Below are 288,358 nucleotides of genomic sequence, written 5' to 3' on the forward strand. Positions count from 1 at the left end.
TGCTCTGTTTTATGCAGGAAACGGAAACCTGTATAACGGAGTGCCGGGCGCAGATGTGAACGAGCCCTAAACAAGGCCTAATGTAGTAGAAAAAAATGGACCTGCTTTTAGTGAATAATGTTGTACTTTATTTATAAATATCATTTCATTCTGTTCTCTCGTTATAGGACCATCTTGTGAAGTGAAATTAAAAGGACGACTACAACATTTCTAACTGGATACTAAGGCAATTACATCGAATGTGAATATTAAATGTTAAGTGGATTTTTAGGGTTTGTTTTTTTAGCAGTCTAAACATGGAATCTAACCCTAAAAGAGCAAAATCTGATATTACTTACATTCGTGTATGTGACTCCTTTGGTCATACTGCAGAGCAGCTAATTTACCCTATCGTAAAAGCAGAAGAGTCAGTCCGAGTAATGTTTGAGCTTCAGAAAGAATCGTTGATGAACCTTCTCGGTAAGGCAGGAGTTGCGTTGTGTTCACCAACAAAAAATAATTTTTTGGATGGCAACATTTTTATTGAGTGTGAACCTTTCTCGAAGTGGAACAATGAAACTCTAAGAAGGTTCAGGGATGATGTGAAGAAGGAGTTACGGAACTTTAACATCCAAAATGTTTTAATTGATCACATAATGGATCAGTCAACACTTTCACAGCCGATAATTTCAGGTAAGTCTAAGATATTATACACAGGACTGATTTAATGCATAGGGGGACCCTGTGCAAATGTTTTGAAAGTGGGCCCCTGAAAGAGGATGTTACAATGTTACATTAAAAAACAAAAAAAAGAATACTCACCAAACCTCATTCCCATGAACCTGCAGTCTCTGGCTGTAATGTCTGTGTGTGAAGGCTGAATAACTCCATGCTCCACTATTGTATTCACCTCTATCTGTGTCCTAAGAAACACAGATAGGGTGCATTTACACGGCGTTACGCCGGGCTTGTAAAAATACTCATTAGGAGCCGCACACGCGAGCGCTATGGAAGGCTCCCGAACACTTCCCATTCACTTCAATGGGAGTGCCCGTAACGCCGGCTTTACGAGCGCTCCCATTCACTTCAATGGGAGTGCACATGAAGCCGGAACAGCAAGACAGCACCCGAAATGTGGGACTGTCACGCTCAATACGGAGTGGCTGAATAGGCCCCCCGCAACCGTAGGGTGTGGCTGCACCGTTGGCCTTATGGTTAAAGCAGCCCTGATTGTACATGTTTATGCACAAATTTAGCAAATCTTGCCAAGGTATAACAACAAACAAGAAATTTCAGAAAGCTGCAGCACAATTATGCAGTATTTTCTGTTCTATTGGTATAGAAAGTAAAGGGAACCTGCCACAAAGCTTGGGACCACTAAATCAACAACATGTTATTATACAACTTTAGCTTAAGGTCCCAAACTTAGCAATATCAAAATCATCTGTTTCATCAAACTTTATACATGTATTAATAAATGCACTTATATCTAGAGATGACTTCAGGAATAACCTCAGCTTTGGATATATACAAAGAATGGAGAAAAAGCTAAAAAGCATAATACTGTACATCTCATTTCACTGCGCATGCACCACAAATAAGGCGCATGTGCAGTGAAGGAAGGTGTACCGCCATTGGTTTTATTTGCACACTGTACATGTACCTGAAGCCAGGGGCGGATCCAGGGCCGGGGCAAGGTGGGCAAACGTCCGGGGCCCCGCACCCCGGACCTAACAAAATGGTCCCGGTCGGCAGGAGGTATGTCCCGATTTCAACGGACGCCGATGAGCGGAATACATAGCCGTTTAAAGCAGGAGCTGTCACAGCTCAGCTGCTGCTTTAACGCTGCGCTCTGGCATTTGTAGCTGCGATGTGATGACGTTGCATCGCGACTACAACTATGTGTATGAGGGAGAGAGCAGAGAGAGCAGTGGGGGAGTGTTGGAAGGTGAGTGTAAGTGGGGGGTTTTGTGTTAAACATTAAGGGCAGATGAAGGGGGGTGGCAGTGGCATGACACGGGGGCAGATGAAGGGGGGAGAACGGCATGACACTGGGGCAGATGAAGGGGGGAGAACGGCATGACACTGGGGCAGAGACGGGGGGACATGAAACTGGGGACAGAGATGGAGGGGGGACATGAAACTAGGAGCAGATGAAGGCTGTATATGAAACTGGGGGAGAGATGGAGGGGGAGAATATAATTTACGGGTGACTGTAGGAGGATTATACTGTGTGGGAGCACATGAAAAATGAATGATAATGGGTGGAGTCAATATAAAAGTGGGCGGAGCCAAATTTGCCACAGCGCGCTGCGTGCGCCACACATATTCCTAGTTTCATAATTTCCCTGCGACATATATATATATATATATATATATATATATATATATATATATATAGTACACACATACACAATCTCAACAGAACAGGAAGTGCCAGTCTATTATGAAGTTCAGTGGCCAGGATGAAAATGTGTAATGTCTTTAATATGCTTAGCGTGCAAACTGGAAGGAGAACTGAAGGAGACTATTGCATACCACAGTAGTAGGAGAGATAACCCTGACAGGATAAGCAGTACTGGCTATAGGTCCATAATACACTCTTATTTGCTTGTGATAGCTTGTAAATGAGGAATCGTGCAGAATGTATGACTCAGTGATCACAAGGAAGTTGGTGATGTAAATCCTTTTCTTTGTTTTTTCTCTTTGCTGTTACCAGGTGTGATAAGTGAAACTGTTTAGACTTGTTAATACCTGGTCATTCTTGTCAGTAATCAATAGGAGTGGTCTCTTTATGGGCTCGTTCACATCTGCGCCCGGTCTCCGTTCTGCAGGTTTCCGTTTACTACACAAAGCAGAGCAGGAGACGGAAACCTGCAGGACTCTTTCATACCCATTCATTTGAATGAGTTTGAAAGATGTCCGGCCATGAGCGCCGGTGAGCGTTTTATGCTCTCCGCTGTGAAACTGATTTTTTTAAACCGGAAACAGAGTCATGCAGTACTCTGTGTCCGGTTTTTTAAAAAAAATGGTTTCGCAGCGGAGAGCATAAAACACTCACCGGCGCTCACGGCCGGACCCAGTCTGACAGGTTTCCGTCTTCTGCATGCAGAAGATTGAAACCTGAAAACAGAGTCCGGGCGCTAGTGTGAACCCAGCGTCAGTAGGGCCCCGCCAAAGTCAATTGCTCAGGGCCCCGCAAAACCTGGATCCGCCACTGCCTGAAGCTAAATATATATATATATTTTTTTATATCACCAGGTTTGGGTCCCTGATTCCCAGTTGAATAAAGACATGCTGATCGCATCAAATAAAATTATTAAATCCCTCTAAATATAACTTTTACAGTCCTATGAAAAAGTTTGGGCACCCCTATTAATCTTAATCATTTTTTGTTCTAAATATTTTGGTGTTTGCAACAGCCATTTCAGTTTGATATATCTAATAACTGATGGACACAGTAATATTTCAGGATTGAAATGAGGTTTATTGTACTAACAGAAAATGTGCAATATGCATTAAACCAAAATTTGACCGGTGCAAAAGTATGGGTACCCTTATCATTTTATTGATTTGAATTCCCCTAACTACTTTTTACTGACTTACTGAAGCACAAAATTGGTTTTGTAACCTCAGTGAGCTTTGAACTTCATAACCAGATGTATCCAATCATAAGAAAAGGTATTTAAGGTGGCCAATTGCAAATTGATCTCCTATTTGAATCTCCTCTGAAGAGTGGCATCATGGGCTACTCAAAACAACTCTCAAATGATCTGAAAACAAAGATTGTTCAACATAGTTGTTCAGGGGAAGGATACAAAAAGTTGTCTCAGAGATTTAACCTGTCAGTTTCCACTGTGAGGAACATAGTAAGGAAATGGAAGACCACAGGGACAGTTCTTGTTAAGCCCAGAAGTGGCAGGCCAAGAAAAATATCAGAAAGACAGAGAAGAAGAATGGTGAGAACAGTCAAGGACAATCCACAGACCACCTCCAAAGAGCTGCAGCATCATCTTGCTGCAGATGGTGTCACTGTGCATCGGTCAACTATACAGCGCACTTTGCACAAATAGAAGCTGTATGGGAGAGTGATGAGAAAGAAGCCGTTTCTGCACGTACGCCACAAATAGAGTTGCCTGAGGTATGAAAAAGCACATTTGGACAAGGCAGCTTCATTTTGGAAACAAAAATTGAGTTGTTTGGTTATAAAAAAAAGGCGTTATGCATGGCGTCCAAAAAGAAACAGCATTCCAAGAAAAACACATGCTACCCACTGTAAAATTTGGTGGAGGTTCCATCATGCTTTGGGGCTGTGTGGCCAATGCCGGCATCGGGAATCTTGTTAAAGTTGAGAGTCGCATGGATTCCACTCAGTATCAGCAGATTCTTGAGAATAATGTTCAAGAATCAGTGACGAAGTTGAAGTTACGCCGGGGATGGATATTTCAGCAAGACAATGATCCAAAACACCGCTCCAAATCCTCAGGCATTCATGCAGAGGAACAATTACAATGTTCTGGAATGGCCATCCCAGTCCCCAGACCTGAATATCATTGAACATCTGTGGGATGATTTGAAGCGGGCTGTCCATGCTCGGCGACCATCTAACTTAACTGAACTTGAATTGTTTGTCCAAAATACCTTTATCCAGGATCCAGGAACTGATTAAAAGCTACAGGAAGCGACTAGAGGCTGTTATCTTTGCAAAAGGAGGATGTACTAAATATTAATGTCACTTTTCTGTTGAGGTGCCCATACTTTTGCACCGGTCAAATTTTGGTTTAATGCATATTGCACATTTTCTGTTAGTACAATAAACCTCATTTCAATCCAGAAATATTACTGTGTCCATCAGTTATTAGATATATCAAACTGAAATGGCTGTTGCAAACACCAAAATATTTAGAACTAAAAATGATTAAGATTAATAGGGGTGCCCAAACTTTTTCATAGGACTGTATGTTGTCACCTGCTCTCATCTTCCCCTACCCTCCCTAAGGTGGCCATCAACTTTAATGTTCTAGTTACCTGAATGATTGTAGTGTCTGAAATTTGCATTTAATATTCTGCATTTGACGTCAATATGGGAATATGTGCGTATCTTTACTTGTCCAATAAGAAAGCTTTTTTTTTTCCTTTTTAAGAATTCAACGCCATAATCCATAAACTAGAATCAAAATATCAATACCATATCAGAAAATACCATCAGACAACCAGACAAGACACAGTTCCGACAGATTTGCAGATTATTGGAACACTACTAAAAGAGTTAAGACAAAGCAGAGTTTCAGTTGCTGTTTTATCACACAATGGTATGTATTCTATTTTAGGATATATAATACAATCATAATGTTTCTAAGATCTACAATTCTCCATAATTGTAAAGCATATAGCTATATAACTGAATAATATGTTCCACAAGAACCATATGCTAGTGTATACTGCTTAGTAGTTTTCTCCAAACTTGGTATTGATGATCTATCATAAGGTCTTACTGTATATGGACATCTTTCATTTAAAAGTTTAAAAGTATAACAAAAAAAATAGCAAATTGCAATAGTTTCTGAAACTGTATACTATGTAGTTTCCTTTATGGAGAAAAAAAGTAAATTGAGCATTAGATCAAATACCTCATGGTACTTCTTTGGCAAAAAAACAACCTCCCAACATCATCAACTGGGGTAAACATGTCCCAATCCTCCAAGGAAAATGTCTTATACTGATATGTAGAGATGAGCGAACAGTAAAATGTTCGAGGTTCGATATTCGTTTCGAGTAGCCCCTCAATATTCGACTACTCGAATCGAATATCGAACCCTATTATAGTCTATGGGGGGAAAATGCTCATTTCAGGGGTAGGCAACATTCGATCAAATTACACTTACCAAGTCCACGAGTGAAGGTCGGGCTGGATCCTCCGAGAAGTCTTCTCCGTGCAGCGTCCCCGCGGCGTCTTCCGGCTCTGAATTCACTCTGCCAGGCATCGGGCCTGGGCAGAGCCGACTGCGCATGCCCGCACTACAAGCAGACATGCACAGTCAGTTCTGCCCAGGCCCGATGCCTGGCAGAGTGAATGAAGAGCCGGAAGACGCCGCGGGGAAGCTGCACGGAGAAGACTTCTAAAGGTAGGAGAAGAACCAGCGTTGAATGGCCGACTGTATAGCATTCAGCCAATCAATGCTGGTTCTGCATCGAACTTTTACATTCGAATAGCGAGTGGTACTCGATCGAGTACGAGTATTTCGAATACCGTAGTATTCGATCGAATACCTACTCGATCGAGTACTACTCGCTCATCTCTATTGATATGTTGATAGGGGTTGTCCGGACGAAAAATCATACTCACTGGAGCACTGGAGACAGATGAGTAAGATTTTTATATTTTTTTTACCTACCCTAGCCTATTTAATTTTTTTTTTTTGCCAAAACAACCTCTTTAGGTCCATTGTCATGTTGGAAAGGTTCACTGTAGGCTAAGCTTGAAATGTAAAGGGACCTGTTTCCCAGATTCTTACTACTTCACCTCCTCTCTTCTAGCCTGCCGTCAGACAGTCCTTCAATATATTTATTATTTCACAGCAGTGTTTAACAGATATTGTCAACACTGTCCCATACAGGGCTCACAATATAAATTCCCTATCAGTATGTCTTTGGGGTGTGGAAGGAAACCGGAGTACCCAGAGGTTTCCTCTTTCAAATTATGCTGGCCTCCAGGTGATGCACCCCAGTGGACCACTGAGCCGGGTGATTGGGCCTCAGTGGTCATGTGGTGTGCGCTGACATCATGATGCTTTAAGGCAAATGGACCCCTGAGGTGCATGACATCACCCAGGAGAATGCTGAAGGATTGCCAGATGCCACGAGGGAGTCGAGTAATGTAGAGGGAAAGTGAGTATAAGGGGGAGTTCACACGGAGATGATGTGGCACGTAGACGCCGCGGGACCCTTTGCGGGCCGTACACGCTCCCATTGATTTCAATGGGAGCGGGGATCGTATGCGCCGCGCTAGTTTGCGGCCGTGAATAAATGGGCCTCCAACCACAATATTCTGCAATCTAAAGAAACTCCAGAGTATAATATTAACACTTCCATTTTGAGATAAACAAGTTCAAAAAACAGATGGGCAAACTCAATGAATGTTTGGCAAAAATAATGTCATGAGGTTTCCCATTTCAATTCAGAACCAATTATTAATTTCGATAGTTTGAATGGTTACATGAAAATTATACACTGATATCTTCATATATGTAAAATAGATAGAATACTTTACATGGAGTGTCATTACAGTAACATAGATAGATAGATAGATAGATAGATAGATAGATAGATAGATAGATAGGAGATAGATAGATAGATAGATAGATAGATAGATAGATAGATGATAGAGAGATAGATAGATGATAGATAGATAGATAGATAGATAGATAGATAGATAGGAGATAGATAGATAGATAGATAGATAGATAGATAGATAGATGATAGATAGATAGATAGATAGATAGATAGATAGATAGATAGGAGATAGATAGATAGATAGATAGATAGATAGATAGATAAATAGATAGATATTTTCACAATACATGATATATTAAAGCATTTCCTTTTTATTTCCTTGTATATTAATATATTATTGTTTCCAAAATAACAGCTATAGGAAAAAGTTTCCTGCTAAACCTGCTCCTTCTACTGACTTCTGAAAGTTACCAGCCAAGCAAGAAAATAAAACTGCCAAAGGTAATTTTTATTATTTTTTTTGCCATGAAAGTAAGTAAATTCTTGCACAGCCTGGAATATTGAGGCTGATTTAACAACTGCAGTATATACAAATATATTAAAGGTCAATATAGATATCTCTGCCAGGATCTCTTCATAGCCATGACTGTAACTGTAACAAAGGGACATTTTCTATGTCGATAGGCTCTGTACAGGCACAGGCACTGTTAGATGAAGTTGTCATGAATGTCATAAATTTTCAAAAATAGTTCAAAAGCACTCCGGATGCCATTCTTAAGTGTAACAATATTACAGCTTATACTTACTTGATTTCTTCAGATGGATTGTTGATCCAGAGATTTATATTAAATGGCAGATTTGATACTGGAAAGGAATGTGTTACCTAAAAAGAGGAGAACTGAATCAAACTTATGTTTCATGGGGTTTTTGTCTTCATCTGAATCAATAACTATATAAATTAGTATGTTAACATATCACATATCACATATTACCACTACCTAGAGAAAGTGTACATATAAAGAATCTTTGTGAGAACAGATGTGCCCTTCCTTACTTCCGTCTTGGCTGGACATGGCCGGATGTGTGTGTCATGGGATTATCAGCTTTTCAAAACAACATGGTTTTATATTGTGCCACAAATATATGTACCTACTAACCTCTGCCCGCAACTTCGTCTGCATGTTGTTGGCGTCGATGATCTGCAGGTTTGCCTGCCATTTGGGCAGCTCTAAAGCTGTCCTGCTGCTGAACTTGTTCCTTACACTGTGCCTGTGATTGTTCCGGCATCTCAGCAGCTCACTGGGACACCATATAATGAGCGTGTTGTTGGTGTTAATGATCTACCTGCTCCAGTGTTTCGGCAGCTAGTCTGCCTCTGAACTCGTTCCTGGCGCTGTGCCCGTGATTGTTACGGCATCTCAGCAGCTCACTGGGGCGCCATATAATGAGCGTGTTGTTGGCATTGATGATCCGCCTGCTCCGGCGTTTCAGCAGCTGTGAAGCTGGCTGCCACTGAACTCATTCTTGGTGCTGTGCCCATGATTGTTCCCCCATCTCAGCAGCTCACTGGGACGCCATATAATGAGCGTGTTGTTGGCGTTGATGTTCCGCCTGCTCCGGCATTTCAGCAGCTGTGATGCTGGCTGCCACTGAACTCATTCCTGGCACTGTGCCCATGATTGTTTCTGCATCTCAGCAGCTCGCTGGAAAGCCATATAATGAGTGTGTTGTTGGCGTCGATGATCCCCTTCAGCTCCGCTTGAGGAGAACTCTGGCTGCCTTCATAACTATCGTTGTTTTACAATGTTGTGATAATTTACATTTTCTTTTTCTGGGCATGTTTAAAATTGGCAAACTGCCAATTTGGATTAAAGGTGTTTTCCCATCCAGTGTGTCAGCACTGCCTGTAGCAGATCAGATGATATACAAATGCAAGCACACAATGGACTGAGGGTTAGCTGAGTGTTTACACAAGGGATAACAGACCTGGCTTTATCAGAAAACTGAGAAAAGCTGCTGCAAGAGCTCCTAGTATAGTATGTGAACATAAATTCATAACAGTCATGAAGTCATGTTATTTACTGAGATAAAAAGTAGCCTATGTGTTAATCAAGGTTACAAACTATCTATCTGCCAAATTTCATTCAAATCCGTTCAGCCGTTTTTGCATGATTGACTAACAAACATCCAAACTTTCACATTTATAATATTGCAGGATGTCTGTTTACCCAGAGGTTATGTTCTGTCAAGGGTTTTGCTTGCATGTCACAATATTTTATTGAATTATTTTCATGAGAAAGCTAAGTTAATGATAAATACATCTTAACTATATACTGTATAAGATGGATAAACAACAGCCAGTCTCCACATGACAACTCTCCGGCTATAGTACTGTTGAAATTGTTGTCTAAGTGGCTACCTGGTTTTCACTAGAGATGAGTAGTGAAATATTCGTTTCGGGTAGAGCCTCAATATTCGACTACTCGATCAAATATCGAATCCCATTATAGTCTATGGAAAAAAATGCTTGTTTCAGGGGGAAACCACTATTCGACTAAAAGAGAGTCACCAAGTCCACGAGTAGCAGGAGGAGAGTGTTTAGGAGGAGCAAAGTGCAATTGAGGAGTGTTGAGGAGGAGCCCTGTGCAGTTAAAGCACACGGACCCCATAGACAATAACGGCGTCCGTGTGTTTGCAGCGCACTGTCCGCACGAATGATTCGTGCGGGCAGTGCACGGCAAGCACACGGACCCCATTATAGTCTATGGGGTCCGTGTGCTTTAACTGCACAGCACTTGCAGTTGTCCTGACATTCCGTTCGGGGGTCCTCCTGCGGACTCCTTCCGGACGGGAGGCAAGCGTTAATGTGAATCGGCCCTAAAAGCAAAGTGGAAGGAGTAGGACACAGCGCGGGGAGAATGATAGATCCGCAGGATACTATTGCAGCATCCCGCAGCGGACCACAATATAGACTGCTCTATTGTTAAATATGAAGTCTACATTGTGGTCCGATCTTAGGCTCCGCCTCGTCAAAGATGAGCCTCCTGCAGAACCAGTGTTGATTGGCTGAATGCTATATACTGTATAGGATAGGATTTAGCCATTCAACGCTGGTTCTGCAGGAGGGATGCTGCAATATTATTCTGCGGGTCTATCATTCTCCCCACGCCGTGTCCAACTTCCACTTTGCTTTTAAGGCTGGTTCACATTAGCGCTTTCCTCCCGTCCGGAAGGAGTCCTGCAATGAAGACTGCTGTGGTCCGATTTTAGACTCTGCCTCGTCACAGATGAGCCTCCGGCAGAACCAGTGTTGATTGGACGAATACTACACACTGTATAGCATTCGGCCAATCAACGCTGGTCAATGCATTCCTATGAAAAAAAGTCAGCTCCCGCATAACGCAAGCTGACAGGGATACTGACTAGCAAAGACGAGCCTTCTACAGAACCAGCATTGATTGGCCGAATGCTATAGCATTCGGCCAATCAACGCTGGTTCTGAATCAAATCTTTACTACGAGTAGTATTCGATCGAGTATGAGTATTTCGAATACCGTAGTATTCGATCGAATACCTACTCGATCGAATACTACTTGCTCATCTCTAATTTTCACCCTATAATCCTATCCAGTGATCTTGACATAGCTGCAGAGACCCAGCAGGTCACTACTCCTAGGTGTTGCCCTAGAGTAGGCAACAGCTGACCCAGGCAGGTTAAGAGACACCAATGCATAGCACCAAGGTATCAGACAAAGTAGTCAGGTAAGGGCTAAGGACAGAGAACAGACAGTAGGTAAGGAAAGGCAGCATGGGTTCAGGAGTCAGGAACTAGTTGGGGTGAGATACTGGTAATCAACAGGGCAGGAACAAGTCACAAGCCAGAATCAATAAAAATCAATAGAAATAGAATCAATAGAAAAATATTGGTTATAAAAATAAAATTGGTACACTTCATCTAGAATTAAACTAGATGCAGAAGAGTTAACTACGATTGCAAAGCATAACAATGTAATTACTTCACAGGATATTGCAGGAAAGCCAACTGTTGAAATTGTGAAAGAAGAACATTTTGAAGATTTGCCAGAGGCAGTAAGTACGGTACTGAGCCAAAAAACTGTGTTGAAGACTGTATTAACCATCAAAAAACCTTCAAAATCTGTAAATATATTCTTAAAGAGGTATTCCCAAGAACATAATCTTATCTATATCTGTAGATAATTAAAAGATAAAAGATAAAGATAAAAGATAAATCTGCCCTGCTATCTCTCTGGGAGCTCCGGCTGAAGTTACAGCCGGCTCCTAGTGAAAGCAGCTACATGATCTCCGTGCAGCTGCTGTGTTCTGACTTGGACGTACAGGTACGTCCTGGCAAAACTAGACAACCACTATCCGGACGTATATAGTCTATGGGCGGTCCGGAAGTGGTTAACTTTTAATTATCTACAAATTTAAAAATGGTTGTTTTTGGGAATTCCCCTTTAACCCCTTCCCGACATGCGCCGTAATAGTACGGCGCGTGTCGGGTCTTTAACTATGGCGACCGCCCGGGAGCCGGGCGGCCGTCATAGCCGCGCGGGTGTCTACTGCTTTAAGCAGTAGACAACCGGCTCTAATGCCTCCGATCGGTCCCCGGACCGATCGGAGGCATTAACCCCTCCGGCGCTGCTGTCAAAGGCGCCGGAGGCGCCATCTTCCCGGCAGCGCATGGGCGCCGCCATTTTGGCAGGGATCGCCGGCTCCTGGAGCATGCTCCAGGGCTGACGTCCCATTGCCATGACAGCCGGGAGCCTTGTACAGGCTCCCAGGCTTGTCTGCAAATTCTCTCTTTTGCAGGCTGGTGTATACAGCCTGCAAAAGAGATGATGATTTTTTGCAATGCATTGCAATGCATTAGCATTGTAATGCATTGCATTAGTGATCAGACCCCCTGGGGTTCAACACCCCTAGGGGGTCTAATAAATGCAAAAAAAAAAATAAAAAAAAAAGTAAAAAAAAATATAAAAAAATATAAAAAGTATTAAAAGTTCAAATCACCCCCCTTTCCCTAGAACAAATATAAAAGTAGTTAAAAACTGTCAAACACATACATGTTAGGTATCCCCGCGTCCGAAATCTCCCGCTCTACAAATCTATAAAAATATTTTTCCTGTTCGGTAAACGCCGTAGCAGGAAAAATAGTCAAAAGTGCCAAACCGCCGTTTTTTCACTGTTTTAATTCTGATAAAAATTTGAATAAAAAGTGATCAAAGCAATAACATTTCCCGAAAATGGTAGAACTAAAAAGTACACCCGGCCCCGCAAAAAAAGACGCCCTATGCATCCCCGTACACCTATGTATAAAAAAGTTACGGCCGTCGGAATATGGCGACTTTTAGTAAAAAAAAATTTTAACACCGTTTTGGAATTTTTTTTAGGGGTCAAAATGTAAATAAAACCGTATAAATTTGGTATCCCTGGAACCGTACCGAAACACAGAATACAGGGGACATGTCATTTTGGCTGCACAGTGAACGCCGTAAAACCAAAGCCCGTAAGAAAGTCGCAGAAATGCATTTTTTCTTCAAATCCACCATGGATTCCACAGCTGGTTCAGCCACAGAGTCCAAGACTGAAGACTTTCTCCAGCTTTGGCATTCCAGCAGAGGTGGGATTGGGAGGGTGGAGTGTAACGTTGGAATAGCCTTTAAAAAGGCTATTCTACTCCTACCTTTACCTCTTTCATTCTCCCCGCTGTTTCTTCAAAATTTGGTTTCTTCTGCTACGCTAATAAGAATCACAGAACCCCAGCACTCCAAGAACCCCCTGCGTCATACATGTCCACCGCCCATTTTTCTGCTTGTGCTCTGCTCCCTCCTCCTCTTCTTTGTAACTTGTGCCTTGCACAGGCCTCTGACACTGTGCTGTGCCTATCTAAAATATTAGGCATGTGCAATCGGCTCTCCCAGACCGGTTTTGGGCAGAGCTAACTGCACATGCCTGAGCGGCCATTTTGTGGTGGTCTGCTACAGCGGACCACCATTTTGTAGTAGTCTGAAGAAGTGAGCATACGAGTGCAGTATTCTCATGCAGCAGACCACCACAAAATGGCAGCTCGGGCATGCACCCAAAGTGTCAGAGCTGATTGCGCATGCTCGAAATTTTACATGGGTATAGCGCGGCATCAGAAACTTGTCCACGGCACAAGTTCCGGAGAAGAGGAGGAGGGGAGAGAGCACAAGCATGGAAGGTATGATGCAGGGATGCTCAGAGCACTTGGAGAACACCTCCAGTGCTCCGTGGTCTTCATTAGCATACCAGAAAAAAACAACTTTTGAAGAAACGGCGGGGAGAATCAAAGAAGTAAAGGTAGGAGTAGAATAGCTTTTTTAAAGGCTACTCCAATGTGTTTTCCAAATGATAGACCCCTTTAAGGACGGATGTCTGACTGAATTTTCTACTGTGTGACCGCAAACTTCCCGCAGAACCACACAGCACTTCAGAAGTTCCTAAGTCATATGATGTAGTTCGGAAAAAAATCTATCATGAAGTTGTAGGACTGATATCCATACTTGCCAATTTTCCCAGAAGGTTTTGGATGCTCCCAAAAAAGTGATAACCCCCTGGACTCCCAGAAGGGCAGGCAGATATCCTGGGCCACCCTATTATATTTGACTTGGGCACTTTATGTACCAGTCACACTCAAAAAAGGAGAGATTGGTAGCAATTTAGTATCCAAGGGGGGTATGGTAATGTCCCAAATGGAGCGTGACCACATCCATAGGGGGTTTGACTTTGACCAAAAAGTTTCACCTGGAAGTCACCAGCAAAATGTTGATAAGTATGCTGTTAACTGACTAGAAGATTTCCTAAGACTTTCTGGAAGAAACCTGACAGGAAATCTACATCCCTTTGTTACTTATTTATAGTCGTTTGCAAGATATTTTATTTCTACTTGACTTCTGTGGTAAAACCTCACTAAATCTGCTGCTTTACCCGACATTGTGGACGTCTGAGATAAAGTCCTGTCAGGGCTGCTCCGCCCAATCAATACTTACACCTTCAAATGTATGTTGCCAATACCAACCAATCACAGCACAGCTTTAGTTATCAATAGGACACAGTAAGAAATGAAAGCTGTGCTGTGATTGGTTGGTATGGTAAGTGTGGTTATGGCCTGTCACCAGCAGCAGTAATTCTATTTAGTGATTACTATAAAACTTGGCCCCAGTGGTGTAACTAGGACCGGCGGGGTCCCATGGCGAACTTTTGACATGGGCTCACCTTGACCGATGCCCGCTGAAGAAGCCCGACCGACCTCATCTCCCCCTACATTCCTACGTGCTCTATTATGCCCCATAGTGGCCCCTGCACACAGTATTATGTCCCTTAGTGGCCCCTGCACACAGTATTATGTCCCTTAGTGGCTCCTGCACACAGTATTATGTCCCTTAGTGGCCCCTGTACACAGTATTATCCCCCATAGTGGCCCCTGCACACAGTATTATGTCCCTTAGTGGCTCCTGCACACAGTATTATGTCCCATAGTGGCCCCTGCACACAGTATTATGTCCCTTAGTGGCCCCTGCACACAGTATTATGTCCCTTAGTGGCCCCTGTACACAGTATTATCCCCCATAGTGGCCCCTGCACACAGTATTATGCCCCATAGTGGCTCCTGCACACAGTATTATGTCCCTTAGTGGCCCCTGTACACAGTATTATCCCCCATAGTGGCCCCTGCACACAGTATTATGCCCCATAGTGGCCCCTGCACACAGTATTATTCCCCATAGTGGCCCCTGCACACAGTATTATGAAGTAGTATTATACTTCTATGAAAGAAGTATAATAATTAGAGATGAGCGAACAGTGTTCTATCGAACTCATGTTCGATCGGATATTAGGCTGTTCGGCATGTTCGAATCGAATCGAACACCGCGTGGTAAAGTGCGCCATTACTCGATTCCCCTCCCACCTTCCCTGGCGCCTTTTTTGCTCCAATAACAGCGCAGGGTAGGTGGGACAGGAACTACGACACCGGTGACGTTGAAAAAAGTAGGCAAAACCCATTGGCTGCCGAAAACATGTGACCTCTAATTTAAAAGAACAGCGCCGCCCAGCTTCGCGTCATTCTGAGCTTGCAATTCACCGAGGACGGAGGTTTCCGTCCAGCTAGCTAGGGCTTAGATTCTGGGTAGGCAGGGACAGGCTAGGATAGGAAGGAGAAGACAACCAACAGCTCTTGTAAGAGCTAAATTCCAGGGAGAAGCTTGTCAGTGTAACGTGGCACTGACGGGCTCAATCGCCGCAACCCAGCTTTCCCAGGATCCTGAATGGAATACACTGTCAGTGTATTCCCGTATACCCGATATATACCCCGATACCCGTTCCAACGGTGTGCCCCCCCACCTTCACCCCAGAAATACCCTGCAAGTCCCCTAGCAATAGAATTGGGGCTATATACACCCACAATTTTTACTACTGGTATACAGTGCCATTGTCTGACTGGGAATTCAAAGAATATATTGGGAATACAAATACCCTCATTTCTTGCTACTGCCATATAGTGCCAGTTTCTGACTGGTAATTCAAAGAATATATTGGGGTTACGTGCACCCACAATTTTTACTACTGGTATACAGTGCCATTGTCTGACTGGGAATTCAAAGAGTATATTGGGAATACAAATACCCTCATTTCTTGCTACTGCCATATAGTGCCAGTTTCTGACTGGTAATTCAAAGAATATATTGGGGTTACGTGCACCCACAATTTTTACTACTGGTATACAGTGCCATTGTCTGACTGGGAATTCAAAGAATATATTGGGAATACAAATACCCTCATTTCTTGCTACTGCCATATAGTGCCAGTTTCTGACTGGGAATTCAAAGAATATATTGGGGTTACGTGCACCCACAATTTTTACTACTGGTATACAGTGCCATTGTCTGACTGGGAATTCAAAGAATATATTGGGGTTATAAATACCCTCATTTCTTGCTACTGCCATATAGTGCCAGTTTCTGACTGGTAATTCAAAGAATATATTGGGGTTACGTGCACCCACAATTTTTACTACTGGTATACAGTGCCATTGTCTGACTGGGAATTCAAAGAGTATATTGGGAATACAAATACCCTCATTTCTTGCTACTGCCATATAGTGCCAGTTTCTGACTGGGAATTCAAAGAATATATTGGGGTTACGTGCACCCACAATTTTTACTACTGGTATACAGTGCCATTGTCTGACTGGGAATTCAAAGAATATATTGGGGTTATAAATACCCTCATTTCTTGCTACTGCCATATAGTGCCAGTTTCTGACTGGTAATTCAAAGAATATATTGGGGTTACGTGCACCCACAATTTTTACTACTGGTATACAGTGCCATTGTCTGACTGGGAATTCAAAGAGTATATTGGGAATACAAATACCCTCATTTCTTGCTACTGCCATATAGTGCCAGTTTCTGACTGGTAATTCAAAGAATATATTGGGGTTACGTGCACCCACAATTTTTACTACTGGTATACAGTGCCATTGTCTGACTGGGAATTCAAAGAATATATTGGGGTTATAAATACCCTCATTTCTTGCTACTGCCATATAGTGCCAGTTTCTGACTGGTAATTCAAAGAATATATTGGGGTTACGTGCACCCACAATTTTTACTACTGGTATACAGTGCCATTGTCTGACTGGGAATTCAAAGAGTATATTGGGAATACAAATACCCTCATTTCTTGCTACTGCCATATAGTGCCAGTGTCTGACTGGGAATTCAAAGAATATATTGGGGTTACGTGCACCCACAATTTTTACTACTGGTATACAGTGCCATTGTCTGACTGGGAATTCAAAGAATATATTGGGGTTATAAATACCCTCATTTCTTGCTACTGCCATATAGTGCCAGTTTCTGACTGGTAATTCAAAGAATATATTGGGGTTACGTGCACCCACAATTTTTACTACTGGTATACAGTGCCATTGTCTGACTGGGAATTCAAAGAGTATATTGGGAATACAAATACCCTCATTTCTTGCTACTGCCATATAGTGCCAGTTTCTGACTGGGAATTCAAAGAATATATTGGGGTTACGTGCACCCACAATTTTTACTACTGGTATACAGTGCCATTGTCTGACTGGGAATTCAAAGAATATATTGGGGTTATAAATACCCTCATTTCTTGCTACTGCCATATAGTGCCAGTTTCTGACTGGTAATTCAAAGAATATATTGGGGTTACGTGCACCCACAATTTTTACTACTGGTATACAGTGCCATTGTCTGACTGGGAATTCAAAGAGTATATTGGGAATACAAATACCCTCATTTCTTGCTACTGCCATATAGTGCCAGTTTCTGACTGGTAATTCAAAGAATATATTGGGGTTACGTGCACCCACAATTTTTACTACTGGTATACAGTGCCATTGTCTGACTGGGAATTCAAAGAATATATTGGGGTTATAAATACCCTCATTTCTTGCTACTGCCATATAGTGCCAGTTTCTGACTGGTAATTCAAAGAATATATTGGGGTTACGTGCACCCACAATTTTTACTACTGGTATACAGTGCCATTGTCTGACTGGGAATTCAAAGAGTATATTGGGAATACAAATACCCTCATTTCTTGCTACTGCCATATAGTGCCAGTGTCTGACTGGGAATTCAAAGAATATATTGGGGTTACGTGCACCCACAATTTTTACTACTGGTATACAGTGCCATTGTCTGACTGGGAATTCAAAGAATATATTGGGGTTATAAATACCCTCATTTCTTGCTACTGCCATATAGTGCCAGTTTCTGACTGGTAATTCAAAGAATATATTGGGGTTACGTGCACCCACAATTTTTACTACTGGTATACAGTGCCATTGTCTGACTGGGAATTCAAAGAATATATTGGGAATACAAATACCCTCATTTCTTGCTACTGCCATATAGTGCCAGTTTCTGACTGGGAATTCAAAGAATATATTGGGGTTACGTGCACCCACAATTTTTACTACTGGTATACAGTGCCATTGTCTGACTGGGAATTCAAAGAATATATTGGGGTTATAAATACCCTCATTTCTTGCTACTGCCATATAGTGCCAGTTTCTGACTGGTAATTCAAAGAATATATTGGGGTTACGTGCACCCACAATTTTTACTACTGGTATACAGTGCCATTGTCTGACTGGGAATTCAAAGAGTATATTGGGAATACAAATACCCTCATTTCTTGCTACTGCCATATAGTGCCAGTGTCTGACTGGGAATTCAAAGAATATATTGGGGTTACGTGCACCCACAATTTTTACTACTGGTATACAGTGCCATTGTCTGACTGGGAATTCAAAGAGTATATTGGGAATACAAATACCCTCATTTCTTGCTACTGCCATATAGTGCCAGTGTCTGACTGGGAATTCAAAGAATATATTGGGGTTACGTGCACCCACAATTTTTACTACTGGTATACAGTGCCAATTTCTAACTAGGAATTCAAAATGCGCAAGGCTCCCGGAAAGGGACGTGGACGAGGCCGTGGGCGAGGTCGGGGGAATGGTTCTGGGGAGCAAGGTAGCAGTGAAGCCACAGGGCGTCCCGTGCCTACTCCTGTGGGGCAGCAAGCATTGCGCCACTCCACAGTGCCAGGGTTGCTTGCCACATTAACTAAACTGCAGGGTACAAACCTTAGTAGGCCCGAGAACCAGGAACAGGTCTTGCAATGGCTGTCAGAGAACGCTTACAGCACATTGTCCAGCAGCCAGTCAGACTCTGCCTCCTCTCCTCCTATTACCCAACAGTCTTGTCTTCCTTCCTCCCAAAATTCCGAAGCTTTACAGAACAATAACCCAAACTGTCCCTGCTCCCCAGAGCTGTTCTCCGCTCCTTTCATTGTCCCTCAACCTGCCTCTCCACGTCACGATTCCACGAACCTAACAGAGGAGCATCTGTGTCCAGATGCTCAAACACTAGAGTCTCCTCCATCTCCGTTCGATTTGGTGGTGGATGACCAGCAACCCACCCTCATCGACGATGATGTGACGCAGTTGCCGTCAGGGCATCCAGTTGACTGGCGCATTGTGCGGGAGGAGGAGATGAGACAGGAGTTGGAAGAGGAAGTGGTGGATGATGAGGACACTGACCCGACCTGGACAGGGGGGATGTCAAGCGGGGAAAGTAGTGTGGATGTTGAGGCAGGTGCAGCACCAAAAAGGGTAGCTAGAGGCAGAGGCAGAGGTCAGCAGCTTAGGCGAAGCCAGGCCACACCCGGAATCTCCCAAGATGTTCCAGTTCGTACCCAGCCCCGAAAAACTCCCACCTCGAGGGCACGTTTCTCGAAGGTGTGGAGTTTTTTCAAGGAATGCGCCGAGGACAGATATAGTGTTGTCTGCACAATTTGCCTCTCGAAATTGATTAGGGGCTCTGAGAAGAGCAACCTGTCCACCACTTCAATGCGCCGTCATTTGGAATCCAAGCACTGGAATCAGTGGCAGGCAGCAACGGCAGGACAAAGGCCGCCTGCCGTTCACGCCACTGCCACTGCCTCTGCCTCTGCCTCTGCCACTGCCACTGCTGACTGTGCTGGCGATGCACTCCAGAGGACGAGCCAGGACACCACTTCATCTGCCTCCGCCACTTTGTTGACTTCTACCTCATCCTCCCCTGGTCCTGTCTTATCTCCTTCTCCTGCACCATCAAAGGCACCATCAGGCGTTTCTTTACAACAACCCACCATCTCTCAGACATTGGAGCGGCGGCAGAAATACACTGCTAACCACCCACACGCGCAAGCCTTGAACGCCAACATCGCTAAACTGCTGGCCCAGGAGATGTTGGCGTTCCGGCTTGTTGAAACTCCCGCCTTCCTGGACCTGATGGCAACTGCGGCACCTCGCTATGCCGTCCCTAGCCGTCACTACTTCTCCCGGTGTGCCGTCCCCGCCTTGCACCAGCACGTGTCACTCAACATCAGGCGGGCCCTTAGTTCCGCGCTTTGCACAAAGGTCCACTTGACCACCGACGCGTGGACAAGTGCATGCGGACAGGGACGCTACATTTCACTGACGGCACACTGGGTAAATGTAGTTGAGGCTGGGACTGCTTCCCAAACTGGCCCGGTGTACCTCGTCTCCCCGCCTAACATTCCTGGCAGGGACACGAGAAGAACACCCCCCTCCTCCTCCTCCTCTACCGCCTCCTCCTCCGCCTCCTCCTCCGCCACCGCCTCCTCCTCCGCTGTTAGATTGACCCCAGCTACGAGTTGGAAACGTTGCAGCACTGGCGTTGGTAGACGTCAGCAGGCTGTGCTGAAGCTGATCAGCTTGGGGGACAGACAGCACACTGCCTCCGAGGTGAGGGATGCCCTCCTCGATGAGACGGCAATATGGTTTGAGCCGCTGCACCTGGGCCCAGGCATGGTCGTTTGTGATAACGGCCGGAACCTGGTAGCAGCTCTGGAGCTTGCCGGACTCCAACATGTTCCATGCCTGGCCCACGTCTTCAACCTAGTGGTGCAACGTTTCCTAAAGAGCTACCCCAATGTTCCAGAGCTACTGGTGAAAGTGCGGCGCATGTGCGCCCACTTTCGCAAGTCGACAGTAGCCGCTGCTAGCTTAAAATCTCTCCAGCAACGCCTGCATGTGCCACAACACCGGCTTTTGTGCGACGTCCCCACACGCTGGAACTCAACGTTTCAGATGTTGAATAGAGTGGTTGAGCAGCAGAGACCTTTGATGGAATACCAGCTACAAAACCCTAGGGTGCCACAAAGTCAGCTGCCTCAGTTTCACATCCATGAGTGGCCATGGATGAGAGACCTTTGTGACATCCTACGGGTCTTTGAGGAGTCCACAAGGAGGGTGAGCTCTGAGGATGCGATGGTGAGCCTTACAATCCCGCTCTTGTGTGTTCTGAGAGAATCCCTGATTGACATCAGGGATAACTCAGATCACACAGAGGAGTTAGGGATAGCATCCGATCCGTCACAGCTGGAGAGTAGGTCCACACATCTGTCCGCTTCACTGCGTTTAATGGAGGAGGAGGAGGAGGAGGAGGAGGAGGAAGAAGAGTTGTCCGATGATGTGATGGTGATACAGGAGGCTTCCGGGCAACTTCGAATCGTCCCATTGTTGCAGCGCGGATGGGTAGACATGGAGGATGAGGAGGAAATGGAGATTGAACTTTCCGGTGGGGCCAGAGGAGTCATGCCAACTAACACTGTGGCAGACATGGCTGAGTTCATGTTGGGGTGCTTTACAACCGACAAGCGTATTGTCAAAATCATGGAGGACAACCAGTACTGGATCTTTGCTATCCTTGACCCCCGGTATAAAAACAACATCTCGTCTTTTATTCCGGTAGAGGGGAGGGCCAATCGCATCAATGCTTGCCACAGGCAATTGGTGCAGAATATGATGGAGATGTTTCCAGCATGTGACAGTGGCGGCAGGGAGGGCAGTTCCTCCAGTAGGCAACCAAGTTCTCACCGGTCCACACAAACGAGGGGCACACTGTCTAAGGTCTGGGACACCTTGATGGCACCCCCTCGCCAAAGTGCCGCCACGGAGGGTCCTAGTGTCACCAGGCGTGAGAAGTATAGGCGCATGTTGCGGGAATACCTTTCCGACCACAGCCCTGTCCTCTCCGACCCCTCTGCGCCCTACACGTATTGGGTGTCGAAGTTGGACCTGTGGCTTGAACTTGCCCTATATGCCTTGGAGGTGCTGTCCTGTCCTGCCGCCAGCGTCCTATCTGAGAGGGTGTTCAGTGCAGCCGGTGGCATCATCACTGACAAGCGCACCCGTCTGTCAGCTGAGAGTGCCGACCGGCTCACTTTGATAAAAATGAACCACCACTGGATAGAGCCTTCATTTTTGTGCCCACCTGTGTAAAGCACCCCAACATGAAACTCCATGTCTGTACTCAACCTCTCCAATTCCTCCGCATCCTCATACTCATCCACCATAAGCGTTGCACAATTCTGCTAATACTAGGCTCCCTCCAACATGATTTCCCCCAACTCTGCTGGTTAGAGGCTCCCTCCACCCTGATTTCCACCAACTCTGCTGGTTAGAGGCTCCCTCCACCCTGCTTTCCCACAACTCTGCTGGTTAGAGGCTCCTTCCACCATGAATTTGCCCAAACTGGGCTGTTTAGAGGCTCCCTCCACCATGAATTGGTCCAAACTGGGCTGGTTAGAGGCTCCCTCCACCATTAATTGGTCCAAACTGGGCTGGTTAGAGGCTCCCTCCACCATGAATTTGCCCAAACTGGGCTGTTTAGAGGCTCCCTCCACCATGAATTTGCCCAAACTGGGCTGTTTAGAGGCTCCCTCCACCATGAATTGGTCCAAACTGGGTTTTTTAGAGGCTCCCTCCACCATGAATTGGTCCAAACTGGGGTGGTTAGAGGCTCCCTCCACCATTAATTGGTCCAAACTGGGCTGGTTAGAGGCTCCCTCCACCATGAATTGGTCCAAACTGGGCTGGTTAGAGGCTCCCTCCACCATGAATTGGTCCAAACTGGGGTGGTTAGAGGCTCCCTCCACCATTAATTGGTCCAAACTGGGCTGGTTAGAGGCTCCCTCCACCATTAATTGGTCCAAACTGGGCTGGTTAGAGGCTCCCTCCACCATGAATTTGCCCAAACTGGGCTGTTTAGAGGCTCCCTCCACCATTAATTGGTCCAAACTGGGCTGGTTAGAGGCTCCCTCCACAATTAATTGGTCCAAACTGGGCTAATTAGAGGCTCCCTCCACCATGAATTGGTCCAAACTGGGTTTTTTAGAGGCTCCCTCCACCATGAATTTGCCCAAACTGGGCTGTTTAGAGGCTCCCTCCACCATGAATTGGTCCAAACTGGGCTGGTTAGAGGCTCCCTCCACCATTAATTGGTCCAAACTGGGCTGGTTAGAGGCTCCCTCCACCATGAATTTGCCCAAACTGGGCTGGTTAGAGGCTCCCTCCACCATGAATTGGTCCAAACTGGGTTTTTTAGAGGCTCCCTCCACCATGAATTTGCCCAAACTGGGCTGGTTAGAGGCTCCCTCCACCATGAATTGGTCCAAACTGGGGTTTTTAGAGGCTCCCTCCACCATGAATTTGCCCAAACTGGGGTGTTTAGAGGCTCCCTCCACCATGAATTTGCCCAAACTCTGCTGGTTAGAGGCTCAATCCACCCTGATTTTCAAAACAAATGTTGGTGCCAACCTCAACTTACTACAAGGGCCAAATTCACTGCTGGTGACAAGCTCTCCTCACTGCAAGTGCCAAATACACATGTTTCAAGGTGTTTTCCTACTGTCAGAGAGGTGGTATTGAGTGTGTAAAGTGTGTAGTTGTTAGGCTGTGATGTTGGGGTAATAGAGGGTCTTTGGTGTGTTAGATGCCCCCAGACATGCTTCCCCTGCTGTCCCAGTGTCATTCCAGAGGTGTTGGCATCATTTCCTGGGGTGTCATAGTGGACTTGGTGACCCTCCAGACACGGATTTGGGTTTCCCCCTTAACGAGTATCTGTTCCCCATAGACTATAATGGGGTTCGAAACCCGTTCGAACACACGAACATTGAGCGGCTGTTCGAATCGAATTTCGAACCTCGAACATTTTAGTGTTCGCTCATCTCTAATAATAATGATGTCTGTGGGGCCCGTGGCATCACTTACCGATCCCGGCCACTGCCAGGATCGGTAAGTAAATAGGGCCCATTACCGGCTGGTAAAGGGGGAAAAAACGCAGCGGTAGCAGCTGTCGCTGGGCCCCTAATGTCCCGGGCCCTATGGCAGCAGCTACCACTGCTACCCTGGTAGTTACGCCCCTGCACTTGGTGTTCATGTTCTTGTAGAGATCAGGATTAGTATATCATTACCCTATATATGGGCACTGCACAATTAGGGTATGTTCACATGGCAGAATCCTTTTCCACTGTGTGAATTCTTCACACAGCTATCCGCGACAGGCCTGCTGATGCAATGCAAGATAGGGCATATCACTTCTTTTTCCCGCTAGCTGAAAAAAATCGGTAGTGGGGAAATAAAGCGAGTGCCTCTCATTGAAATGAATGGGAGCCTTTTATACAGGCGGATTTTGAAGTGGATTCCATGTCAAAATCTGCCTGCTAAAAACTGTGTGAACAGACCCTTAAATTTCTACCCTGTGAAGGCGAATGAAGGTGTAACTAATAGTGGCCGTGTGACTTTCCTACCTTCATATCCAAGCAGTGGAGCAGACCGGACCGGCAGGAGCTCAGGGTAGATGGATTCAAACGTAGACACGATGATATGATGAACCAACGTGGGTTTATTTGACCCAAGAACAGCGACAAGCGATAACACGATACTGTAATAGCCTTGGTAGTAGTGGTATTGAATGCAGTCCTGTTGGTGTCTTTCCTGAGGCAAACTGCTGGTCAAAAACTGATGCCTTCACAAGCCTAAGTATAAGCAAGTCCTGTCACACAGCTATGAAAAACTATAATGGCTGCAGGGAGTGACATGGACCAGGGCTTGCCTAAAACCACACCCAGAGAGAAAAAACTTTATTAACAAGAACAAGGGCATGCAGCATGCAAATTCTGGCCAGCAGATAGCAGCAACAACAATGCATGACATGACATGAGAAGGAATTAGTAATACAAGACATTTAACTAATAAATATAAGGAGAACAGCACAATCCTCTATATGACCACTGCACAGTATCACTTCTCTTATTCTGTATATGGCCACTACACAGTATTACTTCTCTTATCCTGTATATGGCCACTGCACAGTATCACTTCTCTTATCCTGTATATGGCCACTGCACAGTATCACTTCTCTTATCCTGTATATGGCCACTACACAGTATTACTTCTCTTATCCTGTATATGACCACTACACAGTATTACTTCTCTTATCCTGTATATGGCCACTGCACAGTATCACTTCTCTTATCCTGTATATGGCCACTGCACAGCATCACTTCTCTTATCCTGTATATGGCCACTGCACAGTATCACTTCTCTTATCCTGTATATGGCCACTACACAGTATCACTTCTCTTATCCTGTATATGGCCACTGCACAGCATCACTTCTCTTATCCTGTATATGGCCACTGCACAGCATCACTTCTCTTATCCTGTATATGGCCACTGCACAGTATCACTTCTCTTATCCTGTATATGGCCACTGTATAGTATCACTTTTCTTATCCTGTATATGGCCACTACACAGTATTACTTCTCTTATCCTGTATATGACCACTGCATAGTATTACTTCTCTTATCCTGTATATGGCCACTGCACAGTATCACTTCTCTTATCCTGTATATGACCACTGCACAGTATCACTTCTCTTATCCTGTATATGGCCACTGCACAGTATCACTTCTCTTATCCTGTATATGGCCACTGCACAGCATCACTTCTCTTATCCTGTATATGACCACTGCACAGTATTACTTCTCTTATCCTGTATATGGCCACTGCACAGCATCACTTCTCTTATCCTGTATATGGCCACTGCACAGTATCACTTCTCTTATCCTGTATATGGCCACTGCATAGTATCACTTCTCTTATCCTGTATATGGCCACTGCACAGTATCACTTCTCTTATCCTGTATTTTTGCACTGCACTGTATCACTTCTCTTATAATTATATACAGGATAAGAGAAGTAATATTGTACAGTGTAGTAATACTTGCAGTGATATTTGCAGTTCTGTATATATTTGGACACTGTTAAGTAGCACTCTTACTATCCTGTGTCTCATCATTTCACTTTATGCGTTAGACATCAGTAAGGCTAGTTGCACTCCTGAGCTCCCGCAACCCACAAGGGAGTCTACCTGCACCAAAACTGTTGTAGGGTGGGTTAATGGTATAATGAATATACCTTCATTGTATCAAAGTGTAACTTTCCTGCTGAGAAATACAGCTTTATTTTCATATGCAAATGAGCTGTTTGCAGCACTCATGGCGGGGCTATGCCTCAAATTCCTCTTTATTTTTTGCCCCCCATTCCCCGGCTCATGGTGGTGGATGCACAGCAGGCCCTTGCAAATTTCCACCAGTGATTAGGCCCAAATAAATGAGTGTAACCATTGGGGAGTCTCGAGCTGCGGCTTCCGAATCCATGGCAAGAACCAGCAGCACTCTTTTTTTTTTTTAGCGACCTGAGCTAATTGTTTTCAATGGGAGTCAAAATGAGGGAATAACGTGCTGCTAATTTGGGGGGTGAAATCCAGATGGTGAACATGTCCAAGTGGGCCTCCAACTTAGGTATACCGATTATTATCACTATATGTTGACCGTATAAAGGTATACATCAGATCTACACAGGCCTCTGCAGACGATTTAGGCGAATATAGTGCAGTTACATTTAGCAACTTACAGGTGACATCTCTTCACCTTTCCAGGCACCCGACCCACATTGTCCTCACCTGCCCACCCATCCTACTGTTACCGCCAATTATAAAATATACAATATAACCCCCCATAATGAATAATACCCCCAAGTGCATCTTTAAATTAATTACTTCACTGTGTACCCCCTGTAAATAGCGCCCCTTATTATTAATGCGCCCCTTATTATTAATGTGCCCCTAAAGGTAAACAAAAGGTAAAAAAATTATTGGGGTTCCAATACCTGAGACCCCATGATCAGCTGCTTGAATAAACCATGGGACCTGAATAAGCACCATGACTGCATCCGTTTATATAGTATCATACACCTCATAGTGGCCATGTCATGTAACTACAGCCTCGTCCTAAACACGTACATTGGTGCCATAGCCCCTTCATACAGCTGGTCAGCAGGGGGGCATTGATATCTTATTGATGATCTGTTCTCAGGATAGATCATCAATAAAAATGAGCTTGAAAACTCCTTAAGCCTAAGGCCCCACGTGGTGTCCTGCAGCAAAAAAAGCGCTGCGGGAAAAACCGCAGCCGATACGCATCATGTTTCTTCCTGCAGCCCTTTGCATAGAAAGTTTGTAGAGCTTTCCTCTGCGTACTTTCTGCTTCAAATATATCTAAACCGCCAGCGTTTCTGGAGGTATGCTGCCATTTCCAAAACCACGACTGTTTTGGAAATCACATCATGAACATTATTTTACTGCAAAGTGGGGATGGAACCCCACGTGGTGAAAACACCATGTGAAAAAGAAGCCTGCATTTTACAGTTCCTACAAAGTGAATGGGTTTCTAGCAAATACGTGCAGTGGACATGCCACAATTTCCAAAACTGTTGCTGTCAATTATACCTGCAAAAACACTGGTATAATGGAAGCAGAAAGTTTGCAAAGGAAACCTCTGTGAACCTTCTATGTTACACCAGCAGGTAATGGCTCATTAACAAAAAAAAAAAAAAAAAAAACGCAGTCAGCACCCGGCAGTCAACACTAAGGCTCCATGCACACTACCATAATGTTTTTTTACTGTAGGCAAATGCTGGTCTGTAATCTGCAAAACATGTCCACATGTCATTTGCAATTACCGATCCACAAAAAGACTTGTATGATCCTCTACACTTCGAATAGGACTTGCTTCATAATTTGCAGACCTTGAATAAAGCACGGACATACAGCTGCAAAAAGTGCAGTCATGTGTAGGACCCAAAATAAATGTACTTTTATCCACAACTGCAAATAAAAATTATGGTCATGTTCTTGAGGCCTAACAGTATACATATGGCTACCTTTTAAAAAAAACATCTCAATACTAAGTGTGTGATCCAGACCTTTTGATGTTTTCCTCTTCCCTTTATTTTATCATGAACAGTTTGCCCTCATGACTTTAGTGGTGATAGTGAAGCTACTCTTTAGATATCATGTGTACTGTTATCTGTATAGCACAGTATGTTGTATTCCTCTGATCTCATTTTATATATAAAATATATTTGTAGCTATTTATTTCTGTTTCCTGTTTTATCTTTATTGCAGATAAAAGATTTTCTTGAGGACGTCACAGATGATCAGCAAGATTTCAAAAACATCCTAGAACCGATCTGTCATGAACTAAATTTCTCCACTGAAATGGTAAATTGTCTTTGCAAACGTTTTATGTTTTTGCTTTTTTAACATTAACTCTGTTTCTGAATCTTTTTCCAAATTTATTGATATAGAATTAGAAATTTTCATAATTGTTAGCGGTGTTGTTGTACACCAAAGCACGTTAAAACAATAATGTAACATATATTGAAAACTATAATTTGGAAAAGTTAAACTGTACCTCAAATTAAAGAAATGTTTCATAAATCAATAGTACAGGTGAACGTAATAAACTTTGTAATATATCTTGTTAAAGAATAATGTTTCCTTCTCCATCTATTAGGCTTCTCTTCAATCAGTATCCTGCCTCACACAGAAAACTCTATGGCGAGGGGAGGGAGGAGGAATAGGTTGCTTCTGGCTAGTAAATGATTTAGTGATCCAATCTATACAGATTATCCAGATGGTCCAGATTATCTTTCTTATATCTAGAAAGATAATCTGTACCACTGTATAGAATGGATCTCTACTATACTACTACTATACTCTACTATACTACTATACTCTACTATACTATACTACTATACTCTACTATACTATACTATACTATACTACTATACTATACTACTATACTCTACTATACTATTATACTCTACTATACTCTACTCTACTATACTATACTACTATACTCTACTATACTACTATACTCTACTATACTATACTATACTACTATACTCTACTATACTCTACTATACTATACTACTATACTCTACTATACTCTACTATACTATACTACTATACTCTACTATACTATACTCTACTATACTATACTACTATACTCTACTATACTATACTACTATACTCTACTATACTATTATACTCTACTATACTGTACTCTACTATACTATACTACTATACTCTACTATACTATACTACTATACTCTACTATACTATTATACTCTACTATACTCTACTCTACTATACTATACTACTATACTCTACTATACTATACTACTATATTCTACTATAATATACTATACTACTATACTCTACTATACTATACTACTATACTCTACTATACTATTATACTCTACTATACTCTACTCTACTATACTACTATACTCTACTATACTATACTACTATACTCTACTATACTATACTATACTATACTATACTACTATACTCTACTATACTATACTATACTACTATACTCTACTATACTCTACTATACTATACTACTATACTCTACTATACTCTACTATACTATACTACTATACTCTACTATACTCTACTATACTATACTACTATACTCTACTATACTCTACTATACTACTATACTCTACTATACTATACTCTACTATATTATACTACTATACTCTACTATACTATACTACTATACTCTACTATACTATTATACTCTACTATACTGTACTCTACTATACTATACTACTATACTCTACTATACTATACTATACTACTATACTCTACTATACTATACTACTATACTCTACTATACTATTATACTCTACTATACTCTACTCTACTATACTATACTATACTACTATACTCTACTATACTATACTACTATACTCTACTATACTATACTATACTACTATACTCTACTATACTATACTATACTACTATACTCTACTATACTATACTACTATACTCTACTATACTATTATACTCTACTATACTCTACTATACTATACTATACTATACTACTATACTCTACTATACTATACTATACTATACTACTATACTCTACTATACTATACTACTATACTCTACTATACTCTACTATACTACTATACTCTACTATACTATACTCTACTATACTATACTACTATACTCTACTATAGTATACTACTATACTCTACTATACTATTATACTCTACTCTACTCTACTATACTACTATACTCTACTATACTCTACTATACTATACTACTATACTCTACTATACTATACTACTATACTCTACTATACTATTATACTCTACTTAGAGATGAGCGAACAGTGTTCTATCGAACACATGTTCGATCGGATATCAGGGTGTTCGCCATGTTCGAATCGAATCGAACACCACGTGGTAAAGTGCGCCAAAATTCGATTCCCCTCCCACCTTCCCTGGCGCCTTTTTTGCACCAATAACAGCGCAGGGGAGGTGGGACAGGAACTACGACACCGGGGGCATTGAAAAAAATTGGAAAAAGTCATTGGCTGCCGAAATCAGGTGACCTCCTTTTTAGACGAATAGTGGATTTCAAATCCGGGTCATATGAGAATGTGAACTTTGTGACTATGAGACAGGGATAGCTGTACAGGCAGGGATAGCTAGGGATAACCTTTATTTAGGGGGGAATGTTATTAAAAATAACTTTTTGGGGCTCTATCGGGTGTGTAATTGTGATTTTTGTGAGATAAACTTTTTCCCATAGGGATGCATTGGCCAGCGCTGATTGGCCGAATTCCGTACTCTGGCCAATCAGTGCTGGCCAATGCATTCTATTAGCTTGATGAAGCAGAGTGTGCACAAGGGTTCAAGCGCACCCTCGGCTCTGATGTAGCAGAGCCGAGGCTGCACAAGGGTTCAAGCGCACCCTCGGCTCTGATGTAGGAGAGCCGAGGGTGCACTTGAACCCTTGTGCACCCTCAGCTCTGCTACATCAGAGCCGAGGGTGCGCTTGAACCCTTGTGCACACTCTGCTTCATCAAGCTAATAGAATGCATTGGCCAGCGCTGATTGGCCAATGTATTCTATTAGCCTGATGAAGTAGAGCTGAATGTGTGTGCTAAGCACACACATTCAGCTCTACTTCATCGGGCTAATAGAATGCATTGGCCAGCGCTGATTGGCCAGAGTACGGAACTCGACCAATCAGCGCTGGCTCTGCTGGAGGAGGCGGAGTCTAAGATCGCTCCACACCAGTCTCCATTCAGGTCCGACCTTAGACTCCGCCTCCTCCGGCAGAGCCAGCGCTGATTGGCCGAAGGCTGGCCAATGCATTCCTATGCGAATGCAGACTTAGCAGTGCTGAGTCAGTTTTGCTCAACTACACATCTGATGCACACTCGGCACTGCTACATCAGATGTAGCAATCTGATGTAGCAGAGCCGAGGGTGCACTAGAACCCCTGTGCAAACTCAGTTCACGCTAATAGAATGCATTGGCCAGCGCTGATTGGCCAATGCATTCTATTAGCCCGATGAAGTAGAGCTGAATGTGTGTGTTAAGCACACACATTCAGCACTGCTTCATCACGCCAATACAATGCATTAGCCAGTGCTGATTGGCCAGAGTACGGAATTCGGCCAATCAGCGCTGGCTCTGCTGGAGGAGGCGGAGTCTAAGGTCGGACCTGAATGGAGACTGGTGTGGAGCGATCTTAGACTCCGCCTCCTCCAGCAGAGCCAGCGCTGATTGGTCGAGTTCCGTACTCTGGCCAATCAGCGCTGGCCAATGCATTCTATTAGCCCGATGAAGTAGAGCTGAATGTGTGTGCTTAGCACACACATTCAGCTCTACTTCATCAGGCTAATAGAATACATTGGCCAATCAGCGCTGGCCAATGCATTCTATTAGCTTGATGAAGCAGAGTGTGCACAAGGGTTCAAGCGCACCCTCGGCTCTGATGTAGCAGAGCTGAGGGTGCACAAGGGTTCAAGTGCACCCTCGGCTCTCCTACATCAGAGCCGAGGGTGCGCTTGAACCCTTGTGCAGCCTCAGCTCTGCTACATCAGAGCCGAGGGTGCGCTTGAACCCTTGTGCACACTCTGCTTCATCAAGCTAATAGAATGCATTGGCCAGCGCTGATTGGCCAGAGTACGGAATTCGGCCAATCAGCGCTGGCTCTGCTGGAGGAGGCGGAGTCTAAGATCGCTCCACACCAGTCTCCATTCAGGTCCGATCTTAGACTCCGCCTCCTCCAGCAGAGCCAGCGCTGATTGGCCGAATTCCGTACTCTGGCCAATCAGCACTGGCTAATGCATTGTATTGGCGTGATGAAGCAGTGCTGAATGTGTGTGCTTAGCACACACATTCAGCTCTACTTCATCGGGCTAATAGAATGCATTGGCCAATCAGCGCTGGCCAATGCATTCTATTAGCGTGAACTGAGTTTGCACAGAGGTTCTAGTGCACCCTCGGCTCTGCTACATCAGATTGCTACATCTGATGTAGCAGTGCCGAGTGTGCATCAGATGTGTAGTTGAGCAAAACTGACTCAGCACTGCTAAGTCTGCATTCGCATAGGAATGCATTGGCCAGCCTTCGGCCAATCAGCGCTGGCTCTGCCGGAGGAGGCGGAGTCTAAGGTCGGACCTGAATGGAGACTGGTGTGGAGCTATCTTAGACTCCGCCTCCTCCAGCAGAGCCAGCGCTGATTGGTCGAGTTCCGTACTCTGGCCAATCAGCACTGGCCAATGCATTTCTATGGGGAAAAGTTAGCTTGCGAAAATCGCAAACTGACAGGGATTTCCATGAAATAAAGTGACTTTTATGCCCCCAGACATGCTTCCCCTGCTGTCCCAGTGTCATTCCAGGGTGTTGGTATCATTTCCTGGGGTGTCATAGTGGACTTGGTGACCCTCCAGACACGAATTTGGGTTTCCCCCTTAACGAGTTTATGTTCCCCATAGACTATAATGGGGTTCGAAACCCATTCGAACACTCGAACAGTGAGCGGCTGTTCGAATCGAATTTCGAACCTCGAACATTTTAGTGTTCGCTCATCTCTAACTCTACTATACTCTACTCTACTATACTACTATACTCTACTATACTATACTATACTATACTACTATACTCTACTATACTATACTATACTACTATACTCTACTATACTATACTACAATACTATACTATACTATTATACTCTACTATACTCTACTCTACTATACTATACTACTATACTCTACTATTTTATACTACTATACTCTACTATATTATTATACTCTACTATACTCTACTCTACTATACTATACTACTATACTCTACTATACTATACTACTATACTATACTATTATACTCTACTATACTCTACTCTACTATACTATACTACTATACTCTACTATACTATACTACTATACTCTACTATACTATACTATGTTACAGTTGTCATGGTTATCAGGTATCTTACCCCAGGACCGACCAGGTAGATTGCACAATCAGACATTACAGACAGATACACATGAGTTATACTTCTGTGTGTCCGGACAGAGCTCTGCAAAGTTCCGCACACAGACCGTTTATTTTATAGCATTCAGATACAATAAACCAATTCATCATAATAATGGCATAATCCTGGCTCATGATATACTTATGGATATGATTTCATACGATTTCTAAGAAAAAGGGATGCAGAATGAGGGTATTTCCGGAACTGACCTCTTCCACAATTGTCTTTAACCACATGCTATACTCCCTCTTCCTGGATCCATTACCACACATCCTTTAACTCTGTATAAAACTGATAAATGTCTAAGAATAAAATATGTGTATTAGGTTATGGAACAACAACTTGTTTTGCTCATCTACTAAGAGTACAAAAGTTCATATAAACGTAACATATAATCCAAAATGGAGTCACTACTGCTAGGCTAAGCCAAGCTAACTATAAGATTACTCTATCATCTCCCCTCTTTTTATCATTTTTATACAGAGCCCATGAACGAACCCTAACTCCCTTTTCCTTTTGGATAGCGAAACAGAACCATCCTACCTACTCAAAGTGTGTGAATACTAATTCCACAGATTGAGGGATGCAAGCATCCATCCAGATGGCCCCACCACCTCTATCCTTCTACCTTAGATCAAATTTGATCTGTGTGTGTGTCTCTGGACTTCATGTAGAAAAAGGACAAAAAGATTCAAACTAGAGGGAGTATATACATTCTATTCTCCTTTTCTGCTACCTTAACTGTAATAATAAGTATGCTATAAGATGAACAAAATATATATCAATATGGCAGAAAAGTTTCTTCTTAGCAGGCTGTGGCTGTTTCGGACTTTGTCCCATAACAGATGCAGTTGGACAGGCCTTCTAGAGTCTCTTATCCGCAACGAATACATGTGCATTTTCGGGCTGTCAATATCATCATAGAATGGACGTTGGAGCCTTGTACAAAAGTTGGTCCAATCTTAACATTATCTGAAAAACAATTAGACTTTAGTGCTATTTCAAATCATCAAGACAAGGTTAAGCACAATCTACAGTATAAATATCAGAAGACATGTCTTAAGGATGAAGTGAACAATTCCAAAAATCTATTCTCCTGGTCCCCTGAACCAATTAACTGTATATAACCAGAATAGCCATCCTGGCCAGGGGCATCTTTTTCTGAATGACTGTCTCTGAACTTTTCCTTCAATCTCCTTGTTTCTAGTAAACTATGGGCAACCCTAAGCATACCTTGGGCATCAATGTAACGACAACAAGCTGGGGCCACAATCTAACATAAGTCTTCTTGAGCTGTAGTCAAGTAATCTAATATCATAACATTCTGACTAATGTCTAGAACTAACAGCTTTATATACCAGATACTAGTATTAATAGTTTACTTTATCTGCCTGCCATCATAAGCATCATATGTTCTGACTTAAAACATGAACAAAATATTGAATAAGAAATCAGATAATCTCTGAGACTCATGATTGAGGAATCGGCTGCAATGTGAGGCTTGAATCCAGGCCGGCTTTCCTCCAGTTTAACTGAGGTGGATATGGTCAGCTGGACCTGGAATGGACCATCAAACCGCGGATCCACCAAGGATCTCCTGATGTGTCGCCTCACAGTAACCCAATCTCCAGGCTGCAGAGAATGAGTCTCCTCCAATGAGTCAGAATCTGGAATAGAGCTGAGACCATGGTTAGGAATCTATGGGAGATTCTTATGCATATCCCTACATATTCTGCCATATCAGAATGTCTGATTTTGAAGCTATCGTGGAAAATTAAAATCAATCTTTGGGTTTTTAGTTTTAAGTTCCTTCCACTGACTTAGAATCTGGAGGGAAGGGAAACTGAAAATATACATTGATCATATGCTATTAATGATTCATCACATAGTCAGAACATCAGACTACATCTGGGACAATTATGAACAATACAATCCAAATCTAGGGCTAAGGCTAATTTCTCCTGTCATGAATGTAGGTTATATATAGCTACAGAGAATACAAATGCATGTGGCAACCAATAAATACTTTCCAATACTCTGGGAACAGCATGGGGGTAAGATACACTTGTTATATCCCCATAGTATACATTTTCTTTATTACCCATATGGTAAGTTCCATTATCACTTTGATGGTCTCGGGGATCTTACTTACACTACATCAGTCCCGTTTGTGGTGGTTTTCTTCACCAGATATGCCCCAAGCCATCCTGAAGGGAAACAACTACACACAAGCACATACCCATACCATATCACCTTTAGTAACTGTATATACTCAACCTGCAATCCCTGGAACAGGTACAAGGGCTTCAGGCCTGACTCTTTGGCCTAACACATGCCATGCAGCTTACATATACATCTGACCGTAGTGATGCTAGATCCTGCAGCTGCCCATCCTCCGCTCACCAGGTCACACATGGCTACGACTAAACAGTACACATAATGCTGCTTATACCATCAATGGGGACGATGCTGTCAGCAAAGATACTCTCTTACCACCGAACACCAGGACTTGTACATCCTCTTTCCAACTCTCCTTTCCTCCTGGACCGTTCTCGGTGCATCAGTGTCGTAAAACCTGAAAAGAGAGCTTAAAACGTTTTGGGTCTAGCATGATGACCTCTTATCAGTAAAACATGTCCCCTAGGCTTGTGCAGCTGGGCTAATGGCAATGTCTGCCCACGTGCTACCTCTACTTTGTTTCCTATCAGCCTTGGTGTGTGCCATGACTTCCAACTATACCCACCTGTGTGGGGGCAGCAGCAGAGTCTCCATCACTACCTGAACAGCCTAGAAATCCTTTTAGGCTTAACATTAAGCATACTGAAAGTTCTCGCTCTCCAGATCGGACCATAGTCCCACTATATCAAACACCTACCCTCAGACATTGTACCATGTTCAAGCGATGGCTTCAAGTTCAGCTAAGACCCTTGGAGTCTCATAATAGGTCTCCGGTCTCCTTACGCTTGGTTTACCTCATATACGGTGACTGTGGCATATCTGATGCAGGATCCACCATCTTTCCCAAATCCAAGACCATCTATAATAGAGCTCAATCAAAAAGTTATCAATAGATTCAATAGATTCATTTAGATTAAATTTTCTTAAGTTGTCTTAGTCTTCCTCACTCCCCCCTTGAAGCTGTTGATAACCAAACGCAGTTATGAACTTTATTACACTTCAATGTACGTGGACTGGACCTGAGAAAAATAACCTTTAATTACAATTCAATATTCATTAACAATGGCTTCTGGTCTTCTGCTTTTTTTAAAAAAAAATTACTTCATGTTCTGTGAGAGAGATATACAGATTCTCAAAGCTAGACAATCCAAGAAGAGCCAGTATTATCTTATCATGCTGCAGCTCACATAGCTGCCTATCCCACTCATAGCTGCGGCTGGGTATCCCCCCCCCCCCCCCTGCATCTCATAGCTGTGTCTTGTGTAGGACTACAGACCTCAGCAATCTCTCTTAAAGAAACAGAAACACATTTATACAATCTCATAATGTCAATGCAGCAAGGTTAGGTAAATATTCACAATATACATATATCAGCAAAGTAAGCAGAAACATCAACTGAAAGGTCAGATCAATCTCCTGATCACACAACAAAATCACACACAAAACATTACACAGCAGATATGGGAGTGACTTCTAATTCACTTCATATAGAACAAAATAATTTTCTTCTCTTTTTCTTTTTTTTTTTTTTAAAAAAAACCAAAACATCATTACAAAAATAATCTGTGCTACGTTTTTTTTTTTTTTTTCCCTATCGACATGCACACACATATTCAATTCAGACACCTTACTGAGTTTCTAAGTTTCAATAACGGTTTTCCTACAATGGGGAACAATCCTATTATGTGCATATTATCACATCACTTTATGTTTCAACATTCTGAGTTTCATCTTTTTGACATTCTAAACTTAGGCAAAATACTTAAACCTCCTGTTCATGATTGGGTATTTCTAAGGCTGTTGCTAACACAAATTGCCTCCTTTAAGCTAAGAAATCCTTCTAAGGACCGGAAAAAACTTGGAAACTTTACATACCTCCTGATGTAGAGACTGCAGAAGTGATGAAGTTCCCTTTAAATAAAGCTCCTTACTTGTAGTGCATAGAAACAAATCATCTACATATTGGAGCAAACAAGTATATTCACTCTTAGGATGCCAGGACTGTAATATCAAATAAATATCAAATAAATATGCTAACTAATCGAACAATCAAGCTTGATACTTATGCACTGCGTCCTCTATCCCTTGGACAGCATCAGTTAACCCAGTGATTAACACTAACTGGTTGTTCAAATCCTGTATTACTATCTGTAACCTCATAAACAACAATTCCTTCCTTCCATTCTAGAACTGGTTCTATTCAAGCAGTCACATCAGTTAGAACTTTCTTAATTCTGTCTATAAATGGAGCACCTTTTCCCCAGTACACAAAAATGATAAATCAAGAAATATCACAATCACGAGTCACATATACCCTTCCTAAAAGTTTCTGGAAACCTGATGGATAGAGATGAGCGAACACTAAAATGTTCGAGGTTCGAAATTCGATTCGAACAGCCGCTCACTGTTCGAGTGTTCGAATGGGTTTCGAACCCCATTATAGTCTATGGGGAACATAAACTCGTTAAGGGGGAAACCCAAATTCGTGTCTGGAGGGTCACCAAGTCCACTATGACACCCCAGGAAATGATACCAACACCCTGGAATGACACTGGGACAGCAGGGGAAGCATGTCTGGGGGCATAAAAGTCACTTTATTTCATGGAAATCCCTGTCAGTTTGCGATTTTCGCAAGCTAACTTTTCCCCATAGAAATGCATTGGCCAGTGCTGATTGGCCAGAGTACGGAACTCGACCAATCAGCGCTGGCTCTGCTGGAGGAGGCGGAGTCTAAGATCGCTCCACACCAGTCTCCATTCAGGTCCGACCTTAGACTCCGCCTCCTCCGGCAGAGCCAGCGCTGATTGGCCGAAGGCTGGCCAATGCATTCCTATGCGAATGCAGACTTAGCAGTGCTGAGTCAGTTTTGCTCAACTACACATCTGATGCACACTCGGCACTGCTACATCAGATGTAGCAATCTGATGTAGCAGAGCCGAGGGTGCACTAGAACCCCTGTGCAAACTCAGTTCACGCTAATAGAATGCATTGGCCAGCGCTGATTGGCCAATGCATTCTATTAGCCCGATGAAGTAGAGCTGAATGTGTGTGCTAAGCACACTCATTCAGCACTGCTTCATCACGCCAATACAATGCATTAGCCAGTGCTGATTGGCCAGAGTACGGAATTCGGCCAATCAGCGCTGGCCAATGCATTCTATTAGCCCGATGAAGTAGAGCTGAATGTGTGTGCTAAGCACACACATTCAGCACTGCTTCATCACGCCAATACAATGCATTAGCCAGTGCTGATTGGCCAGAGTACGGAATTCGGCCAATCAGCGCTGGCTCTGCTGGAGGAGGCGGAGTCTAAGGTCGGACCTGAATGGAGACTGGTGTGGAGCGATCTTAGACTCCGCCTCCTCCAGCAGAGCCAGCGCTGATTGGCCGAATTCCGTACTCTGGCCAATCAGCACTGGCTAATGCATTGTATTGGCGTGATGAAGCAGTGCTGAATGTGTGTGCTTAGCACACACATTCAGCTCTACTTCATCGGGCTAATAGAATGCATTGGCCAGCGCTGATTGGCCGAATTCCGTACTCTGGCCAATCAGTGCTGGCCAATGCATTCTATTAGCTTGATGAAGCAGAGTGTGCACAAGGGTTCAAGCGCACCCTCGGGGCTTAGAGTGTGGGCGGGCACTGGTCGGGGAGACATCTCCCCGCCCAGTACCCGCCCACACTCTCCTAAGCCCCGCCTTCTCTATAATACTAGTCGGGGGAGAGGGGGCCAGGCACTCTGAAGACTGGACAGAGGACCGAACCAGACCAAAGAAGAACAGGGAGCTGCAGGTAAGCGGACACCGGTGGGGGGGAGGGGGTTAATCACTACACAGCGTGGGGTCCAACAATCTTTGGACTACATGCTGTGTAGTGAATATGATCGTCTTTAAAATCCCAGCATCGCCCACTTAGTAGTGTCCGAACTGCATACTCAGCTCAACTATTCCGGATGTAGGAGAGCAGGACTGCTAACATCGGCCAGCTCTGTACATCTCTGGTGTAGCAACTCCGCACTACTTACATCTTGTGTGTAGCAGAGCTCAGCACACACTCAGCTCTACTACATCTCTACAACAGAGTGTAGAGATGTAGCAGAGCTGAGTGTATGCTGAGCTATGTTACACCAGAGATGTGTGTGACAGGAGGAGTAGCTGGAGGGATGGTTGAGAGTAGCAGAACTCTTTCAGGAGTAGCCGAGATAACCACACAGCTAGCTCTGCTATATCTCGCCATAGGAATGCATTGACCAGCGTTGATTGGCCACTGTACGGCATTCGGCCAATCAACGCTGGTCAATGCATTCCTATGGGAAAAAGTCAGCTCGCGCATATTGCAAGCTGACAGGGGATCCCGGCAAGATAGAGCCCCAAAGAGCTGGGTGAGTGACATTTCCCCCTAAATAAAGGTAATCCCTAGCTAACCCTGCCTGTAGATCTGTCCCTGTCTCACAGTCATTTAGTTCACAGTCCCAAATTAAGTGAATGGTAAATCCACCATTCGTCTAAATTGGAGGTCACCTGATTTCGGCAGCCAATGGGTTTTTTCAATTTTTTTTAACTGCCTACGTTGTCGAAGTTCCTGTCCCACCTCCCCTGCGCAGTTATTGGTGCAAAAAACGCGCCAGGAAAGGTGGGAGGGGATACAAATTTTTACTGCCTTTGCCTCGTGGTGTGCGATTCCACCTCGAACGGCTTGATATTCGATCGAATATGTATTCGATCGAACGGCGTTCGCTCATCTCTATTTATTACCCATCTGAAGCTATACATTCAAACATATACTGTGTAATGTATACAGAATAATAATATATATATAATAATAATATAATAATATATATATATATATATAGCTGTACTAGCATCTGCTCTGCTTGCGACTCCGTCTGTGGGTTGGCGTTGGTGCTGAGCCACTTCTATTTAGTCAAGTCATGTTGGTTACAATCCGCCGTGCGCCCTCACCTCCCTTGGCCCTCGCCGGGCCGCGCGGCCTATCTACCGCCTGCTCCTGCTTTCTCCCCTGTCCCCCGCGCATCCGCCCCCTCCCGTCCCCCGCGCATCCGCCTCCTCCCGTCCCTGCGCCTATGGCCCTGCTTCTGTTGGCGCCCCTGGCCCCCCTTCTGTGTCGCGTGCCTCTGGCCCCCAACTTCTCATCCAGGGGCACCCCCTTCACAGGCGCCATTTCCCTCAGTGGCTCCCCACCCCAATCTCGCGGCCCCCCTGGGCTCCCTGCCCACGTCCCAACACCCAACCTCCCCTCCCGCGGGCCCCTGGCCCCCCCTTTCCGGCCCCCCCCAGCCCCTCTTCCCCCCGCCCCATTCACCCTGTGTGGCACTCCCCGCCCCCCCTCCACCAAGTCCCCTTGCGTTCGCTTCCACAACCTGCGCCCCTTGCTCCACCTCCCCCGTGGCCCACCCAACCCCCTCTCTCCCGTGACCCACGGGAGAGAGGGGGTTGAAGACATACAGGATTTCAGAGGGATCATTATATTTACGAGTATAATAATAGTAGTTTCAGTTTGAACGTCTTTGGTCCGAACAGAACCACCAGGCAAATCTTATAAAATACATCTCATGGGGTTTGCTAAACATATTTTCATGCTGTGGACTCATGACCTTACTCACTGATCCCCACTCCTACTTCTGCCCGCCTCTGCTTCCCCTTGTTCCCTTCGGGGGCCCTGTGTGTCTCATATCATGTTGCTGTAAGCACATGATATGAGGCTCACAGGGCCCCATGGAGGGAACAAGAGAAAGTAGAGGTGGCTGTGAAGAGGAACGGGGATCGGAAAGTAAATAGGGCCAGTTACCTGCTGGGTTACTCCAGCAGGTGATGGCCTATTACAAAAACAAACACAAAGAAAACAAAACACAGAGGCCCATGGAGAACCCTTCCGTCGCGGCATCCTGATTAGGCCCGAATGAATAGGAGCGTCAGTGCTGTAAATGCAGACTATTATAGCACATGCATGTAGATTGCAAGGACACAGCTGCAAAAAATGCGATTGTGTGCCTGGGCCCATAAAAATGCATGTGTCCTTACTGTGACAAGACATTGAACCCAATTTCCCACTAGCTACTATAACGCTGATGGGGGGTGGGGAGCACTTGCATATTCTCTCTCATAAACTGTAAATCTGGGTTGTCCGCTGATATTCGCTCGCACAGCTTATACGTTCCCTTTCTGACGCAGCCAGTTGTGTTCTAATGATTAGGCAATTTTTGGGTTTTTTGTCTTCACATTGTATAAGCTAAATTTTCATTTGTTTTCTGGCGATGTCGCCATATCTGTTTGCGATATGAGGTGTACTTTTCAATGCCACCATTTTGGGGTGCCTGTAACTTATTTTCTAAATTTTAAATTTCTGACATTGCGTTTTAGCATTTAATTTTTTTCCCCGTGCTGCATACAACATAAGTAACATGTGACCTTTATTCTGCGGGTCGGTACAATTTTGCATCGCCATCTTCTGAAAGGCATAACATTTTTATTTTTCTGTTCAAAGAGCTGTTGAAGGGCATTTTAGTCTTCATCTGACAATTATGACCTGATTACTTGTTATTGAACATTTTGTGAAGCAAAGGTGGTGAATAATCATTATTTTGTTTGTTTTTTCTACGTTTATGTTGTTTAGCGTGCAGGTTAAATAATGTTTTATTTTTATTGTTCGGGTTTTTACGGACATGGTGATACCAAATATGTATTTAAAGGGATTCTACCACTAAACTAACATTCTTTTCTAATGACCTCGTCTCCTACCGCCGCGCCGTTCCGTAGAAATACTGGTTTTAATGTAAATGAGTTTTCCGCAGCAATGAGGGCAGGCCCCAGCGCTCAAACGCCGGTGAACGCGTCCCCATTTGCTGTCTGAGAGCTCTTTCCAGCGCCGCCTCCATCTTCAGCAGCAACTCCGCCTCTTCTGTCTCCGACGCGGTTCAACTACCGACGCCTGCGCAGTAGGATCCTGTATTGTACTACAAGAGCTCTTGCTCTTGTATTTCAATACAGGAGCATACAGCGGCCTCCCAAAAATGGCCACCGGCCGCTCCTGTATTGAATATACAAGAGCAGCCACCCAAAAATGGCCGCCGGCCGGCAGCCATTTTTGGGAGGCCGCTCTTGTAGTTCAATACAGGAGCGTACTGCACAGGCGTCGGAAGTTGGACCACATCGGAAGACAGAAGAGGAGGGGTTGCTGCTGAAAATGGAGGCAGCACTGGAAAGAGCTCTTGGGCAGCAGTGGGGACGTGCTCATCGGCGTTTGAGCGCTGGGGCCCGCCCTCCTTGCTGCGGAGAACTCATTTGCATACCGGTTAAAACCGGTATTTCTACGGAACGGCGCAGCGGAGACCACATCTAAAGGTAGGAGACAAATAGCCTTTCTTAAGGCTATTTCGACGTGGTAATTAGAAAAAATGTTAGTTTAGTGGTAGAGTCCCTTTAAAAAAAAAAAAATTCTTTATTTTTCATAATAAAACATTTTATATGGGAAAATTGGATTTTTGGAGCTTTATTTATTTATTTTTTTTAACATGTTGTTTTTTTATTTTCTGTCCCCATGGGGGATTGAACCAGTGATCTTCTGATCACTGCTTCAATACATATACGCTGCAATACACATGTATTGCAGTGTATAGGAGGCTGTCAGCCCGTGCAGACACATGGGCTGGCAGCCTCCATTGCTGGCAGGGAGCACATGGAGGGCAGACCCGGGGTCACTGCACAGACCCCAGGCTGTCCATTAGGGACACTGGCACCCCCCGAAACCGTCGCGGGGGGTGCCGATCGGGACCCCAGCACACACAGAAACTTCCTGAGATGCCACGGTCATGTTTGACCGTGGCATCTCAGGGGTTAACACCCACGATCGGCCCCAGTTCCGACCGCGGGTGTTGAGCACAGTGTCAGCCGTGTCAGTCTGTCATACGGCTGACACCTGCAAATGTATAGGAGGCTGTCAGCCTGTGCACGGGCTGACGGCCTCCATTCCTGGCAGGATCAACCGGGTAAGTGGAGGGGACAGCATGGGGCAGACCCAGGGTCAGTGATTAGACCCCGGGCTGCCTATTAGGAATACCGGCACCCCCCGAAACCGTCACGGGGGGTGCCGATCCCGAGCCCAGAATATAAGAATACTTTGTGCGCGCCTGCGCTCCTCTCCTGATTTGTGTTAACCCCTGAGATGCCTCTGCTCTCCTGATTCATGTTGACCCCTGAGATGCCGGCATCTCAGGGGTTAACACAAATCAGGAGAGCAGCGCAGGCGCGCACAAAGTCACGTGACATGGTCAGACAATGTCACATGTCCCTCCATGTCACGCGCACGGTGGTCAAGGGAGGCATGTCAGGGAGCCGGCAGAGCCATGTTAGTGGGGGGCGTGGCTTTAAAAATAAAGGGACAGAAGAAAAAATTAAAATGAATGTCTATTAGTAAATTTATTATTTATCTTTGGGCTACACATTGCAGAGTTTTAGTTATAAAGTGGCCAACCCCTTTAATGTCTTGGTGGCAAGTTTACCCATAAAATATTCTTTTGGCCAGATGCCAAGAGACCACACCTAAATTCAGGCACCCACATACGCTCATATAGTCTCATTCAAGGAGTCTTAATGTCCATGAAACAAACAACATACGATCATACAATAAATAGAACAAGAAGTCAAGAAGATACCTTATCTTATACAATGGCAACAACTGTTTTTTTCCCTAATTGGCAGCAGCACAAACGAACATGCACTACTCAACTCAAGTCTGTAAGTAGAATCTTTCCAACAAAAATCAAAACAGCAATAGCCAAATCAAACAGTTAACTCCTTCCTGCTGTCAAGACACGTTAATCAATCTACATAACATAACTTCTAAACCACTTCTGATCACATACAGTACATGCAACCACATCCCACAATAACATACAATGGTACCAAAACATGTTACAGACAAACAGAAGACATAAAAGAATAAAAGAGATAGATAGAAAAGAAGATATACATCTGAGTATACAATCCACCTGGGGTGAATGCCTTGTAGTCCCTCCAATGAACTGATAGGAGCATTACTCTCTACCAAAGGAAAGCACAGTGGGGCATTGCCCTCACTTACCTAGGATATATGCGTTCCTCTGACAGAGAAGCAACCCCCCCACACCTAGTCCACCAAAGGGTTAATTGGCATTATGCCCGCATTCTCCACCAAGCTGTTAGAGTTGTCATGGTTATCAGGTATTTTACCCCAGGACCGACCAGGTAGATTGCACAATCAGACATTACAGACAGATACACATGAGTTATACTTCTGTGTGTCCGGACAGAGCTCTGCAAAGTTCCGCCCACAGACCGTTTATTTTATAGCATTCAGATACAATAAACCAATTCATCATAATAATGGCATAATCCTGGCTCATGATATACTTATGGATATGATTTCATACGATTTCTAAGAAAAAGGGATGCAGAATGAGGGTATTTCCGGAACTGACCTCTTCCACAATTGTCTTTAACCACATGCTATACTCCCTCTTCCTGGATCCATTACCACACATCCTTTAACTCTGTATAAAACTGATAAATGTCTAAGAATAAAATATGTGTATTAGGTTATGGAACAACAACTTGTTTTGCTCATCTACTAAGAGTACAAAAGTTCATATAAAGGTAACATATAATCCAAAATGGAGTCACTACTGCTAGGCTATGCCAAGCTAACTATAAGATTACTCTATCAACTACTATACTCTACTATACTATACTACTATACTCTACTATACTCTACTCTACTATACTATACTACTATACTCTACTATACTATACTACTATACTCTACTATACTATACTACTATACTCTACTATACTCTACTATACTATACTACTATACTCTATTATACTCTACTATACTATACTACTATACTCTACTATACTATACTATACTATACTACTATACTCTACTATACTCTACTATACTATACTACTATACTCTACTATACTCTACTATACTCTACTATACTATACTACTATACTCTACTATACTATACTATACTATACTATACTATACTACTATACTATAATAGTATAGTATAGTAGTATAGTATAGTAGAGTAGTATACTATACTATACTACTATACTCTACTATACTATACTATACTATACTACTATACTCTACTATACTATAGTAGAGGAAAAAGAGTAACAAAGCGTAGCAGCTGCAAAATGTAATCTTGAGCCTTTCCATCACTTTTCAATGGCTTTTGAAGACACTATATCAGACCGCAGCAAGTTATCCTTTTCAAAAATTAAAGGTTAACTTTGCTATCTCTATATACAGTATTGGTGTCCTTTCCAAAAAAAAGTAATAGGATATGCACTCCCGTATAACCATTAATAAACCCGTCAAGGGAGGGTACCTGGGGTACTGGAATCACCACATATCAAATTAGGAAATCGACTCTGGCACTCTAAAAATTGAAAGAATAAAAAATAATTTTATTATAACATCTTAAAAAATGTAAATAACCATGCAACAGTGTATAAAAAATTGATTAGACATCACATGAGGGTTAACATCAGAACATTTTGGTCCAAAATAAGACATTCATCAGCAGATGTGCAGATCTTGACATTTTGCTGATGAAGGTCTTCTCTTAGACTGAAATGTTCAAGTATTAACCCACATGTGATACCTAATCAGTTTTGATACACTGCCGAATGATTATTTACATTTTTTAAGATGTAATAAAATTCTTTTTTTTTCCTTTCACTTTTTGGAGTGCTGGAGTTGATTTCCTAAGTTGGTATGTGTCCTTTCCAGCAGCCTTCTTCCCCTATTACTTCTCCATAAAAAATTTAAATAGTAGTAAGGTTGGATGAAGACATCAGTACATCAAGTCCAACCTATAACCCTACAGTCCCCTACAGTGTTGATCCAGGGGAAGGAAAAAAAAAAAAAACATGAGGCTCATGCCAATTGCCCCATTTCAGGGAAACAATTCCTTCCCGACTCCAATCTGGCAGTCAGTATAAAAACCCTGGATCAACGTGTCCTTAAAATCTAGAACCCATAACCTGTAATATTGTTCCCTTCAAGAAAGGCATCCAGGCCCTCTTTGAACTTTTTTAATGAATCCGCCATCACCACTTCCTGGGACAGAGACTTCCAGAGCCTCGCTGTTCTTAGAAAGTTCTTTGTATTGTCCCTTCATGTATTTGTACACTGTTATTAGATCTCCCCGTAGACGTCTTTTCTCTAAACTGAATAACCCCAAGTTTGTTAATCTATCGTTGTACTCCAGTCCACCCATTCCCCTAATAATTTTGGTTGCCCGTCTTTGCACTTTTTCAAGTTCACTCATGTCTTTCTTGTATATCGGGGCCCAAAATTGCGCACGATATTCTAAGTGTGGCCGTACCAGTGATTTGTATAGAGGCATAACTATGTCCTTGTCATGAGAATCTAGACCTCTTTTGATGCATCCCATAATCTTATTTGCCTTGGCAGCAGCTGCCTGACACTGGTCACTAAAGGTAAGCTTGCTGTCCACCAAATCCCTAAGTCTTTTTCATTGACAGTCTTACCCAGTAATTTACTATTAAGTACATAGTCAGACATTTTATTACATCGACCAAAGTGCATTACCTTACATTTGTCAACATTAAACTTCATTTGCCAAGTCTCCGCCCCCCATGCTTCCAGTTTCCTTAGATCCCCTTGTAATATTCTACTATCCTCCTAATTATTAATTACCCTACAAAGTTTAGTATCATCTGCAAATATGGACACCCTGCTTTGTAACCCCTCTACCAGGTCATTGGTAAAGATATTAAACAAGAGAGGACCTAATACTGATCCCTGACCCCTGTGGCCCCCCCACTGGTGACTGTGACCCAATCTGAATATTTACCATTAACAAGTACCCTCTGTTTCCTATCAGCGAGCCAGTTAGTTGCTAACCCAAATGCATATGTTTTCCCCAGTCCCAACATTCTCATTTTGCATACCAATCGTTTATGTGGAACAGTATCAAAAGCCTTTGAAAAGTCCAGGTACACCACGTCTACTGCATTATCCATGTCCAGATACACCACGTCTACGGCATCACCCATGTCCAGATACACCAGGTCCACTGCATTACCCATGCCTAGATGTACCAGGTCCACTACATTACCCATGTCCATATACACCACGTCTACTGCATCACCCATGTCCAGATACACCATGTCTACTGCATTACCCATGTCCAGATACACCACGTCCACTGCATTACCCATGTGCAGCCTTGAACTGACCTCCTCGTAGAAGCTGATCAGATTAGTCTGACAGGGACGATTCCTCATAAACCCATGCTGATTGGGTGTTATAAGATTATTTACATTGAGATACTCCAGGATAGCATCTCTTAGAAAGCCCTCAAATATCTTATCCACCACAGAAGTCAAACTTACTGGCCTATAGTTTCTAGGTTCACTTTTACACCCTGTGACAATTGGGGGTAATTTAGAATCAAAGGTAAACGGTGTTCCTGGATTTACAGAGGTGTTGGTGGCACTAGGTGCCAAATAAACAGCAGATCAGGTGGTACAATCCAAAATAAGTGGCTTTATTCAGCTTTAAACAGGAACGAAAACAACAAACAGCCTAGCCCACACACAGGGCAATACCTCACTCCTTGAACCCTTACTAAGCTTCTGAGCTCAAGATACTTTTCTGAGGTTTCAGCTCACCAGTCCGGCTCACACTGAGCTTAACCAAGTCCTTTATGGAATCCAGTCCTTTTGGCACAGACCGCCTGTTTGTCTCTAACTGGTCTAAGATCCACCTGCTCCTGCAGCTCTCAAGCAACACTCCCTCTCTGGAGTTGGGCTCCTTCTGGAATTGAGCCCATTTCTCAGGTATGGGTGTGGTCAGAGTCCTTTTTAACCCTGTTTTGGGTCGCTCTATAGCGCTCTCTAGGTTCACACCCTCACAACCCCTTTTTGAAAATTGGCACCACATTTGCTATGCCCCAATCCTATGGAACAGACCCAGTCATTTCTGTATCCTTAAATATTAAATACAAGGGTCTATCTATCACCATGCTTAATTCCTCTCAGAACTCGGGGGTGTATTCCATCTGAACCGGGCGATTTCTCTGTTAGTGTTTTGCAGGCAGCGCCGTACTTCTTCCTGGGTTAAGCAGGTGACATTTAATTGAGAGTTAACATTCCCCCTAATCATGTTGTTGGCCAATGGATTTTCTTGTGTAAACACTGTAGAGAAGAAGGCATTTAATACTTGTGCTTTTTCCTCATCCTCCTCCACCATTACACCCAGATTATTTTTGAGAGTGCCGACATTGTCAGTTTTTATTCTCTTATTTATGTAACTGAAGAATAATTTTGGATTACTTTTACTGTCCTTGGCAATTTTTCTCTCAGCCTCCATCTTCGCCTCTTTTATTTGTCTTTTGCACAATTTATTTTTCTCCTTATAGTTTTTAATGCTGTGTCGCTACTCTCTTGTTTTAGTACTTTAAATGCTTCCTTTTTACCCCTCATTGCATTCTGTACTGTTTTAGTTAGCCATATTGGTTTTCTATGATTTCTGGCCCGCTTATTCCCATAGGGTATGTGTTTTCTAGTGCTCCTATTTAGAATGTTTTTGAAGATGTCCCATTTAGTTTGTGTTCCGGTCGCTTTGAGGACATTGTCCCAGTTTATGCTGCTAAGCTCCTCTCTCAGGCCTTGTTCACATCTGGGTTGGTATTCCGTTTGAGGGAGTCCACATGGGGACCCCCCCCCACAAACAGAATACCGAACGCATTTGCAAGCAGTGTGCAGTGAAAGCACACAGATCCCCATAGACTATAATGGGGTCCATGTGCTTGCCGCCAGATCTCCGCAGGTAACATGTGGACAGGAAAGTAGTTCACAATCTACTTTCCTGTCCGCATGATTCGTGCGGGCAGCATGCAGCAAGCACACAGACCCCATTATAGTCTAGGGGGTCCTTGTGCTTTCACTGCACACCGCTTGCAAATGCGTTCGGTAGTCCGTTCGGGGGGTCCCCATGCAGACTCCCCAAATGAATTACCAAACGCAGATGTGAACCAAGCATCAGCTGGTTAAAATTGGCCCTCCTTAAGTTTACTGTTTTTGTACCCCCCCCCCCCCCCTACTGAAAATCTTTTTAATGTGTACAAGAAAACTTAGGGTTCACACCTGTGCCTGGTCTCCGCTTTAGCCAATCAGACATGCAGGGCTTTTCAGCCAAGAGAGGAAGACGACGCAGACGGGCAGTCACTTTGCAAACCCCATTCAGATGTTTCCGTCCCCTGTCCAGTTTCTCCCGGATCGGCTAAAGTGGAGAACGGGCGCAGGTGTATACCCGCCCTTATTATGTTATGGTCACTATTACCCAGATGTCCACCAACTTACACTTTTTTATGTGGATTGTGAACCCTATATAGGGATCACAATGTACTTTTTTTTTCTCCTTTCAGTATGTCTTTGTAGAATGGGAGGAAATCCACACAAGCATGGGGAGAACATGCAAACTCCTTGCAGATGTGGTTCCTGGTGGGATTCAAACCCACTACTAAGCCATCTTGTTGCCCCCCAACCTCCACTTTTGACAGTATATCAGGTTCATTTGTTACAATTAGGTCTAGTCGTGCCTCGCCTCTTGTTGGATCCTGCACTAGTTGTGATAGGTAATTGTCTTTTATTACTGACAAGAACCTGTTCCCTTTGTTGGATCTGCAGGTTTCTGCCTCCCAGTTGATATTTGGGTGGTTGAAATCCCCCATAATAATGACTTTATTCTGCTTTGCGGCCTATTCGTTTTATTAGTATATTTTCAGCTTCTTCCATTATATTTGGAGATTTATAACAAACCCCTATCAGTATTTTATTATTTTTTGTTCCTCCCGTAATCTCCACCCATAAGGACTCCACATATTCATTTTCCTCCCAGATGTCCTCACGCAGGACTGACTTAAGGCAGGAATTTACGTATAAGCAAACCCCTCCCCCTTTCTTATTTGTACGCTCCTTTCTAAACACACTGTACCCTTGTATATTTATAGCCCAGTCACAGCTAGGGTCCAGCCATGTCTCACTTACCCCCACTATGTTGTAATTTTCTTCCAACATCATCACTTCTAGTTCCCCTATCTTGTTAGTGAGGCTTCGGGCATTCGTATGCATACATTTCATAGATTTATCTTCCCTACTCCTCCACTGCCTACTGACTGCTCTAACCCCATCCCCCGCTCCAGCCCCAGTTACAGTATCTAGCCTTCTTTCCATTTGTACACTATCTTGCCCTCTACATCTGTTACCCTCCCCCCAGTACCTAGTTTAAACACTCCTCCAACCGTCCAGCCATCTTCTCCCCCAGCACAGCTGCACCCTCCCCATTGAGATGCAGCCCATCCCTAGCATAGAACTTGTAGCCTACAGCAAAGTCGCCACAGTTCTCCAGAAACCCAAACCCATCCTTCCTATGCCACCTCTTGAGCCACTTGTTTGCCTCCCTAATCTCCTGCTGCCTTTCCTGTGTGGCTCATGGAACAGGCAGGATTTCTGAGAATACTACCTCAGCCTCATAAATGGAGAAGAAAGTACTTTTCTTTAATAAAGATGATTACACATATACTATTCATTTATTTAAACAAAAGTTGCATTACAATTGCAGATACTATTTGAATCCATGCAGATGTGCTTATAGAATTAAGTGTGCAAATTTGAGACAAAAGGATACCCAGAAGATTTGTTTATTAAATCACTAGTATATGGAACTTTATAATTAGAGATGAGCGAACACTAAAATGTTCGAGGTTCGAAATTCGATTCGAACAGTCGCTCAATGTTCGTGTGTTCGAACGGGTTTCGAACCCCATTATAGTCTATGGGGAACAGATACTCGTTAAGGGGGAAACCCAAATCCGTGTCTGGAGGGTCACCAAGTCCACTATGACACCCCAGGAAATGATGCCAACACCTCTGGAATGACACTGGGACAGCAGGGGAAGCATGTCTGGGGGCATCTAACACACCAAAGACCCTCTATTACCCCAACATCACAGCCTAACAACTACACACTTTACACACTCAATACCACCTCTCTGACAGTAGGAAAACACCTTGAAACATGTGTATTTGGCACTTGCAGTGAGGAGAGCTTGTCACCAGCAGTGAATTTGGCCCTTGTAGTAAGTTGAGGTTGGCACCAACATTTGTTTTGAAAATCAGGGTGGATTGAGCCTCTAACCAGCAGAGTTTGGGCAAATTCATGGTGGAGGGAGCCTCTAAACACCCCAGTTTGGGCAAATTCATGGTGGAGGGAGCCTCTAAAACCCCCAGTTTGGACCAATTCATGGTGGAGGGAGCCTCTAACCAGCCCAGTTTGGGCAAATTCATGGTGGAGGGAGCCTCTAACCAGCCCAGTTTGGACCAATTAATGGTGGAGGGAGCCTCTAACCAGCCCAGTTTGGACCAATTAATGGTGGAGGGAGCCTCTAACCAGCCCAGTTTGGACCAATTAATGGTGGAGGGAGCCTCTAACCACCCCAGTTTGGACCAATTCATGGTGGAGGGAGCCTCTAAACAGCCAAGTTTGGACCAATTCATGGTGGAGGGAGCCTCTAAAAACCCCAGTTTGGACCAATTCATGGTGGAGGGAGCCTCTAAAAAACCCAGTTTGGGCAAATTCATGGTGGAGGGAGCCTCTAACCAGCCCAGTTTGGACCAATTAATGGTGGAGGGAGCCTCCAACCAGCCCAGTTTGGACCAATTAATGGTGGAGGGAGCCTCTAACCAGCCCAGTTTGGACCAATTAATGGTGGAGGGAGCCTCTAACCACCCCAGTTTGGACCAATTCATGGTGGAGGGAGCCTCTAAACAGCCAAGTTTGGACCAATTCATGGTGGAGGGAGCCTCTAAAAACCCCAGTTTGGACCAATTCATGGTGGAGGGAGCCTCTAACCAGCCCAGTTTGGGCAAATTCATGGTGGAGGGAGCCTCTAACCAGCCCAGTTTGGACCAATTAATGGTGGAGGGAGCCGCTAAACAGCCCAGTTTGGGCAAATTCATGGTGGAGGGAGCCTCTAAACAGCCCAGTTTGGACCAATTCATGGTGGAGGGAGCCTCTAAAAAACCCAGTTTGGACCAATTCATGGTGGAGGGAGCCTCTAAACAGCCCAGTTTGGGCAAATTCATGGTGGAGGGAGCCTCTAAACAGCCCAGTTTGGGCAAATTCATGGTGGAGGGAGCCTCTAACCAGCCCAGTTTGGACCAATTAATGGTGGAGGGAGCCTCTAAACAGCCAAGTTTTGGGAAATTCATGGTGGAGGGAGCCTCTAACCAGCCCAGTTTGGACCAATTCATGGTGGAGGGAGCCTCTAAACAGCCCAGTTTGGGCAAATTCATGGTGGAGGGAGCCTCTAAAAAACCCAGTTTGGACCAATTCATGGTGGAGGGAGCCTCTAACCAGCCCAGTTTGGACCAATTAATGGTGGAGGGAGCCTCTAAACAGCCAAGTTTGGACCAATTCATGGTGGAGGGAGCCTCTAAATACCCCAGTTTGGACCAATTCATGGTGGAGGGAGCCTCTAAAAAACCCAGTTTGGACCAATTCATGGTGGAGGGAGCCTCTAACCAGCCCAGTTTGGACCAATTAATGGTGGAGGGAGCCTCTAAAAACCCCAGTTTGGACCAATTCATGGTGGAGGGAGCCTCTAAAAACCCCAGTTTGGACCAATTCATGGTGGAGGGAGCCTCTAACCAGCCCAGTTTGGACCAATTAATGGTGGAGGGAGCCTCTAACCAGCCCAGTTTGGACCAATTAATGGTGGAGGGAGCCTCTAAACAGCCAAGTTTTGGGAAATTCATGGTGGAGGGAGCCTCTAACCAGCCCAGTTTGGACCAATTCATGGTGGAGGGAGCCTCTAAACAGCCCAGTTTGGGCACATTCATGGTGGAGGGAGCCTCTAAAAAACCCAGTTTGGACCAATTCATGGTGGAGGGAGCCTCTAACCAGCCCAGTTTGGACCAATTAATGGTGGAGGGAGCCTCTAAACAGCCAAGTTTGGACCAATTCATGGTGGAGGGAGCCTCTAAAAACCCCAGTTTGGACCAATTCATGGTGGAGGGAGCCTCTAACCAGCCCAGTTTGGACCAATTAATGGTGGAGGGAGCCTCTAACCAGCCCAGTTTGGACCAATTAATGGTGGAGGGAGCCTCTAAACAGCCAAGTTTTGGGAAATTCATGGTGGAGGGAGCCTCTAACCAGCCCAGTTTGGACCAATTCATGGTGGAGGGAGCCTCTAAACAGCCCAGTTTGGGCAAATTCATGGTGGAGGGAGCCTCTAAAAAACCCAGTTTGGACCAATTCATGGTGGAGGGAGCCTCTAAAAACCCCAGTTTGGACCAATTCATGGTGGAGGGAGCCTCTAACCAGCCCAGTTTGGACCAATTAATGGTGGAGGGAGCCTCTAACCAGCCCAGTTTGGACCAATTAATGGTGGAGGGAGCCTCTAAACAGCCAAGTTTTGGGAAATTCATGGTGGAGGGAGCCTCTAACCAGCCCAGTTTGGACCAATTCATGGTGGAGGGAGCCTCTAAACAGCCCAGTTTGGGCAAATTCATGGTGGAGGGAGCCTCTAAAAAACCCAGTTTGGACCAATTCATGGTGGAGGGAGCCTCTAACCAGCCCAGTTTGGACCAATTAATGGTGGAGGGAGCCTCTAAACAGCCAAGTTTGGACCAATTCATGGTGGAGGGAGCCTCTAAAAACCCCAGTTTGGACCAATTCATGGTGGAGGGAGCCTCTAACCAGCCCAGTTTGGGCAAATTCATGGTGGAGGGAGCCTCTAAACAGCCCAGTTTGGGCAAATTCATGGTGGAGGGAGCCTCTAACCAGCCCAGTTTGGACCAATTAATGGTGGAGGGAGCCGCTAAACAGCCCAGTTTGGACCAATTCATGGTGGAGGGAGCCTCTAAAAACCCCAGTTTGGACCAATTCATGGTGGAGGGAGCCTCTAAAAAACCCAGTTTGGACCAATTCATGGTGGAGGGAGCCTCTAACCAGCCCAGTTTGGACCAATTAATGGTGGAGGGAGCCTCTAAACAGCCAAGTTTGGACCAATTCATGGTGGAGGGAGCCTCTAAAAACCCCAGTTTGGACCAATTCATGGTGGAGGGAGCCTCTAACCAGCCCAGTTTGGACCAATTAATGGTGGAGGGAGCCTCTAACCAGCCCAGTTTGGACCAATTAATGGTGGAGGGAGCCTCTAACCACCCCAGTTTGGACCAATTCATGGTGGAGGGAGCCTCTAAACAGCCAAGTTTGGACCAATTCATGGTGGAGGGAGCCTCTAAAAACCCCAGTTTGGACCAATTCATGGTGGAGGGAGCCTCTAAACAGCCCAGTTTGGGCAAATTCATGGTGGAGGGAGCCTCTAACCAGCAGAGTTGTGGGAAAGCAGGGTGGAGGGAGCCTCTAACCAGCAGAGTTGGTGGAAATCAGGGTGGAGGGAGCCTCTAACCAGCAGAGTTGGGGGAAATCATGTTGGAGGGAGCCTAGTATTAGCAGAATTGTGCAACGCTTATGGTGGATGAGTATGAGGATGCGGAGGAATTGGAGAGGTTGAGTACAGACATGGAGTTTCATGTTGGGGTGCTTTACACAGGTGGGCACAAAAATGAAGGCTCTATCCAGTGGTGGTTCATTTTTATCAAAGTGAGCCGGTCGGCACTCTCAGCTGACAGACGGGTGCGCTTGTCAGTGATGATGCCACCGGCTGCACTGAACACCCTCTCAGATAGGACGCTGGCGGCAGGACAGGACAGCACCTCCAAGGCATATAGGGCAAGTTCAAGCCACAGGTCCAACTTCGACACCCAATACGTGTAGGGCGCAGAGGGGTCGGAGAGGACAGGGCTGTGGTCGGAAAGGTATTCCCGCAACATGCGCCTATACTTCTCACGCCTGGTGACACTAGGACCCTCCGTGGCGGCACTTTGGCGAGGGGGTGCCATCAAGGTGTCCCAGACCTTAGACAGTGTGCCCCTCGTTTGTGTGGACCGGTGAGAACTTGGTTGCCTACTGGAGGAACTGCCCTCCCTGCCGCCAACGTCACATGCTGGAAACATCTCCATCATATTCTGCACCAATTGCCTGTGGCAAGCATTGATGCGATTGGCCCTCCCCTCTACCGGAATAAAAGACGAGATGTTGTTTTTATACCGGGGGTCAAGGATAGCAAAGATCCAGTACTGGTTGTCCTCCATGATTTTGACAATACGCTTGTCGGTTGTAAAGCACCCCAACATGAACTCAGCCATGTCTGCCACAGTGTTAGTTGGCATGACTCCTCTGGCCCCACCGGAAAGTTCAATCTCCATTTCCTCCTCATCCTCCATGTCTACCCATCCGCGCTGCAACAATGGGACGATTCGAAGTTGCCCGGAAGCCTCCTGTATCACCATCACATCATCGGACAACTCTTCTTCCTCCTCCTCCTCCTCCTCCTCCTCCATTAAACGCAGTGAAGCGGACAGATGTGTGGACCTACTCTCCAGCTGTGACGGATCGGATGCTATCCCTAACTCCTCTGTGTGATCTGAGTTATCCCTGATGTCAATCAGGGATTCTCTCAGAACACACAAGAGCGGGATTGTAAGGCTCACCATCGCATCCTCAGAGCTCACCCTCCTTGTGGACTCCTCAAAGACCCGTAGGATGTCACAAAGGTCTCTCATCCATGGCCACTCATGGATGTGAAACTGAGGCAGCTGACTTTGTGGCACCCTAGGGTTTTGTAGCTGGTATTCCATCAAAGGTCTCTGCTGCTCAACCACTCTATTCAACATCTGAAACGTTGAGTTCCAGCGTGTGGGGACGTCGCACAAAAGCCGGTGTTGTGGCACATGCAGGCGTTGCTGGAGAGATTTTAAGCTAGCAGCGGCTACTGTCGACTTGCGAAAGTGGGCGCACATGCGCCGCACTTTCACCAGTAGCTCTGGAACATTGGGGTAGCTCTTTAGGAAACGTTGCACCACTAGGTTGAAGACGTGGGCCAGGCATGGAACATGTTGGAGTCCGGCAAGCTCCAGAGCTGCTACCAGGTTCCGGCCGTTATCACAAACGACCATGCCTGGGCCCAGGTGCAGCGGCTCAAACCATATTGCCGTCTCATCGAGGAGGGCATCCCTCACCTCGGAGGCAGTGTGCTGTCTGTCCCCCAAGCTGATCAGCTTCAGCACAGCCTGCTGACGTCTACCAACGCCAGTGCTGCAACGTTTCCAACTCGTAGCTGGGGTCAATCTAACAGCGGAGGAGGAGGCGGTGGCGGAGGAGGAGGCGGTGGCGGAGGAGGAGGCGGTAGAGGAGGAGGAGGAGGGGGGTGTTCTTCTCGTGTCCCTGCCAGGAATGTTAGGCGGGGAGACGAGGTACACCGGGCCAGTTTGGGAAGCAGTCCCAGCCTCAACTACATTCACCCAGTGTGCCGTCAGTGAAATGTAGCGTCCCTGTCCGCATGCACTTGTCCACGCGTCGGTGGTCAAGTGGACCTTTGTGCAAAGCGCGGAACTAAGGGCCCGCCTGATGTTGAGTGACACGTGCTGGTGCAAGGCGGGGACGGCACACCGGGAGAAGTAGTGACGGCTAGGGACGGCATAGCGAGGTGCCGCAGTTGCCATCAGGTCCAGGAAGGCGGGAGTTTCAACAAGCCGGAACGCCAACATCTCCTGGGCCAGCAGTTTAGCGATGTTGGCGTTCAAGGCTTGCGCGTGTGGGTGGTTAGCAGTGTATTTCTGCCGCCGCTCCAATGTCTGAGAGATGGTGGGTTGTTGTAAAGAAACGCCTGATGGTGCCTTTGATGGTGCAGGAGAAGGAGATAAGACAGGACTAGGGGAGGATGAGGTAGAAGTCAACAAAGTGGCGGAGGCAGATGAAGTGGTGTCCTGGCTCGTCCTCTGGAGTGCATCGCCAGCACAGTCAGCAGTGGCAGTGGCAGAGGCAGAGGCAGTGGCAGAGGCAGTGGCAGTGGCGTGAACGGCAGGCGGCCTTTGTCCTGCCGTTGCTGCCTGCCACTGATTCCAGTGCTTGGATTCCAAATGACGGCGCATTGAAGTGGTGGACAGGTTGCTCTTCTCAGAGCCCCTAATCAATTTCGAGAGGCAAATTGTGCAGACAACACTATATCTGTCCTCGGCGCATTCCTTGAAAAAACTCCACACCTTCGAGAAACGTGCCCTCGAGGTGGGAGTTTTTCGGGGCTGGGTACGAACTGGAACATCTTGGGAGATTCCGGGTGTGGCCTGGCTTCGCCTAAGCTGCTGACCTCTGCCTCTGCCTCTAGCTACCCTTTTTGGTGCTGCACCTGCCTCAACATCCACACTACTTTCCCCGCTTGACATCCCCCCTGTCCAGGTCGGGTCAGTGTCCTCATCATCCACCACTTCCTCTTCCAACTCCTGTCTCATCTCCTCCTCCCGCACAATGCGCCGGTCAACTGGATGCCCTGACGGCAACTGCGTCACATCATCGTCGATGAGGGTGGGTTGCTGGTCATCCACCACCAAATCGAACGGAGATGGAGGAGACTCTAGTGTTTGAGCATCTGGACACAGATGCTCCTCTGTTAGGTTCGTGGAATCGTGACGTGGAGAGGCAGGTTGAGGGACAATGAAAGGAGCGGAGAACAGCTCTGGGGAGCAGGGACAGTTTGGGTTATTGTTCTGTAAAGCTTCGGAATTTTGGGAGGAAGGAAGACAAGACTGTTGGGTAATAGGAGGAGAGGAGGCAGAGTCTGACTGGCTGCTGGACAATGTGCTGTAAGCGTTCTCTGACAGCCATTGCAAGACCTGTTCCTGGTTCTCGGGCCTACTAAGGTTTGTACCCTGCAGTTTAGTTAATGTGGCAAGCAACCCTGGCACTGTGGAGTGGCGCAATGCTTGCTGCCCCACAGGAGTAGGCACGGGACGCCCTGTGGCTTCACTGCTACCTTGCTCCCCAGAACCATTCCCCCGACCTCGCCCACGGCCTCGTCCACGTCCCTTTCCGGGAGCCTTGCGCATTTTGAATTCCTAGTTAGAAATTGGCACTGTATACCAGTAGTAAAAATTGTGGGTGCACGTAACCCCAATATATTCTTTGAATTCCCAGTCAGACACTGGCACTATATGGCAGTAGCAAGAAATGAGGGTATTTGTATTCCCAATATATTCTTTGAATTCCCAGTCAGACAATGGCACTGTATACCAGTAGTAAAAATTGTGGGTGCACGTAACCCCAATATATTCTTTGAATTACCAGTCAGAAACTGGCACTATATGGCAGTAGCAAGAAATGAGGGTATTTGTATTCCCAATATATTCTTTGAATTCCCAGTCAGACACTGGCACTATATGGCAGTAGCAAGAAATGAGGGTATTTGTATTCCCAATATATTCTTTGAATTCCCAGTCAGACAATGGCACTGTATACCAGTAGTAAAAATTGTGGGTGCACGTAACCCCAATATATTCTTTGAATTACCAGTCAGAAACTGGCACTATATGGCAGTAGCAAGAAATGAGGGTATTTATAACCCCAATATATTCTTTGAATTCCCAGTCAGACAATGGCACTGTATACCAGTAGTAAAAATTGTGGGTGCACGTAACCCCAATATATTCTTTGAATTCCCAGTCAGACACTGGCACTATATGGCAGTAGCAAGAAATGAGGGTATTTGTATTCCCAATATATTCTTTGAATTCCCAGTCAGACAATGGCACTGTATACCAGTAGTAAAAATTGTGGGTGCACGTAACCCCAATATATTCTTTGAATTCCCAGTCAGACACTGGCACTATATGGCAGTAGCAAGAAATGAGGGTATTTGTATTCCCAATATATTCTTTGAATTCCCAGTCAGACAATGGCACTGTATACCAGTAGTAAAAATTGTGGGTGCACGTAACCCCAATATATTCTTTGAATTCCCAGTCAGACACTGGCACTATATGGCAGTAGCAAGAAATGAGGGTATTTGTATTCCCAATATATTCTTTGAATTCCCAGTCAGACAATGGCACTGTATACCAGTAGTAAAAATTGTGGGTGCACGTAACCCCAATATATTCTTTGAATTACCAGTCAGAAACTGGCACTATATGGCAGTAGCAAGAAATGAGGGTATTTATAACCCCAATATATTCTTTGAATTCCCAGTCAGACAATGGCACTGTATACCAGTAGTAAAAATTGTGGGTGCACGTAACCCCAATATATTCTTTGAATTCCCAGTCAGACACTGGCACTATATGGCAGTAGCAAGAAATGAGGGTATTTGTATTCCCAATATATTCTTTGAATTCCCAGTCAGACAATGGCACTGTATACCAGTAGTAAAAATTGTGGGTGCACGTAACCCCAATATATTCTTTGAATTCCCAGTCAGACACTGGCACTATATGGCAGTAGCAAGAAATGAGGGTATTTGTATTCCCAATATATTCTTTGAATTCCCAGTCAGACAATGGCACTGTATACCAGTAGTAAAAATTGTGGGTGTATATAGCCCCAATTCTATTGCTAGGGGACTTGCAGGGTATTTCTGGGGTGAAGGTGGGGGGGCACACCGTTGGAACGGGTATCGGGGTATATATCGGGTATACGGGAATACACTGACAGTGTATTCCATTCAGGATCCTGGGAAAGCTGGGTTGCGGCGATTGAGCCCGTCAGTGCCACGTTACACTGACAAGCTTCTCCCTGGAATTTAGCTCTTACAAGAGCTGTTGGTTGTCTTCTCCTTCCTATCCTAGCCTGTCCCTGCCTACCCAGAATCTAAGCCCTAGCTAGCTGGACGGAAACCTCCGTCCTCGGTGAATTGCAAGCTCAGAATGACGCGAACCTGGGCGGCGCTGTTCTTTTAAATTAGAGGTCACATGTTTTCGGCAGCCAATGGGTTTTGCCTACTTTTCTCAACGTCACCGGTGTCGTAGTTCCTGTCCCACCTACCCTGCGCTGTTATTGGAGCAAAAAAGGCGCCAGGGAAGGTGGGAGGGGAATCGAGTAATGGCGCACTTTACCACGCGGTGTTCGATTCGATTCGAACATGCCGAACAGCCTAATATCCGATCGAACATGAGTTCGATAGAACACTGTTCGCTCATCTCTATTTATAATAAATCTTTTAGAAAAAATATACAATTTTGAAAAATGTGAAAGTTTCAACCTATAAAAGCAGTCCTTTATTAATTTACAGTTAAGCTCTCTGTGTGTTTGGATGTTTGGATGTTTGTTCCTCAATCACGCCTAAAGGGGCGAATGAATTTACCTGAAATTTAACACATACATACCTTGGGTCCTGGATTGAATGACAGGCTACTTCGTATCCCCGTACTTCTCCGGGATTCATGTCCGCTGACGGTGATTGTCACTTCAGCGTTTGCTGAAGGACCTGAGATTACGTCATCCCAGGCCCTTCAGCCGCTCACCCCGTTCTCTGTGTGGGCGGAGCTATTGGGTGCACAGCAAACAAACCAACATGGCGTCGCTGTGCGCTCCGCAGCGGCCGGAACAGGCGTCTGTACTGTGTACCAGGGAGACGTGCAGGGCTCGCTACTGTGTACCATGGAGACTTGCATGAGACCTATTCTGCCGCAGCTAGGGAAAGGCTCGCCTGCGCCGATGTCTGGAAAGCCTGCTGTCCCGCACCTCCTGTGGCCTACAGAGTTTGCAGGTCAGGGATCTAGGAGGAAGGGTCCCTGTAGAGTGGGACAGGGTATGGGGGGTTGGAGAGGGGACCGGGGTCGCGGGGGGGCAAGGTTATGCAGGGGGTGCAAAGGGGACCGAGACCGGGATCGCAGGTGGGGGGTAGGGGGCCGGAGTCGCAGAGGAGGAAAGAGGGCCGAGGTTGTCGAGGAGGGGTGATGGAAAGGAGGCCCGGGGTTGCGGGAGGTGGTGGAAAGGGGCGAGGGGGGTTGGAAAAGGGACACAATGGGGGGGCCACAGCCTGTGCTGAAGGTGGGTCGTGCACAGCAGAAACCTGCCGCGGACGAAGTCATGGGTACTGCTGGTAAAGTGTATATATTTAATATTGAACAGTTTCTAAAAGTGCCTAATGTAAGAGGAAAGACACAGGGGCCGGACGAAAGAGATTGCATCAGATTGGAGACTTCTTATATTACACATTTAATACAGATGAAGAAAGAAAATGAGTATTTACAGAAATAAGGATAAGGAAGTAAAAAGACAGAAAGATACAGGTTACACACACAATTTCCTTAGATAAGTCCCCCAAAACATTAGTGTTTCCAATCAGTCAGTAGAACAAATTTAATGAATTTTAACTGACTTCTATGGGTGTAGATGTCATGTTATGTATTACATTGCAGCCAAACTTTTACCATGTAGGCCTAGCTTAAACGAAATGCACGAAAGTTTGATGTTATAAGTATGCTGTTTTATTAGTGAAATGTTTTACATTTTATTGTTTACATCTACTAACTAACAAATACAATTTCTTTTATATGTTTAGGATCAGAAAAATGATAAAAAATCTTACAGAGAACTAAGCAGATTTTTCACCGATCATAGCCGTGTATCCATTCAGCCTTATTTGCTTCCAGAGTAAGATGGTTTGGCATTTTATTCTAATTTTTGATTCAGATTTATATATCTAAAATATTATTTTAGTGTTTTGTGATCATTCAAAGGTTGATTTTTTTCCCAATAAATCAGAAACCTAAGCAAGACAAATAATATGTAAAATTACATGTAATAAAATAGGACGAAGGATTCCAAACCGAGGGCTGAATACCTAGACAAATGATAAAGGAGATTCTCTAGTATCTAGAAAACATGCGTAATGGACAAATAACCAACATCTGCACCTCAAGGCAAAAAATTGATGATATCCAGAACTGAACAACATAAATCAAAAAACATTGGAATCATCATCAGTAAAAAAAAACGTAATTTATTGAAGGTAATAAAAATAAAGACTTTAATAAGACAGAGTACACAGACATGAATAAATATACACGGGGACCAATGCTACCTGTCAAAGAACACATGTGGTAGGTAAGAATGTAGTATCGAAAAGATCAATAGCAATAGTGAGATCCAGTAGTAAAGGCTAGTAATGAACGTGACCATTAGCAGAGATAACAACATGCATATGTAGTAGTTAGAGATGAGCGAACAGTAAAATGTTCGAGATTCGATATTCGTTTCGAGTAGCCCCTCAATATTCGACTACTCGAATCGAATATCGAACCCTATTATAGTCTATGGGGGGAAAATGCTCGTTTCAGGGGTAGGCAACGTTCGATCAAATTATACTTACCAAGTCCACGAGTGAGGGTCGGGCTGGATCCTCCGAGAAGTCTTCTCCTTGCAGCGTCCCTGCGGCGTCTTCCGGCTCTTCATTCACTCTGCCAGGCATCGGGCCTGGGCAGAGCCGACTGTGCATGCCCGCACTACAAGCACTACAAGCAGACATGCGCAGTCGGCTCTGCCCAGGCCCGATGCCTGGCAGAGTGAATGAAGAGCCGGAAGACGCCGCGGGGAAGCTGCACGGAGAAGACTTCTAAAGGAAGGAGAAGAACCAGCGTTGATTGGCCAACTGTATAGCATTCGGCCAATCAATGCTGGTTCTGCATCGAACTTTTCCATTTGAATAGCGAGTGGTAGTCGATCGAGTACGAGTATTTCGAATACCGTAGTATTCGATCGAATACCTACTCGCTCATCTCTAGTAGTAGTATATAATGAAGTCATAGTCCACTGACGAAGCCTTTATGGTGAAACACGCGTCGGGGCGCATTCTCCTGTGGTATGTACTATTAATCATGGTTTAATATACCTTGGTTCATCCTTCATTCCAGTATGTATCCTGGGGCGTTTTTTACATATATCTTCATACAGAGTCTCTTTGCATTTACTCTTGTACACAAGCTGTCGCTATGACATTTGTACGTAGATGGGACCATTAGGTACATTAGGGTGCATTCACACTACGTGTGCCGGCATATACGGCAAGCTCTGCTCATGCCGAGCCTTACACGCGGGCACTTTCCATTCACTTCAATGGGACTGCTCGCAGTGAAAGAAGCAGCCTATTCATTTCTATGGGGAGCGCTCGTATGCCGGCTCCCATAGAAATGAATGGAGCTGCTTTATACGCCGCTTATTCTGAACGTGTTTTACGTTCAGAATAAGCTTCAGGAAACGTAGTGTGAATGAGCCCTTAAAATGAGGTCTCAGAAGAGTATGGAAATGTGATGGACAACTCGATCATATAGGAATACTGAACTTTTACTCACTAAGTAGAATAGAGACACATACCGTACACAAAAATATTTTATTCTCGAGTCTAGACTTCTTAGCATCAAGCCATCCAATAACTCATAATCTATTTAGATGAATTAAGTTCATAATTAAAAATAAGATATGTTTGTAATTATTTAGTATTAATTCTAATCACAAATATCCACAATGTGTAATCGTCATTGGACTTTGATTGTATTATACAGAACTATGCTAAAACTATAGGCAAGTGTGGAAAAATTCTGAAAAATAGGAGTATTAACAGTTTATTTTTCTCAATTAAGAAAGTGAAGTTAAGCACTTCCGCACTGTACGGTACTTCCTTGCGGTTTTTAGCAGCTGCAGGAAATCATGCGGCTGCTGAAATGGGGAGCCGGCTGTAACTACAGCCGGACCTCCCATAGAGAAGGCAGGGAAAGTTTATGTTATACAGCAGCTACTGGAAAATTTCAAAAATTAAAATGGTCGGAGATTTTGGGTGCAGTAGTTGCTGGGGAAGGAGAGGGGGTGTTTTGGTTGTCTGTCTGCCCCTTCACTGAGCTTGAGGACTGGGTTTTTTTCCCCCACTGAATATAGGGGATCTGCAGTGGTCCTGTACCGTCGGGAAGGGGTTAATAGGAGCCCTGCAGATCCCCTATATTCAGCCAGGCTGAATTCCAAGTGGGGGAAAAAAAAACAGTCCTCAAGCTCAGGGAAGGGGCAGATATCCTATATTCAGTAGACACAGGGATACCTAATGTGTTTGTGTTTCTCAGTCATTTTCTACTTTTATATGTATTCTAGGGAAAGGAGTGATTTAGAACTTTTATTTACACTATTATTTTCACTATTTTATGGGAGATTCTATACATTACTTTTGCGACTGGTCATAGACCCCCCTCCCCCCAAAAAAAATTTTTTTTTTTTTTTTTTGCTTGACTCGACTATAAGCCCCCCTCGGCTTATACTCGAGTCAAGCAAAAAAGAAAAAAAAAAAAAAAAAAAACAACTGTGCTGAAAAATTTGGCTTATACTCGAGTATATACAAATGCCTAAATTTTGTCCAGTATTGTACATTATTTATTGTTTATTTCCAGAAAAGATGATACTGAGGACTACCACTGCACTACAAGTTGTGTGATACATTTAAGGCATGGAGTCTCCTTCCAAGCTAAAGTGGAACACTTTAGTGAAGAGGAATTACAGAATCAGCTGTTTGAGTTGGTGTTTTTAGGAAAAGGTACAGTATTGTCAAGATTTTAAATATAATAGAAAGATTATTGCATACTGTAGTCTCCCTGATTTTTTTTTTTTATTTAGCCCAAAATAAAGGTAGAGGATCTTTTTGATGTTTTACTCTGAAATGAGTGAAAAAGACTAATTCAGTCTTGGTTCAGTCTCTTCTTGATAGATAGCATTGTAATAGAAAGAGAAAATCTAAAGAAATTCCCTGTTCATTATTGTGGTTATTTTTGGCTCATAGATGTTGTAAATTTCCTGTATCATATTAAGGATATGACTTCCTTGTAAAACTGAGAAAACTAATTTGGAAAGAACTGGTTTCAACCAGAAATGTCATTACATTTTAAAATAGTCATCAACACGTGTAACAAAAAGTAGAGGATGAGGATCACATGATCTGTGTGACCTAGTTTTACATTGTGATTTACTTTTTTTTTTTTTTTTTTACAAACGTGTCACTATTAGGGTATGTTCACACTGAGGTTTTTTGCACAAATTTTTGCAAAAATGGCTCCCATTGACTTCAATAGGAGCCGCTCACTTTTTTTTCTGCTAGCTAGTAGTGGAAAAAAGAAGCAACATGACTAGAGATGAGCGAACACTAAAATGTTCGAGGTTCGAAATTCGAATCGAACAGCCGCTCAATGTTCGTGTGTTCGAACGGGTTTCGAACCCCATTATAGTCTATGGGGAACATATACTCGTTAAGGGGGAAACCCAAATCCGTGTCTGGAGGGTCACCAAGTCCACTATGACACCCCAGGAAATGATGCCAACACCTCTGGAATGACACTGGGACAGCAGGGGAAGCATGTCTGGGGGCATCTAACACACCAAAGACCCTCTATTACCCCAACATCACAGCCTAACAACTACACACTTTACACATTCAAAAAAACCTCTATCAAAGTGGGAAAATACCTGGAAACCTTCTTTACTCCCCAAATGGATGGACACAAACCCCAATTTAAGCTCAACAAACAGTAACAACCACCCCTTTAAATCACGTTCCCCATGACAACCACGGATGGAATAGACAATGGGAAATCCAAAAGCCCTCACCCTTAACTGTCATTTTGAGTGTGTGTGTGTGATGTGGTAAGACCTTCCAAAATTCACTTTTCTAGCCCTTAACATGAGCCCTTCCAAACAAAGTTACAGGACCTTAAGCTGAGCTACCAGCAGAGATTGAGGCCCTTGGCATGAGTAGAGCCTTGCACCAGCAGTGTTTTTGGCACTTAGGGTGAGTTGAGCCTTGTACCAGCGTGTGTCCCTTAACATCAGGCGGGCCCTAAGTTCTGCGCTTTGCACAAAAGTTCCACATTAACTAGGCTGAATGGTACAAAGATTAGTAGGCCCGAGAACCAGGAACAGGTCTTGCAATGGCTGTCGGATAACGCTTAAAGCACATTGTCCACCAGCCAGTCAGCCTCTACCTCCTCTTACCCAACAGTCTTGTCCCCCTTCCACCCAAAATTCCCAATCTTCCCAGAACAATAACCCCAACTGTCCCTGCTCCCCAGAGCTGTTCTCCCTTCCTTTGACTGTACCGCAACCTGCCCCTCCATTTTGCGATTCCACGGACCTAACAGACGAGTATCTGTGTCCAGATGCTCAAACACTAGAGTCTCCTCCATCTCCGGTCGATTTGGTGGCGGATGACCAGCAACCCACCCTCATCGACGACGATGAGATGCAGTTGCTGTCAGGGCAGCCAGTTGACATGTGCATTGTGCAGGAGGAGGAGGCAAGACAGGAGTTGGAAGAGGAGGTGGTGGACGACGAGGACACCGACCCCACCTGGACAAGGCGGATGTCAAGCTGGGAAAGTAGTGTGGATGTTGAGGCAGGTGCAGCACCAAAAAGGGTAGCTAGAGGCAGAGGTCAACAGCTTTGCCGAAGCCAGGCCATACCCGGAATGTCCGAAGATGTTCACTTTTGTACCCAGCCCAGAAAAACTCCCCCATCAAGGGCACGTTTCTCGAAGGTGTAGAGCTTTTTCAAGGAATGCGCCGAGGACAAATATAGTGTCATCTACACAATTTGCCTCTCGAAATCGAGTAGGGGCCCTGAGAAGAGCAACCTGTCCACCACTTCAATGCACCGTCATTTGGAATCCAAGCACTGGAATCAGTGGCAGGCAGCAATGGCAGGACAAACGTCGCCCGCCGTTCATGCCACTGCCTCTGCTCACAGTGCTGGTGATGCACTCCAGAGGACGAGCCAGGACATCACTTCATCTGCCTCCGCCACTTTGTTGACTTCTCCCTCATCCTCTCCTGTTTCTGTCTTATCTCCTTCTCCTGCACCATCAAAGGCACCATCAGGCGCTTCTTTACAACAACCCACCATCTCTCAGACATTGGAGCGCCGGCAGAAATACACCGCTAACCACCCACCCACGCAAGCCTAGAACGCCAACATCGCTAAACTGCTGGCCCAGGAGATGTTGGCGTTCCGGCTTGTTGAAACTCCCGCCTTCCCGGACCTGATGGCAACTGTGGCACCTCACTATGCCGTCCCTAGCCGTCACAACTTCTCCCGGTGTGGCGTCCCCGCCTTGCACCAGCACGTGTCACTCAACATCAGGTGGGCTCTTAGTTCCGCGCTTTGCTGCAAGGTCCACTTGACCACCGACACTTGGACAAGTGCCTGTGGTCAGGGATGCTGCTTATCTTTAAGGACAGGCAGGGTGAATGTGGTGGAGTCTGGTCCCAGGGTGCAAACTGAGGTACCCTATCTCCTCTCCCAGGCCAAAATTCATGGCAGGAGTAGACTGAAACCCTACAACGCTGCAACCTCCACCCCAGCTACTAGCGGCAAACGCTAAAACACTGGTGTGGGGAGACGTCAGCAGGCGGTGCTGAAGCTCATCAGCTTGGGGGACAGACAGCACAGTGCCTCCGAGGTCAGGGATGCCATCCTGGCTGAGATGGCATTTTTTTTTCCCTGCTACACCTGGGGCCTGGCATTTTTACGCTTGTGATAATGGCTGGAACCTGGTAGCGGCTCTGGAGCTTGCCAGCCTCCAACACGTTCCATGTTTGGCCCACGTCTAACCTAGTGGTGCAACGTTTTTTTGAAAACATACCCAAATGTACCGAAGCTACTGTTGAAAATGCGGCGCTTCTGCGCCCACTTTTGCAAGTGTACAGGAGTCGCTGCTAGCCTAAAAACACTCTAGCAAGGCCTACATCTGTCCAAACACAAGCTGTTGTCCGTCATTCACACACGCTGAAACCTTACAATACCATATCTTGAGCAGGGTGTGTGAGCTGCACAGACCTTTGATGGAGTTCCATCTACAAAACCCAAGGGTTCCTCAAAGTCAGCTCCCAAAGTTTCTGCACCATGAGTTTCCAGGGGTGGCAGAGTTATGGCTAGGGGCAGAGGCATGGATAGGGATGATGTCTAGGGGCAAAAGCAGTGTGGATGTGGAGGCAAGCTAAGCAGCAAAAACTGGGGGTACAAGCTAAGGCATGGACTGGGGTGATGTCTAGGGGCAAAAGCAGTGTGGATGTGGAGGCAAGCTAAGCAGCAAAAACTGGGGGTACAAGCTAAGGCATGGACTGGGGTGATGTCTAGGGGCAAAAGCAGTGTGGATGTGGAGGCAAGCTAAGCAGGGAAAAAGGTGGCTAGAGGCAAAGGGATGTCCAGAGGCAGAAGACAGCTGCACGACAGAAGCTAGACCTGAGCCAGCAAGGCCCAAGATGCCCTCTTTTCTAGCTTCCTTAGAAAAATTCCCCCATCGAGGCCACGTTCCTCGCTGGGGGAGATAATTTCTAAATGTATAGGTCGAGGACAAACTGAGTGTGGTTTACACACTTTGCAATGCGACTCCCCATCTCCCAGGCCTTTCATTCCATGCTAAAGTACAACACAACCCACCCACATGCCCAAAGGCTTCAACGGCCTCATCTCAAAAATTCTGGCCCAGGAGATGTTGGGGTCCCGGCTTGTGGACACTCTGCCCTTTTTGGGCCTGCTGGCTACTGCGCCACCTCACTGTGCCGTCCACACCAGCACTTTTCCCCAAACATGAGGCGGTCCCTAAGTTCAGCGCTTTGCCCAAAAGTGCCACGTGACCAGCTATGAATGGACAAGTGCATGCGGACAGGGACGCTAACTTTTAATCTTGGCACAGTGGTTGAATGTACTTGAGGCATGGACCGGGTCGCAAAATGTGGTAGACTGACTTGTCTCCCCACACAACATTCCTGGGAGGAGGGCTGAAACACCACCCTCCTCCTCCGCTGTTAGATTGACCCCAGCTACGAGCTGGAAACGCTGCAACACTGGTGTGGGGAGACGTCAGCAGGCCGGGCTGAAGCTCATCAGCTTGGGGGATGGACAGCACACTGCCTCTGAGGTCAGGGATGCCATCCTGGATAAGATGGCAATTTGTTTATCCCCGCTGCCCCTGGGGCCAGGCTTTTTTGTCTTGTTGGAGGGCTCTGGAGCTTGCCAGCCTCCAACACGTTCCATGCCTGGCCCACGTGTTCAATCTAGTGGTGCAACGATTTTTAAAAACATACCCCAAATTAGCAGAGATAAGGGTGAAAGTGGGGCACTTGGACACCCACTTTCCCAAGTCTACAGTACCTGGAGCTAGCCGCAATACACTCCAGCAAGGCCTACATCTGCCTGAAGCACCTACTGTTGTGCGAGGTCACCACACGCTCAAACCCTAGATACCGTATGTTGAGCAGGGTGTGTGAGCAGCAGAGACCTTTGATGGAGTACCAGCTACAAAACCCAAGGGTTCCTCAGAGTCAGCTCCCTCACTTTCTGCACCATGAGTTTCCATGGGTGGCAGAGTTATGGCTAGAGGCACAGGCATGGATAGGGGTAATGTGTAGGGGCAAAAGCAGTGTGGATGTGGAGGCAAGCTAAGCATAAAAAACTGGGGGTAAAAGCAGAGGCATAAACTGGGGTGATGTTTAGGGGCTAAAGCAGTGTAGATGTGGAGGGAAGCTAATTCAACAAAAAAACAGGGTAGAAGCAGATGCATAAACTGGGGTGATGTTTAGGGGCGAAAGCAGTGTAGATGTGGAGGGAAGCTAAGCAGCAAAAACAGTGGGTAGAAGCAAAGGCATGCAAAACTCTACCCTGTTGGAAGACTTATTCCTAGGTCTGGAACACGTTAATGGCCCCCCTGGACAAATTACTGCCACTCAGGGGCCTAGTGTCACCAGGAGGGACAAGTATAGGCGCATGTTGTGGGAATACTTGGCCGACACCAGCTCTGTCCTCTCCGATCCCTCTGTGCTCTACAGCCTACACTTATTTTCTCATCTTTTTTTCTGCACTGCACATCTCTTGCCTACTTCCTTTGGGATCTTAGAAGTGGTGGTCCACTTCCACAGATGGTAACTTCAGTGCTGGAGTTGTCAATAGACAGTGTAACGGGAGTAGCTGAGGGATCGCTGTCTTAACCACTTTTTGGCACAAAATTAACTTCCAAAGCCAAATATGGTGCAAGTATATGATGCAAGGACACCTACACACCTATCTCTGACACATTGGGGAGTTCACCCTCATGCGCCCTTTTGGCCTGCACCATCATGCGCCTCTTCCCAGCCACTCCACATCTCCCAAGCTTTTCATTGCAGGCAGAAGTACAACACAACCCACCCCCATGCCCAAGCCTTTAACAGCCTCATCGATAAACTGCTGGCCCTGGAGATGTTGGTGTTTGTTTATGCTTCTGGATACCCAGGCCTTCCGTCAGCAGATGGCAGCTGGGGCACGTCCCTATGCTGGGCCTAGCCATTACTACTTCTCTTGGTGTGCTGTCCCTGCCTTGCGCCTGCATGTGTCCCATAACATCAGTCGGGCCCAGAGCTCTGCGCTTTTCTGCAAGGTCCACTTGACCACCGACACATGGACAAGCGCCTGTGGTCAGGGATGCTGCAGTGCTTATCTTTAATGACAGGCAGGGTGAATGTGGTGGAGTCTGGTCCCCGGGTGCAAACTGGGGTGGCCTATCTCCTCTCCCAGGCCAAAATTCATGGCAGGAGTAGACTGAAACCCTACGATGCTGCAACCTCCACCCCAGCTACTAGCGGCAAACGCTGTAAAACTGGTGTGGGGAGATGTCAGCAGGCCGTGCTGAAACTGATCAGCTTGGGGGACAGACAGCACAGTGCCTCCGAGGACAGGGATGCCATCCTGGCTGAGATGGCATTTTTTTTTCCCTGCTACACCTGGGGCCTGGCATTTTTGCACCTGTGATAATGGCTGGAACCTGGTAGCAGATCTGGAGCTTGCCAGACTCAAACACGATCCACTCATGGCCCACGTTTTTCAACTTGTTGGTGCCATGTTTCTTTGAAACCTACACCATTGTGCATGATATACAGGTCAAAGTGGGGCCATTTTCGTAAGTGAGAACTAGCCTCTGCTAGGCAGAAAACATTCAGAGCACACTCCTCTCATCTTCGCACCGTTGGCTGGCGGAGGAAGACGAGGGGGTTGGAGTGGCATCTGATGTCCCTGTCCCACACGAGGCTAGAGGGTGCACTTCAGTGCATCCCATTGCTTCACCACAAATGGTGTGAAGGGGAGTGGAAAATGGAGGAAATGGAGAGTGACCCTTACAGTTGGGGCCAGCAAAGGCATGCCAAGTAACACACTGGCACACATGGCTGACTTCATCTTGGGTTGCTTTTCAACACATATTTCACATCATGAAGAACAAATAATACTGGATTTTTACAAGCCTCGAATCCCGGTCTAGGTCTAATCTCTGTTCCTTTCTTATATTAGGGGAGAGGGAAAAAAAAATTACTTCAGTGATACGTTTAGCGTACATAGACTGACTATTAATGTGTATCCCACTTAGTGTTGTTAGGGTTACACACCGTCACAACCTGGCTAAAGCTTCTATAGCTGTTAATAAAGTCAACATAACTTTACGGTATCCAAAAAGACAGCTGGTACCGACAGAGAGCAAGACAAATGTCAACCAAAGCTGTGAGCTCTGAACACCCACAGTGACTTTGGCGTCATCATCATTATAAGGGAGCGGGTGGTAATAAATAACTTGGCAGTGCCTAAAACCCAAAAAGCTTATACAACATATTTACATTAAGATACACAAATGACACTTTTTAGTAGCATGTCATGAGACAAGCTGATAAGATCTTCCTTTGTGCAGTGCTATTTGAAAGTTAAACGCTGCCTTTATTTTAATTCTGGAGAAGGTGCAGACATTAGATTTAGAACATGTTGTCTTCATTGTCCAAATCCTCTATATAGGTAATGTGTTTTTCGGGCCGAGCTGACTGGGAACGAGCTGGTGCAGCACTGACAACCTGGGTGAATATGGCAAGAGCCTGAGATGTAGGGTGAATGAATCCCCAAATTATTTGGGGAATTTCCACTCAGAAACTGGCACTATATACCAGTAGCAAAAATTGTGGGTGCACGTAACCCCAATATATTCTTTGAATTCCCAGTCAGACAATGGCACTATATGGCAGTAGGAAGAAATGAGGGTATTTGTAACCACAATATATTCTTTCAATTCCCAGTCAGACAATAACACTATATGGCAGTAGCAAGAAATGAGGGAATTTGTAAACCCAATATATTCTTTGAATTCCCAGACAGACAATGGCACTATATGGCAATAGCAAGAAATGAGGGTATTTGTAACCCCAATATATTCTTTGAATTCCCAGTCAGACAATGGCACTATATGGCAGTAGCAAAAATAGTGGGTGTATATAGCCCCAATTCTATTGCTAGGGGACTTGCAGGGTATTTCTGAGGTGAAGATGGGGGGGGGGCACACTGTTGGAACGGGGATTTGGGGTGTATATATGGGGTATACGGGAATACACTGTCAGTGTATTGCATTCAGGATCCTGGGAAAGCTGGGTTGCGGCGATTGAGCCCGTCAGTGCCACGTTACACTGACAAGCTTCTCCCTGGAATTGAAGTTATATGTAAGCCCAATATATTCTTTGAATTCCCAGTCAGACAATGGCACTATATGGCAGTAGCAAAAATAGTGGGTGTATATAGCCCCAATTCTATTGCTAGGGGACTTGCAGGGTATTTCTGAGGTGAAGGTGGGGGGGCACACCGTTGGAACGGGGATTTGGGGTGTATATATGGGGTATACGGGAATACACTGTCAGTGTATTCCATTCAGGATCCTGGGAAAGCTGGGTTGCGGCGATTGAGCCCGTCAGTGCCACGTTACACTGACAAGCTTCTCCCTGGAATTTAGCTCTTATAGAGCTGTTGGTTGTCTTCTCCTTCCTATCCTAGCCTGTCCCTGCCTACCCAGAATCTAAGCCCTAGCTAACTGGACGGAAACCTCCGTCCCCGGTGAATTGCAAGCTCAGAATGACGCGAACCTGGGCGTCGCTGTTCTTTTAAATTAGAGGTCACATGTTTTCGGCAGCCAATGGGTTTTGCCTACTTTTTTCAACGTCACCGGTGTCGTAGTTCCTGTCCCACCTACCCTGCGCTGTTATTGGAGCAAAAAAGGCGCCAGGGAAGGTGGGAGGGGAATCGAGTAATGGCGCACTTTACCACGCGGTGTTCGATTCGATTTGAACATGCCGAACAGCCTAATATCCGATCGAACATGAGTTCGATAGAACACTGTTCGCTCATCTCTAAACATGACCTATCTTGCCGCGGATTGTGCGGCTTGAGACATGCTCCTGTTTGGGCCCTTTCATTCACGACGGAATGTCGATGCACAGTATCGGCATCTCGCCATGGCTAGCCGCACCAAAAAAACACACGGTGGAAAACTTTTCTGCCATGTGAACAAGCCCTAATATAATCAGTTCAATAAAATTATTTGTAGAAAATAGGGCAGGAAACAGGTTAACCCCTTAAGGACACAGCCTAAAACTATTTTAAAGGGGTTGTCCAGGCAAAAATGGACAACCCTTTTAATGTATAAATCATCTGGGGGAATAAAAAATAAAGCATATTCACCTGTCGTTGTTCCGGTATCCTCCTGCAGGTCCCAGATATTCTGCTTTGGTGGCGTTTCACGGGTCTCTTCTAGAATTGTGCTGTTTGACCTCAGCATTCACGTGATCACTGAAGCCAATCAGTGGCCTCAGGAAGAGGCCCCATGATGTCACAAGTAATGACATTGCAGGCCCTTTGCTGTGGCCAATCAGCTGCTTCAGCAGAACTCCAGAAGATGCCGCTGGAGCAGAATAATTGGGATGCATGGGAGGACACTGGAGCAATGGGGACAAGTGAGTATGCATTTTTTTTTTCACTGCCCCAACTGATTTAAATGTTAAAAGGGTTGTCCACTTTTGCCTGGATGACCTCTTTAAGGCCTCAGTTTTTAAATAATGAAAAGTGGTGATACCTTTGAGACACTTTAATTTTTAATGGGATCCTATCACTCAGACACAATTTTTTCTAGGTACCACATCGGAATAGCCTTAAAGGGGTTGTCCCATCTCAAAGATCCTATCTATACTGCTAGTTTATGTGGATTTAAGACTTTTCCTAAATACATTGCTTTATCAAAACTGTTTGTTTGGCCGCTATCTTAATTTATTCACTTCATTGTTAACACTGTATCTCCATAACCACCTGAGCTTATCTCCTCAGTTGACAAGTGACGTAGCTGCCTGCTCTCAGGGGGGGAGTGAGGGAGGGGTTGAGTGCTAGGAACAGCTCTGAGCTGTTTATGTCTCTGCCACAGACAAGTGACATAGCTCCCTGCTCTCAGATAGGGGAGGGGGGAGGTGCTCCGGGATTTCTAAGCTCTTTACCTTCGGTTCTTCCACTTATCAGTCGTTTAATTGAATTTAGCTTATAAGGGCTTATAATGTATGTAACAGCGGGCCCCAGCACTGTTTGAGCACTGGAGCCCGCCTCCAGTGCTGTGAGAGAGCTAATTTGCATACCGAGAAGAACCGGGATTGTAGGCGAACGGCGGCGCGGAGAAGATGAAAGGTAGGAGACGAATAGCCTTTCTTAAGGCTATTCTGACGTGGTACCTAGAAAAAATTATGTGATAGGATCCCTTTAACAAAGTTGTTCTGAGAAAAATTTTTCATGACTTATTGTGCTTCATGTTAGTGGCAAATTTTGGGCAATAGGTTTGGTGTATAATTATAAAAAATATGAAATTTGTTGAAAATTTGGGAAAAAAATGCAGTTTTCAAACATTGAAATTACATGCCCTTCATATATATATAGTCATAATGCCCTAATTACTTAAATATAATTTATCATATCTACTTTATTTTGGTATCAATCTTTGATCATCCTTTAATTTACTTCAGCTATTATAAGGCTTAGGGGTATTCACACGGAGTAACGCTGGGCGTGTATCACAGCCGTACACGCCGGTGCTACGGCAGGCTGCCGAACACTTCCCATTCACTTCAATGGGAGCGCTCGTAACAGTGGAGTTACGAGCGCTCCCATTGAAATGAATGGGAAGTGTTTGGCAGCCTGCCGTAGCACCGGCGTGTACGACTGTGATACACGCCCGGCGTTACTCCGTGTGAATGCTCCCTTACAAAGCAAACAGCAATTTTCCATATTTTTAAGAACACTTACAAAACCTATTTTTCAAGGAACCAATTAAGTTCTGTTGGGGCTTTGAAATGCCTCTGTAATAGAAACCCCCATAAATCACCCCATTTTCAAAACTACACTCCTGAAATAATTCAAGACAGCATTTAGGCTAGGTTCACACTTGCTCTGGGCTCTCTGTCAATCGGATCCACAGTTTTTATACTGAAACCAAAGGAGCATTTGTCTGCTAACTATCAGCAGATTCTTCAGAAGACTCCGACGCAGATGTGAACATAGCCATAGTAAGGTTTTTTTTAACACATTCAGTGTTTCACAGGAATTAAATCAAAATGGAGGTGAAATTTACACATTTCAATTTCTGTCACCAATACATTCATTAAGCCCTAGAATTTACACTTTTACAATGGGTTAAAGGAGAAAATGCATCACATAAACTGTTATACAATTTCTCCTGAACATGAAATCATCCCACCACGAGTGAATGTAAACTGATGTATGGGCACACAGCAAGAAGCAGAAGGGAAGGAGCACTACAGGTATTTTGGAGGGCAGATTTTACTAGAATTATTTTCAGGTGCCATGTTGCACTTGCAGAGCCTCAGGTTGCAGGTACCAGAAAAGTACAACTCCTCCCCCTCTTCTAGAATGGCAACACTTTGGCCTTTGGCAAAGGACAGATTTTGCTGGAATAGTTTTCAGGCACCATGTCCTATTTGCAGGGCCCTCAAGGTGCCAAAACAGTAGAAACCCCCAAAGTGTCGCCCAGTTTGGAAACTAAACACTTCAAGGAATTTATCAATGGGTGTAGTTAGTACTTTGACTTTACAAGTGTTTCACAGTATTAGGCTGGGAAAATTGAAAACAAAACTTTTTCCTATAATGTCCTTATTTTATGCATTTCCACAAGGGGTTAAAGGAGAAAATGCATTTAAAATTTGTTGAGCAATTTCTCCCAACTATGGCACAGTAGGGTATATAACGGACGGAGCGCTATTGAGCTTTTGGAGGGTAGATTTTTGCTGGAATCTCTTACAAGCATCATGTCGCATTTTTAGAACCATGAAAAAAGTACTCGGCCATGAAAAAAGTACTTTGCATGGTTCAGTTATGTAAACATGCCGTAAGGCTGATGACACGCATCATGTTCATGGCACCTCTGGTGGCCAATGGAAAAATAATGTTGTGGATATAGTTGAATCTTTAGTTGGCCACTGTGGGTAGGAGGGGCTTTGAATGTGCTCTTCTCTCTAATAGTGTTAAACACAGTTTTCACCTTTATTGACAGATTTTCCCGTCATAGTTCCAGCCACACCATCCCGGTACTGCCAGTTTTCCATGTCAGGAAGTGCCAGATAAGAAAGTATTATTTTTAATGCAGCCCCAGCCATGTTCTTTAAACTCTCTGACTTACAGTCAAATCCTGAACAGAGAGGGACAATAATGAGAACAAAGTGTTGCAATACTATGGATGACAGTTGACAGGATGGAGGAGCAGGGCCACAGGGCCCAGTGGAATTGGGGTTCATCTGTAATCTCAAAAATTTGTCAACCATTGGAACCAGATTTAGGAAAAGAAAATATAATATGAAATAGTTTCCATTTGTCTTTCTTTATAATTTATACCTTGGGTATAGGTAGTGAGTAGAGATGAGCGAGTAGTGTTCGATCGAGTAGGTGTTCGATCAAATACTACGGTATTTGAAATACTCGTACTCGATCGAACACTACTAGCTGCTCGAAGTTTAAGGTTCGATGCAGAACCAGCGTTGATTGGCAGAATACTATACATTCTGCCAATCAATGCTGGTTCTTCTCTAACCTTTAGAAGTCTTCTCCGTGCAGCGTCCCCGCGGCGTCTTCCGGCTGGAATTCACTCTGCCTAGGCATATGTCATGACCTGATCGCGTGCGTGTGTTGGTGTATGTTTCTGTCGGGGATTCGATCCGGGCTTCTGTGATCTGCTGGTGGGTTCCCTACCATTGAGCCATCAGTGTGTACATGGTGTTCTGGTCTTCTGAACACACTTGGGGTTATAACTGTAACCTCAGGTGTTATGTATTGCCATTATCCTATGGAAGGAGGCTGGGGCCTTTATTAGGCAGAGGGCTGTCTCCACCAGTTGCCGGTTTTCATGGTCCCAACTTAGAATTCTTGGGAGGAGGAGGAGGAGGAGGAGGAGGAGGAGGAGGAGGAGGAGGAGGAGGAGGAGGAGGAGGAGGAGGAGGAGGAGGAGGAGGAGGAGGAGGAGGAGGAGGAGGAGGAGGAGGAGGAGGAGGAGGAGGAGGAGGAGGAGGAGGAGGAGGAGGAGGAGGAGGAGGAGGAGGAGGAGGAGGAGGAGGAGGAGGAGGAGGAGGAGGAGGAGGAGGAGGAGGAGGAGGAGGAGGAGGAGGAGGAGGAGGAGGAGGAGGAGGAGGAGGAGGAGGAGGAGGAGGAGGAGGAGGAGGAGGAGGAGGAGGAGGAGGAGGAGGAGGAGGAGGAGGAGGAGGAGGAGGAGGAGGAGGAGGAGGAGGAGGAGGAGGAGGAGGAGGAGGAGGAGGAGGAGGAGGAGGAGGAGGAGGAGGAGGAGGAGGAGGAGGAGGAGGAGGAGGAGGAGGAGGAGGAGGAGGAGGAGGAGGAGGAGGAGGAGGAGGAGGAGGAGGAGGAGGAGGAGGAGGAGGAGGAGGAGGAGGAGGAGGAGGAGGAGGAGGAGGAGGAGGAGGAGGAGGAGGAGGAGGAGGAGGAGGAGGAGGAGGAGGAGGAGGAGGAGGAGGAGGAGGAGGAGGAGGAGGAGGAGGAGGAGGAGGAGGAGGAGGAGGAGGAGGAGGAGGAGGAGGAGGAGGAGGAGGAGTGTTCTGCTTGTGCTTACAGACTAGAAAGGAGTTTGAGTGTTGTTTGTGTGTGAGTTGGTTTTTCCCTCCACACTTCTACTCTGCCCTGTCCTTCACGTCTGTTTGTTTGGCACTGTCTGGTTGTTTGAGGTGGGTTCCAGTTTATTTTACCCCAGTCTCGTGTTTACCCTTTCCTCACCTCTCCACTGTCCCTCTCCTCATTCCTCTTGTTTTGTACTTTGTTGTGCTGCGTGTCAGTTGTCCAGCACCTCCCGTCCTGTTTGTTTGTCTGCAGCTGCACCTTTATTTCTGCAGGGGTCACCACCCTAGAATCCCCAGTTCCTAGCTTCTTGCAGCTCTTGCCCTGTCTGTCTGTCAGGTCTTCGTGCTAGAGAGCCAGGAGTCGTCGGGGCCAAGGTTAGCTTGGAGACAGCTGACCACCACCCGTAGGCAGGGCCTAGCTAGCCACCGTAGTGCCAGGGATAGTCTCCTTAGCGGTGCAATCTGCAGCCTGGAATCTGTGTCTGGACTCTGACACGAACGTGACAGCAGAGCCGACTGCGAATGCGTGGGCATGCCCTCGCATGCGCAGTTGGCTCTGCTCAGGCGTTGGGCCGGGCAGAGCCGACCGCGCATGCGCAGTCGGTTCTGTCTAGGCCCCGATGCCTAGGCAGAGTGAATTCCAGCCGGAAGACGCCACGGGGGTGCTGCGCCGGGAGAAGACTTCAAGGGGAATCCAGCCCAACCGTCACTCGTGGACTTGGTAAGTATAATTGTATTGAATTTTGCGTACCCCTGAAACGAGCATTTCCCCCCCATAGACTATAATGGGGTTCGAAATCCATTCGAACAGCCAAACAGTGTGCGGCTGTTCGAATCGGATTTCGAACCTCGGACATTTTAGTGTTCGCTCATCTCTAGTAGTGAGTGTTTTGCCAGAACTATGGTAATAGAACTAATCCTTAAAAGTCATTATGTTTTATGGGATGTTAATAAAACTTTTTACCAATTCAGAAGCATCCAAAGACAAAGGGAAGACCCACCGGAAATCACTAAAGAAAAGATTTGCAGTTTTGACCAAAAATAAACTACAAAAGGTATTTTCTCTTGATTAAAATTTAACCGAAAAAAATCTATATTTCAAGGTGTTTTCCAGAGTTCTTGTAATCTTTGGACAGTTCATTAGTATCACATTATTGGGATTCTAACACTTAGCAATCCCACAATCAGCTGTTATAAGATACCACAGTACTTGGATGTGCACTGCAGCCACTTCATTCCCAGCACAGTGCCATACAACGTATAGCGGTTTATGTTAGATTAATCTCTGTGGACCCAATGACAGAGAGCCTGTCCGCTAGAAAAGTGGTTACCCGTGGGCCCCCGCGGAGCCCGTACACTACAAAGATTCCAACACAGATGTGAACCTAGCCTCCTCTTGATATATGAGCTACTGACCTACCAATTGGCCATGTAGATGAATGTGACGTAATAGCCGCAATATCAGATTCATGCAAATGCTTCAAACAGCTGATCGGTAGGATTGTTAGGATGATCCCATGGATAAGGCAACAATATTCTAGTCCTGGAAAACTCCTTTTTATCACACACAATATATTGATAATCTATTGAATCTTAAAGTGTACTATCGGTAGCCGGGCTCATGCCTTAAACTAAGTTCCTATTTGCATATCAAGAAAGTGGGTACTGGGGAGGGAGGATATTAGTTGCCATGTCTCTACGTCTAGATATTATTTGAGCCTCTTGATGCATCTAAAGTATATAAATATAAGTTGGGGAGTTGATTCAATAATGTACACAATTTATTATCTACACTTAACTGATCTTCATTTTTGTTAAAGGGATTGTATTAAATCATTTACCTGGTCCTGGGGATACTTTTGATGGACCAGGGGTTGTGCCATCACTGACGAGCAAGTGGATAACAATGTATAGAACTTGTGACTTTCAGGCTCCATATCTCACCATCCACTACAGCTTCCAATGTGAGACTACCGTCATTTCATAGACAGTCCTCTTGGTAATCTCATACATAAACTTAACTTCCTACTATTTAGCAAATGATTAGTTATGCAGATTCTTGTCATGTAACCACATTGTTACTGTTTTGCTCCTAAAAAATCTAAATTGTAATTTTTATTGTTTTGTTAGTATTTTGTAACTCCACTTTTGGAACTCAACACTGCCTGAATCCTTCTGGGCATGCTCTCGATCAGATTCAAGCATGTCTCCACTGAAATCCGATCCTAGGTCTCTTCTACATGTTCCCAATGTTGGGGCATACTGGTCGACTCACTTGGGTACGAATACAGCTTTTTCTTCAACTCTAACCACAAGTGATTGGGTTAAGGTCTGAGGGCTGTGGCGGGAAATCCATCACCTCTACTCCATTATCTTTGAACCATTTCTTTGCTAATCTCAATGTATGCTTCAGGTTGTTGTACTGCTGGACCACTATGTCGTCCTTTTCATACCCACAGTACTTGAGCAACTTGTCTTGTGAGATACATATAGCTCGAGATCACCATTGATCCCGGTCGAGAATCCCAGTCTTTTGGCTGTGAAAGAACGCCATATCATTAGGCTTTCTCCACCAAACTTGACAATTTTTTCAATTTTTCTATCTGTTAGCCTCCATTTACCTTCTTTCTTTCAGACCCCTTTGACTTTCGTCTTATCGTTCCAAATCTTCTATTGTCCACTTTGCATATTTTTTTTGCAAACTTAAATCGACACTTCTTATGATGATATTGAAGTTGAGGCTTCTTCACCTTTTTTTGGGCCACCATTCCAGACTATTGTAATGCACATCATACGGTGTTTACATGGATGTCTGTGATCTCACTATTACAAAGCATAAGAGACGTGTTTGTTACACCACAACTGATGGACCTTGTGATGAGACTTGTTGACTCTGATATTTTGCCTGGACGTCTACCTCTTGGCTTTTGAACGGATGGACAGACTTCATTTCGTATTCTTCCGACTGTCATGGCACTCACATGATGCAGTTTGTCTATTTTCTTGGCCGAGAGACCGCTATCAATGAGCTGGATTATGCCGTTTCTGTTTTCTTGGTAAATCGTCTTCACGGATAATCTTCGAAAAAAGAAGTAAAACCGTAATAATGAAGTTATATGACAAGAATCTGCATAATTATTCATATGCTAAATAGTTGTGAGAGAAATTTATGTAGGAGATAGCCAAGATGATTGTCTATAAAATGATGGTAGTCTCACATTGGAAGCTGTACTGGATGGTGAGATATGGAGCCTGAAAATCACAAGTTCAAAACATTGTTACCCTTTCGCTCATCAGTGTATGATCTGAGGCAGCTAGGGGGCAGGCTTTACTAAAGTCATCCAGCCCCCTAGCACTCGTAATGAATTACCTGTGAGATCAGGAAGGAAGGAGAAGGCAGAGTGACTGGGGGAGGGGGGTGATTTGATACTTCCCAGACAACCCTTCAAGGATATGAAAACAGCCGTTCCGAACAGCACGCTCCCATAGAAATGAATGGAAGTGGCCGGCACCTGGGGGTTAAGCGGCCGGCCGCTAGCAAAGTCTGCGTGCTTCCATTCATTTTTATGGGAGTGTGCTGTTCGGATCGGCTGATCCGAACAGTGTTCGCTCATCTCTAATCCTTATGTAAATCACGTTGCTGATTTATACTTACCTGTAATATATGCTTACCCTGGATGTACTGAGTCCATCCCTGTTTGATGGTGTTGTGACACTAGTCACCTTTTGTTATCTATGTTTATTGATGTATCTTTAATAAAATTTTGTATGTTGTTATATATATTGTGTAATTTTTAGAGATGAGCGAACACTAAAATGTTCGAGGTTCGAAATTCGATTCGAACAGCCGCTCACTGTTCGAGTGTTCGAATGGGTTTCGAACCCCATTATAGTCTATGGGGAACATAAACTCGTTAAGGGGGAAACCCAAATTCGTGTCTGGAGGGTCACCAAGTCCACTATGACACCCCAGGAAATGATACCAACACCCTGGAATGACACTGGGACAGCAGGGGAAGCATGTCTGGGGGCATAAAAGTCACTTTATTTCATGGAAATCCCTGTCAGTTTGCGATTTTCGCAAGCTAACTTTTCCCCATAGAAATGCATTGGCCAGTGCTGATTGGCCAGAGTACGGAACTCGACCAATCAGCGCTGGCTCTGCTGGAGGAGGCGGAGTCTAAGATCGCTCCACACCAGTCTCCATTCAGGTCCGACCTTAGACTCCGCCTCCTCCGGCAGAGCCAGCGCTGATTGGCCGAAGGCTGGCCAATGCATTCCTATGCGAATGCAGAGACTTAGCAGTGCTGAGTCAGTTTTGCTCAACTACACATCTGATGCACACTCGGCACTGCTACATCAGATGTAGCAATCTGATGTAGCAGAGCCGAGGGTGCACTAGAACCCCTGTGCAAACTCAGTTCACGCTAATAGAATGCATTGGCCAGCGCTGATTGGCCAATGCATTCTATTAGCCCGATGAAGTAGAGCTGAATGTGTGTGCTAAGCACACACATTCAGCACTGCTTCATCACGCCAATACAATGCATTAGCCAGTGCTGATTGGCCAGAGTACGGAATTCGGCCAATCAGCGCTGGCTCTGCTGGAGGAGGCGGAGTCTAAGGTCGGACCTGAATGGAGACTGGTGTGGAGCGATCTTAGACTCCGCCTCCTCCAGCAGAGCCAGCGCTGATTGGCCGAATTCCGTACTCTGGCCAATCAGCGCTGGCCAATGCATTCTATTAGCCCGATGAAGTAGAGCTGAATGTGTGTGCTTAGCACACACATTCAGCTCTACTTCATCGGGCTAATAGAATGCATTGGCCAATCAGCGCTGGCCAATGCATTCTATTAGCTTGATGAAGCAGAGTGTGCACAAGGGTTCAAGCGCACCCTCGGCTCTGATGTAGCAGAGCCGAGGGTGCACAAGGGTTCAAGCGCACCCTCGGCTCTCCTACATCAGAGCCGAGGGTGCGCTTGAACCCTTGTGCAGCCTCGGCTCTGCTACATCAGAGCCGAGGGTGCGCTTGAACCCTTGTGCACACTCTGCTTCATCAAGCTAATAGAATGCATTGGCCAGCACTGATTGGCCAGAGTACAGAATTCGGCCAATCAGCGCTGGCCAATGCATCCCTATGGGAAAAAGTTTATCTCACAAAAATCACAATTACACACCCGATAGAGCCCCAAAAAGTTATTTTTAATAACATTCCCCCCTAAATAAAGGTTATCCCTAGCTATCCCTGCCTGTACAGCTATCCCTGTCTCATAGTCACAAAGTTCACATTCTCATATGACCCGGATTTGAAATACACTATTCGTCTAAAATGGAGGTCACCTGATTTCGGCAGCCAATGACTTTTTCCAATTTTTTTCAATGCCCCCAGTGTCGTAGTTCCTGTCCCACCTCCCCTGCGCTGTTATTGGTGCAAAAAAGGCGCCAGGGAAGGTGGGAGGGGAATCGAATTTTGGCGCACTTTACCACGCGGTATTCGATTCGAACATGGCGAACACCCTGATATCCGATCGAACATGTGTTCGATAGAACACTGTTCGCTCATCTCTAGTAATTTTTCCTTAGTTCACTTTCCCTGTTTTCTTGTTCTATCATGAACTTAAGCATACAAGATTTTGACCATTTCTAAGGGAGCTGCATGTTGGTATGATTCTATATAGGCTTCCCTGATGCCTGATTTATATATTTATATGTTTATATACACAGCAGAAACTACATGAAATGCTTGAAGTAATAACCTCACCTAAGGACATCATATTATGTGACGAAGTAAAAAAAATTTCAGGAAAGACTGAGCTTTATATTGGAAATGGGGTTAATCTGACAAATGATCGACTAGCGCTTCAGGTAAATAATTTTACAGAGTGAATAAAAAAATTTTTTTTTAACTAATTTGCATTTACTGGACTATCCATTATAAAAGAAAATAATACTACTAACAATAGTAGGACTCTCAAAAATAAAACACTGACTTGACTGACAACAATTATTCATATTGCCCTGCTGAACAATAGGATTTTTAAGGTTTGCCTTCAAATTTAATCAAATTTCCACAAATCAAAAATTAGAAACTTTGTAATAATTTGTATTGTAGTAAAGTGATTTAGGCCCCACGTGGCGTAAACAACTGCATTTTCAGTCACAGCAAAATGATCATTCTAATGATTCTAATGATTAGTTTCATAAGATAAGTTGACTTAGTTCATTTGGTTAGTTATTTCTGGATACTGCTGAGAACATAGATCTAGCCTGTTACACATAGTTACTACTAGATCTGTGGGTGAGTTACAGTTCTGCTAAAATAATCAGATGGATTCAATATGTCTGATCATTTTTAAGGACAATCACTCGTACTAGCATGCCATGCTGAACTCTGCAAAGTTCATACCATTTTTATTGTCAACCTTACAACCTGGTAGTACATTCTCGCTATTTGGTGACAGACAGTACAATAAACCATGAGATTTTCATAAGGAGAAGGTACCGAATAAATGGGCCTAATCAGGAAGGAGTCTCCCGTGCCGCGGAATCCTTGGGAAGAAAGGGTGTCCCGCTTCTTTTTCCCACTAGTGGAAAAAAAAACGCTAGCAGGAAAAAAAGTGAGCAGCTCTTATTCAAATGAATGGGAGCCTTTTTTGCAGGCGGATTTTGAGGCTGATTCTGCGTCAAAATCCGCCTGCAAAAAACTCTGTGTAAACATATCCTAAGGAAACTAAGTTAGTCCCTCAAGGAATAAGCATCTTTTGATGATGAATCTTGAATGTGCTACCTGATCAACCTATGTAACACAGAGTAGACTGGACCTCAGAACTAACAAGATGGTGATTTTATCACAAAACTGATGAGTTGCATGAAACTACTGACAGACTCTCTTTCATTCACAAATGAGTTTTTCTACTTTGCTTTTCCAAAATAAGAACTAGTAGCTTGCCAGTGAGTGAGTCTGCAGGGGAAGCTGCTGTGCTGTATCATTCCCCCGCCCATCCACTCTTCTCGCTTGCGTTAATATTTGATTAGCTAATATGCCTGGAAGTAGACTAAATAAGATAACAATATGAAGATCAGTTCATTTTGAACTAGTAGTTTATGAACTACCTACAGTGTTGGCCAAAAGTATTGGCACCCCTGCAATTCTGTCAGATAATACTCATTTTCTTCCAGAAAATGATAGCAAGCACAAATTCTTTGGTATTATTATCTTCATTTAATTTGTCTTCAATGGAAAACCACAAAAAGAATTGTCAAAAAGCCAAATTGGATATAATTCCACAACAAACATAAAAAAGGGGGTGGACAAAAGTATTGGCACTGTTTAAAAAATAATGTGATGCTTCTCTAATTTGTGTAATTAACAGCACCTGTTACTTACCTGAGGCACCAAACAGGTGGTGGCAATAACTAAATCACACTTGCAGCCAGTTGAAATAGATTAAAGTTGACTCAACCTCTGTCCTGTGTCCTTGTGTGACCACATTGAGAATGGAGAAAAGAAAGAAGGCCAAAGAACTGTCTGAGGACTTGAGAAGCAAAATTGTGAGGAAGCATGAGCAATCTCAAGGCCACAAGTCCATCTCCAAAGACCTGAATGTTCCTGTGTCTACCGTGCGCAGTGTCATCAAGAAGTTTAAAGCCCATGGCACTGTGGCTAACCTCCCTTGATGTGGACGGAAAAGAAAAATTTAGAGATTTCAACTCAAGATTGTGCGGATGGTGGATAAAGAACCTCGACTAACATCCAAACAAGTTCAAGCTGCTCTGCAGTCAGGTGCCAATATTTTTGTCCGGCCCATGTTTGGAGTTTTGTGTAAAATGATCAATGATTTGACTTTTTTTTTTTTTTTCATTCTCTTTTGTGTTTTTTCATTGCAAGCAAAATAAATGAAGATAATAATACCAAAGAGTTTGTGCTTGCAATCATTTTCTGGAAAAATTGCAGGGGGGGCCAATACTTTTGGCCAACACTGTATAACTATTATGCAATGATTAATCACTCTGCACTCACTGAGAATATCCATACACTGAAGGCAGTGAAGAGATGGATTATCAGGCTCACTGAGAGATCAGGTTACAGCTTCTCTCCATAGAATCTATAGAGTGGGAAGGAGGAGGAGGAAAAGAGTGCAAGAAAAAAAGATACTGATATCTCCTATACACAGCCGACAGGGAGTAGTGGAGCCTTCTAGAGATGAGCAAGTAGTATTCGATCGAGTAGGTATTCGATCGAATACTACGGTATTCGAAATACTCGTACTCGATCGAATACCACTCGCTGTTCGAATGGAAAAGTTTGATGCAGAACCAGCATTGATTGGCTGAATGCTATACAGTCGGCCAATCAACGCTGTTTCTTCTCCTGCCTTTAGAAGTCTTCTCCGTGCAGCTTCCCCGCGGCGTCTTCCGGCTCTTCATTCACTCTGCCAGGCATTGGGCCTGGGCAGAGCCGACTGCGCATGTTCGCTTGTAGTGCGTGCATGCGCAGTCAGCTTTGTCCAGGACCGATGCCTGGCAGAGTGAATTCAGAGCCGGAAGACGCCGCGGGGACGCTGCACGGAGAAGACTTCTCGGAGGATCCAGCCCGACCCTCACTCGTGAACTTGGTAAGTATAATTTGATCGAACGTTGCCTACCCCTGAAACGAGCATTTTCCCCCCATAGACTATAATAGGGTTCGATATTCGATTCGAGTAGTCGACTATTGAGGGGCTACTCGAAACGAATATCGAACCTCGAACATTTTACTGTTTGCTCATCTCTAGAGCCTTCTATACATAAAAGCAGCAGCTACCCTGTTCTATATGTTTCTCTCTCATCTCCTCTCAACTCTGCAGCTGCTTCTCCCCACTCTTAACCCGTTATCACAGACTTCTGTGGCCAGCAGCTACTTGATTCCTATAGTTTATCGAATTTTATCAGTGAGTTTGCAAAAGAGTGACCAGTGCGGGAGACAGAAGTGAGAATCAGAAGAGGCTGAAACATTGAGAAAGAAGAATTTTCCATAACAGTATAGATATATATATATATTTGTGACCAAAAACTGTCTGATCTTACTGTAACAGTATATTGAAAGACACATAGTCCCATGATCAAATTTCTTATACTACACAGGCTCTGCTGAAGGAGTATACATTGTTGGAAGGAAAAGATGAAGATTCAGTTATGAGACTGAAGGTTGCTGCCTTAAAGAGAATTGTAGTTTATGTGCCAAGCAATCTGCTGTATGGCGGGAAAGAAATTCTGGAAATGCCAGGAACAAATGAAAGTGACCCATTGGCGATGAATTTTATACAGAATGAACTTGACACAGTGAGTTCTGATCATATATTTTTATTTGGAATTAAAGGAGTATCCCATCTTACCCAAACATGGTTGAGATGGGAATATTCAGCTCATTCTTTTGACCATTATAAAGGTCAGGAATTATAGACTGTAGCTGTTCTATGTGTCTAACTCCCATGAAAGTAAATCAGTTATGGGAGTTATAAAAAATTGCATTCGAACCTCTTTGTTGCAAATTCCGCTTAAAATTGTCAGAGAGAAAAGTTCTGCAAGTTCTGCAAAGTAAACTTTTCTCTCCGTCATTTTTGACAGCGACAGGGGTGGAAACCCACAGACCCCATTATAGTCTATGAGGTCCGCAGGCTTCTGCATGTAATCACTTTTACATTATCTAAGATATTCTAACATATTCTCTCTTTAGGCTGATGCAGTCATGGTCTTGTCAGAGTATGCCTTTAAGATAGCTTGCAAAGAAGTCAAAGATGTTTTAAGAGACAGCTGCTTCATTAAAAAATGGATCAAGAATCCTCAAGAATACAAGCTGATGTTGGTCTCCTTTCCAGAAAAGGTTATTATTGTTTTTTTTATGTATGTATTTTAATAGAATAAAACATAAATGCATCACCATTTAATTGTTATATATTAAACACACATAATATTAGACTTTATAAATGGAATAATATACTGTACAAAATACAAAAATTACATATACTGTACTGGTTTAAGGTTACAGTCTTTATTATTTTATTTTTTTTTTTCTTTTCAAATCTCAGTTTATTATTTTACATTTACAAGAACATCTGAAATACAATCTCAATAAAGTATAGAGTGAAAATCCACAGTCTGAACCTGTAGTCAAAAGGTAATACTTTAACCTGAATACAGTCACAAAGGTGAAACATTCCTGAATAAAACTAAATAAGCAAATAAGTGTGTCTTCAATGAATTGTCCATATTATGGAGTCCACATGCTGCAACCTAATACAAAAGGATGAAAAACATATTTGAAACTACAAATCTGGGTCAGGGCTCGTTCACATCTGCGGCCCGGCACTCCGTACTTAGGTTTCCGTTTCCTGCCTAAAACACAGGCAGGATACGGAAACCTGCAGGAGTCTCTCTCACCCATTCATTTGAATGGGTGAGAGAGATGTCCGGCCGTGAGCGGCGGTGAGCGTTTTGCGCTCTCCGCCGCGAAACCGGGTTTTATAATCCGGACACAGAGTCGGACATGCAGTACTCTGTGTCCGGATAAAAAAATCCGGTTTCGCGGCGGAGAGCCTAAACCGCTCACGGCCGGACCCGGTCTATGGTTTCCGTCTTCTGGCATGCAGAAGACGGAAACCATAGAACGGAGACCCCAAACGCAGGTGTGAACCCAGCGTAAGAGAAAATATATGGGGGAGGGGGGGACGGAAAAAAAGAGAGGGTAAAATGACGAAAGGTGGTCAAAGTACTTCTACTTATACCTCAAGCAGAGTTGCTCAAAAGCTCGGAGCTACTACCGATCGAAATATGTCATTATTAGAACATTCAGTCATCAGAAAGAGATGTCTTCCTATATTTTAGCCATGGAGACCATACTTTCAAAAATTTGTGGTGTGAGAAATTAGCCCAGCTAGACAATTCTTCCAATCGCGCTACTAAGTCCATAGTTGACAGAAATTGTGACACTGAAGGTACCAAGGTCTGTAGCCAGTACAAAGGAATAAGGGACTTGGCGATTTCTATCAGATGAGTCTCTATGCTAAATTTGGATGGGGTAAAAGAATTTGACGGTGCAGAGAGGCATATTAATGCTGGTGATAATTGTAACGTCTTATTCATTACCTCTGAGATCACTTTGGATACCTGAGACCAGTAGCTTTCAATCTTAGGGCAAGAATACCAGATATGTGACAATGTGCCAGCATCAATCCCACATCTTCAACAAAGGTTTGAGTTAGCTAGTCCATGTTCGAAAAGCCAATATGGCATTCTATATCATCTACTGAGCAATTTGTAATGCATCTCCTGCAACCTTGTACATGCTGTAAAACCATGTGAATGTTTTAATATAAGTGCTTTTTCCTCCTCTGAGAAGCTAATATTAAGCTCTTCTTCCCACGACTGTAAATATTTTGGATGCTTAGGAACTGCCATCTCTTCCACATACTGTTTACAGATCTTAAGAGAGCATAGTAAGCGTTTATTCGCAAATAGGGCCTTTTCAATAGGGAGAGATTCTCTAAACAAGTTAGAACAATCAGCAATATTTTCAAGTGTTCCACTAAAATGGGCATAATGTGGTTACAGTCTTTATTATTGTCCAGAGCTGTATTCCAATCTCTGCTGGCTTCCGAGCTGACATCCCCAAACATGCCCTGCTGGCTCAATATCTATACTGAGCATATTCTAGGGATTTGCATTCTGGGAAGTGTATACATTACACAAGTGACAAGGCACTGTATAGTAATCTGATGTAAATAAAACTACAGTAATAGGGATAATTCACACGTTGCAAGAGGGGTTAGATTTTGATGCTGAATCCACCTCAAAATCCGCCCCCTCACAATAGAGGTCTATGTAGACCGCTAGTGTTCTTCTTTGCGCTAAAAAAGAAGCGAGATGCCCTTTATTCAGGCAGATTCCGTACGCAGATTTGTTGAACACTAAAATGTTCGAGGTTCGAAATCCGATTCGAACAGCCGCTCACTGTTCGACTGTTTGAACGGGTTTCAAAACCCATTATAGTCTATGGGGGGAAATGCTCGTTTCAGGGGTAGGCAACATTCAATCAAATTCTACTTACCAAGTCCATGAGTGAGGGTCGGGCTGGATTCTTCTCCCTGCGCAGCGTCCCCGCGTCCTCTTTCGGCCTTGAATTTACTCTGCTAGGCATTATTATTATTATTATTATTTATTTATTTATATAGCACCATTAATTCCATGGAGCTTTACATTTGGGGCATCGGGCCTAGGCAGAGGCAACTGCGCATGCGCGAGCATGCGCAGTCAGCTCTGCCCAGGCCCGATGCCTAAGCAGAGTGAATTCAGAGCCGGAAGAGGACGCGGGAACACTGCGCAGGGAGAAGACTTCTAAAGGTAGGAGAAGAACCAGCGTTGATTGGCAATGTATAGCATTCTGCCAATCAACGCTGGTTCTGCATCGAACCTTAAACTCCGAACAGCTAGTAGTGTTCGATCGAGTACGAGTATTTCGAATACCGTAGTATTCGATCGAATACCTACTCGATTGAATACTACTCGCTCATCTCTAGTAGTAACAAATTCACTTTAAAAGGACATTTTAGCCATTCCTTAAAACTTTTAGAACTTAAAGGGATCCTATCTTTCAAACACATTTTTTTCTAACTAGCACGTCGGAATAGCCTTAAGAAGTAGAGATGAGCAAATTTTAAGTTATTCCACATATTCGATTCTAATCAAATACCACGCGGTAAATGCAGTAAAAATATGTATCCCCTCCCACCTTCCTTGGCGCTTTTTTTGCACCCATAACTGTGCAGGGGAGGTGGGACAGGAAAGAGAAAAACGTAGGCATCAAAAAAAAATTAGGAAAAAGTAATTGGCTGGCGAAATCAGGTGACCTCGGATCTATAAGGATAGTGGCCGCCATGTTCATGTCTTTTGCAGCTGGGATAGGGAGAGACATCGTGCTGAGGGTCAGAGAGAAATTTTAGCTTCTGCTACGCAGGAAAGAGTCTGAAAACAGCAACACTGCTTGATGAGTCTATAAACACCATCAGCTTATAGGATCATCCTGCAGAAAGTTCTCAAAACCACTTTTTAGGGCTAAAATTCTGTAGCGCTGGTATACAGTATATACATGGGCTGAAGCAACATAATGGGGCTGAGACTGTAAACACTGCTGGGGCAAGTCACAAGTGAAAAGAGGGGCGAAAGAATGACTACTGGGGCTGGCAGGGCTGAATTAGCACAGAGGGGCAGAAGAAAAAATCTCTGCTTGAGGCCTAATGCAAAACAATGGGGCTGAGACTGTAAACGCTGCTTTGGCAAGTCACAAGTGGAAAAAGGGGTTAAAGAATGGGCATAAACTTGAAATGCAGGTGCACAAATCTAAGTAGAACTGAAAACATAGACACGCAGGTTCTATCATGAAGTTACAAGTAGAAGAGTGGCTCAGCAAGTGACAGTTGGGGTTCATTGTGTGCACTCTATGCCACCAAAAAGGCTAACTGGGGGGCCTACTTGCACCCCCTCGCCAAACTCACCCAAACCTCAGCTGGGGGAAGCCTCCACTCACCCCAAGGGCCACAGGTCCAACTTCTACACCCAATACGTGTAAGGCGCGGAGGGATCGGAGAGGACAGGGCTGTGGGTGGCCAGGTACTCCCGCAACATGCGCCTATACTTTTCCCTCCTGGTGACACTAGGACGCTCAGTGGCAGTAGTTTGGTCGGGTAGGGGGGGCATTAATGTGTCCCACACCTTGGAGAGTTGTTCCCCTGGTGGATGTGGACTAGATGGCAGTTGTTAGCCTCTTGGAGGAAATCTCCTCTCTGCTCCCAGCCGGGGTTGACGGAAACATTTCTATCATATTCTGCACCAGGTGCTTGTGGCAATCATTTATGGGATTGTTCCTCTCCCCTACCAGAATGAAAGATGAGATGTTTTTTTTATACCGGGGGTCGAGGATTACAAAAATCCAGTATTGATTGCTCTCCATGATGTGAACAATGCCATTGTCTGTGGAAAAGCAGCCCAACATGAAGTCAGCCATGTGTGCCAGAGTGTTACTTGGCATGACTTTGCTGCCCCCAACTGTGAGGGTCACTCTCCACTTCCTCCACTTTCAACTCCCCTTCACACCATCTGCGCTGAAGCAATGGGATGCACTGAACTTCCCCGCTAACCTTGTGTGGGACAGTGACATCAAATGCCACTTCATTCTCCTCCTCTTCCTCCGTCATCCAATGGTGAGGAGATGACAGGAGTGTGCTCCAAATGTTTTCTGGATAGACGTGTTAGAAAAAAAATGTGTTTGAAAGATAGGATCCCTTTAATAAAAAAAAAAAGTTTGTGTATATAGCATTTGTTACTCTGTTATAGTACATGTTTGGATTTGTTTTGTTTATTTCCAGTTTATAAATGTTTTTGTTTTATTCATTCATTCATTTAGAATCAACCCTACCAGTTTGGAAAAAATGACATCAACAAATTGAAAAAGATTACAGAAGGGGAGAAAAAACAAAGGACTGGAGATTTTCAGGAACTAGAGCGGCAACTATCATTGGTAAGGATGAATCAGAAAAAACAGTAATAGGGTCCATTCACACGGCCGGAAGTGGCGCTGTTTATGGTGCCGAATTTTCCACGCTGAAAAAAAAAACGTCCCATTGACTTCAACGGGTGCCGCTAGCTTTTTATTTCTACGCGCGGAATTTACCACTAGCGGTAAATTCCGCACGTAGACAAAAAAAAGCTAGCGGCACCCATTGAAGTCAAAGGGACTTTTTTTTCAGCGCCATAAACAGCGCCACTTTCGGCCATGTGAACGGACCCATATGCGTAGGAGCCTATTCAGTAGTACTGCTTAGTGATTATTTACTTATATAGCGCCAACATAATGATGTTGTCAATTGCTGTCCCGTATAGGGCTCACAATCTACATTACCTATCAGTAAATCTTTTGAGTGTGGGAGACAACCTATGCAATCACAGGGAGAACATACAAACTTCTTGCAGAAAGTGTCTTTGGTCAGATTTGAACCTAGAACTAGAGATGAGCGAACAGTAAAATGTTCGAGGTTCGATATTCGTTTTGAGTAGCCCCTCAATATTCGACTACTCGAATCGAATATCGAACCCTATTATAGTCTATGGGGGGAAAATGCTCGTTTCAGGGGTAGGCAACGTTCGATCAAAATATACTTACCAAGTCCACGAGTGAGGGTCGGGCTGGATCCTCCGAGAAGTCTTCTCCTTGCAGCGTCCCCGCGGCGTCTTCCGGCTCTTCATTCACTCTGCCAGGCATCGGGCCTGGGCAGAGCCGACTGCGCATGCCTGCACTACAAGCGGACACGCGCAGTCGGCTCTGCCCAGGCCCGATGCCTAGCAGAGTGAATTCAGAGCCGGAAGACGCCGCGGGGAAGCTGCACGGAGAAGACTTCTAAAGGTAGGAGAAGAACCAGCATTGATTGGCCGACTGTATAGCATTCGGCCAATCAATGTTGGTTCTGCATCGAACTTTTACATTCGAACTGCGAGTGGTACTTGATCGAGTACGAGTATTTCGAATACCGTAGTATTCGATCGAATACCTACTCGATCGAATACTACTTGCTCATCTCTACCTAGAACTCAAGGCTGCAGTGCTAACCACTGAGCCACTATGCTGCAATTGCCAGTTGTCTCTGTATGCATATACACAGGAGGGGTTTTCCCATCTCAGAGTTTCAAATTTTCAGAACCTTCCAAAAATGGTATAAATAACAACAGACACTGCAAAGAAAGACACCCTGTATACGGAATACATATTGTACAACTCAGATTTAAAACTTTATTAATGTTTCTTATATTTTATCCAAATATGTTTTCTTCTTCAAGGTTCTGTCAGAGGAGATGAAAGAAAATATATTTTCTACAACTGTTTTACCTGTGCTACACTGTTCAATCCACGCTATGGAGGTAGGCACGGGCATAACTTGATGGGGTGCAGTCGCATCGGGGCCCAGGATCATTAGGGGGCCTATAAGCACTGTCATCCGTATGGAGATTGCATCTTCCTTCTGGCCCATAAAGCAAGGAGACTCACAGATTACCCTAACCACACTAAGGTGGATCAAACTCCTTAGCTCCCGTAACCATCACTATCAAGAATTCACAGTAGGGATGAGGTAGGGGGCCCCAGACCAAAGATTGCACTGGGCCCACAAGTCTTTAGTTACACCACTGGAGGTATATAAGTACAAATGTTATTATGCATAGCGACTCATCACATTCACAGTGGTACCTGAAAAAAATGGTTTTGCAAATGTTTCCAACTCTTCTTTTGAGGTCTTCAGAAATTTCCTATGTTGGTGCAATGATACAGTTCCACAAATATGTGTTGTGAAGATCAGACTCTGTTAAATCTCTGTTCTTTATATAAAAGTCACACCTGATTGTCATCCCGTAAGATTGAAAATACTTGAACAACCACTTCGGAGTAGGATATGATGTTTTTTTTAAATTCTACCTGAAAAATCCGCTAGATGAAAAAATCTTCCACCATCTCCCATTGAAACAAATGGGTGAGAGAGTCGGGCATTTTTGGAGGAAAAATTTAAGGCAGAATCTGCATAAAATTTGCCTGCAAAAACACTGTGTGAATTTATCCTTACTAATATATCTCAATTTATGAGAATGGGTTCTTGTCTGTAAGAGCTTACAATCTATGAGAGAAGGTGGATAGAGATAGTAAGCGAAGGTAGAAGTTGTGCAGATGGTGGTGTTTTGCCTGCAGAATTAGGGCCCGTGCACACGGAGTTAACGCGAACGCATTTTATAGAATACACGTGTAAAAATAACACTCCCATTGACTTCAATGAAATTTTTTACACGTGTAAAAAAACGCGTCGAAATACACGCCAAAAACGCGAAGCGTATTTTGATGCGTTTTTTATGTCATTGAAGTCAATGGGAATGTTTTTTTTACACATGTATTCTATACTCGTGTATTATGCTAAAATGCTCTCGTGTTAACTCCGTGTGCACGGGCCCTTATTGAGGGTTCTGGCTTTCCTGAGGATTTTTAAAGGGATTCTATCATTAGAATCCCTTTTTTAACTAACGCTGGGTTCACACCAGCGCCTGAACTCCGTTCTCAGGTTTCCGTCTTCTGCATGCAGAAGACGGAAACCTGTCATGCCGAGTCCGGCCGTGTGCGCCGGTGAGCGGTTTACGCGCTCCGCGGTGAAACTTTTTTTTTTTCTTTTTAAACCGGACACAGAGTACTGCAAGTCCGACTCTGTGTCCAGTTTAAAAAAAACGGTTTCGCCGTGGAGCACATAAAACGCTCACCGGCGCACACAGCCGGAGACTTTTCAAGCCCTTTCAAATGAATGGGCTTGAAACATGCCGGCAGGTTTCCGTCTCCTGCCTCTATTTTGTGCAGAAAACGGAAACCTGCAGAACGGAGTCCCGGGCGGAGATGTAAACGAGCCCTAAGTACACGTAGGAATAGCCTTAAGAAAGGCTATTATTCTCTTACCTTTATTATTCTGATCCACGCTGCTGTTCCTGAGAAACATCTTCTTTCTTCCATATGTAAATGAGTTTTCAGACAGCACTGTTGGCATTCCCCTGTGCTGTTCGAAAACTTTCCAGTGACGCCCCCATCTTCTTCTCCAGACCGCCTCTTCTCCCACGTCACCTTCCTGTCTTCATCCAAAAGCACCAACTGTGCATGTCCATTGGCCATTTACCTGTGACCTCCCCCATTCAGTCACAGGAAAATGGCCAACCATGCCAACTGCACCAGTTGGCCATTCTCCTATGGCCTCTCCCATTTGGAAAATGGCCAACTGTGTCAGCTGTGCATATCCATCAGCCATTTTCCTGTGGCCTCTCCCTCTCAACTAGTATAACAGTTTTCTGACATGAGTTATAGTAAATTTGCCAGCCCTAGCCTGCCTATATTTCTGCTTGTTCCACCCACTTTTTAGAATAGTGACAAGTGGGAAAGAAAATGGGAAAAGTCACATTTTTTTTTTAGCAAAAATAGATGCACATGCAACAAAAATAGTGACCTTTCAAGCCTTGTACGCCAGACAACTGGTATCCAAGGTATGATAAATTGGCACTATTTACTTCAAGGTTAAAAACATGGATTCTGAACTATTTGAAGAGGACCTTTCATGTCCTGAGGCACATGCGGTTTTATATACCGCTAGAAAACCGACAGTGCACTTAATTCAGCGCACTGTCGGCTTTCCCATTATGTACCCCGGGGCTGGAGCTATCGGTGTTATTACCAATCTTTGCCCACTTGTCAGAAGGGCTTATCTGATAGTCTAGCTGGGCTGTGAGGAATACCCTCCTGACAATACTCATCCATAGCCCTGTATTGTTAGAGGGGGCGTTCCACCCAGTGATGACACTAAGCTGTGAGGAACGCCCCCCAGTACTAATCTAAGGACGAGTACAGTTGGGGAGGATAATCGGAAAAAAGTCCAGAAACCATTTGACTCAAAAATAAAATGTAACTTTTAATAAAAGAGAATTAAAAACATGGAGGAACACCTCCCATGTAAAGCAGGAGATCCAGCTTATGCGTTTCGGGGGAAGTCTTCCCCTTAGTCATAGTAGCAGTTTCGGGGCACATAAGGGGAAAGCCAACAGTGCGCTGGCGGTATATAAAACTGCATGTGCCTGAGGACATGAAAGGTCCCCTTTAAAGGAACTACTGTATATTTTCTAAATGAAGTCTACCACCACCCCAAAGCAAATTCAACTGTCACCAACCTGTTACACATCAGCACATTACAGTGATAAACAACATACCTTTGCTGTGTGTTACTTCTAAAGAGTTGGAGAAAAACAACTTTGCATTCTTTTTGCAAATAAGGTAGTCTGTGAACTGGGGACAGAACTCCAGGTTCCAGAATGCTACTTTGCAACTCAGACCCCTACATTATTTTGCTTGTCCCACCCCACTGTTGTGGCATCACCCATCCTACTTGAGCAGAAAAAGCAGTGCTCTAGTGAGCTGAAAGCGGAAGCAGCTGCCACAGGGCCCGGGACATTAGGGGCCCGGTGACAGCCGCTACCGCTGCTATCATTATACTTGGGGGTCTTTTTGGACCTCCGAGTATAATGATTGGTGGACCGTGAGAGGTAAGAAACATAAAAAACATGTTACGTACCTCTCCACGATCCGGGCAGGCCTCCTTCCTGACGTCCTTTCTGACGTCTCCGACGTCACATGAACCCGGCCTGCGTCCCGGGTCATGTGACGTCCGACGTCATAGCAGAAGGACAGCAGCAGAGAAGACAGCGTAGGAGCCGGGGGACAGGTAAGTAACAGTTTTTTTATGTTTTTATTCCCCTGGTTCTCTGATTATTATACTCTGGGGTCTGAAAAGACCCCAGAGTATAATAATTGTTTATGGGTGTCCTCTATGGGGTATAATACTGTGTGCAGGGGCCACTATGGGGGATAATACTGTGTGCAGGGGCCACTGTTGGGGTTAATACTGTGTGCAGGGGCCACTATGGGACATAATACTGTGTGCAGGGGCCACTATGGGGGATAATACTGTGTGCAGGGGACACTATGGGGGATAATACTGTGTGCAGGGGCCACTATTGGGGTTAATACTGTGTGCAGGGGCCACTATTGGGGAATAATACTGTGTGCAGGGGTCACTATGGGACATAATACTGTGTGCAGGGGCCACTATGGGGGATAATACTGTGTGCAGGGGCCACTATGGGGGATAATACTGTTTGCAGGAGCCACTATGGGGGATAATACTGTGTGCAGGGGCCACTGTTGGGGTTAATACTGTGTGCAGGGGCCACTATGGGACATAATACTGTGTGCAGGGGCCACTATGGGGGATAATACTGTGTGCAGGGGCCACTGTTGGGGTTAATACTGTGTGCAGGGGCCACTATGGGACATAATACTGTGTGCAGGGGCCACTATGGGGGATAATACTGTGTGCAGGGGCCACTATTGGGGTTAATACTGTGTGCAGGGGCCACTATTGGGGCATAATACTGTGTGCAGGGGTCACTATGGGACATAATACTGTGTGCAGGGGCCACTATGGGGGATAATACTGTGTGCAGGGGCCACTATGGGGTATAATACTGTTTGCAGGGGCCACTATGGGGTATAATACTGTGTGCAGGGGCCACTATGGGGGATAATACTGTGTGCAGGGGCCACTATGGGGGATAATACTGTGTGCAGGGGTCACTATGGGGCATAATACTGTGTGCAGGGGCCACTATGGGGTATAATACTGTGTGCAGGAGCCACTATGGGGGATAATACTGTGTGCAGGGGCCACTATGGGGTATAATACTGTGTGCAGGGGCCACTATGGAGCATAATACTGTGTGCAGGGGCCACTATGGGGGATAATACTGTGTGCAGGGGCCACTATGGAGCATAATACTGTGTGCAGGGGCCACTATGGGGCATAATACTGTGTGCAGGGGCCACTATGGGGAATAATACTGTGTGCAGGGGCCACTATGGGGCATAATACTGTGTGCAGGGGCCACTATGGGGAATAATACTGTGTGCAGGGGCCACTATGGGGCATAATACTGTGTGCAGGGGCCATTATGGGGGATAATAGTGTGTGCAGGGGCCACTATGGGACATAATACTGTGTGCAGGGGCCACTATGGGGGATAATAGTGTGTGCAGGGGCCACTATGGGGCATAATACTGTGTGCAGGGGCCACTATGGGGGATAATACTGTGTGCAGAGGTCACTATGGGGCATAATACTGTGTGCAGGGGCCACTATGGGGCATAATACTGTGTGCAGGGGCCACTATGGGGCATAATAGAACGTGCAGGAATGCGTAGGAGGGGGTCGGTCAAGGTCTTTGGTGTCGGTCGCGGGGGGGGGGCATGTCAAAAGTTCGCCACGGGGCCCCGCCGTTCCTAGTTACGCCACTGGATTGAAGCTTTGGATGATGGGACAGAACCAAGATTTCATAATAACCTGATAACTTGTAGCTGTATATTACCTCATCTGTATATGGTTTCCGTATTGAAGTTTGAAATGGTGATCTAAACTCATGGTTATCCTATTTCAGGGAGATCCCAATGATATTATTAAAGAAAATAGAGGCTTTTTGGAGCATACTGGAATATATGCTTTATTTAGAGAACTTGACCAACTTACCCTAAAAAGGAAATCAGTCATCATTGAAGAGGTGAGGATGGTGATTTTGTGTTTTTACTGTTTTCAGTGATTAAAGAAAATTTTAATGTACAAATTTAGATTTTTTTTATTCGGGATTCTTTTTATATTTAAAACATTTTTTTTAATAACAATAAGTCCCACATAGAAACTTTGAGATGCAAATGTGTATTTGATCGCTTGCATAATGAATTACTTGCAATGCAGTGTGTTATACCTGCTTATCACTAATCTATGGACAAGCATCCTAGTACTCTCTGCCTCTGCCAGATCCTTAGGCTTCCATACATAGTATTGCAGGACGGCATTGTACCACACAATTGTACTATTGATGGGACAGTGTAGTGACAGAGGAAGCCCCATCCCTCTGCCTAACTACTTAGGGTAAGTTCACACAGGGTTTTTTGGACCGGAACCTAAGGTGGAGGCCGCCTCAGGTTCTGGACCAAAAAACGGGTAGCCACGACTGAATGCTGGTGCACTGCATCGGCATCCAGTCGCGCACTCCGCTCTGGATTAGGCCCAATGAATGGGCCTAGTCGGGAGGAGGGAGTGTCTTCAGGCTGAATCGCGAGGCAAAACTGCCTGAAAAATTTGAATCTGGCTTCTTTTTCCGGGAACCGGAACAAAACGGCTCCCGGAAAAGACCTGACCGGCTCCCATTGATTTCAATGGGAGCCGTCTTTTTGGTCAGGATTTTGAGGTGGATATGGCCTCGAAATCCCTACCAAAAATCTTCAGGTGAACTTACCCTTAGATGCCAACATTAAAGGGGCTCTATCAGCAAAATCATGCTGATAGAGCCCCACATATGTGTGAATAGCCTTTAAAAAGGCTATTCAGGTACCGTAAATGTTATATTAAACTACCCCCCCCCCCCCCGTTTTAAAATAATACCCTAAAAAAGAATGTTATCTACTTACGCATCGTGCACCCTGGGCAGGCATTCAGGGTGTGTCTTCATCTTCATCCCCACCTCTTCTTCCTCCGACGTCCTCCGTTCCTGTCCTCCTCTGGCGCTCGCGAGCGGACACTGATATAAAAAAATGGCCTGGGTGCGTGCACAGAAGCATGCGGCTTCTACTACGGCTACTGCGCATGCGCCCAGGCCATTTTTTTATATCAGTGTCAGTTCGCGAGCGCCGGAGAAGGATGGGACCCGAGGACATCGGAGGAAGAAGAGGCGTGGATGAAGATGAAGACACACCCTGAATGCCCGCCCACAGTGCACGATGCGTAAGTAGATAACATTCTTTTTTAGGGTATTATTTTAAAACTGGGGGGTAGTTTAATATAACTTTACCGGTGCCTGAATAGCCTTTTTAAAGGCTATTCACGCATATGTGGGGCTCTATCTGCATGATTTTGCTGATAGAGCCCCTTTAAGTAAGGAGTAAGGCTCAGCTAGGCTCAGCACTACTGCCACTCGTGTAATCGTGGTTCTCGTAATTGCTGAAAGTCCCAGCAGTTGGAATCCCAATGATCAAACATCTATTCCCTGTCCTGTAGATAGAAGGCACATATCATCTTTAATATTTATTTAGCCTTTGCAATTAATGTACTCCTACAAAATATCTATTATCATTTGTATTAATATTTTAATAATATTATGTGTCAAATAGATTAAAAATAAATTAGCAGAATATGAAAACAGAAAAATGGATGAAGCAAGTGAAACTCAGATAGATGAAAGCCAAATGGATGAAGAAATTCAAGACAAAAGGCATATTGGTTCTGCTTCCAAAGGAATTAAGTGAGTATAATAAGTATAAAAGAAGAGCAGTCTCTCTCTGTGCTAATAACTGTCAGGAGCTGTCTACTGTGTGCTGCTGGTTATGTCAGACAACACCAAAGTCAGCTATTTAAAGGGATTCTACCACTAAAATGCTGTTTTTCTGCTTTAGACATTGAAATAGCCTTTAGAAAGGCTATTCATCTCTTACCTTTAGATATGGTCTCCGCCGTGCCGTTCCTTAGAAATACCGTTTTTTACCGGTATGCAAATGAGTTCTACAAAGCATTGAGGGCGGGCCCCAGCGCTCAAACGGCGATGGGGGCGTCCCCACTGCTGCCCGAGACCTGCATCCTCCCCTTCTCTGTCGTCTTCCCTCTTTGTTAGCTTTGACACCTGCGCAGTCGGCTCTGCCAGCAAGACACTAGTGGAGCCGACTGCGCATGCCGGCCGGTGGCCATATTTTCGAGGCCGCAAGGCACAGGTGTCAGAGCTGACGAAGAAGGAAGACGATAGAGAAGGGGAGGATGCAGGAGAAGAAGAAGGCGTCGCTGGAGGGAGGGTCACGGGCAGCAGTGGGGACGCCCCCATCACCGTTTGAGCACTGGGGCCCGCCCCCATCGCTGCGGAGAACTCATTAGCATACCGGTAAAAAACGGTATTTCTAAAGATCAGCGCAGCGGAGATCACATCTAAAGGTAAGAGACAAATAGCCTTTCTAAAGGCTATTCCGACGTCTAAAGCAGAAAAAAATGTGTTTTAGTGGTAGAATCCCTTTAAACAATTGCACAGTCTCTACAACAGCGAAAGGGTTGAAAAAAATTAAATGAAAACTATTTAGAAAATTCATTAAGGCTAAGGCCCCATGGGACATCCCAAAAAGCGCTTGCAGGGAAAACCGCGGCGGCAACGCACCATGGTTCTTCCCACAGCACTTTAATCAGAAAGTTTGCGGAGTTTTCCTCTACGGACTTTTGGTTACAATGATATCTATGGGGAAACCGCCAGTGTTTCAGTAGATATAATTGACATGCTGCGGTTTCCAAAACCGCGCCGGTTTTGAAAATTGCGGCATGTCCGCACCATGGTTTTTACTGCAAAGTGGGCATAGGATTCACTAGAATCCCATCCACTTTGCACTTACTGTAAAACGCCACGATTTTTCCCACGTCGTTTCTGCTGCGGGCAAATTGCAGCATTTCCGTCCCGTGGGGCCCTGGCCTTAAGGGGTTTTCTATATTTATTTATTAATTGATTATCTATCCTTAACATAGGTTAATAATTGATGATCAGTGGGATTTTCTTACCCAGGACCACAACTAATCTGTTGCATGAAGAAGCAGCAGCACTTAGATCTTTAGCCTTTAAAATGCTACATTGTAACTCCTTATACTTCAGTGACTTTCATATTGCTTACATTGATTTCAGCTTTAAAAATGAATCAGAATTCTTAAAGAAAAATGAAGACATTTTCAAAGAACTTAAAAATCAACAAGAAAGTTTGATAGAGAAAACACTAAATGAACAGGTTTGTTATCATTTATGTCATTTGATGATATGATTATTCGGTCACATCCTTGGATTCAAGATTCAGATTCTGTTCCTAAATTCTCATGCCATCCACTGAGATTTCACATCCAGTGACACTAGAGTACCACATTCACATGCTTCAGAAAGAAAAATCAATGTGGATTTATGTTCACACCATGGAAATATAATTTATGAGAAGAATTAGTAATTTCATTCTTCTGAAAGATTCCACACTTTGAATGACAAAGGGGCTAAACTTCATGCAGACCTGGTGGCAATTCTGCTGCATATCCACAGCAGAAAACGGAATTTTAGGTTTGAGTTTCTGCCATAGGCAACTTATTAGACACATTTAACTAGGCACTGAGAATGAAACTGGAAACTGCTTGCTAACTACAGGCATACACAAATACATCTATCCACAAATACTAGCCGTTTAAAGTAAACACATATTTTTGCACACACTCTGCATAGATACATGTGCACTCATCACAAATGCATATATACTTGCTAAATGTAGACATGCATACATAAATAAATATTTACTGCAATCAAACATACTATACATTTGTACACTGGATGTATTCATCACCAAACACACTGCCCAACCATTCCTGACAGGCATGCACAATAAGATACTATACAGATGCAAATATATACTGTACAAGTAATTATACTCATTACATATAGTCACACATGCATTTATATATCGTTCTTCCCAATGACAGTCTGCATCTACCTTGCTGGGGCAGTCTTCCATTTTAACAGTGTACTACACAGTCCAGCACATTAATGTGACCACCTATTAAAATCCAGAATAACCCCCTTTGGCAGAGCGGACCGCTGCGAGACGTGCAGGAAGAGAGGGGATGTTGTGATGATGATCACTGGGATGTTGAGCCATGCCGACTCCAGTGCCGTGGCCAGCTGCGCTAGGTTACGCGGTTGAGCATCCATGGCATGAACAACCCGATAGAGGTGGTCCCACAGATTTTCGATTGGGTTCAAGTCCGGGGAATTTGCTGGCCAAGGGAGTACGGTAAACTCATCCTGGTGCTCCTCGAACCAGGCACGTACACTGCGAGCTTTATGACACGTGGCATTGTCCTGCTGGTAGATGCCATCATCCTGAGGAAAAACAATTCGCATGTAGGGGTGAACCTGGTCCGCAAGGATAGATGCATACTTGTGTTGATCCATCGTGCCTTCCACAATGATGAGTGCACCCAGATGGCTGATGACACGTGCCTTCTGCAAATGCTTTTAACGCTGACGTCAAAAGTAGGCGGTGGTCACATTAATATGACTGGGCTGTGTATATCCAATAAATCCACAAATCTCTATAATTTGGGGTTAAGAGTTAAAATATTCCCATCTCATAAGGTGATGGAATATCATTAGGATATGCCATCACTTAATGATTGTTGGAGTTCCAAATTCCTGAGAATGAAGGGGATGTAGAACATGGCACCCACCTGGTTGGGTGGTAGTGTGCAATGGTCATTTTATGAAACAGCAACTCTACAGCTCAGCGTGATCTCAGGGGTGTCTCTTCACAACTGATGTCAGGAAGTATATCATATTTAGGCTGCCTTCCTACGCTATGCGGGATAGGGTAAGGGTCATGGATCTAGTGATATTTCTAGTGCAAGATAGCAGGTCATTAAAGGAAGTCTTTCATCAAGGTGAAGCATAGTAATCCAGCAACACATGAAAATGTGTGCCTCTGTTCCAGAAATATACATTTATTTCAGAACATGCAATTGAGCAGTCTGGAGCAGCGAGGTGATTCTGTTACTCCAAATAGCTACACCCTACACATCTCTAATACACCCTCCTTACCCCCTCTCTAGTTTGAGTGACAGGGCCAGGGAGCTATCTGAAATCAGTTGACCCTGCCACTCAAAAAAGGGAGGCGGGAAGGAGAACACGCTAGAGCATTGTGGGCGTAGCAGTTTGGAGCTCTTGGTGCTCCAGACTGCTCATTTGCATATTTTGAAATAATTGAATATCTCAGCAACAGAGGCGCGCAATTCACGGAGAAAACAATGTTACAGTCACATACCTCCCAACTTTTGAAGAACTGAAAGAGGGACAAAATGTGTGGCGCGCTACATGCACCACGGCAAATTAAGCCCCACCCACTTTTGTGTTGACTCCGCCCATTCTCATTAATTTTTCATGTGCCCGCACACAGTATAATCCTCCTACAGTCACCCGTAAATTATATGTCCCCCCTCTATCTCTCCCCCAGTTTCACATACACACTTCATCTGCCCCCAGTTTCATGTCCCCCCTCCATCTCTGCTCCCAGTTTCATGCCCCCCCAACTCTGCCCCAAGATTCATGTCCCCTCCATCTCCTCGCTCCCCCGCCTCTCTCTCGCACACAGTTGTAGACGTGATGTGACGTCATCACATCGTGTCCACACAGCCACTAGCTGGTGTGCAGCGGCAAAGCAAGGAGCTGAGCTGTGACAGCTCCTTGCTTTAGCCGCGTATGTGTCCTCTGGACGCAGATCTGAGTTGAAATCGGGACATAGCTCCCTCCAATCGGGACCGCGGGACACGTCACTGAAATCGTGAATGTCCCGCGGAAATCGGGACGGTTGGGAGGTATGCAGTCAGGTGAATCTGATTGATCTGTGCTGCTGCTTCACCCTAGTGACAGACTCTCTAGCACTGCCATAGCCACTAATTCTCTTTTTTTTAGCCTTGTGTAAGTATGTGCATGCTCCCTAAACATTGTTTTTAGGCCCCTTATATAAAGACTATAAAATTTTACATTACTAATTAACCATTATCTTTGATTTCAGTTGAAGAATACAATGGAAAAGGCTGCTAAATCTGCCAAAACAAATTTAGCTGACATCAGAAGTACAGTTACAGAAAAACGATTTTTCAACCCACAGTATAGTGGCAGGCATTCGGATTTCAAGGTAGTTATTTCGGTCTAAAAGTGCCGTATTTATTGGCATTATATTTCCTTTATATTTATGTGTTCTTTAAAACTATGCAGGCTTTATAGTATACCTCAAGTTTTGTCATTGGTGGCCATCTGTGAGTTGCTGGAAAGGAGCTGGGCCCCTGGGGCTGGAGTATCTACGCCTTATTCTGGAGATGTTATGATTAGAGATGAGCAAGTAGCGTTTTAGGTGTTCGATCGAATACTACGGTATTCGAAATACTCGTACTCGATCGAACACTACTAGCTGTTCGAAGTTGGTTCTTCTCTTACCTTTAGAAGTCTTCTCCGTGCAGCGTCCCCGCGGCATCTTCTGGCTGAAATTCAGTCTGCCTAGGCATCCGGCCTAGGCAGAGCCGACTGCGCATGTGCGGGCATGCCTACGCATGCGCAGTCAGCTCTGCTCAGGCATCGGGCCGGACAGAGCCAACCGCGCATGCGCAGTCGGCTCTGCCTAGGCCCCGATGCCTAGGCAGAGTGAATTCCAGCCGGAAGACGCCACGGGGGCGCTGCGCCGGGAGAAGACTTCAAGGGGAATCCAGGCCGACCCTCACTTGTGGACTTGGTAAGTATAATGTTATCGAATTTTGCCTACCCCTGAAACGAGCATTTCCCCCCATAGACTATAATGGATTTCGAAATCCGTTCGAACAGCCGAACAGTGTGCGGCTGTTCAAATTGGATTTTGAACCTCGGACTTTTTAGTGTTCGCTCATCTCTAGTTATGATAAGCTATAGGCTGCAATATATTTATATGATCTGTCTGTACCTCTTCTGAATAAAAGTGATAGGATAAACTATTCACATCACCTTGTAGTCTATAGTAAAACAAGAGATCTAAATTAACCTACAGGAATGTGTAGTCAGGGCTGTATCACATAAGAAGACTTAAACTTCTCACTTTAAAGGGGTGCTCCGGCCATACATCAAAATTTCATAGGATAGGCCATCAGTATGTAATCTATGGAGTATCAACACTTGGACCCCTCACACTGTTCTAGCAGCTTCCAGTACTGGATCCTGCTAGTAGATGGACGAAATGTGCAGTGCCACTCATAGTCAAGCAATAGGAGCAGTGCTGCAGTTCCATGTAACTACCGCTATAATATGGAAGGGTCTCCTGCGTGGTTTCTATCACTTGAATAGGGGTGGTGCTGTATGAACCACTAATCCACTAATCCAGGTGGCCAGAAAACCCTTTTTATCCTAGAATATCCCAGAATATCCTATTCTGATATGGTCTGGCTCAGTGGTCAGGACAGGTCAGGACAGAGAGATAGGGGGAAGGGTTCCTTCACTGCAATGGAGGGTAAGGTTACTCACGTGCAGTCATTTACTCGGACCCACTACCTACTGCTTTCCTCTAGGGTATTCCTTCATAGCATGATAAACATCCATCTAGCCAACACAACATATAAATGTGTGTGTCTGTGTTAGACTGTGTTCACATATATCCACTATTCTCTTTGTCAGATGGTCTGTTATATTTCATATTTACAGTACAGGAATGCATAAACAGTCATAAACAAAGGTAGGCCATGCTTTGCAGTCTATGTCTGGTTGCAAACGATTGTGCTGCAACCAGCCTGCCGTGATTTAAAAGCATGAGATGCACACGGTGGATACAGGGATGTCCCCTGTATGCCGCTTATTCACAGGCCATGCTTCCGTGACTCCTTTCATTAAATGAATAGGAGCCACAGAAGCATGCGCTGCAAAAGAGAACAGAAATAGGACCAGTCCTATCTGATGTTCCCCGGACTGTTGGCCCGCACACAGGACCATTAAAATCACAGTCGCGTGTACAGGCCCATAGAAAATAATAAATTAGTGTGAAATAAAGGGATAGCACACTGACCACTGCCATGGTCATCTGCAAGAGTCATAACACCTAGTAATCAGATCACTTGTTGAGCATATACTGCAGATCCCAAACCAAAAATGAAGGTTAATATGCTCAAATTCATAGATATATAAGTTTTGGTAATATTTAATGGTCGCTCATTGTCTTGCAGCGCTGTCCTGGCCAAGAACAACATCTGCAAGGAGTTTGTATGTTCTCCTGTATTTGTGTTGGTTTACTCCCACACTCCAAAGACATACTGATAGGGAATTAAGCTTGCAAACAGCACTTAGGACAGTGAGTAGTGACAATATCTGTAAAGCACTAGGGGCCACACGGTGGCTCAGTGGTTAGCACTGCAGCTTTGCAGCGCTGGAGCTCTGGTGTTCAAATCCCACCAAGGGCAAAAGACCATCTGCAAAGAGTTTGTACAGTCCTATGAAAAAGTTTGGGCACCCCTATTAATCTTAATCATTTTTTGTTCTAAATATTTTGGTGTTTGCAACAGCCATTTCAGTTTGATATATCTAATAACTGATGGACACAGTAATATTTCAGGATTGAAATGAGGTTTATTGTACTAACAGAAAATGTGCAATATGCATTAAACCAAAATTTGACCGGTGCAAAAGTATGGGCACCCTTATCATTTTATTGATTTGAATTCCCCTAACTACTTTTTACTGACTTACTGAAGCACAAAATTGGTTTTGTAACCTCAGTGAGCTTTGACCTTCATAGCCAGATGTATCCAATCATAAGAAAAGGTATTTAAGGTGGCCAATTGCAAGTTGATCTCCTATTTGAATCTCCTCTGAAGAGTGGCATCATGGGCTACTCAAAACAACTCTCAAATGATCTGAAAACAAAGATTGTTCAACATAGTTGTTCAGGGGAAGGATACAAAACGTTGTCTCAGAGATTTAACCTGTCAGTTTCCACTGTGAGGAACATAGTAAGGAAATGGAAGACCACAGGGACAGTTCTTGTTAAGCCCAGAAGTGGCAGGCCAAGAAAAATATCAGAAAGGCAGAGAAGAAGAATGGTGAGAACAGTCAAGGACAATCCACAGACCACCTCCAAAGAGCTGCAGCATCATCTTGCTGCAGATGGTGTCACTGTGCATCGGTCAACTATACAGCGCACTTTGCACAAATAGAAGCTGTATGGGAGAGTGATGAGAAAGAAGCCGTTTCTGCACGTACGCCACAAATAGAGTTGCCTGAGGTATGAAAAAGCACATTTGGACAATGCAGCTTCATTTTGGAAACAAAAATTGAGTTGTTTGGTTATAAAAAAAGGCGTTATGCATGGCATCCAAAAAGAAACAGCATTCCAAGAAAAACACATGCTACCCACTGTAAAATTTGGTGGAGGTTCCATCATGCTTTGGGGCTGTGTGGCCAATGCCGGCATCAGGAATCTTGTTAAAGTTGAGAGTCGCATGGATTCCACTCAGTATCAGCAGATTCTTGAGAATAATGTTCAAGAATCAGTGACGAAGTTGAAGTTACGCTGGGGATGGATATTTCAGCAAGACAATGATCCAAAACACCGCTCCAAATCCTCAGGCATTCATGCAGAGGAACAATTACAATGTTCTGGAATGGCCATCCCAGTCCCCAGACCTGAATATCATTGAACATCTGTGGGATGATTTGAAGCGGGCTGTCCATGCTCGGCGACCATCTAACTTAACTGAACTTGAATTGTTTGTCCAAAATACCTTTATCCAGGATCCAGGAACTGATTAAAAGCTACAGGAAGCGACTAGAGGCTGTTATCTTTGCAAAAGGAGGATGTACTAAATATTAATGTCACTTTTCTGTTGAGGTGCCCATACTTTTGCACTGGTCAAATTTTGGTTTAATGCATATTGCACATTTTCTGTTAGTACAATAAACCTCATTTCAATCCTAAAATATTACTGTGTCCATCAGTTATTAGATATATCAAACTGAAATGGCTGCTGCAAACACCAAAATATTTAGAACTAAAAATGATTAAGATTAATAGGGGGCACAAACTTTTTCATAGGACTGTATGTTCTCCCCGTGTTTGCATGGATTTCCATCCTATATTAGAAAAAGACATACTGATAGGGAAAAATGTACATTGTGAGCTCTATGTGGGGCTCACAATCTACAGTAAAAAAAATATATATCTGTAAGGCACTGTGGAATAAATAAAGTAACAAAAAAAAATAATGAAATTAAATATAAATAAAAACAAATTAACAGCATAATATAAATTATATGAAAAAAGAAGAAACCATCCAGTGGCAAAAGCTGACACGACCTTCGTTACAAACAGCATCTCCTGATGCAAGGACCAAGTTAAGTACAGACAGAGTACAGTATAGCAGACAAACATGACTTGAAGGCCTAGTCCAGGATTTGGTGCAAACTCAGGGGAGGTGGGGTCTTGTGTAAAACAAACAAATATATTTACCTGTAAGGAAATTGCTAGTAGAACAATTCCCCAGTGCTACTGCTGAAACCAGGGAGGAAAGGAAAGAGAAAGTGAGTCCTAAACTCGACCCAGCCCTTGCCCTTACCTACTTGCCAAACTGTCCTAATAACAGGGAAAACTGTGTGACAGTCGCTTCTCGGAATAAGTGTAAACACAAAACGCTGACAGGACAACACAAAACAGAAGAAGAGTCAGCAAACCCATTGTCAAAGCCAGAGAGACAAAGCAGTACCAAATCGTAATTCAAAAGAGTAGTCACAAGGAAAGCCAAAGTTCAGTGGTTAGTAAATAATGTATACGTGCCAGAATGTGAGCGCGTTAACTCCGTGTGAACTGGCCCTTACAGAGGTTTCTGGCCCCAAATCGATTTTTCATACTCATGATCTAAGTAACTGCAGCGTCCAGTGCTGGAAGGTGTACAGCGCAGATGTGAATCTAGTCTTAGTAGTACTCTTCATTTTTGTGGAGTCTTTATAATGTATCTCTGAAGTACATACACACAAAGTATACAGACCATAGCAATTTGTAATACTATAACAAGTTGTCATAAAGTAAGCTTGAGTTTGCATTAGTATTTTGTAGCTAGTATAAATATGGGGTTCGTATCACTAACACTATATTCATTATTATTAGATCAATCTGTACAATCGTCTGTTTGGTCATTTAGATGAAGAGATATCTGCAATTTTGCATGACCTTATAGAACATTTGCGATCCTGTATGGACAAGTACAAGGTATGGTATACGTGAAGCATGTCTGCAAAAAGCTCCACCACTTGTCAATTGCAAAATAATCTTCCTTTCTAAAAAGGTTTGTCATATCCCATCATATTATACAGAGCGTGTAGTGTTATTGTGGCCATTGAAGTAAACTCAGATGTACCAGCGCATTTCAGGACCACAAGGCTAATGTTATCTTAACAAATGCTACATCTGTACATATGCCCTTTATATACAGATCCTAAACTTGTATAGGTCTAGGAATGGGGAAGGCAAGATAAATTATTCTGATTCTTATTCTGATTATTGGGATATTATTAGAGTAGTATTCGATCGAGTAGGTATTCGATCGAATACTACGGTATTCGAAATACTCGTACTCGATCGAGTACCACTCGCTATTCGAATGGAAAAGTTTGATGCAGAACCAGCATTGATTGGTTGAATGCTATACAGTCGGCCAATCAACGCTGGTTCTTCTCCTACCTTTAGAAGTCTTCTCCGTGCAGCGTCCCCGCGGCGTCTTCCGGCTCTGAATTCACTCTGCCAGGCATCGGGCCTGGACAGAGCCGACTGCGCATGCCTGCTTGTAGTGCAGTCATGCGCAGTCGGCTCTGCCTGGCAGAGTGAATTCAGAGCCGGAAGACGCCGCGGGGACGCTGCATGGAGAAGACTTCTCGGAGGATCCAGCCCAACCCTCACTCTTGAACTTGGTAAGTATAATTTGATCGAACGTTGCCTACCCCTGAAACGAGCATTTTCCCCCCATAGACTATAATAGGGTTCGATATTCGATTCGAGTAGTCGAATATTGAGGGGCTACTCAAAACGAATATCGAATCTCAAACATTTTACTGTTCGCTCATCTCTAGATATTATAGATCAGTCTGATTCACTTGAATAGGGATGAGCTATAATACCAGCCAACGTTGGTGCTTTTCTGGAAAAATGATAGATCCTTAGTTTTAATCCATGATTACATTGGACTGTGCCCTACCATCTATGTCACGTGAAACGCGGTTCTCACCGCAACTATTCTCTCTCTCTGGGCTCTTTTGTAATATCCTCCTCCTGATGAGCTTTATCAACTTAGCGAAACGCGTTGAGGTGTTTGAGCACAGAAGTGTAGTCTGCCGTGTCTTAGCCACTGTATCCCAGCAGGAACACATTTACATAGGAGAATTGTTACTGCCCTACCCCATGTGAAGTTAACCCCTGGTAATTCTTTTCAATTCCAGAGGTTTTAGTTGTATCTTCCAAAAAGAGCACCACGCCCGTCTATAGCTCCTCCCATCGCGATTGTAATAAATGAAGCAGAACTGCAATATCACACACAACTTGTAAACAGGTGTGGTACGGTCTTTGGAAGAATCCAATAAAGTTTTTCAATCCTGGACAACCCCTTTAAGGCCGGACCTCACATTGCGAAAACACAGCGTTTTGGTTGCAGTAGAAACTGCGGATTTTCTGTGAAAAATGCTATGGAAAAAAAGCGATGGGCTTCCAACGTGTCTTTTCCGCGAGAATCGCTGCACGTGGCCTCAGCCTAAGTTATTTTTGCAGTTTAAATATTGTTTTTTCAAAATATATCAATTTATTTTTACAGCAAAATGCAATCACGTTATTTACAGAAGAGTTAAAAGGTAATAATAAGCTGAAGACGGCAACAGTTGGAAATTCTTTGCAGTCTGCACTAAGCTGGTAAGGTTCACATTTTTATTTTTCCAAAAATGTGTGCCCCATATTTAAGGCGAGGGCCCCACATTCTCTCTTGCTCACTGTCATTGTCTGCCCTCTCCATCTGAATGACTGGATTTACTCAACAGCAGGGGCGTAACTACCGTAGAGGCAGCGGAGGCGGCTGCCACCAGGCCCGGGCCATTAGGGGGCCCGTGACAGCCGCTACCGCTGCGTGTTTTTTTGTTTGTTTGTTTGTTTTTTTTTCCTGGCTGGGCCGAGATCGGCAAGTGACACCGCGGGCCCCACAAATACTATCATTATACTCGGGGATCTTTGCAGACCCACGAGTATAATGATCGGAGGCCTGGAAGAGGTAAGGGAACGTAACAAACACTGTTACTTACCTCTCCACGATCCTGCCAGGCCTCCTTCCTGACGTTTCTGACGTCACATGAACCTGGCCTGCGTCCGGGTCATGTGACGTCTGACGTCATTTCAGAATTACAGCAGCAGAGAAGACTGCGTAGGAGCCGGGGGACAGGTAAGAAACAGTAGTTTTTTATGTTTTTATTCCCCCGGGTGTCCGATTATTATACTCTGGGGTCTGAAAAGACCCCAGAGTATAATAATTGTTTATGGGTGTCCACTAAGGGGTATAATACTGTGTGCAGGGGCCAGTAAGGGACATAATACTGTGTGCAGGGGCCACTATTGGGGATAATACTGTGTGCAGGGGCCACTATGGGGGATGATACTGTGTGCAGGGGCCACTATGGGGATAATACTGTGTGCAGGGGCCAGTAAGGGACATAATACTGTGTGCAGGGGCCACTATTGGGGATAATACTGTGTGCAGGGGCCACTATTGGGGATAATACTGTGTGCAGGGGCCACTATTGGGGATAATACTGTGTGCAGGGGCCACTATGGGGGATAATACTGTGTGCAGGGGCCACTATGGGGAATAATACTGTGTGCAGGGGCCACTATTGGGGATAATACTGTGTGCAGGGGCCACTATTGGGGATAATACTGTGTGCAGGGGCCACTATGGGGGATAATACTGTGTGCAGGGGCCACTATGGGGTATAATACTGTGTGCAGGGGCCACTATTGGGGATAATACTGCGTGCAGGGGCCACTATGGGGGATAATACTGAGTGCAGGGGCCACTATAGGACATACTAGAGTGTGGAGGAAGGGGCCGGTCGAGGTCTACGAAGTCGGTGTCAGTTGGGGAGGGGGGCCCGCCATTCCTAGTTACGCCACTGCTCAACAGATACCTTATTTATCCGTGTATAGTATAACCTTTGGGCTTCCTTGTCTTCCATAATACAAAGGAAAGATGGTTCATCAAAGGCTACACTTTTCTTGGTGCAGAAGTAATCTTAGACAACCTTTGCGATATGCTAACTATGCTACCCTACTTTTTTTTGTGAGGAACTAAGGCAGTGACCCCTCCACTTGTGTGGAGTAGCGATCACTCCTGATATCTTATTAACAGGTAGAACAAGTAAAAGAGACATCAGAAGTCTAATATGGGGGGGGCAAGTATTGTTACAATAGTACATTATGGAGATACCTTACTGTTAGAGATGAGCGAACACTAAAATGTTCGAGGTTCGAAATTCGATTCGAACAGCCGCTCACTGTTCGAGTGTTCGAATGGGTTTCGAACCCCATTATAGTCTATGGGGAACATAAACTCGTTAAGGGGGAAACCCAAATTCGTGTCTGGAGGGTCACCAAGTCCACTATGACACCACAGGAAATGATACCAACACCCTGGAATGACACTGGGACAGCAGGGGAAGCATGTCTGGGGGCATAAAAGTCACTTTATTTCATGGAAATCCCTGTCAGTTTGCGATTTTCGCAAGCTAACTTTTCCCCATAGAAATGCATTGGCCAGTGCTGATTGGCCAGAGTACGGAACTCGACCAATCAGCGCTGGCTCTGCTGGAGGAGGCGGAGTCTAAGATAGCTCCACACCAGTCTCCATTCAGGTCCGACCTTAGACTCCGCCTCCTCCGGCAGAGCCAGCGCTGATTGGCCGAAGGCTGGCCAATGCATTCCTATGCGAATGCAGAGACTTAGCAGTGCTGAGTCAGTTTTGCTCAACTACACATCTGATGCACACTCGGCACTGCTACATCAGATGTAGCAATCTGATGTAGCAGAGCCGAGGGTGCACTAGAACCCCTGTGCAAACTCAGTTCACGCTAATAGAATGCATTGGCCAGCGCTGATTGGCCAATGCATTCTATTAGCCCGATGAAGTAGAGCTGAATGTGTGTGCTAAGCACACACATTCAGCACTGCTTCATCAAGCCAATACAATGCATTAGCCAGTGCTGATTGGCCAGAGTACGGAATTCGGCCAATCAGCGCTGGCCAATGCATTCTATTAGCCCGATGAAGTAGAGCTGAATGTGTGTGCTAAGCACACACATTCAGCACTGCTTCATCAAGCCAATACAATGCATTAGCCAGTGCTGATTGGCCAGAGTACGGAATTCGGCCAATCAGCGCTGGCTCTGCTGGAGGAGGCGGAGTCTAAGATCGCTCCACACCAGTCTCCATTCAGGTCCGACCTTAGACTCCGCCTCCTCCGGCAGAGCCAGCGCTGATTGGCCGAAGGCTGGCCAATGCATTCCTATGCGAATGCAGACTTAGCAGTGCTGAGTCAGTTTTGCTCAACTACACATCTGATGCACACTCGGCACTGCTACATCAGATGTAGCAATCTGATGTAGCAGAGCCGAGGGTGCACTAGAACCCCTGTGCAAACTCAGTTCACGCTAATAGAATGCATTGGCCAGCGCTGATTGGCCAATGCATTCTATTAGCCCGATGAAGTAGAGCTGAATGTGTGTGCTAAGCACACACATTCAGCACTGCTTCATCAAGCCAATACAATGCATTAGCCAGTGCTGATTGGCCAGAGTACGGAATTCGGCCAATCAGCGCTGGCCAATGCATTCTATTAGCCCGATGAAGTAGAGCTGAATGTGTGTGCTAAGCACACACATTCAGCACTGCTTCATCAAGCCAATACAATGCATTAGCCAGTGCTGATTGGCCAGAGTACGGAATTCGGCCAATCAGCGCTGGCTCTGCTGGAGGAGGCGGAGTCTAAGGTCGGACCTGAATGGAGACTGGTGTGGAGCGATCTTAGACTCCGCCTCCTCCAGCAGAGCCAGCGCTGATTGGCCGAATTCCGTACTCTGGCCAATCAGCACTGGCTAATGCATTGTATTGGCGTGATGAAGCAGTGCTGAATGTGTGTGCTTAGCACACACATTCAGCTCTACTTCATCGGGCTAATAGAATGCATTGGCCAGCGCTGATTGGCCGAATTCCGTACTCTGGCCAATCAGTGCTGGCCAATGCATTCTATTAGCTTGATGAAGCAGAGTGTGCACAAGGGTTCAAGCGCACCCTCGGCTCTGATGTAGCAGAGCCGAGGCTGCACAAGGGTTCAAGCGCACCCTCGGCTCTGATGTAGGAGAGCCGAGGGTGCACTTGAACCCTTGTGCAGCCTCGGCTCTGCTACATCAGAGCCGAGGGTGCGCTTGAACCCTTGTGCACACTCTGCTTCATCAAGCTAATAGAATGCATTGGCCAGCGCTGATTGGCCAATGTATTCTATTAGCCTGATGAAGTAGAGCTGAATGTGTGTGCTAAGCACACACATTCAGCTCTACTTCATCGGGCTAATAGAATGCATTGGCCAGCGCTGATTGGCCAGAGTACGGAACTCGACCAATCAGCGCTGGCTCTGCTGGAGGAGGCGGAGTCTAAGATCGCTCCACACCAGTCTCCATTCAGGTCCGACCTTAGACTCCGCCTCCTCCAGCAGAGCCAGCGCTGATTGGCCGAATTCCGTACTCTGGCCAATCAGCACTGGCTAATGCATTGTATTGGCGTGATGAAGCAGTGCTGAATGTGTGTGCTTAGCACACACATTCAGCTCTACTTCATCGGGCTAATAGAATGCATTGGCCAATCAGCGCTGGCCAATGCATTCTATTAGCGTGAACTGAGTTTGCACAGGGGTTCTAGTGCACCCTCGGCTCTGCTACATCAGATTGCTACATCTGATGTAGCAGTGCCGAGTGTGCATCAGATGTGTAGTTGAGCAAAACTGACTCAGCACTGCTAAGTCTCTGCATTCGCATAGGAATGCATTGGCCAGCCTTCGGCCAATCAGCGCTGGCTCTGCCGGAGGAGGCGGAGTCTAAGGTCGGACCTGAATGGAGACTGGTGTGGAGCGATCTTAGACTCCGCCTCCTCCAGCAGAGCCAGCGCTGATTGGTCGAGTTCCGTACTCTGGCCAATCAGCGCTGGCCAATGCATTCTATTAGCCCGATGAAGTAGAGCTGAATGTGTGTGCTTAGCACACACATTCAGCTCTACTTCATCAGGCTAATAGAATACATTGGCCAATCAGCGCTGGCCAATGCATTCTATTAGCTTGATGAAGCAGAGTGTGCACAAGGGTTCAAGCGCACCCTCGGCTCTGATGTAGCAGAGCTGAGGGTGCACAAGGGTTCAAGTGCACCCTCGGCTCTCCTACATCAGAGCCGAGGGTGCGCTTGAACCCTTGTGCAGCCTCGGCTCTGCTACATCAGAGCCGAGGGTGCGCTTGAACCCTTGTGCACACTCTGCTTCATCAAGCTAATAGAATGCATTGGCCAGCACTGATTGGCCAGAGTACGGAATTCGGCCAATCAGCGCTGGCCAATGCATCCCTATGGGAAAAAGTTTATCTCACAAAAATCACAATTACACACCCGATAGAGCCCCAAAAAGTTATTTTTAATAACATTCCCCCCTAAATAAAGGTTATCCCTAGCTATCCCTGCCTGTACAGCTATCCCTGTCTCATAGTCACAAAGTTCACATTCTCATATGACCCGGATTTGAAATCCACTATTCGTCTAAAATGGAGGTCACCTGATTTCGGCAGCCAATGACTTTTTCCAATTTTTTTCAATGCCCCCAGTGTCGTAGTTCCTGTCCCACCTCCCCTGCGCTGTTATTGGTGCAAAAAAGGCGCCAGGGAAGGTGGGAGGGGAATCGAATTTTGGCGCACTTTACCACGTGGTGTTCGATTCGATTCGAACATGGCGAACACCCTGATATCCGATCGAACATGTGTTCGATAGAACACTGTTCGCTCATCTCTACTTACTGTCTATCCTGGACAGTCACAGCATAGTGACCCAGTGCACCAATGTACTCTCCCGTGCCCCCTCACATGAAAAGTTTGTAATTTACTTTTTCCATTGTCATAGGTACATGGGGAGAACAAGGTCATCCCTCAATGAAGACTCTTTATTGAAGGCTTTTAAAGACCTGTTGACAGAGAGTATGAAGGAGAACATATTACAGCCAGCATATACCAAGACTACGGAGAATACCAAACCCACCAAAGAAGAGGTGAATATAGCTGACCATCTTGAGGCTAGGGTCTAAATTTTTATGTCGATGTCTCTGGGTCAGATATCTTGTAAAATGTACTTTGGATGTTTTGAAACTAAAAGAAGTGTCATTTTTTTTCACCTTCCAAACCCCATAAGTTTCCATTCACGGAGCCATATGAGGTCTCAATGTTTGTGGGACAGATTATACTTCATAATGGTACATTTATTATTCTGTACAATGGCCTGGGAATCTGAAAAAAAAATTCAGAATGGGGTAAAATTGGAGAAAAAATGCATCTGTGCGACTTTCTTACAGGCTTCGTTTTTACGACGTTCACTGTGCAGCCAAAATGACATGTCACCTGTATTCTATGGGTCGGTATGATTCAAGTGACACCAAATTTATGTAGTTTTATTTATGGTTTATCCCATTAAAAAATCCAAAACTTTGTAAAAAATACAAAATATACAAAATAAAAATTTCTTGAAGTTGCCCATAAATTTTATTTATAGTTCCACGTGCAGGGATACATAGGGCATCTTTTTTTGAAGGACCAGATGTTCTTTATACGTCTATTAGCTTCTGCCCGCGACTTCGTCTGCGTGTTGTTGGCGTGGATGATCTGCCTGTTCCGGTGTTTTGGCAGCTTTCAAGCTGACCTGCCTCTGAACTTGTTCCTCACGCCGTGCCTGTGATTGTTCCGGCATTTCAGCAGCTCACTGGGACGCCATATAATGAGCATGTTGTTGGGAACTTTAGGCGGCTTAGCTTGCTCAATTCTCCTCAGCTCCATTTGAGGAGAATTCTGTTGACTTCTGGCTACCTTCATAGCTTTTCTTTTTTGAGAATTTAGCGACAAATTAGATTTTTTCGTTTTCCCGACATGTTTAAAATTGGGAAATTGCCAATTTAGGGTCCGTTAACACTACCGTTGGTGGCCGTCAGCAGTGTCCATAGCTATTGTCTGTTACAAGATTTTAGAAATGGACACTAGCTGAACCATCACAAATCCGTTAAAATTTACATTCATTTCAATGGTAATTTAACTTGTGTTTGTTAGCGTCCGTTTACACCCAATCCGTCAGAAGTCCATTTTTTTCCAGCGAACAAAAAAATCCTACATGCAGGACTTTTCTGTCTGTTAAAAAAAAAAAAATGGACAGCAAGTGTCGGTTATTTTTTTAACATTGAAGTCTATGGGCAAGAGACTTAAAACGGACAGTAACTGATCGCCATCGCCAGTTAAAAAAAAAGACACATTAAAGGGGTATTCCCACGTCGCATACTCACCAGTCTTCAGTGCTGTAAATTCTTCTATCTTCCGGCTTTGTTGCATGATTGGTGGGCGGGGTTACATATGCAAAGCCAGCGGCGAGAAGTCGTCGCTTCTATGCCACTGGCCCTGCGTGCGCGCTCCTGATGCAGCTAGGCATCGGACGTACAACCTTCACAATGCAATACAGACCCGGCATCCGCTGTAATAGAGAGGCGGATGCCGGGGAGTGTAGACGCTGGCATAGGTGCCTGCAACATCGCATCCGCCTCTCTATTACAGCGGATGCCGGGTCTGTATTGGCAGCCCCTTCCCCCCCCAAAGTGTAAACAACCCCTCCCCCCTCCAGGCTCGCTCCCGTGCACTTAGCCCCTCCTCCCTCCCCCCTGAGAGCAGCAGATACATCACTTGACTTCTGACCAGATAAATCAAGGGCTGTGTAAACAGAGAAATTAATAAAGTAATATAGTGGACAAACAAAGCAGTTTTGCTGAAGCAGTGTATTTAGGAAAAGTCTTACATCCACATTAACAAGCAGTATAGATAGGATCCTTGTGACGGGACAACCCCTTTAACATCAGTTAGTGCCCATTAATGTCTGTTATGAAAGGTCTCCTATATTTCTTTTTTTAACAGACACCTTCATAACGGAATTCAACAGAACCCAACCTTAATTAAAGGGGTTTTCCCATCTCAATGACTCAGCACTCTGCCTGGAGCGTCGGCTTCTCACTTCCTGTATTTCTCTCCCCCCTCTTTCCTCTGGCTAAATGGGACACAGAACACTTATGCAGATCAGATAATATGCAGATGCTTGTACAGAGACCTGGCATAAGAGACCTGGCTTTATTAGCTGTAAGGGTTAAAATAAACTTGCTCTTTTATTAAGAGACAAAGTCAGTTGGACAGCAAAACCACAAGTCTCAGATTGCACGCTAGCCGTTAGACTCATTCTGCTGATCTATAGATAGCTGCATGCCGGTGGTTAGACGTAGTCTGTTATCATTCTAAAAAACTGTAGATACGAGGAGTTGTGGTGTACATGACCGTTGATGCTCAGTGCTGTGGTATATGTAATATTTTGTGCTTATCAAGGATGTTCTGCTAACTGTCGCATAAGTTGGCAGATGTTAAGTTGAAGATATACACTCACCGGCCACTTTATTAGGTACACCATGCTAGTAACGGGTTGGACCCCCTTTTGCCTTCAGAACTGCCTCAATTCTTCGTGGCATAGATTCAACAAGGTGCTGGAAGCATTCCTCAGAGATTTTGGTCCATATTTTTTTTTTTTTTTTTTTTTTTAAATGCAGATTGTGAGCCCTACGTAGAGCTCACAATGTACATTTTTCCCTATCAGTATGTCTTTTTTTTTTTTGGAATATGGGATGGAAATCCATGCAAACACGGGGAGAACATACAAACTCGTTGCAGATGGTTTTCTGTCCTTGGCAGGATTTGAACACCAGGACTCCAGTGCTGCAAGGCTGCACTGCTAACCACTGAGCCACCGTGTGGCCCCCAGATTTTGGTCCATATTGACATGATGGCATCACACAGTTGCCGCAGATTTGTCGGCTGCACATCCATGATGCGAATCTCCCGTTCCACCACATCCCAAAGATGCTCCTCTATTGGATTGAGATCTGGTGACTGTGGAGGCCATTGGAGTACAGTGAACTCATTGTCATGTTCAAGAAACCAGTCTGAGATGATTCCAGCTTTATGACATGGCATTGCATTATCCTGCTGAAAGTAGCCATCAGATGTTGGGTACATTGTGGTCATAAAGGGATGGACATGGTCAGCAACAATACTCAGGTAGGCTTTGGCGTTGCAACGATGCTCAATTGGTACCAAGGGGCCCAAAGATTGCCAAGAAAATATTCCCCACACCATGACACCACCACCACCAGCCTGAACCGTTGATACAAGGCAGGATGGATCCATGTTTTCATGTTGTTGACGCCAAATTCTGACCCTACCATCCGAATGTCGCAGCAGAAATCGAGACTCATCAGACCAGGCAACGTTTTTCCAATTTTCAATTGTCCAATTTCGATGAGCTTGTGCAAATTGTAGCCTCAGTTTCCTGTTCTTAGCTGAAAGGAGTGGCACCCGGTGTGGTCTTCTGCTGCTGTAGCCCATCTGCCTCAAAGTTGGACGTACTGTGAGGCGTTCAGAGATGCTCTTCTGGCTACCTTGGTTGTAACGGGTGGCTATTTGAGTCACTGTTGCCTTTCTATCAGCTCGAACCAGTCTGGCCATTCTCCTCTGACCTCTGGCATCAACAACGCATTTCCGCCCACAGAACTGCCGCTCACTGGATGTTTTTTCTTTTTCGGACCATTCTCTGTAAACCCTAGAGATGGTTGTGCGTGAAAATCCCAGTAGATCAGCAGTTTCTGAAATACTCAGACCAGCCCTTCTGGCACCAACAACCATGCCACGTTCAAAGGCACTCAAATCACCTTTCTTCCCCATACTGATGCTCGGTTTGAACTGCAGGAGATTGTCTTGACCATGTCTACATGCCTAAAAGCACTGAGTTGCCGCCATGTGATTGGCTGATTAGAAATTAAGTGTTAACGAGCAGTTGGACAGGTGTACCTAATAAAGTGGCCGGTGAGTGTATATATGTATGTGACAATATATGCTACGTGCTACCGGATCCATGAGACCATATTTAGATGTCAGGTCATGTGACCTGTATGCATTTGTGCTTCCTTTATAAAATTACACTGCTGAACAATAAAGTGTGACACTTGAATAACTGACAGCTGTGTCTGTTGTGTGTGTCACCCGAGTGCTCGTAACTTCCTCTTTTTGCAATGAGAACTATGACAAACATAACCCAGGGGGGTCTTGAGCCCCCAACAGAACAAACTGCAATTAGCTGAACGATTGCCCTGCTGGCAAGAATAGTTTACTATTAGTATAGTATAGTATGTGAACATAAATTGATAAGTCGTGAAGCCATGTCATTTACCGGGATAAAAAGTAGCCGATGTGTTAATCGAGGTTACAAACTATCTATGTGCCAAATTTCATCCAAATCCGTTCGGCTGTTTTTAAATGATTGAGGAACAAACATCCAAATATCCAAACTTTCACATTTATAATAGTAGGATTCCTTGGTCTCTGTTTACCCACATTTTTGTGGTAGGCAAAACAGTGAAAAATCAGCGAATTGGCTCATTTGATTTTTTCCCCCCCTTGCTATAGCATTCACCATATGGTGAATATATTTTTATACATTTGTGGAGTGGACTTTTAGACCATAGAGCAGCCTGTAATAAATGTCTATTCCAGACAAGTCAATAGGTTCCGTACTGTCATGGCAAACATATTCCAGGGACCAGCAAACCACCCTAAAATAGCATGCATAAGGTGTCTTTGTTTTGCAGGGCCAGATATACTTTTTAGATATACCATTTTGGGGAATGTCTATTGCTTTTTATTAAAATTTTTATGAGAAGCGAAATAGCAAAAACAAAATGGTGGTTCGGCTCTTTCTATTTTTTTTTTTCCACCACAGGATTCACTATATGGGAAAAATACTTTTATAAGTTTGTAACCTGCGAGTTTTCTGACACAGGGATACCTAATGTGTATGCGTTTTATAGTTTGCTTTTTTTTTTTTTACTTTTATATGTATTCTAGGGAAAAGGAGATGATTTGAATTTTTTTTTTTATTATAGTTATTAGAACCCTTGGGGGTCTTTTTTTTAATGTAGATTGTGAGACCCATATAGGGATCACAATGTACATTTTTTCTCCTATCAGTATGTCTTTGTAGAATGGGAGGAAATCCATGCAAACAAGGGGAGAACATACAAACTCCTTGCAGATGTTGTTCCCGGCAGGATTCAAACCCAAGACTCCAGCGCTGCAAGGCTGAAGTGCTAACCACTGAGCCACCGTGTTGCCTCTACCCTTGGTGGTCTTGAAACCCAGGGGGTTTGATTCATTAATGCAATGCATTCCAATGCTAATTCATTACAATGTATTGCAAATTACCAGCACCTGTATTAGAGACAACCGTTGGAGCCTTTGTCATAGCATTTGATCCCCGGGCCGAGGGGCCAAAAGCCTTAATGCCCCTGGGCACTGATTGTGAGCATTAGTGCTGGTTCTTTGCTGTCTAATACAGCAGAGACCTGAGGGTGGAAGCCATTTTTGAATACACAACATCTGTTGTAATAATATGACGGATGTTGAGAAGGGGTTAAACCAGTTCAATGAAATATTGCAACATACTAACAAATCCCTTGACAAGCTGCAACTCACAACACAACCACTGACTGGCCGGCCACACATATAGCATAACACTTTGTGATAAAATATTGCAATCTGCCATTGGATTTCCTTAGTTCATTTAGAGAAAAGTCAAAAGGTATGTCACTCTCTATAGCAGGGGTAGGCAACCTTCGGCACTCCATCTGTTGTAAAACTACAACTCCCAGCATGCATACTTGCTCTGTTGTTCTTGGAATTCCCATGGAAGTGACTGGAGCATGATGGGAGTTGTAGTTTCACAGCAGCTGGAGAGCCAAAGGTTGCTGATGCCTGCTCTATAGCAATGTATGGGTACGTTCCCACAATGTAATGCGGCGCTGATCCTGACACGTAAACTCGTGTCAGAATCAGCGCTGCAACACAGAATCCCATTTACTTCAAATGGTTCCGTTTAGCGCACGTAACACATGGAAATCAATGGGTTAAAAAGCCTCCCATTGATTTCAATGTGTTACGCACGCTAAATGGAACCCATTGAAGTCAATGGGATTCTGTTTTGCATCACTGACTCTGACACGAGTTTACGTGTCAGAATCAGCGCCGCGTTACATCGTGGGAATGGACCCTATCTGTTATTTTTGCAAAAGGTGGGAGTGTTGGCACCTGAATTCACAAGTCATTAGTAAACCACCAAAACCACTTATAACCCACTTATATTCTTTTACAAGTGCACTTAGCAACATACTGATCATATCTTTTTTTGTGTCAAAGTGTAATATTGCTGCCAAAAAAAACCCAAAAAACTTTTAGGCCAGGGCCACACATGGTGTAAACACCGAAGAAAGAAAGTGGCGTTTTACAGTCACTGCAAGGCTCAGGCTCATTAGCCAGTGTAAAAATTGTAGGATATAGTACTTTTTTAAAATATAGACTGTGATATTGAAAATTTTAAAGAAAGTTATTAAAACATCTTAAGAAATATGTTTAATGTAAAAACTTTGTTTAAAAAGTAGCCTGTTTTCTAGTGACACATTCCCTTTAAGTGTAGACATGGCTATTTTGAAGTTTTAGCTGTAAATGCTAGACACATAGAATTAAAGAGGACCTTTCACCATCTGGGGCACATGTGGTTTAATACACTACTAGAAAGCCGACAGTGCGCTGAATTCGGCGCACTGTCGCCTTTCCTGTTCTGTGCCCCCGGTGAAGAGCCGGTGCCAGTACTGTAGCTCTTCACCGTCAGAAGGGCATTTCTAGTCAGTCAGGAACACCCCTCCTCACAGCAGCGTATATAGCACTATACTGTGAGAGCGGTTGTTGCTTACTGTCCAGCCATGACGCTGAGCGGTGAGTAGGGTTGAGCGATCGTGTTCGGAAAAGATCGGATTCCGATCGGCGATCGAAAAAATTTCACGATTGCGATCGGAATTCGAGATCGGTACCATTTCCCACAATGCTTTGCTTAGCCTTCACACTGAGTATACGCTCCGCTCATTCTGAGTGGAGCGTATACTCAGTGTGAAGGCTCCGCTGCGGTTCCATAGGAATGAATTGAAGCAGCTGGCACACAACCTTAACCCCCTGCGCGCCAGCTGCCTCCATTCATTCTAATGGGAGGCTAAACTAACATCTCTAGTAGCTACTTACCTCCAGAGATGGCTGCTCCGGTGCCCGGTGTTCTCCTTCGCCTCGCTGCCGCCGCCTCCCAGGTTAGTGTTTAAAGAGCTAGGAAGGCGGGGCTTGTGGCTTAGGAGAGTGTGGGCGGGTACAGGGCAGGGAGACATGACGTCTCCCCTCCCAGTACCCGCCCACACTGTCCTAAACCGCCACACTCTCCTAATCTGGGAGGCAGGGGGCAGCGAGGCGAGAAGAGCAGCGTAGAGCGGCAACGAGGCGAAGAAGAACACCAAGGCACCGGAGCAGCCATCTCTGCAGGTAAGTGGACACCAGGGGGGACTAAGTAGCCAGAGGATTAAAAAAAAAAATTCTCTGGCTACTTAGTGATTCACTACACAGCGTGGATTCTAACAATTAAAGCGTTCAATTGATAGATTCCATGCTGTATAGTGAATAGGATTGCTTTTAAAATCCGATCTCCGATTAATAAAAAAAATCCCATTGACTTGCATTGGGATCGGAATTGGGATCGAGATCGGGTTCGAATGAAAAATGATCGGAAATCGGATTTTAAAATCGATCCTGAAAAGTCAAGATCGGCTCAACCCTAGCGGTGAGGTATGCCCCTCCCAGTACTGGTCTATGGATGAGTACTATCAGGGGGGGAGGGAAGCGTTCCTCACTGCTCTCCCAGTACAGCGCTATAGATGCTGCTGTGAGGAAGGGCGTTCCTGACTGACTGTCTGAAACACCATTGTGACGGTGAAGAGCTACGGAATGGGCACTGATAGCTTTTCACCAGGGGCAAAAGCTAATAGTGTACTGAATTCAGCGCACTGTCGTCTTTCCAGCTGTGTATTACACCGCATGTGCCCCAGGAGGTGAAAGGTCCTCTTTAAGCCTAGCTTCTCTCCCCTCACCCTGACATCAACTGATCCCCTTCTTTATATGTACACTGTATAAGCTCCTGTATCAGGATTGTCGGTGATGTGTTTTAGGCTACGTTCTGACCGCCATAAGTAAACCATATGTTTTGTCACTGTGCCAAGAAGGCAGCCATATTTCATCATGTTTATTCACAAAAGCCTTTTCCCCAAAAAATGGCTGTGCTGAAAGTATACTCTATAATGGGATCTGATCATACTCTTAGCACTGAATATTAAGTCTCCATATAGCGCTATATTATGGCTTCTGACTTCCGCCTTGTACAATAACTTGTCAATTTTCAGAGTTTTCTTTCCCCTACAGGTGGCTGCACAAATCGAGCAAGTCCTGCTTGATGTACAATCTTCCTTCAAGAAACATATTTTTTCTCTTTACAACGACAAGTAAGATGCTCTATTCTATAACATATTCTCCTTAGTATTAGGCTCCATGTACACAAATGTGTGCATTGTCAGTGTGCTAACCAGGCTAGCACATTGGATCATTATATTCTATGACTCCATACACATGCCCTTGTATTATTACAGGCCCAAGTTTGGGGCGGTCTCAGACTGTTCCATGTTGTTGACCCCTTTTCCCTAGAGCTCAGTCCCTTTGAATATTTCAAGTCTTCATTGCACATGCCTTGCTCAGTGTTTCCACTATCGGCAGATTGCACACTTTCTGTACACTGTGTTTGGGGTCCTGCGGGTTTCCGTCCCTACTGGCTTTGAGCGTTTGTGCCGTGCTGGCACTTCCACTAAAGGCCTGATTTCGGACATCTACTGGTTACTGTCTTCTCCAGAGGGACAGTCTCCCCTGATCCACAGATACATGACCCCCACTGGTCTTCTGACTTGGAAAGGCAGATTTCCCTATGTCAGTGGCAGATCATCTGGTCCCGCGCTAATAAATCCTCTACTTGTATTACTTATCGGGAGACCCAATTCAAGATTCTGCTCAGATTCTGTATCATACTCCGGCCCTCCTCCATGCTGTGAACCCCAACATTTCCTCTACCTGCTGGAGATGTTTGTCTGCCCACATTTTCTGGGATTGCTCTCTGATACGTTCATTTTGGTTGGAGGTCCAGACTATGATGACGGATGTTTTTTCCCTTGTTTTTCCTTTAGATCCTATGGTATATCTCCTTAATCTTCCTCCTCGCTCCCTGAGTAAGCATTCTTGCGTACTCTTTTTATATATATGTACTGCTGTTAAATCTCTAATAGCCCGCCAGTGGAAGTCCACCCATCCGCCTTCATTTCCTTTCCTTCTGGCCCGTATTAAAGATGTTAAATGCTTGGAGTCCCCTACAGCTACCCTAAACAATACGGTTGAAAAATTTCGTGCTGTCTGGGCACCTCGGCACTCATATTGTACTACTTGTGTTCTCTGATTCCCCTCTCCATCCCTTCTTCCCTCCTTGTGTTTTCCTATCTTTGTCTGTCTGTTCTCCTTTTATTTGTTCTTATTATCTTTTCTTTTATTATGACTTTGGCTGCCGTTGGTCCCTCTGAATGTAGATTTGGTTCTTTTGCCTTACTGTATGTTTTATCCGCCTTTTTTAGTACTGGCGGAATTCTTTATTGTTGATTATTTGTTTATTGTTTGTTTGAAAAATTTAAATAAAAATGACAGTTTATAAAAAAAAAAAAAAAAGCTGTGCATGATGTTTAACCACTTCCGGACCGCCCATAGACTACAAACGTCCAGGAAGTGGTTGCCTAGTTCTGACAGGACGTACCGGTACGTCCAGTCAGAACACAGCAGCTACATGGAGATCGTGCAGCTGCTGAAGCTGGGAGCCGGCTGTAACTTCAGCCGGAGCTCCCAGAGAGTTGACAGGGAAGGTTTATTCCCTTCCCTGCCTTCTCGATTGCTGTGTATACAGCGCTCAATGAGCACTGTATACACAGCTGTGCGCGCCGCCATGATGCGGCCGCCCTCTGACCCAGCGGTCACGTGATGCGCTGGTGTCAGTGTCTTACAAGAGCTGCTGGGTGCTACAGATCAGCTCTGTAAGTGTAAAGAACAGTGTGCAGGTGGCTGGATTCATCCTGCAACTGGGGCTAAATGTAGCAGCCTCAGTTATAGGGGAAATCAACCTCCCTAACAAAAAAAAAAAGGGATCAGATGTCCCCAAAGGTCTCTTATCACCTTATGGGGACACAATCTGAAAAAAAAATAAAAAAATGTAAATAAAATAAAATAAAATAATACGCTAATAAAACGCCGTTATTAAAGGTTATAGCCCCACCCCTGACAACACCATACAAAATAAAAATTACCGTAACAGAGAAGAAAAACTATTTTAGAAAGTTTTTCAGTGGCACTTTGTGTTATTAAATAAAAAATAAATAAATAAAGTGAAAACCAGACACAATTTCCCTCATATTATGTTTATATTTTCTCGGATATAAAAAAAAATTAAAACACATTTGAAAATAAAAACAACATAAAAATAAAGCCCTAGATGTCCCCGAAAAAAGACACAAAAATTAGTTGAATGAGACATACGGGAAAAATGTTACAGCCCTCAAAACCGCACATACAAAAAAACCCGAAAATGTGTCTGGTCCTGGAGCACAAATTGGCCCGGTACTGAAGTGGTTAAGGGGGTAACCCTAGAGGGCAGCAAGCAGAGGCATTGTTTTCCTATTTACATCGTGGAAAACAGATTTGTATATTTTCTTACAGTGACGTAGTCTCTGATGTGATATCATTTCTTTTATTTCAGGTGGCCCGCTAATCTAACCAGGTTCATGGTGCGTTCTTGTCTCCCCCTGACCTCCATTTCTAACCCGGGCTGCACTTACTGTGGGGATCTAAAATGTAAATCCTGTCTTTACATTGTAAGCAGCAATACATTTACCAGCAGGGCAAAAAAAGTCTATAGGCTAAAGGAAGATTTCTGCTGCAAAACAAAAAATGTCATCTATCTCATCACATGCAAAAGATGCAGTCTCCAGTATGTTGGGCAAACAAAAAATCCTGTACACCGCAGATTTGCTGCCCATCTTTCTACAATATCCCGTAAAATGGATGTGAGTCTTTCCAAACATTTTAATCTGCCTCAGCATTCTCTACAGGATATAAGTCTAATGGTAATCGAGAAAGTGGAAAATCATGGTGACCTGCTTAAACGGGAAGAGTATTGGATCAAGGAACTTAAAACTCTAGAGCCAAACGGGATGAATGCTATTATTTAGTACATCTAGAGTAGAGATGTGTCCATTAGAGATGAGCGAACACTGTTCGGATCAGCCGATCCGAACAGCACGCACCCATAGAAATGAATGGAAGCACCTGTGACGCCGGCCGGCCGCCGGCAAAGTCAGCGTCACAGGTGCTTCCATTCATTTCTATGAGTGCGTGCTGTTCGGATCGGCTGATCCGAACAGTGTTCGCTCATCTCTAGTGTCCATCCTTACCGCCGCTCAAATTTAGTGCACTCTATATTACTCGGTATCAAAAATATTGCACACGCTGTAAACCACAACTCAACCACTGGGTGGCCACACATAGAAACATACAGGATAGACTCACTACAACAAAGTATCATGAAATCATGTTGTTTTGAAAAGCTGGTCACACATGTCCAGCCAAAAGAGATGGTAGGGAAGGAGAAATTTGTATCTTAGCTGGTCTGATAAGCATAACCATGTCTTATTTTTACTGTAGTGATGTATTTTATGTGCTTATAAGCTATTTTCACCATCTGATGAAATCATAAATGCAGTAGAAGTAGGAGATTGTTCCCTATAGCTGTTCTTCCTAATGCAATCCAATCCAATGTAGTTTCAACCATAGTCAGCCATTGTGAATTCCTGAAGCAATCGATCACCTACATACATAGACAATTCTCTGCACTTGCACCTAGTTGTGTCCCTCTTATGTTACTTTCATAGTCAGCCCCTTGCAATTCTGTGCCCAATGTGAATAATTGCTCAGTAGCCATTGTGCAACCAGAGACCTGGAAATCTAAGGGCTTGTTCACACGGGGGCGGTGGGGCAGATTTTGGCACTGAGAGTGACGCGGGGAGCAGCGTCACTCTCGGGTCAAAACCCGCCTGCCACGACCGTCGCGGCTCCCCTTCCCCCGTAGTCGGCGCAAATGAATGGGCTGACACTGGTTGTTGCAGCCACCAGGCGGAAGCCACGGCTCAGCAGGCCGCGGAATCCGCCGCTAGCGGAAAAAAGAATGCTAGTGGTCTCCATAGACCACCATTGTATGGTCAAAATCCGCCTCCTTGCCCCTGTGTGAACTAGCCCTATACAGTATATTACAGACACTAGTTTTGTGAAAACCAGCAGCGTTGAGTGCTTATGGCCTTAGTCCCTGAACAGTGGAGGTTTTGAACACTGGGATCCCTGCTTACCTAGAGAACGGGGATGAGGTGTCCGTTTACAAAGGAAGCAATTTACATGCATGTCTACTGTGCTCTATTCATCTCTATAAGGTTAGCTTAACATCTGAACCTGATTTTCCATCGTTTGGCTCCATCGGGAAACCCTGAACGACAGAGAGCAGAACCGCTAAAGCAGCAGGACTTTTCTCTCCAACCATTTCTGGCATTGCTGTGGAGGGGTCTCTGGTACATATATGAACTTAGCCTTAGATTGCATAAGACAATCCCTGCTAGTCAAATCAAATCAAATCAAAAAAAGCTTTATTGGCACGTCTGAATAGATATTTGGCATTGCCAAAGCTAGTAAAGTGGGGGGGGGGGGGGGGGGGAGTTGGACTCGGGTGGGTGAGTGGTGGGTGGTTTGGGGTATAACAGTCCGTGGAGTCTCATCTTCCTCTACGTTGGTGACCACTATATGGGGAGGTGGGGGTGGGGCGGGTGTATTGGGATAAATATAATAGTCCGTGGACTCTCATCTTCCTCTTGTTTGGTGACAGCTGGACACGTATTGGGCAGCGATCTCCACAGTGGCCTCTTCTTCTCCCAGTAGGATGTAGAGTTTCCTCTTCTCGTCTGCAGATATGAAGTCTGCAGACGAGAAGAAAGAAGTAAGAAATGTCCTTATATATAATATTAGCATGCTTACAGCAAATGGCAATGATTTTATATGATATAAGTAAAATGATATCTTATATTTAGAGGAATCATATGTTTATCATGTATACCTTCAGGACAGATCTAGTATTTTAGCTTGGAAAAAAAATTATTCATCAACTTTAAAAGAACATTTTGCTTGAGGTTTATTACAATATTCAATAAAATGTAGCATGGATAGAATATGTGGTCTGTCGTCCTTATCTTTATATACTGTTTGAATGCAGAAATGATATTACTGTGCTTACGTTACAAAATTAATAGCATTTACTGATCTTTTTTTTATATTGAACAGTCATCAGAGAATACCTCTATAACATACGTAATATTGCCACCGCACAGTGACGAAAAAGGGTTAGTTCACAACACATGACGATCAGTCCATAGATCATATCCTTCTAGGGGGCAAACTGATGAATTCCAATAATACTGCCATACCACTTATCAGTGTCAAATTGTGACTGTACAGGCTATTAGATGTATAAAGTCCTCATGATGGGGCAGACATAATAGACTGGGATTGCCAATGACTACAGTCAGAAAAAGGAATATGCAAGTGAGACCTCATGGGTGAATAAGAGGTACTTGCTCCTAGCACCACCTTTTGGATTGTAGTTCCCTATAGTTTAATTCATAGTTTTCAAAGAAACCTATCGGCATAATCTGGGAAAGGTAAAGCCAGTGTAACTCCTCCAAAAGGAAGAAGGTCCCATCCACAGTCATTTATAGGACGCTACCTTCTAAAAGGTGCAGCTAGGAGCAAGTTCCTATTTCTCACCAATAAGATCTGGAAGAAAAAAACTTAAGTGAGTTCTAACAAATCAGCCTGACCGAGGCTTCCCCACCTCTGTCTGCCCTGTTCCAACCCAGTCATACAATGTGACGAACAAGACGGGGATTGAGGCAAAAGGGCCTTAAACATGGAGCATGAAATGTATGCCTCAGTATCACCTCTAGTTTTCTTTTGTAGAAGTAATGGTGAACGTCCCCCTATTGTGTTGTCCGAAAGACAACCCTCCTTAGTAATAGTCGCCCACTCAAGATCGATCCTTATTCTTTCACCTTCTTCAGTAAGTCACATGATAACAGTGTGACTTTTTTTTTTCCAGCATGGATTACTGTATAAAGAGGACGACACTCTCTGCTGCCTGTACATACTATTAACCCCTTAGCGTGCTTTGATGTAGTATTATGTCATGGGTTGCATGGGGATGTATGGAGCTCGCTCACGAGCTGAGCTCGCTCCATACAGCCACGACCTGCCGCTAATAGCAGTGGTCGGTGCCCGCACCGATCGCTGCTGTTAACCCTTTACAAACTGCGTTCAAACGCAGCGTGTAAGTTGTGCAGACGGCACGGGCGCCGCCATTTTCCGCTGATTGCCGCCCTCCTGAACGTCACCAGAGGGCGGTGATCGTTTGCTATGACAGCCTGAAGCCTATTGAAGGTTTCCAGGCTCATCATAGCATTGGTTCTATTGCACGATGCCAGAGGCAGCCTCTAATAGAACTGCTGCTGTGATTTTGCTATTCACTGCAATACTGTAGTATGAGCGATAAGACCCCCTAGGTTTCAAGGTACCTAAGGTGTCTGATCATAAATGTAAAAGAAGAAAAAAAAAAAAAGTTTTTAAAAGTATTAAAAAAATTTAAAAAATATAAAAGTTCAAATCACCCCCTTTCCCTAGATCAGCTATAAAAGTACATAAAGAACATCAAACATAAACATATTAGGTTTCCCTGCGCTCCAAAATGCCCGAACTATTAAAATATTAAAACATTTATCCCGTACTGCGAACAGCGTAACGGCAAAATAAAATAAAAATAGCCAAATAGCATTTTTTTCAACACTTTGCCTCCTATAAAAAAATTGAATAAAAAGTGATGAAACCATCAGATCTTTCCCCGAATGGTATCAATAGAAATGTCATCTTGTCCCGCATAAAACGACGCCGCACCCATCTCCATACAACTAAATATGAAAAAGTGACAGGTGTCAGAACATGACGACACAAATTTTTTTCTCTATTTCGCAAAGTTTTTCATTTTTAAAAAAAAGTATCAAAACTTTACAAATACTATATAAATTTGGTATCACCGCGTTCGTACTGACACGTAGAACACAGGTAACATGTCATTTGTACCAAACAGTGAACGCTGTAAAAATTAAACCCATATGAAAATGGCGCAAATGCGTTTTTTCTCAAATTGCACCTCATTCTGAATTTTTTTTGTGACACAAATAGCCCAATAGGGTTTCATTTTAAGACCCTTGAGAAACACCGACATCCAGAGTTTGGATAAGTTCTTTTAATTGAGTGGTGGCATAAAAAACCCCAACAGTTAACCTGCAAGTCCAAAACAATAGTTGTATCTTACAAAATATAGTACAAAAACCAGTCAAAAGGAAAAAATAGAAATATTCTTTACAAAAAGTCCATGTCCAGTCAGGTCAGGATTGCTTCATTGGAGCAGGGATATTGGCGGAGGCTTGCTCCAAAAATGCCAGAGGCCCTTGTGCCATCTCACTCGGCTTCTTATGCTGACCATTAATCTCTTCTAGGACCTGCTGCCAGCTCCGCAGTTTAGTCAGATGCTTCTGGATGAGCGCTTCCTTCCTCTGCAGCTCACTCCGCAGTTCTGTCACATCCTAGTAGAAGCAAAGGAAGGTGAAAATTAGATTATAAGCAGAGAAGACTCGACCTGCTGCCATGCTTCTATGGGTGGACGCACCGTCCCAGTCCAGCTCTTTGCATGATTTAATACCTGCTGCTCCACCAATTCAGGCACAGCTAGAATTTTGCTCTCCAGCCCCCACCGTTCCTGAGCAATCAATGCTGTTAGTTTTGGTGTTGATATGGTATTTAGCCTCTGTACTGTCAGGAGGGTAGTCTCAGGCAGGAGCAGACAAGGGGTTGTGATTTTGAGCTCTGACACTGGATTGGATTGGAGCTCGTAATAGTTTCCTATTAAGAGTAGTTTTTAGCAGACGGATTTTGACGCGGAAGCCGCCTCAAAATCCATCTGCAAAAATGGCTTCCATTGACTTCAATGGGAGACGCTCGCTTTTTTTTCTCCTGCTAGCTAGTAGAAGAAAAAAGAAGTGACATGACTAGAGATGAGCGAACACTGTTCGGATCAGCTGTTCCGAACAGCACACTCCCATAGAAATGAATGGAAGCACCTGTGACGCCGGCCGGCCGCCGGCAAAGTGCTTCCATTCATTTCTATGGGTGCGTGCTGTTCGGAACGGCTGATCCGAACAGTGTTCGCTCATTTCTAGACATGACCTATCTTGCCAAGGATTCCGCGGCTCGAGACACACTCGTGTTTAGGCCCATTCATTCAGGCCTAATCAGGAGCGGGATGCTGCATCGGCATCCCGTCACAGCTAGCCACACGGAAAAGGTTTCCGACACCTTTTCCTACGTGTGAACATACCCTAAGAGATCCTTCTCCTGTGCCCAGGTCATCTTCACTTTAAGTTACGAAACACTTACCTCTTTAATAACCTGCTCCGGCTTTTGGACAGACAGCTGTAATCTCTTCTGTAGGAAGAAACATTCTGTTTGCCTGGCCACGTCCAGGAACTTCTGAATGCACTGTTCCACACCTAAGGAGAAGAAAAGACTGGTGAGCTGTCCATTCAGTTATTTCCTAACACTGGAACTCAGCTAAGACTCTGTTCACGCTGGTGTCATGGCTTCCTTTATTATAGGAGCCATGATGTATATAACAGATCTGTGGTGTAACCACTGACTTACAAGATTTCAAAGTTTTATTAATTCGGTGACAATCCTAGTGCTTGAATTCCTCCTGCTCTTATACACAAGGCATGAGCCCTAAGACTGTGGTTTTATAGAAACGTTTCATATTGATATATTTAACATGTGACTATCATGCATATTTAATGAAGCATACCGTATGAGTTACCGTATATACTCGAGTATAAGCCGACCCGAACATAAGCCGACCCCCCTAATTTTACCACAAAAAACTGGGAAAACTTATTGGCTCGAGTATAAGCCGAGGGGGGGAAATGCAGCAGCTACTGGAAAATGTCAAAAATTAAAATGGTCTGAGTTTTTGGGTGCAGTAGTAGCTGGGAAAGAAGAGGGGGTGTTTTGGTTGTCTGTCTGCCCCTTCCCTGAGCTTGAGGACTGGGATTTCCCCCACTTGGAATTCAGCCTGGCTGTATATAGGGGATCTGCAGTGCTCCTATTAACCCCTTCCTGACGGAACAGGAGCACTGCAGATCCCCTATATTCAGTAGACACAGGGATACCTAATGTGTTTGTGTGTCACAGTCATTTTCTACTTTTATATGTATTCTAGGGAAAGGAGGGATTTACAACTTTTATTTTATTTAATTTTTTTTATTATATATTTTTTAAAGCTTCTTTTTTTCACTATTTTATGGGAGATTCTATACATTACTATTGCGGCTGGTCATAGACCCCCCTCCCCCCCCCAAAAAAAAAAAAAAATAAATATTTTTTTTTTTGCTTGACTCGAGTATAAGCGGAAAAACTGTGCTGAATAATTTGGCTTATACTCCAGTATACCCGTTATTACCACCATTTTTTCTGTAACCCTTTCACAGTGCAATTGGAATGGTCAAACTTTGCTGCATTCTGAGGAGGAACAGGGGGCTCAATGGGAGTACCAGCAGTAGTGCCCCCCGCTGATGAGACCCTAATAACTAATCCTATGGCTACAACCCAAAGAAAACATCTTCGCCAGCAGCGTGAAATCACAGAAGATCTTTAATAGAAGCCTAAGACACTCAGTGTCTTTTGCCTTTTATAAAGATCTTCCCTCCATTTTCAGGATATTGGCTGAGATGTTTATTTGGTTTGTATTTGGACCTGGAGATCTAGAAGCGCTTAATAGGATAAAAATCCCTTAACCCTGTGGCTAGATGATATATGAATTTTGAAAGAAACCCCTATTACTACGTGTAGTAACTTACCGGTGCGGATCTCCTCCTGGTCTGTACCATTCACATAGTCCTGGCTCACAAGAGAAGCAAAGCAAGCCTGTAATAGAGAAGAGAAGAAATCACATGTATAGTGGATTCTTACGGTGTATGTATCCTAACCAGACAATATCTATGCTGCAGGCCATCCCAGAGATCTGCTGATGGAGATGTGTCTGGCAGGTGCTACCCCAAAAATAAGAGCTGCAGGCAGAGCACGTGTTGGCATTTGATGTCTAATGTACTAAAGAACGCCGTGTACATACTGTAGACTATGGACTTCAAATGAGCCATGTACATGAAACACTATAACCTACTGATATTGTGTATTTCTATGATCTCCAGAAGATACAACTACAAACACCGAGTACCAAATCAGGAGACACAGGTCAGAGACAACAGATCTAGTTTAGAAACCCAAAGCACCCCCAGGGGTTCTCCAGGGAGTTACGGACTTACCTGGTCCAGTAGATGAAGATGATGGACCCGAGAGCTTCAGCCATGTCAAAACACCCGGGTTGTGTCCGACATGATGGCAGCAGCACTCTGACCCCTGGGTCAATCTGTCCCCCTCTCCTTCCCTGATCTCAGAGGGAACGACCCGGGATCAGAATTCTGGTTCCAATCACGTGACTCAGAAAGCAAGACATGGCAGGAACCCCCAGATCCATCTTATTCATCCGCCAGACTAGGTAAGCCAATTGAAATTTTCTGTACAACCTTTTGAAGTCTCCATGTATGTGGAGGAATATGGAGCAGAAAATCTGGTCCATACAGCACACACATATGTCCCAAAGTCGGTGGCTCAGTGGTTAACACTGTAGCCTTGCAGCGCTGGAGTTCTGGGTTCAAATCCGCCAGGAACAACATCTGCAAGGAGTTTGTATGTTCTCCCCGTGTTTGCGTGGATTTCCTCCCATTCTACAACGACATACTGATAGGAGAAAAAAATCTGTCCCAAAGTCAGTCCGGAGACCCGGACTCCCTGCATCACAGTGAGTTATATACTATACACTATATTACCACTGCTACACTGTTCTGTACTACATATAGTGATACTGGAAGTATCTATGACGCTAGGAGTCTGGGTCTCCGGAATGAGTTCAGGCCTAGAAATCTGGCCGAAATACAAACAGGATTTTCCGGTCCATGTTCCTCCATGTCCATGGGGCCTAAAGAGGGAGTCATATAAAGTAATGTCATGTTATGATCCGTGGGGGTAAGACATCTGTGACCTCCCCCTCCTGAGAATCTTAAGACTTGTAGTTTCCCCTGCACAGTATTACTCCCACCACTCACTGTGCAATGAACTGCAACAGCCCCATTAATAGAAAGGGGTCTGTGGTCGCTTCATTCTCAAGATTAATGGGGTCCCCAAAGTCAAAAGCGATGGCAAATACTAGTGTTATAAGATGGGGATAACCCTTTTATGGCCAGCAATATGAGATTTATTATAAGCAATCCTACAACTCTGCTAAACTTCTCACCCTCTAATATTGAAATTGCTCCTAACAGAAAGAAGGGAGTGATTATTTCTTTGCAAATAAGACTCAGTTCACATCAGCCGGGGATCCAAGTCTCTGTAATGGTAAGAAAGGCACAGCTTGCAGGCAAGAAATAAGAGGGTCTGGGCACCTATGGAAGACAGTAATAGAACGCCATCTTCCAATCGCTCAGGGCTTGTTCTTCACATTGGTCAAGATCTCTGCTTACAGTCTGCGCAGGACAGAATTCAGAGGCCTGAAAAACGCAGAATCTGATCCAGAAGTATCCGCCAACATGCCAAACATATACATAAACTGGCTTCCCATAAACAACAGGCCCTTGTGTGTGGGGAATGAGCCCCTATACTGGAGCCCCTCCCCCCCTACCCCACAATATCCCCTGTGCTTTGAATCCCTTATATGAGAAAAGTGCATTACAAATGTTTGTCATTGACAAAAGACACCAGAACATATTAGGGGCAGGAGGAAAGCAGAGAAAATTCACACAAATACAGGGAGGACATACAAACTCCTTGCAGATGTTGTCCTTCGCAGGATTCGAACCCAGGACTCCAGCGCTGCAGTGCTACCCTGAGCTGCCCTTACACAGTACATACTGGTATGTATTAAGTGCTGGGAGTTGTAGTGTTTTAATTGTTGGATTACTACAGTTACACCTGCAGAAACCCTGATATCCCAATAACTGTGCCCCACAACTCCCAGGATACTGCAGCATGGCATTCTGGGAGTTGTAGTGCTGGTGGCCTATGCAGCATCCCTTGTACCCCTCACATATCTGTAGCTCTGCACCTATTGTGAACCACACTGCCCAGCAGGTAGTATGAGTGCATGCTGGGAGTTGTAGTTTTGCAGCAGCCATTGCTTGCAGTCCTCTATAGGTCTGCCTGGCACTGCACCCTGCCATACCTCAAACGAGGCCTCCAGCTCGTCCACCAGGGTGCTGTTCGGGTTCTTTGCCCCGGGAGGGGTAGACATGAGCCCGGCCCCAGCTCCAGGCTGCATAGGTGGCGGAGGACCGGGCGGCTGGCTGGAGAACATCCCGCTGAGCGAAGACGCCATGACACACAGAAAGGAGGTAACGACGTCCCCTCGTCCACCGGAAGTGCTCAGTACTGGCAACCGTTCTGTTGCCGCCATCTTTGATTTGGTCAGAGTTGTTTTTACTTTTTTTTTTTTTTTTTTTTTGTCCTATACCTCAGTGGCGCCGCCTTCAGAAGCAGTAGTGGTGTTGAAGGTTATTACTAAACATGCGATATGTGAAAAGTGCCACAGTAACTGGCAGGGCGCCATGACATCTAGTGTGTAGTAATGTGTTGTTTACTATCTTTTATGGCCGCCAGGAGGCGCTATAGTTGTGGTGTAAATGGAGGAAGAGAAGCTAAAAGAGAGGAGTGAGAATAGAAAGGGAGAGCAGACAGGTCAGGAGAGAAAAGAGGAGGGCAGAAGACTGGGGTCTCTTCACCTCCCTCCAAATACAGCAATTGCTTCACAGTTTATAGATGCGCATACGGCCATAGAAGAGTCTCATGCCTCCACCTTACACATGACAGGGATTGGACAGAATCTGCGCCAAAGTTATTCTAACCTCTAAACTCGCCCGTGCCCCCTTTGTATCTCCATATGGTATCATACCTCCAGTATCCCCACCCATGGTATATTCTGTGATGCGCCTCCCACAGTATATACCCATACCTCCCAACTTTTGAAGAACCGAAAGAGGGACAAAAAGTGCAGCAAATTTAGCCCCGCCCACTTTTGTGTTGACTCCGCCCACTCGTTAATTTTTCATGTGCCCGCACACAGTATAATCCTCCTACAGTCACCTGTAAATTATATGTCCGCCCTCTATCTCCCCCCAGTTTCATATACACCCTTCATCTGCCCCCAGTTTCATGTCCCCCCTCCATCTCTGCCCCCAGTTTCATGTTCCCTCCATCTCTGTCCCAGATTCATGTCCCCCCATCTCTGCCACCAGATTCATGTCCCCCATCTCTGCCCCCAGATTCATGTCCCCTCCATCTCTGCCCCCAGATTCATGTCCCCTCCATCTCTGCCCCCAGATTCATGTTTCCACATCTCTGCCCCCAGATTCATGTCCCCTCCATCTCTGCCCCCAGATTCATGTCTCCACATCTCTGCCCCCAGATTCATGTCCCCTCCATCTCTGCCCCCAGATTCATGTCCCCCCCATCTCTGCCCCCAGATTCATGTCCCCCCATCTCTGTCCCCAGATTCATGTCCCCTCCATCTCTGCCCCCAGATTCATGTCCCCCCATCTCTGCCCCCAGATTCATGTCCCCCCCATCTCTGCCCCCAGATTCATGTCTCCACATCTCTGCCCCCAGATTCATGTCCCCTCCATCTCTGCCCCCAGATTCATGTCTCCACATCTCTGCCCCCAGATTCATGTCCCCTCCATCTCTGCCCCCAGATTCATGTCCCCTCCATCTCTGCCCCCAGATTCATGTCCCCTCCATCTCTGCCCCCAGATTCATGCCCCCCCATCTCTGCCCCCAGTGTCATGCCGTCCTCTCCTTCATCTGCCCCCAGTTTCACGTTCTACCTCAGTGTACACATTACACTTACCTTCTCCTCGCTCCCCCGCCGCTCTCTCTCTCGCACACAGTTGTAGACGCGATGTGACGTCATGACATCGTGTCTACAAAGCCAGTAGCCGGCGTGCAGCGGCGAAGCAAGGAGTTGAGCTGTAACAGCTCCTTGCTTTAGCTGCGTATGTGTTCAACTCAGATCTGAGTTGAAATCGGGACATACCTCCCTCCAACCGGGATCGCGGGACATGTCACCGAAATCGTAAATGTCCCACGGAAATCGGGACGGTTGGGAGGTATGTACACCACCCCCCCAGTAGCTCCCAACACAACATAAGGTCCTCTAGCGCCCCAACATGATACAATAGCCCTCCTGTGCCCTCCCATACTATGTGCCCTTGCAGCCCCCACTTGAAATAACACCCCTCCTGAGCACCTCCCCCCCCCCCCCCCCCCGAAAGCATATTGTCACCCTAGTGTCTCTCCCAAGACATATCCCCCCCCCCCAGTGTCTCCTAATTAAATATGATGCCTCCTTGTGGTCATCCCATCTTGTAAAGAATCCTCCTTGACCTTTATAGTCTATGGGGTCCACAGGTTTCCTTAGGTAACTGATTTTTTTTGTGCATATAGGTTTCCATTAGGGGGGGTCCTCAAGCAGACTCCCCAAACGGAAACCCAACGCAGATGTGAATAGGGCCTAAAATTCCAAATGGGGGGAATGGCGATCACAATATGGATAGTTGGTTTTCCTAAATATTGTCAAGGATCACTGCTATGGCCTGCGATTGGTTGGTGCAGTCCCTCAGAAAGGGGGATGAGGAGCTGGTTTAGGGAATCGGACACTCAGATTGGGGGTCTTTAAGAAATATTTTTTCAGTTTTGGACCTCCTGAGAATACATTGTCTACCATTTTTTTTTAATGCCTTGCACAGACTATATACGGAAATGTAAGCCTTTTCTTAAATTGCTCTTTATTTTATGCCAGTCATCCACTCTGCACATAGACACAACTATGGGAGACGTCACATTCACGATTTGTTCTTGTTGTTAGTAGAAAAATATAAAAGGCCACTGATTTTTATTTCATTTTGTCCATTCAGATAACAGCAGATCCCGTCAGTGAAAGCCAATATCAGGATTATGTGGGTTTCCGGTCTTTACTCAGGCGATCAGCAAATTCTACCAATGTCCTTGTAGGACGACCGGACATCCCCTTGCGCAGGTAAGGCACCTCATCCTTGTTGGACATTACTCCGGCTATGTCCAGGTGAGCCCAGTGAGGTACGGTGACAAACTCCTTCAAGAAAGCCGCAGCCGTGCACGCACCCCCAGATCTGTAAACGGCAAGAAAGGAAGGTTACTCTGCAGTTACAAAATTATACTTTTTTATTATTTTTTTTCAAAATTGTTCACTTGTGGTCCAGAAATCCACAATTTTCAGCAGGACCGGGCACTCTACAGACAGTGAATGTAGGAAAAAAAAAAGAAGGATCGGACATGTTGGCTTTCCAACTGCTGTCACTTTTATGGGAGTTCTAAAACATCTGAACAAATGTGGATCTCCCCCTCCCCTCCTATTCTACAAACAGTCATCCTAACCTTAAATACCTAATGTCCATAGGCGGTAAATGTCTATGATGGGATTAACCCTTTAACAGTAACAGTGTAAACTCACCTGCTATACTTTCCAACGTTATTAAGGTCCGCCAGGGCCGACTCCGTCACTTGTTTAGAGTAATGCTGAAAGAGAGGCATTCTCCATACACGATCCCCAGTAACAGTACTGGCCTGAAGGGAGCAGAAAATATTAGAAAAATCAGCAACATGGATGGTAGGTATCCAGCAGGTTTACAGAGAATCTTGCACCTACTTGCTGCCCTCTCTGAAGGAAATAGGCAGTAGTGATAGGTATGATCATTTAGACATGTGCCATCTATGTGGGAATACACCATGTCCGATTACAGGCAGTGCCAGTGCCGTGTGCTTGACGTCTGGTGAATTCACTGAGTTTTTCACCCAATGACTGCTGATTGACAGCTTTCTGCCTATGCATTGATTGAAGGAAATCTGTCAATCAGCAGTGAGTGGTGTAATATTCAAGAAAGCCACATACTGCACTACTTAGGTGTAAATGTAGCCAAAATACAGTGTATTTAATAAAATAATATTTTATTAATAATAAATTATATATATATATATATATATATATATATATATATATATATATATTATTTCGAACCTCATGAAGGTGAGTCCAAAGCCAAGAAGAATTGGTGAACACTCCAGTCGCTGCAGATCCCAGGGCCACATCCATGGCACCTAAACAAAAATTCTCTCCTCATTAGAATATACAAGCATGCATACACCAATACAGATAAGACCCTACCTCCAATTTCTATCAATACTCCATCACTTCCTTTATACAGTATTAATCTGTTTACATTTCTTTAACCTTTAACGCTTATTTTTTGCAGCTGCCATAAAGCATATGCCCTGCAGTACCGTTTATACGCAATATAAGACTGAAGTGTGTGTCTCCAATATGGCTGTTACCAGGAAAATACTTACCGTAACTAATATTGGGGGAAACAATGCTCTATAAATATATTGAATTTAAGAAAGAAAACTTAAAAAACACATCACTTAAATACAATCAAGCAGGTACAAAGTGTACCTGCACCACCCACCCCAATTTAAGCCACACTGTAAAGTCCCTATTACACAGGCGGTGCAGGGGAGGGCACTTACCCACCAGCTAATGCAAACTACCTAGGGTGATGCACTGCTAACAAACTATGAGTTACTGTCCCTCCTAAAAGATGCAATAATTGTAGGGTCGCTGTCACATTTACACAGGCTATTATCAGTTCCTACAAATGTTTGCTCCCAATATGAGACACAAACATTAGCCTGTGTAAGCTGGACAGTGTGAAAGCTGATGAAAATGGAGTCTCATGGAAGATCAGGAGATTACAGAACATGCAGGATGTGTGTGGGCAAGAGGAGTATATCGGGTGTAGAGTTTCAGTGAGTACGACGGGGAATGTGTTGTTCTGCCTCTGAGAACTTTGGCATATTTCAGCAATATCCGTTCAGCCCTTTGTAACACAGAAGCTGCTCAGACAGTCACATAACAAAACCCCTGTAATCACAATTGCCCAATGTAGCAGAGCTTAGGCAGCGCTGTAGCACACCACTATAGGCTGTCCATATGCAAACGTGCATACAGCTGGGTATCCTATGCATATGCAGCGATGTAGCAGAGCTGAGACACGGGAGCAGGCTGATCGAACTGGCACATTTCAGCAACATCCATTCAGCCCTTTGTAATACAGAAGCTGCTCACACACTGACATAAGAACACCCCTATAATCCAAATGGCCAGATGTAGCACAGCTCAGTACGCTCTCTATATGTACATACAACTGAGTATTCTGCGCATATACTGCGATGTAGCAGAGCCGAGACGCGGGAGCAGGTGGATCATCCACAACAGCAATTGGCTAAATATAAGCGGCTCAGCGCCAACACCAACTTACAGACGAAGTCGCGGGCATATGATAGTTAGTAATAAAGCTTATCCAGTGCAAGAAACCCTGATAACCTATATTTTCCCCACATAATCCCTTTAATTCACATGGGATCAGTTTACATACCTGTTAACGTCGCTGCATTTACTACGGCTCTTGCGTTGAAGTTGTGCGCATAACAAAGAGCATCAGCCAACAGCAGCCGTCCTTCAGCATCAGTGTTATCTACCTGCAAGGAAACATCAGCTTTACTGGATTGACAGTGTGCAAGACTACATAGAAAAGGGGCCCCTAAAAGATCAAATAAAGGCACCATGAAATGCTTACTGGTTCCTTTCCCTAGTTTTGGTAATGTTGAGTAATGTTCTGCTTCACATTACCCATTGCAGTCCTCAATAATAGGGTTGAGCCGATCTTGACTTTTCAGGATCGATTTTGAAATCCGATTTCCCATCATTTTTCATTCGAACCCGATCTCGATCCCAAGTCCGATCCCAATGCAAGTCAATGGGACTTTTTTACTAAAAACAATCCTATTCACTATACAGCATGGAATCTAACAATTGAACGCTTTAATTGTTAGAATCCACGCTGTGCAGTGATTTTTTTTACTTACTAAGTAGCCAGAGGATTTTTTTTTAATCCTCTGGCTACTTAGTCCCCCCTGGTGTCCACTTACCTGCAGAGATGGCTGGTCCAGTGCCCGGTGTTCTCATTCTTCTTCGCCTCACTGCCCCCGCCTCGCAGGTTAGGAGAGTGTGGGCAGGTACTGGGAGAGGAGACATCACGTCACCCCGCCCTGTACCCGCCCACACTCTCCTAAGTCACAAGCCCCGCCTTCTTCCTAGCTCTTTAAACACTAACCTGGGAGGCGGGGGCAGCGAGGCGAAGAAGAACGAGAACACTGGGCACCGGACCAGCCATCTCTGCAGGTAAGTAGCTACTAGAGATGTTAGCTAGTCTCCCATTAGAATGAATGGACGCAGCCGGCATGCAGGGGGTTAAGGCTGTGTGCCGGCTGCTTCCATTCATTCCTATGGAACTGCAGCGGAACCTTCACACTGAGTATACACTCCGCTCAGAATGAGCGGAGCGTATACTCAGTGTGAAGGCTAACATTGTTAGGTTGCCCCTCAATGCTTGGCCAGTAGCAAAGCATTGTGGGAAATAAATCACCGATCTCAATCCCACCAAAAAAGATCGTGTTCGGAAAAGATGGGATCGGATGTCACGATCGCAATCGGAATTTCGAACACGATCGCTCAAACCTACTCAATAACTAACCTTTACATGGATCCTATGACTTGCTTTCGCCATGGATCTTTGGCAGAAACGCAAGGCCAACAATTGGATTTCTGCAGCGGATGCGCTGCGGGTCGGCACGAGGATCAGCATTTGTGGCATTCAAAGGTTGAAGAGTGAGGAGCTTGTCCAGCTTTACTCTACACATGGGGCCGACCACTTTATAGGCCCTTTAACATGTTGTCTTGGATTACAGAGACACTAGGTTCACTCTAGAATTAACTCTCTGTCGTTTGGGTCCATTGGGGAGACAAACTGCTAAAATAGCAGTAAAACACAGGACCTGACGAATCCCATTGACTAGAATGGGGTTCATCGGGTGTCTGCCGCTTTGAAAGCAGTGTCCTCCGACTTCTTTTCTTACCAATTTTCAGCGATCTCTGCAACAGAGTCTCCAACAGATGTGAACCCAGCCTCAGACAAGAGAATAAGTGTAGCAGCCTTACTCTATAGATTTCATGTCTATTATGCCAAATCTGCATACTGTACACCACGTGGCAGGTTTATAGGTTGTAATAGTTATGGCTACTGCACACCAATAGATGAAGAACAACAAGATTACCTGAATTGTCTTCCCGTTCTTGGCCTTCACAACATCCCCGGGTTTATTAGCTCTGCCATTGGGCATATTCTCACATAGTGGGGCCAGACCTTACAGGGGAAAGAACCAGATCATTAGTCTTACATGAACTTACCGAAGAACGAGTGACGTGCGAGAGAAAATGAAGCAGCTACTGGAAAATTTCAAAAATTAAAATGGTTTTTGGGTGCAGTAGTTGCTGGGGAAGAGGAGGGGGTGTTTTGGTTGTCTGTCTGCCCCTTCCCTGAGCTTGAGGACTGGGTTTTTTCCCCCACATGGAACTCAGCCTGGCTGACTATAGGGGATCTGCAGTGCTCCTATTAACCCCTTCCTGACGGAAGAGGAGCACTGCAGATCCCCTATATTCAGTAGACCGGGACCAATGCTTTTACTATAACGTAATTTTGCAAATCTCTAGAGCTCTTCAAAAATGGAAATAATAGTAATAAAAAAAGGTCATAAAATTTGTATGTAGCCTTTATACAGTAAATCTAAGACAAAGCAATATACTGTATATACACCATAGATGTAAATTTTATTTCCAAACCACTTTTACCTACCAATGAGATTAATAGGTAACTTGAGAGTTGCAGCAGTCAAGATGGCAGAAGAGATTGTGGCCGCTCCACCCATATCCGCTCTCATTGCGTCCATTCCAGATGATGGCTTCAACGAAATCCCACCACTAGAAGAGAAGCATTCACAGGGTTCAGAAAATAATCCTGCAAAATACATGTAGAACACTAGGGTCCAAGCACACGACCGAGTGTGCATCTTAGTTGAGGGCTGAGGTTATTACACAATGCAGTCGGATAACACTCAGTGTGACATACGAGAGCATTCAGTGATACATTCACCTCTATGGGGCTTCCGGATCCATTCCATTCCAATAACAAGGAGCAGAATAGGATTTGCTCTATAATCATCCAGGTTATTCCAACAGAATAGATCCAGACGCCCCATAGAGGTGAATGCATTACGATTAGAGATGAGCGAACAGTAAAATATTCGACATTCATTTTGAATAGCCCCCCGTTTTGAATCGAACCCCATTATAGTCTATGGGGAAAAATGCTTTTCAGGGGAACCCACAATTCGACTCAGGAGGGTCACCAAGTCCACTGTGACACCCCAGGAAATGATGCCAACACCCTGGAATGCAACTGGGACAGCAGGGGAAGCATGTCTGGGGGCATCTAACATGCCCAAGTCACTGTATTACGTCGGGATCCCTGTCAGCTTGTGATAAGCGGGAGCTGACCTTTTTCCCATAGGAATGCATTGACCAGCGTTGATTGGCCGAATGCCATACAGAGTACAGCATTTGGCCAATCAACGCTGGTTCTGCCAGATGCTCATCTGTGAGGAGGCGGAGTCTAAGATCGGACCAGAATGGAGACTGCTGTGGACCGATCTTAAACTCTGCCTCCTCCGGCAGAACCAGCGTTGATTGGCCGAATGCTATACTCTGTATGGCATTCGGCCAATCAACGCTGGTCAATGCATTCCTATGGGAAAAAGTCAGCTCGCGCATATCGCAAGCTGACAGGGATCCCGACCAGATAGAGCCCCAAAGAGCTGGGTGAGTGACATTCCCCCCTAAATAAAGGTAATCCCTAGCTAACCCTGCCTGTACATCTATCCCTGTCTCACAGTCACATAGTTCACAGTCCCAAATTAATCAAATGGTAAATCCACTATTCGTATAACTTGGAGGTCACCTGATTTAGCCAGCCAATTACGTTTTCCAATTTTTTTTCGATGCCTCCGTTGTCGTAGTTCCTGTCCCACCTCCCCTGCACAGTTATTGGTGCAAAAAACGCGCCACGGAAGGTGGGAGGGGATACAAATTTTTAGTGCGTTTGCCTTATGATATTCGATTGTAATCGAATACCTCGAATGGCCTGATATTCGATCGAAATCATCTCTAATTACGATCCATGATAAACTCAGCCCCAACTCAGATGCATATGCAGTCATATACACGGACTCTTACAGACTTTTCGGAATTTTTAAAAAATAGATATGTTAAGTTTGTAAAATAATAATCTGCAAGTAACACTGATTAATCTGTACTGAAGGTTGCTGTTACACTAGGTTCATACTAGCGCTGCCTCTCCGTTGTTCTGATCCATCAGATTAAAGGCAAACGACCTCAAATGGGGGTTTTGGGGTCCATTGGGTGTCTGTCATTTTAAAACCTATCTGTATTGTCCAATAGCAGTCAGAGGTAAAATTATTCTCTTGACCAAAAGAAGCTCAGACTACCATCATGACTCCCCATGCTTTACACTGCAGCCTTGTGTGTACAGGTTCTATAGGCTTGAGGTAAAGTCTGCTTCATAGTTTATGAAATGAATATATACTCCAGTTGGAAAAAATAATTCCATTTTTTAATTTTTTTTTTTCCCAAAAAGGGAATTCAGGTATTAGATTTTTAGTGGGAGACATCTAACTGTGCGTTAATACCAGTTCATGGAGTTCCTATGTCACTGTCCAACACCAGGGGGGCTTCACAATGCACCTCAGCAGGACTCATTTTGACCAAATTCACATTACCGTATATACTTGAGTATAAGCCGAATTTTTCAGCACAGTTTTTGTGCTGAAAAAGCCCCCCTCGGCTTATATTCGGGTCGGCTTATACTCGAGTATATATGGTATATTTTTATTGGCATTTTTTGCCATGTAAGATCTCCAGGCACAGTGTTTTCATTTTTCTATTGGCAACAAAGGATGTAGTCTGGGTTTACACACAAAGTTTTTAGGTGCTTCCGAATGTATTCTCTTTGCTCAAAATTGCTGTGGCCACATGTTATAGTCTATAGTAAAATATTGAAAAGTCTGCATACGAATCATTTTTGGCTTTTAACATTTTTTGGATTAAGATTTTGGTGTTTTTCCCATTGGTTTCTCCAATGGACTTGAAAGATACATATCCAGTATGTCAAAAAATTAAATAAAATAAAGTGCCACCAAAAATACATGTATAAATGAAATTGAAAATGCTTAAAGAGGACGTTTCATGGCACGTTAGAGGAAATGAAATGTTCTCTCTAAAATGCACAGTATTTTTGTTTATTTTTTATATGTACTCGAGTATAAGCCGACCCGAATATAAGTCGAGGCCCCTAATTTTACCACAAAAAACTGGGAAAACTTATTGACTCGAGTACAAGCCTAGTCATAAGTTGCAGCTCTTTAATTTGGCCCAAACACACGGCTGCAAAAGCGACGGCATTTATGTGTACAGTTCCATTGAAATATAATAGTTCATAATTTTATCCACCATTGCAGATAACAAGTCTGGTTATGTTTATTACAGCTTAGTAACTCCATGTGTCTCATAGTAATAGCAGTTAACCCCATGATGTCTCTCACATTAACCCCCTGTGTGCCTCACATAAGGACTACTGATGTGTGGGACATGTGGAGGTAATAATTATTACATTAAACATTATTAAGGCACTCATCACTGATGGTGACGACAGGGAATACAGGGACTTAAACCGAGACTTTGTTGAATGGTGCCAGCAGAACCAGCTCAGGATTAATGCTGGGAAGACCAAGGAGATGGTGGGCATGCTCCTCAATAATAAACTAGACTGGGCTGATCACCTGGAGGCGCTGCACAGAAAGGGCCACAGCAGGCTCTAGGGGCCTTTTTCAACTCTTTGGTTGCTTCAGCCATCCTTTTCGGTGTGACCTGCTGGGGGAGCAGTATATCAACCAGGGACAGAAATAGACTTGACAGGCTGATCAGAAGGGCCAGCTCTGTCCTGGGGGGCCCCCTGGACCCGTTACAGGTGGTGGGTGACAGAAGGATACTGTCTGTGGTGACCTCCATGCGGGAGAACAAATCCCACCCCATGTATGGGACCTTGATGGGACTTGGCAGCACTGTAAGTGACCGTCTGCTTCACCCCAAGTGTGAGAAGGAGCTATCGCAAGTCCTTCCTTCCAACCGCGACCAGGCTGTATAATCTACATCAGACCAAGCGAAGATAACTCCGCACAGAGAACTAATGATTATGATTATGAAGTCTTCCTTCTTTCTTCTTCTGTCCCTTAGCTGCTATGGACTCCTAGTATATCTTCTTCTCAGCATATGGGTGTCTACGTCTGTAATATATTACTGTGTATTATCCTGTATCTGTATTACACTGCTGCTGTAACATGCTGAAATTTCCCCACTGTGGGACTATTAAAGGATTATCTGATTACCTCCATATGTATCACATATTAGTAACCCTTATATGAGGCACACAGGGGTTAATATGAGGGACATGGTGGAGTTAACTGCTATTAATGTGATGCACATGGAGTTACTGAAACTGAATTAATAACCCCAAATGCCTGACATTACTAGGAATAGTAACTCCAGCAGGTACCTGTGTGTTTTACTTTCACTTTGCTGTAGCTTCCTCTCCTCCAGGACAGCAGCAGGGGCCTCCCGGGCTTTCATTTCTCTTGCTAGAGAAGGGGGGAGTGTCCTGTGGCATTGCTGTAGCAGCCTTTGAAGGACACTCCCCCTTCACTTAATATATGCAGATCCTTGAAGGTCCTGTGCTCCGTGCCTCATTTTGCCAATGCAAATGCATTGGTTAAGGAACCAATCCGGGCCCCTGACCAATGCATATGTATTAACAAAATGAGGATTAATAGTTTGGGGCTTGGGACCCTGACTCGAGTATAAGCCAAGGGGGGGCTTTTTTAGCATAAAAACTGTGCTGAAAAAGTCATCTTATACTCGAGTATATACGGTACCTTTCGAAACCTTGAAAGAAAACATGTATATAGGAGCTCTGAATGCAATGTCTGACCTGTCAAAAGTGACTCCTTTCCCCACAAACACAAGAGGGGAGTCATTCGGGTCCTGACTACCGGTATAATGGATTTCCAGGAAAACCGGAGGTTCATCAGATCCTTTGGCCACACTTAGAAAGGCTCCCATCTGTTGTTCTTCTATCCAGGACTTTGTTCTAGGAAATGAGAGAGGAATTATATTACTGAGATGTTGGTCAGCACTTCATACCCAGAAGTTGTCGGGTCCATTACATGATATGCTGAGCAGTTCTGGCCTCCAGAAGTTAATCAGAAAATAATATATTTTTCAAATATTATCATGAATTCAAATGAACAAAAACTGCATGGTGTGACTAAGGCCTACTACTAAGAGCATGGGTGCACACTGTAAGCCCTTCTGGTCCACCCTGTATCGTACTTTTAGGTCTACCATGGAATAGCGAATACCATCCTTTTCTGTACATGAATACCACTATAACTATATTTATGTTGCCTTTACTGTGGCCCCACAAGTGACAATGGCCTCAGGATACAATATCTATTTAGACCACTTTAATACGACCGCAGACTCCACATACAATACTTGGCAGGACGTTCTAGTACATCAGCCTGGACGTTCCCTAGTAAACCTCTGTATTAAAGGGATTCTACCATTAAAACCTTTTTTTTGTGGATAAGACGTCGGAATAGCCTTTAGAAAGGCTATTCGTCTCTTAACTTTAGACGTGGGCTCCGCTGTGCTGTTCCTTAGAAATTCCCGTTTTTACTGGAATGCAAATGAGTTCTCTCGCAGCGATGACGGCGTCCCCACCGCTGCCAGAGAAGTGTCTCCAGTGCCGCCTCCTTCTTTGTCCGCCGTGTCATGTTCAATGTCTTCTTCCAGCGCAGGCTTGTAAATTCTAGGCCTCGGGCCTTGAGCAGAGCAGACTGTGCAGGCACACAGGTTACGGGAAAATAGCTGCTTGTACAGTATTGTTAGCGGCCATTTTACCATGACCTGTGCACCTGCGCAGTCTGCTCTGCTAGAAGTTATGAGCCTGCGGCAGAAGAAGACATTGAAGATGACGCTGCGGACGAAGAAGGAGGCGGCGCTGGAGACACTTCTCTGGCAGCGGTGGGGACGCCCCCATTGCTGTTTGAGCGCTGGGGCCCGCCCCCATCGCTGTGAGAGAACTCATTTGCATACCGGTAAAAACCGGTATTTCTAAGGAACGGCGCGGCGGAGACCATGTCTAAAGGTAAGAGACGAATAGACTTTCTAAAGGCTATTCCGACGTCTTATCCACAAAAAAAAGGTTTTAATGGTAGAATCCCTTTAAAGAATGACATGCACTGACAGGCTGACCAGTAGCGCCTCTCTACAGTATAGTGTAGTACTACATGTTCTGTATCAGGATGAGCTGCTCCTTTGGTATTTTTTGCTTGCACTGTCTATACTTTCCAGGGCCCAGATTTTCTGCTTCCAGCAGTTCTGACTTTCATGTGTAATGATTTGCTATATCTATATTACTTATCCGATGATTTTTTATTAAATATTCATTTTTTCCTATTTTTGTTGACATTTGGGGGTCTTCAGTACTAGTAAACCAGCTTCCACATAGAGTTATGGTCTCAAGATTCAATGGTTTCAACTTACAATGGCACCAATTAAAGGGAGTCTTTCATCAGAAGCCAGGAGATCAGCCCAACCCCATAGATAGGTTAGGGGGACCTGAAGAAGACGCTGTATTCTCTGAATACAGTGAATCAGTGTCCATATGCAAATTAACTCTATGGGACAAGTAGGGCATTGTCACTGGGGACAGGCCCCTCCCCTTTAATATTATAACTTGAGGGAGCACTGTACTGTACAGTATTTTATAGTACCAATCTGGAATACAGTGCCAGGTCTAATCTAATCTAATTGTATGTGTAGTGCTAAAGTGTCCGTGTTTGTTCAAAAGCTATTCCAAACGCCTTATACACATACCGTGCATACTCGGTTCAGCCAAGGGTGTATGTTAACAGAACAAAGGGAATAAGCGGCTTCCAAAACACCCCTGGTGGAAGCTTATCTCCCAGGAGTGCTGAAATCCAAAATGCCTGATATCATGTTGGGAGGCCCCGTCCACATTGGATGTACTGGTGGCTACATGTACATGGCGAGTACTGATCCGAACAGCACGCTCCATAGAAATGAATATATGCACCTGGTACTTCCGCTTTGACGTCGGCCGGCCGCTTAACCCCCTGCGTGCCGGCTACATCCATTCATTTCTATGCGAGCGTGCTGTTCGGATCGGCTGATCCGAACAGTACTCGCTCATCTCTACTGATATCAGGTACATTTTTCCCTATCAGTATGTCTTTGGAGAATGGAAGGTAATTCACGCAAACACGGGGAGAACATACAAAATCCTTACAGATGTTTTGTCCTTGGCGGCATTCGAGCCCAGGACTCCAGCGCTGCAAGGCTACAGTGCTAATCACTGAGCCACCATGTTTCCCCCCGGCAGTCTTACCTTGTCAATGCCTTAATATTGCCTCCCAGTGCTCCAATCTTCTGTTGAAGTATCTCAGCAAACTTGGAAGGAGTGATATAGTTTGCTGGAGATTCCATCAAGTAGCGAGCCAAGTTCTGTCCCTCTGCATAGGAAACTCCTTTTTGCCAGGCGTCTAGGTTTTCACTAAGTAGAACAAAAGGGAAATGGTCACATGCAAAACGCCATCCTATATACAAGTAGTGTGTTATACAGCAGATTGTGTAGGCTTGTGGGAACAGATTCAGTATCACTTGTACCTTATATCTTTGCTCTTGCCATGGCAGTGACAGCGACCTCTATATGTACAGCCACATGCTGACAATTTTTTATAAAGTATACAGTTATTTGCCATAGGGCATGTTCACACGTAGTGGATAAGCTGAGGATGGAGAGAATCTGCAGTATTTTATGGTACCAGCAAAGTGGATAAGAGTTTAGATTTTTTTCACCTACATGGTACAGATAAAACCTGCAGCGCTATTGACCCGCTTTGGGGATTTTAACCCGCGGCACATTAATATATATTACGGGTGGGGTTGAGCCGATCTCGACTTTTCAGGATCGATTTTGAAATCCGATTTCCGATCATTTTTCATTCGAACCCGATCTCGATCCCAATTCCGATCCCAATGCAAGTCAAAGGGATTTTTTTTATTAATCAGAGATTGGATTTTAAAAACAATCCTATTCACTATACAGCATGGAATCTAACAATTGAACACTTTAATTGCTAGAATCCACCCTGTGTAGTGATCTTTTAATCACTAAGTAGTCAGAGGATTTTTTTTTAATCCTCTGGCTACTTATTCCCCCCTGGTGTCCACTTACCTGCAGAGATGGCTGGTCTGGTGCCCGGTGTTCTCGTTCTTCTTCGCCTCGCTGCCCCCTGCCTCCCAGGTTAGGAGAGTGTGGGCGGATACTGGGAGGGGAGATGTCACGGCTCCCTGCCCTGTACCTGCCCACACTTTCCTAAGCCACAAGCCCCGCCTTCTTCCTAGCTCTTTAACACTAACCTGGGAGGCGGGGGCAGCGAGGCTAAGAAGAACGAGAACACCGGGCACCGGAGCAGCCATCTCTGCAGGTAAGTAGCTACTAGAGATGTTAGCTAGTCTCCCATTAGAATGAATGGAGGCAGCCGGCGCGCAGGGGGTTACGGCTGTGTGCCGGCTGCTTCCATTCATTCTTATGGAACCGCAGTGGAGCCTTCACACGGAGTATACGCTCCGCTCAGAATGAGCGGAGCGTATACTCAGTGTGAAGGCTAACATTGTTAGCTTTTCCCACAATGCTTGGCCAGCTAACCCACCTAAAAAGATTGTGTTCAGAATTCCAATTGCAATCGTGAAATTTTCTCGATCGCCGATCGGAATCCGATCTTTTCTGAACACAATCGCTCAACCCTAATTACGGGTTCTCCAAAAACGTTGTTGGGATCAATTCATTGAACAACGGGTTTACTGGCGATTTGTGTTTACGTGAAGAACACCCATACGAGGTGCACAATCGTAAAAAATATTTGCATGTACTCAATAAGGATTTGGCTACACGGCCACAACAGTCCCACGCAAGTTGATCACTATTGGGAGTAAAGGCCCACGTGACCTCATTTTTACAGCAAATGTTGGGTTTGTTGCGCTTATGTCGACCAATTTTACTTTCTACAGGGTAGGCTCTGCAAAGCCCATGACTTGACACACCTCGTCCACCTCATATTCCTCTTCTTTTTCCACCATGTGAACATACCGTATATTGAGCCTACGGCGGTAATGTTTCTCATACCTTCCATACGGCTGTGCTGCGACTTTTGTCTTCTTTTTTGACTTTAGCTCATCATATTCGAATAACCCCAGAACCGCACCTTCCGCCGCAGCCTGAGCATCGCCACAAGGATCCACTTCAACATGTTCAACCTCCATATCCTGCAGCTGCCTACAGCCCACTGTATAGCAAGGCGGCGCACAAACAGAATAAGACCGCTAAAGGGTTAATTTGAAAGATTTGACAACATTTACTGTCTATATGGAAACTTTAAGTTGCCCAAACACTAACAAACACAAGACTACTGTATATTATCCTAAAAAACAGGCTTACACAGAGGTTTACTATGTAGATAGAGATAGGGAAGAGTAAAGGGACATGCTTACTTAACCCTTTAGTGAGGGGAGATGGCCAAAGCATTTTACTGTATACCAAGCCCTACAGCTTTTTTTTATTTTTCCATCAATGTAACTGTATGTGGGTATGTTTTTTTTTTTACGGGATAAGCGATAGTGTGTAATGATACTATACTCTATACTACTGTATGTAGTGCAATGCATTGGAATACCTGTCATTTTATAAAAGGCATTCTATTAGGCCATGCATTTAGGAATTGTCATAAAGCAACCCTGGGGCCTTATTTAGGTCCCCGTCTGCCATGCAAAGGCATCAGGCCCCTGCAATGTTGTTCAAAGGGGTTCAGATGCCTCCAAAACCCCTTAAATACCATGGTCGCTATTGACCACAGCATCTAAAGGGTGAGCGGTTTGCCAATCTTGGGCGCTACAGAGTCCTGGGATCTAAACCCATAAGCTTGCACAGCACCACTTACATTCATGTGACTCTCATATTGTAGCTCAGGTCCCCTTTGCTTGAATGGGCCTGAACTGTAATACCAGATAGTCACATGGACAGAGATCTTCCTTAGACTGAAGCTTTATTATGATTAGAGCAATTCCCTACCAGTCGCTGTCTTTTCCAGCACAGTGACACGTCCATGCGGCATAATGGTCTGAGCTTGGGCTGGGCTGCAGTACCAGGCCATTATATATAAGGGTGTAGTTCAGTATATAAAACGGTAATGGGGTTCTTACAGTACAGAATCTGATCATTGGGGGTTCTGGGGTTAGACATCCCTTTCCGCAGTCAATGACACATCACGAATATTCGTGAAAAATCACACATATGGCTGAAACTGTTAATTTTTATGGCTCTTTTTTTCTCACCCTCCCCCCACCTCATATACTGAAGTGTAAGAAGAATCACTGCCAGTTTTCTAAAAAATACAAAGGTCAATGTGAATCATGGCAGGGGTCAGAACAAGTCACACATTACCTGATACTGCCGTCCTAATATTCTCCTTGCTTTCATTCCAGAGCTCCTGCGGATTGACACCAGCTGACTGTTTTCCTAAGCCCACCACCACCACACTGGGGAATTCCTGCCGAAAAATAGATACTGGATAAGACGATGTTCACATTGCACGGGTATAACTGTATCTGTATGCCAAACATACCCTATCACTGCAAGCAATATATGATGTGAATTTCACGCATATCTTCCATACCGCTGTTTAGAGAGTAGGTGATTCCAGCGCAGCCCTGACCCTTTTAATGCCTGAGCCCCAATATGTGGGGGAAGACATATCCTACTGCCCCCACCCTCAGTATGCGAGTTTGGATGCTGGGGTTACATATAAAATACATTGGTATGGACCTTTCAGCACCTCCCGTTTTTAGCATATTAATAGTCTCTTCTCCACTGATTTTGGCACAGTTGGAATTTTTTTCTCTAGCCCTCACCCTTCCCGAGCAATCGATACGGTTAGTTTTGGTGCCTGATGTGCTATTTAGTACTGTCAGGAGGGTGGTGTCAGGCAGGAGCAGACAAGGGGTGTGACTCAGAGCTCTGACACTGGCTGCCTCTGATTGGAGCTCTGAATCACGCCCCCTGCCTGACAGTACAGTACATCAGACACCAAACCAACTGCATTTGTTGCTCAGGAATGCTAGGGGCTAGAGGAAAAATTCCAACTGTGCTGGAATCAGTAGAGCGGTGCTAAGAACTGGAGGTGGTGAAAGGTCCTTTTTAATGGTGTTAGTGCCACACAATGCCACAAAAACCTTGCTGTCTTTGCCCCATCTTTTTGATAATCTGAAGACAGCAGAAATATTCCGATGAAAGGGAGTAACACACAACTACGCTGGGTTCACACCAGCGTCTGGACTCCGTTCTCAGGTTGCCATCTTTTGCATGCAGAAGACGGAAACCTGTCATGCCGAGTCCGGCCGTTAGCATTTTATGCTCTCCGCAGCAAAACAGTTTTTTTTTAAACCGGACAGAGTCGGACATGCAGGACTTTGTGTAAAAAAAAAAAACGGTTTTGCCGCAGAGAGCATAAAACACTCACCGGCGCTCACGGCCGGACACTTTTCAATCCCACTCAAATGAATGGGATTGAAACATGCCGGCAGGTTTCCGTCTCCTGCCCCTGTTATGTCCAGGAAACGGAAACCTGCAGAACGGACTCCTGGGCGCACATGTGAACGAGCCTTATAGAATCAGACTTTTACTAGAGAGACTCATAGGTCTGCATAGGAGATGTATACATCAGTATCACATGAATGGTTGTCCCACTTAATTTTAGTTGTGGCAAGTCAATAAAAAATGAATACTATAAAAGTATATGAGTATAGAAATATGTCCACTTTTGCAATGGTCTTTCATGTGTAGAGCTGCCACCTTTCTGGTATTGGTAGGGGAAGTCATGGCTGGTCGCTGCAGAGACCGGGCAATAACATGGAAGGATTAGTCCGCCAGAACACAAGTCACTCTTACATACAATCTATGAAGCCTATTTAGCTCTTTACTGAAACTAAGAATTTCCAGTAGCCCTCGTCGCCTACAGTCCAGCTGACCCAGGGCCCGTAGAATTGGACCATTATATGCTGAACTCTCACAATCCTGGATCAATCATTAATGTTACAGATAACAGGAATCCCTGACCTGGAACGTCTGGAAATCCCAGTACCAGCAAGGTAACATGCGTGTAAGTCAGACATATCAGTAGTAATAAGAAGGTACCTCATGTAAGCCATAGAACATTCGTGTTTTCCCCTTCTTCAGTGAGGGTCCGGACCTGTAAAGGAAGATGGCGGATTACTATGGAGGCTGATGGGACGGGACTGAGCTGATCTGTACTTGTAGGATATACTGTACCAGGATTACCTGTTCAGCTGATCTCGTAGTTTCCCTGATACAACATTGTCAAATCTGTTCCCCGCTTGGGTAAAAACGACATTTTCCTCCTCCTTATTTTTTTCATAGACACCCAGGACAAGACCCTAGAATGGAAATAGGTAAGAGCAGCGATGCCTAGGTCTCATGCACAGATCCATAATATGGCACCCATCCACTGCTCTAGGTCCCTACTGTATTATAAAGGTATAGAATCTATGGCAGAACTAAAATAATGAATTGCATATTAGAGAAGTACCCCTGGATTTTCTATTGCTACCCCCAATTGTAACCTACATAAGGCAAGAGTAGTGCAGTCAGTCATCTTAGGCCTCATGCACATGACCGTAGGTGGTTATCTTCTATGGGGGCCGTAATTGGGGATAATATGTGCACCCATTCATTTCTATGGCCCCATTCACACATCTGTAGAAAAAAGCTGCAAAATGTCCCTATTTCTGTTTGTTTTTGAGGCTTGGTCCATGAATACTAATCCATCTGCCGTGTGTGTGTCTCACCTTATATGAACCAGGGGAGCGTATATATGTGTATCACCTTATATGCACCAGGGGAGGGTATATATGTGTATCACCTTATATGCACCAGGGGAGGGTATATATGTGTATCACCCTATATGCACCAGGGGAGGGTATATATGTGTATCACCTTATATGCATCAGGGGAGCGTATATATGTGTATCACCTTATATGCACCAGGGGAGGGTATATATGTGTATCACCTTATATGCACCAGGGGAGCGTATATATATGTGTATCACCTTATATGCACCAGGGGAGCGTATATATGTGTATCACCTTATATGCACCAGGGGAGCGTATATATGTGTATCACCCTATATGCACCAGGGGAGCGTATATATGTGTATCACCTTATATGCACCAGGGGAGCGTATATATGTGTATCACCTTATATGCACCAGGGGAGCGTATATATGTGTATCACCTTATATGCACCAGGGGAGCGTATATATGTGTATCACCTTATATGCACCAGGGGAGCGTATATATGTGTATCACCTTATATGCACCAGGGGAGCGTATATATGTGTATCACCTTATATGCACCAGGGGAGCGTATATATATGTGTATCACCTTATTTGCTGCAGACGAGATTCTGTCTCTACAAAGGTTTTCATGGCTTTACGTTGTTCCTTTCTTGTCGTTGAACACATTGCAATGACTTACATTATACTTGTACAGGTTATAAGAAATGACTGCAGTGTACCGCTATATACTACACATTGCCTATGGGATGGGTTTGCAGCATTAATGACGGTTTTACCTTTCGGCCAGTGCTGTAGGTCTGTGCGGACAGGGAGAAGCTCCTGCAGCAGCTCCTGTGTACACTCCTATGGAGCACCGTCCTCAGTGGCTGCAGCATGATCTCTGCTCTTCACTTCCAGGAGCTGTCACTTGTCTTCAGTTTGTGTCCTCTATCATACGCGTAGGATAATGACATCATCACACTGAGACTCAGACAGCCCTCCCTCAGGATCATAATGTCAGCAACTCACATCACATGTGATCAGCTTCAGCCAGCACAACACTGTTCTAACTCATGTATGCCACCGTGTGGCTATATATCATACTGCGGGAATGCTGAGATCCCCAAACTACGTTAGTCCTAAATAGATTCTCAATTTAAAGGGGTTGTCTAGGCTTAAGTTTTACTTTTAAATAAAGGCAGAAAAAAACATATTTTCACTTGTCCTCAGTGTTCTGGTGCGGCCCAGCTTTGCTTGGTTCTGCAGCTCCGTTGTTTTCCTCCAGAGGAAGCCCTTACTGCACATGACTGCCAAGGCGAGGAAGAAGACATGCAAACAGCAGCACCATGCTGGGACGATGCCGGAGCATTGGGGACAGGTGAGCATTTTTTGTTTGTTTGTTTCTTTCAACCTTCTCTGGCCTTATTAAAAAATATAATTTTAGCCTGGACAACCTATTTAAGGTCTCGTGCAGATGTCCGAATGTACTTGGATCACATTCGAGTGTCTTCAGTCCGTTCCATTCTGATTTGATGAAGCAGAATAAGGCCTGCCCTATAATCATCAGAAGGGAGCATCGGAAGCCCTGCGGACAGCACACTCAGTCACATGCATGGGGCCTTAGCATGCAATTATAAAAAAGTAGAAATAAATACTTGGCACTCACTGAGTGCATAAAATCCAAGCTTTTCTGAGCTTGAAAAAGTGCCAAACAGCACGAAACAGCTGTCGCTCTTCCTCTGAGTGTGCCTCCTCCCGTGTATGTATTTTTACTTGGACTTCAACAAATAAAGTTTGGATTTTATGCACAGGGTGAGTGCCAAGTATTTTTTTCTACTTTTTTATATTTGCTGAACTTATTATTCTGCTTTGAGCACCACCCAAAAGTAGTGCTATTTTTTCATCCCCATTTAAGTCTTTACGTGTTCTGAGTAGTGCCACCTAACTTCACATTTGTCTTAGCGTGCAATGCCGACTATCAAAGTGAACTCTGATCACGGGTATTAGCTCCGGGTCTCCACTGTACATTACAGCAGATATCTGATAGCTATGGTGGCAGAGTGGCTGCCATCTTTAAAGGGATTCTACCATTAAAACCCCTTTTTTTGTGGATAAGACGTCGGAATAGCCTTTAGAAAGTCTATTCGTCTCTTACCTTTAGATGTGATCTTCGCCGCGCCATTCCTTAGAAATACCGTTTTTTACCGGTATGTAAATTAGTTCTCTGGCAGTGATGGGGGCGGGACCCACTGCTGCTTGAGAACACGATCCTGCGACGCCTCTATCTTCGGCTGGATCCTCCCCTTCTCTGTCGTCTTCCTCCTGCATCACCTCTGATGCAGTGAGACACCAGCAGAGCCGAGTGCACATGCCGGCCGGCAGCCATTTTTGGGAGGCCGCTCCTGCATTGAACTTCAAGACCAAAAGTGGCCTCCCAAAAATGTTTTTTGGGTGCAGTAGTTGCTGGGGAAGGGGAGGGGGTGTTTTGGTTGTCTGTCTGCCCCTTCCCTGAGCTTGAGGACTGTTTTTTTTTTTTCTCCCCCCACATGGAATTCAGCCTGGCTGACTATAGGGGATCTGCAGTGCTCCTATTAACCCCTTCCTGACAGAACAGGAGCACTGCAGATCCCCTATATTCAGTAGACACAGGGATACCTAATGTGTTTGTGTGTCACAGTCATTCTCTACTTTTGTATGTATTCTAGGGAAAGGAGCGATTTACAACTTCTATTTATTTTATATTTTTATTATATTTTTTAAAGCTTCTTTTTTTCCCACTAGTTTATGGGAGATTCTATACATTACTATTGTGGCTGGTCATAGACCCCCCCCCCCCAAAAAAAAATAAAATAAATAAATAATAAATAAATAAATAAAATAAATAAAATGTTATGCTTTGCTCGAGTATAAGCCGAGGGGGGCTTTTTCAGCACAAAAACTGTGCTGAAAAATTCGTCTTATACTCAAGTATATTCGGTACTCTGATAACTAGGGATAATTGTTTCAACCAAGCAAGAAAAATAGTAATGTTACAATGCCACCGAAAGGTCTATTATGACTTTATCGGGGGCACAATGTAAAAAATAATAATAATAATAATAATAAATAAAATTACATGTCACAGATTCTTGCCCCGCCTTCAAGGACACAACACTATGTGACAGCTACATAAAAATTACCATACGAATATGTTTACACTGAGTTTTTTGGTCAGGGTTTTGGCAGAAATCTGCCTCCAAACCCTGAACCAAAAAACACCTCACCATTCAAAGTATACAAAATGCTTCTGAGTCTTTTCCACTAGCGTTTTATCGGCTAGCGGCAAAAAAGAAGCGAAATGTCCATTATTTTTGAAAATGGGAGTGTTTTTCGGCTTGTGGCTTCAATGCAAGTCAGTGAGAGCCGTTTTTTCCTGCTCGCTTCCTGCTTGAAGCGGAACCTGAAGCGTTTTTGGAAAAAACCTGATCAGGAAACGCCAGGCGTTTTTTTAAATATAAATTCATGACCACATCCCAAAAGGAAACGGATCAGGAAACTCCTTGAAAAATGCCTCAGGAAATGCTTCAAATGGCAAAAAAACGCCTCAGGAAACGTCTCACGCGTTTTCCGGTCCGGTTTTGACAATGCCAAAACCCTGAACAAAAAACTCTGTGTGAACTTACCCTAAAGGAGAGGGAAAACTATTTTAGATTAAGGGCCCACCTTGCGGAAAGGCAACATATTTTGTTGCAGAATTTGTTGTGTTTTTGTTAGCCAAAGCCAAGTGTGTACTGAGCTGAAGGTAGAAGTATAAGAGTTTCCTATACATTTCCCATTCTTTTTGTACCACTCCTGATTTTGGATTAAAAACTGCAGTAAAATCTGCAACAAAACAGCTGGGTTTCCGCAACGTATGGCCCTAGCCTAAAGAGGTTTTCCCACTAATATACACTAATATAACCCTATTTAAATTTGTAGACAATTAAGAGTTAAACATTTTTGCATATAGAAAGAAATAATTCAAAATTTGTCAGAGTTTTAAAGATTTTCTACAATCATTTTAGCACTGAAATTAAAGGGATTCTACCATTAAAACCTTTTTATTTGTGGATACGACGTCGGAATAGCCTTTAGAAAGGCTATTGGTCTCTTACCTTTAGACTTGGTCTCCGCCACGCCGTTCCTTAGAAATACCGGTTTTTACCGGTATGCAAATGAGTTCTGGACAACCCCTTTAATTCCCCATAGTGGTTGAGAACAATTAATAACGATAGTGTGAACTTATCCTAAAAGTAGCTGGTTTCAAAACCCAGAACACAAAGTAAATAGAATATACCTTTACAGTGATCCTCTGGAAGTTTTAGTAATTTTTGACAATTTCAGTGATGTCAGACAGACGTAAGCGCAGCCTTTGTAATACACTTTATTAACGACCATCACAAAACATAGAACATAACAGACATATTTGGTATCTTCATAACTGTCGCAAACCACAGAGGAAAAGAAACACAAGATCATCATAAAATCGCATAAATTAAAAGTGGTATATTTTATTGAACCAGATAGATTTGATCAGCACTCCAGTAGATTATGCTTCTTAAAGGGGTTGTCCCATCACAAGGATCCTATCTATACTGCTAGTTTATGTGGATTTAAGACTTTTTCTAAATACATTGCTTTATCAAAACTGCTTTGTTTGGCCGCTATCTTAATGTATTCACTTCATTGTTTACACTGTGTATCTATGACCATGGGGCTTATCTGCTCAGTCCCCAAGTGACGTAGCTGCCTGCTCTCAGAGGGGGAGGGAGGGGCTGAGTGCTGGGAGCAGCTCTGAGCTGTGTATGTCTGACAAGTAACGGAGCTCCTCAGATAGGGGAGGGGGGAGGTGAGAGCTCCAAGATTTCTGAACTCGGCTCTTCCACTTATCAGTCGGTTTAATTGAATTTGGCTGATAAGGGCTGAGATAGGGAGTCCGTTACCTCTGTATGTAATACAAGCCGACTCCAAACCAGCTCTGCTACATCAGCTTCTACATCAGCTTCATACTGTGGTAATGCATTTACAACCAATTCCTCATTACTGAATGCAAACATAGCAGATAGCAGAGCAAGTGAAACCCCGCCCACCAATGTGCCGAGAAATCCAGGAAGTGAAGAGAGCACAGAGCCTGCAGGTTAGTGCACAAGCGTTATGGGAATACCCCTTTAATGTTTTATTGAAGCCACACTTTATACACGTGCTTCATTACAGCATTTCAAGTTAAACCAACCCTTCGTCTGGCATAATTATTAGACAATAAGGGATATTTTTGCTAGTAGCGTATGAATCCAAGAGTGATGAGCTTTGTATGTCCACCTTTATAGACAACCCCTTGAGGTGGTGGGTTGCCTTATGTAGCATTTTATGGCCATTTTATGTGTACAAGGCATAAAAAGTATAAAAAAAATTTAATGTAATTTTTCTGTTTTAATTTTTGTGCCACTTTCCTGAAAAGCTGTCATGGTGAGGGGCTGCAGAAGACCACAGATTTCTTATCATTTACGCAAGAAATCAGCCATAAATGATGATGGAAATCTACACCCATGCACCTTGTCATCCCCATCGATGGGGTAAATGTCCCCCCGTGACTGTGTGTCTACGTAAAGTAGTGTATGTAGTCAGTGACAATGACCCCTTTACTTCCTTCGAGTACCAGAAAATATTGGTATTAAATATTGTTTTCTTATTTTTGTTGTCTATATAGGGCGCGTCTTCTAGTCACATAATAGTCTGGTATATGGTAATTGTGGTTGTACATAATGTATACCTGTAGTAAGTGCCCTGAACATGTGTCATTGGTAAAGTATTGTATAGACTGTGTGGCTTGGGGCCCGGGTCTTATCTGTGTCCTGCGTCGCAGAGCCTTATATTCAGACGAATTAAGTGATCGGAGTAACATGATCCATTCAGCTGAAAGGTGACTCTGTGCGTAGAGTTCAGTTTTCTGTCTCGACATCCAGCCATACTTGCACTTAGCAGAATCATTGTGTGACTGAATACACGTGTATTACCTGGGTTATGTTCTCTACAGCTTTCTTTGTGTTCTCTTTTTTATAGTGTGTGTGATGTTATCATACAGTATATGAAACTTTGTAATCCATCTAATTCCTCACCTTCCAATAGCCTTTAGTCCATTTTTGCCATCCAGTACATATCTAGTTAACTGCCCCAAATTTGCTATCCAGTGCATTCCAGTGAAGTTTGGGGTGAGTCTGGGTGCAGGACTTAAAGGAGTTGTCCAGAAGCGTTGCGTTTTTTTTTGTTTTTTTTTTGCAAAGACTAAAAAATAATAACCCATACTCACCTCTCACCAATGCTTTGATGTCTCCCACTGCGGTTCAGTCCTTTCGCTACCGGGGTCTTCTTCGACAGACATCCAGTGCATGTGACTGCTGAGGCCAATCAGGGGTCTAAGGAAAGGACTCGGGACATCACTACCTATGATATCCTGTGTCCTTTCCATAAGCCACTCACCTCAGTGACTATGGGCAGCAGGGACGTCCCAATCCAGAGCAGCAGAACCGGATTGTGGTGAGAGACACCGGAGCACTGGGGAGAGGCGAGTACGGCTTATAGAGATGAGCGAACAGTAAAATGTTCGAGGTTTGATATTCGTTTCGAGTAGCCCCTCAATATTCGACTACTCAAATCGAATATCGAACCCTATTATAGTCTATGGGGGGAAATGCTCGTTTCAGGGGTAGGCAACATTCGATCAAATTATACTTACCAAGTCCACGAGTGAGGGTCGGGCTGGATCCTCTGAGAAGTCTCCGTGCAGCGTCCCCGCGGCGTCTTTCAGCTCTGAATTCACTCTGCCAGGCATCGGGCCTGGGCAGAGCCGACTGCGCATGCCCGCACTACAAGCAGACATACACAGTCAGCTCTGCCCAGGCCCGATGCCTGGCAGAGTGAATGAAGAGCTGGAAGACGCCATGGGGAAGCTGCACGGAGAAGACTTCTAAAGGTAGGAGAAGAACCAGCGTTGATTGGCCGACTGTATAGCATTCAGCCAATCAATGCTGGTTCTGCATCGAACTTTTCCATTCGAATAGCGAGTGGTACTCGATCAAGTACGAGTATTTTGAATACCGTTGTATTCGATCGAATACCTACTGGATCGAGTACTACTCGCTCATCTCTAATGGCTTATTTTAAACATCCCTATTCCCTAAACTGCAAAGCTTATAAGAATACCACCAGGTTTTATGTAGCTATCCTAAAAAAATTACTGAATTTGTTAGAACATTGCCTAATTTTCAGAAACAATCTCAATAAATGTATACAGGACCTGCAAACATCCATCCTAAATTTGGTGGTATTACTGATTTTAGTAGCAGGAAAGACCAGGAGCCTATAGAAGAGCCAAAATGTTAAAATTGAGTTAAAACTCATAAACAGAGGAACGGCCTTGACCAAGATCTCCAGGTTTGGAGCCTTAAAGAGGATCTTTCATGTCCTCAGGCACGGTTTTATATACCGCTAAAAAGGCGACAGTGCGCTGAATTCAGCGCACTGTCGGCTTTCCTGTTATGTAGCCCCCCCAGTTCTAGTCTATGGACGAATACATTTGGGGGGGGGGGCTTTCTCACAGTTTAGTGTCATGGCTGGGCGGTACGCCCCCTCTGACAGTACAAGGCTATGGATGAGTACTGTCAGGGTGTTTCTCACAGCCCAGCTAGACTGTCAGAAACGCCCTGCTGACGGTGTGCAGACATCGGTAATGGCATCGATATCTCCGGCCCCAGAGCACATAACAGGAAAGCCGACAATGCGCTGAATTCAGTTCACTGTCGGCTTTCTAGTGGTATATAAAACCGCATGTGCTTGAGGACATGAAAGATCCTCTTTAAACCCCAGCAGTAAAAAGATTAGCCAAGATTGTACAATTTGTAACACTGGCATAAGAAAGTAAAACATAAATTTATACCAAAATACTATGTCTTACAGTTTAGTATCTGTTTAGTATTAGTAGCAAATAGGGTTGAGTGATCGTGTTCGGAAAAAATCGGATTCTGATCGGCGATTGAGAAAATTTCACGATCGCGATCGGAATTCCAAACACGATCTTTTTAGGTGGGATTGAGATTGGTGATTATTTCCCACAATGCTTTGCTACTGGCCAAGCATTATGGGAAAAGCTAACAATGTTAGCCTTCACACTGAGTATACGCTCTGCTCATTCCGAGCTGAGTGTATACTCAGTGTGAAGGCTCTGCTGCGGTTCCATAGGAATGAATTGAAGCAGCTGGAACACAGCCTTAACCCCCTGTGCGCCGGCTGCTTCCATTCATTCTAATGGGAGACTACCTATCATCTCTAGTAGCTACTTACCTGCAGAGATGGCTGGTCCGGTGCCCGGTGTTCTCGTTCTTCTTCGCCTCGCTGCCCCCACCTCCCAGGTTAGTGTTAAAGAGCTAGGAAGAAGGTGGGGCTTGTGGCTTAGGAGAGTGTGGGTGGGTACTGGAAGGCGAGACGTCTCCCCTCCCAGTACCTGCCCACACTCTCCTAACCTGGGAGGCAGGGGGCAGTGAGGTGAAGAAGAACGAGAACACCGGGCACCGGACCAGCCATCTCTGCAGGTAAGTGGACACCAGGGGGGACTAAGTAGCCAAAGGATTAAAAAAAAAATCCTCTGGCTACTTAGTGATTAAAAAAAAATCTCTACACAGCGTGGATAATAACAATTAAAGCGTTCAATTGTTAGATTCCATGCTGTATAGTGAATAGGATTGTTTTTAAAATCCGATCTCCGATTAGTAAAAAAATCCCTTTGACTTGCATTGGGATCGGAATTGGAATCGAGATCGGGTTCGAATGAAAAATGATCGGAAATCAGAATTCAAAATCGATCCTGAAAAGTCAAGATCGGCTCAACCCTAGTAGCAAACCATCAGCATGGAACTGGTGAAGAGTTGTACAACCTGCTGCCGGCGCTGTCTATACAAGGTGGAACAAGACAGAATAAATAACATTAAGCAGTTTTTACTACCAATGTTTTATTTTTATAAAAAGAGATCTAAGTGGTACAAACATATGTGATACACGAAAACGTGACTTATATTGTTATTAGATTATTTTGGTGGTGAAATTTTGGCATTGCCTAATATACGGCATTCCTTGCCAGTGACTAGGTGGTGACTATAATGAATACTGTTTATTTCATTTGGTCAGACCCCCCCCCCTTCCCCGCTCCAGCTATCAAACACTCATCCCCTTTCTTGTGGACAGGGGGAAATTGTAGTTTGTGGATGAAATCCCAAACTTTTGTTATCGTATATACTCGAGTATAAGCCGACCCGAATATAAGCCGAGGCCCCTAATTTTACCACAAATAACTGGGAAAACTTATTGACTCGAGTATAAGCCGAGGGGGGGGGGAATGCAGCAGCTACTGGGAAATTTCAAAAATTAAAATAGTCGGAGTTTTTGGGTGCAGTAGTTGCTGAAAAATTTGGCTTATACTCGAGTATATACGGTAATTCTTAATATTTACAATTGTGGCAAATAAATGGAATTCTAACATTAGGGTTTACACCAGCACCTAGATCTCTGTTGTTCTGCTCTATTGTCTATAGTGGGGTCCGCCAGGTGTCTATCGGGTGTCAGCAGTATCAAAACTGAAAGTGGCAAAGAGAAAAGTCCCCTGTGTAGGACTTTTTTCTTCATTGATTTTCAGAGATTTTTGCAACAGAGTCTCCAACAGAGACTCAGTCACAGATGTGAACCCAGCCTAAGGGTACATTCACACTACCATTCATACAGTCCATTGCCCTGATCTGTCATACAATCAGAGCAATGGACTAAAGTACTGACAGAATGACTGAAACAGACCAAAGACAAATTATGGATGTTCAGTCCTTATAGAAGCAGTTACTGGACATATCCCCGGCAAAACAGAGCTTCATATATCAACAAAGAGCAGAAGAAGAATGGAAATAAGAAGGCTACAGACAGTGGCATAACTAGGAATGGCGGGCCCCCAAGGCGAACATTTAACATGGGGCCCCCTGCACACAGTATTATGCCCCATAGTGGCTTCTACACGCACTATTATGCCTGATAGTGGCCCTGCACACAGTATTATGCCCCATTGTGGACCAATTATTATACTCTGGGGCCTTTTCAGAGACCCAGGGCAGGTGGCAAAAATAACAAACACTAAAACGTATCTCTCACTGGCTCCGGCGCACTCCCGGCAGATCTCTTCAATGTTGGACCAGATATCACCTGACCAAGACCAGCATTGCAACACATAATGACGTTGGCTCGGGCCACGTGACGTCTATGACGTTACCAAACAGGCCCGAAGTCTGCTGGAGTGCAATAAATAACTAAGTATTTTTTAAGTTACCTCACCCCCTTCCCCCGGGGCCTCCGATCGTTATACTGGGGGCTCTGTTTGTGGGATTCGCGGGTCCGGGGCCTCACTTATTGACCCTGCTTCTACTCACAGCCACCACTGCTACCGCAGAAGCGGAAGCGCAAGCAGTCGTGAGCAGGAGCGAGGATCGGTAAGTAAACAGGGTCTGTTACCTGCTGGGGTTACTCCAGCAGGTAATAGCCTATTAAAGAAAAAAAGAACTCATCAGGGGCCCACCGGGCCCCCTAACGCCCCAGGCCCCCTGGCAGTGGCTGCTGATGCTACCTCGGTAGTTACGCCCCTGGCTACAGAATGAATGATGCAGAGTCAAAATGGAATGATGTCGGCTCCATGGTGAGGGAACTTCATGTATCTAGTTTTCATCATAAGACATTCTTCATATGTGTAGTAAAAAACATATTGTATACAGTATATACATGTCTGAGACTCGTTAGATTCATAGCACTGGATTAGGCCTCATCCTCTCAGGCTCAAAGCAAGACATCCATTGATATACGCAAGTTATGGAGAAGTAGCTGATCTACACGGAAGAGTCACTTGATACAAGCAAGTTTTTATTATATCTTCCATGGAGCTAATGTATCAAAAATGGAATATCAACTCCTATATCTCGCTGTAAAAAAAAAATGGGATCCCTTAGGACTAGTACATGATGTCCTCCGCAGTTACATTTGCCTCCTCAGTCTTCGTCTTAAATTTCGGAAGGCGGATCCTACTCGCTGCCATAAGCAGCATGTTAAAAGCATGAGTCGCTCCACTGGCCACACACAGCCAGAACGAGTCTTCATAGTGTTCTTCGAGAATGACGATTGTGAAGACATTTTCACGGAAGTTTGCAATCCTCTCAGTCAGCTGGTGAAGGTGGACGGCAGCAATGAAGCTGGTGACTGCGAACACAATGAAGAGACCTGCGAAATACAGTGTATAGTGCAGTATTAGAAATTCACATATCATTGGCACTACTACAAGAGTAGGAATAATATTCAGGATAGTACATACATGAAACAGGAGTAAGAATTAGGGTTGAGCGATCGTGTTCGGAAAAGATCGGATTCCGATCGGCGATTGATAAAATTTCACGATCGCGATCGGAATTCCGAACACGATCTTTTTAGGTGGGATCAAGATCGGTGATTATTTCCCACAATGCTTTGCTACTGGCCAAGCATTGTGGGAAAAGCTAACAATGTTAGCCATCACACTGAGTATACGCTCCGCTCATTCTGAGCGGAGTGTATACTCAGTGTGAAGAGTCTGCTGCAGTTCCATAGGAATGAATGGAAGCAGTCGGCACACAGCCTTAACCCCCTGTGCGCCGGCTGCCTCCATTCATTCTAATGGGAGACTAGCTAACATCTCTAGTGACTACTTACCTGCAGAGATGGCTGGTCCGGTGCCCGGTGTTCTTGTTCTTCTTCGCCTCGCTGCCCCCGCCTCCCAGATTAGTGTTAAAGAGCTAGGAAGAATGCGTGGCTTGTGGCTTAGGAGAGTGTGGGCGGGTACAGGGCGGGGAGACGTGACATCTCCCTGCCCTGTACCCACCCACACTTTCCTAACCTGGGAGGCGGGGGCAGCGAGGCGAAGAAGAACGAGAACACTGGGCAACGGACCAGCCATCTCTGCAGGTAAGTGGACACCAGGTGGGAATAAGTACCCAGAGTATTAAAAAAAAAATCCTCTGGCTACTTAGTGATTTAAAAAAATCACTACACAGCGTGGATTCTAACAATTAAAGCGTTCAATTGTTAGATTCCATGCTATATAGTGAATAGGATTGTTTTTAAAATCCGATCTCCGATTAGTAAAAAAAATCCCATTGACTTGCATTGGGATCGGAATTGGGATCGAGATCGGGTTCGAATGAAAAATGATCGGAAATTGGATTTCAAAATCGATCCTGAAAAGTCAAGATCGGCTCAACCCCAGTAATAATGATAAAAGATTTCACCATTATACTAGTCTCATCCAGGTATATTTTTTTTGACTATATGTGGCTGTTTACGTGAAAAGGGCCCAGATCGTCGATACTAATTATAGAGAAAATAGTCCAAAACATATTTGGGTAAAAAAATCACAATTTTGTTTTATGCAAAAATTTTATTTAAAAATATGTCAAGTTTACAAATTTGTTGAGACTTTTAAGAATTCGGACAATGTTACACCATAACCGTTACAATGATACCAAGAACTCCATATCGACAATGTGGGCCCTTTTCACATAAACAGCCACATATCATAAATGTATAAAGTAGGAACACCCCTTTAAAAATATAAGGGGACAGTCAAGGTGTTATATCTTCTGGTGATTTTTGTGACCAAAAGTGTTGCGAGAGAACTCATTTACATACCGGCAAGAACCGGGATTCCTACGGAACGACGGTGCGGAGAAGACAACGAAAGGTAGGAGAAGAATAGCCTTTCTTAAGGCTATTCCAATGTCTTAGAAAAAAATGTGTTTGAAAGATAGGATCCCTTTAAATGGATTATAGATTTATCATATGATAAACTCAATGAGTAAGTCTGGCTATAGATTTGCTGACACCCTAATTTACAATGATAGATTCTTATTTAAAAAGGACCATTCAACGGCTTCAACAAATCCAGCTCTTTGTGTTATTTAATGAACACCCCTCCACTGATTCTGGTGCAGTTGGAATTTTTTCTCTAGCCCCCCACCATTCCTGAGCAATCAATGCTGTTTTGGTGCCTGACATGCTATTTAGACTCTTTACTGTCAGGAGAGCGGTGTCAGGCTGCAGCAAACAAGGGGTGTGAGTCTGAGCTGTGACACTGGCTGCCTCTGATTGGAGATCTGAGTCACACCCCCTGCCTGACTCCGCCCTTCTTACGTTACAGAGCTTAAATAGCACATCAGGCACCAAAACTAACAGCCCTGATTGCTCAGGAATGGTGGGGGCTAGACAGAAAATTCCAACTGTGCTGGAATCAGTGAAGCTGTGATTATTAAAGGATATTAAGAACTTGAATTTTTGTAGGTGGTGAAAGGTCATCTTTAAAGGAATGTATCATCAAAGAATGATCTGTTTTTACATAAAATTTTTATGTTATATATTTTTAAAGAATTTTGGGTGATTTAATTTTTTACATTTTTGTGCAGTTTTCACTCTGGCCACTAAGCCTAATAATAGTCTGACACTTTCTGTTGTTTAGGAGATTTCTTTGCAGCAGTCACCTCATTATCAGCACCTGCAGGATTACAATGACAGGTATCATCTCTATATAGATAATAAAGGGACCACCATTCACTATAGGTGATGTCACATCTTATCTACTCCCTTTAAGTCAACTATAAGCAACAGGACATTGGTGTCAATCGTCTAGCAAATGTGGACACGTGCATGTACAATACTTCAATGCAGAAGCTACATCACTATGGACAACACATCTACAGGGTTGAGAAATGAGCACCGGGGCCGGTTGAGGTCAGCAATGAAAGATCTCAGCAGAATTGTTGTGACAATAATATAAATAGCCATACTTTCTTCTTATTTGGTCAGAGGTTCACCTTTATCTTAAAAGGGACCTCTCAACAGGTTTCGTGTTCTCTTTCTCACAAGCTGAGGCTTTCCAGTCAAGATGCATTAAGTGATAGCCAGGGAACAAGCATAAATAATTACAGATAGGTAAGGTAAGTTCCCGGTCTCAGGTAGACTGTCAAATACTGCGCTGTAAAGTCTGCCTGACATGGCACATCACAATTAAAGGGTGTCAATGTGTCAGTGGGTTATGTTCAGTATTGTAGCCAATGAAGATTTGCACACATAAGAGCACAGCCCATTGAACCAATTGCACACCCCTTTGTTTGCTAACAATGTGGCACCTGCATATGGGCGACCCTGCACATGTTCTCCCCAAGAAGAATGTAGATGGGTCTATCCATGGTTAAGCCTTCTATAATGGCCCCATAATGGCCACATTGCCTTCCACCCTTGTGTGTACCCCCCAGTGGCGTAAATAGGAATGGCGGGGCCCCGTGGCGAACTTTTGACATGGGGCCCCCCCCAACCGACACCGAAGACCTCGACCGACCCCCTCCTCCGCACTCTATTATGTCCCTTAGCATACCTCCCAACTTTTGAAGAACCGAAAGAGGGACAAAATGTGCGGCGCGCTATGCGCGCCGCGGCAAATTTAGCCCCACCCACTTTTGTGTTGACTCCGCCCACTCGTTAATTTTTCATGTGCCCGCACACAGTATAATCCTCCTATAGTCACCCGTAAATTATATGTCCCCCCTCTATCTCTCCCCCAGTTTCATATACACCCTTCATCTGCCCCCAGTTTCATGTCCCTCTTCCATCTCTGCCCCCAGATTCATGTCCCTCCATCTCTTCTCCCAGATTCATGTCCCCTCCATCTCTGCCCCCAGATTCATGTCCCACATCTCTGCCCCCAGATTCATGTCCCCTCCATCTCTGCCCCCAGATTCATGTCCCACATCTCTGCCCCCAGATTCATGTCCCTCCATCTCTGCCCCCAGATTCATGTCCCTCCATCTCTGCCCCCAGATTCATGTCCCCTCCATCTCTGCCCCCAGATTCATGTCCCTCCATCTCTGCCCCCAGATTCATGTCCCTCCATCTCTGCCCCCAGATTCATGTCCCTCCATCTCTGCCCCCAGATTCATGTCCCTCCATCTCTGCCCCCAGATTCATGTCCTATCCATCTCTGCCCCCAGATTCCTGTCCCTCCATCTCTGCCCCCAGATTCCTGTCCCTCCATCTCTGCCCCCAGATTCATGTCCCCCATCTCTGCCCCCAGATTCATGTCCCTCCATCTCTGCCCCCAGATTCATGTCCTCTCCATCTCTGCCCCCAGATTCATGTCCCCACATCTCTGCCCCCAGATTCATGTCCCCACATCTCTGCCCCCAGATTCATGTCCCACATCTCTGCCCCCAGATTCATGTCCCTCCATCTCTGCCCCCAGATTCATGTCCCTCCATCTCTGCCCCCAGATTCATGTCCCCCCTCCATCTCTGCCCCCAAATTCATGTCCTCTCCATCTCTGCCCCCAGATTCATGTCCCCCATCTCTGCCCCCAGATTCATGTCCCCCATCTCTGCCCTCAGATTCATGTCCTCTCCATCTCTGCCCCCAGATTCATGTCCCCCATCTCTGCCCCCAGATTCATGTCCTCTCCATCTCTGCCCCCAGATTCATGTCCCCCATCTCTGCCCCCAGATTCATGTCCCCCATCTCTGCCCCCAGTGTCATGCCGTCCTCTCCTTCATCTGCCCCCAGATTCACGTTCCACCTCCACATTAAACTTACCTTCTCCTCCGCTCCCTCGCCGCCTCTCTCGCTGACACATGCGGCTGAAGGAAGGAGCTGACACAGGTCAGCTCCTTGCTTCGCCGCTGCCCGCCTCTCTCGCTGACACATGCGGCTGAAGCTTCGCTGCTGCCGCCGGCTCCTGGCTTGTAGACGCGATGTACAAGCCAGGAGCCGGCAGCAGCGGTGAAGCGAGGAGCTGACACAGGTCAGCTCCTCGCTTCAGCTGCATGTGTCAGCGAGAGAGAGACGCAGCGGCGAAGCGAGCACGCGAGCAGCTTCAGCCGCGTGTGTCAGGGAGAGACGCGGGCAGCGGCGAAGCGAGAAGCTGACCTGTGTCAGCTCCTTCCTTCAGCCGCATGTGTGTTCAACTCAGATCTGCGTCCTCTGGACGCAGATCTGAGTTGAAATCGGGACATACCTCCCTCCAACCGGGACCGCGGGACATGTCACCCAAATCGGGACTGTCCCGCGGAAATCGGGACAGTTGGGAGGTATGCCTTAGTAAGCCCTGCACACAGAATTATGTCCCATAGTGTCCCCTGCACACAGTATTATAGCCCATAGTGTCCCCTGCACACTGTATTATAGCCCATAGTGTTCCCTGCACACTGTATTATAGCCCATAGTGTTCCCTGCACATACAAGTATCCCCCATAGTCGCCCCTGCACACAGTATTATGCCCCATAGTGGCACCTCCACACAGTATTATCCCCCATAGTGGCCCCTCCACACAGTATTATCCCCCATAGTGGCCCCTCCACACAGTATTATCCCCCATAGTGGCCCCTGCACACAGTATTATCCCCCATAGTGGCCCCTGTACACAGTATTATACCCCATAGTGGCTCCTGCACACAGTATTATCCCCCATAGTGGCCCCTGCACACAGTATTATGTCCCATAGTGGCCCCTGCACACAGTATTATGTCCCATAGTGGCCCCTGCACACAGTATTATCCCCCATAGTGGCCCTGTACACAGTATTATACCCCATAGTGGCTCCTGTACACAGTATTATCCCCCATAGTGGTCCCTGCACACAGTATTATCCCCCATAGTGGCCCCTGCACACAGTATTATCCCCCATAGTGGCCCCTGCACACAGTATTATCCCCCATAGTCGCCCCTGCACACAGTATTACAGCCCATAGTGGACACCCATAAACAATTATACTCTGGGGTCTTTTCAGACCCCAGAGTATAATAATTGGAGACCCGGGGGAAGAAAAACATAAAAAATTACTGTTACTTACCTGTCCCCCGGCTCCTACGCAGTCTTGACCGCTGTCGGCCCTCTTCTATGACGTCGGATGTCACATGACCCGGGAAGCAGGCTGGGTTCATGTGACATCAGAGACGTCAGACAATTTGGACGGAGGCCTGGCAGGATCGTGGAGAGGTAAGTAACTGTGTTTTTTATGTTCCCTTACCTCTCCCGTTCCGGCAATCATTATACTCGGGGGTCTGCAAAGACCCCTGAGTATAATGATAGCCTTTGTGGGGCCCACGGTGTCACTTACCGATCCCGGCCCAGCCAGGATCGGCAAGTGAATAGGGCCCGTAACGGCCTATTAAAAAAAAAAAAAAAAAACGCAGCGGTAGCGGTTGTCACCGGGCCCCCTAATGGCCCTGTGGCAGCCGCCTCCGCTGCCTCTATGGTAGTTATGCCACTGGTACCCCCTTACCCTTAAAAACAAAAAGGTCTTGTAACTTTACCTGCAATGAAATTCCAGAGACAAATACCCGCAGGACCCTTAATGGACCGATAAGGGACTTTCAGTGCGTTATATATGCAGAATCCAAAACTGATCAGAGCAAAAGCAATGGCTGTGCAGAGGAAGAGGATAATGAAGACATGGAGGGCGGTGTTCAGTGTTTTCACCATATCTGGAAATACTGTAAGGAGAAAACATAATAATGTTGCTATATGAATGGCATAATAATGGTTCCTAGAAATGACAGTACAAAAAAACTTGTGAAAAAAAAACACAGATGAAAATTTTTGTAATTACATTTTTGTAAGCAAAAGCTGAGATTGTAAAACATGTTGATAAATTGAGGTGCTCGGATATAATAATCCACTCAACCTTGTAGCTTCTACTTCAACAAAACTGGTACATTATGAACTGTATATGTATATATATAGTGAGAGAGTGAAGGGTGTAGTCTGGGAAGACAGGTATATTCCAGCCAGGCACCTAAAGGGTGTTTGGTAAAGACTCACACCAGGGAGGTCAGCTGATTAATCAGGCCCTAATAACAGTCTGAGTGTGAAGACTAGCAGGGTGGCATCACACTGACAGAGCTGACCTGTCCAGACCGGACCTCCAAAGCAGGTACTGTGCCACTCGTTGTTGTTGCCAAGGTGGGAGACTGGTAGCCAGTCTCCTGTATAGTCAGGGAAAAGTTTCCTTACGTTTAATTTAGTTTCTCAGCTGAGAAGGGTTTTGTTTTGTTTATCCTGTGACTTTGCAAAGCAGTGTATGCACTACAGGTGAATAAAGCCTCAACTGCTACAAGCATCTACCTGAGCAGTTCCCCACTATATATATATATATGTTGATGTATATACTTACACTGTGTTCCAAATTTTTATGCAAATAACATTTTCTCAATTTTACAAAAATGACATATATGAATTGCAGTCATTGTAATTTTCTAGTCATCAACTATTAGAGTACAATTGAAAGGTTTTTGAACAAACTGCCTTTGATAACAGTATATTTTAACAAAAAAATAAACACAAAGTGCACGTTCTAAATTATTATGCACAGCAGAGTTTTCAACCTTTTTATTTTTATAAAGAACAAAAAAATGGTCATTTGTGAAATTCTAAGCATTACCAGGTTATTACAAACTGAAATCAAACAGTTTTCAAGTCAAAACTTTCTTCTAGGTGATGTTACATTTGCACATCGGACCCCTTGTTCTAAAGGAGCTTCTGAACTCTCTTGTCCATTGAATTTGTCAGGGTTTGGATGGTTTTGGCTTCAATTGTTTTGCATGAGGACTGAATACCCTCCCAGAGCTGTTGCTTAGATGTGAACTGCCTCCCGCCATCATAGACACTCCTTTTGATGATGCTCCAGGGGTTCTCAATGGGGTTGAGGTCAGGGGAGCATGGGGGCCACACCATAAGTTTGTCCCCTTTTATGCCCATAGCAGCCAGAGATGCAGATGTGTTATTTGCAGCCTGAGACATTGGTGCATTATCATGCATGACAATGATCTTGCTGCGGATTGCATGGTTTGTTCTTCTTGAACCATGGCACGAAGTGCTGTTTGAGAAATTCCACATACATTATGGAGTTCATCTTTACCCCTTCAGGGATCCTAGAGGGGCTGACAATCTCCCCATGATTCCAGCCCAAAACATTACTCCACCTCCTCCTTGTTGGCGCCGTACCCGTATTTGCATGGGGTGTCCATCAACCAGCCATTCTCCACTCCATCCATCTGGACCATCGAGCGTTGCACGGCACTCCTTGGTGAACAAAACAGTTTTGAAGTCAGTCTTCATGTATTGTTTGGCCCACTGGAGCCGTTTCTGCTTGTGTGCAGGATAGAGGAGGTCAACAGGATGGCTTACGCACAGCTGCAAACCTCTGAAGGACCCTGCAACTTGTTCTTCAGGGGACGTTGGAGGCACCAGCAGCTTCAAAAACATGTCTGCTGCTATGACAAGGCATTTTTGCAGCTGCTCTTTTAACCTGACGTAATTTTATGTTGGAAAGAGTCCTCAATTTTCCCTTATCCGCACGCACACGTGTGTGCTGTGACTCAGCTACATACTTCTTGATTGTGTGATGATAACGATGAAGCGTCTTGGCAATGTTGGTTGTAGTCATTCCTTGACCTAAATACTCCACAATTTGTTGCTTCTCAGCAGCTGACACATCCTTTTTCTTTCCCATTTTGGCAGAAAATGTAGGCTGCTTAATAATGTGGGACAGCCTTCTTAAGTAGTCTTGCCTATAATTGGACACACCTGCCAAACTAATTAACACAGGCATGTGCAATTGCTCTCAGTGATATAAAGAACCCTGACACACATCACCATCAATGAGTTTAACTGACAAACAAAAAAATTCTTACCTTACTCAGCTTGAAATAGGCTAATGGCTCCGCCTCCCCTGTCGTTGTTAATGTCCTGTTTAGATTGACTGATGATATTCTGTAAATATGTTCCACATATACGGCGCTGGTTACAGCGTTGGGTTGAGGGGGGCGTGGTGTGTAACCGCGTCACTCCTGCATGCGTAATAGGATTGGATGATGTATGCGCATGCGCATTAGAGCCCAGAGAATCACAGGCGGCTTACTCAGGGGGCTTGGTCTGCATTAGACCTCCCAATTGGTGGATGACATCAGGGGAGGCGGAGCCATTAGCCTATTTCAAGCTGAGTAGTGGCGCGCTGACTCGCAGCTGTATACTAGTGCCGAGGGGGAGCGAGGTTGCTTTACTGGCTCTTCAAAACCTTTGCTAACATTATGCACCTCTGATGAATTGCTGCAAGAATTTGGCAGCTAAGAAACGCGTTGGTGGTTAATAATTGTATCGCCTAGTGACTACACGGATTCTAACACTGTGAGAGAGTGATTGGGTCCGTAGTTAGCTCTAGCTCTGGCAGGTTATGTGTATCTATGGTACTAGGGAGACGCTATTACTTAGGTTTCCCTGATCTTAGGAGGGAGGCTTTAATTATCACCCGCCTGAGTAGATCTGGATACAATGCTATGGGACTTAAAAACAGTGGGCTAATAAGCATTAGGGTTTAATAAACAATAACCAGTATGCTCCTATTAGTTTAGTCCCGCTCTAGCTGCAATAAATGACTGGTACTAACATTGCAGTGAAACCAATTGATATTTTGGAGTCCTAAAATAAATACAAGGATCGTTGCTACAGGTGTTTTTTGCCAGTCAGTATATATTTTAATCACTTACCTGTGCACAATATAAGTTGAAGGGTGTTTTCTATATTTTAACTTTTGATAATAATAAAGGTATTTTAGATTTTATATCCTCTTGGGGTGGATTTGGGACTTTTCCACAAAAAGTTTTTGCTTTATATTTTGAGGGTACTACCAAACTATTGGCTACCAATTTTTTGAGTGCTATACAGTCACAGCAAAGTGGATGGAATTCTAGTAAATCCCATTTCTACTTTGCGGGAAAATGTACCATCGCGGTTTTGGAAATTGCTGCATGTCAAACATATAAACGTATGGAAACGTTGGTATAATTGAAGCTAAAAGTCCATAGAGGAAACCTCTGCGAACTTTCTGTGCAAAGCGCTGTGGGAAGAACCACAGTGCTTTGCCACCGCATCTTTCCCATCGCGCTTTTTTGTTGCGGGACGCCAAGTGGCGCCTTAGCCTTTGATGGCATTTTTTAACTTTTGTTAGTGACAGACAAAAAGTGGCAATTCTGAATTTTTTTTTCACAGTTTTGAAGGACCTCGGCAGGGAGGTTGTTCCCACCATTTTGGAGAACTAATCACAGATCTTCTGTGGATGTCGCTTGCTCCATCCTTCTGTCTTCATGTAATCCCAGACAGACTGGATGATCAGGGCTCTCCTCCAACAAAAGGCAAAGGTCGCACCAAATATGGATGAGATTTAGATTTCTCTTTTCTTCATTCACTTCATTTTGTTAATTGACAAATATAAACTATTAACCCTTCTATTTTTGAAGCCTTCTCAGGCTGGGTTCACACCAGAAATTGAATTCGGTTCAGGGATTCTGTCCCCACTATAGTCTATGGGGTCAGCGGGTTTCCACGGGCAGCCACTTTGTAAAGGGATTGGGTTACCATTTTTCAAGTCCCCAAGCAGACCTGAAGAATGAAAAACCAAGCTCAAGTGTGCACCTAGAGTTACTCTGCAGCATTTTTTTCACACTTGCCTAAAACATTTGCACGGGGAGGCCACTTTTCAGTGTAAGTTTGGATTATTTGAGGTTTGTATATATATACATGACAACTGCAGTGACCATTTTGTCTGTGAATAAAGACTTGAATCTGCCTATAGTATTAATGATTTTCCAGATTTGCCCCTTTTGGTAACCGGCAGCCATAGTTCCAAGGGTGCAATTGCGCGCATGCGCAGTCGGCTCTACTAGTGTCTCACTAGTAGAAAGACGACGAAAGAAGAGGGGGATTAGCCAAAGATAGAAGCGTCACTGGAGCCTGTTCTCGAGCAGCAGTGGGGACGCCCCCATCGCATTTCCAGCGCTGGAGCCCGCCCCCCTCACTGCGAGAGAACTAATTTACATACCAGTAAAAAAACGGTATTTCTAAGGAACGGCGCGGCGGAGATCACATCAAAAGGTAAGCAACGAATAGCCTTTCTGAAGTCTATTCCGATGTCTTATCCACAAAAAAAGAGGTTTTAATGGTAGAATCCCTTTAATGAATACAGCAAATGGATAATGTAAATTGCTATGGCATAGGGATAATGTGTTTACAAGAAGGTCCATGAGAGTTGCACAAAAACTATCAGTACAAATTGTAGGTCTGATGGATGAGTCACATTCTCCAGGTTTATCATTCTCTAGATCTTTCCTTTCACGGTGCCAAATGCTGCCACCGTGCCCATTACCAAAAAGATAAGTGGCATTTAGATAGAAGAAGGGCCAGAAGTTATCAGTTAAGACATAGGACAGGCTAAGAATACCCAGACCTTCTAAAAATATTCTAATCAATTAGAAAACTGACCATTCACAAACATATAAGGCTGAGTTTTTTTAAATCTGATTCATCACAGGATCAGCTTGAACTATGTCTACAATGATGGATGCGGATGGAGCACATTCAGTGGCGTAACTAGGAAATAGTCCCCCTTCAACATAGATAATAGGCCTCACCCACACACAGCTAGACCCACAGGTGATAGTCCCCAGCCACATAGGTAATGGTGCATTCGCACAGCTAATAGTTCCCCTATACATAACAGTCCCCCCCTCCCCATATATGTAATAGTGTCCCCACAACAAGAGTTCCACTGCAGGTAATGGCCACCCTTCCCTCACACAGGTAAGGGAGTGAAGGGTGGCCATTACCCCACATACCATCCATCCTCTCCATCCCCAATACCATCCTCGTTTCCTCGCCGAAACCATAGCCGTCTGCACTGTGTGTCTTCTATTCTACTCCAGACTCCCCTACCTCCTACTCTGTGGCATTGATGGTTCTTTAAGTAGGGGACAGAGGAGTCGGAAGGATATAAAACAGACACACACACCGCCATGTGTCATGCTAACTAGAAGGTAAATTATACAATTCAATGCAGCAGGCAGCAATGGTGTCGTGAGGGGACTGTGGGCTCCAATGGCTTAGGGAGCGGGTCGCAAGTGCTTCCCCTGTGACCCTAATAGCTATGCCACTGCTCCTAAAACAAAAAAATAATGCAGGTCTTTAATAGGATGCAAATCAGCCTTCAGGTCCTCTGGGACGGGGCCTGATTTCCTAAATTTCTTTATAGAAACCTGAGATGCTGAAAACGACTTTCACAAGGGAAGACAATCTACTACAGAGCTGGAGACCTTGCAGCTGTCTGTAGGCAAATCTGGCAAATTAAGCTCCACCCCAATGCACTTTCTAGTACATTTGCATATTCATAAAAAAATTATTATCTCTGCATTGCTTCATCGATGAACCACAAAGATATATTTCCATACCCCATATATTTTACTGACAAGCATGCTAAGGTCTTCAGGCTTGGATGTCCCAATTCTTCCACCCCCCCTCCAAATGCATTTTAAGGGTGATGTATATGTCTACCATGTCTGATATACACCAAAAGTGAAAAAGACGTGTTGGACACCATCCATTGAAAGCGGAACTGTGGTTATATATGTTTGACTATACTGTATGACATGATGTTTCCTGGTACAGGTGCCAAATGTATACTGCAAACAGAATTTGATTGCACCCCAATCCAGCTTTCCCATGTGGAAGATAGACAATGGGCCCCCGAAGTCATCTGACCAAGTAGTGTTACCTTTGCAACCTCTATAAAACCATTGCTGGCTGCCATTTTGGCCTGCAGCTGTCACCTGTTCTGTTACCTAATGTATACAACAGACCAAGATAACTGAGGAGAACTATTGTTTCCCTTAATTTTTGGATTATATTTGTTAAAGGATATTTTACCACTAGTAATAGTTATCCACTATCCATGAGACAGAGGGTGAGGGCCTCACTGCTGGGGTCACGACTGCTATGACACCCAATAACAAGGATCTGTGAGTGCCCCATATAAGTGGATCGATGGAGCGCATACTTGGCCACTAGTCCATGTACTTGGTGGCCATAATATAACCTCAGGTGATTGGAGTCGTGTGCAGGCTGACCCAATGGACGGAATTGCCTGAAAATTTGTATGTGTGCTAATCAAGGCATGGGGAAACGGATGGCATGAAAAAAATTAAAAAAAATAATAAAATTTAATATGAAAACTCCCCACCAGGGGATAATGTCTGTCGATACTTGGGGATGTCCCATTTCGACCACCGACTAGCATGACTGTTCAATGTATGGTGAGCATGGTCATCCTATACAGAACGTGCTCGACGCTTGCGTGTAACGTCTCTGGTGAGATGCTGCGCACTTCTAACGTGATGTGGTCTTTGAGGTCAGGCAGGGTTTCGACATTCCCCCAATAAACACGCTCTTTCAAGTATCCCCACAACCAGAAATCACAAGGGGTGAGATCCGGAGAGCGCGGTGGCCACGCTGTAGGGAATGAGCGGCTCAAAATCCTGTCATCGGGAAAATGTGCACGAAGAGCGTTCTTCACAGGATTTGCGATGTGAGGAGGGGCTCCATCCTGCATGAAGGTGATCGTCTGCAGACACTGCCGCTGTTGGAGTTGGGGAACGCGACCACTATTTCCAGCATTGTCCGGTACCTCGCTGCTGTGACGGAACAGGTGGCAATTCCAGGTGGGCCCAAATCTTCGAAAAAAGAACGCTCCGATCATGAACGATGAGGTGAACCCACACCAAACGGTCACCTTGGGCAAATGCAGCGGAACCACCTCGAGCGCACGCGGGTTTTCGGTGGCCCATATGCGACAGTTCTGTGTGTTGACCGTTCCATTCAGGTAAAAATGCGCTTCGTCGCTCCACAGGATATTCCATGGCCAATTGGTATCCACTTCCACTCTGGCCAGAAACATTAATGCAAATGTCATGCGGGTGTCATTGTCACGAGGAAGCAGTTGGTGATGATTTTTAGGGTTGTTTTATTTATTTATTTTTCATTCCATCCGTTTCCCCATGCCTTGATTAGCACACATACAAATTTTCAGGAAATTTTCAGGCAATTCCGTCCATTGGGTCAGCCTGCACACGACTCCAAACATCTGAGGTTATATTATGGCCACCTTGTACTTCTAACTGATGGAGATCGCTGTTTCAGAAGTTCCATAGTCGTGGCCATCTATCTATTCACATGGGGCACTCAATGATGACTACTTTCATGATCCCACTGGTGGAACCCCCTGTAATCATACGCCTATACCTTATCCTGTGAATAGGCAACAAGTGCTATTAGTAGAGAAAACCCCTTTAAGCAGAAGGTTAGTATAGGAAATGACCTAGATATAGGAAATATTAACAATAACAATAACTGTATACTCACTCTTGAACGTGAAGCTTCGTTTCCCCAGTCCACACTGCCGTACTTTACCTCCCTCAAAAAGTCCGTAATAGATATTCCCAATAAACTTCACTAACTCTGGATCCGAGGCATTAACCAGATCAACTCCTGTCTGACACAGCGTCTTCCCAGTCATCCATTTTTGGGTTGCCATTGCAATAACGATCAGCAAGAATGACACGAAACTCAGCGCGGAAGCCAAGGAGAATAGAGTTTTCTTGAAGCACCCAGGCATTATAAAATGTTCAAGAAATCATCCCTGGCACAGCCATGCAGTAAGAGCGATGCGTGTTAGCAGTCAGACATGTGTGCACATCCCGGGGATATTCCATGGCGAGCTTTGTGTTCCTTGGCTTGAATGTGTGGATCAGGGATGATATGTAGTAACACAGGCTGTAGGCACAGGGGCATCTTGCAATGAAGATCTTCAGCAGACTGTAACAGTGGTGTAGGTTGAATCCTAGAGGCAGTAACTCTATCTCCAGGGCTCTGCTAGTGTTTCACCCGACCGCTGTATTGTCTCCGCTGTAAATACTCAGATGACAATTGCTATACAGCAGCTCCAGGACAACATTGCTTACCTGAAATTTTTTGTGAGTTCACATGAATATTGAAAAAAAAAATGTACAGTTTTACCGGGACATTCACATGTTCGATTTGTGTGATGGATCATGTGAACAGCTTATCAAAAAATAAGAGATGTCATTACATTTTATCAGATCACTTTACATACTCAAGTCTATGAGACTGCATGAAAAGAGATGCTACACGTATGCAAAATGGGTCGTGTGAAAACTGCCTTGTAGACCTCGGACCCATATCTGGGAGGCACACGCAAGTTCAGAACAGGGACCTGAGACCTGCATGTGTCATAAATTGTAAGCTCTTGCGGGCAGAGTCCTCTATCCCACTGTACCAGTTGGTCACTATTAGTATTGTACTTGTATTGTGTATTTTATACAGTCCTATGAAAAAGTTTGGGCACCCCTATTAATCTTAATTAGAGATGAGCGAACAGTGTTCTATCGAACTCATGTTCGATTGGATATTAGGCTGTTCGGCATGTTCGAATCGAATCGAACACCGCGTGGTAAAGTGCGCCATTACTCGATTCCCCTCCCACCTTCCCTGGCGCCTTTTTTGCTCCAATAACAGCGCAGGGTAGGTGGGACAGGAACTACGACACCGGTGACGTTGAGAAAAGTAGGCAAAACCCATTGGCTGCCGAAAACATGTGACCTCTAATTTAAAAGAACAGCGCCGCCCAGGTTCGCGTCATTCTGAGCTTGCAATTCACCGAGGACGGAGGTTTCCGTCCAGCTAGCTAGGGCTTAGATTCTGGGTAGGCAGGGACAGGCTAGGATAGGAAGGAGAAGACAACCAACAGCTCTTATAAGAGCTAAATTCCAGGGAGAAGCTTGTCAGTGTAACGTGGCACTGACGGGCTCAATCGCCGCAACCCAGCTTTCCCAGGATCCTGAATGGAATACACTGTCAGTGTATTCCCGTATACCCGATATATACCCCCGATACCCGTTCCAACGGTGTGCCCCCCCACCTTCACCCCAGAAATACCCTGCAAGTCCCCTAGCAATAGAATTGGGACTATATACACCCACTATTTTTGCTACTGCCATATAGTGCCATTGTCTGACTGGGAATTCAAAGAATATATTGGGGTTACGTGCACCCACAATTTTTACTACTGGTATACAGTGCCAGTTTCTGACTGGTAATTCAAAGAATATATTGGGGTTATAAATACCCTCATTTCTTGCTACTGGTATATAGTGCCATTGTCTGACTGGGAATTCAAAGAATATATTGGGGTTATAAATACCCTCATTTCTTGCTACTGCCATATAGTGCCAGTTTCTGACTGGGAATTCAAAGAATATATTGGGGTTACGTGCACCCACAATTTTTACTACTGGTATACAGTGCCAGTTTCTGACTGGTAATTCAAAGAATATATTGGGGTTATAAATACCCTCATTTCTTGCTACTGGTATATAGTGCCATTGTCTGACTGGGAATTCAAAGAATATATTGGGGTTACGTGCACCCACAATTTTTACTACTGGTATACAGTGCCAGTTTCTGACTGGGAATTCAAAGAATATATTGGGGTTACAAATACCCTCATTTCTTGCTACTGCCATATAGTGCCAGTTTCTGACTGGTAATTCAAAGAATATATTGGGGTTATAAATACCCTCATTTCTTGCTACTGGTATATAGTGCCATTGTCTGACTGGGAATTCAAAGAATATATTGGGAATACAAATACCCTCATTTCTTGCTACTGCCATATAGTGCCATTGTCTGACTGGGAATTCAAAGAATATATTGGGGTTACGTGCACCCACAATTTTTACTACTGGTATACAGTGCCAGTTTCTGACTGGGAATTCAAAGAATATATTGGGGTTACAAATACCCTCATTTCTTGCTACTGCCATATAGTGCCAGTTTCTGACTGGTAATTCAAAGAATATATTGGGGTTATAAATACCCTCATTTCTTGCTACTGGTATATAGTGCCATTGTCTGACTGGGAATTCAAAGAATATATTGGGGTTACGTGCACCCACAATTTTTACTACTGGTATACAGTGCCAGTTTCTGACTGGGAATTCAAAGAATATATTGGGGTTATGTGCACCCACAATTTTTACTACTGGTATACAGTGCCATTGTCTGACTGGGAATTCAAAGAATATATTGGGGTTACGTGCACCCACAATTTTTACTACTGGTATACAGTGCCATTGTCTGACTGGGAATTCAAAGAATATATTGGGGTTATAAATACCCTCATTTTTTGCTACTGGTATATAGTGCCATTGTCTGACTGGGAATTCAAAGAATATATTGGGGTTACGTGCACCCACAATTTTTACTACTGGTATACAGTGCCAGTTTCTGACTGGGAATTCAAAGAATATATTGGGGTTACAAATACCCTCATTTCTTGCTACTGCCATATAGTGCCAGTTTCTGACTGGTAATTCAAAGAATATATTGGGGTTACGTGCACCCACAATTTTTACTACTGGTATACAGTGCCAGTTTCTGACTGGGAATTCAAAGAATATATTGGGGTTACAAATACCCTCATTTCTTGCTACTGCCATATAGTGCCAGTTTCTGACTGGGAATTCAAAGAATATATTGGGGTTATAAATACCCTCATTTCTTGCTACTGGTATATAGTGCCATTGTCTGACTGGGAATTCAAAGAATATATTGGGGTTACGTGCACCCACAATTTTTACTACTGGTATATAGTGCCAATTTCTAACTGGGAATTCAAAATGCGCAAGGCTCCCGGAAAGGGACGTGGACGAGGCCGTGGGCGAGGTCGGGGGAATGGTTCTGGGGAGCAAGGTAGCAGTGAAGCCACAGGACGTCCCGTGCCTACTCCTGTGGGGCAGCAAGCATTGCGCCACTCCACAGTGCCAGGGTTGCTTGCCACATTAACTAAACTGCAGGGTACAAACCTTAGTAGGCCCGAGAACCAGGAACAGGTCTTGCAATGGCTGTCAGAGAACGCTTACAGCACATTGTCCAGCAGCCAGTCAGACTCTGCCTCCTCTCCTCCTATTACCCAACAGTCTTGTCCTCCTTCCTCCCAAAATTCCCAAGCTTCACAGAACAATAACCCCAACTGTCCCTGCTCCCCAGAGCTGTTCTCCGCTCCTTTCATTGTCCCTCAACCTGCCTCTCCACGTCACGATTCCACGAACCTAACAGAGGAGCATCTGTGTCCAGATGCTCAAACACTAGAGTCTCCTCCATCTCCGTTCGATTTGGTGGTGGATGACCAGCAACCCACCCTCATCGACGATGATGTGACGCAGTTGCCGTCAGGGCATCCAGTTGACCGGTGCATTGTGCGGGAGGAGGAGATGAGACAGGAGTTGGAAGAGGAAGTGGTGGATGATGAGGACACTGACCCGACCTGGACAGGGGGGATGTCAAGCGGGGAAAGTAGTGTGGATGTTGAGGCAAGTGCAGCACCAAAAAGGGTAGCTAGAGGCAGAGGCAGAGGTCAGCAGCTTAGGCGAAGCCAGGCCACACCCGGAATCTCCCAAGATGTTCCAGTTCGTACCCAGCCCCGAAAAACTCCCACCTCGAGGGCACGTTTCTCGAAGGTGTGGAGTTTTTTCAAGGAATGCGCCGAGGACAGATATAGTGTTGTCTGCACAATTTGCCTCTCGAAATTGATTAGGGGCTCTGAGAAGAGCAACCTGTCCACCACTTCAATGCGCCGTCATTTGGAATCCAAGCACTGGAATCAGTGGCAGGCAGCAACGGCAGGACAAAGGCCGCCTGCCGTTCACGCCCCTGCCACTGCCTCTGCCACTGCCACTGCTGACTGTGCTGGCGATGCACTCCAGAGGACGAGCCAGGACACCACTTCATCTGCCTCCGCCACTTTGTTGACTTCTCCCTCATCCTCCCCTGTTCCTGTCTTATCTCCTTCTCCTGCACCATCAAAGGCACCATCAGGCGCTTCTTTACAACAACCCACCATCTCTCAGACATTGGAGCGGCGGCAGAAATACACTGCTAACCACACACACGCGCAAGCCTTGAACGCCAACATCGCTAAACTGCTGGCCCAGGAGATGTTGGCGTTCCGGCTTGTTGAAACTCCCGCCTTCCTGGACCTGATGGCAACTGCGGCACCTCGCTATGCCGTCCCTAGCCGTCACTACTTCTCCCGGTGTGCCGTCCCCGCCTTGCACCAGCACGTGTCACTCAACATCAGGCGGGCCCTTAGTTCCGCGCTTTGCACAAAGGTCCACTTGACCACCGACGCGTGGACAAGTGCATGCGGACAGGGACGCTACATTTCACTGACGGCACACTGGGTGAATGTAGTTGAGGCTGGGACTGCTTCCCAAACTGGCCCGGTGTACCTCGTCTCCCCGCCTAACATTCCTGGCAGGGACACGAGAAGAACACCCCCCTCCTCCTCCTCCTCTACCGCCTCCTCCTCCGCCACCGCCTCCTCCTCCGCCACCGCCTCCTCCTCCGCTGTTAGATTGACCCCAGCTACGAGTTGGAAACGTTGCAGCACTGGCGTTGGTAGACGTCAGCAGGCTGTGCTGAAGCTGATCAGCTTGGGGGACAGACAGCACACTGCCTCCGAGGTGAGGGATGCCCTCCTCGATGAGACGGCAATATGGTTTGAGCCGCTGCACCTGGGCCCAGGCATGGTCGTTTGTGATAACGGCCGGAACCTGGTAGCAGCTCTGGAGCTTGCCGGACTCCAACATGTTCCATGCCTGGCCCACGTCTTCAACCTAGTGGTGCAACGTTTCCTAAAGAGCTACCCCAATGTTCCAGAGCTACTGGTGAAAGTGCGGCGCATGTGCGCCCACTTTCGCAAGTCGACAGTAGCCGCTGCTAGCTTAAAATCTCTCCAGCAACGCCTGCATGTGCCACAACACCGGCTTTTGTGCGACGTCCCCACACGCTGGAACTCAACGTTTCAGATGTTGAATAGAGTGGTTGAGCAGCAGAGACCTTTGATGGAATACCAGCTACAAAACCCTAGGGTGCCACAAAGTCAGCTGCCTCAGTTTCTCATCCATGAGTGGCCATGGATGAGAGACCTTTGTGACATCCTACGGGTGTTTGAGGAGTCCACAAGGAGGGTGAGCTCTGAGGATGCGATGGTGAGCCTTACAATCCCGCTCTTGTGTGTTCTGAGAGAATCCCTGATTGACATCAGGGATAACTCAGATCACACAGAGGAGTCAGGGATAGCATCCGATCCGTCACAGCTGGAGAGTAGGTCCACACATCTGTCCGCTTCATCGCGTTTAATGGAGGAGGAGGAGGAGGAGGAGGAAGAAGAGTTGTCCGATGATGTGATGGTGATACAGGAGGCTTCCGGGCAACTTCGAATCGTCCCATTGTTGCAGCGCGGATGGGTAGACATGGAGGATGAGGAGGAAATGGAGATTGAACTTTCCGGTGGGGCCAGAGGAGTCATGCCAACTAACACTGTGGCAGACATGGCTGAGTTCATGTTGGGGTGCTTTACAACCGACAAGCGTATTGTCAAAATCATGGAGGACAACCAGTACTGGATCTTTGCTATCCTTGACCCCCGGTATAAAAACAACATCTCGTCTTTTATTCCGGTAGAGGGGAGGGCCAATCGCATCAATGCTTGCCACAGGCAATTGGTGCAGAATATGATGGAGATGTTTCCAGCATGTGACGTTGGCGGCAGGGAGGGCAGTTCCTCCAGTAGGCGACCAAGTTCTCACCGGTCCACACAAACGAGGGGCACACTGTCTAAGGTCTGGGACACCTTGATGGCACCCCCTCGCCAAAGTGCTGCCACAGAGGGTCCTAGTGTCACCAGGCGTGAGAAGTATAGGCGCATGTTGCGGGAATACCTTTCCGACCACAGCCCTGTCCTCTCCGACCCCTCTGCGCCCTACACGTATTGGGTGTCGAAGTTGGACCTGTGGCTTGAACTTGCCCTATATGCCTTGGAGGTGCTGTCCTGTCCTGCCGCCAGCGTCCTATCTGAGAGGGTGTTCAGTGCAGCCGGTGGCATCATCACTGACAAGCGCACCCGTCTGTCAGCTGAGAGTGCCGACCGGCTCACTTTGATAAAAATGAACCACCACTGGATAGAGCCTTCATTTTTGTGCCCACCTGTGTAAAGCACCCCAACATGAAACTCCATGTCTGTACTCAACCTCTCCAATTCCTCCGCATCCTCATACTCATCCACCATAAGCGTTGCACAATTCTGCTAATACTAGGCTCCCTCCAACATGATTTCCCCCAACTCTGCTGGTTAGAGGCTCCCTCCACCCTGATTTCCACCAACTCTGCTGGTTAGAGGCTCCCTCCACCCTGCTTTCCCACAACTCTGCTGGTTAGAGGCTCCCTCCACCATGAATTTGCCCAAACTGGGCTGGTTAGAGGCTCCCTCCACCATGAATTGGTCCAAACTGGGGTTTTTAGAGGCTCCCTCCACCATGAATTTGCCCAAACTGGGCTGTTTAGAGGCTCCCTCCACCATGAATTGGTCCAAATTGGGGTTTTTAGAGGCTTCCTCCACCATGAATTTGCCCAAACTGGGCTGGTTAGAGGCTCCCTCCACCATGAATTGGTCCAAACTGGGCTGGTTAGAGGCTCCCTCCACCATGAATTGGTCCAAATTGGGGTTTTTAGAGGCTCCCTCCACCATGAATTGGTCCAAACTGGGCTGTTTAGAGGCTCCCTCCACCATGAATTGGTCCAAACTGGGGTTTTTAGAGGCTCCCTCCACCATGAATTGGTCCAAACTGGGCTGGTTAGAGGCTCCCTCCACCATGAATTGGTCCAAACTGGGCTGTTTAGAGGCTCCCTCCACCATGAATTGGTCCAAACTGGGGTTTTTAGAGGCTCCCTCCACCATGAATTGGTCCAAACTGGGGGTTTTAGAGGCTCCCTCCACCATGAATTGGTCCAAACTGGGGTTTTTAGAGGCTCCCTCCACCATGAATTTGCCCAAACTGGGCTGTTTAGAGGCTCCCTCCACCATGAATTGGTCCAAACTGGGTTTTTTAGAGGCTCCCTCCACCATGAATTGGTCCAAACTGGGGTTTTTAGAGGCTCCCTCCACCATGAATTGGTCCAAACTGGGGTTTTTAGAGGCTCCCTCCACCATGAATTTGCCCAAACTGGGCTGTTTAGAGGCTCCCTCCACCATGAATTGGTCCAAATTGGGGTTTTTAGAGGCTCCCTCCACCATGAATTGGTCCAAACTGGGGTTTTTAGAGGCTCCCTCCACCATGAATTTGCCCAAACTGGGCTGTTTAGAGGCTCCCTCCAGCATGAATTGGTCCAAACTGGGGTTTTTAGAGGCTCCCTCCACCATGAATTGGTCCAAACTGGGGTTTTTAGAGGCTCCCTCCACCATGAATTGGTCCAAACTGGGGTTTTTAGAGGCTCCCTCCACCATGAATTGGTCCAAACTGGGCTGGTTAGAGGCTCCCTCCACCATGAATTTGCCCAAACTGGGCTGTTTAGAGGCTCCCTCCACCATGAATTGGTCCAAACTGGGCTGGTTAGAGGCTCCCTCCACCATGAATTGGTCCAAACTGGGTTTTTTAGAGGCTCCCTCCACCATGAATTGGTCCAAACTGGGGTTTTTAGAGGCTCCCTCCACCATGAATTGGTCCAAACTGGGGTTTTTAGAGGCTCCCTCCACCATGAATTTGCCAAAACTGGGCTGTTTAGAGGCTCCCTCCACCATGAATTGGTCCAAATTGGGGTTTTTAGAGGCTTCCTCCACCATGAATTTGCCCAAACTGGGCTGGTTAGAGGCTCCCTCCACCATGAATTGGTCCAAACTGGGCTGGTTAGAGGCTCCCTCCACCATGAATTGGTCCAAATTGGGGTTTTTAGAGGCTCCCTCCACCATGAATTGGTCCAAACTGGGCTGTTTAGAGGCTCCCTCCACCATGAATTGGTCCAAACTGGGGTTTTTAGAGGCTCCCTCCACCATGAATTGGTCCAAACTGGGCTGGTTAGAGGCTCCCTCCACCATGAATTGGTCCAAACTGGGTTTTTTAGAGGCTCCCTCCACCATGAATTGGTCCAAACTGGGGGTTTTAGAGGCTCCCTCCACCATGAATTGGTCCAAACTGGGGGTTTTAGAGGCTCCCTCCACCATGAATTGGTCCAAACTGGGGTTTTTAGAGGCTCCCTCCACCATGAATTTGCCCAAACTGGGCTGTTTAGAGGCTCCCTCCACCATGAATTGGTCCAAACTGGGTTTTTTAGAGGCTCCCTCCACCATGAATTGGTCCAAACTGGGGTTTTTAGAGGCTCCCTCCACCATGAATTGGTCCAAACTGGGGTTTTTAGAGGCTCCCTCCACCATGAATTTGCCCAAACTGGGCTGTTTAGAGGCTCCCTCCACCATGAATTGGTCCAAATTGGGGTTTTTAGAGGCTCCCTCCACCATGAATTGGTCCAAACTGGGGTTTTTAGAGGCTCCCTCCACCATGAATTTGCCCAAACTGGGCTGTTTAGAGGCTCCCTCCAGCATGAATTGGTCCAAACTGGGGTTTTTAGAGGCTCCCTCCACCATGAATTGGTCCAAACTGGGGTTTTTAGAGGCTCCCTCCACCATGAATTGGTCCAAACTGGGGTTTTTAGAGGCTCCCTCCACCATGAATTGGTCCAAACTGGGCTGGTTAGAGGCTCCCTCCACCATGAATTTGCCCAAACTGGGCTGTTTAGAGGCTCCCTCCACCATCAATTGGTCCAAACTGGGCTGGTTAGAGGCTCCCTCCACCATGAATTGGTCCAAACTGGGTTTTTTAGAGGCTCCCTCCACCATGAATTGGTCCAAACTGGGGTTTTTAGAGGCTCCCTCCACCATGAATTGGTCCAAACTGGGGTTTTTAGAGGCTCCCTCCACCATGAATTGGTCCAAACTGGGGTTTTTAGAGGCTCCCTCCACCATGAATTTGCCCAAACTGGGCTGTTTAGAGGCTCCCTCCACCATGAATTGGTCCAAACTGGGTTTTTTAGAGGCTCCCTCCACCATGAATTGGTCCAAACTGGGGTTTTTAGAGGCTCCCTCCACCATGAATTGGTCCAAACTGGGGTTTTTAGAGGCTCCCTCCACCATGAATTTGCCCAAACTGGGCTGTTTAGAGGCTCCCTCCACCATGAATTGGTCCAAATTGGGGTTTTTAGAGGCTCCCTCCACCATGAATTTGCCCAAACTGGGCTGTTTAGAGGCTCCCTCCACCATGAATTGGTCCAAATTGGGGTTTTTAGAGGCTCCCTCCACCATGAATTTGCCCAAACTGGGCTGTTTAGAGGCTCCCTCCACCATGAATTGGTCCAAACTGGGTTTTTTAGAGGCTCCCTCTACCATGAATTGGTCCAAACTGGGGTTTTTAGAGGCTCCCTCCACCATGAATTGGTCCAAACTGGGGTTTTTAGAGGCTCCCTCCACCATGAATTTGCCCAAACTGGGCTGGTTAGAGGCTCCCTCCACCATGAATTGGTCCAAATTGGGGTTTTTAGAGGCTCCCTCCACCATGAATTGGTCCAAACTGGGCTGTTTAGAGGCTCCCTCCACCATGAATTGGTCCAAACTGGGGTTTTTAGAGGCTCCCTCCACCATGAATTGGTCCAAACTGGGCTGGTTAGAGGCTCCCTCCACCATGAATTGGTCCAAACTGGGTTTTTTAGAGGCTCCCTCCACCATGAATTGGTCCAAACTGGGGTTTTTAGAGGCTCCCTCCACCATGAATTTGCCCAAACTGGGCTGTTTAGAGGCTCCCTCCACCATGAATTGGTCCAAATTGGGGTTTTTAGAGGCTCCCTCCACCATGAATTTGCCCAAACTGGGCTGGTTAGAGGCTCCCTCCACCATGAATTGGTCCAAACTGGGCTGGTTAGAGGCTCCCTCCACCATGAATTGGTCCAAATTGGGGTTTTTAGAGGCTCCCTCCACCATGAATTGGTCCAAACTGGGCTGTTTAGAGGCTCCCTCCACCATGAATTGGTCCAAACTGGGGTTTTTAGAGGCTCCCTCCACCATGAATTGGTCCAAACTGGGCTGGTTAGAGGCTCCCTCCACCATGAATTGGTCCAAACTGGGGTTTTTAGAGGCTCCCTCCACCATGAATTGGTCCAAACTGGGCTGGTTAGAGGCTCCCTCCACCATGAATTGGTCCAAACTGGGGTTTTTAGAGGCTCCCTCCACCATGAATTGGTCCAAACTGGGCTGGTTAGAGGCTCCCTCCACCATGAATTTGCCCAAACTGGGCTGTTTAGAGGCTCCCTCCACCATGAATTGGTCCAAACTGGGCTGGTTAGAGGCTCCCTCCACCATGAATTGGTCCAAACTGGGTTTTTTAGAGGCTCCCTCCACCATGAATTGGTCCAAACTGGGTTTTTTAGAGGCTCCCTCCACCATGAATTGGTCCAAACTGGGGTTCTTAGAGGCTCCCTCCACCATGAATTGGTCCAAACTGGGGTTTTTAGAGGCTCCCTCCACCATGAATTTGCCCAAACTGGGCTGTTTAGAGGCTCCCTCCACCATGAATTTGCCCAAACTGGGCTGTTTAGAGGCTCCCTCCACCATGAATTGGTCCAAACTGGGCTGTTTAGAGGCTCCCTCCACCATGAATTGGTCCAAACTGGGTTTTTTAGAGGCTCCCTCCACCATGAATTGGTCCAAACTGGGGTTTTTAGAGGCTCCCTCCACCATGAATTGGTCCAAACTGGGGTGTTTAGAGGCTCCCTCCACCATGAATTTGCCCAAACTCTGCTGGTTAGAGGCTCAATCCACCCTGATTTTCAAAACAAATGTTGGTGCCAACCTCAACTTACTACAAGGGCCAAATTCACTGCTGGTGACAAGCTCTCCTCACTGCAAGTGCCAAATACACATGTTTCAAGGTGTTTTCCTACTGTCAGAGAGGTGGTATTGAGTGTGTAAAGTGTGTAGTTGTTAGGCTGTGATGTTGGGGTAATAGAGGGTCTTTGGTGTGTTAGATGCCCCCAGACATGCTTCCCCTGCTGTCCCAGTGTCATTCCAGAGGTGTTGGCATCATTTCCTGTGGTGTCATAGTGGACTTGGTGACCCTCCAGACACGGATTTGGGTTTCCCCCTTAACGAGTATCTGTTCCCCATAGACTATAATGGGGTTCGAAACCCGTTCGAACACACGAACAGTGAGCGGCTGTTCGATTCGAATTTCGAACCTCGAACATTTTAGTGTTCGCTCATCTCTAATCTTAATCATTTTTAGTTCTAAATATTTTGGTGTTTGCAACAGCCATTTCAGTTTGATATATCTAATAACTGATGGACACAGTAATATTTCAGGATTGAAATGAGGTTTATTGTACTAACAGAAAATGTGCAATATGCATTAAACCAAAATTTGACCGGTGCAAAAGTATGGGCACCTCAACAGAAAAGTGACATTAATATTTAGTAGATCCTCCTTTTGCAAAGATAACAGCCTCTAGTCGCTTCCTGTAGCTTTTAATCAGTTCCTGGATCCTGGATAAAGGTATTTTGGACAAACAATCCAAGTTCAGTTAAGTTAGATGGTCGCCGAGCATGGACAGCCCGCTTCAAATCATCCCACAGATGTTCAATGATATTCAGGTCTGGGGACTGGGATGGCCATTCCAGAACATTGTAATTGTTCCTCTGCATGAATGCCTGAGGATTTGGAGCGGTGTTTTGGATCATTGTCTTGCTGAAATATCCATCCCCGGCGTAACTTCAACTTCGTCACTGATTCTTGAACATTATTCTCAAGAATCTGCTGATACTGAGTGGAATCCATGCGACCCTCAACTTTAACAAGATTCCCGATGCCGGCATTGGCCACACAGCCCCAAAGCATGATGGAACCTCCACCAAATTTTACAGTGGGTAGCATGTGTTTTTCTTGGAATGCTGTTTCTTTTTGGACGCCATGCATAACGCCTTTTTTTATAACCAAACAACTCAATTTTTGTTTCCAAAATGAAGCTGCCTTGTCCAAATGTGCTTTTTCATACCTCAGGCAACTCTATTTGTGGCGTACGTGCAGAAACGGCTTCTTTCTCATCACTCTCCCATACAGCTTCTATTTGTGCAAAGTGCGCTGTATAGTTGACCGATGCACAGTGACACCATCTGCAGCAAGATGATGCTGCAGCTCTTTGGAAGTGGTCTGTGGATTGTCCTTCACTGTTCTCACCATTCTCCTTCTCTGCCTTTCTGATATTTTTCTTGGCCTGCCACTTCTGGGCTTAACAAGAACTGTCCCTGTGGTCTTCCATTTCCTTACTATGTTCCTCACAGTGGAAACTGACAGGTTAAATCTCTGAGACAACTTTTTGTATCCTTCCCCTGAACAACTATGTTGAACAATCTTTGTTTTCAGATCATTTGAGAGTTGTTTTGAGTAGCCCATGATGCCACTCTTCAGAGGAGATTCAAATAGTAGAACAACTTGCAATTGGCCACCTTAAATACCTTTTCTTATGATTGGATACATCTGGCTATGAAGTTCAAAGCTCACTGAGGTTACAAAACCAATTTTGTGCTTCAGTAAGTCAGTAAAAAGTAGTTAGGGGAATTCAAATCAATAAAATGATAAGGATTAGAGATGAGCGAACAGTGTTCTATCGAACTCATGTTCGATCGGATATTAGGCTGTTCGGCATGTTCGAATCGAATCGAACACCGCGTGGTAAAGTGCGCCATTACTCGATTCCCCTCCCACCTTCCCTGGCGCCTTTTTTGCTCCAATAACAGCGCAGGGTAGGTGGGACAGGAACTACGACACCGGTGACGTTGAAAAAAGTAGGCAAAACCCATTGGCTGCCGAAAACATGTGACCTCTAATTTAAAAGAACACCGACGCCCAGCTTCGCGTCATTCTGAGCTTGCAATTCACCGAGGACGGAGGTTTCCGTCCAGCTAGCTAGGGCTTAGATTCTGGGTAGGCAGGGACAGGCTAGGATAGGAAGGAGAAGACAACCAACAGCTCTTATAAGAGCTAAATTCCAGGGAGAAGCTTGTCAGTGTAACGTGGCACTGACGGGCTCAATCGCCGCAACCCAGCTTTCCCAGGATCCTGAATGGAATACACTGTCAGTGTATTCCCGTATACCCGATATATACCCCGATACCCGTTCCAACGGTGTGCCCCCCCACCTTCACCCCAGAAATACCCTGCAAGTCCCCTAGCAATAGAATTGGGGCTATATACACCCACAATTTTTACTACTGGTATACAGTGCCATTGTCTGACTGGGAATTCAAAGAATATATTGGGAATACAAATACCCTCATTTCTTGCTACTGCCATATAGTGCCATTGTCTGACTGGGAATTCAAAGAATATATTGGGGTTACGTGCACCCACAATTTTTACTACTGGTATACAGTGCCATTGTCTGACTGGGAATTCAAAGAATATATTGGGGTTATAAATACCCTCATTTCTTGCTACTGCCATATAGTGCCAGTTTCTGACTGGTAATTCAAAGAATATATTGGGGTTACGTGCACCCACAATTTTTACTACTGGTATACAGTGCCATTGTCTGACTGGGAATTCAAAGAGTATATTGGGAATACAAATACCCTCATTTCTTGCTACTGCCATATAGTGCCAGTTTCTGACTGGTAATTCAAAGAATATATTGGGGTTACGTGCACCCACAATTTTTACTACTGGTATACAGTGCCATTGTCTGACTGGGAATTCAAAGAATATATTGGGGTTATAAATACCCTCATTTCTTGCTACTGCCATATAGTGCCATTGTCTGACTGGGAATTCAAAGAATATATTGGGGTTACGTGCACCCACAATTTTTACTACTGGTATACAGTGCCATTGTCTGACTGGGAATTCAAAGAGTATATTGGGAATACAAATACCCTCATTTCTTGCTACTGCCATATAGTGCCAGTGTCTGACTGGTAATTCAAAGAATATATTGGGGTTACGTGCACCCACAATTTTTACTACTGGTATACAGTGCCATTGTCTGACTGGGAATTCAAAGAGTATATTGGGAATACAAATACCCTCATTTCTTGCTACTGCCATATAGTGCCAGTTTCTGACTGGGAATTCAAAGAATATATTGGGGTTACGTGCACCCACAATTTTTACTACTGGTATACAGTGCCATTGTCTGACTGGGAATTCAAAGAGTATATTGGGAATACAAATACCCTCATTTCTTGCTACTGCCATATAGTGCCAGTTTCTGACTGGGAATTCAAAGAATATATTGGGGTTATAAATACCCTCATTTCTTGCTACTGCCATATAGTGCCATTGTCTGACTGGGAATTCAAAGAATATATTGGGGTTACGTGCACCCACAATTTTTACTACTGGTATACAGTGCCATTGTCTGACTGGGAATTCAAAGAGTATATTGGGAATACAAATACCCTCATTTCTTGCTACTGCCATATAGTGCCAGTTTCTGACTGGTAATTCAAAGAATATATTGGGGTTACGTGCACCCACAATTTTTACTACTGGTATACAGTGCCATTGTCTGACTGGGAATTCAAAGAATATATTGGGGTTACGTGCACCCACAATTTTTACTACTGGTATACAGTGCCATTGTCTGACTGGGAATTCAAAGAATATATTGGGGTTATAAATACCCTAATTTCTTGCTACTGCCATATAGTGCCATTGTCTGACTGGGAATTCAAAGAATATATTGGGGTTACGTGCACCCACAATTTTTACTACTGGTATACAGTGCCATTGTCTGACTGGGAATTCAAAGAGTATATTGGGAATACAAATACCCTCATTTCTTGCTACTGCCATATAGTGCCAGTGTCTGACTGGTAATTCAAAGAATATATTGGGGTTACGTGCACCCACAATTTTTACTACTGGTATACAGTGCCATTGTCTGACTGGGAATTCAAAGAATATATTGGGGTTATAAATACCCTCATTTCTTGCTACTGCCATATAGTGCCAGTTTCTGACTGGTAATTCAAAGAATATATTGTGGTTACGTGCACCCACAATTTTTACTACTGGTATACAGTGCCATTGTCTGACTGGGAATTCAAAGAATATATTGGGGTTACGTGCACCCACAATTTTTACTACTGGTATACAGTGCCATTGTCTGACTGGGAATTCAAAGAATATATTGGGGTTACGTGCACCCACAATTATTACTACTGGTATACAGTGCCATTGTCTGACTGGGAATTCAAAGAGTATATTGGGAATACAAATACCCTCATTTCTTGCTACTGCCATATAGTGCCAGTTTCTGACTGGGAATTCAAAGAATATATTGGGGTTACGTGCACCCACAATTTTTACTACTGGTATACAGTGCCATTGTCTGACTGGGAATTCAAAGAGTATATTGGGAATACAAATACCCTCATTTCTTGCTACTGCCATATAGTGCCAGTGTCTGACTGGTAATTCAAAGAATATATTGGGGTTACGTGCACCCACAATTTTTACTACTGGTATACAGTGCCATTGTCTGACTGGGAATTCAAAGAGTATATTGGGAATACAAATACCCTCATTTCTTGCTACTGCCATATAGTGCCAGTGTCTGACTGGTAATTCAAAGAATATATTGGGGTTACGTGCACCCACAATTTTTACTACTGGTATACAGTGCCATTGTCTGACTGGGAATTCAAAGAATATATTGGGGTTATAAATACCCTCATTTCTTGCTACTGCCATATAGTGCCAGTTTCTGACTGGTAATTCAAAGAATATATTGGGGTTACGTGCACCCACAATTTTTACTACTGGTATACAGTGCCATTGTCTGACTGGAATTCAAAGAATATATTGGGAATACAAATACCCTCATTTCTTGCTACTGCCATATAGTGCCAGTGTCTGACTGGGAATTCAAAGAATATATTGGGGTTACGTGCACCCACAATTTTTACTACTGGTATACAGTGCCATTGTCTGACTGGGAATTCAAAGAATATATTGGGAATACAAATACCCTCATTTCTTGCTACTGCCATATAGTGCCAGTTTCTGACTGGTAATTCAAAGAATATATTGGGGTTACGTGCACCCACAATTTTTACTACTGGTATACAGTGCCAATTTCTAACTAGGAATTCAAAATGCGCAAGGCTCCCGGAAAGGGACGTGGACGAGGCCGTGGGCGAGGTCGGGGGAATGGTTCTGGGGAGCAAGGTAGCAGTGAAGCCACAGGGCGTCCCGTGCCTACTCCTGTGGGGCAGCAAGCATTGCGCCACTCCACAGTGCCAGGGTTGCTTGCCACATTAACTAAACTGCAGGGTACAAACCTTAGTAGGCCCGAGAACCAGGAACAGGTCTTGCAATGGCTGTCAGAGAACGCTTACAGCACATTGTCCAGCAGCCAGTCAGACTCTGCCTCCTCTCCTCCTATTACCCAACAGTCTTGTCTTCCTTCCTCCCAAAATTCCGAAGCTTTACAGAACAATAACCCAAACTGTCCCTGCTCCCCAGAGCTGTTCTCCGCTCCTTTCATTGTCCCTCAACCTGCCTCTCCACGTCACGATTCCACGAACCTAACAGAGGAGCATCTGTGTCCAGATGCTCAAACACTAGAGTCTCCTCCATCTCCGTTCGATTTGGTGGTGGATGACCAGCAACCCACCCTCATCGACGATGATGTGACGCAGTTGCCGTCAGGGCATCCAGTTGACCGGCGCATTGTGCGGGAGGAGGAGATGAGACAGGAGTTGGAAGAGGAAGTGGTGGATGATGAGGACACTGACCCGACCTGGACAGGGGGGATGTCAAGCGGGGAAAGTAGTGTGGATGTTGAGGCAGGTGCAGCACCAAAAAGGGTAGCTAGAGGCAGAGGCAGAGGTCAGCAGCTTAGGCGAAGCCAGGCCACACCCGGAATCTCCCAAGATGTTCCAGTTCGTACCCAGCCCCGAAAAACTCCCACCTCGAGGGCACGTTTCTCGAAGGTGTGGAGTTTTTTCAAGGAATGCGCCGAGGACAGATATAGTGTTGTCTGCACAATTTGCCTCTCGAAATTGATTAGGGGCTCTGAGAAGAGCAACCTGTCCACCACTTCAATGCGCCGTCATTTGGAATCCAAGCACTGGAATCAGTGGCAGGCAGCAACGGCAGGACAAAGGCCGCCTGCCGTTCACGCCACTGCCACTGCCTCTGCCACTGCCTCTGCCTCTGCCACTGCCACTGCTGACTGTGCTGGCGATGCACTCCAGAGGACGAGCCAGGACACCACTTCATCTGCCTCCGCCACTTTGTTGACTTCTACCTCATCCTCCCCTGGTCCTGTCTTATCTCCTTCTCCTGCACCATCAAAGGCACCATCAGGCGTTTCTTTACAACAACCCACCATCTCTCAGACATTGGAGCGGCGGCAGAAATACACTGCTAACCACCCACACGCGCAAGCCTTGAACGCCAACATCGCTAAACTGCTGGCCCAGGAGATGTTGGCGTTCCGGCTTGTTGAAACTCCCGCCTTCCTGGACCTGATGGCAACTGCGGCACCTCGCTATGCCGTCCCTAGCCGTCACTACTTCTCCCGGTGTGCCGTCCCCGCCTTGCACCAGCACGTGTCACTCAACATCAGGCGGGCCCTTAGTTCCGCGCTTTGCACAAAGGTCCACTTGACCACCGACGCGTGGACAAGTGCATGCGGACAGGGACGCTACATTTCACTGACGGCACACTGGGTGAATGTAGTTGAGGCTGGGACTGCTTCCCAAACTGGCCCGGTGTACCTCGTCTCCCCGCCTAACATTCCTGGCAGGGACACGAGAAGAACACCCCCCTCCTCCTCCTCCTCTACCGCCTCCTCCTCCGCCACCGCCTCCTCCTCCGCCACCGCCTCCTCCTCCGCTGTTAGATTGACCCCAGCTACGAGTTGGAAACGTTGCAGCACTGGCGTTGGTAGACGTCAGCAGGCTGTGCTGAAGCTGATCAGCTTGGGGGACAGACAGCACACTGCCTCCGAGGTGAGGGATGCCCTCCTCGATGAGACGGCAATATGGTTTGAGCCGCTGCACCTGGGCCCAGGCATGGTCGTTTGTGATAACGGCCGGAACCTGGTAGCAGCTCTGGAGCTTGCCGGACTCCAACATGTTCCATGCCTGGCCCACGTCTTCAACCTAGTGGTGCAACGTTTCCTAAAGAGCTACCCCAATGTTCCAGAGCTACTGGTGAAAGTGCGGCGCATGTGCGCCCACTTTCGCAAGTCGACAGTAGCCGCTGCTAGCTTAAAATCTCTCCAGCAACGCCTGCATGTGCCACAACACCGGCTTTTGTGCGACGTCCCCACACGCTGGAACTCAACGTTTCAGATGTTGAATAGAGTGGTTGAGCAGCAGAGACCTTTGATGGAATACCAGCTACAAAACCCTAGGGTGCCACAAAGTCAGCTGCCTTAGTTTCACATCCATGAGTGGCCATGGATGAGAGACCTTTGTGACATCCTACGGGTCTTTGAGGAGTCCACAAGGAGGGTGAGCTCTGAGGATGCGATGGTGAGCCTTACAATCCCGCTCTTGTGTGTTCTGAGAGAATCCCTGATTGACATCAGGGATAACTCAGATCACACAGAGGAGTTAGGGATAGCATCCGATCCGTCACAGCTGGAGAGTAGGTCCACACATCTGTCCGCTTCACTGCGTTTAATGGAGGAGGAGGAGGAGGAGGAGGAGGAAGAAGAGTTGTCCGATGATGTGATGGTGATACAGGAGGCTTCCGGGCAACTTCGAATCGTCCCATTGTTGCAGCGCGGATGGGTAGACATGGAGGATGAGGAGGAAATGGAGATTGAACTTTCCGGTGGGGCCAGAGGAGTCATGCCAACTAACACTGTGGCAGACATGGCTGAGTTCATGTTGGGGTGCTTTACAACCGACAAGCGTATTGTCAAAATCATGGAGGACAACCAGTACTGGATCTTTGCTATCCTTGACCCCCGGTATAAAAAAAACATCTCGTCTTTTATTCCGGTAGAGGGGAGGGCCAATCGCATCAATGCTTGCCACAGGCAATTGGTGCAGAATATGATGGAGATGTTTCCAGCATGTGACGTTGGCGGCAGGGAGGGCAGTTCCTCCAGTAGGCAACCAAGTTCTCACCGGTCCACACAAACGAGGGGCACACTGTCTAAGGTCTGGGACACCTTGATGGCACCCCCTCGCCAAAGTGCCGCCACGGAGGGTCCTAGTGTCACCAGGCGTGAGAAGTATAGGCGCATGTTGCGGGAATACCTTTCCGACCACAGCCCTGTCCTCTCCGACCCCTCTGCGCCCTACACGTATTGGGTGTCGAAGTTGGACCTGTGGCTTGAACTTGCCCTATATGCCTTGGAGGTGCTGTCCTGTCCTGCCGCCAGCGTCCTATCTGAGAGGGTGTTCAGTGCAGCCGGTGGCATCATCACTGACAAGCGCACCCGTCTGTCAGCTGAGAGTGCCGACCGGCTCACTTTGATAAAAATGAACCACCACTGGGTAGAGCCGTCATTTTTGTGCCCACCTGTGTAAAGCACCCCAACATGAAACTCCATGTCTGTACTCAACCTCTCCAATTCCTCCGCATCCTCATACTCATCCACCATAAGCGTTGCACAATTCTGCTAATACTAGGCTCCCTCCACCCTGATTTCCCCCAACTCTGCTGGTTAGAGGCTCCCTCCACCCTGATTTCCACCAACTCTGCTGGTTAGAGGCTCCCTCCACCATGAATTTGCCCAAACTGGGCTGTTTAGAGGCTCCCTCCACCATGAATTGGTCCAAACTGGGTTTTTTAGAGGCTCCCTCCACCATTAATTGGTCCAAACTGGGCTGGTTAGAGGCTCCCTCCACCATGAATTGGTCCAAACTGGGCTGGTTAGAGGCTCCCTCCACCATGAATTTGCCCAAACTGGGCTGTTTAGAGGCTCCCTCCACCATGAATTTGCCCAAACTGGGCTGTTTAGAGGCTCCCTCCACCATGAATTGGTCCAAACTGGGCTGGTTAGAGGCTCCCTCCACCATTAATTGGTCCAAACTGGGCTGGTTAGAGGCTCCCTCCACCATTAATTGGTCCAAACTGGGCTGGTTAGAGGCTCCCTCCACCATGAATTGGTCCAAACTGGGTTTTTTAGAGGCTCCCTCCACCATGAATTGGTCCAAACTTGGCTGTTTAGAGGCTCCCTCCACCATGAATTGGTCCAAACTGGGCTGGTTAGAGGCTCCCTCCACCATTAATTGGTCCAAACTGGGCTGGTTAGAGGCTCCCTCCACCATGAATTTGCCCAAACTGGGCTGTTTAGAGGCTCCCTCCACCATGAATTTGCCCAAACTGGGCTGTTTAGAGGCTCCCTCCACCATGAATTGGTCCAAACTGGGTTTTTTAGAGGCTCCCTCCACCATGAATTGGTCCAAACTGGGCTGGTTAGAGGCTCCCTCCACCATTAATTGGTCCAAACTGGGGTGGTTAGAGGCTCCCTCCACCATGAATTGGTCCAAACTGGGCTGGTTAGAGGCTCCCTCCACCATTAATTGGTCCAAACTGGGCTGTTTAGAGGCTCCCTCCACCATTAATTGGTCCAAACTGGGCTGTTTAGAGGCTCCCTCCACCATGAATTGGTCCAAACTGGGTTTTTTAGAGGCTCCCTCCACCATGAATTTGCCCAAACTGGGCTGTTTAGAGGCTCCCTCCACCATTAATTGGTCCAAACTGGGCTGGTTAGAGGCTTCCTCCACCATGAATTTGCCCAAACTGGGCTGTTTAGAGGCTCCCTCCACCATGAATTGGTCCAAACTGGGTTTTTTAGAGGCTCCCTCCACCATGAATTTGCCCAAACTGGGCTGTTTAGAGGCTCCCTCCACCATGAATTGGTCCAAATTGGGCTGGTTAGAGGCTCCCTCCACCATGAATTGGTCCAAACTGGGCTGGTTAGAGGCTCCCTCCACCATTAATTGGTCCAAACTGGGCTGGTTAGAGGCTCCCTCCACCATGAATTGGTCCAAACTGGGTTTTTTAGAGGCTCCCTCCACCATGAATTTGCCCAAACTGGGCTGTTTAGAGGCTCCCTCCACCATGAATTGGTCCAAACTGGGCTGGTTAGAGGCTCCCTCCACCATTAATTGGTCCAAACTGGGCTGGTTAGAGGCTCCCTCCACCATGAATTGGTCCAAACTGGGCTGGTTAGAGGCTCCCTCCACCATGAATTTGCCCAAACTGGGCTGTTTAGAGGCTCCCTCCACCATTAATTGGTCCAAACTGGGCTGGTTAGAGGCTCCCTCCACCATGAATTTGCCCAAACTGGGCTGTTTAGAGGCTCCCTCCACCATGAATTGGTCCAAACTGGGTTTTTTAGAGGCTCCCTCCACCATTAATTGGTCCAAACTGGGCTGGTTAGAGGCTCCCTCCACCATGAATTGGTCCAAACTGGGCTGGTTAGAGGCTCCCTCCACCATGAATTTGCCCAAACTGGGCTGTTTAGAGGCTCCCTCCACCATTAATTGGTCCAAACTGGGCTGGTTAGAGGCTCCCTCCACCATGAATTTGCCCAAACTGGGCTGTTTAGAGGCTCCCTCCATCATGAATTGGTCCAAACTGGGCTGGTTAGAGGCTCCCTCCACCATTAATTGGTCCAAACTGGGCTGGTTAGAGGCTCCCTCCACCATGAATTTGCCCAAACTGGGCTGTTTAGAGGCTCCCTCCACCATGAATTGGTCCAAACTGGGTTTTTTAGAGGCTCCCTCCACCATTAATTGGTCCAAACTGGGCTGGTTAGAGGCTCCCTCCACCATGAATTGGTCCAAACTGGGCTGGTTAGAGGCTCCCTCCACCATGAATTTGCCCAAACTGGGCTGTTTAGAGGCTCCCTCCACCATTAATTGGTCCAAACTGGGTTTTTTAGAGGCTCCCTCCACCATTAATTGGTCCAAACTGGGCTGGTTAGAGGCTCCCTCCACCATGAATTGGTCCAAACTGGGCTGGTTAGAGGCTCCCTCCACCATGAATTTGCCCAAACTGGGCTGTTTAGAGGCTCCCTCCACCATTAATTGGTCCAAACTGGGCTGGTTAGAGGCTCCCTCCACCATGAATTTGCCCAAACTGGGCTGTTTAGAGGCTCCCTCCACCATGAATTGGTCCAAACTGGGCTGGTTAGAGGCTCCCTCCACCATTAATTGGTCCAAACTGGGCTGGTTAGAGGCTCCCTCCACCATGAATTGGTCCAAACTGGGCTGGTTAGAGGCTCCCTCCACCATGAATTTGCCCAAACTGGGCTGTTTAGAGGCTCCCTCCACCATTAATTGGTCCAAACTGGGCTGGTTAGAGGCTCCCTCCACCATGAATTTGCCCAAACTGGGCTGTTTAGAGGCTCCCTCCACCATGAATTGGTCCAAACTGGGTTTTTTAGAGGCTCCCTCCACCATTAATTGGTCCAAACTGGGCTGGTTAGAGGCTCCCTCCACCATGAATTGGTCCAAACTGGGCTGGTTAGAGGCTCCCTCCACCATGAATTTGCCCAAACTGGGCTGTTTAGAGGCTCCCTCCACCATTAATTGGTCCAAACTGGGCTGGTTAGAGGCTCCCTCCACCATGAATTTGCCCAAACTGGGCTGTTTAGAGGCTCCCTCCACCATGAATTGGTCCAAACTGGGTTTTTTAGAGACTCCCTCCACCATGAATTTGCCCAAACTGGGCTGGTTAGAGGCTCCCTCCACCATGAATTTCCCAAAACTTGGCTGTTTAGAGGCTCCCTCCACCATGAATTGGTCCAAACTGGGCTGGTTAGAGGCTCCCTCCACCATGAATTTCCCAAAACTTGGCTGTTTAGAGGCTCCCTCCACCATGAATTGGTCCAAACTGGGCTGGTTAGAGGCTCCCTCCACCATTAACTGGTCCAAACTGGGCTGGTTAGAGGCTCCCTCCACCATGAATTGGTCCAAACTGGGTTTTTTAGAGGCTCCCTCCACCATGAATTGGTCCAAACTGGGCTGGTTAGAGGCTCCCTCCACCATGAATTGGTCCAAACTGGGGTGGTTAGAGGCTCCCTCCACCATTAATTGGTCCAAACTGGGCTGGTTAGAGGCTCCCTCCACCATTAATTGGTCCAAACTGGGCTGGTTAGAGGCTCCCTCCACCATGAATTTGCCCAAACTGGGCTGTTTAGAGGCTCCCTCCACCATGAATTTGCCCAAACTGGGCTGGTTAGAGGCTCCCTCCACCATGAATTGGTCCAAACTGGGGTTTTTAGAGGCTCCCTCCACCATGAATTGGTCCAAACTTGGCTGTTTAGAGGCTCCCTCCACCATTAATTGGTCCAAACTGGGCTGGTTAGAGGCTCCCTCCACCATGAATTGGTCCAAACTGGGTTTTTTAGAGGCTCCCTCCACCATGAATTTGCCCAAACTGGGCTGTTTAGAGGCTCCCTCCACCATGAATTGGTCCAAACTGGGGTGGTTAGAGGCTCCCTCCACCATTAATTGGTCCAAACTGGGCTGGTTAGAGGCTCCCTCCACCATTAATTGGTCCAAACTGGGCTGGTTAGAGGCTCCCTCCACCATGAATTTGCCCAAACTGGGCTGGTTAGAGGCTCCCTCCACCATGAATTGGTCCAAACTGGGTTTTTTAGAGGCTCCCTCCACCATGAATTTGCCCAAACTGGGCTGGTTAGAGGCTCCCTCCACCATGAATTGGTCCAAACTGGGGTTTTTAGAGGCTCCCTCCACCATGAATTTGCCCAAACTGGGGTGTTTAGAGGCTCCCTCCACCATGAATTTGCCCAAACTCTGCTGGTTAGAGGCTCAATCCACCCTGATTTTCAAAACAAATGTTGGTGCCAACCTCAACTTACTACAAGGGCCAAATTCACTGCTGGTGACAAGCTCTCCTCACTGCAAGTGCCAAATACACATGTTTCAAGGTGTTTTCCTACTGTCAGAGAGGTGGTATTGAGTGTGTAAAGTGTGTAGTTGTTAGGCTGTGATGTTGGGGTAATAGAGGGTCTTTGGTGTGTTAGATGCCCCCAGACATGCTTCCCCTGCTGTCCCAGTGTCATTCCAGAGGTGTTGGCATCATTTCCTGGGGTGTCATAGTGGACTTGGTGACCCTCCAGACACGAATTTGGGTTTCCCCCTTAACGAGTATCTGTTCCCCATAGACTATAATGGGGTTCGAAACCCGTTCGAACACACGAACATTGAGCGGCTGTTCGAATCGAATTTCGAACCTCGAACATTTTAGTGTTCGCTCATCTCTAATAAGGGTGCCCATACTTTTGCACCGGTCAAATTTTGGTTTAATGCATATTGCACATTTTCTGTTAGTACAATAAACCTCATTTCAATCCTGAAATATTACTGTGTCCATCAGTTATTAGATATATCAAACTGAAATGGCTGTTGCGAACACCAAAATATTTAGAACTAAAAATGATTAAGATTAATAGGGGTGCCCAAACTTTTTCATAGGACTGTATATATATTGTATGTAAACTTTCATATGTACAGAGCACTATGGAATTAATATAATAATGTACAGCAGCATGGATTAATATAATAATGTACAGCACCATGGAGTTAATATAATAATGTACAGCACCATGGAATTAATATAATAATGTACAGCACCATGGAAATAATATAATAATGTACAACACCAGAGAATTAATAAATTAATATAATAATGTACAGCACCATGGAATTAATATAATAATGTACAACACCATGGAATTAATATAATAATGTAAAGCACCATGGAATTAATATAATAATGTAAAGCACCATGGAATTAATATAATAGTGTACAGCACCAGAGAATTAATATAATAATGTACAGCACCATGGAATTAATATAATAATGTACAGCGCCATGGAATTAATATAATAATGTACAGCACCATGGAATTAATATAATAATGTACAGCGCCATGGAATTAATATAATAATGTACAGCACCATGGAATTAATATAATAATGTACAGCGCCATGGAATTAATATAATAATGTACAGCACCATGGAATTAATATAATAATGTACAGCGCCATGGAATTAATATAATAATGTACAGCACCATGGAATTAATATAATAATGTACAGTACCATGGAATTAATATAATAATGTACAGAGCACCATGGAATTAATATAATAATGTACAGCACCATGGAATTAATATAATAATGTACAGCACCATGGAATTAATATAATAATGTACAACACCATGGAATTAATATAATAATGTACAACACCATGGAATTAATATAATAATGTAAAGCACCATGGAATTAATATAATAGTGTACAGCACCAGAGAATTAATATAATAATGTACAGCACCATGGAATTAATATAATAATGTACAGCACCATGGAATTAATATAATAATGTACAGCACCATGGAATTAATATAATAATGTACAGCGCCATGGAATTAATATAATAATGTACAGAGCACCATGGAATTAATATAATAATGTACAGCACCATGGAATTAATATAATAATGTACAGCACCATTTAATTAATATAATAATATACAGCACCATGGAACTAATATAATAATGTACAGCACCATGGAATTAATATAATAATGTACAGCACCATGGAATTAATATAATAATGTACAGTGCCATGGAATGAATATAATAATGTCCAGCGTCATGGAATTAATATAATAATGTACAGCACCATGGATTTAATATAATAATGTACAGCACCATGGAATTAATATAATAATGTACAGCACCATGGAATTAATATAATAATGTACAGCACCATGGAGTTAAATATAATAATGTACAGAGCACCATGAAATTAATAGAATAATGTACAGCACCATGGAATTAATATAATAATGTACAGCACCATGGAGTTAAATATAATAATGTACAGAGCACCATGAAATTAATAGAATAATGTACAGCACCATGGAATTAATATAATAATGTACAGCACCATGGAGTTAAATATAATAATGTACAGAGCACCATGAAATTAATAGAATAATGTACAGCGTTATGAAATTAATATAATAATGTACAACACCATAGAATTAATATAATATTCTAATATTCCATTTATGTCTATGTGAGTACAAAATACAGCCAAGTAAGGGTCCATTAAGATCCCATTATAGACGTCAGTCTGACTGATGTTTTTTATGGCTGTTTAGAAAATATAGGAAATAAAGGAAACATAGTGTCCATTATGGATCCCAGGGCCGCACCTCTAATGAGGCGAGGTGAGGCGGCCTTTCAACTTTCGTGGTGGGCGGCAGCCGCGGGACAGGCCGCTTGTCGGGTGAAGAGGAGGCGTGTGCGGGAGCAGCAGTGGAAAGGGCTCGCAGGTAGTGGCCTTTTTACCTACCTCCCCGGGCCTGCTCATGGCTGTCCCCTGCTTCCCCTTCTGCTATAGGATGCAGCCGTGATTAGGCCCGGGCCCAGGCCACAATCCCCATCTACCGCTATTATTATACTTGGGGGTCTTTTCAGACCCCCGAGTATAATAATTGGAGCTCCAGGGGAGGTGAAAGAACATAATACGCAGTGTCACTCACCTCGCCTGGATCCGGTGTTAATCCTAGCAGGCTTCGGACCTGTATGGTAATGTCCCAGACCATGTGAGCTCTGGGACATTACCATAAAGGCTCAAATCCTGTGCTAGGAGTAACATCGGATCCTGGAGAGGTAAGTAACAGTGTTTATTATGTTTATTGACCTCCGCTGGATCTCTGATTATTATACTCCAGGGTCTGAAAAGACCCCGGAGTATAATAATAGTTCATGAGTGGGCCACTATTGGACATAATAATTGGGTGGGCAACTGTGGGGCATGATAGAGGTTGCATGGGCCACAGTAGCCCCTGCAGCCTCTATTATGCCCCCCAGCGACCCCTGCAACCTGTATTATGCCCCACAGCGGCCCAAGCAACCTCTATTATGCCCCACAGCGACCCCCTGCAACCTCTATTATGCCCCACAGTGTAGTGTGCCACTGTGGGGCTTAATAGAAGCTGCAGGGGCTGCTGTGAGGCATAATAGAGGTTGTAGGGGGCCGCTGTGGGGCATAATTCTGCTTGCAAGGGACTTTTATAAAAGTGTTCATTATAAGGCATTATATATATATATATATATATATATATATATATATATATATATATATATAAGGGACGAGACGGGAAATGTGAGAAGATGTCTCCTGTAAGTAACAAAATATTACTGCACTGTATTCACTGTAATGTTACCACTAGCACCCTTCCTCCTTCCCCGCTGCCTGAGGTGGATGATCAAAAGACGCCAACCCCCCCTTCCCGGAATTCAGTCCAGGGGGAGGGGTCTTTTGATCGTCCATCTCAGGCAGCAGAGAGGCTAGGTTCACCACTGATGGACTCTGTGTGTCCCAGTCTACTATTTCAGATGGATAGATTAGCGTGTACTGCCACACTTTTCTGTCAAAGCCCTGCCCCTCTTTTTGGTCTAAAAATTGCAGAGAAGGTGCTTCTGGGAAGAAGAAGCCAATGGTGCCAAGTCCTCCTCCACACATGACCACAGAGGTGCCTGGAAAGGACCTGGTGATGTCACTCACATATGTCACCAGGTCCTTTAAAGAGTTCTCACCAGCATGTGAATGACATCTCCATGTCCTTTTCAGCCACCACTGAGGCCACTGATTGGCCCCAGCGGTCACATGCAGCGCACAACTTCTGGAAGCACCAGGGACAGGTGAGAATGATTTATTTTATTATGTTACACCTTCCCCGGCCTCCTTTGGGCTTTGTCCAATTCCTAGATAAACCCTTTAAGATACAAATCTGAATGCGATCTTTGAGATGGGAATACCCCTTTAAAGTTAACCCTAAATGGAAGCTATTTTGTCTAAGCACTGGTGATCAGGGGGAGCTGCTCTAGTCAGGGGTGGGCTGGGTCTGCTACATAAAAGAGAATTTGTAACAACTTGTCAAATGTACTCATTTTAAAGGACAAGTAACAAGGGTAATGCAAACTGGTGACTGTGACAGAAGGAAGGTAGTTATTCAAAGGATGGTGAAAGGATCCCAGTCTGCAGCTGCATTTGTGTTTGTGGAGCTGTCATCATATGGAAAGAACTATTGTTATCCTTATCCTCTTGTATCATAATATGGATATTATTGCTGTCAGTGTCAGACTGGGGTGCCTGGGATCCAATAAGCTCCCAATGAGGGCTCAGTGTACATGCAAATATCTGCCTCCCATTTGTAAATTGCTAGGAACTTTGGAAAACAGACATGTTTTAGTGTTAATCTGTTGCCTGGCCCTTGCCTCAATCCTATGGGCCCTATCAGTAGCCTACTGACTAGCTCTGGCCTTGAAGTAGGATACTCTTTGTGCTATAAACCGGAGATACAGTGACACAGCAGCATGCCTCAGACAGCTGCAAGACACTACAATATGACTGGTGATTGGGCCCTTGCAATGGTGTTAAGAAGGAGGAGCCCAGAAATGGATGTGTGTAATATAGTCATTGTATTGTGCACCACTCATGCAGAGAGTGGGGGCCTGGGGGTCCATCTGGGTTCAGGGGCTCACCGTTCCTCAGGTGCCTTTCACGGGATTCACCTGCTTCTCACACTGTGAGTGGTGAGGGGCTTATCTAATGGCTTTACCTTATTACTTTGAGTCAGATCAGGATGTTTTTCTTTTCAACATAATTCATGCTGCTGCCCATTAAGATAAACAGATACAAAGCCTACGTTGAGTCTAAATGATATCCCTGCTTCTTCTACTGAGAATACAGCAGAAGCTGTACTGTATTCTACTGGGCATGCACGACTATGACAGACTCACTAGAATGACATCTACAGACTTACGCATATTAAATACCAGAGGTTCCTATTACAAGCAGATAGTTGCGATAGTTCTCTGAGGAAACCTATATTCTTTATCAGAGGTGTTCGCATGATGGAAAGTGAAGACAAATTTGAGTCAGCTTAGAATCCTTTCCAAATTCCAGCCCTGTTTATCCAGAAAACCAGAGCTTTGGCTTTTGCACTACAGGTTTACTCACCGATTATTCAACAAATACTGAACAATACTTTACAGACTTGATGGTCCATATTGATGGTCTTTAATAGGAAGACACTGAAAGTGCAATATACTGCAAAGTATCATAGTATATTGTATAAGTAATCAAACTCTTCCATGTTAAAATCTCCAGCAATCAGGAGAATATCACTCCCCCCCCTTCCTTCTCCATAGAGTTCTGTGTGTGAGGCTGAATACAGAGACAGATAGAATGTAAACAAGCTGTCAAATTGAAGATAAGGAGCAGGAGAACAGCTTAATAAGACTGCGGTCACACCTGCGTTGGGTGACCGTTCGGGGACTCCGTCCCTCTGTATAGTAAGCAGGACTTTTCCCTCCTCTGAATTCAGGGGGACCCCATTATAGTCTATGGGATCCATAGACACTTTTTAAGCAGATAGAGTTTCAGTTTTTCAGGTCCTCAAGCGGACCTGAAGAATGGAAACCCGAATGCTAGTGTAGACCTAGCGTAAGTAGATAAGGAAACAAATCTTCTTAATAAGATATACTATGTGATCAAAAGTATCCGGGCACCTGGTTGAGAATGACTTACAAGTTGGTGGCGCCCTCCATGGGTAATGCTGGATACAATATGGTGTTGGTCCACCCTTAGCCTTGATGACGGCTTCCACTCTCGCAGGCAGACGTTCAATCAGGTGCTGGAAGGTTTCTTGGGGAATGGCAGCCCATTCTTCACGGAGTGCTGCACTGAGGAGAGGTAGCGATGTAGGTCGGTGAGGCCTGGCACCAGGGGTGAACCATGGGTTTCTGCCGCCTGAGGCGGACGTCAGAAAGCTGGTCCCCCCCCCCCCCCCCCGGAGGAGGGGGCGGGGTGGAAGGGGGCGGGTCCGAGCGGAGCGAGCGTCTTTAGCAGGCAGAGAACAGGCAGGGAGAGGACCTGCTCTCTGCCTGAGCGTGAGGGGCGGCCTCCCCAATCCACCGCTCTGTGACGGTGACTCTAAGCCAGTCCAGGACAGCTTGTCCTGGACTGGCTTAGGTCAGCAAAAATGCCGCCCTCCCCGGGGCCCTGGCATAGCGCCGCCTGAAGCGGTTGCATCAGGTCGCCTCATGGGAGGTGTGGCGCTGCCTGGCACCAAGTCGGCGTTTCAAAACATCCCAAAGGTGTTCTATAGGATTCAAGTCAGGACTCTGTGCAGGCCAGTCCGTTACAGAGATGTTATTGTGGTGTAACCACTCCGCCACAGGCCGTGCAGTATGTACAGGTGCTCCATCGTGGTGTAAGATGCAATAACCATCCCCGAATTGCTCTTCAACAGTGGGAAGCAAGAAGGTGTTTAATACGTCAATGTAGGCCTGTGCTGTGATAGTGCCACGCAAAGCAACAAGGGGTGCAAGCCCCCTCCATGAAGAACACCACCACACCATAACACCACCACCTCAGAATTTTACTGTTGGCACTACACACGCTGGCAGATGACGTTCACCGGACATTCGCCATTCCCACACCCTGCCATCGGATCGCCACACTGTGTCCCGTGATTCATCACTCCACACGTTTTTCCACTGTTCAATCGTCCAATGTTTACGCTCCTTACACCAAGCGAGGCGTCGTTTGGCATTGACTTGCGTGATGTGTGGCACCCAATCAAAGTCCGTGAGTTCCGCAGAGCGCCCCATTCTGCTCTCTCACCATGTCTAATGTCTACTGAGGTCGCTGATATGGAGGACCTGGCAGTAGGGGGCAGCACAATACGTATGTTTTTGGGGGTGTCTGGATACTTTTGATCACATAGTGTATATTACAAAGTTTCTCATTTTCACCGGCACTATTTATTTCTGAAAAGTTGTTTATATACACGTTAAAAAAAATCTATACAAAAAAAAGGAATTAAAGACAAGGTCCTCATTTTACAAAAACACAGAAATAAAAATAAACCAAAAATAAACTTATAAACTATTAAAATGGTAAATGCCATGAAGGAAAAAAAAAAATCTAAATTGCAATTTTGGGGGGAATAACCCAAAATAGATGAATAAAATGTGATCAAAAGGATAGAAGTACCCAAAATGTCATCAATAATATAAAATGCTGCATCACCCCCCCCCCCCCAGCTCTGTCTATGGAAATATAAAGCAATGCTGAGCGATGTATATTTTTATACTATGGGAAGAATATGCAAATCCGCCTTCCATGATGTAATTAGGAAGACAGTTGCTGCCTCATTGTTGCAAACCAATAGAGGGCGCTCACTGGAATGTGCAAGCCTGTCTTAAGACAGGATTCCAGTGAAATAACCCAATAATGGCTGCTCCCTTTAGCCTCATGCCCGACCTTCCAAGAGGCCTTTGTTTAGCAATGACGCTGGGATTAATACCAGGTATAGTCTCTCAATCGAGGACAGCTGTTTCGATCTGGTTGGATCTCATCAGCCCGATGTAGAGAGGACTATAACCTGGTAGAGGTGAGAGGCTTAGACAGGGTTCGGGGGATATTGTCACTCCTTAAGAAGAGACCACCATATAGGTGTGTGGAGACTTGTTAAGCCTTTAGCACTCCACTTTGCAAGGAACTATGGGAAGAATTTTTATATATTTTATATATATTTTATATATTTTTATATATTTTTATAGTCAAGCAGGGGTTAAATGCCCACACTGGATATACTGTGCAGTACAAGTGGAACAGGGCAGGTCATGTGACCACTCTACAAGCCAGAGCGTCCAATCACAGCCTGCTACGTCACTCCGAGGTCATCCTAGCATTAGCCTAGGCGTGTGACAAGGGGAGTGATGACATCACAGGGGGCGGAGCCAGTGCCTGCTATTTGTATGACAGGAGCTGCTGCTGCGCTGCTTTCCTCTGCGCACTGTATAGATGGCTGCTGCTAGTGAGGCTCACAGAGTGCTGGTGTACGGAGGCAGAGGAGCGCTGGGCTCCAAGTGTGTGGACTACTTCAGCTCCAAGAACTGGGTGAGTGACCTGTATCTTACTGCTGTGTGGTTGTAGTAAACAGTCCGGTGTCACTGTATACAGGTCACATGCTGCAGTGTCCTCTGTGCAGATCCAACAGGTGGAAGCAGGTAGAGGATTTATAACTGTAGACATGAGGTGTGAGTGTGGTAAAGTCTTAAGAAGTATAGGCAGAGGAAAAGCGAAGATGTAGCAGAGCTGAGTTTGTTTGTAAACATTTTCTTAAGCATTGCAATAAGGTAATAACTTGCTGTAGGTTACTTCCAGTCCTGTGTAAATACCAAAGACCTCATACTGGTATCATGATGCTGAACTCTGGTGCAACTGGCAGTGCTTGGGTGCAGCAGAAGGGCAGAACTCTGGTGCACATCACTGGTGGAGCTCTCAGAAGGGTACAGTTGTGGTGCACTTGACTGGCAGAGCTTGGGAGCACCAGAATGGTAGAATATGGAGTATCATGAAATGACAGAATTGTAGTGCACTTTATTGGCAATGCTGTGCTGCCCTTGACTAGCAGTGCTCTGGTGCATCAGAAGGGTAGCGCTTCAGTACATTTGACTAGTAAAGTTTGTTGCACCAGAATGGCAGAGCTCCAGTGCACTTTGATTTATGAGCTATGTGACTTATGAGTGCACTTGATTTGCAAAGCTCTGTTGTGCCACAAGGGCAGAGCTCCAGTGCACTTTACTGGCAAAACGTGGGTGCACCAGAGTGACAGAGTTTCAGTGCTTTGGAATGGCCTGTACAGCCCTAGTACATTTTATTCCAATTTCCCATTGACTATATAGTACCAGCATATACCACAGCGCAGTACATAGGTCAAAGAGGCCCCTGTCAGTCACTCCTGACAAACTAAATCTGTGTACATATAATGTATGGTTTATAATCTATAGCACATACTTTCTCAGACTATCCTCTATCCTTTTTTTTTCTCGCAGTGGGTGGCGTCCATAGACATATCAGAAAATGCAGCTGCAAATGCCAACGTTGTTGTCAAGCTGTCCGATTCCTTCACGGAGCAGTCGGAAGAGGTGAGTCAGCGGCGGCCTCTGCCATCCATGTCTGCACTGCCCCAGGTTACTGAGCACTACTCTATTGTAGTATAAGGGTCATAAAGAAGAACGTCTGCACTTCACTCTTTTCATGCAAAGATGAAATCTAATCCCTGGAAATGTAACAGGAGAAAATCTGATAACTGTTACTTGTATGTCTATGGTTCTGAGCCTATATGTAGTCTAGTGCGGGCGCGCATCTTCCCCGCCTCTATACTCTACATTTACCATATGTGTGGCAGATGAGATCTGGTCCCCAGTATTGTGATCTTATCAGTATATTACACACAGGTCATAGAGAGGCCAGAAAGAATAGGGGATGCTGGTTTCCCTGCACAGAGCATTACATTTATATCGAGAGATTATTCTAAGAATCTTTCCTTGTAGCCTCCTGTATAAGGTGAGGGCTACCAGACAGCTTTGGACACTCCACATGAAGATCACAACGTTCCATCATAGAAGGCAAACTGTGACCCAAAAATCATCACAGACTATAAAATACATTTTAGTTCAGTGACTTGATGTTGTGCAGCTAAAGCCCCAGCATAGTCCTAGTCTTATTGTGATTCTCCCTTAAGACCAAGGGTTTTATGTTCATGAAAAATTCGTGTAAATGTAGTCAGTGACTACAGACATTACTGTTTAGGGGTTAAAACCTCTACCATCCGAATATCTCTAACAAATGAGTATGTAGCAATTTGGGCTTTCCCTTTAATGAGATTTATCTACTATTTGTAGGACAGGTTATGTATGTCTGAACCCTGGGACCCCACAAGTTCCCCTGAGTGCTGCAGGTGAATGGAGTAGGGGGGATCACTGCTCTGTTCACCTCTATGGCACTGCCATAATGGTATTACCTGGCAGTCCCATAAAAGTGAATGGAGTGTAGGCTGATCTGTCGCACTGCTCCATATATGTGAACAAACAGGAACATGTGGTGCACCATTCTCCTGGCCACTGAAGACCCTAGCAGTTAGTGGTTATCCCCTGTCCACAGTTGCAGATTGTTGAGGAAAGGAAGGTGTGTGTGTGTGTGTGTGTGTGTGTGTGTGTGTGTGTGTGTGTGTGTGTGTGTGTGTGTGTGTGTGTGTGTGTGTGTGTGTGTGTGTGTGTGTGTGTGTGTGTGTGTGTGTGTGTGTGTGTGTGTGTGTGTGTGTGTGTGTGTGTGTGTGTGTGTGTGTGTGTCATTGTGACCCCCTAACAATTGGAATAAGCATACATTTTTTTTCTCCTGTCAAATGTGGCCACTGCCCAACCATTGCTCCATTTGCAATGGGGGACAAAACTCTTCTGTTTTGATGGCTGATTGGTCCAAGCCCCAACGATATGCATGTTATCCCCTATTTTGTGGTTAAGGATCTAAACATCACACACATCCTCTATACTCTAGCCCCTTTCCATATATCCTGTTACGGAATATAAACTTCATACAAGGGGAAATCCATTTATTTGGGACCCCTCCCTTTAACACCAAATAGAGACATGGGCTTGTCAGGAGTCTTCTGGAGCGAAGTGCAGTGTCAACATTAGTTTTAGAAAGGGTTAATAAACATAGACATCCCCTTTAAATGTTGTTTACACAAAATCGGCAAATCGATTCTGTGCTCAGCCTAGTGGCGTGTGATATCTGTCAGTAGGAGATCTCTGCGTATCCGGCGACAATACATGAGACATACATGTGACGTGTCTAAGAGATGAGAGATGCTTTTCAATTAGATAGAGGAGCGGCATCGCAGGATTTCTCGTGGTAATCCTCCAAATCTATGCAGGCGAGGAAGATTGTAGGAACGTTCAGCAGTCTCAGGAATCTCGGGCTGTGTCTCTGAATGTTTCACAAGAAATTAGTTTATTATTTAAAGGGGTTGTCCAAGAGAATGAAAGAGTCTAAAGTCAAGAATTGTAAAAAGGAAACCTTGTACACTCCCCAATTTAATCCTATACCGTGTCCTGCACTGCCGTTCTGATTCTTTCCATCCAGCTCTGTTTACTTGGCTACAGCGATAACTTGCCCAAATACCCCGTGTCACGGCCTCAGTGGACTTGTGGCTTATAACACTGAGGCTAATGGTTGACAGCTGGGAGGGTGGAGGTGGTCAATGTGCTTTGCTGTTTTTAATAGTTCTTGGCTTTGGGTCAATTTTAAATCTTGAAAAACAACTTTTACTTTTCGATAAAGTGACCTATTTTTTTTTTCCATGCATCAGGTCACGTCCGCAGTGGAGCAGCTTCTTGGTGGACAGAAAGTGGATGCAATCCTATGTGTAGCTGGAGGCTGGGCCGGAGGGTCTGCAAAAGCAAAATGTAAGTATGAGGCTAGGGGTGCGGGGAACTTCTCATTTCTAAGTCAATATGTTCTGAATGAAAATTAATCAATACACTTTATGTAGTAAAGACTGGCTGCTAGTTGTCAGAAGTGTGTGTGTTCCATGCAAACACGGGGAGAACATACTCCTTGCAGATGTTTTTTTTGCCCTTGACGGGATTTGAACACCAGGACCCAGTGCTGCAAGGCTGCAGTGCTAACCACTGAGCCACCGTGTGGCCCCCTGCAGAATTTGGAATTCTGTATAGTAAGAATGGAGCTCCAGCCCTTCTAAAATTTCACTATGCAGACAATCCACACCAAACGCTGGACCTTAGAACGATGATGATGATGATGATGATGATGATGATGATGATGATGATGATGATGATGATGATGACATTTTATTTATATGGCGCCAACATATTCCGCAGCGCTGTACAATTTGTAGGGTTCAAATACAGACACAAAGATACATTACAAGGAAATAGTCACTTCACACAATGGGACTGAGGGCCCTGCTCGCAAGAGCTTACAATCAGAGGTAGAGGGGGTGACACAATAATTTGTGGTGGTCTTGGTGGTGGTGGTGGGCACTTATGAAACTTTTTCACTTAGCTCAGCAATATGTTAAAATGACTCTGGTCTCACTTTCATTCCTCCACTTTTCCTCTCCATAGACTTCTATTGTAAGCTAATATAACACCTGTTTAATCTTATGTCTAATTTGCTCTAGCACAACAGAGTTCAGCAGATACGGTTGCCCTAAACCCACTGACCAGACAACCATCTCTCCCGTGGTGGGCCTCCCAACTGCCCCCTATTGGCAGATGTTGGAGAGTAGGATCTATCAGTTGCATTTTAGCATGCCCCAATCTTTGTTCTTGTTGCAATAAATAATCACCAGCGGTATCAGGCACCAACTTGCTCCCCTTCTCCAGTTTGAATTCATTCATAGTTCAGTCCACTTGGTTGAGTTGAACCTGCGGGGGTGGGGAGTGGTGGCATAATGCTGACCGCTATCTAATTTGTATGGCCAGATTAGTCATGTAACGTCGTTGATGCTGCCTAGGGCACAGTATTGTAGTGACAAGTTGCACATGTTACTATAGCAGTGTCTCCCCTACTGATAATGGCTTCTTATCCGATCAGTCAGGGCTTTGTCCTGCAGCAAAAAGCAGCTCCAAATTGCAATATTGCAGGATAACATAACGCGTCTTCCTTCATGTTCAGGATGTACCGTTCTACATCTGGCTCCTTCCTTGTCCTGTATGACATCAAAGACACAATAACACTTATATCCACTGAGAAGACGTAGCCTAAAAAATCTCCCCTTCACCGTGAGTCAGCGGTTTTAACCATGTGTGTGTCTGGCACCCATTTACAATAATTGTCTTCATAAGATCCATCTGTAAACTGTTTGTTATATTATATTACGGTCTTCAAAACCACAAAACCTCTTTGGAGACTTAAAAAAAATTTTGTGAATTTTGCAGAAGGGGGTGAAAAAAGCAATGAGGTCTCCTGCTCGCAGCGTCGCTCCGTGTATGTCATGTGTATGATATTCTTCCAGGGTGATAGAGTAGTATTAATTTATTATTATATGTGTACATGGATCGATATGAGCGGATCAATGACTACAAATGAGCCCTGTATTATTGAATGAATATTATTCTGCCCCTTTGTATCTGCTCGGTGCTTTATAGATCTGTGTTTCCAGTGGTTAATCATTTGTAAAGAGGACATGATAAGAGATATTGCTGTTTATCTGCATTTGCTCTATCGATCCCCGTCCTGCCAAAGACAAAGTTATGAGAATCCTTGGCTAGTGATTTTCTGACGTGCTGGCGGGGGCCATTGTTCAGTAACGTATCCAATCCGCTAGAGCAGGGGTATAGGCGACCTGCAGCTCTCCAGCTGTTGTAATGTAAAACTACAACTCCCAGCATGCACACTTGCTCTGCTGTTCTTGGACCTGCCTTGCAAGTGAATAGAGCATGTTGGGAGTTGTAGTTTCACCTGGGGGTTTCACCTGAAACCCCCAGGTCTAGCTTGAAAAAAAATAAAAAAAAACCTTAGTAAGTAAAATTCATCTTTCTAGACAACCCCTTTAAATTAAAATTGTGTAATGCTTTATTTCCCCTGTAGAGGCACTGCAGTAGAACTGAGCACTTGCTACCAGGTTCCTCCATGGTTTATACCCCACTAATTAGGTCCCTGAAGTGTACAGTAACTGGTAATCTTTGTCTATACCAGTAGAGGCTACTGCGGGACTTAGATGTGGCCCTTGACTCCATCCATGCCAAAAGCTCCATATGGTATTCAGATCCTTTTTCCCACAGTCTATATGAAATTGAGACCACTTTAGAGTATGACAGTGCATGAATGTTCACCTTTCCGCTACACACTGTGGTCACAGTACATGAAGCTAAGTGTGTATGCAAACAAAAGAAAGTGGTCATCAACCTCTGAGCTCTGGAAGGTCACCAGACCGAGGTGAGACTGTTGTCAACCAAACTGAAATCCGTGCAGGTGGAATTTCTTATATGATGGTGTTGGGACAATTTCACAGTCTCTTTAATAGTCAGTCTCTATACTCTGGGATAGGGTGGCTTTTAAAAATGCCATATATTAAAGGGGTATTCCCATAACTCTTGTTCTGCAGCCTCCAGGCTCTGTGCTCTCTTCACTTCCTGGATTTCTCAGCACATTGGTGGGCGGAGTTTCACTTGCTTTGCTATCTGCTATCTGTTTTCAGTCAGTAATGAGGGATTGGTTGTAAATGCATTACCACAGTATAAAGCTGATGTGGAAAGTGATGTATCAGAGCTGGAATTGAGTCAGCTTGCATACCATACAGAGGTAATGGACTCTTTCTCAGCCCTTATCAACTTATGAAGATAGACAGCACAGTAATCCTGGAGCTCTCACCTCCCCCCTCCCCTATCTGAGGAGCTCCGTTGCTTGTCAGCCCCTCCCTCCCCCCCTGAGAGCAGGCAGCTACATCACTTGGGAAATGAGCAGATAAGCCCAGTGGCCATAGAAACGCAGTGTCAACAATGAAGTGAATAAATTAAGATAGCGGCCAAACAAAGCAGTTTTGATAAAGCAATGTATTTAGGAAAAGGCTTAAATCCACATAAACTAGCAGTATAGATAGGATGCCTTTCATGGGACAACCCCCTTTAATATATTAGAACAGTCTCCAATGTTTGGTATTTATGGTTATTTTCCAATGTTCAGGATTAGTCATGGTAGCCTTTATATTTGATGACACCAGTAAGTGTAGACATCTTGGACATCACCTAGTGTTCTGTCTTCTTGGTTTCAGCTTTTTATAAGAACTGCGATCTCATGTGGAAACAGAGCGTGTGGACGTCCACCATTTCCAGCCACCTAGCTACAAAACATCTGAAAGAAGGCGGCCTGCTCACGTTATCCGGTGCGAACGCTGCTCAGTCCCCCACTCCAGGTAATGATAGAGGGTTCATGAGATAGAAAATATATACTGAATACTCCTCTGCATGTCTATGTCTTTCTGTAGATCTCCTTTTTAACTACTCTTTTTTTTACTGTATGTCTACGTTTGTACATAGTGACTGTGTCCTTGTCTGGGTATAGACCTTTGCCTCCTGATAGGTTTACCCTTTGCTCTTGTCATAATGAAACCTTCTGTGCTTTCTAAGTCTTTGATCTCCTGCTTGATAAACTTGTGGGGACCTAGTTAGAAAATTTGGCATGGTGGAAGTCAACTGAATACCGTCACGACGATAAGTGCATCTGTTTGTAATGTAAATAATAACGACTTGTTCCTCCACCCTAGTAACTATATACAGGGCCCGTGTCCTCTGGAATGTCTGTGATGTGTCCGTGGCTCATGTGCATTTCATTTTGGAGCAGACAATGTGATTTACAGATGGATTGGGAAATGTCCTCCGCAGAGTTGGCGGCTACCAAATTGCAGGAAGGCACCACAGAGGGAAAACTGTCTTCTTCATAGTGATTAAATCACACAAAAAAATACAAACTCTAATGCACCACATGGGGCCTGTCCCATAACGCGAACATGTTATGTTTAGCAGCGTGTAGGGTATAGTACAACCCAATTCCTTAAAGTTGGGACCTGTGTAAAATGTAAAGAATGCAATGATCCAGAAATCTGATATAACCATATTTTATTTACAGTTGAACATAGATCATATGTCAGAGGGTGAAAGCTACATAACAGAACATAGGTCATACATCAGAGAGTGAAAGCTACACCACAGAACATAGATCATACATCAGAGGGTGAAAGACACACCACAGAACATAGATCATATGTCAGAGGGTGAAAGCTAAATCAGACAATAGATCATATGTAAGAGGGTGAAAGCTACATAACAGAACATAGAACACATATGAGACGGTGAAAGCTACACAATAGCATATAAAACCCATATCAGAAGGTGACCATTAGACATTTCTCCATTTCATTTGAAAATAAAAATTAAATTGATGGCAGCAATGTATCAGAGTTAACAGACCTTTGAAAAGTAACTGATACTAATGAAAAACATTTAGCAGGGGGTTCAACAATCTCAGAAAAACTGTCTAAAAATTGTGAAACCATTTGAGAAAAAAAGAACTTTGAAAATCCCACCGAACATAATATCCTAATATCATTCAGAGAATTGGGAAAAACCGATATGAATCGGTAATGCAAATCACTGCATGGACTTGGGAACACATCTAGAATCATTGTCTGTGAATCCACAAATGCAAGTTAAAGCTGTATCCTGCAAAGATGAAGCCATACGTCAACACCATCCAGAAATGTCGCAGTCTAGGCAAAATGGAAAATTGTTCTGTGGTTAGATGTATCAAAATGTGAAATTCTTTGCAAAACACGGCATCCATGGTTTCTATAAACTGAAATGGAGTGGAGCCATGCAGCTTGTTATTAGCACCCTGTCCAAACCTTTTCGAGATGTGTTGCTGTCGTCAATTTCTAAGGGAGTTAATTCTTTTTCAACATACCCTTTTCCCATGGAGCATTGCCTGTAAGATGCCACAACTCAACTAGCTGGATCTCCTCAATGAAATATATACCTTCCACTGATTCCAGTACAGTTGGACTTTTTTTTTTTTTTTTTCCCTCTCCCTTTAGTCCCCACCATTACTGAGCAACAAAGTGCAGTTGGTTTTGGTGCCTGATATGGTAATTGGACTCTAAACTGTTAGGTGGTCAGGCAGTAGCACAAAAGGGGGTGTGATTCAGAGCTCCAGTCAAAGGCAGACCGTGTCAGAGCTCAGAATCACACCCCTTGTCTTCTCCTGACACCACCCTCTTGACATTACAGAGCCTAAATATCATACCAGGCACCAAAACTAATGGAATTGATTGCTCAGGAATGGTGGAGGCTAGAGAAAAAATTTGAACTGTGGAGCAGTGTTTATTCAATGACGAAAAGAACTGGCCTTGGAAGAGGTGACGAAACGTTCTCTTTAAAGGGAGTCTGTCACTAGAACCCAACAGATCAGCCTAGCCCAACAGATAGGTTGGGGTCACTTCACTCAGACACAGTCAGTGTTTTCCCCTTTGGTGTTTTTCGCCACTTACCTCTTTGGAGCAACGACAATGCACTTGTGGCTCTATTAGAACTCCTTTCCATATTGACACCGATTCACAAAGGGGAAGGGGAGCTGGATATCGCTGTTTTTATCGATTGGCAAATGAGGTCTTTGGAGGGAGCACGGAACAAATAAGTGGCAACACCATAATGGCTCCAAACATCTAATCTGCATATTAATAAAAACCGCAATATCTTGGCAACCCAGGCCCCCATTTACAAGTGGAAAACGCAGGTTAGGGTCACCTGATTTAAACTGCTTTCGTCTTGTGAATTCAGGTGGACCCTAATATGTCAGGCTGGGTGTGGGGGAGGGGAGAAATGGCTTACTTCATAGAGAGCACCCACTAAGCCCAGAGCCCAGACAGCGTCCTAACAAAACAGTGGAGTCCAGTTATATTATACTGTACGGGGCGGTATATTTTATACCGGAGTCTTATCTGGAAAGATAATTGTTACTTGCATTGTTGTCTATTCTAGGAATGATTGGCTATGGAATGGCCAAAGCAGCAGTACATCAGCTGTGCCAGAGCCTTGGTGGGGAGAAGAGCGGACTGCCAGCGAATTCTGCGGCTGTAGCCATCCTGCCGTAAGTCACTGGCTGTCTGGTATTGATTTTCTGTGAATGTCGGATTCATTATGTTCCTGATTACTTGTAGCAAACAGCGAGGAGACTCTCCACATATACATTGTCTGCCAGACTCAAGTATATCGATCAGGCGACAATACAGACAAAGCAGCTCTGAAGATGGCAAACCTGATTGTACATTTAAAGGATCCATTATGGTTAGACCATTCTGGGCAAAAGTTTTAGGCAGGTGTGGGGAAAATGCTGCATAGTAAGTTTTAATAGTTTTATTTTGGGCAATTAACAAAATGAAGGGAATGACCAAAAGAAAAATTCTAAATTGCATCTACCGTATTTTTCGGACTATAAGACGCACCCAGGTTTTAGAGGAGGAAAATAGGGAAAAAAAAAAGCAAAAACTGGTAAAATATTTAATATATGGGAGTTGTAGTTTTGCAACAGCTGCAAGGCCACATTGACAGGTGACCCTGCAGCTGTACGGGGATGCATAGTGTTTTTTTTGCGGGTCCAGAAGTACTTTTTAGTTATATCATTTTGGGGAATATCTATTGCTTAGATCACCTTTTATTGAAAAAAAAAAAAACCCGGTGGTTTATTATATATGATTTTCTACTTTTAGATATATATATTCTAGGGACAGGAGGTGATTTATAACTTTTATTTATTTCATATTTTTATTATATATTAAAGCTTTTTTTTTTTTTAAACTATTTTATTCCCCCCCCCGGGACTTGAACCTGCGGTCACTTGATTGCAAGTCCCATAGACGGCAATACAACTGTATTGCAGTCTATGGGACATTCTGTGTATTAGTATTACGGCTGGTCATAGACCCAGCCGCAATACTAATATATAGCAGTGACAGGCCTAGGAGCCTCATTAGGCTCCCGGCTGTCACCCGAACAGGTCGGCTCCTGCGATACCGCCGCGCAGGAGCCGGCCTGCAACTTCACAGGTACGGGGCCGGTGGGGACCGGCCCCGGGGGAGAAGGGGCCGCTGATACTGACCTGGCATCCGCTGTACTAGAGAGGCGGATGCCGGCGAGGGATAGACGCCGGGGCCTGAGACATCCCTGCCCTGCATGAAGCCAGCGGCGGGGGGACGGAGGAGCGGAATAGCATCACTCCTCCCGCTGCTGGCTTCATGCAGGACAGAGGAGCACAGCGATGTCGCAGGCCCCGGCACCTGTAATGGCGTCTATCACTTGCCGGCTCCCGCCTCTCTATTACAGCGGATGCCAGGCGCCACATTCAGACTATAAGACGCACCCTTCTTTTCCCCCCAAATTTGGGGGAAAAAAAGTGCATCTTATAGTCCAAAAAATACGGTATGTCCTTTTGGTGGCCCCACAAGATTTAATACTCATTTGGTGGCCATCTACAGCTTAATGCTCCTTCAATGGCCTACACACAGTATAGTGCTTTCTTAGTGACCCCCCCCCCCCCCACCCCACATAGGATAATGCTCCCATAGTGGCCCCCACACATAGCATAATGCTCCCATAGTGGCCCCCACACATAGCATAATGCTCCCTTAGTGGACCAGGCCTGAATACACCAGTATTAGAAGCTTAGGAAGGGTTCTGTTGGCACCTGGGAGATTTGCCATCTTTCTTGGGCGGTTGCTCGTTGGTTTTGGAATCCTCCTGGACATTCTGTAAGCGTAGTATGCTATGATGTGCCCTTACTTACACATTGTCTTGCCCCATAAAAATTGCCATCAATTTCAGGGTTACCGATCAATTGACCCCCAACTAACCAATTAATGGGTAACCCTCAGGCTCCAATCATACCCATCAGTTTCAGGGTCCATTTTTGCCTTTTTCTTTTCCCTGTTCTGATCATCTGATGGACAAGAACGGAAATAAAAAATGCAAATGTGAATGTAATATAATAAAGAAATAACAATGATATAAAGAGCCAGAAACCTCTGAACTTTACTTGGGTTCTGCAATAGACTTGTGTACGATAGTTTGTCTTCTTCAAGGTATGTCCAAGAAGGGTTAACATTACAGCCCCCTTGTCAGATGTAGACTGTGTGTTTTTAATAATCCTTATCTCTTCCATGGCAGTGTTACCTTGGATACACCAGCGAACAGAGCCTCCATGCCTGACGCCGACTTTTCATCCTGGACATCATTAGACTTTATCGCTGAGTGAGTCCACCATGTCTGCCACGTGCTAGGGTGTTATTATGGCGCTTCCTCCTGACTCTGTATATCACATAAAGGGTGTAACGCAGATCTGGAGTTTTGCTGTGATTATGAAAATTGCATTAAAAATAGACAAATGTGAAAAACACCATCAGGATATTCTGTATCAAATGATGTGACATACCCATCAATCAGATGGAAAGAAGGTCTCCTGATCCTTTGCAGTAGAGAAAAAAACGGCTACCTGCGGACCCTATAGACAAGAATGGGGTCTGCCAGGTTTGTACACTAAAGCGAATTCAGGGACCAAATCCCTGAACCTAGACCAGGCGCAGTGTGAATCTAACTTCATGTAGATACTTTCTGGTAAAGTATTACAGATCTACTTTATCATAAGCAAAGGCTGACACTTCACTTTTATACCCAAGATGGTATATTGTCTGTCTGTCAGTTTCATCCTACAGAGCTAATCTGCTGCACAGAACAGGGCAAGTGTCCTTGTCTTGGCATAATAACAGTCGCCATTCACTATAATGTGGTGTCTCCAAATATTAATAGTAGTAAATGGATTCAGTTCATTATAATAATGAAAATTTTACCTTCTGCTAAGGGGTATTTTGAGGTAATACTAAGGGCTAGTTCACATGGAGTTTTTTGGCAGCAGATTTTGAAGCTGAATCCGCCTCAAAATTCATGGCCAAAAACTGCTCTGATTGACTTCAGTGGAGGCCGCTCGCTTTTTTTTGTTCCACTAGCTAGTAGCAGAAAAAAGTGACATGCCCCTTCTTCCCTTGACTCATCTGCGGCGCGAGACTCCCTCCCGATTAGGCCCATTCATCTGGAGCGGGATACCGGTGCATTGCATCGGCACTCCGTCTTGGCCTGCAGCGTGGTATGTTCACACACAGAATCCATTTTCCACCCTAAGGTGACGTGCACATGGGGGATATCTGCATGCCTCCACAGCCCCATTCATTAAGGTCAGTGAGAAAGGGCCACAAAATGGACAGGAATAGGACATGTCTTGAGTTTTGCTCATGGCCCCATACACGGAACATTAAGGCTGGTCTTACATGACTGTATTGAATGTACGGTCTGCAAGTTGCTGATCGGCAACATAGACTCTGCAGATGTCCGTGTCCTGCTGCACTCTATGGGTGAGTCCATGCAGTGTCGCAATTCACGGCCATTATGGACATGTTCTATAAATTGCGGACCACGGTTGCGGCCCGGCCACACCACGGTGGTGTAAGAGGCCGCATTGAATATAATGTGTCCACAATTGAAAACCCTCGATTGCGGCCTTACATTACGGCCGTGTAAGACTAGCTTAAGAGTACATGGCGGTGTATGGGGCTATAGAAATGAATGACCATTCTTTCCCTCTATCTCTGTCCTTCTACCCTCCTCCACTCTATAGACTTCTATTACAGTGAAGACAGATCGGAGCAGTTTAGCAGGCAGGAGATTTGCTGATACAAAGAGATAGAAGTGCCTTCCCCTGCTGAGATATTACAGTTTCTTATATTCATCATATATATACATTTACAACCGCTCCTTTCTAAGTAAATGTCTCCTATGTATGACTCCTTTAGTAATTTTTGTTTTTTATTCTTCTAGGACTTTTTTTAACTGGACCACTGGGAATAACAGGCCCAAGTCTGGCAGTCTTATGCAAGTGACCACCGAAAAAGGGAATACTCAGCTTGTTCCAGCTCACCCGTAAGAGCGGACTCCCCAGTCTGAGTGATCTGTAAACTGCTCACCCCATCACTGTTCCTGTCCTGTTCTCCTTTTAAGCGCGGTTACAACTTTATTTTTGTCTAACCTATTTGTATTAAAGGCACATTATGGATTTCTGACAATTTTCTGGACATCATGTCACTGTGGTCAATTAAAAGCCAAAATAGTACGGTGTAAAATGTCACATTTGTATGTATTCTAGGCTCATGTTATTCAGGAGGGTGTTGGGGGCATTTCATTTAACCTGTCAGCAACTTCCTACCTAACTGTGGGCAGCATGGCTTTAGGGGATTGTTCCGTCAGAGACGACCTCTTCCAGTCTGTGGTCCCTAGAATGATCGGCTGATCACCCCCGGCCCTGCTCTCTGCAGCACCCAACATACAGCTGACTATGCCAAGGGGAAGCTGCATCCAGCTAGGTAGTGCCACCTTACATGGGCAGCAATCCGTGTAATGCTAGGGTTGGTCAGTGTTGTGTACTAAGCCCCCTGAGAATCTGCTGAATGGCTTTACTAGCTGTTTCCCTGTTACATGACTGACTGTTGTCTCCTTATTTTTGTATAGGTATTCTACTGTCAGTCATAACAGGACATACAGTATGTTGTGACTTATATCTCTATCTAATAGCTGTACTATAAAGGACAGGCATGCTTCAAGGGGTTAAGCTGATATAAGTTCATCTGTTGTACCCTCCCCCTCTAACCCTCCTCCCCCAGACTACAATTCAGCAGCTGCACCTTGTCCAGTTAAGGGATAATCATACATATCAGGGAGAGTGTGTGCCTACATAGGCGTACAGAGACTTGCAAGTCATTCCTACGCCGCTAGGGATTCTGGGTAAAAAAAAATATGCAAATCTATTCTCCAGGATGTAATTAGGAGAACAGTGCACTCTGTATGCCGCCCTCTAGAGGGTAGCCCCCTTAACATCACTCATGACTCAGTTAATAAGCCTACTGACATGATGCGGAGTTTATTGCCAAATTAGTATTTCTATCCTAAAAGGAACAGATTCTCAGCTATGGACAGCGCTGTTTCAGTCTTTTGGACCTCCTCAGCATAGCGCAGGGATATTAATTTGGTAGAGTGAAAGACTATAGACCAAGGTCAGGGGATAATCGTACACATTAGGGAGAGTGTGTGCCTACATAGGCAGTACGGAGACTTACAAGTCATTCCTGCTCCGCTAGGGATTCTGGGTAAAAAATATGCAAATCTATTCTCCAGGATGTAATTAGGAGAACAGTGCACTCTGTATGCTGTGCATCATAACCTCTGCATCATGTTAGTAGGCTTATTAACTGAGTCATGCATGATGTTAAGGGGGCTGTCCTCTAGAGGGCGGCATACAGAGTGCACTGTTCTCCTAATTACATCCTGGAGAATAGATTTGCATACCTTGTCCAGTTAGACATTGACTTGCTCAAAGGGGAGATCTAGTGTAATGACATCCCTACCTATCATTGTGCTGCAGCCACGACATCGCTTTGTGATTCTGTGCATACTGCTTTCTATCTGTCAGGGATACGTTAGGAACATTGTCCTTATGTTATACTGCCACTGTATAGGCATACGTAATTTATTTTTTTTTTTTTTTTTTTTTTTTTGCGGTGGCCCTCTGTATAAGGTTAGTGCAGTCTTTGGTGCTCTCCTAAACTGTTATGCAGGGTATTTGGAAACAAGCACTCTCCTCCCTCCCATATTGGCATATATGCAAGAAGCTTTTCCTGGCTTTAGCTGTGCCAGTTGGCTAAAATAATAAATCTAGACCATCCAATCGACCGATTGAGGATGACACACGGCCACACACAGACCTGCTGAGCTGGGAGTCTGTCACCTGAACCCCGTATATCAACCCAGCCAGCAGATAAATAGGTTAGGGTCACCTGAATTACCTGTTTTCCTCTTGGGAATCATTGCTTTTGTTGCTGAGATCACCAAGCCCCCCCCCCCCTTTTTTTTTCTCTTAATATGCAAATGAGATTTTTGGAGTGATGAGGGCATCATTGTTGCTCCAAAAATGTAAGTAGCAACACCTTTGTTACTCCAATGAGCTCATTTGCATATTGACAAAATGCCGATCTCTCACCCACAATCTCCCAATAATTCGTCATTTTTTTTTTTTTTTTTTTAAATAAGATTACCATATACCATATATACCGAAACACCAAGAAGAAAAGTCTTGGAGCTACAGAAATCTGAGAATCAATAGACGTGTTGAATGTGAATTCTAAAAGATGGAAACAAAATATCCAAAAATTCTTCATATCCATACAGTATAAGTGCCAGGTATAAGCACCACATGCAGGAAACCCTGCACTTACACACCTTAGCATGCTACCGGTGAGGTTATTAATGGTTGTCTGAGGAATACTATCCCATGCTGGATGCCCTTGGGCACACACAATCAAGATTGGCTGCTAACAGCTCCTTCTGCAATTGCTGACCAATGATGTCCCAGATGTGCCCAACTGAGACCAATCTGGAGACTCTGCAGGCCATGATAACACATTTAAAGGGGTTTTCTGGGCAAAACTACTTAAAAAAATAAAATAAAAGTCTTAGTGCTATTAGTGGGTTAATAATTGCATCGAAATACCTTAAGCAGTGTTTTGAGTGATTTCTGGGTGTCTCTGGGAGCTCCTGGCATTCTCTGCATTTGTTACATGGTGTAGCTTCCTGTTGTCTTAGGTCATGCAATGCATCATGGTAGTTGTAGGCTGACTCACACTACCTCCCTCTCATTTTCCCCCCATTCCTGTCTCACTTCCTCACATCCCCTCCCTATCTCCCTAGCTATCTCACCTACTACGAGCCCTTCTCAACTAACTCAGCCCATCCCTCCACCCCATCATACTTACGTGTCTTCCTGTCCAGACTTCACTTCTGTGGGGATGACTCTTCTGCTTCTTTGACTCTGCCGGTATGTGTGCAGACCAGAAGTGCCTCCGACGCCTGCACAGTAGTGATGGCACTCCATCTCTGTAGTATTGATGACCAACCACCCCTTTAAGTCGAGTAGACCGCTCACAGTAGTACGAGCCTGGCATTAAGCTATTGAAAAACATTTCCTAGGACACTTTGGAGAAATGACTGTACCACAGCCTCCATGATCAAATCAATGTAACATTGTAGGGTTTGACGGCAGTAGGTTGTGCCATACCACACCATAGTCCCAGAGTTACAACCGATATGATGTTTCTTTGTGAAGGACTCTTTATGGCATTGCCTATATGGTCGCCAAACCTATCTTTGTCTATAAATCTGGGGACTCGGTGGAAAGGATAGACCTCCATTCCAACCTGCATTGCTGTCTTGCTGTGCACCATGATAGTCTTTGAGAGTAGTGATGAGAGGTCTTTGGAACACTTGTTGCTGGAGCCCAACCCTTCTGGTGGTTTGTGCCCACGCTGTTTGGTGCCCTAGGCTTGGGATGGGACATCCAATGGATGACTACATGCCATTCTTCCGATCAGAGGGTTCATCCATGTAGATGTTCACCTCTGTGCACCTCTTGCTATCACTCCAGTTCATCATCGTTCTCCGCACCGCCGGCACGTATTGTATTGATCAGTGCTGAGATCTCAGCCTAGGTACATAAGGATTTGCCAGACTGATTAACCAAGATCTCAAGTTTAAGGATTGTGGGGGAAATTTATGAAGACCACCAGTCTCCATATTCCCTGTAATGGTGGATGAAGCACACCTCCCCGCAGCAGCAATGCCCACGATCAATGCCCTCACTGATCGCAGGCATTAACTCTTTTGATGCCTTGATCAAACCTTAATGCATGGGCACCACCATCTTATCTGTGATCGTCCTCCACTGGAACGAAATCCGGGGACAGCAATCAATTACAATGACGGTCGTTTCGCCTCCCACAAAAAAATTGAATGAAAAATGACCAAAACATGAGACGTTCCCCAAAATGGTTTAAATAAAAAGTATATCTGACCCTGCAAAAAAAAAAAACCAACGCCTTATACAGCCCTATCTACGTAAATATACAAAGCTATATGCAAAAGACTATACATGGTTATTTTTCTAACCTGCAGAATACAGATATCCTAAGGACAGGTCATCGATATCAGATTTATGTTTGACACTTGGCCTCAGCCTCTGATACACAGAGCATGGAGCAGGAAGCAGACAGCGCTGTTCTCTGTGTAGTGGCTGAACCAAGTCACTGCAGCTTAAAGGGGTTGTCCGGGCAAGAAAAATATTTTTAAAACAGGTTGGGGGAGATAAAAAAAATAAATAAAAATAAATCCATCTCACCTGTCCCTGGTACAATGGTGTTCTCTCAGTACAGTCCGGTCTTTTTTCGGTGCAGTGAGGACTTCCATTGAAAAACAGCAATGGAATGGCAGGACCAAACGGCGGTGGGAGGGGTCAGAGCAATGGGGAAAGGTGAGTATGATTTTTTTTTGGCCTAGTTAAAATATAAAATTTTTGCCTAGATAAACCCTTTAACTCCCATTCAAGTGAATGGGAGCTGAACTTCAGAAACCTGGTCTGACCATTACACAGCGAGGTTTGCTATGAACTTGTTCCTGAACTGGGTTTGATATTAGGAATCTATTCATGTTACATAAGGCAATAAATTAAAAGAAGGTCTTGGAAATCTCCTTTCCCACATTATACCTGAGTTACAGAGGTCCTTGTAAGCGTGCAGCCTTTCCATGTGCGCACCACTAGGTGGCACTGGTGTTCCATACCGTTACTTTGTTGCGTTCCTTTGTCTTTGTTCTGCTTTGTGTTCTCTTTAAAATCTATTTCTTACTTTTCATTTTAATGCTCACAATATAAAGGGCAAATCCTGCCATTTGTAAAATCAATATCAACTAAACATATTAAAGAAGACTTTCTGCTTCATTTCAAAGGTAACTTTAACATCCAAAATGACTGTAAAGGAAGAGAAATGATCATAAATATTAGTTTTAAGATCTAAAGAGATTTCTGTCATTTCTATGACTTTTGTTAGTCGCCGTGCATGCAAGTGATGGGGGGAGAATAGGAGTAGGGGTAGTGTAGAAATACAGCTTGTAGGATAGAATGGGGAGAGTGCAGCCATATTTTACTAGGTTCTCTATGTATACTATACCAATAATAATATAATACATTTTATTTATATAGCGCCAACATATTCCGCAGCGCTGTACAATTTGTAGGGTTCAAATACAGACAGATACATAACAAAGAAAGTCATTTCACACAATGGGACTGAGGGCCCTGCTCACAAGAGCTTACAATCTATGAGGTAGAGGGGGTGACACAAGAGGTAGCAGGGGCGGCATTGCTTATACAGAGGTCAGACACTTTTGTAATAGAGGTGACTGTCATTACACAAACATAAAACTTTGAGCCGTCACTAGTCGTGTCCTGTAACATGTGGATGGAGCTTGGACCTATAAAGTTATCCTGAAATGGCATCATATCATGTGGGGAAATGTGGGAGCGGCGACAGAGGAGGGTTACATTTTGGGAATTCTAATTATAGTATGGAAGGGTTTACATGAGGAATTGTGATAGGCCTGTCTGATAAGATGCGTCTTTAGTTTGCGTTTGAAACTGTAGAAATTGGGAGTTAATCTGATTGTCCGGGGTAGAGCATTCCAGAGAAGTGGTGCAGCTCGGGAGAAGTCTTGTATACGAGCGTGGGAGGTTCTGATAATAGAAGATGTAAGTGTTAGGTCATTGAGTGAGCAGAGAGCACGGGTTGGGCGGTAGACAGAGATGAGGGAGGAAATGTATGGAGGTGCGGCATTATGGAGAGCCTTGTGGGGGAGGGGGATAACTTTATATTTTATTCTATAATGAATAGGCAGCCAATGTAACGACTGGCACAGACCAGAGGCATCGCTGTAGCGTCTAGCCTGATACATTGTATATGGATCACATCTGGCCACGTCTCCAGTTTCTTATGTGTTACATAATGGCTATGGCTACAAATATCGGATGCATATTGAGTTATATTCTTTTGTAGATCCCACTGGCTTTAACAGGAATCCAACGCAAATGTTTAATTTACTAATTTATTTTATTTACTTATTTATTATTAAAACCAGAAATCAATCACTTTTTTAAATTCTGATTTTATTCTCTAATTTTAGATTTTTTTTATTTTATTTAATTTTCTATCCCTGATTATGAAGGCGGCCATCTTGCACGAGCGTCTCCTCATTTAGTAATACGCTTTACAGCAATCTCATGTCCGTCGAGTATAATTGTCCGCAGCCGACTCATTGAGATCAATGGGAACGTTTTCTAGACATCCTATGTCCACAGATAAGGAGGGGGGAGTTGACAAGCTGTGGCATCATCTATTATCAGTAGTGTATGCAATGATGGGTGATGTTATAGAACTGTTATCTTCTATTGTAATACCTATAGAGGTGTTATCTTCTATTGTAATGCCTATAAAGGTGTTATCTTCTATTGTAATACCTATAGAGGTGTTATCTTCTATTGTAATACCTATAGAGGTGTTATCTTCTATTGTAATACCTATAAAGCTGTTATCTTCTATTGTAATACATATAAAGGTGTTATCTTCTATTGTAATACCTATAAAGGTGTTATCTTCTATTGTAATACCTATAAAGGTGTCATCTTCTATTGTAATACCTATAAAGGTGTTATCTTCTATTGTAATACCTATAGAGGTGTTATCTTCTATTGTAATACCTATAAAGTTGTTATCTTCTATTGTAATACCTATAAAAGTGTTATCTTCTATTGTAGTGCTATAGGTCTTGCCTGTGATGTAAATAAGGTGACTGCTGCAAAGAAAACCCCTACAGAATTGGCAAGTGTCCGTTTATTATTAGGCTTAGTGGGAAGAATGAAAATTGCAGGATATAGTGCTTTTTAAAAATACAGATAATGACATGAAAAATTAAAAAAATATATATCAAAAATGAATTTCAACATAAATCTTTATTTAAGGAATAGGTTATTTTCTGGTGACTCCAATTTTTCATGAAACATACTCAATAGCATTTGTTGAATTTGTTAATTAAATCCGTGACAAGCTGTAATACACATCACAACCACCGGGTGGCCACACATAAGATAGCATGTGACAGAATACTACAGTCATGTTATTATATAAAGCTGGTCATCTCATGCCATCTCACAATATCTTGATCCCAACAGAAAGGTAACGAAGAACATATTTGAGGTCTCGGCTCGCCCTCGAGTTACCCTCACAGTATATAGTCCTCCTCCCGGTGCCTCACAGTATACAGCTTACCGCAGATTGGCCACACAGTATACAGCCCCCCTCCAGTTGCCCCCACACAATACATTCCCCTAGTATGTATAGTCCCCTTCAAGTGTCTATAGAATAATAAACAGAATAATAGATCAAATGGAGACAAAAAAAAACCAACTAATACTAGCATTGCCCCATTCTCCTGTTCTCTGCTGTCTCTGATCCTGGAGGCTTCAGGGAGCAGCAGACACAGTATAACATGTCATGTCATGCTCTCAGGACGCCAGGGGCAGGAGCCAGATGGTGAAGCAGGGAGCAGACAGCTCCCTGCTTCACCATTCACCATTGTATTCAACTCATCTGCGTTCAGAGGATGTAGATGAGTTGAATCCAGAATTGGGGCTGGTTAGCGGGATGCCATCTGTATGATTTCCCTTGTTATGTTAGGTGGGCTATCACAGTTTGATCATGGTGTGTGCTAAGAGCCTTAGGTTTACAAGTGGAGTCAATATAGCAGTATTGTAAGTTAATATATACCATATGTTCAGTGTTTGCATATATCTTAGCTCTCGCACACTACGGTTACATGGTGAGTGTATGTGTGTGTTTATTGCAGTCACCTACACACTTGGTTAGCAGGTGCTATGGTTTGTGTGCAGTACCCTCCCCTGCAGCGGCTGGCGCCGGATTCCCAGTGATAACAGATGATTGCCAGGATGTTCGAAAACTTTTTGTGATGTTGAGAGTATAAAAGTCTTGTATTATTTAGAAGACCTTCCAGATGTCTTCACTCCCACTGCTTAATAATACATGCATGTACACAAAGCAGTATAAGATGCAGAGAATGTAAGTCTTATAGATAGGATCTGCTAGTTTTTAGACATCTGGTAGGAGCCTCAGTTGTAGATTCTATCACATGTGACAAATGCAACAGACACCTCGACAGAACCCGATAGACCCCATTATGAGTCAGTGGAGTCCATTGGGTGCCGTTGTTATCTGTCAAGTGCCGCGTCAGGCAGAGCGCGAACAGATTCAGCAAAACACGGCTCATGAATTGTCACTGCAATTCCGTAATGAACAAAGTTTTCCAAGATGTACATAACCTGCATAAGAAAGGTAACTGCTCCCCCGGGTAATTTACCAAATAAATTGCTGAACACGGCTTCCACTGCAGTTGTCCATGTGGAATGACTTTATAGGGACCCTTACCATGAAAAATTCAACGAAAATGTTATGTCATAGTCATAAGGAGAGTCACATTGTGAAATGTATCCGTTTAGATATGGTTGCAAACAGTAGCGTAACTAATGTCTTGCGGGCCCCGGTGCAATCTTTTGTCCGGGGCCCCTACCTCATCCCTACAGAGAATTCTTGATAGTGATGGTTATGGGTGCTAAGGTGTTTAATCCTCCTTAGTGTGGTTATTGTAATCTGTGGGTCTCCTTGGTTTATGGGCCAGCTGGAAGCTGCAATCTTCCAGTGCTTATTGGCCCCCTAAGGCTCCTGGGCCCCGATGCACCTGTACCCTCTGCACCCCTCAAGTTACGCCCCTGGTTGCAAAGCAATATGGTAGGCTATGTTATTCCATTAAGACCTTTACATCTAGGTTCACATCTGCACCAGAGTCTCTGCTGGAGACCCCATATTTTGATGTGTCGGACCATGTTATAGTCAATGGGGTTCATGCGGTGTCTGTGTAAAACCACTAAAACAGCAGTCGGGCTCTTCATCATTTGGGTCCCTTATTGAATCCAAAAGATGGAGAGCCCAGCACAGATGTGAATCTAGCCTACAGAACTGCTGTTCTTGGATGAGGTAACACCAGTGCTGTGTCTATTATACCATATATGATATACTGTCCCTAGGACTATAGAACAATAATTTACTGTGCTTGTACAATCATTGATAGATCTTCCTCACAGAGAGAATGTCCAGCCACGAGATGTAAAAAACAAGTTACCTCTTACATATCCATGGGGAGAGGGGGGCAGTGTAAGTTGCTGTTTGGTTGGGGTCCCAATGTTTGGACCCCCACTGATCACAAGAACCAGGGTATTTTGCACCCAAGTTTTAAATGGCGCAACTGGTCGGACAGCACCCTCCGGTTCATCCATTTCAATGGAGATAGCCAAAACACTGCCCTCATCTATCTCTGGCACTCTATTTGAAATGAATGTCCTACCAGCCACTCCACTCCCAATTTTCATGATCCCAGCAGTGCGATCCCCAATGTCTTTCCCGCCCTTCACTCTAATTTTGAAAAGTGGGTGGCAAAGTGGTCGTGGTTATCCTCTCTAGGTTTCTGTACACCCAAATGATCAAATTTTGAAAATTCAAATAAAATAAAAAAAATTGTAAGATTGAGGTATACTTCTGCGTTGTGACATTATGGTGCCAAAATTCTGGTGTACAGGGCTCGATACTTGTTATGATCAACAGGTTAACTAAAAAAAAAATATGCAAATCTTTTCTCCAGGATGTAATTAGGAGAGGAGTGCCTCTGTATGCCGCCCTCTAGAGGGCAGCCTCCTTAACATCATGCATGACTCCGTTAATAAGCCTACTAACATGATGCGGATTTAATTGCCAAATTAGTATTTCTATTCCAAAAGGAACAGATTCCCAGCTATGGACAGTGCTGTTTTGGTCTTTTGGACCTCCTCAGCATAGCGCAGGGATACTAATTTGGCAGAGTGAGAGACTATAGACCAGGGTCAGGGGATAATCATACACATTAGGGAGAGAATCCCAGAATCCCTAGCAGAGCAGGAATGACTTCTAAATCTCCGTATGCGTATATAGGCACACACTCTCCCTAATTTGTACGATTATCCCCTCTCCCCTATTAACCCCTTCCCGACATGCGCCGTAATAGTACGGCGCATGTCGGGTCTGTAACTATGGCGACCGCCCGGGAGCCGAGCGGCCGTCATAGCCGCCGGGTGTCTACTGCTTCAAGCAGTAGACAACTAGCTCTAATGCCTCTGATCGGTCCCCGGACCGATCAGAGGCATTAACCCCTCCGGCGCCGCGGTCAAAGGCGCCAGAGGCGCCATTTTCCCGGCGGCGCATGGGCGCCGCCATTTTGGCCGGGATCGACGGCTCCTGGAGCATGCTCCAGGGCTGACGTCCCATTGCCATGACAGCCGGGAGCCTTGTACAGGCTCCCAGGCTTGTCTGCAAAACCTCTCTTTTGCAGGCTGGTCTATGTAGCCTGCAAAATAAAGGATGCTTTTTTGCAATGCATTGCAATGCATTAGCATTGTAATGCATTGCATTAGTGATCAGACCCCCTGGGGTTCAACACCCCTAGGAGGTCTAATAAATGCAAAAAAAAAATAAAAAAAAAAAAAGTTAAAAAAAATATAAAAAAATATAAAAAGAATTAAAAGTTCAAATCACCCCCCTTTCCCTAGAACACATATAAAAGTAGTTAAATACTGTGAAACACATACATGTTAGGCATTCCCGTGTCTGAAATCGCCCGCTCTACAAATCTATACAAATATTTTTCCTGTTCGGTAAACGCCGTAGCGGGAAAAATAGTCGAAAGTGCCAAACCGCCGTTTTTTCACTGTTTTGATTCTGATAAAAATTTGAATAAAAAGTGATCAAAGCAATAACATTTCCCGAAAATGGTAGAACTAAAAAGTACACCCGACCCCGCAAAAAAAGACGCCCTATGCATCCCCGTACACTTACGTATAAAAAAGTTACGGCTGTCGGAATATGGCGACTTTTAGAAAAAAAATTTAACACAGTTTTGGAATTTTTTTTAGGGGTCAAAATGTAAATAAAACCATATAAATTTGGTATCCCTGGAACAGTACCGAAACACAGAATATAGGGGACAAGTCATTTTGGCTGCACAGTGAACTCCGTAAAACCAAAGCCCGTAAGAAAGTCACAGAAATGCATTTTTTCTTCAAATCCACCCCATTCTGAATTTTTTTCCTGCTTCCCAGTACATTATATAGAATAATTAATGGTAGCATCATGAAGAAAAATTTGTCCCGCAAAAATTAAGACCTCATATGGCTCTGGGAGCGGAGAAATAAAAAAGTTATGGGGTTTAGAAGGAGGGGAGTCAAAAACGAAAAACGAAAATCAAAAAATGCCATCGGCGGGAAGGGGTTAAAAGCCATCTCTATATTGGCTTTTAATACATGGCAACCCCTTGACATCTAAGATTACCGAAGGTTAAAATGTTCATTAAAAAAATTGGAGATTAGGGCAGTTGCCCTATGTGTGCCAGGTAAGGTTTCCAGCGTCTATCAGACAGGTGAGTATCTATCTGATGTACATTTAGTTTTTCGAGCTGGTCTGTTCAGAACAATTTGCAAATCATCCTCTGAATTCATTAATAAAATTGGTGAAAAATAAGTTTCCCCGACATCTTCTCTCTGCAGGTAAATTGGACCTAGTAGTTAAACTTAATCCAAGTAGTGAGGGTGACAGTCACCGAAAAAGCCTGTTCTTCAATTCTCATTATCCACCCAGCAGACAGAAATAAAAATTCTCATTACTGGTGTCAGCCGAATGCCGCTGCCATCAAGGACAATAGCTGCGCTCCAGCTCTGACTTATTTTGCTTGGGAAATTTCCTCACATTTTGACATCCTTGTTAGAGGCTTAAAAATGTCAAATTCATTGCTGTCCTCAGATGGATAACTGCATGTAAATGTCTGCTCTTACTTAGTGATCGGCACAGCAAGTAATGTGTTTGGGATGCAGAGATTAAGCTGAACGCCACTGGATAAGTACCCTTGTTTACAAGGCTCGAACCGGCAATCATGGGCCGTCAACCCATCGAGAAGACAATTTGTGAACAACAGGTTGGAAATGACAGAATTCCAAACAGAGATGAAAAAAAGCTGTGCTAAGAATCCAAAAAGTCAGCCGAAGACGAAAAGTGGACTGGGCTCGATTTACAAAAGTTTACACAAGCCTGTGGAATCGGAAAATGGTGGCAGACACTGGAGCAATTCATATACATCCATTTTAAGTTCACATCTGGAAATTCCACTGCAGAAACACCAAAAATCAGCCTTATTTTTCTATCCACTGATTTCAGTATGAAAATGCCAGACCCCATTATAGGTAATGGGGTCCACAAGTAACCACTGTTGTTGTGGTCCTGCTCTCAGTCGGAGAGCCCAGCACACATGTGAACCTAGCGTTAGCCATACACGTGGATGTACACACGGACTGTACAGAGAAACTGTGAATGCCTCATTAAATCAGAAACTGCTTGGGGAAAGGAAGCAATTAAATTCATGGAAATCGACCATGTGTATCCAAATAAGAGAGAGGGGACTGACGCTGGGTTCACACCAGAGTCTGGGCTCCTTTATAAGGTTTTTTTTTTCTGACTCGAGTATAAGCCGAGGGGACTTTTTCAGCACAAAAACTGTGCTGAAAAATTCGGCTTATACTCGAGTATATCTATATCACAAATCTATCTTGTATTAATAAGCAGCTCGTCTGAAGTGTCAAGGGACAGGTGGATTATCTTTGTTGCAGCTGTACAAATTACCAGCATAGGTGAACACTGGCGGCGCATGCGCCACTGACTCCACCAGCGTAAGGGACGTAATGGCTGATGTCACTATTGCCTCCATGGCTTTACACATTGAGGAGGCAGATTGAATCTTCTCCACTGTGAACAGCACTTGGCTTCCTCGTGAGGTTGAGATTGTCACCTACTTCCATGAAAAAGTACCCTTTGATACTCTCATCCATGTAAAAATAAATAACAATGGGGGATAATACCTTAGTGAATGTGACAGAGTTTGGGAGACTCAGTAAGTGTGGATAGTGGCTTTCAGATCCCTGGATGAGATTGGATGATGTTTTTGGACAGTCTGAGATTGTAACAGTCAGAATTGCGGACCACCCTTGTTAGGGTGGGAGTTATATTGAGTGTTTTGAGTGAGTGTAGGGTATGCTGCAAAAGTGTGACTACTAGAGATGAGCGAACACTAAAATTTCCGAGGTTCGAAATCCGATTCGAACAGCCGCTCACTGTTCGGCTGTTCGAACGGATTTCGAACCCCATTATAGTCTATGGGGGAAAATGCTTGTTTCAGGGGTACGCAAAATTCAATAAAATTATACTTACCAAGTCCACTAGTGACGGTCAGGCTGGATTCCCCTTGAAGTCTTCTCCTGGCGCAGCGCCCCCGCGGCGTCTTCCGGGTGGAATTCACTCTGCCTAGGCATCCGGCCTAGGTAGAGCCGACTGCGCATGCGCGTGCGGCTCTGCCCAGGCCCGACGCCTGAGCAGAGCTGACTGCACATGCGCTTGCATGCCTGCGCATGCGCAGTCAGCTCTGCCTAGGCCGGATGCCTAGGCAGAGTGAATTCCACCCAGAAGAAGACGCGGGCACGCAGCGCGGAGAAGACTTCGGAAAGGTAAGAGAAGAACCAGCGTTGATTGGCAGAATGTAGAGCATTCTGCCAATCAACACTGGTTCTGCATCGAACATTAAACTTCGAACAGCTAGTAGTGTTCGATCAAGTACAAGTATTTCGAATACCGTAGTATACGATCGAACACCTACTCGATCGAACACTACTCGCTCATCTCTAGTCACTATATACAGTAGTTAATCTTTACTAATGTATGTCAATGATGGATTTATGCCATGCACCTCTAGCTCACGGTGGGTAATGTTCGTTGCTCTCATCCGTCACAGGATAAGAACAATGGACATCACACACCAGATGCAGACGGATGCCCCCAATATCTAGTGTCTGTCTTCATTCATTTCATGTTTTTTTTTAGTTTTCTTCAATTACAAATACACTGTCCATTATATTGTTTACATTAGAGTCAATGGGAACAGACGCAGAACAACTGTGAGGACCCATGTCCTTTCCTTAGGCCTCTGAGGCCGCTGTTTGGGCTCAGATCACGTGCAGTGAGAACAAGCCGGTGGAATCGGAAAATGGTGGCAGACACTGGAGCAATATGTATACATCCATTTTAAGTTCACATCTGGAAATTCCACTGCAGAAACACCAAAAATCAGCAAAGTCCTTATTTTTCTATCCACTGATTTCAGTATGAAAATGCCAGACCCCAATATAGGTAATGGGGTCCACATGTAACCACTGTTGTTGTGGTCCTGCTCTCCGTCGGAGAGCCCAGCACAGATGTGAACCTAGCGTTAGCCATACACGTGGATGTACACACGGACTGTACAGAGAAACTGCGAATGCCTCATTAAATCAGATACTGCTTGGAGGAAGGAAGCAATTCAATTCATGGAAATCGACCATGTGTACCCGAATAAGAGAGAGGGGGGACTGACGCTGGGTTCACACCAGCGTCTGGACTCCTTTATAAGGGTTTTTTTTTTCTGACTCGAGTATAAGCCGAGGGGGACTTTTTCAGCACAAAAACTGTGCTGAAAAATTCGGCTTATACTCGAGTATATCTATATCACAAATCTATCTTGTATTAATATGCTTATCGTCAGAAGTGTCAAAGGCTAGGTGGCTTATCTTTGTTGCAGCTGTGCAATTTACCAGCATAGGTGAACACTGGCGGCGCATGCGCCACTGACTCCACCAGCGTAAGTGACGTAATGGCTGATGCCACTATTGCCTCCATGGCGGCTTTACACATTGAGGAGGCAGATGGAATCTTCTCCACTGTGAACAGCACTTGGCTTCCTTGTGAGGTTGAGCCGGTCATCTGCTTCCATGAAAAAGTACCCTGTGATACTCCCATCCAAGTAAAAATAAATAACAATGGGGCATAATACCTTAGTGAATGTGACAGAGTTTGGGAGACTCAGTAAGTGTGGATACTGGCTTTCAGATCCCTGGATGAGTCCTACACGATTGGATGAAACGTGTCTGATGTTTTTGGACAGTCTGAGATTGTAACAGTCAGAATTGGAGACCACCCTTGTTAGGGAGGGAGTTATATTGAGTGTTTTGGGTGAGGGTATGCTGCAAAAGTGTGACTACGTATGTGACAAAAACTGCTGGACTGCCTAGATCAGGCAAACAAAGGCCTCTGAGAAGGTCGGCATGATGTTAAAGGGAGCGCCCTCTATAGGTTTGCTTGACTGAGACTCTGTCTTCCTAATTACATCATGGAAGATAGACTTGCACATCCTCAGGGAGCGCCCTCTATTGGTGTGCATACTGCACTGACATCCTAATTACATCATGGAAGACAGATTTGCATATTCTTCCCATGTTCCTTTGCAGTGGAGCGCTCATGGCTTAATAAGACTCCACATACGTATATGGTGGTCTCTCCCTATGGAGTGACGATATTCCTTCAACCCTGTCTAAGCCTCTCACTTCTGCCAGATCAGTCCTCTCTACTCCAAGCTGATGAGATGCAAGTACATTGAAACAGCTGTCCTTGGCTGAGAAGACTGTATCTGGAATAATCCCAACATCATTGCAAACAAAGGCCTCTGAGAAGGTCGGTATGATGTTAAAGGGAGCGCCTTCTATAGGTTTGCTTGACTGAGACTCTGTCTTCCTAATTACATCATGGAAGATAGACTTGCACATTCTCAGTGAGCGCCCTCTATTGGTGTGCATGACTGAGGCACTAGCATCCTAATTACATCATGGAAGTCAGATTTGCATATTCTTCCCATGTTCCTTTGCATAGTGCAGCGCTCATGGCTTAATAAGACTCCACACACCTAAATGGTGGTCTCTCCCTATGGAGTGATGATATCCCCTCAACTAGATCAGGTCTGAACATACTGTATTATTTTGCAGCATTTGTCAGATACTTCAGAGTTCTAGCAATTGAGTTCCAACATCTAATATCTGACTTCGACTTACAATGTACGTTCAAGCCTGCAACAATTTAGTAAAATCTACAGAATATTAAAAAACTATATTAAGCCTGCATCCAAACCAAACATATGCCCTTGGATTTTACTTCCATATCCATAATCCACATCATCTGGCATATCATAAACCCGCCCAATGTCAGATTTCTGCTTTCAGTCTTTGTTTGAACTTTTTATTGTAAACCCAAACATTTTCCATGAACATTTCATCTCCATATAAAGGCCCTATACAAGACTGCACCATTTGGAGTCCAAGGGGCTACAACACTGCAGGGGTCCATCATAGGCACGTCTCTTTGGTTAATGCATTATGTTAATCTTACAATCAATCCCACATTTACCCTTTAGCCTACAGTTCTATCCATGGATTGAATTGTTTTGTACAACTTCATCGGAATGACAAAAAAAGCGCACTTGGATTTGGTTTGCTTCAAAACTCGGCAGATATGTAAATGATTACAGCCACAATTACAGATTCTTGCCACAAGAGGGCATAAAAGTGCTTCCGTTGAGGCGGTATGAAAAATTCTCAGAGGCTACTTTTGGGTAGTGTACCTCTTGGAGAGAAAATGTTGACTAATCATTTACCTATATCACACATTAGAAGTGTTATTCTATTCCCACAACTCCTTGGAGTTTTCTATTCTTGGGTGTAGTGAAACAGGGAGACCATAGTTTGCCTCTTTCCATTTGCAATGATAATCAGCTCAGGCCGACAGAGCCGGGGTGATGTTGGGAGGGCTGGGGGGAAAGGGTGCAGCTCGCTGCGTCTTGTACTCATTTATTTAATGACTTGAGAAAGGGCTGCTCGGAGTTCTTCAATCCCACCTCATTTTCCCCGTTGCACTGGTTGGAGCTAACATCAGACTGGACTACACAGAAGATTTTAATGATTTCCCTTGTTATTCTTCGAGACGTCCTTAATGATTTTTGCACAGCGTGAATGAGGACGGTAGTTTTCAGTAGGGTGACTGACTAATACTGCTGAAAAAGGATGATATAAATGCATATTAAGTAGCACGAGTACATAACAACAGATACGATATTAAGGAACTATACAGCTGTGTTAATGCATCGGGAATGGGAGTGAATTTCCTTCTTATTTTATGGGAGTATTTAGTCTGAGCACGAATGTCTGACATAAAAGACACGGTCATCAAGTCATGTTAACAGGATTGTACCTTGGTCAATAAAGAGGTTGTGCAATACAAAATACTTGGGTATTACATCTTCTGTGGGGGGCGCTATTTCTACCCACAGACAAGGCGAGCTGATGATAAGGGTGAGTGATAGAAAAATGATGCTGTCGTTTGGTCAGGACTCGGAGGACAAGAAAAGGACATGAGGCTGAAGATAAAAAAGACCAAAATATCAGAACTTCCTATATGTTTCCTCATTGATCCAAAAATCTCATTTAGATATGGACAAAAACAGCGATGTACAAATGAAGCCATTGTATGATTCAGGTAAAGTTATCTCCAGACTGAGTTGGCATGGTATATGACAATGGCGTAACTACCGCCATAGCAGCAGAGGCAGCTGCCACAGGGCCCGGGACATTAGGGGCCCGGTGAAAGCCGCTACCGCTGCGTTCATTATACTCGGGGGGTCTTTTCCGCCCCCCAAGTATAATGATCGGAGGACCGGGAGAGGTAAGGCAATGTAATAAACACAGTTACTTACCTCTCCACGATCCTGCCAGGCCTCCTTCCTTGCTGTCTGATGTCTCTGACGTCACATGAACCCGGCCTGCGTCCTGGGTCATGTGATGTCCGACGTCATTGCAGAAGGATGGCAGCGGAGGCCGACAACGTAGGAGCCGGGGACAGATAAGAAACAGTAGTTTTTTATGTTTTGTTATGGGAACCCCAAACTGGGTTCATCATCTTGATTGTCAAGCGGTGCCAAATTATGTATAGTTGTATGTATATATATATACATATAATGAGCTCATGTGGAAATCAACCAGCCTGACACACACAATTGGTGATATCAGCAAGTTTCCCTTTTATTGTACATCGCATAAGATTTTATACAGTAAAATAAATGGTCGTGTCCGTTATAATGAAACATGCCCAACAATTTATGATTACGATTTATCATTGGCGGGACGAGTTCCTTGACCCTCCCATTTTAATCATCTCTATATCTCTATAAGCAATCATTATGATATTCCTTATAGGGCCTTAACCTTAACAGTTTTCGTTAGTCCGAAAAATAATCATGGCAAAGATCATTTGTCAGCTTATGTTAGGTTTCACCCTTGGCCTATATATCTAGATTCAGACAACTCTCCTTTGCCCCCCTTCTGCCCTGGGTCAGTTATGCTGACACAAGGTGTCTGATACTTCAATGGCTAGAATCGAAAGAGGAAGGAGAGGGAGAGTTGTGAAATCATATGATGTAATGCAAGCATCTCTTTCTGCAAATCTTTATATTTTTAGAATAAGCCAAGCTGGATATAAAATGTTCTCCATATCTCTTAAAGGGACATTGCATATCGATCACATTTCCCCCCTTTTGTGATTTAACACAATAACATGTTCAATGCCTGTATTTCAGTTTGAGAACAAACTGCTGGACTTTTAATTCTCTTTAATTCTCTTTCTCTTCACCAGATTCCAGGTCATATAAACAAGCCATTGTGTTAAACATCACAACATCCTAGTTTCTCGCATATGCTGAGTGAGGTTCAATTGATCGTATACCTCCTCAGTGGGGGCCATGTCCACATACGTTCCTCCTCTCTCACGAGTACCCTTTCTTACACAATAAATAATCAGTTTGTACAATGCATAGAGGCTTAAGCAAATCAGGACTGCCTGAAACATGAAATGCAGAATTCCCACAATCCATCCCTTAACACCTTTGAACCAGTTTGCAGGATTCAAGAATGACAAAGTGTCAGACCACCAACTATCTTGTTTCTTTTCATGCTCTTTTTCCCACTTTTCTCTCATTTCTTGGATTTTCCTGACTCCTGCATGTACCTGGAGATTCCCCTTGGGATCAATGTAATGACAGCAAGTAGGCCCTATCACCTGGCACATACCACCCTGAACCGCAGTCAAGTAGTCCAATACTATTGTATGCTGGTTTGTGACTACTATCAATTGTCTTTGTATAGAGTTAGTCTCATTCAGCAAATCTAAGATGTCATATTTGCTCATCCAGATAGTCAGTAGACTCAACCAGTTTATCCCATGTCTGCATCACCATTGGCCATAGAAATATTGTGCTACCAATCTTATCTCCTGCGCTCATGGACACCAAATGAGGTCTTCCACCTCTCCGAAGTTGGTTATCTTTGGCCCTTTTATTTATTACATGTCGAGGTGGTCCCTGTCTGTTTTTGGCGAACATCTCCAACTCAACAGTGCTGTGTGATATTATAAAAGTTGCGGGGGTAAGTCGTGCCAGTGTGCATGTTCCACTGCTGCCTGTGGGGATCCATTTGTAAGCATTCCCTCCACACACCCAAAACAAATCCCTTGGCAACTGCCACAAGTTAGAATGTCCCAATACACCTCTGTGAGCATAGTCTACCAACTTAGTGACATTTGCCAAGATACACCATTTATCTGCCGACCCTAGTGGGGAACAATAACCAGCATGTGGATTACCACAAACTGTGGTCTTGGGTGTGTAGGGGACAGACTCATCGCACTCCATGTTGTGGACCTGTATTTTACAGCTCTCCTCATTCCCACTTGGGAACAGATTAGCATATGGCCATGAAACATTATGTATGTATCTTTCGACATACAGGGGGTTAAAAGTATTAGCTATGTATCTGGATTCTAGACTTCTGTCAAAGCTGATCTGAATTCTGTCCTCAGGTATCTTTCCCAGGTCTAGGGTTCCCACAACATCTCTGGGCACCCACCCAATTCCGTCATGCACAAGGATCTGAGTACGTCCCGAAACTGCAGTCATGTTCATCTGCCACCATGGTGAGGTCACCCACCCAGCTATGGGTAATGGGACACTTACATTTGCTATCTCTCCCCATCTGGGATCATTAAAATGAAACACATCATCCTCACATTTAACGTTGAACAGTTCAGTTTCTGTCAAGGGAGCGGCTAAATAAGGCATAGTGGCGGCAGATACTGGACTATGAGTGCAAATCCAACAGTCCTTTGGCTTCTTCTCTGGTTCCATGTCCTTTATCAGAACCTGATGGTGCTTTTCAACTTGTTGTCCCATTTGTCCTTAAGAACGTCATTTAATGAAGACACCACCGAGGCAACAATTAGGATCATCAGGTATTTCTTCAACATCCTTCCTCTTGGGCCGTCACCTTCTTGCAGTGGCTGGCGTGCACCCAGTTAGGCTTCCCTTGCAGTTTCACAGCTGTGCTGGTCGTCAACAGGACCTGGAATGGACCGTCGTACCGTGGCTCCAGAGCTTTTCTCACGTGTCTCTTTATCACCACCCAATCTCCTGGCTGGAGGGGATGAGAACCTGGAACTGCTTCAGGATCTGGAAGGGAAGAGAAAACTCGGGAATGTATATTAGTTAATTGTTTCTGTAAAGTTATCACATAGTCTGTCTTCACACCATATTGCATTTGGAGCAATTGTGGAAAATACAATCCCAACCTAGGGGCTGTCCCAAAAAGAATCTCAAATGGACTCAGACCTGTCCTCTTATCTGGTGTGTACCTTACCGAGAAGAGTGCTAGGGGAAGGCACTCAGTCCAAGGCTTACCTGTGTCAGCCATGGCCTTTTGAATTTTTGACTTCAAGGTACCGTTCAACCTCTCTACTCTACCACTACTCTGTGGATGGTACGGAGTATGAAAGGCTTGCTCTATCCCTACTGCCTCGAGAATAGATGTCATGATTTTCCCTGTGAAATGTGTTCCATTGTCACTTTCAATAGTCTCTGGCACACCATACCTGCACACAATTTCTGACAGAAGTTTCTTTGCCGTGACTTGCGCCGTGGCATTGGTTACAGCATAGGCCTCAGGCCAACCTGAGAAGATGTCCACACACACCAAAACATATTCATAGCATCCCACCTTTGGCATCTGAATATAATCAATCTGCAGTCTTTGAAAAGGATACATTGGACGCGGCGTGTGTTTCCTAGGTGATTTCACTATTCCCCCAGGTCTCCGATTATTATATTCTGGGGTCTGAAAAGACTACCAGAGTATAATAATTGTTTATTGGTGTCCACAGTGGGACATAATACTGAGTGCAGGGGCCACTATTGGGGATAATACTATGTGCAGGGGCCACTATTGGGGATAATACTGTGTGCAGGGGCCACTATGGGACATAATACTGTGTGCAGGGGCCACTATGCGGGATAATACTGTGTGCAGGGGCCACTATGGGGGATAATACTGTGTGCAGGGGCCACTATGGGGCGCAATACTGTGTGCAGGGGCCACTATGGGCTATAATACTGTGTGCAGGGGCCACTATTGGGGATAATACTGTGTGCAGGGGCCACTATTGGGGATAATACTGTGTGCAGGGGCCACTATTGGGGATAATACTGTGTGCAGGGACCACTATAGGGGATAATACTGTGTGCAGGGGCCACTTTGGGGGATAATACTGTGTGCAGGGGCCACTAAGGGACATAATACTGTGTACAGGGGCCACTATGGGGGATAATACTGTGTGCAGGGGCCACTATTGGGGATAATACTGTGTGCAGGGGCCACTGTGGGGGATAATACTGTGCGCAGGGGCCACTATTGGGGATAATACTGTGTGCAGGGACCACTAAGGGACATAATACTGTGTACAGGGGCCACTATGGGACATAATACTGTGTGCAGGGACCACTATGGGGCATAATACTGTGTGCAGGGACCACTATGGGGGATAATACTGTGTGCAGGGGCCACTTTGGGGGATAATACTGTGTGCAGGGGCCACTAAGGGACATAATACTGTGTACAGGGGCCACTATGGGGGATAATACTGTGTGCAGGGGCCACTATGGGGGATAATACTGTGTGCAGGGGCCACTATGGGGGATAATACTGTGTGCAGGGGCCACTACGGGGGATAATAGAACACGCAGGAATGAGTAGGAGTGGGTCGGTCGAGGTCTTCGGCGTCGGTGTTGGTGTGGGGGGGGGGGCATGTCAAAAGTTCGTCACGGGACCCCGCCATTCTTAGTTACGCCACTGGTATATGATATAGGTTCTGTTGACAAACAAGCTATGCTTGCCTAATGTTGACTATGATTTCTTCATGGCTGGTCTTTCAGTCCCTGTCTCAGGTGCTGTACTGCCTTACCAGCCATCAGTTTGAACCAAATTGTATTTTTATGGATCAAAATATTTTTTTTAACAATGTAAATATTATAAATAGAGATGGGAAAATCAACTTGTATTGATGGAGGAAAATTTCCTACTTTGCCAAAATCAATTAAAGGATGCAAAAAGTTGGAGGTGGTGGTGGTAATAAGACTTCTTTATACCCAGGCCTCACGTTGCGGAAACACAGCTTTTTTGTTGCAGATTTTTGAGCCAGGGACAAGAATGGCTACAGAAGGAATGGGAAATATATAGGAAGTTCTTCTACTTCTACCTTCTGCTCAATCCACTCCTGGTTTTGGCTCAAAAATATACAGGCATGATGGCCACCAAGTACAACACCTTTAACTTCTAAGGGTGCATTCAGACTACGTAACGCCGGGCGTGTATGAGAGCCGTACACGCCGGCATTACGGCAGACTGCCGAACACTTCCCATTCACTTCAATGGGAGCGCTCGTAAACGCCGCTGTTACGAGCGCTCCCATTGAAGTGAATGGGAAGTGTTCGGCAGTCTGCCGTAATGCCGGCGTGTACGGCTCTCATACACGCCCGGCGTTACGTAGTCTGAATGCACCCTAAAGCTGTGAAAAACATCACAATGTTGCAGTAGAAAGTAGCGGAGATGCAAGGACAAACTGATAGGGATATGAATACTATGTACTAGGTGCTTCACGTCCTTCATTGTGGATTTCTTATTTGGTCACATTCATCCAAATCTGTGTCATCTCTATGTCAGTACTTGGCAAATAGGAATAATAGTGACCATGAGGATTATCAGTTTGCGGGTGAATGAGTTAATCCCGCAGTTGTCAGCTATATTTCAGTTGCACACCGACCTCCATTATGACGCTGCATCTATGAAATTATGCAAATCTACTGGAATCAACGTATTACGTTTCTCATTTAGACTGCCCAGTGAATTGCTCTATAGAAAACAATGATATCTTTTTTGTGCATTTCTTTTTTTCTGCTGCTTTGTGTGAATGAGTTCCTAGGACTGTTGCATCTGGGCACCCGCAAGAAACTGGAATTGTTTTAACTGTTCGACGACCAAGAAGAATAACTCAGAACCAAAGGATTTTTACTAAACTCTTTCTGTACGCTAATAGAAGATAATGAGGACGGACGGGATAAATGAATGACTTAAACTTCCCAAAGACGTTACCTAAAAAGAGAATTGATGTAAGAATAATGTGAAGTGCTTCATAAAGCAACTACATCTTAAAGTGACCCGTAATTATTGAAAAATAGTTCTTTTTTTGTATCTAAGTGCTGTTTCTTTATTAAGTTACAACTTATTATTTTTTTTATTATACTGATAATCCCTTTCATAAGGGTAGATTTAGAGAGAACCTTTCACCACCTCCACCAATTCTAGTTCTTAGAACCTGTTAATAGGCTCCACTCCACTGATTCCAGCACAGTTGGAATTTTTTCTCTAGCCCCCACCATTCACAAGCAACAAGCACAGGTAGTTTTGGTGGCTGATGTGTCAGAGCTCAGAATCACACCCCTTGTCTGCTCCTGCCTGACACCGCCTCCTGACAGTACAGAGGCTGAATAGCAGGCACCAAAACTAACAGCATCGATTGCTCAGGAATGGAGGGGGTTAGAGAAAAAAACTGTGCCAGAATCAGTGGAGAGGGGCCTATTAAATGACGTAAAGGGCTGGACTTGGAGGTGGTGAGATACTCTTTAAATAATTACATTTTGGTTGCCAATAACCATCAGTAGAGGGAGCTCAGGAGTGTACTGTATAATATAAATATATATATATATATATATATATATATATATATATATATATTCATATATATAAAATCATTTAACTTAATGAAAAAAAAAAGTACTAAGCTCCTGAGCTCCCCCTATTGGCAGTTGCAGACAGACAAAATTTGTTTCTTTTTTTTTATGTAGATTGTGAGCCTCACATAGAGCTCACAATGTACATTTTTCCCTATCAGTATGTGTTTGGAATATGGGATGGAAATCCATGCAAACACGGGGAGAACATACAAACTCCTTGCAGATGGTTTTATGCCTTTGGAGGGATTTGAACACCAGGACTCTGGTGCTGCAAGGCTGCAGTGATAACCACTGAGCCATCGTGTGGCCCCACCAAATTTGGTTCTTTCAACTATATAACTATGCAGGGAACTTGGAGCCTTGGAATTTGGAGCTTTCTATTAGAAAAACAGAAGTCTGTCAGGTATAGAGATATACAAAGTTACTATCTAGGCCATTTTCATGTAGATTGGATTTCTATATTAAGAAATTAAGCAACATCTTACTTTGAGTCTAAAAATAACATAGTGTTAGAAGGTGGACATTTACTTTAAGACTGTCTATCTGTAATAGTTATCACTTACATCAGCTGGTATGGCGAGTGTAACTATAAGTGGTATTCTTTGCTGCAGTAGATGACTTTGACCACTGCAAGTGACGTTCTTTACATGACTCATAATTCTCAAGGTTCTCGTTGCCACATTTCACATAACAAGCAGGTGACTTTTGGATTTCTGGCTTAGGGCAAGTGATCATTAGAGATAATGAAGATGGCGGGTCATAGGCCACCTTCCTAGTACAGTTCGAGCGTCTGATTCTATATTATATAGTAGTAATGCCTGTTAAGAACCTGTTTCTCCTGTCTTAGTAATGTCTTGTATGATGTAATCCTTTCTGTCTTGTACGTAGTAGATCATCATCTTTCACATAGAAAAATATAAACATTTGAAATCGTAAAAAAAAAGGAATTTCTTAAAAAAATATACTAATAGGATTTCCACAAAGAAAGTACAGAAGATGAAAATGTGCAGTCAAATTTGTGAATCCAGCTACAGATGAACAGAGTAGATATACCGTATATACTCGAGTATAAGCCGAATTTTTCAGCACAGTTTTTGTGCTGAAAAAGCTTCCCTCGGCTTATACTCGAGTCAGACTTTTTTTTTTTTTTTTTTTTTTTGGGGGGGGGGGGGTCTATTACCAGCCGCAATATCAATGTATAGAATCTCCCATAAAATAGTGAAAAAAAGAAGCTTTAAAAAAAAGTTGTAAATCCCTCCTTTCCCTAGAATAGATACAAAAGTAGAAAATGACTGTGACACACATACACATTAGGTATCCCTGTGTCTACTGAATATAGGGGATCTGCAGTGCTCCTGTTCCATCAGGAAGGGGTTAATAGGAGCACTGCAGATCCCCTATATTCAGCCAGGCTGAATTCCAAGTGGGGGAAAAATCCCAGTCCTCAAGCTCAGGGAAGGGGCAGACAGACAACCAAAACACCCCCTCCCCTTCCCCAGCAACTACTGCACCCCAAAACTCCGACCATTTATATTTTTGAAATTTTCCAGTAGCTGCTGCATTTCCCCCCTCGGCTTATACTCGAGTCAATAAGTTTTCCCAGTTTTTGTGGTAAAATTAGGGGCCTCGGCTTATATTCGGGTCGGCTTATACTCGAGTATATACAGTAGTTTAAGCCAGACATGCTCAAACCTGGATACATAGTTCTGTTAAATAACACATACCCGGCTCATCATTCCCAATGTTTTCTATGCTTGTGTTAGTTAATATAGCTACGGTATACTAAATGTCACAAAAATATTGACCCCCATTTGAACATGGACCTGTGGGCAGTGTAATGTTATTGAATAACTTACTAGTAGTGTTATTGGGAAGTTCTATGCTCCCCTTTTGAGCACTGACCTCCTCTTTGTTTCTCTGATGCACACAGCGTTTCCTTATATGTTCACCTCCTGCAATCGATGCTGTTAGTACAGGAAACACTGTGTGCATCAGAGGAGCAGAAAGAAGAACAGTGCCTAGAGCAGGGAGCACATCACTTCAGAATAAAACTGTTAGTAAGTCAGGAACTTTATACTATACACATGATCATGATCATACAAAAGGGACAAAAATTGCATTTTTTAAAAAAAATATTAGGGGAAAATGATTAGGGCCTTTATTTTACATGATGTATGAATATACAAAGCTTTATTTAGCTATATTGTAAAACAGGAGTAGTAGATGAAAAAAACAAATATTGCTGTTTAGTGACTACAAAATCAACGCCCTCCATAGTACACTGTCTACTAATAAGTATTTGGACACCTGTGGTCCGAGCGGCACAAGTGGCAATTACAGCCTCAACCCTCCGGGACTTTCCACAAGTCCTTGTATGACGGCTAGTGGGATTTTATTCCAATCAGCTTGGAGAAGACAGCTAAGCTCTTTCACCGATTTTGGTCGACTACTGCACCCCTTAGTTTGGTGATCCAACTTGGCCCAGAGGTGCTCGATAGGGTTCAAATCTGGGCAGGCCGGTCCAGTCGGATAACCTGATTGTCACTGTACCAAGCCATGGTAGACCTCGCTACATGACAGCTGGCGTTGTCATCCTGGAAGTAACATTGGTCCGACCCATAGAACCGCCATAATGTAGCAAGCACACTTATCTAAAATACTGTAGTGCAATAGGTGTCGAGGTCCCAGTCCATACCAGAAGACACACCCTCAGACCGTAACTCCACCTCCGCAGAACTTTACTGGGTGTCCAAATACTTATTGGTAGACAGTGTATTAGTGATATAGACCTCCTCCAAAGTGAGAAGTACTTGTATTATGTTATATAGCAATTGTGAAGATGGAATGAACCCTGCACGGTTGAATAAATTTATTGAAAACAGTATTCAGATGTCCGGCCAAGACTGTAGATAAGCATTTTTACATCAAGGTTTTACATTTTTAGAAATTAGAATTTTGACCAAAAGTTGAGAAATCTTCCCTGTGTTTGGAAAGATAATATCAGCATTTTAGGAAAGAGGGGACTCCTTGTAAAAAAGGATTAAAATGAATTCTTCAGGTAAGACATTGATGAAAAATTCCTTATTCATCAGGTTTGGAGAATTTGGAACTTTTCAACAGCTTTATCATCATCTGAACACTGAAAGTTAGTCTTCTTGACAGACAAAGAGAAAAGTAGAACTTTCTGCTAAAAAAATCATAAATGGTCCCTTTAGGTATAGAAATATCATAACATATAAGTTTGAAAAAAGACATGCAGATGTGTCCACCCTTAAAGAGGACCTTTCACCACCTCCTCCACCTCAAGTTCTTAGCATCTGTTAATTGGCACTTGTTCAGTGATTCCAGCACAGTTGGAATATTCTCTCTAGCCCACAAGTGCAGTTAGTTTTGGTGCCTGCTATTTAGACTCTGTACTGTTATAAGGGTAGTGTCAGGCAGGGGGTGTGATTCAGTGCTCCAATCAGAAACAGCCAGTGTCCGAGCTCAGAATCATACCCCTGACACCACCCTCCTGACAGCACAGAGTCTAAATCGTATATCAGACACCAAAACTAACAGCACTGATTGCTCAGGAAAGGTGGGGACTAGATAAAAAAAAATTCCAACGGTTCCAGAATCAGTGGAGCAGCACCTATTATTTCATGTAAAAAGCTGGACTTGCTGGAGGTGACAAAAGGTCCTCTTTAACTGTGCTTATGTTTGGCTAGGGACTCCAGTTACTCATGAAACCTGGTTTTGTAGGAAAGGAAACATCTGTACATCCTTCCAGTTCAGTTTATGCTCCAGCAATGTTAATCCAAAGAAAGATAAAAAAAATAATAATAATTCTTCACAACCCAATAAACAGTATGTGACATTCATTTCTCTTATCTAATACATATACTTGGTAATAATATTACACTGGAAAGGCATTTGTGACCTCTTTGATTTCTCCAGTATAGCAGTCATGGATATGAATAAACAGTAGAGAGGTGTAACTAAAGGTTCATGTGTACTGATCCAAAAATCAGCTTGGGCCTCCCTGCTCTACTTCTCTTCACAACTTTTAGCTGCTCTCATCTGTACATTTTCGCAGGATTTACATACCCTTTCATTCTCAATCTGGGCCCAGACTACCAAGAAGACTTGTACACAGCTATAGTCTCTCACTCTGCCAAATCAGTATCATCCCTGCGCTATGCTGAGGAGGTCCAAAACACCGAAACAACACTGTCACATAGCTGGGAATCTATTTCTTTTGGGATAGAAACACTAATTTGGCAATAAACCCCCCATCATGTTAGTAGGCTTATTAACTGAGTCATGCATGATGTTTCGGGGGCTGCCCTCTAGAGGGCGGCATACAGAAGCACTGTTCTCCTAATTACATCCTGGAGGATAGATTTGCATATTTTTTACCCAGATTCCCTAGCGGAGCAGGAATGACTTGTAAGTCTCCGTACGCCTATGTAGACACACACTCTCCCTAATGTGTACGATTATCCCCTGACCCTGACTATATGCTGCAGAACAATTGCTCCTTTTGATATTTAAAGGTTCATTTTCTCCTTTCTGACAATGAAAGGCTGTGTATTATAAATCTGTTTTTCCTGTCTCAGTCCAGTGCACCAGAGGGCGGGGGTGATCAATTTATGGTGTACAGAAGTTAAATCAGTGTTAGTGTGGAGAAGGTGGCCTGTGGACACCCCTGGCTGTGACCCCTTGGGCTCATGGGCCTGGCTGTGACTGCACTCTCTACATCCTCACAAGTTACACCCCTGTCAATAGATCATAGGTGAGATCTCTTTATTGACCATTGCAATATTTTTTTCTTGTATAGTGGTGCCCAAAACTGTACATAGAGAATAGAAGGCCACCAATAGACAGCAGCTCCATTGTAGCATCCCTGTACTGTCGGAGGATAATCATTGCAGGACCTGTAAGGTGGGAATGCCCTTTAGTAGCCGCTTAGAGGAATCTCTCTGTCCAATTAAATAGGTGTGGGGAGAGTCATGTCGTAATGAGCAGGTGACAGGACTAATGGTGTGCTGGGGGTCTTGGATTGTTATGGTAAAGGAGTAGTAGGGAGGACTGTGGGGCTGTATAAGATAAACATATATCTATATGCTGCCTTCTCTAAGGAGGTGCAGATACACCACATGATCAGGGAGTCCAATGAACAGGTAAGGGTTTTGGTTCCTCAGAGGTGGAGCTAAGTTGCACTTGAGAGTTGCATAGTTGGTTGAAGTTGGTTGTTGCTCTCCTGTGGTACAACGCAGCAATGCTAGGTGCTACCCTGGATACAGAGGAGATGACTTATAATTTAAAAGCCATCCCATGTTTTGTAGGGGGATAGTCAGAAAGATAGCTTGAACGGGTTGAAGATTAGCTTGCTGGTAGAGGGCTGCTCGGAGGAGGCAACATCTAGTGAGTGACGCCAGGCGAGTGCAAGGAGCTGTACACACAACTTGGAGAGAGCAGAGGACTCCTCCACTTAGATGTCTGTCAAGTCGGTGAACTGGTGCACATCAATGAACACCTAGTGATTAGGGGCCTGAGCCCTGAGGTGACAGGCGGTACGTCCCAAGCGGCAGTATAATAACTTTGTTTGTTGCCACATTCTAGAGGTATGCATAAGCTAACATCCAACTGTGTGTGTTGTGTTGAAGTTCCCCTGTATCCCAACATCTACAGTAAACTGGAGGACTTGTGTGTAAAGTATTAAGCCAAATGTCTTGTCTGTTACCTTTCTCCTCCAGTGGAACTCCAAGTGACCTGCAAGCAATGTTCCCTCTAAGCCCTGGAAGCTGCTGAGGGGAACAGCTAGTGAGCTGGGCAAGGCTCCATCAATGATGGACGACCTGATGGCCAAACAGTACCACCAGTAGTAAAGAAGAAAACGCTAATCTAGTGTATAGATGGTATAATGTTCCTTCCTTAGTCACCTCCTCCCCCACACACAGATTGGTGCTGAGGAAAGTGACGGGCCGACCCGGCACTCAGGGCTCAGGAGGACAGACAGTAATATGGCGAGTGCCATGTTAAACAACTGTTGGTTGCTGCCTGTCCTCCTGAATGCATACCGCCCAACTTTTGAAAAGTCGAAAGAGGGACAAAATGTCGGCAAATTTAGCTCTGCCTACTTTTATGTTGACTCCGCCCATTCTCATTCATTTTTCACGTGCTCCCACACAGTATAATCATCCTACAGTCACCAGTAAATTATATGTCCCCCCTCTATCTTTCCCCCAGTTTCATATACACCCTTCATCTGCCCCCAGTTTCATGTTCCCCCTCCATCTCTGCCCCCAGTTTCATGTCCCCCCTCCATCTCTGCCCCCAGATTCATATTCCCCATCTCTGCCCCCCAGATTCATGTCCCCCCTCCATCTCTGCCCCCAGATTCATGTCCTCTCCATCTCTGCCCCCAGATTCATGTCCCTCCATCTCTGCCCCCAGATTCATGTCCCTCCATCTCTGCCCCCAGATTCATGTCCCTCCATCTCTGCCCCCAGATTCATGTCCTCTACATCTCTGCCCCCAGATTCATATCCCCCCCATCTCTGCCCCCCAGATTCATGTCCCCCATCTCTGCCCCCAGATTCATGTCCCTCCATCTCTGCCCCCAGATTCATATCCCCTCCAGCTCTGCCCCCAGATTCATGTCTCCTCCATCTCTGCCCCCAGATTCATGTCCCTCCATCTCTGCCCCCAGATTCATGTCCCTCCATCTCTGCCCCCAGATTCATGTCCCCTCATCTCTGCCCCCAGATTCATGTCCCTCATCTCTGCCCCCAGATTCATGTCCTCTCCATCTCTGCCCCCAGATTCATGTCTCCTCCATCTCTGCCCCCAGTGTCATGCCGTCCCCTCCTTCATCTGCCCCCAGTTTCACGTTCCACCTCAGTGTACACATTAAACTTACCTTCTCCTCGCTCCCCTGACGCTCTCTCCGCACCTCTCTCTCTCTATCTCGCACACAGTTGTAGGCGCGATGTGACGTCATCACATCACGTCTACACAGCGACTAGCCGGAATGCAGTGGCAAAGCAAGGAGCTGACCTGTGACAGCTCCTTGCTTTAGTCGCGTATGTATTCAACTCAGATCTGCGTCCTCCGGCGCACAAAATTGGGAACAGTGCCTGCAAGGGGCTGAGTGGCATCTTTGTGACTGCCCGATAGAGAAGTGATGTGTTGACCTGGACAAGGAGAGTGGAGCCGGCCACTGTGAGCACCATATGACCTATTACACATACATCGGTCATTAGGAATGCATAGACGCGATCCTCTACCATTGGTGCCAAACATTCATTCTAGGAGGAATCTATCTATCTATCTTTAAGAATCTATCTTCCTTATAATACAAAATGTAATCTCCATTTAGAAAAATATATTAATATATGAATATATATATATATATATATATATATATATATATATATATATGGATCTATTAGTGTTGTAGACAGTAGCGTTGCGTTTTTGTGATTAGCTCTCTGCAGGTTGGGGCCGTGTAATTCTCGCTATATTTACGTAATACGTTGATGTGTGTAGTCGGCTGTCCTGGGATTGACATCCTGCTGTGTTTATTCAATCCTCATGTGCTATGATTATGTTATCAGGCCGGCCAGGCAAAGGGGGAGGAGCAAGTCTAATTTCAAAGCAGGATTAGGTTGAAATAATGAGGACACCACGTTTCAGTAGCCATGGAAACATCACATCTTGAAATATAGTATAACTGGTGAACCGCTTCCATAGAAGTCAGGTTATTCTATTTTTTTTTTGGTAATAATTCTAACTTGTTTAAAAGACTCTTCGCTTGGTTATAAAAAAAAAGAAAGTATTTCAGTGCATTAGGTTAGCGTTAATGTATCATTTGTACCTTCCTTAAAGAAAAAATTCCAAAATTCCTTTACAAATTTATACAAAAAACCCTAATGGCATTAGAATCGCATGCTTCATATTTATAGGGGGTGCAAGGATTGCCATCGCTCCCTGGTCTAGTGCCACAGGGGAACCCAATGGACACAACATTATAGAGAGCGGTACATTGAAGAATGGAGAAACGAAATAAATAACTCCAAGAAACTCACCGTGTACCAATCCCTACAAAGGGACTACACCATGGCCACCTACCTGGAGAGAATACGCCACCCCAAGCACAGACAGACCCTGAGCCGGTATAGACTGAGCGCCCACAACCTGGAGATAGAGACGGGGTGACACAGGCAGACGTACAAGCCACGGGAGAAGAGACTGTGCCAGCACTGCGACCAGGGGGCCCTAGAAGACGAGACCCACTTCCTGCTACACTGCACCAAATACTCAGCTGTGAGGGCCGTCCACTACCAAAGACTCTCTGCCCACATCCCAGACTTCATATCTGCAGAAGAGGAAACTCTACATCCTACTGGGAGAAGAAGAGGCCACTGTGGAGATCGCTGCCCAATACGTGTCCAGCTGTCACCAAAGAGGAAGATGAGACTCCACGGACTGTTATATTTATCCCAATACACCCGCCCCACCCCACCCCACCCCACCCCAACTCCCCATATAGCAGTCACCAACGAAGAGGAAGATGAGACTCCACGGACTGTTATACCCCAAACCAACCGCCCCGCCCCACCTCCCCATATAACGGTCACCAACGAAGAGGAAGATGAGACTCCATGGACTGTTATACCCCAAACCACCCACCCCACCCCTCACCCACCCGAGTCCAACTCCCCCCCCCACTTTACTAGCTTTGGCAATGCCAAATATCTATTCGGACGTGCCAATAAAGCTTTTTTGATTTGATTTATATTCTATGGGGCTACTGGGGCCAGGGACAATGCACAAGGACTTTTGGTTCCCCATTCTCCTGATTGTTGGGGATCCCAGTGGTCAGATGGTAGATCTCACTACATGACAGCTGGCATTGTCATCCTGGAAGTAACATTGGTCTGACCCATAGAACAGCCATAATGTTGCAGGACAGTGCACGTTGCAGGATTGCCTCTCCATTCACTTCTATGGGGCTACTGGGGACAGGGACAATGCACAAGGACTTTTGGTTCCCCATTCTCCTGATTGTTGGGGATCCCGGTGGTCAGATGTCCAGTGACGCTTATCCCTATCCGCAGGATAATGTCTTTAATGACAGTTTTGTGTATCAGAATAGTAAGATTCCACTTATATCCTAGTTGTAACCTAGGGGGTGTTGACACGTAGGAATTTGCTGCTGAATTTGTCAAGTAGAAAATTTCTGCTTCAGGAATTTGAAACAAATTTTTTCTGCATGTCAAAAAGGATTTGGATCCTGAATTTGCAGTTGATTTTCATGCTGAATTTGAATCAGAATTTGCAGAAGAGTGCCCCTGTATTTTGCCTTTATTGGGCAGGGGGCACATTCCAAAAGTATGCAAGCGTATTCTGAGAAATTCCGTGCTGACAGTAAAGATGTATTTTCTGACTCCCTATCATTTCAATGGGCGTTCCCAGACGGAATCTTATCGAAGATCGAGCAGGATGCTTATTTTTTTTCCACTAGATGAAACAATCAGGTAGCAGAAAAAATCATCTATTGCCTCCCATTGCAATGAATCCGAGGCAGATTTCAGGCAGAATTTGAAGTGGATTTTGCATACAATTCAGTGGTGTTTTTCATACAGCGTTAGTTTTCCTAGCTAAAAAATCAACTTCAGGAAATTGAAGCTGATTTTTCCACTTGTACAAATTCCTCATCAAATTCCACGCCAAAATTTTCATCAAATTCTGCCCCTGCCAGGTGGTATTTTCATTGACTTCAATGGGCGTTATGAGGTGTCATCTGCCTGAATTTCGAGCATGACACTTTTATTTTTCCATTAGCTGAAAAAATCTGCTAGAGGAAAAATCAGCATCTGACTCCCATTGAAAAGAATGGACACTGGTTTCAGGCGGAATTTGGAGCTGATTGTGGCAGAATCCACCTCAAACACTAAAGTGCTTGACATTCCCTTATGTGTATACGTTTGTTACAGTGAAAGTTAATGGTCGATAAGTGTAAACTATTAGTAATAGGACGGGTTCATGCCTGCGCCCGGTCTCCGCTTTGCACGTTTCCGTCTTCTGCCTGAGAAACTGGACAGGAGATGGAAACCAGCAGTCAATTTTCAAAACCATTCAATTGAATGGGTTTGCAAAGTGTCCGCCTGCGAGCGTCTTCTGCATCTCCACAGCGAAACTTTTTTTTAACTGGACACAAAGTCGGACATGCAGGACTTTGTGTCCAGTTAAAAAAAACCGGTTTCGCCGCAGAGACCAGAAGACGCTCACCGGTGGACACTGACTGCCGGTTTCCGTCTCCTGTCCAGAAGATGGAAACCCACAAAGCGGAGACCGGGCGCAGGTGTGAACCCGCCGATAGTGAATGTTCTACTGGTATAAAACTAGATTTAATGTATTGGTTCCATAACATAACACAATGTGTATTGACCCTCACTGATTCTATATACAAGAGATATAAGTTAGAGATAATCCTTTAATAGTCCCACATTGGGGAAATTTCAGCATGTTACAGCAGCATAGTAATACAGATACAGGATAATACACAGTAATATATTACAGACGTAGACACAGATAAGCTGAGAAAGATATACTAGGAGTCCATGGCAGCTAAGGAAAAGCGGAAGAAAAAGAAGAAGACCTCATGGTCATTGTCATAATCATTAGTTCTCTGTGCGGAGTTTCTTCACTTGGTCTGATGTAGATTATACAGCCTGGTTGCGGTTGGAAGGAAGGACCTGCGATAGCTCCTTCTCACACTTGGGGTAAAGCAGACGGTCACTTACAGTGCTGCCAAGTCCCATCAAGGTCCCATACATGGGGTGGGATTTGTTCTCCCGCATGGAGGTCACCACGGACAGTATCCTTCTGTCACCCACCACCTGTACTGGGTCCAAGGGGCTCCCCAAGACAGAGCCGGCCCTTCTGATCAGCCTGTCAAGTCTATTTCTGTCCCTGGTTATATATATTGATCCATAACGTTTTCTCTCATTGATCACAATCTCTGCTTAGTCTTGACTAAGGTTTCGTTCACATTTGCATCCCGGCCTCCTCTCTCCAGGTTTCCATTTCCTGCCGAAACTGGGCAGGAGACGGAAACCTGCAGGCATTTTTCAAACCCATTCATTTGAATGGGTTTGAAAAGTGTCCGGCAGTAAGAGCCGGTGAGCGTTTTGTGCTCTCCGCAGCAAAACCAATTTTTTTAACCAGACACATAGTCGGACATGCAGGACTTTGTAAAAAGAAATTGTATAGAAAAGTATTTTAATTAGGGATTTTATTAAAAATTTTGGAATAAATTGGATGGAAAAATAAATATATAAAAAAGTTGCATAGCCTTAACACTACAAGTAGGGGTTAAATAATAAAATTAGTTTTAGTGAATATTTTCCACAAAATTATATATGTCAATTTGCTCATCTCATACTCACAGATAAGACTTACAATATGGCAGGTTACTTGTAACGTACTGTACATCCTACATGCTGGGGGAGTTCTAAAGCCTCATGCACGATTGCAAAAGGACTGTGTGATGGTTTATTTTTAATGGCCGTGACTTGGACATGTTCAGAACAATAAATGCCTATAGGTATAGTCACAGGTCCGTTTTTAAAAGGTACTGTGAATAACATTTCTCAAAAAATAAGACTTGTCCTGATGGACCCAATACAAGTCAATGGATTTGCAATCAAGCGATGGCCAATAAAAACAAATCAGTGGGATGGGTACAAAAAGAAAATAAATAAAGGAGATTTCCAGGCAAAAAAACTGTTCTTCAAAAAAGTTCTGTTTGTGTTATTAATGGGCTAATAGTCCAAATACCTTTAGTAGTATTTTGAGTTATTTCTGGGTTTCCTTGGCATCCTCTGCATTTGCTTACATGGGTAGTTTCCCGTTCTTTTATCCTGCAAATACCATAATGCATTTCACTTCACTCAGGGCTGACTCGCACTACCTTTCCCTCTCACTACCTCCCCCTCCCTCTCTCACTTCCTCACAACCCCTCCCTGTTTCCCTAGATAGCCCGCCCACTACTAGCTCTTCCCAAATAACTAACTCAATCCGCCCCCATCCAATCATACTTACCTGTCTTCCTGTCCAGATCTTCTGGGCATGGGAGATCACTTCCTTCTGTGGGGCCGGCTCCTCCTCCTCTTATGAAAAAGGGAAACGGAACATTACCAGAAAATCAGAAAATGGGTAAATATACATTTTTTGTAAAGGAAGTAAGTTAGAAGTTAGGCGGGGAAGGTGTTTAGCTTAGCGTAGAAACACCGTTTTATCCCAGACACCCCTTTAACTTCATCCTTTCTTTAACATGGACAGTTTTTGACATCCATTTTGACAACGTTCATCTCTATATAGCCTATGGCTCTTGAAAATTTTGATGTATCTGAAATGTTTTGCATAGCAACCAACCGAGCTCTGTTATTCTATAGGTCTACATCCAGAATTTGTCAGAGGTGGTCCTGTTTGTTATATTACGTATTGCCTTTGCATGATACACCGGCTTATTATAGGTCATAAGAAGATAAGACGTGCAACAGAAATCACATAGCTTCAAGAAATAAAACAATAAAGGCAAGGAGCCGTGTACGGGAACATGAAAGACTGCGAGTTATGTGCTCTCCGTGTACTGAGATGAAGGCTTGGGGGAGACGTTGTGATCGTGAAGTAAATATTATATAAGAAAAGGCTTTACACATTGATAGAAAGTGATTCTCCAGGTTCAAGACGATTTGTAGACATTGCTCTGATTTACATCTTCTTGATCATCGGGGCTTTAGGGTTCATGCGCAGGATTGTACAATGGCTGTATACAAGTTTGTATGTAACATACAGTCACATCATTTCACTCCAACAGGGCCCCTGACAAAAAGTAGCTCAGGCCAGGTTAGCAGTATCATATACTTGAATGGGGGCTTCCCCTCTCCACAAGTCCTACAAATAGGGATGTGGGTAACTAGAGGGGTTTCCAAACAGGGAAACATTTTTGCAAACGGCTCAGAGGGGGTTACAAAAAAAATAAAAAAAATAATCATACTTGATTTTTTTCTCTTGTTACCAAATCACCACACTTCTTCCTTTACTCACCTTCACAGAGTGGAAAGCCTGAATAGCCGATCACTGGTGACAGACCAGTATGTAGAGACCAGCAGGGACTCGCTAAGTTTTTTAAGGGGATCAATGAAGTAAGTATTGCTGCTTTTAGATTTCTTTAACTCACTATGGGTCCTTTGCTGAAAAATTTCCCCAACTTCTCTGGAATCTATATAGCCATTCTCCTACTTCTTCAGCCAGCAGGCATCATTTTCTTCTATGCAGCACTGCTGGGATGAGATTCTGTATGCCATCTGCATTAACCACTTGGATGTTGCTATTCCTTCTTGTCAAACTTTAGCTGGGTCTGTTCAGCCAGTCGGAGGTTTGAGATGCAGAAGGTATCAGGTCTGTACTTCAGCGTCAAATCAAGGTCTAAGTCTTGTACTTGACACTTTCTTTATTCCATTGCCTGTGATTACATTAGTTTTCTGGCTCTTTGTTCTCATTACTTTCTCCCAATGCCTTGTCCTGTTTTCTGCTGATTTCCTGCTCTACTTGTTTTGGCTTTTGTTTCGTGCTTAATCCTTCTTTTGCCTATTTGGCTTTATCTGTGACCTCCTGGACTTAACTGTGGCTTGGACTTCTGATTTTCCTCTGCTTTCGTTTTGGCTATTCTTGTACTTTTCTGATTTTGACCCTGGTTTGTATATTACTCACTTGCTTGCAATAAGATTTCTGGTTTGTTCTTTAGGCTGCAAGTGCACTTTCTTTTTTTTCATTAGCTTTTTACATTTTAACATTTTTTTACAACACTTTCTCAAAAAATGGCAATAACATGGAAATATCAAACAGTGCATGCAAAGAAGGTTAAAAGAGAAACTCAGCTCAGGAGGACTCCTTGAGTCTGAGTTAACAACCATTTGACAACATTTGCACTGAATCGTGGCATTGGGAAGTGACACTGTGCAAATGAAGGTCACAGATATGAGGGTAACAAACTAGATCAAATGAAGAGGACAATCATGCACAGCACAATGCACATCAAAATTCTGTGTGTTATAGAACAGTGGGGATGGGGGGGTAGGAAAGGGAGGAGTCTGAAAGCAAGTGGGGGGGGTAAGAAGGAGGAGCTGGGGGTGGGGGAGGGTGTTAGTAAAAAATGATGAGTCCTTAATGGAGAACAAAAGACAGATGGAATCAACTGCTAATTGGTCAGTTCAATCTGCGAGGCCCCTGCTCCAGCACCTATCTGGGAGGGGCTTGGGGGAGGGGGGAGGAGAAGAGGAAGGAGAGGTAGAAGAATGAGAAGACTTTCCAAGTCTTTCCATGATGACCATAATTTCAGAAAGCTATGATCTGTTGGACCAGCCGATTAATTCCTCGAATCTCATGATCTGGTTGACTTTATTTACCCAGACTTGTGTGGGAGGTGTAATGGTTTGCAGCCAAAACAATGGGATTACAGCCTTGGCTACTTTGACAAGATAGGTGAGTAAATTTAACAAGTGCGCCTTCTGCCACCTTGTCCTGGAGCTCCAACGTGGGTTCTGAGCAGCCAAGTCCATCCTGCCTTGCAGTAGGCTCTGGGGAATATCTTGGGGTAACCTTAGACTCTTCGTAGCCTATTTACTTGCTGTCTGCTGGTCTTGTCAGTTACCTACTGAGTATTGTATTGGTCATGTAATATACAGTCCATAGTCATGTGATGAACACACAGGTGCGCAGCTCGTTACAGTCACAGCACCGTAATCAAACATCTTCCTGGTAGCCAGCTGTGCACCGGTGTGTCTAACACATGACCGTAGTCCATATATCACATGACCGTAGTCCATATATCACATGACCGTAGTCCATATATCACATGACCGTAGTCCATATATCACATGACCATAGTCCATATATCACATGACCATAGTCCATATATCACATGACCATAGTCCATATATCACATGACCGTAGTCCATATATCACATGACCGTAGTCCATATATCACATGACCGTAGTCCATATATCACATGACCGTAGTCCATATATCACATGACTGTAGTCCATATATCACATGACCCTAGACAAATTTTTATCCAGGGGAAATAAGCAGAGATCTAGAAAACCATGAGGGATCAATACAGAAAGTATACTGGAAAATAGTATGATGTTCATTATACAAACAAATAGGTTGAACCTGGACAACCCCTTTAAATGACAATTCCATAACACTGCCCCTTTATCTCAATCATTACCATAAACAGAAAATGGATAAGGGGACAAATAAACACCAACTTCAGACCTGGTTTTAATCTTAATACAACCTTCTATGTATATTCCGTCATGTTTAAAGTATATATACATATAACAGGATGACAAGTGTCTTAGGCTTCACTATATGTATTGACAGGATTCAAAATGTTTTGTCTGTGAATCCTTTCATGCATAGACTTGTTCCCCTTGATTTCCTAATATGCCATAATAGAGATCTACCGGAAACATAGAAATTGCGCCTACACATAAAGTCTACATAAGCTCTGTAATAACTGTGCCTGGTGCTTGTAAAAGCCATCCACTTCCATATATATATATATATATATATATATATATATATATATATATATATACATACATAGCAATAGTGAAAATTATACGTACACAAACCATAGACGTGGAGAGGCAGCGAGAGTGTCAGGAACAGCTAAAAACCGTTCCACTTAATAGCGCTTTTTATACCATTAGCGTTGAGTGGTTGCGTTACATTTTACATTTCGTTGCCCTTGAGAGCTATTTATTTTGCTTCATGCTATACAAATAATGAACTACCGCTAGGAGAGAGTTCACATTTTAAAATAATGTTGTTTTTTTTTTTTTTTTTAAGTAATTTCTTTCCGTCGTATATAAAATTCTAAGCATGGTATTAAGGTAAGACAACATAAAAACACTCAAGACAAATTTATGAAATCATTGTCAGATTTTTTTCTTCCTTCTTTCTTCTCTTATTATAGAATGGATTGTTATAGGATTTTGTTATCTTTCCTATTTCTCTATGTCGTGATGAAAATTTTTATGTCAAATGTAATATCATACAGTAATTATTACTAATGATATCGGAGAAATAAGGACACTCTTGTACTGTAGTCCTTCCCCATCTACAGTGATGTCTCAGCCTGTAGCAGGTTGTCTCGTATGATGAGGAATATGGTAGAACGTTCCTCTAAGTAATACTAAGAAGAGACTAAAAACTGCATTTTTATATATCCTTTCCCTATAATAGTTAAAAATCAGAACATTTAAGTTTATCTACAGCAAACCCACCGAGACCGTCTTCGGGCAGTCTTCATACAAATCCCACCCCGGGCATAGCTATGGGGGCCCTGGAACGTGAGAGGGCCAAAAGCCTCTCTATAGCTTATGAAGCATTTTTCATAAAAGGTCTGTTAGTGCTATTAATGGGTTAACCCCTTAAGGACCAGGCCATTTTTTGGTTTCGCATTTTCGTTTTTCCCTCCTCACATTTCAAGAGCCATAACTTTTTCATTTTTCAGTTCACAGAGTCACATGATAGCTTATTGTTTGCGGGACAAATTGTACTTTGTAATGGCACCATTCAATATGCTGTGCAATGTACTGGGAAGCTGGAAAAAAATTCAGAATGAGGCGCAATTGGTGAAAAAATGCATTTGCGCCATTTTCTTATGGGTTTAATTTTTACAGCGTTCACTGTTTGGTACAAATGACATGTTACCTGTGTTCTACGTGTCAGTACAAACGCGGTGATACCAAATTTATATAGTATTTGAAATTTTTTGATACTTTTAAAAAAATGATAAACTTTGCAAAATAGAAAAAAAAATTTGTGTCATCATGTTCTAACACCTGTAACTTTTTCATATTTCCATGTATGGAGCTGGTTGTGGTGTCTTTTTATGCGGGACAAGATGACGTTTCTATTGATACCATTTGGGGAAAGATCCGATGGTTTGATCACTTTTTATTCAATTTTTTATAGGAGGCAAAGTGTTGAAAAAAACGCTTTTTGGCTGTTTTTATTTTTTTTTGCCGCTACGCCGTTCGCAGTACGGGATAAATGTTTTAATATTCTAATAGTTCAGGCATTTTGGAGCGCAGGGATACCTAATATGTTTATGTTTAATGTTCTTTAATTACTTTTATAGCTGATCTAGGGAAAGGGGGGTGATTTGAACTTTTATATTTTTTTTATTTTTTTTAATACTTTTAAAAACTTTTTTTTTTCTTCTGTTACATTTATGATCAGACCCCTTAGGTACCTTGAAACCTAGGGGGTCTGATCACTCATACTATTCACTGCAATACTACAGTACTGCAGTGAATAGCAGAATCGCAGCACTTCTATTAGACGATGCCTCTGGCATCGTGTAATAGATCTAGTGCAGAGACAAGCCTGGAAGCCTTCAATAGGCTTCCGGCTGTCATAGCAACTGATCACCGCCCTCATGTGACGTTCAGGAGGGCGGCGATCGGCGAAACATGGCGGCGCCCATGCCGCCGGCGCCGTTTACACACTGCGGTCACGTTTGACCGCAGTGTGTAAAGGGTTAACAGCAGCGATCGGCTCGGGCACCGCCCGCTGCTGTTAGTGGCAGGTCCTGGCTGTATGATACAGCCGGCATCTGCCGTGTATGGAGCGAGCTCAGCGTGTGTGCTCGCTCCATACATCCCCATGCGACCCATGACGTACTGTTACATCAAGGGTCGCTAAGGGGTTAATAAGTGAAACCAAATACCTTTGGCAGTGTTTTGAGTGATTTTTATGTTTCTCTTGGAGATCGTGGCATCCTCTGCATTTGTATACATGGGTAGCTTTCTGTTCTATTTTTCCTACAACTACCATGATGGATTGCGCTTCACTCAGAGCTGACTCTGACCACCTCCCACTCTCATTCCCTCCCCCTCCCTCTCTCACACCACCTCCCTATCTCACTCCCTCCTCCTCCCTCTCTCACACCACCTCCCCCTCTCATTCCCCCTCCTCCCTCTCTCACACCACCTCCCTATCTCACTCCCTCCTCCTCCCTCTCTCACACCACCTCCCCCTCTCATTCCCTCCCCTCCCTCTCTCACACCACCTCCCTATCTCCCTCCCTCCCCCTCCCTCTCTCACATCACCTCCCTATCTCCCTCCCTCCCCCTCCCTCTCTCACATCACCTCCCTATCTCACTCTCACCCCCTCCCTCTCTCACATCACCTCCCTATCTCACTCCCTCCTCCTCCCTCTCTCACACCACCTCCCCCTCTCATTCCCTCCCCTCCCTCTCTCACACCACCTCCCTATCTCACTCCCTCCTCTTCCCTCTCTCACATCACCTCCCTATCTCCCTCCCTCCCCCTCCCTCTTTCACACCACCTCCCTATATCACTCCCTCCCCCTCCCATTCTCACACCCCCTCCCTGTCTCCCTAACTAGCCAGCCCACTACTAGCCCTTTCCAACTAACTAACTCAGCCCCCCCCACCTCCTTGACTACCTATCCAGGGATAGGGGGGGGCAAATATACATTTTTTTGTAAACTAAGTAAGTTAGAAGATAGGTGTTTAGCTTATAGCTTAATATAGAAAAATAATGATATCCTGGACAACCCCTTTAAAATGACACCAGTTTTATAGATACAACATGGTAAGTGGTGGCCCCATTCCAGATTTGCATTGGGGTTCAGGAGCCTGAAGTTTTGCCTCTGATCCCGCTCTTTGCAGACAATCATGGAAGAATAGGAACTCTAAGAAACTGCTTATTAAAGGGATTATACAGAGAAACATATTTATCCTCTATTCATAGGTGTCTGGCCGCTGAGACCACCAACAAAAAATGTAGAGTTTCACCTCATACTGTGAATGCAGCTGTGCAGAAAAGTAGATGAACCCCCCTGGTGGACAGAGACTTGCCCCCACTCTCATTCACTTCAATAGGAATGTGCTGGACTGGCTGAACACCGAATGTGTTTGGACAGTCTCAAATGGCCAATGTTGGGCAAGAGAAGGATGGCACAGTTGGATTTCAACTAGACAGATGTTTTTGTCCTTTTGGGGTGGTGTCTGTCTGATAGCATATTACTTCAGTCTCCCAACTGTGCAGAGTGTGCATGTGTATGGATGGATCAGGAGGAATAGCTGTCAGCCAGACAAGCCATCACCCAGATGCATGTTTCGTGGTGTCACCAGTGGTCACTTCTGCTGTCTGTATGAGAAGAATATTTGAGGTGTCCCGCACTGGTCTTGACATCTTGACTGCATCCTGACTATTCTTATGGATTTTATGAAGCTTCTCTTAGCACACCTGCCCAATGCCATTTTTTTCTGCTATGTAACCCTCTGTTTGCATTGTGGACGAGGAACGTCGTTGGTCTTGTAGAGCTCAGGACAGCAAAGTCATTGGACTATCTAATGTAGCACCCTAAAGGACTATAGCGATACTATGTCACCATTGATACTCAGCTATTAGAAATTTAGACATTTACAGCAGTCTCTTCCACTTTCCTTCTGACATTGACATTATAAGAACATTTTTTATATTAAAAAAAATTAAAATTTTCCCCAATATGTTGAAATCCGGTAAAGCATATTGTGGAGGCAGCTGTTAAAGATCCCTCATGTTCCTCTTCTGCTCCTGAAGATGGCAGCAGGAGGTCACAAACACAGGCGCTCCTGCAGTAACGCTATCTGCACCCACTATTACACAAAACAGGGATTTCAAACTCACATAAAATAAAAAATAATCGAAAAACGTTCCACAAGTCTGATCCATTGAAAATGTCTCACACCGCTGTCTAGTGAGGATTCAACCAAAATCATTTGGAATATAAAACTATGGGGCCATAATTAAAACGGGGAGCTGAAGGACTGAAATAAGTGAGGTATATAGCTAGGGAGATAGTGCAGATGTAGCAGAGCTCAGCCAGTGAAGTATACAGCTAGGAAGATAGTACAGATGTAGCAGAGCTCAGCCAGTAAAGTATACAGCTAGGGAGATAGTACAGATGTAGCAGAGCTCAGCCAGTAAAGTATACAGCTAGGGAGATAGTATAGATGTAGCAGAGCTCAGCCAGTGAGGTATATAGCTAGGGAGATAGTACAGATGTAGCAGAGCTCAGCCAGTGAAGTATACAGCTAGGGAGATAGTGCAGATGTAGCAGAGCTCAGCCAGTGAAGTATACAGCTAGGAAGATAGTACAGATGTAGCAGAGCTCAGCCAGTAAAGTATACAGCTAGGGAGATAGTACAGATGTAGCAGAGCTCAGCCAGTAAAGTATACAGCTAGGGAGATAGTACAGATGTAGCAGAGCTCAGCCAGTAAAGTATACAGCTAGGGAGATAGTACAGATGTAGCAGAGCTCAGCCAGTGAAGTATACAGCTAGGGAGATAGCATAGATGCAGCAGAGCTCAGCCAGTGAGGTATATAGCTAGGGAGATAGTACAGATGTAGCAGAGCTCAGCCAGTGAAGGATACAGCTAGGGGGATAGTATAGATGTAGCAGAGCTCAGCCAGTGAAGTATACAGCTAGGGAGATAGTACAGATGTAGCAGAGCTCAGCCAGTGAAGTATACAGCTAGGGGGATAGTATAGATGTAGCAGAGCTCAGCCAGTGAAGTATACAGCTAGGGAGATAGTACAGATGTAGCAGAGCTCAGCCAGTGAGGTATACAGCTAGGGAGATAGTACAGATGTAGCAGAGCTCAGCCAGTGAAGGATACAGGTAGGGGGGATAGTGCAGATGTAGCAGAGCTCCGCCAGTGAGGTATACAGCTAGGGAGATAGTATAGATGTAGCAGAGCTCAGCCAGTGAAGGATACAGCTAGGGAGATAGTACAGATGTAGCAGAGCTCAGCCAGTGAGGTATACAGCTAGGGAGATAGTACAGATGTAGCAGAGCTCAGCCAGTGAAGGATACAGCTAGGGAGATAGTACAGATGTAGCAGAGCTCAGCCAGTGAGGTATACAGCTAGGGAGATAGTACAGATGTAGCAGAGCTCAGCCAGTGAAGGATACAGCTAGGGGGGATAGTACAGATGTAGCAGAGCTCAGCCAGTAAAGTATACAGCTAGGGAGATAGTACAGATGTAGCAGAGCTCAGCCAGTAAAGTATACAGCTAGGGAGATAGTATAGATGTAGCAGAGCTCAGCCAGTGAGGTATATAGCTAGGGAGATAGTACAGATGTAGCAGAGCTCAGCCAGTGAAGTATACAGCTAGGGAGATAGTGCAGATGTAGCAGAGCTCAGCCAGTGAAGTATACAGCTAGGAAGATAGTACAGATGTAGCAGAGCTCAGCCAGTAAAGTATACAGCTAGGGAGATAGTACAGATGTAGCAGAGCTCAGCCAGTAAAGTATACAGCTAGGGAGATAGTACAGATGTAGCAGAGCTCAGCCAGTAAAGTATACAGCTAGGGAGATAGTACAGATGTAGCAGAGCTCAGCCAGTGAAGTATACAGCTAGGGAGATAGCATAGATGCAGCAGAGCTCAGCCAGTGAGGTATATAGCTAGGGAGATAGTACAGATGTAGCAGAGCTCAGCCAGTGAAGGATACAGCTAGGGGGATAGTATAGATGTAGCAGAGCTCAGCCAGTGAAGTATACAGCTAGGGAGATAGTACAGATGTAGCAGAGCTCAGCCAGTGAAGTATACAGCTAGGGGGATAGTATAGATGTAGCAGAGCTCAGCCAGTGAAGTATACAGCTAGGGAGATAGTACAGATGTAGCAGAGCTCAGCCAGTGAGGTATACAGCTAGGGAGATAGTACAGATGTAGCAGAGCTCAGCCAGTGAAGGATACAGGTAGGGGGGATAGTGCAGATGTAGCAGAGCTCCGCCAGTGAGGTATACAGCTAGGGAGATAGTATAGATGTAGCAGAGCTCAGCCAGTGAAGGATACAGCTTGGGAGATAGTACAGATGTAGCAGAGCTCAGCCAGTGAGGTATACAGCTAGGGAGATAGTACAGATGTAGCAGAGCTCAGCCAGTGAAGGATACAGCTAGGGAGATAGTACAGATGTAGCAGAGCTCAGCCAGTGAGGTATACAGCTAGGGAGATAGTACAGATGTAGCAGAGCTCAGCCAGTGAAGGATACAGCTAGGGGGGATAGTACAGATGTAGCAGAGCTCAGCCAGTGAGGTATACAGCTAGGGAGATAGTACAGATGTAGCACAGCTCAGCCAGTGAAGTATACAGCTAGGGAGATAGTACAGATGTAGCAGAGCTCAGCCAGTGAGGTATATAGCTAGGGAGATAGTACAGATGTGGCAGAGCTCAGCCAGTGAAGTATACAGCTAGGGAGATAGTACAGATGTAGCAGAGCTCAGCCAGTGAAGTATACAGCTAGGGGGGATAGTACAGATGTAGCAGAGCTCAGCCAGTGAAGTATACAGCTAGGGAGATAGTATAGATGTAGCAGAGCTCAGCCAGTGAAGGATACAGCTAGGGAGATAGTACAGATGTAGCAGAGCTCAGCCAGTGAGGTATACAGCTAGGGAGATAGTACAGATGTAGCAGAGCTCAGCCAGTGATGTATACAGCTAGGGAGATAGCACAGATGTAGCAGAGCTCAGCCAGTGAGGTATACAGCTAGGGAGATAGTACAGATGTAGCAGAGCTCAGTCAGTGAGGTATATAGATAGGGAGATAGTAGAGATGTAGCAGAGCTCAGCCAGTGAGGTATATAGATAGGGAGATAGTAGAGATGTAGCAGAGCTCAGTCAGTGAGGTATATAGATAGGGAGATAGTAGAGATGTAGCAGAGCTCAGTCAGTGAGATATACAGCTAGGGAGATAGTACAGATGTAATAGAGCTCAGCCAGTGAAGTATACAGCTAGGGAGATAGCACAGATGTAGCAGAGCTCAGCCAGTCAAGTACACAGCTAGGGAGATAGTACAGATGTAGCAGAGCTCAGTCAGTGAGGTATATAGATAGGGAGATAGCACAGATGTAACAGAGCTCAGCCAGTGAAGTATACAGCTAGGGAGATAGTACAGATGCAGCAGAGCTCAGCCAGTCAAGTACACAGCTAGGGAGATAGTACAGATGTAGCAGAGCTCAGCCAGTGAAGTATACAGCTAGGGAGATAGTACAGATGTAGCAGAGCTCAGCCAGTGAAGTATACAGCTAGGGAGATAGTACAGATGTAGCAGAGCTCAGCCAGTGAGGTATACAGCTAGGGAGATAGTATAGATGTAGCAGAGCTCAGCCAGTGAAGGATACAGCTAGGGAGATAGTACAGATGTAGCAGAGCTCAGCCAGTGAGGTATACAGCTAGGGAGATAGTACAGATGTAGCAGAGCTCAGCCAGTGAGGTATACAGCTAGGGGGACAGTACAGATGTAGCAGAGCTCAGCCAGTGAAGTATACAGCTAGGGAGATAGCACAGATGTAGCAGAGCTCAGCCAGTGAAGTATACAGCTAGGGGGGATAGTACAGATGTAGCAGAGCTCAGCCAGTGAAGTATACAGCTAGGGAGATAGTATAGATGTAGCAGAGCTCAGCCAGTGAGGTATACAGCTAGGGAGATAGCACAGATGTAGCAGAGCTCAGCCAGTCAAGTACACAGCTAGGGAGATAGTACAGATGTAGCAGAGCTCAGTCAGTGAGGTATATAGATAGGGAGATAGTACAGATGTAGCAGAGCTCAGTCAGTGAGATATACAGCTAGGGAGATAGTACAGATGTAGCAGAGCTCAGCCAGTGAGGTATACAGCTAGGGAGATAGCACAGATGTAACAGAGCTCAGCCAGTGAAGTATACAGCTAGGGAGATAGTACAGATGCAGCAGAGCTCAGCCAGTCAAGTACACAGCTAGGGAGATAGTACAGATGTAGCAGAGCTCAGCCAGTGAGGTATACAGCTAGGGAGATAGTACAGATGTAGAAGAGCTCAGCCAGTGAAGTATACAGCTAGGGAGATAGTACAGATGTAGCAGAGCTCAGCCAGTGAAGTATACAGCTAGGGAGATAGTACAGATGTAGCAGAGCTCAGCCAGTGAGGTATACAGCTAGGGAGATAGTACAGATGTAGCAGAGCTCAGCCAGTGAGGTATACAGCTAGGGAGATAGTACAGATGTAGCAGAGCTCAGCCAGTGAGGTATACAGCTAGGGAGATAGTACAGATGTAGCAGAGCTCAGCCAGTGAGGTATACAGCTAGGGAGATAGTACAGATGTAGCAGAGCTCAGCCAGTGAGGTATACAGCTAGGGAGATAGTACAGATGTAGCAGAGCTCAGCCAGTGAGGTATACAGCTAGGGAGATAGTACAGATGTAGCAGAGCTCAGCCAGTGAAGTATACAGCTAGGGGGGATAGTACAGATGTAGCAGAGCTCAGCCAGTGAAGTATACAGCTAGGGAGATAGTATAGATGTAGCAGAGCTCAGCCAGTGAGGTATACAGCTAGGGAGATAGCACAGATGTAGCAGAGCTCAGCCAGTGAAGTATACAGCTAGGGAGATAGTACAGATGCAGCAGAGCTCAGCCAGTCAAGTACACAGCTAGGGAGATAGTACAGATGTAGCAGAGCTCAGTCAGTGAGGTATATAGATAGGGAGATAGTACAGATGTAGCAGAGCTCAGTCAGTGAGATATACAGCTAGGGAGATAGTACAGATGTAGCAGAGCTCAGCCAGTGAGGTATACAGCTAGGGAGATAGCACAGATGTAGCAGAGTTCAGCCAGTGAAGTATACAGCTAGGGAGATAGTGCAGATGTAGCATTGCTCAGCCAGTGAAGTATACAGCTAGGGAGATAGTACAGATGTAGCAGAGCTCAGCCAGTGAAGTATACAGCTAGGGGGATAGTATAGATGTAGCAGAGCTCAGCCAGTGAAGTATACAGCTAGGGAGATAGTACAGATGTAGCAGAGCTCAGCCAGTGAGGTATACAGCTAGGGAGATAGTACAGATGTAGCAGAGCTCAGCCAGTGAAGGATACAGGTAGGGGGGATAGTGCAGATGTAGCAGAGCTCCGCCAGTGAGGTATACAGCTAGGGAGATAGTATAGATGTAGCAGAGCTCAGCCAGTGAAGGATACAGCTAGGGAGATAGTACAGATGTAGCAGAGCTCAGCCAGTGAGGTATACAGCTAGGGAGATAGTACAGATGTAGCAGAGCTCAGCCAGTGAAGGATACAGCTAGGGAGATAGTACAGATGTAGCAGAGCTCAGCCAGTGAGGTATACAGCTAGGGAGATAGTACAGATGTAGCAGAGCTCAGCCAGTGAAGGATACAGCTAGGGGGGATAGTACAGATGTAGCAGAGCTCAGCCAGTGAGGTATACAGCTAGGGAGATAGTACAGATGTAGCACAGCTCAGCCAGTGAAGTATACAGCTAGGGAGATAGTACAGATGTAGCAGAGCTCAGCCAGTGAGGTATATAGCTAGGGAGATAGTACAGATGTGGCAGAGCTCAGCCAGTGAAGTATACAGCTAGGGAGATAGTACAGATGTAGCAGAGCTCAGCCAGTGAAGTATACAGCTAGGGGGGATAGTACAGATGTAGCAGAGCTCAGCCAGTGAAGGATACAGCTAGGGAGATAGTACAGATGTAGCAGAGCTCAGCCAGTGAGGTATACAGCTAGGGAGATAGTACAGATGTAGCAGAGCTCAGCCAGTGATGTATACAGCTAGGGAGATAGCACAGATGTAGCAGAGCTCAGCCAGTGAGGTATACAGCTAGGGAGATAGTACAGATGTAGCAGAGCTCAGTCAGTGAGGTATATAGATAGGGAGATAGTAGAGATGTAGCAGAGCTCAGCCAGTGAGGTATATAGATAGGGAGATAGTAGAGATGTAGCAGAGCTCAGTCAGTGAGGTATATAGATAGGGAGATAGTAGAGATGTAGCAGAGCTCAGTCAGTGAGATATACAGCTAGGGAGATAGTATAGCTGTAGCAGAGCTCAGCCAGTGAGGTATATAGCTAGGGAGATAGTACAGATGTAATAGAGCTCAGCCAGTGAAGTATACAGCTAGGGAGATAGCACAGATGTAGCAGAGCTCAGCCAGTCAAGTACACAGCTAGGGAGATAGTACAGATGTAGCAGAGCTCAGTCAGTGAGGTATATAGATAGGGAGATAGCACAGATGTAACAGAGCTCAGCCAGTGAAGTATACAGCTAGGGAGATAGTACAGATGCAGCAGAGCTCAGCCAGTCAAGTACACAGCTAGGGAGATAGTACAGATGTAGCAGAGCTCAGCCAGTGAAGTATACAGCTAGGGAGATAGTACAGATGTAGCAGAGCTCAGCCAGTGAAGTATACAGCTAGGGAGATAGTACAGATGTAGCAGAGCTCAGCCAGTGAGGTATACAGCTAGGGAGATAGTATAGATGTAGCAGAGCTCAGCCAGTGAAGGATACAGCTAGGGAGATAGTACAGATGTAGCAGAGCTCAGCCAGTGAGGTATACAGCTAGGGAGATAGTACAGATGTAGCAGAGCTCAGCCAGTGAGGTATACAGCTAGGGGGACAGTACAGATGTAGCAGAGCTCAGCCAGTGAAGTATACAGCTAGGGAGATAGCACAGATGTAGCAGAGCTCAGCCAGTGAAGTATACAGCTAGGGGGGATAGTACAGATGTAGCAGAGCTCAGCCAGTGAAGTATACAGCTAGGGAGATAGTATAGATGTAGCAGAGCTCAGCCAGTGAGGTATACAGCTAGGGAGATAGCACAGATGTAGCAGAGCTCAGCCAGTCAAGTACACAGCTAGGGAGATAGTACAGATGTAGCAGAGCTCAGTCAGTGAGGTATATAGATAGGGAGATAGTACAGATGTAGCAGAGCTCAGTCAGTGAGATATACAGCTAGGGAGATAGTACAGATGTAGCAGAGCTCAGCCAGTGAGGTATACAGCTAGGGAGATAGCACAGATGTAACAGAGCTCAGCCAGTGAAGTATACAGCTAGGGAGATAGTACAGATGCAGCAGAGCTCAGCCAGTCAAGTACACAGCTAGGGAGATAGTACAGATGTAGCAGAGCTCAGCCAGTGAGGTATACAGCTAGGGAGATAGTACAGATGTAGAAGAGCTCAGCCAGTGAAGTATACAGCTAGGGAGATAGTACAGATGTAGCAGAGCTCAGCCAGTGAAGTATACAGCTAGGGAGATAGTACAGATGTAGCAGAGCTCAGCCAGTGAGGTATACAGCTAGGGAGATAGTACAGATGTAGCAGAGCTCAGCCAGTGAGGTATACAGCTAGGGAGATAGTACAGATGTAGCAGAGCTCAGCCAGTGAGGTATACAGCTAGGGAGATAGTACAGATGTAGAAGAGCTCAGCCAGTGAAGTATACAGCTAGGGAGATAGTACAGATGTAGCAGAGCTCAGCCAGTGAAGTATACAGCTAGGGAGATAGTACAGATGTAGCAGAGCTCAGCCAGTGAGGTATACAGCTAGGGAGATAGTACAGATGTAGCAGAGCTCAGCCAGTGAGGTATACAGCTAGGGAGATAGTACAGATGTAGCAGAGCTCAGCCAGTGAGGTATACAGCTAGGGAGATAGTACAGATGTAGCAGAGCTCAGCCAGTGAGGTATACAGCTAGGGAGATAGTACAGATGTAGCAGAGCTCAGCCAGTGAAGTATACAGCTAGGGGGGATAGTACAGATGTAGCAGAGCTCAGCCAGTGAAGTATACAGCTAGGGAGATAGTATAGATGTAGCAGAGCTCAGCCAGTGAGGTATACAGCTAGGGAGATAGCACAGATGTAGCAGAGCTCAGCCAGTGAAGTATACAGCTAGGGAGATAGTACAGATGCAGCAGAGCTCAGCCAGTCAAGTACACAGCTAGGGAGATAGTACAGATGTAGCAGAGCTCAGTCAGTGAGATATATAGATAGGGAGATAGTACAGATGTAGCAGAGCTCAGTCAGTGAGATATACAGCTAGGGAGATAGTACAGATGTAGCAGAGCTCAGCCAGTGAGGTATACAGCTAGGGAGATAGCACAGATGTAGCAGAGTTCAGCCAGTGAAGTATACAGCTAGGGAGATAGTGCAGATGTAGCATTGCTCAGCCAGTGAAGTATACAGCTAGGGAGATAGTACAGATGTAGCAGAGCTCAGCCAGTGAAGTATACAGCTAGGGAGATAGTACAGATGCAGCAGAGCTCAGCCAGTCAAGTACACAGCTAGGGAGATAGTACAGATGTAGCAGAGCTCAGTCAGTGAGGTATATAGATAGGGAGATAGTACAGATGCAGCAGAGCTCAGCTAGTGAGGTATACAGCTAGGGAGATAGTACAGATGTAGCAGAGCTCAGCCAGTGAAGTATACAGCTAGGGAGATAGTACAGATGTAACAGAGCTCAGCCAATGAAGTATACAGCTAGGGGGACAGTACAGATGTAGCAGAGCTCAGCCAGTGAGGTATACAGCTAGGGAGATAGTACAGATGTAGCAGAGCTCAGCCAGTGAGGTATACAGCTAGAGAGATAGTACAGATGTAGCAGAGCTCAGCCAGTGAAGTATACAGCTAGGGAGATAGTACAGATGTAACAGAGCTCAGCCAGTGAAGTATACAGCTAGGGGGATAGTATAGATGTAGCAGAGCTCAGCCAGTGAAGTATACAGCTAGGGAGATAGTACAGATGTAGCAGAGCTCAGCCAGTGAGGTATACAGCTAGGGAGATAGTACAGATGTAGCAGAGCTCAGCCAGTGAAGGATACAGCTAGGGGGGATAGTGCAGATGTAGCAGAGCTCCGCCAGTGAGGTATACAGCTAGGGAGATAGTATAGATGTAGCAGAGCTCAGCCAGTGAAGGATACAGCTAGGGAGATAGTACAGATGTAGCAGAGCTCAGCCAGTGAGGTATACAGCTAGGGAGATAGTACAGATGTAGCAGAGCTCAGCCAGTGAAGGATACAGCTAGGGAGATAGTACAGATGTAGCAGAGCTCAGCCAGTGAAGGATACAGCTAGGGGGGATAGTACAGATGTAGCAGAGCTCAGCCAGTGAGGTATACAGCTAGGGAGATAGTACAGATGTAGCAGAGCTCAGCCAGTGAAGGATACAGCTAGGGAGATAGTACAGATGTAGCAGAGCTCAGCCAGTGAGGTATACAGCTAGGGAGATAGTACAGATGTAGCACAGCTCAGCCAGTGAAGTATACAGCTAGGGAGATAGTACAGATGTAGCAGAGCTCAGCCAGTGAGGTATATAGCTAGGGAGATAGTACAGATGTAGCAGAGCTCAGCCAGTGAAGTATACAGCTAGGGAGATAGTACAGATGTAGCAGAGCTCAGCCAGTGAAGTATACAGCTAGGGGGGATAGTACAGATGTAGCAGAGCTCAGCCAGTGAAGTATACAGCTAGGGAGATAGTACAGATGTAGCAGAGCTCAGCCAGTGAAGTATACAGCTAGGGAGATAGTACAAATGTAGCAGAGCTCAGCCAGTGTAGTATACAGTTAGGGAGACAGTGCAGATGTAGCAATGCTCAGCCAGTGAAGTATACAGCTAGGGAGATAGTAAAGATGTAGCAGAGCTCAGCCAGTGAGGTATACAGCTAGGGAGATAGTACAGATGTAGCAGAGCTCAACCAGTGAAGTATACAGCTAGGGAGATAGTACAAATGTAGCAGAGCTCAGCCAGTGAGGTATATAGCTAGGGAGATAGTACAGATGTAGCAGAGCTCAGCCAGTGAAGTATACAGCTAGGGAGATAGTACAGATGTAGCAGAGCTCAGCCAGTGAGGTATACAGCTAGGGAGATAGTATAGATGTAGCAGAGCTCAGCCAGTGAAGGATACAGCTAGGGAGATAGTACAGATGTAGCAGAGCTCAGCCAGTGAGGTATACAGCTAGGGAGATAGTACAGATGTAGCAGAGCTCAGCCAGTGAGGTATACAGCTAGGGAGATAGTACAGATGTAGCAGAGCTCAGCCAGTGAAGTATACAGCTAGGGGGGATAGTGCAGATGTAGCAGAGCTCAGCCAGTGAAGTATACAGCTAGGGAGATAGTACAGATGTAGCAGAGCTCAGCCAGTGAGGTATACAGCTAGGGAGATAGTATAGATGTAGCAGAGCTCAGCCAGTGAAGGATACAGCTAGGGAGATAGTACAGATGTAGCAGAGCTCAGCCAGTGAGGTATACAGCTAGGGAGATAGTACAGATGTAGCAGAGCTCAGCCAGTGAGGTATACAGCTAGGGAGATAGTACAGATGTAGCAGAGCTCAGCCAGTGAAGTATACAGCTAGGGAGATAGTATAGATGTAGCAGAGCTCAGCCAGTGAGGTATACAGCTAGGGAGATAGTACAGATGTAGCAGAGCTCAGCCAGTGAAGTATACAGCTAGAGAGATAGTACAGATGTAACAGCGCTCAGCCAGTGAAGTATACAGCTAGGGAGATAGTACAGATGTAACAGAGCTCAGCCAGTGAAGTATACAGCTAGGGGGACAGTACAGATGTAGCAGAGCTCAGCCAGTGAGGTGTACAGCTAGGGAGATAGTACAGATGTAGCAGAGCTCAGTCAGTGAGGTATATAGATAGGGAGATAGTAGAGATGTAGCAGAGCTCAGTCAGTGAGATATACAGCTAGGGAGATAGTACAGATGTAGCAGAGCTCAGCCAGTGAGGTATATAGCTAGGGAGATAGTACAGATGTAGCAGAGCTCAGCCAGTGAAGTATACAGCTAGGGAGATAGTACAGATGTAACAGAGCTCAGCCAGTAAAGTATACAGCTAGGGGGACAGTACAGATGTAGCAGAGCTCAGCCAGTGAGGTATACAGCTAGGGAGATAGTACAGATGTAACAGAGCTCAGCCAGTGAGGTATACAGCTAGAGAGATAGTACAGATGTAGCAGAGCTCAGCCAGTGAAGTATACAGCTAGGGAGATAGTACAGATGTAAAAGAGCTCAGCCAGTGAGGTATACAGCTAGGGGGATAGTATAGATGTAGCAGAGCTCAGCCAGTGAAGTATACAGCTAGGGAGATAGTACAGATGCAGCAGAGCTCAGCCAGTCAAGTACACAGCTAGGGAGATAGTACAGATGTAGCAGAGCTCAGTCAGTGAGGTATATAGATAGGGAGATAGTAGAGATGTAGCAGAGCTCAGCCAGTGAGGTATACAGCTAGGGAGATAGTACAGATGTAGCAGAGCTCAGCCAGTGAAGTATATAGCTAGGGAGATAGTACAGATGTAGCAGATCTCAGTCAGTGAGGTATATAGATTGGGAGATAGTAGAGATGTAGCAGAGCTCAGCCAGTGAGATATACAGCTAGGGAGATAGTACAGATGTAGCAGAGCTCAGCCAGTGAAGTATACAGCTAGGGAGATAGTACAGATGTAGCAGAGCTCAGCCAGTGAAGTATATAACTAGGGAGATAGTACAGATGTAGCAGAGCTCAGCCAGTGAAGTATACATCTAGGGTGATAGTACAGATGTAGCAGAGCTCAGCCAGTGAAGTATACAGCTAGGGAGATAGTACAGATGTAGCAGAGCTCAGCCAGTGAAGTATATAGCTAGGGAGATAGTACAGATGTAGCAGAGCTCAGCCAGTAAGGTATATAGCTAGGGAGATAGTACAGATGTAGCAGAGCTCAGCCAGTGACATATTCAGCTAGGGAGATAGTACAGATGTAGCAGAGCTCAGCCATTGAGGTATATAGCTAGGGAGATAGTACAGATGTAGCAGAGCTCAGCCAGTGAAGTATATAGCTAGGGAGATAGTACAGATGTAGCAGAGCTAAGCCTGTGAAGTATACAGCTAGGGAGATAGTACAGATGTAGCAGAGCTCAGCCAATGAAGCATACAGCTAGGGATATAGTACAGATGTAGCAGAGCTCAGCCAGTGAAGTATACAGCTAGGGACATAGTATAGATGTAGCAGAGCTCAGCCAGTGAAGTATACACCTAGGGATAAAGTACAGATGTAGCAGAGCTCAGCCAGTGAAGTATACAGCTAGGGAGATAGTACAGATGTAGCAGAGCTCAGCCAGTGAGGTATACAGCTAGGGAGATAGTATAGCTGTAGCAGAGCTCAGAAAGTCAAGTATACAGCTAGGGAGATAGTACAGATGTAGCAGAGCTCAGCCAGTGAAGTATATAGCTAGGGAGATAGTACAGATGTAGCAGAGCTAAGCCAGTGAAGTATACAGCTAGGGAGATAGTACAGATGTAGCAGAGCTCAGCCAATGAAGTATACAGCTAGGGATATAGTACAGATGTAGCAGAGCTCAGCCAGTGAAGTATACAGCTAGGGAGATAGTACAGATGTAGCAGAGCTCAGCCAGTGAGGTATGTAGCTAGGGAGATAGTACAGATGTAGCAGAGCTCAGCCAGTGAAGTATACAGCTAGGGACATAGTATAGATGTAGCAGAGCTCAGCCAGTGAAGTATACACCTAGGGATAAAGTACAGATGTAGCAGAGCTCAGCCAGTGAAGTATAAAGCTAGGGAGATAGTACAGATGTAGCAGAGCTCAGCCAGTGAGGTATACAGCTAGAGAGATAGTACAGATATAGCAGAGCTCAGCCAGTGAGGTATACAGCTAGAGAGACAGTACAGATGTAGCAGAGCTCAGCCAGTGAAGTATACAGCTAGGGAGATAGTACAGATGTAGCAGAGCTCAGCCAGTGAAGTATACAGCTAGGGAGATAGTACAGATGTAGCAGAGCTCAGCCAGTGAAGTATACAGCTAGGGAGATAGTACAGATGTAGCAGAGCTCAGCCAGTGAATTATACAGCTAGGGAGATAGTACAGATGTAGCAGATCTCAGCCAGTGAAGTATACAGCTAGGGAGATAGTACAGATGTAGCAGAGCTCAGCCAGTACAGTATACAGCTAGGGAGATAGTACAGATGTAGCAGAGCTCAGCCAGTGAAGTATACAGCTAGGGAGATAGTACAGATGTAGCAGAGCTCAGCCAGTACAGTATACAGCTAGGGAGATAGTACAGATGTAGCAGAGCTCAGCCAGTACAGTATACAGCTAGGGAGATAGTACAGATGTAGCAGAGCTCAGCCAGTGAAGTATACAGCTAGGGGGACAGTACAGATGTAGCAGAGCTCAGCCAGTGAAGTATACAGCTAGGGAGATAGTATAGATGTAGCAGAGCTCAGCCAGTGAAGTATACAGCTAGGGAGATAGTACAGATGTAGCAGAGCTCAGCCAGTGAAGTATACAGCTAGTGAGATAGTACAGATGTAGCAGAGCTCAGCCAGTACAGTATACAGCTAGGGAGATAGTACAGATGTAGCAGAGCTCAGCCAGTGAAGTATACAGCTAAGGGGACAGTACAGATGTAGCAGAGCTCAGCCAGTGAAGTATACAGCTAGGGAGATAGTACAGATGTAGCAGAGCTCAGCCCGTGAAGTATACAGCTAGGGAGATAGTACAGATGTAGCAGAGCTCAGCCAGTGAAGTATACAGCTAGGGAGATAGTACAGATGTAGCAGAGCTCAGCCAGTGAAGTATACAGCTAGGGAGATAGTACAGATGTAGCACAGCTCAGCCAGTGAAGTATACAGCCAGGGAGATAGTACAGATGTAGCAGAGCTACAGATAGACTGATGTGACAAGTAAGTGTGGGGAAATACACTGTATACCAGGACACTATATGGTTGTGGGGCACTAAAGTCACTGAAGATTGTGTATGGGGCACTAGAGGAGTACCATGCAGAAGTCTTACGTCTGGAAAAAATACTGTACAATAAAATGCTTTCAAAAATAGAAGTGTTAATAGCTGATTTTTGTCAATTAACAAAAAGAAGTTAACAAAGAAAAGAGAAATCTAAATCCCATCAATATTTGATGTGACCCCTCTTTGGAGGAGAAGTCCTGACAAGCTCCAACTGGCCCAACGGTGAACTCCTCTGTCGGCCCCCGTGCCTTTAGGGGTCCCTTTTGGACCTCTACTGATTTTTTTTAATAGGGGGTTTGGTAATGGGCCCTATTAACTTACCTATCCCTCTCGTGTTCACTTCAGTCTTCTTCAGCCTCCAGGGGTCCCTGCACCACACATTATATCATTGCAACATGATGTGTAGTGCACAGGGCCAATAGAGGGCTGAAGAGGGAATAGAAGGACACAAGCAGCAGCGGGAATCAGTAAGTGAATGCAGCCAGTTCTCCCTGGTTCTGACATCACAACAGTGCGCAACGGTGCTCCTGGAACAAGAAGGAGTGGGGCTGGGGAGCCTGGACAAACCCTTTAATATACCTCCCTAATGCCCCTCGCACTTTAATGTCCCTCTCACAGGATGTTTACCTCCATCACTGCCCCCACACCATATAATAGCCCCATCACTGGTCTCCATAGACCAGTGAAGGGGCTACTGTATGGGGGGGGGGATCGGTGAAGTGGTTATAAAAAATTAGACCCAGACAACCTTTTAAAGGGGTTGTCTATAAATTGGAGCAGCCTCTGTGAAGGCCAAGGAGGTTTAAAATTAAAAAAAAAAAAACATACTCACCTGCCCTCTG

At 44.9% G+C, this 288,358-nt stretch overlaps 5 protein-coding genes across 6 annotated transcripts; 2 read left to right on the plus strand and 3 right to left on the minus strand.

Moving 5' to 3' along the window:
* Window positions 1–296: 296 nt before the first annotated feature.
* On the plus strand, window positions 297–129,282 carry LOC142183602 (uncharacterized). Its single transcript, XM_075258764.1, has 22 exons — window positions 297–672; window positions 5,124–5,291; window positions 7,628–7,713; window positions 11,236–11,301; window positions 28,131–28,226; window positions 62,035–62,126; window positions 64,904–65,046; window positions 79,412–79,494; window positions 84,163–84,303; window positions 87,562–87,759; window positions 88,154–88,300; window positions 92,876–92,989; window positions 94,303–94,383; window positions 99,520–99,639; window positions 101,249–101,379; window positions 102,787–102,886; window positions 105,704–105,826; window positions 110,801–110,902; window positions 112,494–112,588; window positions 117,868–118,012; window positions 126,375–126,454; window positions 128,791–129,282. The coding sequence occupies exons 1-22, from the start codon at window positions 297–299 to the stop codon at window positions 129,260–129,262; spliced, it is 3,159 nt and encodes a 1,052-aa protein (XP_075114865.1). The 3' UTR covers window positions 129,263–129,282.
* Window positions 129,283–130,873: 1,591 nt separating this feature from the next.
* Window positions 130,874–138,667, minus strand: MED28 (mediator complex subunit 28). Of its 2 annotated transcripts, XM_075261629.1 has the most exons (5): window positions 138,505–138,667; window positions 136,088–136,154; window positions 134,616–134,728; window positions 133,546–133,765; window positions 130,874–131,050 (listed from the first exon to the last, which is right to left on the minus strand). In XM_075261629.1, the coding sequence occupies exons 1-4, from the start codon at window positions 138,655–138,657 to the stop codon at window positions 133,568–133,570; spliced, it is 531 nt and encodes a 176-aa protein (XP_075117730.1). In that variant the 5' UTR covers window positions 138,658–138,667; the 3' UTR covers window positions 130,874–131,050; window positions 133,546–133,567. The 2 variants fall into 2 exon arrangements, with proteins under 2 accessions (XP_075117730.1, XP_075117729.1); XM_075261628.1 differs by lacking the exon at window positions 130,874–131,050 and having other exon boundaries at window positions 133,446–133,765.
* Window positions 138,668–141,121: 2,454 nt separating this feature from the next.
* Window positions 141,122–159,341, minus strand: LAP3 (leucine aminopeptidase 3). Its single transcript, XM_075261438.1, has 13 exons — window positions 159,190–159,341; window positions 157,877–157,992; window positions 157,733–157,787; window positions 155,984–156,089; window positions 154,670–154,829; window positions 152,870–153,034; window positions 150,386–150,544; window positions 146,123–146,247; window positions 145,545–145,633; window positions 143,807–143,909; window positions 142,390–142,469; window positions 141,826–141,938; window positions 141,122–141,484 (listed from the first exon to the last, which is right to left on the minus strand). Exons 1-13 carry the CDS (start codon window positions 159,286–159,288, stop codon window positions 141,289–141,291), a joined length of 1,566 nt encoding a protein of 521 aa, XP_075117539.1. The 5' UTR covers window positions 159,289–159,341; the 3' UTR covers window positions 141,122–141,288.
* A 10,098-nt stretch (window positions 159,342–169,439) lies between these two features.
* CLRN2 (clarin 2) lies at window positions 169,440–183,994 on the minus strand. Its single transcript, XM_075261626.1, has 3 exons — window positions 183,742–183,994; window positions 175,812–175,991; window positions 169,440–169,705 (listed from the first exon to the last, which is right to left on the minus strand). The coding sequence occupies exons 1-3, from the start codon at window positions 183,992–183,994 to the stop codon at window positions 169,440–169,442; spliced, it is 699 nt and encodes a 232-aa protein (XP_075117727.1).
* Window positions 183,995–216,111: 32,117 nt separating this feature from the next.
* Window positions 216,112–229,904, plus strand: QDPR (quinoid dihydropteridine reductase). Its single transcript, XM_075261624.1, has 7 exons — window positions 216,112–216,274; window positions 217,213–217,305; window positions 219,531–219,627; window positions 222,960–223,100; window positions 225,721–225,829; window positions 227,902–227,985; window positions 229,603–229,904. Exons 1-7 carry the CDS (start codon window positions 216,179–216,181, stop codon window positions 229,706–229,708), a joined length of 726 nt encoding a protein of 241 aa, XP_075117725.1. The 5' UTR covers window positions 216,112–216,178; the 3' UTR covers window positions 229,709–229,904.
* The last annotated feature ends 58,454 nt before the right edge of the window (window positions 229,905–288,358 follow it).

Source organism: Leptodactylus fuscus, chromosome 1 (genome assembly GCF_031893055.1).
Source record: "Leptodactylus fuscus isolate aLepFus1 chromosome 1, aLepFus1.hap2, whole genome shotgun sequence".
In the NCBI taxonomy this organism is placed as follows: domain Eukaryota; kingdom Metazoa; phylum Chordata; class Amphibia; order Anura; family Leptodactylidae; genus Leptodactylus; species Leptodactylus fuscus.

Excerpts from the sequence above, each read along its gene's own strand:
- LOC142183602 (XM_075258764.1), top strand. The coding sequence starts at position 297 with ATGGAATCTAACCCTAAAAGAGCAAAATCTGATATTACTTACATTCGT. Across the intron at positions 65,047-79,411 it reads GTTGGTGTTTTTAGGAAAAG|AAGCATCCAAAGACAAAGGG; the intron begins GTACAGTATTGT and ends TTACCAATTCAG. Across the intron at positions 126,455-128,790 it reads TTTTCTCTTTACAACGACAA|GTGGCCCGCTAATCTAACCA; the intron begins GTAAGATGCTCT and ends CTTTTATTTCAG.
- MED28 (XM_075261629.1), bottom strand. The coding sequence starts at position 138,657 with ATGGCGTCTTCGCTCAGCGGGATGTTCTCCAGCCAGCCGCCCGGTCCT. Across the intron at positions 134,729-136,087 it reads CCAGGAGGAGATCCGCACCG|GTGTGGAACAGTGCATTCAG; the intron begins GTAAGTTACTAC and ends TCTTCTCCTTAG. Across the intron at positions 133,766-134,615 it reads CGGAGCAGGTTATTAAAGAG|GATGTGACAGAACTGCGGAG; the intron begins GTAAGTGTTTCG and ends TGCTTCTACTAG.
- LAP3 (XM_075261438.1), bottom strand. The coding sequence starts at position 159,288 with ATGCTGCAGCCACTGAGGACGGTGCTCCATAGGAGTGTACACAGGAGC. Across the intron at positions 154,830-155,983 it reads TATTAGGACGGCAGTATCAG|TGGGCTGTAGGCAGCTGCAG; the intron begins GTAATGTGTGAC and ends CTTGCTATACAG. Across the intron at positions 141,939-142,389 it reads TTTGGACTCACCTTCATGAG|GCCAGTACTGTTACTGGGGA; the intron begins GTTCGAAATAAT and ends TGCTCCCTTCAG.
- CLRN2 (XM_075261626.1), bottom strand. The coding sequence starts at position 183,994 with ATGCCTGGGTGCTTCAAGAAAACTCTATTCTCCTTGGCTTCCGCGCTG. Across the intron at positions 175,992-183,741 it reads ACGAAGCTTCACGTTCAAGA|TATTTCCAGATATGGTGAAA; the intron begins GTGAGTATACAG and ends TTCTCCTTACAG. Across the intron at positions 169,706-175,811 it reads TCTCTGGAATTTCATTGCAG|GTCTCTTCATTGTGTTCGCA; the intron begins GTAAAGTTACAA and ends TGTATTTCGCAG.
- QDPR (XM_075261624.1), top strand. The coding sequence starts at position 216,179 with ATGGCTGCTGCTAGTGAGGCTCACAGAGTGCTGGTGTACGGAGGCAGA. Across the intron at positions 225,830-227,901 it reads GCGGCTGTAGCCATCCTGCC|TGTTACCTTGGATACACCAG; the intron begins GTAAGTCACTGG and ends CTTCCATGGCAG. Across the intron at positions 227,986-229,602 it reads TCATTAGACTTTATCGCTGA|GACTTTTTTTAACTGGACCA; the intron begins GTGAGTCCACCA and ends TTATTCTTCTAG.